Source organism: Melanerpes formicivorus, unplaced genomic scaffold (assembly GCF_026170545.1).
Source record: "Melanerpes formicivorus ecotype bairdi unplaced genomic scaffold, bMelFor1.0.p_v2 SCAF_24, whole genome shotgun sequence".
NCBI classification, from domain to species: Eukaryota; Metazoa; Chordata; class Aves; order Piciformes; family Picidae; genus Melanerpes; species Melanerpes formicivorus.
Window position 1 is genome coordinate 2,324,806 of NW_027142376.1, and position 288,358 is coordinate 2,613,163.

Here is a 288,358-nt window from a genome sequence, read left to right on the forward strand (position 1 = left end):
GAGCAGGGCAGATCATTGCCTAGACCTGAAATCTTCCCATCAAAGCTGTTCCGGAGTGAGGGCATAAAAGTTTTCAGGTCAGGTCTTTACAACTGTATTTCACAGAATTACAGAATCACAGAATGCATTGGGTTGGAAGGGACCCTTGAAGGTCATCTTGTCCAAAACTGCTGCAGTCAGCAGGGACAGCAACTAAAACAGGTTGCTCAGGGCCCCATCAAGTATGACCCTGAATATCTCCTGGGGTGGGAGTTGCTGGAACGTGTCCAGAGAAGGGCAACAAAGCTGGGAAGGGATTTGCAGCACAAGCCCTATGAGGAGAGGCTGAGGGAGATGGGGTTGCTTAGCCTGGAGAAGAGGAGGCTCAGGGGAGACCTTATTGCTGTCTACAACTACCTGAAGGGAAGTTGTAGCCAGGTGGAGGCTGGTCTCTTCTCCCAGGCAACCACCAACAGAACAAGAGGACACAGACTCAAGCTTTGCCAGGGGAGGTTTAGGCTGGATGTTAGGAAGAAGTTCTTCACAGAAAGAGTGATTGGCCATTGGAATGTGCTGCCCAGGGAGGAGGTGGAGTCACCATCACTGGAGGTATTTAGGAAGAGACTGGATGGGGTGCTTGGTGCCATGGTTTTGTTGATAGTGTTGGATGATTAGGTTGGACTTGATGATCTTGAAGGTCTTTTCCAACCTGGTTAATTCTATTCTATTCCAGTATTTTACCACCCTCATTGTGAAGATCTTCCTCCTAATTTCCAAACTGGACCTACTCTGCTCTAGTTCAAAACTATCACCCCTCATCTATTGCTGCAAGCTCTTCTAAACAGTCCCTCCCTGTCTCGGTCCAGAGAGGGAAAGAGACTCAAGTTCTTTTAGAACATTCCCGTGCTGTGAAATTAGAGGCACAAACGAGGCCAAAGTATCAACAGCTAGACTATTTATTACATAAATAAAGTGGACATAAGAAGGGGAGAGGGAGAAAATAGAAAGGGAGAGAGAGAAGAGAGAGAGAAGAGGAAAGGAATTATATTACCACACCCCTCATCCCCCCCAAGACAGTTAAAGTCTGTGGAGGAAAGGTGCTGCAAGAGGTGTTGGGTCTGTAGAGAAACGGTGCTGAGGCTTTTGCTGGAGAAGAGCTGTGGTCCTCTGGGGAGATATTGGGTTGGTGCAGGAACGGTGCTGAGGCTCTGGCTGGAGGAGAGCTGTGGTTCTCTGGGCAGCCTGGGTCTGTAGAGAAAGGGTGCTGAGGCTTTGGCTGGAGAAGAAGAGCTCTGGTCCTCTGGGCAGCCTCTTTTCTCCAGAGCAGCATTGTCCCAGCTTTCCCTTCTCAGCGGCATGGTCCATCTCCTGTGTTTTCCTTCATCTCCGTTTTTCTCCCCATTTTTCTCCTCTGTTTCTCTCTACAAACCAGTAGTTGCTCAAGTCTTTTATACAGTTTTTAGTCCTTCCAGGGGCAGGAAATAGTCCTTAGGTCATTTCCCTGGAAATCTTTCTGTGTATTGCTGTGTGTTTGGGCAAGATTTTGGATGGAGGGGGGGAATCTCCGTCTCCCCCGTCTCCATCCAGACAAGCCCTCCCACATTCCTTACACATCAGGAAACGGGTGGTAAAAACCATTGTGTCACCCTGCCCAGGGTACTTGATGGGTGGAGATTATCTTGCCCTAAAGGCGTGATGGCTGGGTCCTTGGGTCCATTGTTGTAGTCCCGTGTTATCACGATGCAATCACAAGCTGATTTGCATCCAGGATTGGTAGACAGGATTCTTTCCACCTTCTTTCCAGTGGCTCTGCTATCAGTTTATCTTTGTTGACTCACACCAAGAGAGACAAACTTTTGGGCTCTCACATTCCCCAGCCTTCCTGTAGGTTCCCTTCAGATATTGAAATTCTGCTTCTAGAACTCCCCAGAACCTTCTGTTCTGCAGGCTGAACAACCCCAACCCTTTCCATCTTGCTTCATAAGAGATGTGCTCCAGCCCTCTGATCATCTTTGTGGCCCTCCTCTGAACCTGCTTCAGCAAATCCATGTTCTTCTTGTGCTGGGGGCCCCAAAGCCGGATACAGTGCTCCAGGTGATGTCTCACTCAGAGGAGAGTGGCAGAATCACCTCTCTCAACCTGCTGGCCAGGATGCCATTGGCTTTCTGGGCTGCAAGTGAACATTGTTGGCTCATGTTCAGCTTCTCACCCACCAGTTCACCCAACTCCTTTTCTGCAGAGCTGCTCTCAATCTCATCATTCCCCAGACTGGACTCATATCAAAGGCTGCCCTGAGCTAGGTGCAGGACCTTGCAGTTTGTCTTGTTGAAGCTTATGAGATTCTCCACAGCCCAGCTCTCCAGCCTGTCTGTGTCCCTCTGGATGGCACCCACCCCTCAGTCATATTAACCACACCACTCAGTTTGGTATCATCAGCTAACTTGCCCAGGGTACACTCAGTCTCACTGTCTGTATCACTGAGGGAGGCATTGAACCACACTGGTCTCAATACAGCCTGCTGAGGGACAATAGTTGTCACCCATCTCAACATTGAGTCATTATTTCATAAATGGCTTGAGACTTCTTATAAGCTTAACTATGTCATTTTTACACCCCACAAAACTTACTTAGACAGTAAGGGATGCAAAAATGGAGCAGATAGGTTGAAATAGACTCATTCTCAGAGTTCTGGGTCCCTACAATCTTACTATTAATAGTGTTTGCTTCTATTAAGAACAATGAGTCAGAAGACAAATCTCCAAACTGTAATGCTAACTTAAAACAACAATTCCTGTGAATGCAATAAATTGCTTTTGTTCCTCTGAATACAATTTCTCCCTAGTGTCAGGTGATAGAACAAGAGGAAATGGCCTGAAATTGTGCCAGGGGAAATTTAGGCTGGATATGAGAAGAAATTTCTTTCCTGCAAGAGTGGTCAGGTATCGGAACAGGCTGCTCAGGGAGGTGGTGGAGTCACCATCCCTGGAGGTGTTCAAGAAGCATATGGACAAAGCATTTTGGGACACATGGTTTAATGGCCATGGTGGTCTTAAATTGATGATCTTTGAGTTTTTTATGAACAGAAACAATTCTATGATACCTTGAGTTACACTTGGATTGAATATGCATATTGAATAGGGTTTTTTTCCTTTAATATTGAATACTTAGTATGAATATTAGCTATTCAATGTTCAATGCATATGGAACACATTAGATTAATATATGTAATGATGCTCATACACAATACATAGTTATTCAAAGACATATAAAATGGCATTTCTTTTCCATTTTTTCCCCTCTAGTTTCTGTCCTCTCCTTTGCTTCTCCCCTTTCTGTCTTCAGAAGAGAATAACCCAGCATAGAAGTGCTGGAAAAAGATTGCTTCATTATGTTTAGACTAGAAATGGCTCTTGGTTGCCCACAGGAGTGAAGAAGACACCTAAACTGCACTTGTGTGGTGACAGCATATAAATGTGCTTTCAAGAAAAGTCTGGCATCATCATAGAATCATAGAATCATTTTGGCTGGAGAAGAATTTTAAGATCATCATGTAGAACCATTCTCTACCTCTGCCAAGTCTTGGGCTAAACCATCTCCCTCAGCACCACATCTCTGTCTCCTTGAAACACCTCCAGGGATGGTTTGTGAACTTCCTTTGACACTATAAAAGCTGGATAGTTTTTGCTTTGAATAAAGCCTAAGCTGTGCATTCTGTCTCTGGACTCCAGGAACTGTAGTTTTATGAAAAATGTCAAATAATGTGCAATGCCTCTGAAATATTACAAGGGGAAATAAGAAAATGTTTCTTTCTTTTCATGGTAGGTTAGTCCAAACTGAACAAATGCTCACTGCTCTGAAATTAGTAGTATACAGATAGGATAGGATAGGATAGGATAGGATAGGATAGGATAGGATAGGATAGGATAGGATAGGATAGGATAGGATAGGATAGGATAGGATAGGATAGGATAGGATAGGATAGGATAAACAAGGTTGGAAAAAACCTTTAAGATCATCAAGTCCAACCTATCATCCAGCACCATCTAATCAACTAAACCATGGCACCAAGCACCCCACCAAGTCTCTTCCTAAAAACCTCCAGTGATGGTGACTCCACCACCTCCCTGGGCAGCACATTCCAATGGTCAATCACTCTTTCTATGAAGAACTTCTTCCTAACATCCAGCCTAAACCTCCCCTGGTGCAGTTTGAGACTGTGTCGTCTTGTTCTGTTGGTGGTTGCCTGGGAGAAGAGATCAGCCCTCACCTGACTACAACCTCCCTTCAGGTAGTTGTAGACAGCAATAAGGTCTCCTCTGAGCCTCCTCTTCTCCAGACAAGAACTCTGACAACAGTTTTGACTTTTGCTCAATTGCCTGACTCCACCAGTATCCACAGTTTTCTCCAAAACATCTTTAACTATCATCTGGAAAACAGAAAGTGATGCAGAGGACCAAGCAGAACTTTGTCTCTCATAAATCTGTGCTATTCCACATTTGCATAGTGTAGTGTAAGCAACAGTGTAGTAACAGTGAATTTTTAAAGTAAAACCTTTTCTTCCAACTTTAATTTATGTATCTGTGGGTTAAACTGGAAAAAAAGAAAATTATTTCTGTGTTTCATACATTACAAATAAAATTGGAATTGAAATTACAGTGTTTGCTTGGTGAGGATCTCAATTTTATCACATCTAGCAGCTGAAGGAAGAAAAACCAGGAAGAAAAATATCCAGTTATTCTTGGGGAGATTCTGATTGGACTCCAGAAGAACATTTCCCCCCACAAGAACAGTTAGACAGGGAAATAATCTCCCAAGGGAAGCAGTGGATTCCCCTACATCAGTCAGTTTACCGGCAGGGTGCTGGGCTGTCTCATTTCAACTAGATTATTACCTAGAAAGGTTGCACCAGATGATCCCTGAGGTCCCCTTCAACCTGGCATTCTATGATTTTTCATAGAATCATAGAATCACCAAAGTTGGAAGAGACCTCAAAGATCATCAAGTCCAACTTGTCACCCAAGACCTCATGACTACTAGACCATGGCACCAAGTGCCACGTCCAAACCCCTCTTGAACACCTCCAGGGATGGTGACTCCACCACTTCCCTGGGCAGCCCATTCCAATGGCTAACAACTCTCTCTGTGAAGAACTTTCTCCTCACCTTGAACCTAAACTTCCCCTTGTGCAGCTTGAGACTGTGTCCTCTTGTTCTGGTGCTGGTTGCCTGGGAGAAGAGACCAACCCCCTCCTGGCTACAATCTCCCTTCAGGTAGTTGCAGACAGCAATAAGGTCTCCCCTGAGCCTCCTCTTCTCCAGGCTAAACAATCCCAGCTCCTTCTGCCTTTCCTCGTAGGGCTTGTGCTCAAGGCCTCTCCCCAGCCTCTGGACACGTTCAAAAGTCTCAATGTCCTTCTTAAATTGAGGGGCCCTGAACTGAACACAGGACTCAATGTGTGGCCTAACCAGTGCTGAGTACAGGGGCAGAATGACCTCCCAGCTACTGCTGGCCACACTATTCTTGATGCAGACCAGGATGCCATTGGCCTTCTTGGCTGCCTGGGCACACTGCTGGGCACAATTTCTGTTGATTTTATTTTGAGTTCTTATTGAAGCCTATGACATTAAGAGTGTTTGGCTATGCAAAAAAATTAAAATAGCTCATCTCCATGATTTCTTCTTTTGCTCAACTTCAGCAGGCAACCAGTGTCACAGATAATTCTTCCAACAAAAGCATTGCTGAAAGCAGTGGGTAGCTGTGATCAAGCTCCTGATGCGCTTTACAGAAAATACCACACTCTTTTCTTTCTGTAGCAGAAAAGCAGGAGCTGGGCTTTGGAGAAGGCAAGCAGAGCACAGTTACTTTGCACTTTTCTGTGTATGCATATTTTCCACATATTTTAATGGCCATGCTGGTCTTAGGTTGAAGGTTGAACCTGATAACATTGGAGGCCTCTTCCAGCTGAAATAATTCTATAATTCTATGATTCTTTTAGTTCTGTACTAGTAGGAGTTGAGCAAATTTGGGCAACAACAATTAAAAACTAAGAAACAGCTGCCTTCAGGAACAGTCTGTGCTCTTACACATATGGTACCAGCATGCTCTTGAAGTGCAGGAAAACACAAGGAGCTTGTGTTCAGATTGGTAGTGTTAAGTTAGAACTGTGCACCCGCTTCATGCTGAGCTGCAACCTGTTGCACTTCAGTCAGTGCTAACAAAGTGTTTTGCTTGAGCTCAACCCCCTCCAGTTAAAGGCTGGCTGAAAGGGCTGGTGAGTTTGGCAGAGCTTCTCTGAAACACTAGAACCTTTGGGAATATCCTGCCAGGAAACACAACATTTCAGTTTGGATCAGAGGCAGACTATGAATAACCTGCCCAGAAAAACCTGGTAAACAGCCCTGGAGAGAAGTATCTAGGAGTGCTGGTGGACAATGAGCTCACTAAAGAGCCAGCAATGTGTACTTGTGAAAAGAAGGCCCACAGTGCATTAAGCAGAGTGTGACCAGCAGATTGAGGGAGGTTTTCCTGACTCTCTACTCTCTCTTAGTCAGAACAGGACTCCCCAGTTCAAAAGAGACAAGGAACTACTGGAGAGAGTCAGAGGGCTACAAGAATGCTAAGGGGACTGGAGCATCTCTGTGAGGAGGAAAGGCTGAGAAACTTGGGGCCATTTAGCCTGGAGAAGAGCAGCCTGAGAGGGGATTTTCTCAATACTCAGCAAGAGATAAAGGTTGCAAGGGGGGAAAGGAAATCCTTGGAAGGATTAAGGTATGAACTTTTTCTAGGAATGAGAGTGTCCTGGAAGCAGGTTTGATAAGGGAATGTGAAGAGTGGAGGTAGAATCACAGAATGCATCAGGTTGGAAGGTACCCTTGATGGTTATCTTGTTCAAACCCCTTGTGGAGAGAAGGGACATCTTCAAATAGATCAGGTTACTCAGAGTCCCATTGAGTTGGACCTTGAATGTTTCCAGGGGTAGGGCCTCCACAACCTCCCTGGCAAGAGGGAGTACAGGGGGAAAATGAATGTTTGACAGCACTGATTGTACTGCCTTACACAGAATCACAGAAATCATCCAGTTTTAAGAGACCTCAAAGCTCATCAGTCCAACCCTTGACCCAGTTTAGGGACAATACTAAACCATGTCCCTAAGCACCAGGTCTATATGCTGCTTAAACACACCCAGCAACGGAGATTTGACCAGGGAGGTGGTGGAGTCACCATCTCTAGAGGTGTTGCAGAAACATGTGGACAAGGCACTTTGGGACACAGTTAAATGGCCATGGTGGTGGTGGGCTGGTGGTTGGACTCAATGATCTTTTGGGGTTTTTTCCAACCAAAACTACTCTTATGTTTCACACTTTGTGCACATGACAACAGTCCAGTGTACATCTCTGACTCTCTGGAGGCTCCTGTTCTCTGGTTTGAATTATCTTATTTTTCTCTATAAACCCAAGGAAATACATGGCTGTAATTTAGAGAGGATTATCAGTTCACATTTATCCTGCCAAGCAGAAAGAGCTGGTTTCATAGCTTTTTGCTCTCTTCACCGGTTGAACTGCCCATGCTGCATGGCCCAGAGGACAGCACAGAAGAGGGTTTGCTCCTTTCCTGAAGAGAATGCTCTCATTAAGAGAATGTTCTTCTAATCCAATGGAGTCAGCAAAACAAGCTTCAATTTTTATTATTTCAGCTTCAAAGCAGATGAATCAGGAAGAAGCAGACAGTGTTTGGTCCACTGTTTCCTGGAACTCCCCATAATCTGTGTTTTTTAAGCAGATGGCTCCTAGATAGATGTTATTAGCAGACAGCACTGCTCCACAGAACCCATGTGTGGGCAGGCTGTAAAGTGCAAATGCTAAGCAGGGGTTAATGCAGTCATGCTGGTGGGTGCCCAGCCCATTTCTCCATGTGAGTCACTAATGATGGTTGTCCCTGCATCCAGCAGACATGCTGGAGTGCATTATGCAGGTGCCAGTCACTAGAAAGATGCTTTGCATATAATGAACCTTCTCTTCCAAGCCAGAGGTTGAGAGTGAGATATTTAATATTCAAAAGAAAACATATTTTTAGTCATGTCTCAACTCTGTCGACTACGTTGTGCAAAAAAAGGAATAGAACTACTTAATACAACGCTCTACAGAATTTCCACTCTTAAATTCTTTTCCTCTCTCCTTCCCAGAACCTCTTTTCTGAGTGAATAGATATTGCCAATGTCTGCTTGGCTTGTGCTGTCATAGTAGATTAGTCATGTCAATGACCTGGGCTGGTTGATTTTTTTCCTGCAACTGGAGCATATGCTGAATACAAGGATGCAAGACCTGTCTCGGGGGAGCAGACATGGAGGAATTTGGCATGATTCTGTCTGTTGGCCTGTGCCAGGTGTAACTCCAAATATGAGAGTGAGAAATGCCACAGAGCTTCTCCAAATTTTGAGCATTAAAGAAGGAGCTGGAATCATGGGGAGTCAGCTGAGATGCCTTGGACAATCTGCTTTTATGGGTGGGTGGTTTTGTCCAGAGGAAAATTTAGTGGGAAATGAAAATCCCAGGAAAACATACAGCAGCTCAGAAGTTCTCTGAGTATCATTTCTATCCAACCTCTACAACTCCTGCACAGTTTATAGAATCATAGAATTGTTTTGGTTGGAAGAGACCTCTAAGATCCTCGAGTCCACCCATCAACCCTACTCATGTCCCAAAGAGCCATATCCACACATTTCTTGAACGCCTCCAGGGATGGTGACTCCACTACCTCCCTGGGCAGCCTCTTCCAATGCCTGACCACTTTTTCAGGGAAGAAATTATACATGACACTGTGTGTTTACTAGCAAAACATCTAATACATTTTAAAAGTCTGTCCTAAATAGAGGCCTTCTGGTTGAATTTCCTCAGACCTTCCCTTCAACTTCTTTTCCTCCCTTTTCCAAACTGGAAGCCAGGCTTTCTCTCAGTGAGAAAGATCATTATTGATCTGTAAGTGAAATGTTCCCCTTTTTCTTTTTTTCCTAACTCTCCACAGACAGTATGAGAAAGATCCTATCCTGTCTTAAATTTGGGTTGCTTAGCCTGGGAAGGAGGAGGCTCAGAGGAGACCTTATTGCTGTCTACAACTACCTGAAGGGTGGTTGTAGCCAGGTGGGGGTTGGTCTCTGCTCCCAGGCAACCAGCAACAGAACAAGAGGACACAGTCTCAAGCTGCACCAGGGAAGGTTTAGACTAGATGTTAGGAAGGAGTTCTTCACAGAAAGAGTGATTGATCATTGGAATGGGCTGCCCATGGAGGTGGTGGAGTCACCATCACTGGAGGTGTTTAGGAGGAGACTGGATGGGGCACTTGGTGCCATGGTTTAGTTGATTAGATAGTGTTGGATGATAGGTTGGACTCAATGATCTCAAAGGTCTTTTCCAATCTGGTTAATTCTATTCTATTCTAAATATCATTTTGCATTGGGTTTGATCTAGGAAGATTAGTGCCTGCTTTGCTCATCTCATAAAGCAAAACATTCTCCATATTGTGAAACCAAAGTATGGCAAAATGTTTCGCAATTTCTACCTGAAAGACTGTTACCTTAAGTAGCATACATTTGAAGAAGTAAGGGTGATGTGGTGTCTTGACTAGGAAATTAGATTAAATCTTTTCCTAGCACTTTTTTTGTTATCAAAGCCAATAATTTCCTTTTTTTTTCTTTTTTCTTTTTTAAGTGGAAAATGCCACCCTTGCCATAAGGCTCAGCCCACTATGCTCACTCCAAGCATGTCAAGTGTGAACAAAGTGTTTCTGAACCTTCAACAGAGTGTGACCATGCTGAGCACTTGTAGAAAAGAATCTCTGCCTGCTGGAAAATCTGGCTCCTTGGTGCTTCCAATATTCTCAAATGAATCCTCTTGCCTCCTCCTAACTGTGTTTGTGCTTGATTTGAATTGAGTTGGTGTGGCTTCCATTCTGGTACCCCTGAGCAGAGTAGACACTGGACCAAATTCCTTCTTATGTAGCTACATTGATTCCTGCTGTCTACATTTAAGGTGCAAGCTACATTTGGGACAGCAACATGTATTTTGTTGGAGACACAATTATTGTCTAGGTTCATCTCTGTGCTGTGCCAGAGAAGACAAGCTCCATAGCCTTGATGCTGCAAGTAATTGTGTAGTGATCAGCAGGGAATACAAAACTGTAATGCTCCAGGATTAATTAAATCCAACCACATACCCATGCCCCTGCAAGGAAACAGACCCAGCCTCTTAACCTGTACCTGTGCTGTGAAGAATAAGAACAAGGGCAAAGAGATATCATAGTTCATTTGATTCTGTGGGATGACTTGACATCCAGTCACAAGCAGTGTTCCCCAGGGCTCAGAGCTAGGGTTGGTCTTGTTAAACATCTTTATCAATCATTTAGATGAGGGGGTTGAGTTCACCCTCAGTAAGTTTGCAGATGATACAAAATTAAGCAGGAGTGTTGATCTACTGCAGGGTAGGAAGGCTCTAGAGAGAGATCTTGACAGGTCAAATCCATGGGCTCAGAACAACTGCATGAGATTTAACAAGACCAAGTGCTGGATCCTGCACTTTGATTGCAGCAACCCCATAAATCCTCTAGGCTTGGGGCAGAATGGCTGGAAAGCTTTCTGGCAGAGAGGTATGGGGGTGTTCATTGACAACTGTCTGAACATGAGCCAGGTTGTGCCCAGATGGCCAGGAAGGCCAGCAGCATCCTGGACAGCATAAGAAATGGCATGGCCAGCAAGACCGGGATTGTCCTCAGCACTGGTGAGACCACACCTTGAAAACGGTGTCCAGTTTTGGGCACCGCAGTATAAGAAAGTCATTGAGGTGCTGGAGTAGGTACAGAGAAGGGCAACAAAGCTGGTGAGAATTTTGTAGACCATGTCTTATAAGAATCACAGAATCACCAAGGTTGGAAGAGACCTCAAAGATCGTCAAGTCCAACCTGTCACCACAGACCTCATGACTAAACTATGGCACCAAGTGCCATGTCCAATCCCCTCTTGAACAGCTCCAGGGATGGTGACTCTACCACCTCCCTGAAAAGAGGCTGAGAAAGCCGAGATTGTTTAGCCTGAAGAAGAGAAGGCTGAGAGAATTTAATGCTCTCTACAAGTACCTGAAAGGAGGTTGGAATGAGGCCAGTGCTGGCCTCTTTACCCAAGTAACAAATGACAGAACAAGAGGAAATGGCTACAGGTTACACCAAGGGAAGTTTAAGTTGGATATTAGGAAGAATTTTTTTTCCTGCAAGAGTGGTCAGGTATTGGAACAGGCTGCTCAGGAAGGTGGTGGAGTTACCATTCCTGGAGGTATTTGAAAAACAAGTATATATGGCACTTCAAGACATGGTCTAGTGATCCTGGAGGTGTTGGGTAGAAGGTTAGACTTGATGACCTTAGAGGTTTTTTCCAATTTTAATGATTCTATGATTCTATGTGATGACTGCTGAGAGTCTGTGTGGGCAAATGACATCTGTTCTATTAGCCAACAGAGGCAAGATTTTGTCTCCTTAGAAATAAAGCTAGCATGGAGCCTTATGCCTAAGACAAAATAAAACTTCATGCAAATGGGGACATTTACAAAACAGCCACAAATAATAATGGGTAAGTACTCTAACAATATTCTATTCCTGAACAACATAGATGGAGGTACTAGGGGGAAATTAAATAAACATTGAGGGAGTAGAATTTAAATGCTTGAAAAAACACATTTCTAGAGAGAATGATAAAGCCATCAGAAAAGCTCTGGGAAGCTAGATGTAAATAAGAGAAGAACCTGATTGGAAGCTTTCACCTCCAGGACCAGAGAAATTACTCACATTTGGTTACTCAGCCTGCTTCTACTTTATACCAGAGCTGTGGATGCCTGAGCTTAGATTGCTTTGTAGCAATTCTTTCCAAAGATCTACAGCCTGAGCAATTATCATCTTTAGATGTCTGCAGGCACTCACAGACAGTCTGTCCACAAGCTTACTCTGCCTACAGCTGTGTGGCAAGCATGCAAGAAGGGAACAGCAGTACAGGCACAGGCTGTGTATGTAAGGCAAGAATGGAGTCCTGCCCCTGGGGAGGAACAACGCCTTGCACCAGGACAGGTGAAGGGTGTCCTGCTGGGAAAGCAGTTACAAAGAGAAGGACCTGGGAATGCTGGTGGACATAGAACTGTTGGAGAAAAGTCTACAGGAAGGCCACAAGGGCTGGAACACCTCTGCTACAACAATAGGCTGAAAGGGCTGGGGTTGTTCAGTCTGCAGAAGAGAAGACTCTGCAGGGACCTTATGGCTGCCTTCCAATACCCAAAGGGAGCCTCCAGGAAAGATGGAAAGGAACTTTTCATAAGGGCATCCAGCGACAGGACTAGGAGGAATGGTTTTAAGCTGAGGTAGATTAGGTTTAGACTGGATTTTAGGAAGAAGCTTTTCAATACAAGGGCATTGATTCTGGAATAGGTTGGCCCCTCCCTTGAGGTGTTTAAGGTCAGATTGGACAAGACCTTGGGCAACCTGGTCTAGTTGAGGGGCATCCCTACTCATGGAAGGGGGATTGGAGCAGATGATCTCTGGGGACCCTTCCAACCTGAGCCATTCTATGATTCTATGATATAACTTTATCTCATTGGGAAGTCATCAACACCTGTGACTATGTCAGTGAGCAGTTAATGGAAATATTGTTCAGAGTCTTCTGTTGTTTCTTTAGACTGTGTTTAAATATCCCAGATGTGGGACAGGATGTGTACCTCTGCTCCAATGAGATTGGATGTATAAAATGTGAACCTTCTTAAGATTCAGAATTTGCAGTTTTTAGTACAGAAAACAAAGAGAGAAATGAGGACAGCAGTCTTATCTAAATTTGGACTGTAATAATTTCTTTCTTCTCTGATGTTACTGACTCATTTTAGAGGACCATTTGCTTGCTGTTGCTACAAGATAAACTGCTAAAATTATAGAGTTCATAAGATTGTGAATCTATTTCACTTTTATTGCTTCACTCAGAAACTATAAAGGAGAAGTTGTGCCAGATTTTTAGCATGGGTATATGCCAAACAGTGCAAATGAGTGAATGATATAGTCACGCTAGTGACTCAAAATGGCCATTGTCATATAAAATTTGCTGTCTATGCTGCAACTCCAGGAGCAGCAGGTAGGCAAGCTACTTTCAGTAGTGCGGGCAAACTAGAGAGAACCCAGCGTGTGGCTGAAGAGAGGAGGCAGCTTGAGGAGCTCAGCTCTGGGAGTTTGCTTTTGGCTTCACTTCCCTTGCTTTTCAGGCGGTAAGGAGCTGGTGGCGCTCGGGACCTCCTGAAGAGGGGAGGAGGGGCAGCGGGCTCGGGTTGGCTACGTGACTGAGGGCAGTGACCTAGCTGGGGGAGGGGTTGCCGCGGAAACCCCGCACCAACCAAACAGAAGCCAGCGTGCGGCTGAAGAGAGGAGGCAGCTTGAGGAGCGCAGCTCATCTCAGCCTGCTTACTGACAGGGAGAGGGGGGAGAGGGTGGTTACTGCAAGATGGTAACTACTAGAGCAAAGGCTAACAAAAGAACAGTGGGCACCCAAACAGAGACCACTCACAAGCATGCAGTTGTTCAGGTAGGTGGCTGCAGTGAGTGCTGCAATCTGGCACTCAATATGGAGGATGGAAGGAACAACTCCTGTGTTAGGTGTGAGCAGATCAGTGATCTGATGAGCATGGTGGCTGAACTAAAAGAAGAGGTGGAAAGGCTAAGAGCTATAAGAGACAGCAAAAGGAAAATTGACTATTCCCATAACCTAACCTCTTCAAAACCACAACAGGGGGTAACTCTTAGTGGAACAGGGAGTTTGATACCTTCCCAGCAGCAAGCCTCTCAACCTCCCTACAGTATCCCACATGAGCAGGGCCAATGGGAACAGGTCTCTGCCTGACGGAAGAAATGCAAACGAAGGAAGTCTGCTACTTTGAGCAGCACACTGCCCACAGTGCAATTACAGAACAGGTATGAGGCTCTCCAGGAGGAACAGGTCATTGGTAAGGTTGAGGACTCAAGAAGGTCAGAAGCTGCACCAATGACAGGTTGCCTCAGGCCAGCCATCAAAACTTATCCGGAAAAGAAACCTCGTAGGGTCACTGTTATAGGAGACTCCCTACTGAAGGGAACAGAGGCCCCAGTATGCAGACCAGACCCATTTCATAGAGAGGTCTGATGCCTCCCTGGTGCCCAAGTAAAAGACATTGTAGATAGAATTCCCAACCTCATGAGTCCTTCAGACTACTACTCACTTCTGGTCTTTCAGGTGGGTAGTGATGATGCAACAATGAGAGGTTCACAATCAATTAAAAGAGATTTCAGAACTTTAGGGCAACTGCTAAAGGGATCAGGAGCTCAAGCTGTGTTCTCTGCTATCCCTCTAATGTCAGCAATGGATGAGGGAACACTGAGGAAGGGCCGACAGGTCAATTCATGGCTCAGGGGATGGTGCCATCAACAGGGCTTTGGGTTCTACAATCATGGATTGGTTTTCAAGGCACCAGAGCTGAAAACAACTTATGGGACACACTTGTCCCAGAGGGGGAAGAGAATCCTGGGGCAGGAATTGGCAGGGCTCATTGATAGGGCTTTAAACTAGATTTGTAAGGGGTTAATAGTCTCCTGCTGGCCAGTGACAAACAGAGGGGCAGCTCACCAGCAGCAGAGAGATGGAGAGCTGGTAAGGGCTCTCAACTTGCTGCCCTGAGGCAAGCCACGAATGATCCACCAGGACATTCTGTGGAAACCGAGGGGAATTGGCACAATAGGAGGACAGGGCCAGCCCAGCTGAAGTGCTTCTATGCAAATGCGCACAGCTTGGGCAACAAACAGGATGAGTTAAGGGCCACTGTGCTGCTGGGATGCCACGACATAGTGGCTGTTACTGACACTTGGTGGGATGATTCCCATGACTGGAATGTAGGGATAGATGGGTATAAACTCTTTAGGAAGGATAGGCAGGGAAGGAGAGGAGGAGGTGTTGCCCTCTATGTCAATAACCAGTTGGAATCAGTGGAGTTTCACCTGGGGAGGGATGATGAGCTGGTATGGGTTAAAACTAAAGGCAGGACAGGGGTAGGAGATATTACTGTGGGGGTCTCCTACAGGCCACCTGATCATCAGAACCAAGCACATGAGGCCCACCACAGGCAAATAGAAGTGGCTTCAAGGTCACAAGCCCTGGTCCTCATGGGTGATTTCAACCATCCGGACATCTGCTGGAGGGACAACACAGCAAGGCACCAGCAATCCAGGATGTTCCTGGACTGCATACAAGACAACTTCCTCCTCCAAATGGTAGAGGAACCAACAAGAAATGGTGCTATGCTGGACCTTGTTCTCACCAACAGGGAAGGGCTGGTAAGCAATGTGAGGCTCAGAGACAGCCTTGACTGCAGTGACCATGAAGCAGTTGAATTTAATCTCTTCAGGGCAATCAGGAGGAAGTATTCCAAGCTTACGACCCTAGACTTTAGGCGTGCAGACTTTGATCGCTTCAGGGATCTGCTAGCCAAAGTGTCATGGGACAAAGCCCTGGAGGAAAGAGGGACCCAGGACAGCTGGTCAGTATTCAAGGACCACCTCCCCTGTGTCCAGGAGCTCTGTATACCAACAAAGAGAAAAGCAAGTAAGAATGCTAGGTGGCCTGCCTGGATGGGCAAGGAGCTACTGGAGACACTATTACTTAAAAAGAAACTCTACAGGAAGTGCAGAGAAGGACAGCTAGAACAGGGGGTATATAAGGAAGCTGCCCAAGCAGCAAGAGACCTGGTTAGGAAAGCCAAAGCAGAGTTTGAATTGAATCTAGCCAGGGAGATTAAAGGGAACACTAAGAACTTCTACAGGTATATTAATGGGAAGAAGAAGACTAGGGAAGGTGTGGGCCCTCTCAGAAAGGAAAATGGTGACATGGTTGCAAGTGATGAGGAAAAGGCTGAGGTACTCAATAACTTCTTTACCTCAGTCTTCACTGCAAGGGCCTCTAGCCACACTCCTGATGTTATGGAAGACAATGCCAGGGACGGGGAGGAAGAACTGCCCATTGTAAGTGCAGATCAGGTTCGTGATCACCTGAAGAACCTGAAAGTGTTCAAGTCCATGGGACCTGAAAGGATACACCCACGGGTACTGAGAGAACTGGCAGATGAGGTTGCTAAACCCCTCTCTATTATATTTCAAAAGTCATGGCAGTCTGGGGAAGTCCCCACAGACTGGAAAAGGGGAAACATTGCCCCCATTTTCAAAAAGGGTAAGAAGGAGGAACCAGGGAACTCCAGGCCAGTCAGTCTCACCTCTGTGCCCGGAAAGATCATGGAGCAGATCCTCCTGGAGGCACTACTGGCTCAGAAGAATAGTGAAGAGGTGCTTGGGAACAGTCAGCATGGCTTTGCCAAGGGCAAATCCTGCCTGACCAACCTGGTGGCCTTCTATGAGCAGGTGACAAAATTAATAGATGAGGGGCGAGCAACTGATGTCGTTTACCTGGACCTGAGCAAAGCTTTCGACACTGTCCCGCACCACATCCTGGTCTCCAAACTGGTTGTGACCGTTTGAGGCAGTGCCTTTAAGGAAGAGGACATTGTGGTTGAATGTTTGTAAATGAAAGACGGATCTAAACTAATTTCATTGTTGGATTGGGAGAAAGCACCTTTTGAACTGTGAGTACAGCAGAGAATCCTGGGCAGTCCTGCACTTTCCTTCTTCCTCTTTGCAGCTTGCAGCTTTCTGGGCTTTCGGCCAGACTTGACCTTGAAGCTGATAAAAAGCGTGAAGCCTCTATTAACAAATTCTGCTTAAATTAACAGTTTTCTCTTTTTCTCTCTTTCTAACCCTCTCTGGGGAAAGGGGGAGAGAAGGGGGAGCAGGGGTGGGGAACCCCCCTCAGCAGAGGAGGGAACCCTCATTTTTGTGTGACTTTGTTGTATATTTCTGTATATATTGTAAATACTGTAAATTCTGTACATATTACCCTACGTTCCCTAAACTGCTTTGTAAATATACAGCACACACTCCTTTTCTAATCCGGCTGTGCATTTTTTTTTTCCTTTCAATTTTCTTCCCTTTACTCACGGCGGGGGAGAAGGCCTGGCCTTTCCCCCAACCCTATGACACTGGTGACACGTGGGTTTGATGGGTGGACCACTAGATGGATAAGGAACTGGCTTGATGGCCGCACCCAAAGAGTGGCTGTCAATGGCTCCATGTCCCAGTGGAGGCCAGGGACAAGCGGAGTCCCTCAGGGATCAGTCCTGGGACCTGTCTTGTTCAACATCTTTGTGGGTGACATGGACAGTGGCATTGAGTGCACCCTCAGCAAGTTTGCTGATGACACCAAGCTGTGTGGTGCAGCAGACATGCTGGAGGGAAGGGAGGCCATCCAGAGGGACCTTGACAGGCTGGAGAGGTGGGCACAAGCCAACCTCATGAGGTTCAACAAGAGCAAGGGCAGGGTCCTGCATCTGGGTCAAGGCAATCCCAGGCACAAATCCAGGCTGGGCAGTGACAGGCTGGGAAGCAGCCCTGAGGAGAGAGTCTTGGGGGTGCTGGGGGACAAGAAGCTCAACATGAGCTCTCAGCGTGCTCTTGCAGCCTGCAAAGCCAATCAGATCCTGGGCTGCATGAGGAAAAGTGTGGCCAGCAGGGCAAGGGAGGTGATCCTCCCCCTCTACTCAGCTCTGGTGAGACCCCACCTGGAGTACTGCATCCAGTCCTGGAGCCCCTATTACATGAGGGATATGGAGGTGCTGGAACGTGTCCAGGGAAGGGCCACAAGGATGACCAGAGGGCTGGAGCATCTCTTCTACGAGGACAGACTGTAGGAGTTGGGGCTGTTCAGTCTGGAGAAGAGAAGGCTCCGAGGTGACCTAATTGTGGCCTTCCAGTATCTGAAGGGGGCCTACAGGAAGGCTGGGGAAGGACTTCTCAGGATCTCAGGGAGTGATAGGACTAGGGGGAATGGAATGAAGCTGGAGGTGGGGAGATTCAGGCTGGAGGTGAGGAGGAAGTTCTTCCCCATGAGAGTGGTGAAGCCCTGGAATGGGTTGTCCAGGGAGGCGGTCGAGGCCCCATCCCTGGAGGTGTTTAAGACCAGGCTGGACGAGGCTCTGTCCAGCCTGATCTAGTGTGGGGTGTCCCTGCCCATGGCAGGGGGGTTGGAACTAGATGATCCTTGTGGTCTCTTCCAACCCTGACGGATACTATGATACCATGAAACTAGTCCATGGAGCCAGCAGGGTGGCCAAGGCAGCAAATAGCATCCTAGCCTGGATCAGAAATAGCAGGGCCAGAGGGACCAGGGAAGTGATTGTGCCCCTGAAATGGTGAAGGCAGACCACAAGTTTTGGGCACTACAGTATAGGAAATACATCAAGGTGCTGAAGAGGGTAGAGAGAAGGACAATGAAGTTGGGGAAGGGTTTTCAGAATGTCTTATGGGGAGAGACTGAGGGAACTAGGATTGTTTAGTCTGAAGATGAGGAGGCTGAGAGGAGACCTTATTGCTTTCTACAGCTACCTGAAAGGAGGCTGGAGTGAGGCCAGTGTTGGTCTTTTCTCCCAAGTAACTAACAGGACAAGACATGATGCTCTCAAGCTGTGACAGGGGAGGTTGAGGTTGGATATTAGGAATAATTTCTTTCCTGCAGGTATTGGAAGAGGCTGCTCAGTAATGTGGTGGAGACCTGGAGGTGTTTAAAGAATGAGTGGATGTTTCATTTAGGAACACGGTTTAATGGTTATGAAGCTTCTGGGTAGAAAGTTTAGCTTCAGATATCTCTCCACTGCTGTTTAACCAGTCAAAATTAAATAGAATCATAAATCAAGAAGGTTGGAAAAGACATCAAAGATCACCAAGATCAACCTGTCACCCAAGACCTCATGACTAAACCATGGCACCAAGTGCCACATCTAATCTACTCTTGAACACCTCCAGGGATGGCGACTCCACCACCTCCCTGGGCAGCACATTCCAATGGCCAACAACTCTCTCTGTGAAGAACTTTCTCCTCACCTCAAGCCTAAACTTCCCCTGGTGCAGCTTGAGACTGTGTCCTCTTGTTCTGATGCTGGTTGCTTAGGAGAAGAGACCAACCCCCTCCCGGCTACAATCTCCCTTCAGGTAGTTGTAGAGAGCAATAAGGTCTCCCCTGAGCCTCCTCTTCTCCAGGCTAAACAACCCAAGCCCAAGTGTCTCATCCTAACTTCTGTTTTAACCAGATTTTATCTTGGTTACCTTCTAGATGATGATAACAAAGCCTTTCCAATTTTTTTTGGTTTGTTTTTTTTTTTTTTTTTTTTTTCCCCATGGCCCTAACACAATATCCCAAGCCTATGCTGTAGGTGTGCCAGCTTTTAAATATTTATGGAAATAATACCAGCTGAATTGCTTTGTATTATGACAGGCATAATAGCTTGTACTCATTACCATAAATGTATGCAGAGAACTTCTCAGGTTAAAAAAAGTTTGCCTCAATGACAAACGGGTTTTGAAAATCTATTTAAAATCTAGGTTGAGCCATTTCACACAGTGAAATTCTAGGAGGGCATTTCATCTGCAACATGTAGTTCAAATACTATATAAGGTGAAGAGAGATATTGAATGTGCGAGGATCTTTGAAGGGTTTCACTGACAAAATAATATGAGGCACACACATGCTAACAAATTGTGATAGGGTGGGTGAGCAGCATCCCACATTGCTCACATATCATTGCTTTTAATTGTTCTGTTGGTGTAGTCATGGGAATGTTTAAAGATGAGAGGGGGGAAAACTCATATCGAGAATCTGTTCCACAATAGTGGAATTGGTTCCACAAAGCACAACCTATTTTAAAGAGGAAATTATACTCCCTTCAATGAAAAATACAAAGGCTACAAAAATAAGATTGTTACACATGGTTTTTGAAAGCTGTACTATGGAGGTATTTCCAGGCAGAGTATAGCATCATAGAATCAATAAGATTAGAAGAGACCTCAAAGATCATTAAGTCCAAACCATCACCACAGACCTCATGACTGCTAAACCATAGCACCAAGTGCCACATCCAGTCCCCTCTTGAACACCTCCAGGAATGGTGACTCCACCACTTCCCTGGGCAGCACATTCCAACAGCTAACAACTTGCTCAGTGAAGAACTTTCTCCTCACCTCAAGCTTAAACTTCCTCTGGTGAAGCCTGAGACTGCATCCTCTTGTTGTGGTGCTGGTTGCCTGGGAGAAGAGACCAACCCCTTCCAGGCTACAACCTCCCTTCAGGGAGTTGTAGAGAACAATAAGATTACCCCTGAGCCTCCTCTTCTCCAGGCTAAGCAACCCTAGCTCCCTCAGCCTCTCCTCATAGGGCTTGTGCTCAAGGCCTCTCCCCAGCCTCATTGCCCTTCTCTGGACGTGTTCAAGGGTCTCAATGTCCTTCTTAAATTGAGGAGCCCAGAACTGGACACAGTACTCAAGGTGTGGCTTGACCAGTGCTGAGTACAGGGGCACAATGACTTTCCTGCTCCTGCTGGCCACACTAGTACTTCATAAAAAAAAACTTAGAATGATAGAATGGTTTAGGTTGCATGAGGCCCTAACAATCATCTATTTCCAAACCCATCTAGTGGGCACCATCCACTAAACCAGGTTGCCCAAAGACCTCATCTAACCTGGCCTTGAACACTCTCAGACTTGGAGCCTCTTCAGCTTCCCTGGGCAACCTGTTCCAGTGTATCACAGCCCTCAATGTAAAGGATTTCTTCATAATCCCCAGTGTAGATCACAGGATGTTAGGGGTTGGAAAAGACCTCCATAGATCATTGAGTCCAACCCCCCTGCCAGAGCAGGGCCATAGAATCTAGTGCAGGTTGCACAGGAATGCATCCAGAGTCTTGAAAGTCTCCAGCGAAGAAGACTCCACAACCTCTGTTCCAGCACTCTGTGATCCTTACAGTAAAGTTGTTCTTCCTCATTTTGAGATGTAACTTCCTGTACTGTAGTTCATACCCATAACTCAAACTATTCTTTCCCAAATTATCAATCTCCAAGCAGTGCAGGAAGCATGGATAAAATGTTTGAAATAAAAGAAGAGAGCAGCTTGGGCTCCCCAAGGAGACTTGTGACTGAAAACCTCAGCTGTCACTTAAAGAGATTCTAGAGTACAAAGCTCAACCCTTCCACATGTGTACAAGTTCAACTGCAGCTGCAGAAAGGCTTCAAACACAAATTTGTAGTGACAAAATATTTGTTATATCATAATGCATGTTTCATTTTGACTTCACTGGGAAGAGCTGCTGAAAAGGAAGTGAATTAAGGAATTGTCCTTCTTTACATATTTACCTTTATTTCTTACAGAGGCACAGGAGAATTGCAACAAGTGGTTCATTTCCTACAGCAGTTACTATTTTTCTAGCTCAGAAGCCAAAACTAGATTTCTGAGGTACTATGAAGGCTTGTAAAGGAAGTATCTTTAAATATGACTCAAAATTCTGAGGTTAGTTGCTGAAATAATCACCTTTAAATCCACATATTTCTGAACAGAAAAGAGATGTAATTATTTCATCAGTAGACACAAGAGTATTTATTTCCACATATTTCAGTGTCTTTGGAAGCAAAGCTAGCTATTAACACATGCCTGTCACAGAATCACAGAACCAGGGAGTGGTAGGGGTTGGAAATACAATAGAATAAACCAGGTTGCAAGAGACCTTCAAGATCATCATGTCCAACCTATCATCCAACCCACCTAATCAACTAAACCATGCAACCAAGCACCCTGTCAAGTTTCCTCCTGAACACCTCCAATGATGGTAACTCCACCACCTCCCCAGGCAGCCCATTCCAATGGCCAATCACTCTTTCTGCAAAGAACTTCTTCCTAACATCCAGCCTGAACCTCCCCTGGTGCAGCTTGAGACTGTGTCCTCTTGTTCTGAAAGGACCTCTGAAGATCATCTAGCCCAAGTCTCCTAGAGTATCCTTCATACCCTTTTTCTGAATGAAACTTTGAGTCAGGCTGCAAAATTAGGCATGAATTGTGGAATTTTCTTTCTAGAATAACATCATTTAATATATTGGTAAGACAACTTGTCTTTGAGTTATGACTTGACTTCAGTGTTTCCACTACCTACAATTTAGACATAGACTAACTTTCGCTGAGCAATAGTATTGAAATAGCCAAACCCTTTCCACAAATTCAGAAGGATTTTAAATGTTTCTTATGCCAATAGTTTTTATTCACTCTTGAATTTCATGTAATCATTTATTTTTTTATGTCAACTGTGACAGGTTAGGCTGTGCCTTTAAGAAAAGGACAGCAGCAGAATTCTCTAGCTGAACATTTTGGTGTAAAAAGGAAAACAAGAGGAGATAATTCTAAACTAGTTTCATTGGTAGATCAGTAGAATGTAGCTTTAAGAACTTACAGTCTGTCTTTGGTCTTTCTTTCCTTCTTGGCCAACCTGCATGCAACTGACCTTGGAATGAAACTGATGAGATAAGAAAACTAACTTTCTTAACAACTGCTTTGAAGTAACAATTTTCCCTTAATATCCTTTTCTTTCTCTTTCTCCTTTTTCACCCAAGTAACTACTAAGGGAAAGGGGAGGAAGGGAGAGAGGGGTTCTGGGGGGAACCTGAGGTGGAACCCCCCTGGGGATGGTTTTTCTCTGTTATGTTCTTTCCTGTATATTTCTGTATATACTGTAAATACTTTATATTTTGTATATATTCATTGCATTCCATTCTGCTTGTGAAATACAGCTTTTCATTTGCTTCAATGACTGAGTTAGCTGTGCTTTATGTGGTGGGAGTATTAAACCTTCACACAACCACAGTCAACATACAGATCTTGTTCAGTTCATCACAGCTACCTTATTATACTTTGATTTCTATGTACAGTAAGAAAAATAAATAAATATGCCCTTAAAGATGCTGACTGGGTCTAGTGGAAGGTGTCCCTGCCCATAGCAAGGGGGTTGGAACTAGATCATATAGTCATAAAATCACCAGATTTGGCAGTGGCCTCTGAGGGTCATATAGTTTAACCTCCCTGCCTCCCTGTAGTGAAGGCACATTATGCCCCAATACTGAATCTTGTCCCAGCGTGTGGACAAGTTCCCCCTCCTCCAGGAAGAAGACAAAAGCCAAGGCATTAGCCAGGCCAGCATACACCCAGCGCTTACAGTGCTCGTGCTGACACCAAGTATGGGCATAATTCTAGCTTCACACTTTCTATAGGCTGAAACCAGTTGTTTATGAGAGTGCCCATTGGTCAAGCCCAGCCTCGAGGAATCTATAAGTATCACCCCAATTGATAAACAAGTTCCCCCCTCATTCACTTTGTCTCTGTGCTTGCTTGAGAGAGCAACTCCCGAGCAACCGCCTTTGCCATTGAGCTTATTGTTGTTAGCTTGTGTTATACATGCACGCATACTGGAAGCCTCTGCATCGTGAAGAAGCCCAGAGGGAGGACCTTAGCGATGCCTGAGCTCAGCGTCGCTACAGCCAGTCGTACCAACCGGGAGAGCCCACTGTGCCACCGTGGACTGGACCAACTCCCGAGGGTAAGATCTGCCCAGTTGCTGGGGAGAAGGGACTTGATCGATACCGAGTCCACGTATGCCTAGCCCCACTGTAGCAGGAGAGGAGCCGCCATATGCCGCTCTGAGCCCTGTGAACCTCAGGGAAGACTAAGGCATTGTTCGTGCCTATACTGCACCAAACCCGGGACCACTCTGAGAGTCCCGCTACTCCTTTAAGCTCAGTAAACGAGAATCCACTGCCTAACGCAGCCGCATTCTCTCCCCGAGGCTGTTTGCATCAGCCCCGAGAATCGCTGTGGTTGGGCCGACCCCCCGTAGCTTTGCCTGCTGCCGCATCGTCTGAGCCCACCTACCGGCCACCGTCGTCCCACCCTGCCATGCGAGCCGACTTTGAGGGCCAACCCCATGGGCCGACCCCTGTTGTCTGGAGGGAATTGAATATCTTCCACGTGTTTTCCATCCACTAGCACTCAGTTCAAAGTATCCACATCTAGCAGAGTAAGTGTAGACGCATAGAAAGATTGTAATATTGCTGTGTATAGCCAGGGGCCGCCCGCGTCCCTCCGAATCGCCATCTAGTGGCCAAGCGGCAGAACCGCACCCTTCATTATGTAAATATAGTCTGTGACTAGTTCAATTAAGTTATAATCATAACACTAAGCCACTTGTGGAATCTATTTCATGAACGTGCACTAGAACATGTATATAAGTTGGTGATTCATCGGTTATTAAGTTTGATAATTAATAAAAATAATATTTTCATAATTCATATTTCATATTAATAAGTTTAATAACCTCTTCACCACACTCCCTCACCACCACCCTCCTCCCCCTTCCCAAAGCAGCTCCTGCTCCACCACCACCATTTTTGCACCTATCTCAGAGCCAGGGGCAAGACACTCAGTCAGCCAAGATACCACACAGAGGAGCTCAGCCCCAATAAGGAGGCCCAGCCAGCACCCATGGACAATATTGGAGAGGTCATCAATTGTCTTCCTACCTAACTGGCCTATGTTGTCACCACCACCATCACCCAGTGTGCACCACAGGCACTCACCAGTGATGAGAGAAGGATCCTCCAGCCCAGATAGGCTCAGCTTGGGGCTTCTGCTTTTCCTGGAGGGAATTTAAAAAGCGAGTGGGCAGGGAGGGCAAAGTGGCCGCACCTGGGGTGGGAGGAGACTCCAACAGAGCCCAGGTGCTCTAGGATTTGAGGGGAAAAAGGCAGAAAATGGGGTGGAAAAGGGACAGACTCTGAAACCCGTGTTATTGAGAATGGATATTAAAATAATATTCAAATATGAACTATTGACATTTAGTGATTGCTAGATGCTTAATGTGGCTAGTTTCAGGATGTTCCACTACTCCTAGGTGTTAGATAATTTACTGACAAACCCAAACATGATTTTGATAGGCCAGTCTCCCTTCTTCCTGCTCAAAGCCATTGCCCCTCATCCTATTACAGAAAGTCTTTGCAGAAAGTCCCTCCACAGCTTGCTTGTAGGCCCCTTCAGGTGCACAAGTTTAAAGGTTTGTGAAGTTCACCATGACAGTGTAGTTTTCTTGTTTCTCTGACCACGTACACAACTTTCACATTCCAGGTCAGACAAAAAATACCCACTTGACTTCCTTAACCTCTGGATTCAGCCACTGAATTCAAAGGAATTTTTCTTAGAGGTTATGATGAGCAGAGATGGGCACCATGAGGCAATATTCATCACTGGACACCTCAGAGCAGCACCTGGGGCCAAAGAGAAGGAAAGGTCCTCCCCTAGCTTTTGGGGAATTTTGTATGGAGGCAAAAGAGTCTATCAGTGCTGGACAAAACTGCAGAACCTACTCCCCAAGGTAAGTTAAGTTTTCATCACTGTCATGGTGGTCTAAGGTTGCCAGTTGGACTTGGTGATCTTAGAGGACTTTTGTAATCAAAACAATTGTATAATTCTGTGGTAAATGACTACTCCTCCAGATTTTTTAATTTAATGATAGTCTTGCTTTTCTTTTCCTAAACTCTTTTTGACATCCTTCAGAAAATCCGTCAGGAAAATGCATTCGCCCTTTAGAGTCATCTGACACCTTTTCAGTAATCATACAGTGACCTTTCTCCCACTTAACTGGAATATTTAAACTGCCCAGACTACTGCATTGACTTGCTAAGCAGGATTAGGGGAAGAAAAATAGCACTTAACCTTCTTTGTGAAGTGAGATATATTTCAGAGGAGAGGATAAGTCCTAATCTATAATAGATGTCATCAGGCTCATACCTACTCAGACCAGAGTTAAAATCAACAGTAATCTCACCTTAGAGCAACCACAGAGTCATGGAATTGTTTCCTTTGGAAGAGATCTCTAAGATCACTGTGTCCAACTGTCAACCTAAGACCACCGTCCTCATTAAACTGGGTCCAAAAGTGCCATGGCCACACATTTCTTGAACACCTCCAGGGACGGTAACTCCACCACTTCACTGAGCAGCTTGTTTCAATCCTTGACCACTCTTTTAGAAAAGAAATTTCTCCTAATGCCCAACCTATACCTCCCTTGGCAGAATTTCAGGCCATTTCATCTTGTTCTATTACCTGATACTGGGAAGAAGGGACTGACCCCCACCTCGTTCCAACCTCCTTTCAGGTTTAAAGCACTCAGTGCTGAGGACAGGAAGCATCCTCTGAGATTAAGTGCTAAATTGTTACAAAAATAGCTGTACCAGATATACAATTATTTTTTTTAGACACACAGACCTATATATTACTGCATTTTTTATGACTTCTGCAAACAAGATTTGTGAGGGAAAAGCCACAACAACCAAATGCCTACTTGAAATAAAATTGAAGCATCGAAGCATCATTTTTATTTTGCTTTAAAAAAAAAAACAACCCAAAAGTAAAATGAAAGAGAGAGATGAGCCTCATGAGTCCCCTCTAACTAGACATATATTGATGAGATTTTTAATTGTTCCTGTAGATTTTTAAAGAAGCAACCTAATTTTCAGCTGTAATCTTTCTGATAAGCAAATGGGCTATGGAGCAAGTAAATGGAAGCACAAAATAAAAACAAACCAAAGGTAGACTGCCTGTTAAAGGTAGGAGATGCTGTGCTAGCAACATCACCACCTGACTGCATAACTGTCACCTTGTCTCACATGAGGAAAAATGTGAAACATCTCCCTTTTGTGCCTATAAAAATAAATGAAACTAACCTTTCCCCCCTGCATTTGCAAACACATGCACACACAGACATGCTTTATGATATTTGGGGTTGTTATTACAACTCCTACTTTTGCATCAGCTCAGAAAATGTTGTGTTTCCATCATTGGTAAGAACAATGATTCTCTCTTAACATTTCTTTTGTATACATGAGCTCTCTGTCACACCTTCACAAGCACACAGAGGCACACACACACACACGGGTGTGTAAGCAGGAGGAAAGAACGAGCCAAGAAAGGGCTTAGAGTTGCTTCACTAAGCTGAGTTTCCAGTTCATCTATTTATAGCAGTGGTGGGGCATAAGCTAAATAGCATTATGCTGGTTTATGCAAATGGTTTAGGATGAAAGGGGAGCACAGGTGATGAGAAAATAAATACAGCATTGGAAGCCACTGGAAATCTGTATTAATGTTGATTAGAGGTCTGGCTATAGGAATAGTGAACACACTGTGATACAAACTTATCTATTTACTTTCCAAACTCAGCAGTTGATACCTTAAAGAGGAGGGTTGTTCCAGCTCGAGAGTTCAAACTCCAAATAGATCCAGTAACATCTGTGCTGTTAATTTGACCTAATTAGTTGTTGCTGGTTGCAAGACTTACATGAGGAATCTCATTACATAGATTAGATGTAAAACAGAGGGAATCTTGGTCCTTGGTGGAGATCAAGTTGGAGCAGCCTTTTAATATTTAGGACACTGAACTGTTGCAGTGGGTCCAGAGGTGGCCGCGGAGATGATCAGAGGCCTAGAGCACCTCCTCTATGGGGACAAGCTGTTCAGCCTGGAGAAGGCTCCAGGGAGACCTTGTAGCAGCCTTCTGGTACCTGAAAGGGGCCTACAAGAAAGCTGAGGAGGAACTTTTTCCAAAGGCTTCTTGTACTAGCATGAGAGGCAATGGCTTTAAACTGGAAAAGGGGAGATATAGACTGGAGATTAGGGAGAAACTATTTCCAGTAAGGGTGGTGAGACACTGGAACAGGTTGCCCAGGGAGGTTGTGTATGCCCCCTTACTTGAAGTGCTCAAGGCCACGTTGGATGGGGGCTTGAGCAAGCTGGTCTAGTGAAAGGTGTCCCTGCAAATGGCAGGGGGTTGGAACTAGATGATCTTTAAGGTCCCTTCCAACACAAATCATTCTATGATTCCATATGCTGTTTCTGGGTGCTCTGCTCTTTGCAAGAGGGTGTTGGGGGAGGTGGATCACTCTCTAGTTAGTCTATTCTGCTGCTTAGCCATCTGTAACAAACTTACCTTTCTAGCTGAAAGATTTTTATTTGAAATACCAATGGTTTGGGGATTGTTTCTATGGTTTTCTAAAAAAACATGAGGACTATACCTGTATTCACTTCAGTGATGAAGTGCATAAAATACTAATTGGCAGGGAACACAGAGGTTGTCTGTAGTGTCCTGTGACTTGAAATTATTGTTAACTTCATAGTTACAATTTTGAGCCACAGAAAATTCCTGGCCAAGCTATCAGCCCATGGCTTGGATAGGAGCACATTGCATTGGGTTAGGAACTGGCTGGAGGGCCGAGCCCAGAGAGTGGTGGTGAATGGTGCCACATCCAGCTGGTGGCCAGTCACTAGTGGTGTGCCCCAAGGATCAGTGCTGGGCCCCGTCCTCTTTAACATCTTCATTGATGATCTGGATGAGGGCATTGAGTCCATCATCAGTAAATTTGCTGACGACACCAAGCTGGGGGCAGGAGTTGATCTGCTGGAGGATAGAGAGGCTCTGCAGAGGGACCTCAACAGGCTGGAGAGATGGGCAGAGTCCAATGGCATGAGATTTAACACATCCAAGTGCCGGGTTCTGCACATTGGCCACAACAACCCTATGCAGTGCTACAGGCTGGGGTCAGAGTGGCTGGAGAGCAGCCAGGCAGAGAGGGACCTGAGGGTTCTGGTCAATGGTAGGCTGAACATGAGCCTGCAGTGTGCCCAGGCAGCCAGGAGGGCCAATGGCATCCTGGCCTGCATCAGGAACAGTGTGACCAGCAGGAGCAGGGAGGTCATTCTGCCCCTGTACACTGCACTGGTTAGGCTGCACCTTGAGTACTGTGTCCAGTTCTGGGCCCCTCAGTTTAAGAAAGATGTTGAGTTGCTGGAATATGTCCAGAGAAGGGCAACAAAGTTGGTGAGGGGTTTGGAAAACAAGCCCTATGAGGAGAGACTGAGGGAGCTGGGGTTGTTTAGCCTGGAGAGGAGGAGACTCAGGGGTGACCTTATTGCTCTCTACCTGAAGGGAGGTTGTAGACAGGCAGAGGTTGGTCTCTTCTCCCAGGCAACCATCACCAGAACAAGAAGACACAATCTCAAGCTGTGCCAGGGGAGGTTTAGGTTGGATGTTAGGAAGAAGTTCTACACAGAGAGAGTGATTGCCCATTGGAAGGGGCTGCCCGGCGAGGTGGTGGAGTCACCATCATTGGAGGTATTTAGGAAGAGACTGGATGGGGTGCTTGGTGCCATGGTTTAGTTGATTAAGTGGGTTGGATGATAGGTTGGATGTGATGATCTTGAAGGTCTTTTCCAACCTGGTTTATTCTATTTTTTCTATTTTTTTTATTCACTGAGAGAGTTGTTAGCCATTGGAATGGGCTGCCCAGGGAGGTGGTGGAGTGACCATCTGTAAAGGGTTGGGGCAAACCCCCTCCCCCCCACAGGCAGAAACAACGACTCAGACACAGGGATTGTAAAAGTGATGGAAAGTTTAAATAGAAAAACAATTTAAAAACAAACAACAATGAAAGCTTTACAGAGAACCACAAGCACCGTGACAAAGAGAGGAATCCCAGAACATGCCCAAGAATATCCCATCCCCACCTGCGGTACACCCAACCCCCCCCTAGGGCTCTTTCCTCCCCCCCAACCCAGCCTCGGGTCTGGGCAGGCCCAAGGGAGGTGGCTCACGTCATTTTACCTAGGCTGCAGCTGGGGACAAAAGAGGAAGTGAAGACCTCGCATGGACATTTTATAGGGGAGCAGGGCATTATGGGATTAGAATACCTGCTTGTGCCCACTCCCTGGGCTGGGCCCACCCCTTGGGACCTCCCAGGTGTGGTCTATGCAGTGGCATCCGGGCCAGCACCCAGCCTAAACCAGCACACCATTCCTGGCGGTGTTCAAGAGGGGATTGGACGCGGCAGTTGGTGCCATGGTTTAGTCATGAGGTCTGTGGTGACAGGTTGGACTTGCTGATCTTTGAGCTCTCTTCCAACCTTGGTGATTCTGCGATTCTGTGATTAATCAGAGAATGCTAAAATTAGGGTTAAAAGCTCAATTGTTTCCTCCAGTGGGACTTGACTACAAATACATTACTTTTTGTTTAATTCATTGTGTTACATTTTGGGTTCATTCACTGAATTACATTTTGGGTTGTTTCATTCATATTGGCAGAGTAATTTTCACTTTGACAGGAAGCTTTGCAAATGAAAACACTCAGGCTTTTAGAACACTCACTCAAGAAAAGCTCCCAAATGAAATCATTGTGGAGTTCTGCCCAAATCAGAGGTCCACAAGGAAGCCTCACGTCTGGCACTTGAAAAAGCTGTTTACAGAACTGCTAATGAGTGCAGTGTGATGGAAAGCCAGAGCACGGCACATCCTGAATATTACCAGGAGTAAAAACTTGGCTAAAATAAAATCAAAAACACTTATGAGATTAAAACAAAAACAAAAACCCAACAAACAACAACAAAAAAACCCAATCCAATGTCTCAACCTTTTCAGAACCTGATAATCTTAATTAGAGGAAAAAAAAAAAAAAAAAAAGAGGAAAAAGAAAGAAAATTTAAAAAAGGGGGGGAAGAGTCTGAAAGGAGACCATTTTGTTCTCTGCAACTCATTGAAAGGAGGTTGTAGCAAGGTCTGGACGGGCCTCTTCTCCCAAGTAACAAGTGTTAGGATGAGAGGAAATGGCTCAGGTTGCACCAGAAGAGGTTTAGGTTTGATATGAGAAGAAACTGCTTGGCTGAAAGGGTGCTAAAAGACTGCAACTTCCTTCCTGGAGAGGTGGTTGCATCTCCATCCCTGGAGGCATTGAAAAAGGCAGAGATATGGTGCTGAGAGCCATGGTTTAGCACCATCCTTGGCAATGTTAGATAATGGTTAGAGTTAAATGTTAGATAATGGTTAGAGTTAAAGGTCTTTTCCAACCCAAACCATTCTATGATGATAATGATAATAATAATGATAATGATGATGATAATACTAATAATACCATGATTTAACATGACTGATCCAAGAACATGTGTGCAGTATATCTTAGAGATGAGAAAAGTAGGAAGAGTCCAGATTTGGTGAATGTGAATCACTATTTAATGTGTTCTTTTTCAAATGGATGTGTCAGAAATACAGATAGGAGTCAGCTTAGCCGGTCTTTATTTTTGTTTACATCTTGGCTTTTCCTTTTCAAGACATCCAACAGATGATGTGAAGAGAAATGCTTGTCCTTTCACACAATGAAATAGATCAAAACTCCATTTCACTAGGTAAACAGGAAAGCTCTAGGCTCTGAGCAGAGCCATGCTCTCAACTTAAAAACTGGCAATATGAGTATAAAGACAAGCATAAACCTTCCTTTGGAAATAAGCATTTCCTTGGGAAATATAATATCTGAGCTAATAAAGCTGCAGTGAAAATCTAAACTCCCCTTGATTTCAAGGATTGGAGTCATGTACTGTTTTCAAACACTGCCAGCACCCTGATGTTAGGCACTTGCAGAACTCCTGAATCAATAATTGAATGCCTGTCATGGAAGAAAGAAATATCTAAAAAAGCTTTCTTCCAAGCAGTCTCAATTTTTATGACCATGTTTTGAGAGCTAAGGGATTTTTAACAGTGCCTTAGTCAGGCAGATAGCTCTCATAGCAAAAACTGATAACAAATCTACTAACTGGTTTGGGAAATATGCACTGTTCTGTTGCATAGATGAGTGGTGAGGTGTCGGGAGAGAGCTCTAAACTAGATTTAAAATGAGGAAAGGGAGAACATAGGCTTGCTAGAAACAAGCCTAGGATGCTTGAGAGGTGGTGTGCCAGCTCCACTGTTACCTCAGTGGAGGTAGGGGATAATAAGCCATGTGTTGGGGAAGATGAAAAAGCCAAGAAGGAAACACCAGCATGTGCAGGGCTCACTGGTAGTCTGGTAGCTATGGAGGTGGCCAGGAGTGGTGGAACAGCAGGAGTGAAAACTAATGGATTAACTCCCTCTCTGAAATGCTTCTACACCAATGCACAGAGCATAGGGAATAAGCAGGAGGAGTTGGAGGGCTGTGTTAGGCTGCATGACTATGATATAATTGGAATTGCTGAAACATGGTGGGACATGACTCCCACGACTGGAGTGTTGCCATGGATGGCTATGTTCAGGAAAGACAGACCAACAAGGTGAGGCAGTGGTGCTGCTCTCTATGTGCAAGAGCAACCAGAATTCAGGTTGGACTTGATGATCTTTGAGGTCTCTTCCAACCTTGGTGATGCTGTGATACTGTAATGTGTCGAATTCCACCCAGGGGGGAAGGTAGAACAGGTGGAAAGCTTGTGGGTAAGAATTAAGGCATGTGGAAAGGGAGGTGAAACTGTTGTGGGGGTCTACTATAGACCACCAAATCAAACAGAAGATGCTGATGAGGCAGCTTCTAGTACACACTCCTTGGTACTCATGGGTGACTTCAATCACCCTGACATTTGCTGGCAAATCCACACAGCCAGGCACAGACAGTCCAAAAGGCTCTTGCAGTGTATCGATGATAACTTCTTGATGCGGGTAGTGGAGGAACTAACAAGAAGAGGCACACTGCTGGACCTTGTATTAACTAATAAAGAAGGACTGGTTGGGGACATTGAGGCCAGGAACAGCCTTGGTGACAATGATCACGACATGGTGGAGTCTAACATTATACAGGGTAGAAGCAGGGCAGTAAGCAGGAGTACAACCCTGGACTTCAGCAGGGCTAACTTTGCACTCTTAAGAGACGTACTTGCAGGAAACCCATGGGCTAAGGCTCTGGAAGCTAAAGGAGCCCAAGGAAGATGGACAATTTTTAAATGCCACTTCCTCCGAGCCCAAGATAGTGTTAAGTACCTCAGCCTTTACATTGCCTTCCATTGCTATGTTCCCCCCTTCATCCAGTAAGGAACAGAGATTTTGTCTGGGCCCTCCTTTTGTTGGTAATGTATTTATAAAATCACTTTTTATTATCCTTAACAGCATTGGCCAGATTAACTTCTAACTGAGCTTTCTCATCTCTATTTCTCTTTATTCATGACCTTACAATATCCTTAACTGTCTCCTGCTTCACCTGCCCTTTTTCCAAAGCTGATACACTCAGAAGGGGTGTAGAAGGGGTAGAGAGTGTAGAAGGGGTAAGAGAGTCCTGGCACTGGAGTTGGCAGGGCTCATTAGGAGGGCTTTAAACTAGGTCTGAAGGGGGTGGGTGAGGCAATCGGTCCCTCTGCAGAGGAAAGAGTAGGGCACAAGGTAGGGTCAGTTGAGAAGTCAGGAACCCAGCTGCGATGCATGTACACCAATGCACACAGCCTGGGCAATAAGCAAGAGGAGTTGGAGGTCCTGATCCATCAGGGCAACTATGATATAGTCGCCATCTCAGAAACTTGGTGGGACAACACCCACGATTGGAGTGCTACCCTGGGGGGCTACAGGCTCTTTAGGAGAGACAGGTGAGGGAGAAGAGGAGGAGGGGTGGCTCTGTATATTAGGGAGTCACTCTCTGCCACACAACTTGAGGTGGAAGATGAGGGAGTTGAGAGCCTGTGGGTTAAAATCAGAGGGCAGCCTAACAAATCTGACATCCTGATTGGAATCTGTTACAGACCACCCAACCAGGATGAGGAGGCTGATGAATTGCTCTACAAGCAGCTGGAGGCCGTCTCAAGATCATCAGATCTTGTCCTTGTTGGCAACTTCAACCTCCCAGATATCTGCTGGGAACTTAATTCAGCAGGGAGGAGGCAGTCCAGAAGATTCCTGGAGCGAATGGAGGACTGCCTCCTGACGCAGCTGTTAAGTGAGCCTACCAGGGGACAGGCTCTGCTTGACCTGCTGTTCTCCAATAGGGAAGGGCTAGTGGGAGACGTGATCGTGGGAAGCTGCCTAGGGTGTAGTGACCACGAGATAGTGAAGTTTTCAATATGCAGGGAGATTGGGAGGACTGCCAACAGAACCTTCACCTTGGACTTCCAAAGGGCAAACTTCAGCCTGTTTAAGAAGCTTATTTGTAAAGTCCCCTGGGTACCAGCCCTCATGAACCAAGGGGTTCAGGAGGATTGAACCTACTTCAAACAGGAGCTCTTGAAGGCACAGGAACTGGTGGTTCCCACGTGCCGAAAGGCAAGCCAGCGGGGAAGGTAACCGGCCTCGATAAGCAAGCAGCTCCTGGAGGATTTAAGGGGGAAAAAGAGGCTGTATCACCTTTGGAAGGAGGGGAATGCTTCTCGAGGTATGTTCAAGGAAGTTGTTAGATTATGTAGGAATAAAATTAGGGAGGCAAAGGCCCAGTTGGAACTGAAGCTGGCCGCCTCTGTCAAAGATAATAAAAAGCATTTTTATAAATATATTAACAATAAGAAGAAGGGCAGGAAGAACCTGCACTCCCTAGTGGACCTGGAGGGGAACACAGTGACTGAAGACAAGGAAAAGGCTGAGGTCCTGAACACCTTCTTTGCCTCAATTTTTAACAGCAAGGCAGGAGTTCAGGACGAGTGGCCTCCTGAGCTGGGAGATGGGGTCAGGGAGCAGTGTAGTGCCCCGGTAATCCATGAGGAATTAGTTCGGGACCTGCTGAGCCACTTGGACACTCACAAGTCCATGGGACCGGATGGGATCCATCCTAGGGTGCTGAGAGAGCTGGCAGATGAGCTGGCCAAGCTGCTCTCCATCATTTTCCTCCAGTCCTGGCTCACCGGTAAGGTCCCAGATGACTGGAAACTGGCCAATGTGGTCCCCATCCATAAGAAAGGTTGGATGGAGGAACCTGGAAACTCCAGGCCAGTCAGCCTGACCTCAGTGCCAGGGAAAGTGATGGAGCAGATTATTCTGGTGGCAATAACAGCGCACCTGAAGGATGGCCAAGGGCTCAGGTCCAGCCAACATGGATTTAGGAGGGGCAGGTCCTGCCTCTCCAACTTGATCTCCTTCTATGATCAGGTGACTCATCTGGTGGACGTGGGGAGGCCTGTGGATGTGGTCTACCTGGACTTCAGCAAGGCCTTTGACACCGTCCCCCACAGCAAATTGCTGGCTAAGCTGTCAGCTCGTGGCTTGGACCACTACACTCTGTGCTGGGTTAGGAATTGGCTGGAGGGCCGAGCCCAGAGAGTGGTGGTGAATGGTGCCACATCCAGCTGGCAGCCAGTCACCAGTGGCGTCCCCCAAGGATCAGTGCTGGGCCCCGTCCTCTTTAACATCTTCATTGATGATCTGGATGAGGGGGTCGAGTCAGTCATCAGCAAGTTTGCAGATGACACCAAGTTAGGAGCAGATGTTAGTCAGTTAGAGGGTTGAAAGGCTCTGCAGAGGGACCTCAACAGACTGGACAGATGGGCAGAGTCCAATGGGATGGCATTTAACAAGTTCAAGTGCCGAGTGCTGCACTTTGGCTATGGCAATCCCATGCAGGGCTACAGGCTGGGGTCGGAGTGGCTGGAGAGCTACCAAAGAGAGATGGACCTGGGTGTGCTGATCGACAGCCGCCTGAATATGAGCCATCAGTGTGCCCAGGTGTCCAAGAAGGCCAATGGCATCCTGGCCTGCATTAGGAATAGTGTGGCCATCAGGAGCAGGGAAGTCATTGTGCCCCTCTACTCTGCATTGGTTAGGCTGCACCTTGAGTGCTGTGTCCAGTTCTGGGCCCCTCAGTTTAAGAAGGACATTGAAACACTTGAACATGTCCAGAGAAGGGCAACAAGGCTGGTGAGAGGCCTTGAACACAAGCCCTATGAGGAGAGGCTGAGGGAGCTGGGATTGTTTAGCCTGGAGAAGAGGAGGCTCAGGGGTGACCTCATTGCCCCCTACAACTACCTGAGGGGTGGTTGTGGCCGGGAGGGGGTTGGTGTCTTCTCCCAGGCAACCAGCACCAGAACAAGGGGACACAGTCTCAAGCTGCACCAGGGGAGGTTTAGACTCGAGGTGAGGAGGAAGTTCTTCACCGAGCAAGTTGTTTGTCATTGGAATGGGCTGCCCAGGGAGGTGGTGGAGTCACCGTCCCTGCAGGCATTCAAGAGGAGATTGGACATGGCACTTGGTGCCATGGTCTAGTCATGGGGTCTGTGTTGATAGGTTGGACTCGATGATCCTCGAGGTTCTTTGCAACCTAAGTTATACTGTGATACTGTGATACACTCTTTTTCCCCCGCCCTGAGTTCTTGCAAAAGCTCCCTGCTCAACCTGCTCTTGCACACTCTTCTCCACTGAAGAAGAATAAGCTCTGACACATCTAAACCAAAATAGAAGAAGTAAATGGGCAGATGGTTTGTTATTTCTTGCTTTGCTGCTGGTTTTTTCCCCCCTTCCTTTCTTCAATGTATCTCATTGTTGTATACCCCTTGTATGCAGCAAACGAGTTTGAAGAAGCTTTGAAACCTTTCCTTTGTCATTTCCATGCTGTCCACAGGCTCAGGAGGAAAAAAAATATGACTTTTCCCTAAGGTAACAGGAAGCACGTCCTTGCAAGGGGGAAGACAGAAGCCAGATGGGGTGGGATATTAGGGGAAGATCCTGAGAACCTTAGCTTACTAAAGATCAGAAAAGAAACAGTGAATCCCACATGAAAATGTCCCAACCACCTTTCCCTAAACTGTGCCTGTCAAACATTCTTTAGATTGCTCTAATTTTAGGTGAAGAATAGATAAATCAGAGTGGATGCAGCACTGGTGGAGGAAATGAATGGCTTGTCAAGAGCTGGAAGGATCCAGCTGACCTGCTATAAATCCAGGCTGGCTGAAGAGCACGTTGCTTCCTCACTGGAGAGATTCATTAGTATTAATATAGAAGTTCAGTAGGTCACAGAAGTCTCATGCTCTCCTGGAAGGCTTAGAAGAGAAGAGAGAGGTAAAGGATTCAAATGCTCTTAATATCTGTGCTCTCTGCTCAGCAAAGGACTGGAGAGAACCCATCCCCATTCTCTGCTGGCAAATTAGCCATTTCAATCGTATTATTTTTTGGTCAAATCTCATAATTGCTTCAGCAGCAGTCTTGTCTGACAAGGGACTTGAGGTTAAGACCTTTATGTAATTTTCTTCTCATCTGATGTTTTTTTTTATTATTTCTTTCCAGTAGATGACACAATTAAATAGTCTTCAATGCAGTCAGAATTGTGATTAAAATAGTCTGAGTACAAAAGCACTGTGTGATCCACAGGAAACTGAGTGAGCAAAAGTGTTGTTTGACTGGAGAAGAGCTGCCTGAGAAGGGATCTTCTCAATGCTGATCAATAGCTAAATGGTGGGGGGCAAGAGAATGGGGCCAGACTCTTCCCAGTGGTTACCAGTGACAAGACAAGGGGCAACAGGCACAAACTGGAACCCAGGAAGTTCCACCTCACCATGAGGTGAGAGGGTGCCAGAGCACTGGAGTAGGCTGCCCAGAGAGGTTGTGGAGTTTCTTTCTCTGGAGAGATTCCAAACCTGGTCAACCTGATTGTGATCCTGTCCAACATGTTCTGGGTGACCCCGCTTCAGCAGAGGGGTTGGACTAGATGATCTCCAGAGGCCCCTTCCAATTCCCATCATTCGGTGATTTTGTGACTCTGAGCAGAAGCTAAAGCACAGGTTTGTCATTGAGTGATTGGTCTTACAACCTAAATTCACCCTTGAAGAACCCATTTATGTTTAGGTAATTGATCACCTCTTAAAACTGATTCTTGTATGAAGAAGCACAAAGGAAAAGTATACTGTGTCCAGTTCTGGGCCCCTCAATTCAAGAAGGACATTGAGACTTTTGAACGTGTCCAGAGAAGGGCAACGAGGCTGGGGAGAAGTCTTGAGCACAAGCCCTATGAGGAGAGGCTGAGGGAGCTGGGGTTGTTTAGCCTGGAGGAGGCTCAGGGGAGACCTTATTGCTCTCTACAACTACCCCAAGGGACGTTGTAGCCAGGAGGGGGTTGATCTCTTCTCCCAGGCAACCAGCACCAGAACAAGAGGACACAGTCTCAAGCTGCACCAGGGAAAGTTTAGGCTGGAGGTGAGGAGAAAGTTCTTCACAGAGAGAGTTGTTAGCCATTGGAATGGGCTGCCCAGGGAGGTGGTGGAGTCACCATCCCTGGAGGTGTTCAAGAGGGGATTGGGTGTGGCACTTGGTGCCATGGTTTAGTCATGACGTCTATGGTGATGGGTTGGACTTGATGATCTTTGAGGTCTTTTCCAACCTTGTTGATTCTATGATACTATGATTCTATAAATAAGTTGCTTTGGAGAACTAATAAGTGAGCTTGTAGATGTTGTAAGGCTTTCACTTGGGGCTGCAGGGCAAAGCTTATTTCAGCTTTATAGTAGAAATTCTTTAGTTAGGTGAATTCCAATTTGCCGCTCAAATCATTTAACCATGGAAATGCTATAGATCAGAACTATCTGTTTCAGTCATTCTTCATCAGAATACATGTAAAATATATCAAACTTTCAAATTGCAACCAATGTTAAGTGACAGTTATTATAGAATCATGGAGAGCCAGGTTGGAAGAGACCTCATTATGAACCTCACAATACCAATTCAAACAGTATTTCAGTAGCCTTACAGAAATCTAGTCTACATTTCTCAAAATAAGATCCACAGATTCACAGAATGCATTGGCTTGGAAGGGACCCTCAAATGTCCTCTTGTCCAACACCCGCCCTGCAGTCAGCAGGGACACCTCCAACTAGATCAGGTTGCCCAGGGCCACATTAAGTCTAATCTTGAATGTCTCCAGTGGTGGGGTCTCCACCACATCTCTGGGCATCCTGTTCCAGTATTTCACCCCTCTCATTGTGAAGAACTTCCTCCTAATGCCCAACCTAAAGCTACCCTGGTTCAGTTTAAAACCATTGCCCCTTGTCCTATCACTAATTCCAAATTAAATCTGTGTATGGTTTAGAAAAAAACCTCAGAGATTCTCAGTTTTGAAACCTTGGCTTCCCCAAACTCTACAAAAATTGGAACAGTGAATATATTTCAGAGATCCATGAGAGGAGGGAAATGCTGTTGAATTTTTATGTTGAAGCCTGGTCATTTCTCCCCTTTTCTGCAGGACCTCCTCTGTTCTCTCCCCATCCCTGCTTTTCTCTCACTAGACACATTTCTGTAGTGGCATTAACAAGCTGTGCCTGCTGGAATGAGTCTGCAGAAATTTCTCAATAGCTTTATGCAGGATCCTTACTCTTCCTGTCAGAAGGGGTGAGAAGAAAGGAGATTTGTCTCCCTGTCTCACATGATAGAGCATGAAGTTCTCTTACAAATAGGCAATACTAGACATGGGTAAAAGGTGAAGATCTTTACAATCTTTGTTTGGATATAAATTAACCCAAGCCAAAAATTCTATTGATGCCAAACTTTAACTATGTTTAATTCTAAAATCAGCATGAAACTGAAAAGCTCTGGTCCTGTGAAAATGATTGCTTCTAAAGATAAGCTCCATCCAGCCAACGCATCAAGTGGTGAGTACCTGAAAGTGTTGGAGGTGAGCAGGGACAAAAGGCAAGTACTGAGTTCAGTAAAGCAAAACAAGGTGGAAACTGAAAAAAATAAAGAATAATCTGCATACACAAAGTTAATAAAAACAGATATCCTGAAACTCTGGGGAGCTCTTTAATTCAAGACTATTTCTAAGGTCCAGTAAAAGTTAGAGAGACTTCTGCTTTAGTGTAACCTAAATCCATACATTATCCATCTCTCCATGAAGAAATGTTTTCCACTTCCAGTGACTGAAACAACCAGGTCAGCTTGCCCCTTAGGAAAAGGGTGAAAAAACACAGGTTTTGCAATTCAAAAGGTGATAAAGCTGGGCTCTAATCGCCCTTTCCTGTCAATACTACACTCACTCTCAGACCAGCCTCTGATTACAAATGTTGCAAAGGCATTCAACAGGAAGAATTGCCTTGGATCTGGCCAACATCCAAAACTTTGAGCACATTATTTATCAGACCCAGCCACGTATCTTCTTTAGAAAGCAGACAGAAGTGCACTACAGACCACAAAGTGTTGTTCGTAGTTCATAGAACCCCAAACAGGCAGCTGCCATGTGTATCAGATAAGTTTGGTGAGAAAATAAAGCATTATGTCAAGAGCATTCCAGCAGTTTATAGCTGGTTACTAGCTGTAAGATCCCTCTTTCATAGAAAGTTTCTGAGGTTCCCTTTTTATGTCTCTGATATCAGGTGGCAAAACCTGGGTTTGGCACTATAAGGTGAGGTATTTGTCCTGTGATGTGAAACAGTGTTCAAAAAGATGGAGGTTTCATTTACCACTGTGTATTGTTCCCATTGTCATATAGAAGCTTCAGCAGTTCATTGCTTCCCCTTGACCTAACAAGAATGGGGACTCACAGAATGGTGGGGGTTGGAAGGGACCTCTGGAGATCCTCTAGTCTGACCCCCTGCAGGGTCACCCACATCAGTTCGTGCCTGTCCAGGCGGCTTTGGAATCTCACCAGAGAAAGAGACTCCACAGCCTCTCTGGGCAACCTGCTTCAGTTCTCCTGTACCCTCGCAGCAAAGAATTTTTTTCCTTCTCTTTAGGTGAAGCCTTCTCGGTTCCAGCTAATGTGCTTTGCCCTTCGTCCTGTGTCTGGGCACCACTGAAAAGAGTCTGGCTGCCCTACTCTTTAGCTCTTGCTCAGCATCAAGAAGATCCCTTCTCAGGCTGCTCTTCTCCAGGCTAAACAGCCCCAAGTTTCTGAGCTGCTACTCCTCACAGAGAGGCTTCAGTCCCCTCAGCATCTTTGTAGCCTCCTCTGGACACTCTCTAGCAGTTTCCTCTCTCTCTTGAACTGGGGAGCTCAAAACTGGACTAGGGCAGAGGGGGAGGACAATCTCCCTTGACCTTCTGGTCATACTCTTCTTCATGAATCCCAGGAGACCATTGTTCTCCTTGGCCACAAGAGCACACTGCAGGCTCGTGGTGAACTTGTCCATCAGGACTGTCAGGTCACTTTTTGCTTTCTCACACATATCAGCCTACATTATGAATATACTAACTAACCAACCCAAACTGAGGTTCCAATAAGCATAAAAATAGTTTAAACCACAGGTTGCCTCACAGGGAATTACTTGCCTTCCATTTCCCAGCAGCAAACTGAGACTCTGAAGAAAGAAACTCTAACTGCTAGCATGACAACTCAAAGACAGAAGGACTTGGAGGTGTCACCTAGTGAAAAATTAAACATGAGTTGGCAATGTGTGCTTGGAGCCCAGAAGACAACTGTATCCTGGGCTGCATCAAAAGAAGTGTGACCAGTACAATGAGGGAGGTGATTATGCCCTTCTGCTCTGCTCTGGTGAGAGCCCACCTGGAGCACTGTGTCTGGTTCTGAGGGTCCCAACACAAGAAGGACATGGAACTGCTGGAATGGGTCCAGAGGAGGCCACAAATATGTTCAGAGGGCTGGAGTACCTCCAGGTTGGGACAACCTTCAAGTACCTGAAGAGGGTCTACAAGAAAGACGGGAAGGGACTCTTCAAAAGGGCTTGTAATTATAGGACAAGGAAGAATGGCTTTAAGCTACAAAAGGTACATTTAGAATGGATAGTAGGAAGAAATTATTTCCAGTGAGGGTGGTGAGACACTGGAACAGGTTACTCAGGGAGGTTGTGGATGCCTCCTCTCTGGAAGTGTGTTCAAGGCCAGACTGGATGAGGCCTTGAGCAAGCTGGTCTAGTGGAAGTTGTCCCTGAAAATGGCAGAGGGTTGGAACTAGATGATCTCTAAGGGCCCTTCCAACACAAATTATTCTATGAATCTATGAACTCTTCCAGTGGATTGTTCCTAGAGCTAGCAACTAGCTGCCACATTTTATGCAGCATGAGATGTGAAATAATAATTTATCCCTCAGGACACATGAGGTCAGAAGAAAGATGAGGACAGGTGAAAATATAACAGCGTGTATTTGTCTAATATATGTGTGAAGTTAATTTATGCACCAAAGTGAATGAGGAGATAGATTTTTATCAGCTTTCTAAGCACACAAGAAATACTGTAATGGAAACATTTGTGTAGTTTGGTTGGGGGCTTTGGGGATTTTTTTTCATTCTTTATTTTTTCTTCATTTTTTTAGATTTCATTTCAGCAAAACATCTCTTCCTGTTTCCAGAGTTCAGGACAGCAAAACTATGCCCTTGTGTTTCTTTCTGAAAGAAATCACAGAAATCTAAATACCAGCTATCTTTACAGATCTGCATTTTTTGAGAGTGTAGGTCACAGCCTCAGAAACCATCCTAGAATCATAGAATTGTTTGGATTGGAAAAGACCTCTGGAATCATCAGTTCTAACCACCAACTTAAGACCGCCATGCCCATATCATACACATTTTACTATGTAACACACAAGCTCCAGAGATGATAGAATAGAACAGAATTGAATTGAATTGAATTGAATTGAATTGAATTGAATTGAATTGAATTGAATTGAATTGAATTGGAGTTAACCAGGTTGGAAAAGACCTTCAAGATCATCAAGTCCAACCTATCATTCAACACTATCTAATCAACCAAACCATAGCACCAAGTGCCTCATCCAGTCTCTTCATAAACACCTCCAGTGATGGTGACTCCACCACCTCCCTCGGTAGCCCATTCCAATGGCAAATCACTCTTTCTGTGAAGAACTTCTTCCTAACATCCAGCCTAAACCTTCCCTGGCACAGCTTGAGACTGTGTCCTCTTGTTCTGTTGGTGGTTGCCTGGGAGAAGACACCAACCCCCACCTGGCTACAACTAACCTTCAGGTAGTTGTAGACAGCAGTAAGGTTGTTCCTTTTTCCTGAGGAGGTCTGTACAGGTTCGAAGGTACAACTGCACACTGAACCTAGAGGGACATAATTAGTATAAAATACTAAAATATGAACATAAACTATTATGTTGCTTCAGAGGAAACTGAGCAGAGACTTCCTTGGTCTCAACAACTCCCTGAAAAAAGGTTGCAGTGAGGTGGGGGTCAGTCTCTTCTCCCTAGTATCAGGTGATAGAACCAGAGGAAATTACCTCAAATGATGCCAGGGGAGGCTTAGTTTGGACATTAAGAAAAATTCCTTTCCTGCAAGAGTGATCAGGCATTGGAACAGGCTGCCCAAGGAGGTGGTAGAGTCATCATCCCCGGGGTGTTCAACAAACATGTGGGCATGGCATTTTGAAACATGATTTAGTGACCATGGTGGTGTTGGATTGATGGTTGGACTTTATGATCATAGAAGTCTTTTCCAACAGAAACAAATCCATGATTCTATATCAGAGGGGGTGTTTTTTAGAGTTGTTTTACCATGCAGAAGTGAACCATTCACAGCTGTAACAAATCACTTCCTGCCTGCTCTTGATATTTAAGCCCCTTTAGGCCAAATCCAGAACCAGAATTGGATAACACTGACACAAAAATCACCAACTGGATTTCCAACACACCCATGAGAGTAGGATTCTGCTTTGATTCTACATAGTATCCATGCACTGCTTTTGAAAATTACAGGTTAAGGGTTACCAGCTGGAAAGAAGCTCCATGGAGAAGGAGCCCTGGTGGACAGAATTCATCATGAGCCAGCAATGCTGTCTTGCGGCCAAGAAAGCCAATGGTATTGCATTCTGAGGTGGCAACTTGGTGACAGTGGTGTGTAGCAGCAGCAGCATTTACAGGCAAAACTGTAAGGTCATTTTCAAAAACAACAGACTCCAAACTCGAAATCTTGATGAGGCACCAAGTGCAGCTCACATCACCAGAAGAGCCCTCCACTGCCACTGCCTGATTAGTGTTCCCAACCAGGCAGAAAGTGCACACAGAGACCTCTTTTCTTGAAGGTTTCCTCTTTCACTGCACTTTCTTCCAGCTGCTTCAGAATCTAGGAGGCAAATGAGTCAAATCAGCATGTTTATTCAGGCAGATAGGATTTTATTTCTCCAAGGAAGCAGAATTCACCTATATAATGTACATATATTTATGTACTTATATGTGTGTGTATTTAAATGTATTTCTCTACTTTTCTATAGAGCTGTTGTATGTTTGTATCTATTTAAACAGATGCAAAGGCAAGTGGGCAACACAAGGTTTTCAGACAGGTGGTGTGCACAGAAGGCTTGTGTGGCTGGCCATGGTCACCTGGTGGGGAGGGCCATGGGATGTCTCCCCATGGCTCCAGGCCTCCCCCAGGGGCCATGTCTCGCTTCACAAATGAGCGACGTGCAAGTGGCTCTTACTCCCCATCCCTGAGGAGATGCTCTTGGACATGGGAAGGCCATCACACTGCTTTTCCTTTCCTCCTGCTTTCCCTCTGCCCAGTCCCCTGGCCGAGTTTCATTATTTGTGGGGTGTTTTTTTTTTGTTTGTTTGTTTTTTGTTTGTTTGTTTATCTTGTAGGTTTTTTTAATTGGCTTGTTTTGTGGGGTTTTGTTTTTTTTTGTTTGTTTGTTTTTTAACGTTAGCCCATTTGCCACCCACTCTCCATAGCTCGATAGATGCTGCTGCTCCAAATCTCAATGTCTAACGGGAGACCCGCCTGTTGATTATCCCCTTCTCTCCGTTTTAACCCACCCTTCTCCTCCGCTTTATTTAAAATCTTTGGATGGTGTTTTGGTGTCATTAGGAGATTAACATCCCTGGAGCACCAGGGGAGGAGGAGAAGGAGGAGGAGGAGAAGGAGGAGGAGGAGGTTGGCGAAGGGGAGAGAGAGCCAGCAGGCAGGGAGGTTGGCACATCCACGCGAGTGAGGCTGGTCCCAGCCATCCTGGGCAGAACCGGAGGCGGGGAGGGGGGGAAACACAGACCTGCGGCGGCGGCTGGCGGGCAGCGCCCGGTGCCCGCGTCCGGAGCTGCGGGGGCTGCCGGCGGGCAGGCGACAGTGCTCGCAGCCCCCTGCACTGCTTATGAGCAGCGGCGGTAGCGGCGGCAGCGAGGCACAGGAGCGGCAGCGGGGGACACCAGGAAGAGCATCTCGTCCCCGAGGTTTATGAATGGCACTGACATGGAGGAAATACCGTTTCAGAAAGTCAAGACCAAGAGGAAGAAGTGCTGCCGCTGCTGCTGCTCCCCGCCCGCCGCCGCGGCTGCGGGAGCCGGGCTGGGGGACCCCCCGCCCCTGCTGCTCCTGGATGCCATCGCCTGCGAAGACGAGTTTGACTGCAAGGAGCTGGAAGCTCTCTTCCAGAGCTACAACCTGAAGCTGGAGCAGACGTCGACCCTCAAAGCGCTGGCCGTCCTGATCGTGCTGACCGCCAGCCTGGCCCTGGTGGAGCTGCTCTCCAGCCCCAGCCTCACCATCTCCAAAGGCTCACACCCGGTGCACTGCATCATCTTCCTCTCCCTCTTCATCGTCACCAATGTCAAGTACCTGCAGGTCACTCAGCTCCAGCAGATCGTCAAGCTCACCTTGCTCTTCAGCTTCACTTTCTCCTTCCTTTGCTGCCCCTTCTCGCTCGGCGCCTACGGCATGGAACCCCCCAGCGCCCCTGAGCAGGGCATGTGGCAGCTCATGCTGGTCACCTTCGTCTCCTACTCGCTGCTGCCCGTCCGGACCTTGCTGGCCATCGTTTTCGGACTGGTGGTGTCCGTCTCCCACCTCATCGTCACCGCCACCTCCGTCAGTGCCAAGCGGCAGCGGCTCTGGAGGACGGTGAGAGGAAGGGGTCGGGCCGGGCACTGCAGCACTACGCGGCCGGGTTGCGGGCCCGGCGAGCGGGGAAATGCGGAGGGGCGCGGAGAGCAGCCTGGAGGCGCAGAGGGGAGAGCAGAAGAGAGGAGAGGAGCGGGGAGGCGCGTAGAGGAGCGGAGGAGATGGCGGCTGGGCAGTGCCCACTGTATGCCTGGCCGGGCAGGGGCCATAGGCAGCCTCTGTAGTTCCCCAAAGTTTGCAGGGACCCGGGAGCGGGAGGGGAATTCGACTGGCTCCTGGGAGATGAGACCTCTAGGCTTCATGTTTGGAGGGAAAAGTGGGGATTGAAGAAGGGGTACAGTCTCCTTGGGGCAGGCTCTGGAGTAGCACCAGCATGGCCAGGGCACATCCAGTGCTTACAAAGGACGCTGCTTGACTGGCTCTGAACTTGGCACAGGTGATGAGCTGAGCTGCCTGTGCTAATAATGCTTCTATGCATCCTTACCACCTTTCCCAGCTGCAGACCCTTTGTGGCCCATTTCGAGGTGGCAGTGGTGGTAGTGTGGGGGCTCTGAAGAAACAATCTGACACAGGTGGAACACCCCAGGTGGAGAACCCACCTCGATATTCTCCACCCAGTGTGGCATTCACAGAATCACAGAATGTCTTGAGTTGGAAGGAACCCCAAAGATTAGTTAGTTCAACCTATCTACCATGAGCAGAGTCCAGCAGCATGTTAAAGCCATGCCTCATAGCTCTCAGTTGCAGATGGGCACACTGAGGTACAGAGGCAGAAAACAATCATTATTCCAGCTGCTGCCCTGCTCCCCAACAACACACCCTGCTATGTCACTGAACTTCCCAGTGTCCCCTTTCCCGTCTGAAGGAAGCCATCAAAACCTCTCTCAGCAAACAGCATCTTTGGAAATGTGCTGCTGCACTCTTCCCCCCTTCCTCCTTCCTTTCCTCCCTCCCTTCCCCCAGTCGCTATTTATAGCCCTGCAGGGCTTTCTCTAGCTTCCCTGGCCTGATGGGCAGCAGAGGCAGGGGAAGGAGGATGGGGAGATGTGCTGGGACTGGGAGTCGGGGTTTCTTGCTTAAGGCTCCATTACACGGTGCCTCTGAACCACTGGGAAAGAGAAATTGGGGAAAAAATGTGGGTCCTCCCTCACATTACATCGATTCCATATGCCCTCAGTGAAAGCATGTGGGTTCTGGGGTCTAGATTGGTGCTAAACAACAATTTAATGCATGATGGAAGTACTTAGTACTCTACTTCTCCTAAATCCTGGTATTATGCTTGGTGTCTGTGTAAGGCTGTGCTGCTAGGAGGCACAATTGGCACAGGCACAAACACTGCCATACCCAGAATTGTACACCTTTGTGCCCAGCAGTGTGTATTCCTTCCTCCTCCTCACCTGCCCTCAGGGACACACATCCCAGTGTGACATACATACACATAAGGGAGAAACACAGGAACCATCAAAGGAGCGAGGTTACTGAGACAAACAGGATTATTCATGGCTTCACGCTGCTGAGCTGGTGGACAAAATAAATTGTATATTTTGAAGGGGAAGAGAGAGATAAGCTGAGCTTTATGATTTACCCAGATAATCTGATGGTCTATTTTTAAATGCGTGATTTAGAGTTTCCATGAGAGAGGGAGAGCTGATGAAGTGCAGAAGTGCTGCGAGAAGCCTTTCTTAAAAGAATCCAAAAGGATGCTAAAAAACAATAAAATATTTCTCTTTGGGTAGAGCTGAAGGTAGCTCTTTTTGCTAGAGCACCAATTAGTCCTTATGGGACTCCAGGCTTTGCTGTCTGCCCTGACATGGAGACAGATTTCCCCTGATGCAGATCAGTGTGGCACCTGCTATTCTAGACAAGCAGCATAAAGACGTGGACAACAACGTCTGCTCACTAAATTGTCTAACCAAGGGCTTGAATGTGGAACATTTGGAAGGGTGGAAATCTGCTGACTCTTTTCCTTCACCCAAATTTAACTCTGTTACTTAACCAATAAGAAGCTGCCTGGAAAACACATAGAAATAGTTGACCAGCAGCTGATGTCGCACATGTAGGTCTCTTCTCCAGCAGCCTCTCCCCCCAAACCAAACTGATTTCAGTGATTTGCACGCAGTCCCCAGAGCAGCATGCTTTGCTGGAAACAGGAGGCAGAAACCAGCAAAATAGCTGCTCTGTGAACTCCTGTCACACAGAAAGGCACATTGATTCATCACATATTTTCAGGCAAAATGTCTTCTCCTTTGAAGGCTACCTCTGGGTATGGAAGAAACTCTTGCTTCACATGGAAGATGGCTTTTCTTATCTAAATTATTGTTTTGCAATGATTAGATATTTAAAGCTACATAAAAGCCACATTGTCTGATTTTTATTTGCCTGGCCTGAGTGAGAGTAGCCCAAGACCAGCACAGCCTTTCTTTGCAAACAGGCACTGGCTTGCAGTCCAGGTCTGCTCCTTGGCCACTGGATTTTGTCATGGCCACCCCACTGCTCATAGACACAACACACAGTTGGCCTGCCAGGGAGGCAGTGCTGCTCTGTGCAGAGCTGCAGTGGCGTGGATGGCTCTGTGCTTTCTCCCACCTCCCTGTCTCCTAGCCCCAAGCAAACAGGTCAATTAAAATCTTTAAATAGAAATCTGCCAGGTCCAGAAATGAAGAAGCACCTGTACCAACCACAGATGCCAGTACTCTGTTAAAGGAGCCTGCTTTGGCTGATTCAGGCAGGGAACCAATTTTACCTTTGTTTAGCCTGAGCTTTAGGAAACAGAGATCTAGTAACTTTCATTGAAGTCAAACTGACAAGTGCTTCATGTTGTTTGATGTTTGAGCCACTGGAAAACAAAAGGGCATAGCCAAGTTGAGGGGTTTGTTCTGGAGTGGATTTTTGGATGCACATCTTCTCTTCCTTCTGTCTGAGGAATCACCGTATGCCAATCTTTGAATGATGATCAGGGGGTAGGAGCACATCTCTTATGAAGACAGGCTGAGAGAGCTGGGATTGTTCAGCCTGGAGAAGAGAAGGCTTCAGGGAGACCACAGAGCATACCTGAAGGGTGCTACAGGATTGCTGCAGAGGGACCTTTGACAAAGGCATGGAATGACAGGAGATCAAGGGAGGTTCTCCTTGCCCACTCTGCCCTAGTGAGACCTCACCTGGAATATTGCATCCAGTTCTGGGCTCACCAGTTCAAGAGGGGCAGGGATCGACTTGAGACAGTCCAACAGAGGGTTATAAGGTTGATTAAGGAAGGGACAGACTCTTCTCACTTGTGCCCTGTAATAGGGCAAGGGGCTATAGATGTAAATTACAGCACAGGAAGCTACACCTCAACATAAGGAAGAACTTTACTGTAATGGTCACAGAGAACATCAACAGGTTGTGGAGTCTTCTTCTCTGGAGACTTTCAAGACCCATCTGGATGCATTCCTGTGTGACTTACATTATATTCTATGGTCCTGTTTTGTCAGGGGGGTTGGACTTGGTCTCCAGAGGTCCTTTCCAACCCCTAACATCCTGTATTCAGCCTGTGTTCCTGTGACAGGATGGGAGGTAATGGCTTCAAACTGGAAGATGCTTGATTTAGATTAGAAGAAGAAATTCATCCTCATGAAAATGGTGAGGCACTGGAGCAGGTTGGCCAGAGAAGCTATAAAGGCTCCAAGCCTGGAAGTGTTCAAAGGCCAGGCTGGACAAGGCCTTGAGCAACCTGGTCTAGTAGGAGGTGTCTCTGCCCATGGCAGGGTATTGAAACTAAATGGTCTTGAAGGTCCCTTGCAACCTAAACCATTCTATGAGTGCCAAAAGCCCCACTTGAACTATGTTGAATCACACCCTGAAGGGTTCCCATGGCATGCTTAAAACCTTCATTCCTATAGAAGTACAAATACTTCAGCATGTTGAAATCAACAGGTCACCTTATTGTGGGAGAAGTTAATTTCCAGGTGTTCACAGTAAGGCATATTTTATTTGCAAGTGATGGCTTTCTGAGAGCACAGCATTGTCTGTGGAGATCATGGGCTCATGTTTTCTAGCTCTAAGCAACATCAGATGTCATATCATACCACGTTGGAGTTGAGAGTTGGAGTTTGAGGAGAAGGTTCTTCACAGAAAGAGTAATTGGCCATTGGAATGTGATGCTGAGGGAGGTGGTGGAGTCACTGTCCCCGTCCCCCTCCAATAATTTCCAGATGTACTTGAGGGGCTTCAGAGCAGTTACAGAAGCACAGAACCCAGCCCCAAGGAGCTTAGTCTAATTTTTGCTGTGATGCAGAGAGTAGGTGTTAGGGACATTATGGCCAGATGGAGTGAGGAAGGCAAAAGATGCTGACAGAAATTACTCAGTGGTGGTGTGTGCAGATTTCATGACTTACTGTTCACTGACTTCTTTTTGGCCCTCTAGATATCTTTGCCTCCTTATTTTCCATTAAATATGTATGCTTATTTCAAGAAAATTCAAAAGCAAATCATACAGCAGGGAGCACCCTCACACATCACATAATTTTTTTATTTTTTTTTTTAAGAGCAAACTTTTTGTGAAAACCAAAATTCCAACATGGTTAACAAAGAGCAGAAGAAAGAAAGGTGTTGCCATAGATTAGTGGGAGAAAAAATCCCACACCACCAAACAAACTATTTTTTTTCAGCAGTGGGGTGAAACCAATGTTATATCTTTTTTGGCTATATTTTAAATGGGTTTTGTGGATGTATTTATTTATTTCCACGATCAGTGCTTTTACTGAGCCAGCAAGTATCAAAATTGCAGCAGGGAATTAGTGGACTATAAAAAGGATTACATAAAGGAAACTGGTGATGATTATTATCTGGTGAGAGCTCACCTGGAGTACCGTGTGCAGCACTGAGGACCCCAGCACAAGAAGGGCATGGACCTCCTGGAGCAGGAGGAGGCCACAAAGATAATCAGAGGGTTGGAGCACCTCTACTATGAAGACAGGTTGAGAATTGGAGTTCTTCATCCTGGAGAACAGAAAGCTCCAGGGAGACCTTACAGTAGCCTTCCAGTACCTGAAGGGGATGTGCAGCAAGGCTGGGGAGGGACAGTTTAGAAGGCCTTGTAGTGACAGGTCAAGGGGAGATGGTTTGAAACTAGAGCAGGATAGATTTAGGTTGGACATAAGGAGGAAGTTCTTTGTAGTGAGAGTGGTGAGACACTTGAACAGGTTGCCCAGAGACGTGGTGGAGATCCCATCCCTGGACACATTCAAGGTCAAACTTGCTGGGGCCTTGAGCAGTCAGATCTAGTTGGAGATGTCCCTACTGACTGCAGGGATGTTGGACAAGATGACCTTTGGGGGTCCCTTCCAACCCAAAACATTCTGTGATTTAAAATACTCTATTTAATGCCTACTATTTTATTTTATCTGAACTCTGCAGGTTATTGTGATAGTAGTCTGGAACATCATAAGTAATTAGCAGTAGCATGCCAAAGTTAATCTTATTTCTACTAGTCTTTAAAATGTAATTAATGAATACATCACTGACAGAACTGTTAATCTCCACACCTTTGTTTCTCACACAGAGGGCAGAGTCTAGCAGCACAATAACAAGGGTTGCAAATCAAAGATACCTCAGCTTCGTTGCAGTTATTATGCAGTGCAATGCTCGGATTTTCTCCATCATGCAGATAAAGTACTACTGAGGGTCTGTTCCAGTTCATGGAATCTCAGCATGGTGGGAGTTGGAAGGGATCTCTGGAGATCATCCAGTCCTGCTCCAGGGCTCTGGCAACCTCACAGCAAAGACGTTTTTCCTTCTGTTCAAGTAGAACCTCCTGGGTTCCAGTTTGTGCCCATTGCCCCTTGTCCTATCACTGGGCATCAATGAAAAGAGCCCATCCCCATCCTCTTGCCCCCCACCCTTTAGCTCTTGCTCCTTTCTCAGGCTGCTCTTCTCCAGGTTAAACAGCCCTAGGGCTCTCAGCCTTTCCTCCTCACAGGGATGTTCCAGTCCTCTCAGTAGCTTCATAAGCCTCACTGGACTGGACAGTATTTCCCTGTCTCTCTTGAACTGGGGATCCCAGAACTGGACACAGTACTCCAGATGTGGCCTCATTAGGCCAGAGTAGAGGTGAAGGAGAACCTCTCTTGACCTTCTGGCTGCACTGTTCTTAATTCGTGCCAGGGGACCTTTGACTTTCTTGGCTACAAGAACACATTGCTGGATTATGGTGAATGTGTCGTCCACCAGCACTCCAAAATCTTTCTCCACAGATCTGCTTTCCATCAGGTCACCTTCTCCCCTGTGCTGCTGCAGGAAGTCATTCTTTTGCAGGTGCAAAACCCTACACTTGGCCTTGCTAAACTTCATGAGATTCCTCTCTGCCCTGCCCTTGAACCGGTTGCTGTCTGTCTGAATGGCAGCACAGCCTGCTGGTACGTCAGACATTACTCCCAGTTTGGCATCATCAAACGCATTATATCATCAAATATAGAGGTTGTTTGTTTTTTTTTTTCCTCTGTGGTATTTTTCAAGTATTAGTATCCCTAGTACCTCTAGTATTGTTAGGCTGGATGTTAGGAAGAAATTCTTCATAGAGAGTGATTGGCCATTGGAATGGGCTGCCCAGGGAGGTGGTGGAGTCACCATCACTGGAGGTGTTTAGGAAGAGACTTGATGGAGTGCTTGGTGCCATGGTTTAGTTGATTAGATGGTGTTGGATGATGGGTTGGACACGATGATCTCGAAGGTGTCTTCCAATCTGGTTCAGTTCGGTTCTATTCTATTCCATTCCATTCCCTTCCATTCCATTCCCTTTTATTCTAACACATCTATGGATGTGCTATGGATCTATGGATGGTTCTCAGCACCCCTGTGTAACTTTCATCATAGAATCAATAAGGTTGGAAATTACCTCAGAGATCATCAAGTCCAACCTGTCACCCAACACCTCATGATTAACTAAACCATGGCTTCAAGTGCCATGTCCAATCACCTCTTGAACACCTCCAGAGACGGTGACTCCACCACCTCCCTGGGCAAAAATCCCTTTCACTTTATGGTGACATTTAGTAATTTAGACTTTTTTTTTTTTTTTTTTCCTTTGTCTAGTTAAAGTTGGATTTTAATCTTCATTTGTGGCAGGGGAATTGCCAGGTGTTGACCATCATCCCTTAGATAAAAGGGCTAAGTATAAGATTTTCTCTGGAATGGAGAGCTCAGTGTCATTTTCCACATGGAGATTAATGTACTCCTGGCTTTTGGAGTCTGCAGACTGCTGAATCTGCTAATCTTCTTTCCCTGGTTTCCAAACAACACCAATAGCAGGTTACTGTCACCATGTTCAAGACTGTATAAGGATTCGATTTTTCTCATGGCAGGTTTTTGCAATGACTTCTCATATAGCCTTCGCATGGGCACTCAGTTTCTACCCTCCTTCACTGATGTCCTGCTCACCCTTCCCCATTTCTCCAAGTCTTAACATCGGTAGCTTCATTCTGCTGGTGGTGTTACCTGTCTTGGCAGCATCTGGAATCCTTGACTGAAAGGAAAGGAATGTTCATGTTAATGGTTTCTTCTTTGCTTAAGGCCCACTTGGAGACAAATTCATATGGTTTCTTAACATACCTTTTGCTTTTTTTGATTGGTCTACAGCTCTGTGTTGTCTCTAAATATGCTATAAATTGTTCTTTTTATGCATGCTAAATGCTTGTTCTTTGTTACATCTTGTCTATGTTTAGCCCATATCTGGTGCTAAACTGGAATAGTTGCTTTATCACCCAATGACCCTTCCCCAGCAGAGAAGGGGCACCTGGAAAAGGAGAAGGTGACCCACAGGTTGAAAAGAAAACATATTGAATGAAGTAGCCAAACTGGTACCAATGTCAATGCAAAGTGTCCAAAGCTATACTCAGCCCTGCAAAAGAAAAGCAGTCACACTAAACAGGAACACAGTCTTCAAGAGCAGGAGAAGAAAGAGGAGCCCAAGCAGAAGACTCTACCATAAATTTCCTTTGTCCACAACAAACTTCCTCTTTTATACTGAGTGTGATGCTGATGGTGGGATACACCTGTCAGCTGTCCTGGATGACTCGGAGCTGCTGATGGTCTGCAGTCCATGGCTAGCCCATGGGCGACTTGAGGTCTGCATTCTTTAATTGACCATTGTTGAGTCTTTTATATATAGCTACAGATATTATAGAATCACAGAATGGGTTGGGTTGGAAGGGACCTCCGAAGGTCATCTAGTCCAACTCCCCAGCAGTAAGCAGGGACATCATCTATTAGATCAGGTTGCACAGAGCTCCTTCAAGACTGACTTTGAATATCTCCAAGGATGGGGCCTCAACTACCTCCTTGGACAACCTGTTCCAGCATTCCACTACCCTTATGATAAAGAACTTCCTCCTATTGTCCAGCCTAAAACTACTCTTCTGTGATTTAAAACCATTGTGCCTTGTCCCATCACCACAGCCCTTTTTAAACAGTACCTTTCCAGCCTTCTTGTAGGCCTCCTGCAGGTACTGGAAGGCTGCTGCTAGGCCTCCCTGGAATCTTCTCTTCTCCAGGCTGAGCAATCTCATCAGTACCAATGTCCTATCTCTTGTAATCCCAGGCCTGCACTCCTCTATGCCATCTTCTGCTTCTCCATGTCTCAAGGCCATAAGTCTATATTTATTCACTCTATATCATCATGTTATAGTCATAAAACTGTTGTGCTAGCATAAAAAGATCCGTAGTAGTAACACAAATTAGCTACAGATGTCTGGTGAATGAGGAGAAAGCTGCTATTATGTTTAAAACAGATAAAGCAGAGTGCAGAGAGGTCAAAAATGTGTAGCCTTGAGAACCTGAAGTTTTAGCCCAGAAGAAGCCTGGCATGGCTCACTCCAGAGATCTTGCAAAACTTGAGCCAGCAGCGTGCTCAGATGGCCAGGAAGGCCAACAGCATCCTGGCCTGGATAAAAAATGTTTTGGCCAGCAGGAGTAAGGAAGTGAGTGTGCCCCTGCAGTCAGCATGGGTGAGGCTGCACCATCAGTACTGTGTCCAGTTCTGGGCACAGCAGTCTAAGACAGACATTGAGGTGCTGGAACATGTCCAGAGAAGGGCACAAAGCTGGTGAGAGCTTTGAAGAGCAATTTTTATCTGGAAAGATAATTGCCTCAAAATGTGCTTGGGGACATTTCGGCTGGATATTAGGAACAATTTCTTCATTGAAAGATTGGTCAGGCATTGGAATAAGCTGCTCAGGTCACCGTCCCCGGAGGTGTTACAAAACTGCATAGGTGTGGATCTTCAAGACTTTATCTAGTGGTCATGGATGTGTTGGGTAGAAGGTTGGACCTGATGATCTTAGAGGGCTTTTCTAACCTTAATGGTTCTTGAAAATCAGTGCAAAGCCTAAGGTTTCCTATATAGCAATGGCAATATAGTATTACAGGGCTGTATGTTTGCAGTCCTTGCTAATATGTGTGAGATTTAGACTGTCTCCTTGTGTCTTATTACTACTTCTGTTTTAATGCTAACATAGTGGGCCAAATGGTGGCTTCATTTCAAAATGGTAACATTTTATCATCTAGACCCTGGCTGATAGCAAAATATTGTGTGGAATGTTAGCAATTAGGGGCTTCATTTAATTTATGTGCTTATGGTGTGAAAAAGCAGCTTTCATACGTGTTTGTGCAGCTCCAAGCTCAGAGGTTTCTAACTGGTGTTTAAAGATCTTTGAGGCTTCCATGGGATATGTTATTGAGGGCTTCTCTTCCTTCCCTTTTCCCCTTTCCCCTTTCCCCTTTCCCTTTCCCTTTCCCTTTCCCTTTCCCTTTCCCTTTCCCTTTCCCTTTCCCTTTCCCTTCCCCTTTCCCTTCCCCTTCCCCTTCCCCTTCCCCTAACCCTTCCCCTAACCCTTCCTCTTCCCCTAACTCTTCCCCTTTCCCCTAACCCTTCCTCTTACCAAGAGATAAGACAGGGAGGGAAGAATAAGGCAGAGTTCTCTTAGTTGATTTACAAGAATATTTTACTCCTCCACTATGAAAGTATCAGATTATATCAGTATATATATGAAACACAAAGAGAGGGACAGGAAAAAAACACCATCTGGATCCCAAAACCAAGGAAAGATGCACCTGTGTGCTTGAGACCTGGAAAACAAGAGAGTGACTCAGAATCTCCTGTCCAGGATGGTAATGCCCTACAGTTGTAAAATGTCCTAAATTAATGATTTCTGATAGTGGGGTGTATTAGCACATTTCAAACCTTCCTCTTCCTCCTCCTCTTCCCCTTCTCCCTCTTCCCCCCTTCCCCTTCCCCTTTCCTTTCCCTTTCCTTTCTCTTTCCCCTCTTCCCCTCCTTTCTCCTCACTCCCCTCTTCCCCCTCTTTCTTTCTCTCTCTCTGGGAATAGTTGTCCTTGATGTGTTCTTCACTTGAAGTTATTTTTTTCCTCCCTATCTAGTTTTCCCCAGTGGTTATTGCAGTGCAGTGTAACACAACATTGAGCTGGTGCATGTTTCCATTTCTTTTCATCTCTTTTAAGCAGAGCCCCAAATGTCTGCATGTCTCTATTAGATGGTCCTTACTAACTAAAGCAGAAGTTTCCTTTCTATTTTTTTTTCTTATCTCTTTCTTTCAGTGTAGATCCATTACCCCTGCCTTCCCTCCAGGAATAAAATAACACAGAACATCACTAAATGCAGGAGGTGTGTGTGGAAAGAGGAAAAAGAGTCAGAACAGCACCATTCCCTTTTTGCTTGCAAGCTTTTTGTTGTGCCGATATGGAATAACTGTTAGAAAGTAATTTCTGAGCATGGCAAAGGTAGGGCATAGCTTCATGCAGGTTCCATGTTCTGATTAGAATAGAATAGAATAGAATAGAATAGAATAGAATAGAATAGAATAGAATAGAATAGAATAGAATAGAATAGACCAGGTTGGAAGAGACCTTCAAGATCATCGTGTCCAACCTATCATCCAACACCACCTAATCAACTAACCCATGCAACCAAGCACCCTGTCAAGTCTCCTCCTGAACACCTCCAGTGATCGCGATTCCACCACCTCCCCGGGCAGTCCATTCCAATGGGCAATCACTCTCTCTGTGTAAAACTTCCTCCTGACTTCCAGCCTGAACCTCCCCTGGCACAGCCTGAGACTGTGTCCTCTTGTTCTGGTGCTGGCTGCCTGGGAGAAGATACCAACCTCTGCCTGTTTAAAACCCCTCTTCAGGTAGTTGTAGAGAGCAATAAGGTCACCCCTGAGTCTCCTCCTCTCCAGGCTAAGCAACCCCAGCTCTGTCAGCCTCTCCTCATAAGGGCTTGTGTTCCAAGCCCCTCACCAACTTCGTTGCCCTTCTCTGGACTCATTCCAGCAAGTCAACGTCCTTCCTAAACTGAGGTGCCCAGAACTGGACACAGTACTTGAGGTGTGGCCTAACCAGTGCAGTGTACAGGGGCAGAATGACCTCCCTGCTCCTGCTGGCCACACTGTTCTTAATGCAGGCCAGGAGGCCATTGGCCCTCCTGGCCACATGGGCACACTGCAGGCTCATGTTCATCCTACTATCAACCAGCACCCCCAGGTCCCTCTCTGCCTGGCTGCTCTCCAGCCACTCTGACACTAGCCTGTAGCTCTGCATGGGGTTGTTGTGGCCGATGTGCAGAACCTGGCACTTGGATGTGTTAAATCTCATGCCGTTGGACTCTGCCCATCTGTCCAGCCTGTCGAGGTCTCTCTGCAGAGCCTCTCTATCCTCCAGCAGATCAACTCCTGCCCCCAGCTTGGTGTCGTCAGCAAATTTACTGATGATGGACTCAATGCCCTCATCCAGATCATCAATAAAGATGTTAAAGAGGATGGGGCCAAGCACTGTTCCCTGGGGGACTCCACTACTGACTGGCTGCCAGGTGGATGCAGCACCGTTCACCACCACTCTCTGGGCTCGGCCCTCCAGCCAGTTCCTAACCCAGCTCAGAGTGCTGCTGTCTAAGCCATGGGCTGACAGCTTGGCCAGGAGTTTGCTATGGGGGACGGTGTCAAAGGCCTTGCTGAAGTCCAGGTAAACTACATCCACAGGCCTCCCCACATCCACCAGGCGGGTCACCTGATCATAGAAGGAGATCAGGTTGGTCAGGCAGGACCTGCCCTTCTTAAATCCATGCTGGCTGAGCCTGATCCCTTGGCCATCCTCTAAGTGCTCTGTGATTGCACTCAGGATGACCTGTTCCATGATCTTGCCTGGCACTGAAGTCAGGCTGACATGCCTATAATTCCCTGGCTCATCCAACCAGCCCTTCTTGTGGATGGGCACCACGTTGGCCAGCTTCCAGTCCTCTGGGACCTCTCCAGTGAGCCAGGACTGATGAAAAATGATGGAGAGTGGCTTGGCCAGCTCCTCTGCCAGCTCTCTCAGCACCCTAGCATGGATCCCATCTGGTTCCATGGACTTGTGGGGATCCAAGCAGCTGAGCAGATCACCAACTACCCCATTTTGGAACAGTGGAAAAGTATGCTGCTCCCTGGCTCCTTCTGCCAGCTCTGGAGGCCAGCTGTCTGAAAGACATTCTGTCCTGCTAGTAAAAATTGAGGCAAAGAAGGTGTTAAATAACTCTGCCTTTTCCTCATCCCTTGTCACAACGTTCCCCTCCATGTACACCAAGGAGTGGAGGTTGTCTCTGCCCTTCCTCTTGCTATTAATGTATTTATAGAAGGACTTTTTGTTGTCCTTCACAGCAGAGGCCAGTCTAAGCTCCAAATGTGCTTTTGCCACCCTAATTTTCTTCCTACAAGACCTAGCAACATCCTCTCTCCTGGACCCCTTTGTTTTTAAGGGCTTTATCCCAAGGAACCCTCTGAATTAGTTCCTTGAGTAGCCTGAAGTCTGCCCTCTGGAAATCCAGAGATTAATTCATAGAATCATAGAATCCAGCTGTGAATGATGTTGGTGCTTCACTCCTGCATGGTAAAGCAACCTATTAAAAAAAACAACAAACCTCTGAAACAGAATCATAGAATTGTTTTGTCTGGGAAAGACCTCTAAGATCATTGAATCCAACCATTAAACTAGGATAGGATAGGATAGGATAGAATAGAGAATTTCTTCCTAACATCCAGTCTGAACCTCCCCTGGTACAGCTTGAGGCTGTGTCCTCTTGTTCTGGTGGTGGTTGCCTGGGAGAACAGACCAGACCCTGCCTCTCTACAACCTCCCTTCTGGTAGTTGTAGACAGCAATAAGGTCTCCCCTGAGCCTAATCTTCTCCAGGCTAATCAACCCCAGCTCTCTCAGCCTCTCCTCATAGGGTTTGTGTTCCAAACCCCTCCCCAGCTTTGTTACCCTTCTCTGGACATGTTCCAGCAAGTCAACATCTTTCCTAAACTGAGGGACCCAGAACTGGACACAGTACTCGAGGTGTGGCCTACCCAGTGCTATCTAAGACCATCATGGCCATTAAACCATGTCCCAGACTGCCATGTCCACACATTCCTTGAACACCTCTGGGGATGGTGACTCCACTGCCTCCCTAGGAAATAATGTGGGATAAATTTTAATTCCTAGAAATTTACAATCAATAAAATGCTGGGATATTTATTTTGCATGAACTTGTCATATGTGCTGATTCCTGACAGAACTAAATTCACCCAACACATCATCTGGACAGGAAAGCTGTTTCCTCCAGCAGGATTTGAAACAGTAAAAAATCTCAGAAATGTGACTCTTGTCTGGCTGTGAGGCAGGCAATAAAGTGAGACAAGAAATAGAGCACTGTATTCAGCCATGGTGAGGCCACACCCTGAGTACTGGGTTCAGTTATGGGGTCTTCACTACAAGAATAGAATAGAATAAACCAGGTTGGAAGAGACCTTCAAGATCATTGTGTCCAACCCATCATCCAACACCATCTAATGAACTAAACCATGGCACCAAGCACCCATCAAATCTCCTAAACACCTTCCTGGGCAGCCCATTCCAATGGCCAATCACTCTTTCTGTGAAGAATTTCTTCCTAACATCCAGCCTAAACCTCCCCTGGTGCAGCTTGAATAAATGGCCTCAAGTTGGGCCAGGGGAGGTTTAGGTTGGATGAGAAGAGGCAGATGTTCCAGTGTCTTTACTGATCCATGCTGGTTGAAAATAAACCAGCTGTTGTAGAGCTGTGGGAATTGAAGAAACCTGGGTTTTAAGTCTATGATTGGATTAGCTATGATGAGTGCTCTAGGATCTGTCATTTATCTGTACTTTGAGATACAAGGAATAATAATGATTTCTAAACAGAGAAACAAACTGAGTGTTCAGAGTGTGAGTTTCCTCTTCCCACCCACAGTTACGGAAATGACAGTGGCGAGTGATAACTGCTTGAGTTCCCTCAGATGGAAGGAAAGTTCACATGAGCTTATTTGCCCTTCTTCATGCTGCTCTTTCTCTATTTTTAGGCAGCAGTAGATTGAAGAGATTGCAGCTGAGTTAATTTGCCTCATCTGTTAGTCAAAATAAAAGCTTTATCAATAGTCCATTTCTCCTTGCTTATGTTGCCAGAAAAGATCTGTTTTTTCCCTTTGAAGAAACCACAGCCTTGAAGTGGGGATTCCTCTTCTAAACAGCACTTCACAGTATTGGTTTCCATTAACACAGGCAGCTGAAACGGCTTTGCTAGGAGGGTAATATGCTTTTCCAACTGAAAGTGCATGTTCCTCTCATAAGAGCATGTGGAATATCCTCCTGTGGCAGTTTAGGCTCGGTGTCTCATGTTACTGCCACATCACTTACACCTCCGGCATCCCTAGTGTCCAACCCAATAAGGTGGACATAGGAAACAGCATATTTCCACCCATAAATCCTGTACCCTATAAATCCATCTGCAAAGTCTTTCTCTTCCTCTTTCTTCCCCCTCTACTCCCGTGGGAGGTGCTCCATATCAGGTAATAGTGGGGGAGTATCTCAAGGACTCTTAAGCCTGGCTAGGTCTAATGCCAGGAAGAGAAAGGGAGCAGAGTCTCAGACCTGGCCAGCCTGAGACTAGCCTAGCAGGGCTGGGGTGGGGGGGGTGGGCAGAAGAAAGAGCCCAGGGGGGTTTTGGGTATACCCTCAGGTGGGGAAATGGGGAGTGTTGGGAGGCCTTTGGGTTTGCTGTAAGGGACTCTGTATGCTTTGGGATGTCTTTGCCACTATGCTTTGCAATTCCTGCAAAATACCAATTGCATTTTCCATTTAAACTTTCCATCACTTTCCAATCCATTTGTGTGAGTGTCATTCTTTTGCCCCTCTCAGGGGCAATAGAGGATCTGTCTGGCCTTAAACCAGGACACCTTCTCTGAAAGACATGATGACCTTATTGCTCTCTACAACTACCTAAAGGGAGGTTGTAGCCAGGTGGGGGTTGGTCTCTTCTCCCAGGCAACCAGCATCAGAACTAGAGGACACAGTCTCAAGCTGCACCAGGGGAGATTTAGGCTTGAAGTGAGGAGGAAGTTCTTCACAGAAAGAGCTGTTGTCCATTGGAATGTGCTGCCCAGGGAGGTGGTGGATTCACTGTCCCTGGAGGTGTTCAAGAGGGGATTGGATGTGGCACTTTGTAGCCATGGCTTAGTTAGTCATGAGGTGTTGGGTGATAGGTAGGACTTGATGACCTCTGAGGTCTTTTCCAACCTTATTGATTCTATGAGTCTATGAGTCTATGATTCTATGTTTAAGAGGAGAGAGTAAGCTTCATATGCTGGAGAGTTAACCAGTTCCATTGCTATTGCTGAATTTGTAATGCAGCAGATGGTGACCAGTAAAAATTTTTGACATGGCTTTTTTATCTCTACAGCATGATTTCAAAGTCTTAGTTGATGTCTGATAGAAACAGTTGGGGAACTGTGAATGAGTTCCTGAATGCTCTCTATTTAGTGCCACTCATAGAATCAGAGCATCACAGGATGTCCCCATAGGCAGGGACACCTTCCGCTAGACCAGTTTGCTAAAGGCTTCATCTAGACTTGTCTTCAACACCTCCAGGGAGAGGACATCCACAGCCTCCCTGGGCAACCTGTTCCAGTGTCTTCCACCCTCACTGTAAATAATTCCTCCCTAATACCCAGTCCAAATTTCCCCTCTTCCAGCTCAAGCCCATTATCCCTTGTTATCTCAATACACGCCCTTGTAAAAAGTCCATCTTCAGCTTTCTTGTAGTCCCCTTCAGGTACTGGAAGGCTGCTCTGAGGTCTGCTTGGTGCCTTCTCTTCTCCAGGTTGAAATCTTGCATTATTTGTACATTTGTTTGGTGGGTAATGTATAGAACAAGCTGTATGATTTTCTTATCTTGGCTGTGGGCAAGGGACTTGAAAAATGTTCCTTTGAGTTTTAGGGAAATATGTGGAGATATTTCTTAGTATTTACAGTTGTGTCAAAGGTCAGGGCTGGACTGGCCACTAACTAATGGCAGAGACTATCTATGAAGACCTCTGCTTTCCAAAGGGGAGAGAAAGGGAGTAAGGGAGACTGACTGATGGGGTGAGAAAGAAACTAAACCAGCTGAGGTGGAAATAAGAATAATCCAATTAAATAGACAAAAATATATACAAAACCAATATCAGACCCAACCCCTGATGACAATTAGTCACAACTGTCACCACTGATGCTGTGGGAAAAGTCCCAGCTAGACTGAGTAGCAGATGAAAACCAAACTCAGCAACGGGATTCTGGAATGGAATCAGAAACTCATGGGTCAGTTTTTCAAAGACAAAGGATCCTGGCCATTAAAGAAGAGAACTTGACTTTGGTGTCTTGATTGCACCTGTCCTGTCCACCCCTGCAGCTGCAGCCTTTTCCTTCATGCCCCTTAAAGTGGCACACAAGATGTAGCAGTGCCCTTGGTCTGCACCCCAATCCTTGGTACTAACTCTCCCTATCAGTTTTGTCACTACTAGCAGCAGCCACTGCCTGTATAAATCTGCCCTCAGCTGCAGAAAGTGCCTCACCGAGCAGAGAGTGAGATGGGAAGGCACAGGAATGAGCAGAACCAGTGTTGTTCAGAGCAGGAGAAATTTTTATTTTACAGTTGGGATGAGCAGTACTGAGATAGGCAATGACCTCTTGCAAAGCTAAGAGTTATTCTCTGTCCTTAACTGATAATTTATAGCATTGATAGCTTGTCATCAGAGGACTTAATAGTCAAAAAAATGTTTTGCTTGGTTGCTTTTTTTCTTTGCTGCTGCTTTTGTGGAACCAGCCAGTTTTGTGCTGACTGCTGCAGTTCTTGGTGCAATGACCTCTACTGAACATCTCCCAAAAGAGAACATCAACCAGCTACAAAAGTGGGAAATTCCTTCTACAATAAAGGGGGTTCATCTTTCCTAATGTCCCTAAGGCTGCACATTCAGTCCTAGGACTTCATCTGTCTCATCAGTCTACACTGATGAACCTTACTTCCAAAGCCTCATTTCTCGAGTAGGGTCACAGAATCACACAGAATCACTGAGGCTGGAAAAGACCTCTGAGATCACCAAGTCCAGCCTAAGACCTTACACCACCACATTCACAGAATCACAGAATCACCAAGTTTGGAAAAGACCTCAAAGATCATCAAGTCATCTGCTGAAGCACTGAGCTTGGGTTACTGATCATAACAATGGGGTTGTTATTGTCCTCTTGGGCAAAAGATGTAAAACCTAAACTGGGCAGAAATTGTCTTCCTCAACAAAATGTCTTATGTGCCCCAAAGGTTACCTTTTAAAGTTTGCTTAGGGTTACTGGTCTTTGTAATGGTGAGGATTTAATACTCATATATAGTCCATTATCTATGCTTCATGTCTTGCACATCTCCTGAACTCTCTTCTGGGGTGCATTTCTAGTCCAGCACATGAGTGCTGTGAAGAATAGAGGGAATTATTTATTTTTTTTTCAAGCCAGAATTACCAAGATGTAAACACAAACAAGAATTTCTTTGAACAGTTAATAAACATCTGAGGCCTGGTTCCATCTTCCACTTTGTGGATTAATTTAGTCCTTGTTAAACTGACGGACGCAGTAGATTGTCAGTGTCAGCCAAACATAATACCAAAGACAAGAAGCAATCTGCTTTCTGCACCAGCCTGTTGATGATGTCCTTGGGGTCTGAAGCACACTGTTCTCAGTGTGGGATGTTCCATGTTCAAACCATAACTCATGTTTGTGCCAACGATAGAATGTCTGCAAACAGGACAGGAGCTCCAGCTAATGCATTCTGACTCAAGGAAACCAGAACATAGCTCTTTGTGTTCAGAAAAGGAGAGCCTTAGTGACACAACTTGGGGCATCAAGTTATGCTGCATTTGCTTTTTACACTGTGGGGTTACTCCTTCCATTCCAGGTCAGTTGTGCCAGTGCCTTTGGTAAGGGTGGGTAACACCCCATACTGCCCCACCTGGGAGTGTGGCAGTCAAGCTTAGTTGCATAGGCTTACAAACTCTCACACAGCCAGGTTCACCTTGGTGACACAGCCACCTCTGTCATGATCTCACCTCCCTGTGGATTATAAAGTGGTGTACAAGTGCTAGCACACAGGTCAGATAACAGGATACATGTGATGCTCAAGTAATAGCTTCTGAACAGGAATCAGAAATCTCTGGTGCTCAGCATCAGTGCCTGGACTTTGTTCAGACTCCACAAACATCAGATACCAGAGTCTAGCAGGAAGGAAGTATCGTAGGCAAGTGATTAGGGTTAGGCAAATAATGAAAGGCTGGTTATTTGCTTCTGGGTTTCTCAAAGCAGCTGTTCATGGGCTAGTTTTACTCTCAGGCCACATTTTAAGCCATCACAACCATGGAAGACAGTAGTTCTGTGGATCACAGAATTCACCGGGTTGGAAGGGACCCTTGAGGCTCATCTTAGCCTGGAGAAGAGGAGGTTCAGAGGAGACCTTATTGCTCTCTACAACTACCTGAAGGGAGGTTGTAGCCAGGTGGGGGTTGGTCTCTTCTTCCAGACAACCAGCATCAGAACAAGAGGACACAGTCTCTCAAGCTGTGCCAGAGGAGGTTTAGGCTCAAGGGGACAAGAAAGGTCTTCACAGAAAGAGTGATTGGCCATTGGAATGGACTGCCCAGGGAGGTGGTGGAGTCACCATCACTGGAGGTGTTTAGGAAGAGACTGGATGGGGTGCTTGGTGCCATGGTTTATTTGATTAGATAGTGTTGGATGATAGGTTGGACTTGATGATCTCAAAGGTATTTTCCAACCTGGTTAATTCTAGTCTAGTCTAGTCTAGTCTATTCTTCTATCTTCTCCAATCACCTTGCAGTAAGCAGGGACATCTCCAACCTGATCAGGTTTTTCAGGGCCCCATGAAGTTTGACCTTGAATGTCTCCAGGGATGGAGTCTCCAGGGATGGAGTCTCCACCACATGTCTGGATATGGATGTGCACCCCTGTTCACTCATTCTCACCACCCAAACACAGCTGAAGCATTGCACTAAATGGACTAGAGGCCTAATGAGTAGCAGAAGCAGCCTTGTCAGATGGATTCCTGGGTGAAGAAGTTTGCTACTCTTGTTCACACTTGCCTGTGTGCTGGCAAGAAAAGGAATAGAAATGAGCAACCAGTGTAAAGGGTAACAAAGCTGGTGAAGGGCCTAGAGAACAAGTATCATGAGGAGTGGTTGAAGGAACTAAGGTTGTTTAGACTGGAGAAGAGCAGATGGAGGGGACACCTCATTGCTCTCTACAAGTCCCTGAAAGGAGGTAGGAGTGAGGTGGGGATCAGCCTCTTCTCCTTATTATCAGGTGATACAACAAGAAGAAATGGCCTGAAATTGTTCCATGGAAGGTTTGATTGGATATTAGGAAAAAATTCTTTCCTGTAGGAGTGGTCAGGCATTGGAACAGACTGCCCAGGGAGGTGGTAGAGTCACCATCCATGGAGGTGTTCAAGAAGCATTCAGGATATAGTTTAGTGGTGATGGTAGCGGGATTATAGTTGGACTCAATGATCTTAGAGGTCTTTTCCAACCTTAATGGTTGTAAGATTCTATCATTCTAGATAGAATCTAGATTTGTCTTGCAGTGTCTTTCAGGAAGAGGACTTTATATCATATTTGCTATGTCTTGTAATATCATCTTTGCAGTGAGGCTGATGAGATGCTGGATTGGGTTGCAGAGAGAAGCTGTGGATGCCTCATCTCTCAGAGTGTTTAAGACCAGATTGGACTGGGCTTTGAGAAAGCTGGTCTAGTGGGAAGAATTCCTGCCCACAGCAGGTGGTGGGAGCTGTATGATCTTTAAGATCCTTTCCAACTCAAACCATTCTATGATTCTGTGGCTTGCATAGTGCTGCTGTTGCGTGCCTTCAAATAAAGAGGTCATGAATCAAATGCATGGCAAACAGAAGAGCTCTTGCTGAAAATGAATGATGCAGTGCTAACCAGACTACTTGTATAGCCTGAAACCAGTGGGATTTTGCAGTAGTGTTTCAGGACAGCACTGCTTGCTTAAGGTGCTATTTTTTTTCTTTTTGCAGCTAAGAAAACTGTAGCACCAAGCAGACAAGGCATCACTGATGAACCTTATATATCAATTTCCAGGCTGAAATTCATCTTGTCTTGTTATGATTTGCCATTGATGTTATGGTGATGACTACCAGTGTCAGCTCTGATTATCTTCTTGACTTCTGTACAAGTGCACAAATAACAGACAATCCATTGTGTTCTCATAGACATGGCAAAGGAACAGAAAAAAACAAACTAGAGAGAAAGAAGCAACACAATTTACCAAAATTCAGGGGTCAATCAGAATAGATTGTGAGTCTCCTGACTCCAGGTGCAGTTGCCTGGGACAAGATTTTGATAAAGCAGACTTCGATAAAGCAGACTTCATCTTAAGCATCCTAAAACCCCAAGGAAGAGTTTAAAATATGTATGCATACTCCGGCCTAAGCCACACTGCCACATTTTCATTTTCATAATGACTTTGGGATGACTTTTCCTCTGGTCTGCATGACTTGTGGCAGGATGCTCAAAAATGTGTGAGGGCATTTCGTGTTACAGCTAAATGGAGCAGGTTTATGAGCCACTTACACATTTTTACAATATACTTGCCTTAGCTGCTTTCTTATTCACAGAAGCAGATGTAGATGAAATCCTGTTTACCTAAAGCACAGTCTCAAGCTGCACCATGGGAAGTTTAGGCTGGATGTTAGGAAGAAATTCTTCATAGAAAGAGTGATCGGCCATTGGAATGGCTGCCCAGGGAGGTGGTGGAGTCACCATCACTGGGGGTGTTTAGGAAGACACTGGATGGGGTGCTTGGTGCCATGGTTTAGTTGATTAACTAGTGTTGGATGATAGGTTGGAGTTGATGATTTTGAAGGTCTTTTCCAACCTGGTTGATTCCATTCCATCCCATCCCATCCCATCCCATCCCATCCCATCCTATCCTATCCTATCCTATCCTATCCTATCCTATCCTATCCTATCCTATCCTATCCTATCCTATCCTATCACTAGTTCCATGTGAGAAGAGACCAACAATCACCTCATTCCAACCTCCTTTCAGGGAGCTGTACAGAGCAAGAAAGTCTCCCCTTGGCCTCTGCTGTGAACAACAATGAACGTCTATTCATCTTATATATTTCCCCGTAGCAGCTGGAATTGTTTCACATCATTTTTTTCTGTCTTGGCAAAGTAAAGCTGCAGATACGTTTTTGAAGTAATCAGCCACAATTTGTATAATTTACGGACTATTTGTTATAATTTTGTATCCCAGACATAATTTTGAGATAAAGATCCAAAAAATCACAAAATCTCAGTAGGGGAGGGGTTGGAAGGGGCCTCCAGGTATTATTCATCCAGAGCAGGATTCCCAAGATGGCAATATCCGGGCAGGTTTGGAATGACCAACCTGCTCCAGTGCTCCAGTGCACTCACAGCAAAAGTTTTCTTTATGTTGAAGTGGAACTTCCTGAGTCCTAGTTGTGTCCACTGCCCCTTGCCCTATCACTGGGCACCACTGAAAAGAGCCCAGACCAGCCCTCACAATCCCCACTGTTTGGCTATAGATCAGCTTTGAGAAGATTCCCTCTCAGGCTGCTCTTCTCCAGCCTAAACAGCCCCAGGGCTCTCAGCCTCTCCTCCTCACAGAGATGCTCCAGTACCCTCAGCATCTTTGTATCCTCCACTGGCCTCTCTCCAACAGTTCCCTTTCTCTCATGAACTCAGGAGCCCAGAGCTGGGGACAATACTCCAGATGTGGCCTGACTAGGGCAAAATAGAGTGAGAGTAGAAACTTGAGCAGCACACCATTTGCCTTCTTGGCCACTAGAGCACACTACTTGCTCCTGGTGAACTTCTTGTCTAGCAAGACTCCCAGTTCCTTCTCCATGGAGCTACCTTCTGGCATACCAACCCCTAACCTGTGCTGGTGCACGTTGAATGGAGTTCTGCCAGAACATACTGCATTTTAATTGTGATAATGGTAAGAAATAACCCTAAGCAATAAGAAATCTGAAGTATGAATACAACCCTTAAATGCTGATTATTTTCATTTCTGTTAGCTAATTCTAAAGATATACTAACAGGCTTTCTGAAGGCAGTACACTGATTTAACCACAGAGACTTTTGGCTTCTTTTTTTTCTTTTGCTCCATGAGATCATAGAATCACAGAATTGTCAGGGTTGGAAAAGACCTCAAAGATCATCTAGTTCCAATCCCCCTGCCATGGCCAGGGACCCCTCACACTAGATCAGGCTAGCCTGGCCTTAAAAACCTCCAGGGATGGAGCTTGCACCACCTCCCTGGGAAATCTGTGCCAGTGTCTCACCACATTCATGTTGAAGAACTTCTTCCTAACATCCAATCTGAATCTACTCACTTCTAGTTTTGCTCCATTCCCCCTAGTCCCTGACACTCTAAAAAGCCCCTGACCAGCCTTCTTGTAGGCCCTCTTCAGATACTGGAAGGCCACAATTAGGTCTCCAAGATAAAAGTGATAGGTGTAAGATAAGTGTACCTAACCAAGTTGGGAGATTCAACAAGGTTGAGTGCTGCACTTGGGCTACAACAACCTCACACAATGTTACAGTCTTGGAGCAGAGTGGCTGGGGAGCTGCTCAGTGAACACTTAGGGGTGTTACTTGATGGTTAGCTGAACAAGAACCAGCAATGTGCTCAGGTAGCCAAAAAGGCCAACAGCATTGTGGCCTGGATCAGGAATAGTGTGGCCAGCAGGTCCAGGGATGTGATTGCCCCCGTTTGCTATGCACTGGTGAGGCCACACCTTGAATAGAGTAGAACAGAATTAACCAGGTTGGAAAAGACCTTCGAGATCATTGAGTCCAACCTATCATCCAACACTCTCTAATCAACTAAACCATGGCACCAAGCACCCCATCAAGTCTCTTTCAAAACACCTCCAGTGATGGTGACTCCACCACCTCCCTGGGCAGTCCATTCCAATGGCCAATCACTCTTTCTGTGAAGAACTTCTTCCTAACATCTAGCCAAAACCTCCCCTGGTGCAGCTTGAGACTGTGTCCTCTTGTTCTGGTGCTGGCCGCATGGGAGAAGAGATTCCCACAACCTCCCTTCAGGTAGTTGTAGACAGCAATAAGGTCTCCCATGAGCCTCCTCTTCTCTAGGCTAAGCAACCCCAGCTCCCTCAGCCTCTCCTCATAGGGCTTGTACTCCAAACCCCTCCCCAGCTTTGTTGCCCTTCCCTGGACACATTCCAGCAACTCAACATCTTTCCTAAACTGAGGAGCCCAGAACTGGACACAGGACTCAAGGTAGTGAATACTGGGTTCAGTTATGTGCTGAAGGAAAGGCATTGTGAAGAAGGACACTGAGGTGCTAGAACATGTCTAGAGAAGGACAATGAATATGATGAAGTGCCTCAAACACAAGTCTTTTGAGAGGCAGCTGTGGAAACTGGAGTTGCTTAGAAGAGGAAGCTGATGGGGGGATCTCATTGCCCTCTACAACTGATTGAAAGGAGGTTGGAATCAAGTAGGGGGGCTCTCTCCTCACATGCAGAAAGTTACAGGAAAAGTTGAAGCGGCTGGTGGAGTCACCATCATTGGAGGTGTTCAGGAGGAGATTTGATGGGGTGCTTGGTGCCATGATTTAGTTGTTTAGGTGGGTTGGATTGGTTGATGGGTTGGACACAATGATCTCAAAGGTCTCTTCCAACCTGGTCTCCTCTCCTCTCCTCTCCTCTCCTCTCCTCTCCTCTCCTCTCCTCTCCTCTCCTCTCCTCTCCTCTCCTCTCCTCTCCTCTCCTCTCCTCTCCTCTCCTCTCCTCTCCTCTCCTCTCCTCTCCTCTCCTCTCCTCTCCTCTCCTCTCCTCTCCTCTCCTCTCCTCTCCTCTCCTCTCCTCTCCTCTCCTCTCCTCTCCTCTCCTCTCCTCTCCTCCTCCTCTCCTCTCCTCTCCTCTCCTCTCCTCTCCTCTCCTCTCCTCTCCTCTCCTCTCCTCTCCTCTCCTCTCCTCTCCTCTCCCCTCCCCTCCCCTCTCCTCTCCTCTCCTCTCCCTCTCCTCTCCTCTCCTCTCCTCTCCTCTCCTCTCCTCTCCTCTCCTCTCCTCTCCTCTCCTCTCCTCTCCTCTCCTCTCCTCTCCTCTCCTCTCCTCTCCTCTCCTCTCCTCTCCTCTCCTCTCCTCTCCTCTCCTCTCCTCTCCTCTCCTCTCCTCTCCCCTCCCCTCCCCTCTCCCCTCCCCTCCCCTCCCCTCTCCCCTCCCCCTCCCCTCCCCTCTCCTCCCCTCCCCTCTCCTCTCCTCTCCTCTCCTCTCCTCTCCTCTCCTCTCCTCTCCTCTCCTCTCCTCTCCTCTCCTCTCCCTCTCCTCTCCTCTCCTCTCCTCTCCTCTCCTCTCCTCTCCTCTCCTCTCCTCTCCCTCTCCTCTCCTCTCCCCTCCCCTCCCTCCTCTCCTCTCCTCTCCTCTCCTCTCCTCTCCTCTCCTCTCCTCTCCTCTCCTCTCCTCTCCTCTCCTCTCCTCTCCTCTCCAGTTATGCCAGGGGAAATTCAGGTTGAATATTAGGAAAAATTTCTTCAGAGAAAGGGTTCTCAGGCACTGGAACAGGCTGCCCAGGGAGGTGATGGAATCACCATCCCTGGATGTATTTAGAAAAGGCTTGGATATGGTGCTGAGGAACATGATTAAGTGGTAGTGGCTTAGCAATAGCACTGGTACCGTGAGCCCTGAGTGAGTGGCTGGACTTGAAGATCTCAAAAGCCTCTTCCAACCTCAACAGTTCTATGATTCTCTGAAACTCAAGGGAGTCACTGGTTATTCAGAAGGAAAAGTTGTAACAGGATAGCACATGGTTGGAGCATGCTTTAGGAGAACATATCAAAATGACCAAAGAACAGAAAAAAATGTATGAAGTGGGGAATATCAATGGCTTTGTTTTATAAAAGACTGTGAAAAATTACCATTTCCCTCCACTTGTCTGCTTTCCTTTTTGGGTCTTTCACTGTGCTTTCTTTTTGCTCTTTGAATAAGACATTTAAATACTGCAAATGCTAAAGTGTATAATCACCTACACAAAGATAGAACAGATTTCTTCTGAAAGTTATTGAAAGAAGTACTCTGCTTATTTTCTAATTTTTTCTTCTCTTCACTCATTCAGTTTTTCTCTCCCAAAGGAAATGAGTCAGAGGACTCTTAATATCTCATTCTGTCTGTCTCTTTTCCTCATTAGTGTTCTTGCACAGACCTCTCAAAGATTTTCCCTCAACTCATCCTAAATCATCTCTATGACTAGGGAAAAGCCTGCCTTTTTTAATGTCTTCTCTGAATTCTTTTATTAAACAGGCCATAAATATAAAGTTCTGCATCTTCTGCAAGACTCTCTAGGTTAGGCTGCATATTAGGAAGAAGTTTGTCACAGAAAGAGTAATTTGCCATTGGAATGGGCTGCCCAGGGAGGTGGTGGAGTCACCATCACTGGAGGAGTTTAGGAAGAGACTGGATGGGGTGCTTGGTGCCATTTTTTTGTTTCGTTGATTAGATAATGTTGGATGATAGCCATGGTTTCGTTGATTAGATAGTGTTGGATGATAGGTTGGACTTGATCTCAAAGGCTTTTTCCAGCCTGGTCGATTCTATTTTATTCTATTCTATTCTATTCTATTCTATTCTATTCTATTCTATTCTATTCTATTCTATTCTAAAAAAAGGAACTGATCTTGGTGCAGCTTCCATTCCTTACACTTTTCAAGTGTAGACATTAGTGTAGATATAGAATTAATGCAGGGTATCTCCAGGGCTGTCTTGTTTCATTCTGGAATAAGCAATTCACCCTGTGACTTCAGTGGTGGGTTTGCTTGAGTATGCATATCAAGACTCCTCCACAGACCGTTTTTCTGGTGTCTAAATTCAGAAAAGAACACAAAAAGTACTGGCTCTTTCTGCAGCGTGTTTTGTACAACTCAGATTTGTGGAGCTGTGATGGCAGCTGAAGGGTTAGGAATATTAGAACAGACCAGACCAGACCAGACCAGACCAGACTAGAATAGAATAGAATAGAATAGAATAGAATAGAATAGAATTAAGCAGGTTGGAAAAGACCTCTGAGATCCTCGAGTCCAACCTATCACCCAACACCATCTAATCAACTAAACTATGCAACCAAGTGCCCCATCCAGTCTCTTCTTAAACACCTCCAGTGACAGTGACTCCACCACCTCCCTGGGCAGCTCATTCCAATGGCCAATCACTCTTTCTATGAAGAACTTCTTCCTAACATCCAGCCTAAACCTCCCCTGGTGCAGCTTGAGACTGTGTCCTCTTGTTCTGGAGCTGGTTGTCTGGGAGAGGAGACCAAACCTCACCTGGCTATAACCTCCATTCAAGTAGTTGTAGACAGCAATAAGGTCTCCCCTGAGTCTCCTCTTCTCCAGGCTAAGCAACCCCAGCTCCCTCAGCCTCTCCTCATAGGGCTTGTGCTCCAAACCCATACCCAGCCTTGTTGCCCTTCTCTGGACACGTTCCAGCAACTCAACATCTTTCCTAAACTGAGGAGCCCAGAACTGGACACAGGATTCAAGGTGTGGCCTAACCAATGCTGAGTACAAGGGCACAATGACTTGTCTGCTCCTGCTGTCCACACTCTTCCTGATGCAGACCAGGATGCCATTGGCCTTTTTTAGTTCTTGAAAAAAGAATAAAGCTCTCCCTGCTCCTAAAATTAATTTCATCAGTTAAGTTTTTCACCTAAACTATTGTGGCAATGCCAGCGACGAGCAGTGTGAGCAATCTGGCAGTGCAGGCCTAGAGCCTGATATGGCAGTAGGCCATGCTCAGCATAAGTGCAGAGTCAGCTAGCAGTGGAGCAAAACAGTGCTGTGCCTGCAGTATGTAACTAAAACAAGACACTGGTAGCTATAAACATGGACAGTTATCTTGGGACAACAGGACATGCACCTGCATCAACAACCTCGTTGTGTCATTAGTAGTTGGACCAATAATCTGTAATAGTGCAATGTGTGGTCACTCAGAGGGAACCAATGGAGCTATGTCAACAGGGCACTCTGAGTTTATATAAGTTGTAGCAGTTTCCTTGCTACACACTTCTGCCTTTCCTGTCTCCTGTTCTTCTTTACTTTACTGTGCTATACTTGCACTACAGGCCTGCTCCATAGGCCTGCACCTCAGGCCTGCATCATAGGCCTGCACACTGGAACAATAAAGGAACAATACTCGATCACATTGGCCAGCCGTATTGATTCCAATCTCCGTCTCCCCAATAAACTATTTTTTTTTTTGTCTGCTTAATTTTGGCTTTTTACATTTTATGTTTTTATTTCTAAGGAGATCTCCTTTACTGTACAATTGCCAAGCCTAACCTGATGGAGGCTTCTGGATGTAACCTCAGGGGTGTTACTGAAGAGTGATAAAAAGAAGATGATCAATATGCATAAACTGTTGGAGTTGCTTTCTTTTTTTTTTTTTCCTTCTCTTTGGTTAGAATCACAGAATACAATCACAGAATCATAGAATGATTTGGGTTGGAATGGACTTTAAAGAGCTTCAACTCTTCTGCCACAGGCAGGGACATCTTCCACTAGACCAGATTGCTCAATGCCCCATCCATCCTTGCCTTGAGCATCTCGGGGTGGGGGAGTGGGGGGGGTGGGTGAGGGTGGGGGCGACATCCACAACCTCCCTGGGCAACCTGTTCCAATTTTTCACCATCCTCACTATAAAGAAGTTCTTCTTAATATTCACTCTAAATCTCCCCCCTTCCAGCTGAAAACCATTGCCCCTTATCCTATCACTACAAGCCCTTGTAAAAACTCCCTTCACAGCTTTCTGGTATCTGCCTTTAGGGACTGAAAGGCTGCTCTAAGTTCTCCCTGTAGCCTTCTCTTCTCCAGGCTGAACAACCCCAACTCAAGCAGGCTGTCTCCATAGGAGATGTACTCTAGCCCTCTGATCATCTTTGTGGCCCTTCTTTGGACCCAGTCAATGTTTATGTTCAATGTCCTTCTTGTGTTGGGTGTACCAGAACTGGATGGAGTACTCCAGGTGATGTCTCACAAGGGTGGAGCAGAGGGGGAAGAATCACCTTCCTCATCCTTCTGGTCACACTCCTTTTGATGTCGCCCAGGACACAGTTTCCTTCTGGGCTTCCAGTGCACATAGAAGCTGTCTATGATTCTCTGACCAGCAAAATGCAACATAGAAAGTGTGTTGTTCTTGACTTTCCATAAACACACCACAAAAGTGAAACTTCCTGGGTTTTGTTTTGGTTGGGGTTTTTTTTGGCTTGCTTCTTGAAAGATCATTTATTGTCAGCGAGGGGAAGGGGGAAAAAAGCCAAATACACCTCTGAACCTTCTTCAAATGAAATTTGCCTCTTTTTTTTTTTTTTTATGTGAATAAATACTCACTGACAGTTCTCATCTTCTGAAGCTTTGATGCAAATGTTAAAAGCCTCCGGGACAATATAAATTGTGGCCCTTTACAAATATAGTTTCCAGGGTAACTAAAGGGCCTGCTGTTTCATAAATACTGTGCTTTCAAGCAGAACACTTATTTATTTATTTATTTTTGTCTCCTGCAAGATTATTTTGTATTTAAACATGTTAATTTTGAAATCATATTCCCCTCTGTGAGAAATATCCTCTATTACGCTCAGTCAGATCTGGACTATTTGAAAAGGAAACATAGAAAAAAACAATCTTGTCCAACTGCATTTGTAAGGGCTGTAAATGTGAGATGTGAGAAAGCTGGCAGATTTCCTCCTGTGCTGCAGCAGCACCCATCCTCCAGCACCCAGCCAGGGGCTGACATGAAACTCTGTGCTTTGCTGCTCCTGCCCATTAGAAAATCACTGTTAAATCTCAGGTGAGGCTTTTCTTGCCTCATCTTGACAGCATATTTAAATGGTAGCTGTGAAAAAAAAAAGATGTCTATTTCACTGTTGACTTCAGCATGTGTGAATAGAATCACAGAACTATTGAGGTTGGAAGAGACCTTTGAGATTGTAAAGTCACCGTCACAGAATCACAGTATCACCAAGGTTGGAAGAGAGCTCAAAGATCATCAAGTCCAACCTGTCACCACAGACTTCATGACTAAACCATGGCACCAAGTGCCACGTCCAATCCCCTCTTGAACACCTCCAGGGATGGTGACTCCACCACCTCCCTGGGCAGCACATTCCAATGACGAATGACTCTCTCTGTGAAGAACTTTCTCCTCACCTCGAGCCTAAACCTCCCCTGGCACAACTTGAGACTGTGTCCTCTTGTTCTGGTGCTGGTTGCCTGAAAGAAGAGACCAAGCCCCACCAGGCTACAACCTTCCTTCAGGTAGTTGTAGAGAGCAATGAGGTCTCCCTTGAGCCTCCTCTTCTCCAGGCTAAACAACCCCAGCTCCCTCAGCCTCTCCTCATAGGGCTTGTGCTCAAGGCCTCTCCCCAGCCTCGTTGCCCTTCTATGGACACATTCAAGTGTCTCAACATCCTTCTTAAATTGAGGGGCCCTGGACTGGACACAGGACTCAAGGTGTGGCCTAACCAGTGCTGAGTACAGGGGCACAATGACTTGCCTGCTCTTGCTGGCTACACTATTTCTGATGCAGGCCAGGATGCCATTGGCCTTCTTGGCCATCTGGACGCACTGCTGGCTCATAGTCCAACTGCTCGCCTAGAGCTCACCACCCACCACTACTGCTAAGCCACTGCAACTGAACCACATCCCTCAGCATCACATCCATAAGTGTTTTAAATACCTCCAGAGATAGTGACTCCACCACCTCCCTGAGCAGCCTGTTCCAGAGCCTGAAAAATCTTTATGTGAAGAAATTTTTCCTGATGTCCAATCTGAACCTCACTTGGCACAACTTGAGGCTGTTTCATCTTGTCCTATTCTTTGTTGCATGTGAGAAGAGACCAATCCCTACCTCACTACAATCTCCTTTGAGGCAGATTTAGAGGAAAATGAGGTCTTCCCTCAGCTTTCTCTTGTCCAGTCTAAATAGTCCCAGTTCCCTCAGCCATTCCTCATAAGAATTGTGTTTAAGGCCCTTCACCTGCTTAGTTGCTCTTCTCTGAACATGCTCCAGCACTCCAATATTGTTGTTGCAAGGGCTGCAAAACTAAACACAGTATTCTAGGTGTGGCCTCATTAGTATGTAGTGGAGGTGGACAATCACATCCCTGTTCTTGATACCCACACTATCCTGAAACAAGCCATGATGTCATTGGCCTTCTTGGCCACCTGAACACACTGCTGCTTCATGTTCATCCAACCATCAATCAACACCTTTAGGTCTTTCTCTGTGAGCAGCTCTTCAGCCACTCTGCCCCAAGCCTGTAGTGTTGCATGGGGTTGTTGTGGTCCATGTGCAGCACTCAACGATTGACCTTGTTGAGTCTCATACAATTGACCTCAGCCTATCAATTCAGCCTATCCAGATGTCTCTGCAGCACCTTCCTGCCCTCCAGCAGATCAACAAGCCCACCCAAGTTGGTGGTGCCTGCATACTTACTGAAGGTGCCTGGATAGTGTTGGATGATAAGTTGGACTTGATGATCTCAAAGGTCTTTTCCAACCTGCTCTATTCTATTCTATTCTATTCTATTCTATTCTATTCTATTCTATTCTATTCTATTCTATTCTATTCTATTCCATTCCATTCCATTCCATTCCATTCCATTCCATTCCATTCCATTCTATAATTTCCTCATCTAGGTCATTGATAAAGATGTCAAACAGAACTGGCCACAGTACTGAGCCCTGGGGAAAAGAATGGAATAGAATTAACCAGGTTAGAAAAGACCTTTGAGATCATTGTGTCCAACTTATTATCCAACACTATCTAATCAAGTAAACCATGGCACCAAGCACCCTATCCAGTCTCCTCCTAAACACCTCCAGTGATGGTGACTCCACCACCTCCCTGGGCAGCCCATTCCAATGGCAAATCACTCCGTCTATGAAGAACTTCTCCCTAACATCCAGCCTAACACCACTTGTAATTGCCTATCAAGCGGATTTAACTCCATTCACCACCACTCTTTGGAACCAGCCCTCCAGACAGCTTTTTACCCAACATGTGTGGCTTATGTGGCTATTCAAGCCGTGAAGAATCAGTTTCTCCAAGAGGTTGCACTGAAAGAAGTGATTATATTGATGAGCTCACTTCAGAAACTCTGTGTGCACTCATATTCCACTTGACTAACGTTCTCCTTCAGTAAGATAATGTTCTGAAATGGCTGGCACCACTTTCAACTTCCCTTTGTTGCTGTTCTGCTTTTTTGTGCTGCCACTCCACGTGAGTCCAGCATTACGAGCTTAGTCTTTGCATGTCCTGTTAAAGTGTTAATGTGGGACCAATAGGCAGTGGGTAAACCCTACCTTTCCTATTTGGTGTAATCAATGTAGTATAAAAGCAGCTAATTAATTGACTTAGCTGGACTTAAAAGACTTGTCAATAGGGTAAAAAATCAAGTGCAAAGCAAAGATTCAAAAACTCACATGTCCTTCTTATTGTGCCTTGGGGGATGCAGGCTCTGATTAGATGTGCCTGATGCAATTCACCAGGCTTGGGGCAGAGTGGCTGGAAACTGCCCCTCAGAGGAAGGCCTGGGACTGCTCATTGATGGTCAGCTGAAGATGGGCCAGCATGTGTCCAGGTGGCCAAGAAGGCAAACAGTATCCTGGCCTGTGTGAGGAACAGTGTGGCCAGTATGTCTGGGGAAGGGATTGCCCCCCTGGATGTAGCTCTGGTAAGCCCATACCTTGAATATTGGGTTCAGTGTGGGGGCCTTACCTACAAGAAAGATGCTGGAGTATGTCTAGAGAACGGCAAAAAAGCTGGTGAAGGGTCTGGAGAACAGGCCTGGTGAGGAACAGCTGAGGGAACTGGGGGTTTTACATGGAGAAGAGGAGACTGAGGTAAGACCTCATTGCTCTCTACAACTCCCTGAAAGGAGGCTGCAGTGAGGTGGGTGTTGATCTGCACTCCCCAGTAACCAACAATAAGACAAGAGGAAATGGGCTCAGGTTCGATCAGAGGAGGTTTAGGATGGAAATTAGAAGAAAATGGGTTCTCGAAGACTGGAATAGGCTGCTCAGGGAGGTGGTTGAATCCCCATCCCTGGAGGTGTTTCAAAGAGGCAGAGATTTCAAAAAACCCGTTCTGTGATTCGGTGATTTTTTGTATTTGCAGTGTAATCAGTTCTGGTGAGATTTAGAGGATGTAGTAAATATTGTAGTAACATTTAGTTTTCTTGTGCAACTTAAGGAGGTGTTTCAGACACAGCAGTTTTGGAAAATGAAGCATAACTTGTCCTTACCTAAATTTGCATAACCCTTCCTGATTTCTGCACCAAATGCATTCATGCATATCTGAGTATCACACAAGACAATGACCTAGATTAGAAGCTTGGTTTAATTATGTACTCTCAATGTAGTACATTTTAAAAAGTTACTCCATTTTGTACTAATTTTAGGTGCAATGGGAACTCATGCTTTTCTCCTAAGACATCTGTCTCCAGTGTGGTTAGTTCACAAAGCTTTAGAGAATCCATTTCCTATTTTACATCTCTTTGTCTACATCCTTTTTGTTCTTTTGTTGGTTTTTTTTCCTTCCTTCCTTCCTTCCTTCCTTCCTTCCTTCCTTCCTTCCTTCCTTCCTTCCTTCCTTCCTTCCTTCCTTCCTTCCTTCCTTCCTTCCTTCCTTCCTTCCTTCCTTCCTTCCTTCCTTCCTTCCTTCCTTCCTTCCTTCCTTCCTTCCTTCCTTCCTTCCTTCCTTCCTTCCTTCCTTCCTTCCTTCCTCCCCTCCCCTCCCCTCCCTTCCCCTTCCCTTCCCTTCCCTTCCCTTCCCTTCCCTTCCCTTCCCTTCCCTTCCCTTCCCTTCCCTTCCCTTCCCTTCCCTTCCCTTCCCTTCCCTTCCCTTCCCTTCCCTTCCCTTCCCTTCCCTTCCCTTCCCTTCCCTTCCCTTCCCTTCCCTTCCCTTCCCTTCCCTTCCCTTCCCTTCCCTTCCCTTCCCTTCCCTTCCCTTCCCCTTTCCCTCTCCCTTTCACACAGAAAAGTAGTGACCTAGTCAGGTCTCCTCACCAAACTTGTCAAGTGTTTGTAGAGGTATCCTCTACTCACTGTTATGAAGGTTAAATATCCCTTTAGACACAATATAAGACATGATGGTGACTATATATGTATTTAATAATACATTATCCATACTTTTGCCTAGATGATTGTTAAGGTCCCTTGCAAACCAAATCATTCTAGGATTCTGTGAAGGGGCATAAGAATGATCAGAGATCTGGAGCTCCTCTCCTAAGAGAACAGACTGAGAGAGTTGGGGCTGTTCAGTCTGGATAAGAGAAGGCTCTGAGGAGACCGAATTGTGGCCTTTCAGTATCTTAAGGGGGATACAAGAAAGCTGGGGAGGGACTTTTTAGGGTGTCAGGTAATGATAGGACTAGGATGAATGGAACAAAAATAGAAATGGGTAGACTTAGATTGGATGTTGGGAAGAAATTCTTCGCCATGATGGTGGTGAGACGCTGGGACAGGTTGCCCAGGGAGGTGGTGGAGTGCCTCATCGCTGGAAGTTTTTAAGGCCAGGCTGGATGTGTCTCTGAGCAACCTGATCTAGTGTGAGGTGTCTCTGCCCATGGCAGGGGGGTTGGAACTAGATGATCCTTGAGGTCCCTTCCAACCCTAACAATTCTATGATTCCACAAATCTATTACTGAGTACCTGCTGCACGTCCATTTCAGCCACACTGTGGTCCCCACAGGCATCTCCACAAGTGCCACAGGCTGGTGATTCCCTGAAGGTGCCCATGAGCACTGGCTGCATGCTGCAAAAGCCAGGCTATGCTCACCCTTTGTTAATTATTAGACTGTAGTAAGACATTGTGTTTCAAAGGTCAAGATGGGAGCCACTGGTACCAAACAGACAATGGGAAATGCCCCCTGAAACTGTGCTGGTGTAATCATGCAAGTGTTTGCTCAGTCACTGGCAGTAAAAGCGTAGTGATGGGTGGTTCATTAATTGTGAAAGCCTATCCAAACAGGAGAGGTTTATTTATACATTCCACAATTAAGAATTGAACTTTATCCCCTGATCCAAAGTGACTTTAGCTTATATGAACTGAAAAATCTCTCTCTTGTTGGTTTGGGGGTTTTTGAGTTTGTTAATTCTATTTTTGATTATTTGTCAAATAACCCCAGAACAATTTTGCCATCATTGAATTCATACCTTGAAAATAATTTCTGCGTCCATCTCTGAGGCCTTCAGTAGAAGAGAAGAGAAGAGAAGAGAAGAGAAGAGAAGAGAAGAGAAGAGAAGAGAAGAGAAGAGAAGAGAAGAGAAGAGAAGAGAAGAGAAGAGAAGAGAAGAGAAGAGAAGAGAAGAGAAGAGAAGAGAAGAGAAGAGAAGAGAAGAGAAGAGAAGAGAAGAGAAGAGAAGAGAAGAGAAGAGAAGAGAAGAGAAGAGAAGAGAAGAGAAGAGAAGAGAAGAGAAGAGAAGAGAAGAGAAGAGAATTAACCCAGTTGGAAAAGACCTGTGAGATCATCGAGTCCAACCTGTCTCCAACACCATCTAATCAACTAAACCATGGCACTAAGCACCCCATCCAGTCTCTTCCTAAACACCTCCAGTGATGGTGAATCCACCACCTTCCTGGGCAGCCCATTCCAATGTCCAATCACTCTTTCTGTAAAGAACTTCTTCCTAATATCCAGCCTAAAACAGTGCAAGAACAACATGGACCTGCTGCTGAGGGGCCAGATGATGGCCACAAAGATGATCAGACAGCTGGAGCACCTCTCCTATGAAGACAGGCTGGGAGAGTTGGGGCTGCTCAGCCTTCCCAAGTGACCTTAGAACAGCCTTCCAGTACCAGAAAAGACTTAAGGAGGGCTGGGGAAGGACTGTTTAGAAGGCCTTGTAGTGATAGGATAAAGGACAATGGTTTGAAACTAGAGCAGGATAGATTTAGGTTGGACATCTGGAGGAAGTTCTTCACAATGAGGGCGATTAGATAATAGAACATGTTGCCCAGTGAGGTGGTGGGTGCCCCATCCCTAGAGACATTCATGGTCAATATTAATGGGGCCCTGAAAAGCCTGATCTAATAAGAGGTGTCCCTGCTTACTGCAGGGCAGTTGGACAAGATGACCTTCAAGGGCTTCTTCCAACCCAATGCATTCCATGATTCCATGATTTTAAAAGGGGCATTTCAAGAATTTTGTTGTGACCATATGCTCAGTAATGGCCATAATATATTTTGCTCTGATGAGATGATCATGCACAGAGGAGAAAGAAAGATGTGATCAGGCAGAATCACACAGATAAGTGTTGTCTGTGTTACCAGAAGGGATCATGGGTTGGCTATTGTGTGGTTGCAGCTGCACAGCTTAGGGTCTTATTCTTAATCACACTGATGAGAAGAAGCAATACAGCATCAGGGCCAGGGATTTCCAGAGCATTAGCAATCACTGCAGGCAGAGCCTATGAGAAACACATGCTAAGTTTTCATGCCAAGAAGTCTGACAAATCAGTGGGAGCTGGGAGTCAGGGTGAGTTAAGTTGGTATGAAGATATTTGCACATTAGAAAAAGAATTAAAAATATTCTTAGATTTTCTTTGGCTCTACTTAAAAGCAGCATTGTGGGCTGTATTCTGCTGAAAGGGGAAGGTTTCTAATGCTATGATACCAGAAAATCAACACGGCATGTAGGTTATCTTAAAATGGAGACTGTTCCTTACTCACCTCCTACTCAACTGTCAGAGTGTCATCCCTTATATTAGCAACCTATACAAAAACCAGTGTCAGGCAGGGAAAGTGTCCTGGTTTCAGCTAGACCAGAATCAATTCTGCTCGGTGCTGTGAGTTCCCGGCTCAGTCTCTGCTCAGTGAGACACTTTCTGCAGTTCAAGGCAGGTTTGCACAGACAGTGGCTGCTGCTAGTAGTGGCAACGCTGATGGGGAGAGTTAGCACCAAGGGTCTGGGTGCAAAGCAAGGGCATTTCTCCATCTTGTGTGCCAGCCTGGGGTGCAGGAAGTAAAAGGCTGCAGCTGCAGGGAGGAGGGGACAGGATGGGTGACCCCAAGCTGACCAACAATGGATTCTATCCCATGGACATCATCTTCAGGATCAAAATGAGAGATCACCAGGGTCAAGCCCCTTCTTCAGTGGCTAGTGTCCAAGGACTCTGTCTGTTCTGCCTTCAGTCCTGATCCATGAGTTCCTGAATCCAGTTCCAGAAAACCCAGCTCTTGAATCCAGTTCCCATCTGGCAGTGTGTCCAGTCTGAGTGTTCTTCCACACCATCAGTGGTGACAGTGATGGGGCTGAGTTCCATAATGGTTTGTATCTATCTGTATTTATTTCATTTGATCATTATTATTTCCATCACAGCTGGCTTGGTTTCTTTCCCACCATATCAGTCTCTCTCCCTTATTGTCTTTCTCTTCCCCTTGGGAAACAGAAGAGTTCATAGAGAGCCTCTGGCACCCATTTAGTGGCCAGCCCATCTCTGATCCTTGGCAGAAATAGCAAGGGAAAGGATGATCATGCAGAGCTTGATCAGACATGTAAATAAACCTCAAACCCCTTTCTACTCTTCTTTCATAAGTACATTTTTAGCACTTTTGCCAAGAACCCCAAATTTAATAAAATACATTAAAAAATAATGCCCCAGCAAAGAGGTTCAGCAGGCTTTTGTTGAACTGGGTGATGTACAACACAAAGATGGTCCATCCTAAACAAATGTCTAATTGTTGTGCTTGACAGTAAATATTAAAGCACTGAAGTAGGATAGCAAATTATAGTAACCATACCATTGATCCTTGGTGCCTTAGTGTTCATGTATATACTTTAGAAAGAAAATTATTTCAGGGCAGGTAAGGAGCTGTCCTGTCTGATCACAAGCTTCCTGTGTCTTCTGGAAAGAATCCTTTCTGCCTTTATTGCCAGTTATTGTGACACCTTGTTCCTTACTTTCCTCTGAAGGCATGCTTTTGGTAGTTGGCACTCCAGCAAAGCACTTCTGATCCTACTGAAGGGTGTGTGTCTCTGGCATTGCTTTGTTCCAGGAAAAGAATTTCTCTCCATGGCTTGAGAAATGGTTGCAGCTGCCTGTCATAAATACAGAGATTTACACACAGAAGGTGGGTGTGAAAGTTTTGCAGCAGAGGGAGGGAAAGCTGAGCTCAGGCTGAGAGTGGTATAAGGGAAGCATCCACACAAACAGCTGAATTAGAGGAGGACTGCAGCACTTTGCTGGTTTTTTGCTTGGGATGAAGTGAATCTCATCTCTGGTATCTGCTCTGTGTGTACAAGTCAAGGGAGGCCTTTAGTCATCTCTTACCAAAGGAGAATCTCTCTGTACTCTCTGTGAGAGTGTAGCTACTCCCTGGATCTGTGTCTGGATATATAGACTTTCATATCACAGTTGCCTTCACAGAGATTATGGTCAAGAGTATGGTGCACTTAATCATCAAAGCAATGCTTATTTTATATCCTATTACTCACTTGGAATTTTATGCTTGCTTCACTCTGCCTAATGCCAGGGGCATGTTCAGTAATGTGATGTCTGTATAGCTAGTTCCTAGAGATTTTACTGGTGCCTAAGCTCCTAGTAGCAGACTGGGGAAATTACTTCCCAGTCCCTATTTTTTTCTTCTGTGTTGCCCTTTTCTCTACATCAGAGTGGGATGATCTCTCAGTAAAATTAATTCAGACCCTTGAATTATGTGAGGCTGTGGAAAATCATGCACTATGACCTACACAGGTGACAAAAATTAGATATAGTTATAGTCTGCATGTGTAATAATACTAAGAAATTACCGATTTAGTGATAATCTTGCTAAAAATGTGCCCTTGTGGCCCAGAAGGCAAATGGTGTGCTTGGGTGTAATAAGAGTGTGACCAACAGGTCAAGGGATGTTCTCCCCCACCTCTACTCTGCCCTAGTGAGACCACATCTGGAGTACTGTGTCCACTTCTGGGCTCCTCACTCAAGAGGGTCAGGGAACTACTGGAGAGTGTCTAGCAGAGGCTAGGAGGATGATGAAGGGCCTGGAACACCTGTTTGATGAGGAAAGGCTGAGAGACCTGGGGCTCTTTAGTCTGGAAAAGAGAAAACTGATAGGTGATCTTATTAATATTTACAGATACCAGAAGGGTGGGTGTCAAGAAAAAGAAGCCAGTCTTTGTTTGGTAATGTTCTGTTATAGGATGAGTGGCAATGGGTACAAACTAGAACCCAGGAAGTTCCACCTCAATATGAGGAAAAGGTTTCCTGTGAGAGTGTTAGAGACCTGGAACAGGCTGCCCAGAGAGGTTGTGGAATCTCCTTCTCTGGAGACTTTCAAGACCTGTCTGGACTCATTCCTCCCCAACTTACCCTATGTGACCCTCCTTTGGCAGGGATGTTGTGAAATTGGCTACATGAAGTGAGGTGGATGTGGTGGGGTTGGAAGGGTAAGGCCAAGAAGCCTCCTCCCTTCCCCCTTGTAAAGTAGAGGGAAAGAAAATTGAAGGGAAAGGAAAAAAAAACCTCACAGCTGAATTAGCAAAGCAGTGGAGCTGTATATTTACAAAGCAATGTAGGATATGCAGGGGAATATATATAAATTTACAATATTTACAATATATACAACGATATACAATAAAGTAGCACAGAAATGAGAGTTTCCCCCCCTCAGCAGAGGGGGTTCCCCACCTCCGCTCTCCCCTCTCTCCCCCCTTTCCCCAGAGTAGGTTAGAAAAGAGAGAGAAAGAGGAAAAAAAAGTTAGAAGTAGTTTGTGTTAATTGGAAAGGAGTTAATACAGGCCTTTATCAGTTTCAAGGCCAAAGCCTTGGCAGAAAGCCCAGCACAGAAAGCTGCTGCCTGAAGGAAAAGCGGAAGCAAGACTGCAGAAAAGTGCTGGAAAGCCCAGTATACCTTCCTGCACTCCCAGTTCAGAAGGTGCTTCCTCCCACTTCACCAATGAAATTAGTTTAGATTCTTCTTTCGTTTACCAACATCCGTCCACCATATTCCCTTTCTTAAAGGCACAGCCTCAAATGGTCACAGTGGATAAGAGGGCTAACAACATTCTGGCCTGGATCAGCAATAGTGTGACCAACAGGAACAGGGCAGTGGTTGTGCCCCTGGACTCTGATGAAGCCACACCTTGAGCAATGGGCTCAGTTTTGGACCACTCACTATGAGAAGGACATTGAGATCACAGGATCACAGGATGTTAGGGGTTGGAAGAGACCCCTGGAAACCTTTGAGTCCAACCCTCCTGCCAGAGCAGGACCATAGAATCTAGTGCAGGTCACACAGGAATGCATCCAGATGGGTCTTGAAAGTCTCCAGAGAAGAAGACTCCACAATCTGTTCAAGTTCTCTGTGACCATTACAGTAAAGAAGTTCTTCCTGATGTTGAGGTGCAGCTTCCTGTGCTGTAGTTTGTATCCATTGCCCCTTGTTCTATCACAGGGTGCAAGTGAGAAGAGGCTGTCCCTTCCTTCTGGACACCCAGCACTCAGAGTGTGAGTGTGTCCAGAGAAGGGCACCAAACCTGATGAAGGGTCTGGAGAACAGGTCTAGTGAGGAACAGCTGAGGGAACTGGGGTTGTGTAATCTGGAGAAAAGGAGGCTGAAAGGAGACCTTCTCACTCTCCACAGCTCACTGAAGAGAGGTTATAGTGAGGTCTGGATGTGTCACTTCTCCCTGGTAACAAGTGCTAGGATGAAAGGAAAGGGCCTCAAGTTGCACCAGAAGTTTAGGTTGGATACCAGAAGAAACTTCTTGACTGAAAGAATTGTCCAATCATTCAAATTGACTTCCCAGGGAGATGGTTGAATCCTCATCCCTGGAGGTTTGGCAAAGAGGCAGAGATGTGATGCTGAGGTACATGGTTTAGCACCAGATGTGGTAGAATTAGAGAGATCTTAAAGGTCTTTTCCTGCCAGAATGATTCTGTGAGCATATGGCAGGACAAGCACAAAATACTGGAATGAGTTGTATGTACAAGGATTCAGGAGCTATTGCTTTGATGTTTTCTTTGGTTTGATTTTATGTTAATATTTTGGATTACTTTTTCTGCCACTTCAAATTGGAACTAACAACATATATATGTAAATATTATATATACATATATAAAATATATAGATGATCTGGATGAGGGAATTGAGTCCATCATCAGTAAGTATGCAGATGACACCAAGCTGGGGACAGGTGTTAGAGGGTAGGAGAGCTCTGCAGAGGGACCTTGACAGGCTGGAGAGATGGGCAGAGTCCAACAGCATCAGATTTAACACATCCAAGTGGCAGGTTCTACACATTGGCCACAACAACCCCATGCAGTGCTACAAGCTGGGGTCAGAGTGGCTGGAGAGCAGCCAGGCAGAAAGGGACTTGGGGGTAGTGGTTGATAGTAGGCTGAACATGAACCAGCACTGTGCCCAGGTGGCCAAGGAGGCCAGTGGCATCCTGGCCTGCATCAGGAACAGTGTGGTCAGCAGGAGCAGGGAAGTCATTGTGCCCTGTACTCAGCACTGGTTAGGCCACACCTTGAGTCCTGTGTCCAGTTCAGGGCCCCTCAGGTTAAGAAAGATGTTAAGTTGCTGGAACATGTCCAGAGAAGGGCAACAAAGTTGGGGAGGAGTCTGAAGCACAAGCCCTATGAGGAGAGGCTGAGGGAGCTGGGGTTGTTTAGCCTGGAGAAGAGGAGGCTCAGGAGAGACCTTATTGTTGTCTACAACTACCTGAAGGGAGGTTGCAGCCAGGTGGGGCTTGGTCTCTTCTCCCAGGCAACCAGCTCCAGAACAAGAGGACACAGTCTCAAGCTGCACCAGGGGAGGTTTAGGCTGGATGTTAGGAAGAAGTTCTTCACAGAAAGAGTGATTGGCCACGGGAATGTGTTGCCCAGGGAGGTGGTGGAGTCACCATCCCTGGAGGTGTTCATTGGGCATGGTACTTGGTGCCATGGTTTAGTTGATTAGATAGTGTAGGATGATAGGTTGGACTTGATGATCTCAAAGGTCTTTTCCAACCTGCTTAATTCTATTCTCTATATATGACATACAGAGGTATCACACACGCATACATATGCCATTTTTCAGTGGATGATTTTGGAAACACATTTAAATTTAAACTCCTTTAAGTAGGTTAAGATATTCCAGTGATCTGATCAGTGGGATACAGTCACTGACCTACATTTGTGAGGAAATTTTTTTTTTCTGAAAAGGCTGTTCTAAGTTTAAAAGGATCATTAACAGAACAGATCTGCCAGCCTAATTTGCATTTTAGATAACTGAGAATTATTAATTATCATGTTATACCCAGGCAGACTTCTAATTTCTTCAGAGAAGTATCTAGGCCTTGGCAGCTTGAAAGGAGATAGCCAAACCCAACTGTGTAACAAGGGATAACTGTACGGGATGAAAAGGATTTGCTCTCCTCTGGATTTCCTACTGTGCTATTTTGAGTCTCTCAACAGGGTTACAGGGATAGCCTCATTTCTTTATCCCTGGTCTATTTTTGGTCTTTGTCTTGGTCTTCTGTCATGTAGCGTCTCACAGTGGAGTATCAGGATTCTTATTTGTATTTATGTATCAAATGCTTCCAGACTGAGAAGATCATTGAAGCATAGAGTTGTTTTGGTTGAAAAAGACCTCCAAGACTGAGTCCAGCCTTCAAACTAACCCCACCATAGACATTAAACCATGTCCCAAGGTGCCATGCATGTCCACACATTTCTTGAACAGCTCCAGGGATGGTGACTCCACCATCAACCTGGGCAGCCTGTTCCAATGCCTGACCACTCTTGCAGGAAAGACATTTTTTCCTACTATCTAACCTAATCCCCCCCACCCTCTACACAATTTCAGGCCATTTGCTCTAGTTCTATCACCTGATACTATGGAGAAGAGACCAACACCCTCCTTACTCCAGCCTCCTTGCAGGGAGTTGTAAAGAGCAATGAGGTCTCCCATCAGCCAGCTTTCTCCCTCAGCCATTATACAAAACTCTGAATCACCAAACCTGGTTGGTTGTTTTGATTTGATTTGGGTTTCTTGGTTGTTTCTGTGTGTTTCTGGTTTTTATTTAGCTAGTGTCTCACACCTCTCTGTTACAGAGCTCTGTGCAGTGACACACAGGTAGGGATGCATGCAGCAGCCTGGTGTGCATCAGCCACTTCTCATACTGCCAGATCCGCCAAGGTCCTTTTCCCATATCACATTACTCTGTGAATAGCTTCTCTTTTAGATGATCATAGCAGATGAGACTTTGCATTTTTTTCAGCTTAATTATTGTGCAGAGCATGGCATGTTGCTATTGCCATTGATTGCTTGTGAGAGCCTAGAGAGTGCTCTGCCTGGCTATGTTTGGTTCGCTCTGTCCCACTGCTGATTTGTTTGGTTCATTTTTTTCTCACTCAGCAGAAGTGTTGAGCAACAGAGAAAACCAAATGGGACTACCTATCACTTCAGCTCCTAGATCCATCCAGAAGAAATTTCTCTTGGTTTAAGCCAGACCAGAACTCAGCTCAGTCTCTGCTCAGGGCCAGCACTTTCTGCAGCTGAGGAGAGGTTTGCCCAGGCAGTGGCTGCTGACAGAAGTGAAAACACTCATGGCAAGAGTTAGCACCAAGGGTTGGGCTGCAGACCAAGGGCACTGCTACACCTTGTGTGCCACTTTGGGGTGAAGGAAGGAAAAGGCTGCAGCTGCAGGGAGAAGGAGACAGGGCAGGTGACCCTAAAATGACCAAGAAGGGATTCCATCCTATGGGCATCATGGATGCCCAGGATCACCAGGGTCAAGCCTCTTCTTCAAAGGTTGGTACCTGAGGAGGATTCTCTCTGTTCTCCCTTAAGTCCTGATTCATGAATGCCTGAATCCAGTTTATTTTCCACTCTAACAGTCTCTCTCCCCTATTCCCTTTGTCTTCCCTTTCAGAAGCAGAGGGATTCAAAGAGAGCATCTGGCACTCATCTAGTGGCCTGCCCAGCCCTAACCCTTGACAATTTTGTCATCAGTGCTGTGATGCCTGCATCATTCTTGGATGCCAGGGTGCAAAAACAGTCTCATCCCTTCTCAGAAATCAAATGCATAATCATTTGACTGAAAAAATACAAAGTTCCTGCTGTATTCCTGGTCGTATTTCTTCATAAGCCCTGTAAACTTTATCTGCACTTCTATATTTATATGACAAAATAATGACTTCTGCAGTAGCTTAAATGCCACAGCTGTTGGGCTTGACACCAGCTTTCTTTAATGGTTCCAAGCCAGGTATATCTCACAGCACATCTGGGTTTGACAGAGTGCCATTTCAGGATAAAAAATTCCCAAGCAAACAGCTGTTTGACAAAGGAAGACAGAGGTGGTGGGGAAAGGTGGGGGTTCTTAATAAAAGGAGTGGTGCAGCAGTTGAATTTCCTGAATTGAAATGGTCCAATATGCCTTTGTGTGAAACATTTGATATTTGTACTCCTCTCCTGGGGTCCTCATTTAAATAATTTAAAATAAAAAAGTTATCAGAATACTGCATGATACTCATAACCTTCAGCCACTGCTGGAAACATTGATTTTAAGCTTGGATCTTTTATGAAGAATTACTACATCTGGGAGCTGTGGGTTTGGTGGTTTCACTTCTTAACCCTTCAAGGGATCTCTGTCATGGGCGGGCATCTGTTCAGTGGGTACTGCAGTTACCTGCTTGATCCCTGTGCCTTCTGTATAGTACTGGTAATCCTAGAAAGTTGTCAAGGGTCAGGGCTGGGCTTGCCACTAAATGTGTGCCAGAGGCTCTCTATAAAAGCCTCTGCTTCCCAAAGGGAAGACCAAGGGAATAAGGGGGCGAGACTGATGGGGTGGGAAAGAAACTAAACCACCTGTGATAGAAATAAGAACAATCCAATAAAAGAGACACAAACCAATATTAAACACAGTCCCTGATGACAATGAAGTCACCATTGTCACCACTGATGTTCCAGGCAAACACTGGGAAAGTCTGAGGCTGGACAACACAACAAAACAAACAACATATTGAAAAGCTAACATCTTTTGCCTGAGTATTCTTCCCTAAAATATCTACCTTTTTCTTTTAAGAAAATAGTGTTCAGCTTTTCTCCCTTGTACTCCAATTTCCCAAAGCTTTGTACTGTGGCCTCCTCTTGACCCACTCCAGCAGTTCCTTCTCCTTTCTGTGTTGGGGGGCCTCAGAGGTGGACACACTACTTCAGGAGAGGTCTCATCAGAGCACAGTGGCAGAATCACCTCTCTCCACCTGCTGACCATATCTCTTTTCATGCAGCGCTGAAGAGTCAGTGTCCCATTCCAAGCCTGTTTGGTTTTTTTTTTCCCTTTTCCGTCTGCAAAAAACAGAGCAGTCAGCAAGCCCTTAAGAGAGGTTTTGTGTGCAGTTAAAAAGACATCATATGACATATTACAGTAGAATGGAATGGAATGGAATGGAGTAGAATAGAATAGAATAGAATAGAATAGAATAGAATAGAATAGAATAGAATAGAATAGACCAGGTTGGAAGAGACCTTTGAGATCATCGAGTCCAACCTGTCATCCAGCACTATCTAATCAACTAAACCATGGCACCAAATGCCATCCAGTCGTTTCCTAAACACCTCCAGTGATGGTGACTCCAGCAACCCCAGCTCCCTCAGCCTCTCCTCATAGGGCTTGTGCTCCAAACCCCTCCCCAGCTTTGTTGCCCTCCTCTGGACACGTTCCAGTAAGTCAATATTTTTCCTAAACTGAGGGGCCCAGAACTGGACACAGTACTGAAGGTATGGCCACAACTGACTCTTCCTCTTTCATTACCAGTGAACAGCTTGCTTTGGGGCTTAACATATTGTCTCCCCCATCTCATTTGTTTTGAAGGGGAAGAAGAAATTACTGATGTGTTTTGTTTTCTTCTGTCATTTTCAGAATTCTCAAGAACTCAGTTAAAGCCCACTCTCGCCTTCACCAGGGCATAAAATTCTACTGTTTCCAACCTCTTATCATATGTATAAGGAAATAGCACCATTTCTCTTAAGATTGCACATTCTTAATTTGATGGACAGCCCTGAGCTAATAAGAACTGACAATACATTCAAAGCAGAAAATAGACCCACCAGACAGTCTGTAGGATGGAGGATTTTCACCTTTAAAAGAAAGTTGGGGTGAATTGCTTAATAAATTGGTAGCTGTAGGGGAAGAATCCTAGTAAAAACAGGATCACAAGATCCCGTTCTTGGAGGAGTTGGATGGGACCTCTGGAGACCATCTGGTCCAAGTCCCCTCTTAAGGCAGGGTCACCCACAGCAGGTTGCCCAGGATCAGTGTCCAGGTAGGTTTGGAATTTCTCCAGAGAAGGAGACTCCACAACCTTCACAGCCTGCTCCAGGGTTCCAACACTCTCACAGCAAAGAAGTTTCTCCTCCTGCTCAGATGAAACTTCCTGGATTCTAGTTTGTGCCCATTACCCCTTGTCCTATCAATGGAAAGGGTCTGACCCCATCCTTTTGCTCCCCACCCTTTACCTATTGTTGTAATGGGGGCTCAGAAGTGGACATAATCCTCCAGATGATTTGCTTGCCATTGGTCAAGGGAAATTGTCTTCCCACTCTACTCTGGATGTTGCTTCTCTTGAAATCAGTGTCTGATGAATGCAGTTGTAACCACAATCATAAACCAGAGGTATCTCCTCTTGTTTCCCTCATAATTAGAATAGAATAGACTAGAAAGACTAGACTAGACTAGAATAGAATTAACCAGGTTGGAAAAGACCTTTGAGATCATCAAGTCGAACCTACCATCCAACACAATGTAATCAACTAAACTATGGCACCAAGCACCCCATCCAGTCTCTTTCAAAACACCTCCAGTGATGGTTACTCCACCATATCCCCGGGAGCCCATTCCAATGGCCAATCACTCTTTCTGTGAAGAACTTCTTCCTAACATCCAGCCTAAACCTCCCCTGGTGCAGCTTGAGACTGTGTCCTCTTGTTCTGGTGCTGGTTGCCTGGGAGAAGAGACCAGCCCCCACCTGGCTAAAACCTCCCTTCTCTTAAGTGTGACCAGAATTTGGGGTTTTTTGGAAATCTCCCATCAATTTCTTGCTTGATCAGTTGCTTAGTGACATACTTTGTAGATGGTTTCTCTGCAAAAACAGTTTTCAAAGCTGAACAAGAAAATGGGTAGCATTTGCTATTGTTTTTGTTTAAATTGCCCCATTGCAACTTTGACAGCAGTAAAGCTCTCCAGTGACAACACTGTCATCAGATACCTCACATTAAATGACCCTGAAGAGAAAATCTTACTATCTGAAGAGGCAGGTTTTCAAAGTTGTAAAGCACAGTAGAATCACAGAATTCTTTTGGTTGGAAAAGAACTTTAAGGTCATCGAGTCCAACCATTCTCTGATTCTACCAAGTCTGGTGCTAAACCATGCCTCTTAACACCCCATCCCTGCCTCTTTTCAACATCTCCAGGGATGAAGATTCAACCACCTCCCTGGGGAGCCTGTTTCAGTCTTTGAGAACCCTTTCAGCCACAAAGTGTCTTCTAATATCCAACCTAAACCTCCCCTGTTACAACTTGAGGCCATTTCCTCTCATACTGCCACTTGTTTCTTAGGACAGGAGATTAACTCACATGTGGCTCCAACCTCCTTTCAGGGAATTGTAGAGAGCCAGAAGGTCTCCCCTCAGCCTCCTTTTCTCCTGACTGAACAACACTGACTTGGGAACCTGTTTGGGACCATGGATGACACTCAGATCTTGAGAAAGTCCCTGAAACTAAATTCCAAATGGGCACTTGGAGAACTTAATGATGCGTTTCCTAGATTTTATGCACCCAAATGGCTAGAAGCAAAATGGAAGCCTTCTTTGGATATGGCCTGTGTAGAGCACAGGACAGTGCCATTTTAGTAGCAACTAGGTGGTACAGTGTCTGTGCAACATCTATAATGAACTCTGTGGATAGGTTTGCATCCCTAGCCATACAACTCCCAGGCTTGTCAAGAGGGAGCTTTAAACTCTGAATAACAGAGACAGGACTTGGAAGTCTCATGTTTTATCACCAGCTCCATCACTGGCTTGGCAGAATGAGCCTTCTGCCCCAGCACCATTTATTGGAAAAGCTTTGTAGAGCACTTTTGAGTTTTGGCCTAAAACATTTTGACAACCAAACTAAAGCTGATGAGCGAGAGGTCCTGAGTGAAAAGCTGGAGGCATGTTCCAACTGCCAGAAGGTGCAGGAGCTCAAAACATAGTGATCAGTCTTCAGTAAGCCAGGTACAATAAGAGGCAGATTGTAGAGTAGGTTTTGTGGATAGAGTCAAATCATGCCATGGGAGCTGGAGCAGGGAGTTCGCTTGGTTGGTGGTACACAGTGGGGTGCAGAATAAGCATGGCTGGGAGCCTGGGAGGAAGGATGTCCCACTCAGATTGGGCAATCTTCTTTGTGGGTTGTTAGAGGAGCAATCTGAGAACATGGCAGCCCTTGCTGAACTGAAGCCATGGCCTCATTTTGCATCTCTGTAGTCTGGGAGCTGTGGACTAGGTAATATATGGATTCTGTCTACAGCAGCCAGGTGCCAAGCTGAGACTGTGACCTTCTGCTTCTCACCCATGTGCAGGACTGAGATGAAGAAAAATTGCATTTAAGATCTGAAGGTCCAGTCACCTAGCACCTAGAGTCCCACCAAAGGTTTCTGTAGTGGTTTGAGCCTTAACTGGGAGTTAAAAGCCCATATGGGGGAAAAGGCTGAGAATCTCTCCCCCACTCCCCCCTCCTCCCTCCAAACAGAGAGGAGAAAAAAAAGGGTAAGGAGCAAATCCACTAAACAATAATCTGGAGTCGGCTCGGAAGTGGAGAGGTGAAGAATTTTCTTTAAACAATATATATATATATAGCAATAACAGGAAAGGTTCACAAGGGCAAGGAACAAGGATGGATGGGAGTGGGACAGAAAAGAATAATACAAAACCAGTCTTTCTCTGAGGAGGCATGGAGGCAGCAGGGAGAAGGATCAGGTTCGGCCATGTGGCTGAGGAGCAGGAGGGCAACTGAAGTAGCTCTCATCCAGCAGAGGCAGGAGCCAAAAGGAGAGCCAACAGCTACGATGTCCTGCTTTTTTATACCCTAGCTGGGCAGGGAGGGGGAAGTGGAACAGACTCAGCTTCCCAGGGGGAAACGCCCTGCAGGGAGGGTAAAGTACCCGCAAGCCCTCCACCCTGCTTTGGTTTTTGTTTTCAGAAAAGGGTGTTAACCCACCACAGTTTCAAACTAGCTTGGACTCCGTGTCCTCACAAGTCTCTGTTTTATTCTTCAATTTATTTGATGCAGCTTTAAATTTAAATAAATAAAAATGATGATGTTCAACTGGATTCTTGTGGGGGATCAAGTACTGGAAAGGAGCAGTGTGTTTGCATGCAGCATGTCCAAACAGATTTTGGGCAGGAGAAGGAAGTCTTTGAGGCATAGGGGCAGGCTGTTCCTCTGTGTTGTAAAAGGAACTGTTGGGGAAGATGATTGGCTTGGCTAAATAGGGAGCTCTTGCAGGGCCTCAGGAAAACAAGGAGAGTTTACTACTTTTGGAAAGAGAGCCAGGCAACTCAAGGAGAGTACAGGGATCTGGCTAAGTCATGCAGAGAGAGCCTACTTCAGCAACCCGTTACAGTGGCTCACTACCCTCAGTGGAAATAATTTCTTCCTAATATCCATTTTAAGTCTACCCTACTCAAGCCTTTTGTCTTATCCATTCCCTTTTGTCTTATTACAACAAGCTCTTTTAAAAAGACCCTCTCCAGCTTTCCTGTAGCCCCCTTCAGGTGCTGGAACACTGCTATAAAGTCTCCCTGGAGCCTTCTCTTCTCCAGATTGAACAGCCCCAACTCTCCCAAGCTGTGCTCCAGCTGTATGATTATCTTGTAGCACTCCTGTGGACGCACTCCAGCAGTTCCATGTCCCTCTTAGGCTGGGGACACCAGACCTGCACACAGTACTCCAGGTGGGGTCTCATCAGAGCAGACTAGATGGGGAGAATCACCTCATCCTGCTGTTCACACTTCTTTTGATGCAGTCCAGAATATAGTTTGCCTTCTGAGCTGAAGATATAAAACCAATATAGAAGTTCACCACCCTAACTATGGACATCCCAGTGTTACTAATTTTTATTCAGGGGTGAAACCTGCTCTCATTCAACATGTCATCACTGAAATAACTATTTACTAATCCTCTCTGTAGATTTAGGAGTGTGAGTGAAGACAGAAACCACAGAAAATAGCACAGTAGAACAAAACAATATTTTCTTAGCACATGGCATAAATCAGTTAGGATAAAACCTAACAAAATAGGTAGAAGGATGTTTATCCAAAATGGCAATCCATTTATTTAAATTGAAGGAAATTTCTTTTTGGCTGGATTCTCTGGCAGGAAGGTGTGCTTTTTAGGACACAGTAACTAAAGAGAAGTTCTTTCTTCTGTGTTGCATCACTTCAAATGGAAGGAGCAGATCTAGTACTGAAGTGTTCTCAAAAGCTTGCAAAGTGAGTGGATCAAGTGAATCACTAAATAGACCTACGTCAGGATCAAGAGGCAGTTGTGCATTCTCTCTTTTGTGGTCTTGTAATGCAAATAAAGAACTGCTCTAATGCAGAGGAGGGTGGCAAGGATGAACAATGGGGTGGAGCACCTCTGCTATGAAGATAAGCTGAGGGAGCTGGGGTTGCTTGAGGGAAACCTTATGGCTGCCTTCCAGTACCTGAAGGGAGCCTACAGGAGAGCTGGAGAGGGACTTGTCACAAGGGTGTCTAGCAACAGGACTAGGGGAAATGGTTTTAATCTGAGGAACAGTAGGTTTAGACTGGATCTTAGGAAGAAGTTCTTCAGTATAAGGGTGGTGAGACTCTGGAAGAGGTTCCCAGAGTGGTTGTGGATGCCCCCTCCCTAGAGGTATTTAAAGCCAGATTGAGTGAGGCCTTGGAACTTAACCAAACCTAGTTGAGAAGCATCCACACCCATAGCAAATGGCTTGGAGTAGATGATCTCTGAAGTTCCTTCCAACCTAAGGCATTCTATGAGGCTACGATTCACAAACAGCACAGCCTTGCCTTGCTCTTCCAGAGTTTTCATGGCAGAAGCAGTGACGCACTTTGATAAGCTGTTCAAACCCTTTCCTTGGAGGCATGCCTCACTATACACAGTCATATTTCACAACAGCACATTTCATTGCCAGATCTCACAGTCTTTTGGCAGAATGAGTAAATGTTACCTTGGCTGCATAACAGGAACAGTGGTAGTGGCACAGAAATTTCTTGCAGTCATATTCAATTAACAGAGAAAACAAGTAGAATTCAGGCCCTATGAACTTCTTGCCTTACCAGTTAACTGAGGATTAAGATCTAAAAGGACTGTATTGGTCTTGACTTCCCTGAAAAATCACAGAATCCTAGGATGGTTTGGGTTCAAAGATCATCTAGTTCCAAACTCCCCCAGTATGGGCAGGGCATTTTCCACTAGACCAGGTTGCTCAAGGCTCCCTCCAGTCTGGTCTTAAACACGTCCAGGGAGGAGGCATATAAAACTTTTCTGGGCAGCCTATTCCAGTGGCTCACCACCTTCATAGTATAGAACTTCTTCATAATGTCCAATCTAAACCTCCCCTGCTCTAGTTTAAAATCATTGCAAAAGAGAATAGAATAAAATAGAATAGAATAGAATAGAATAGAATAGAATAGAATAGAACAGAACAGAACAGAATAGAATAGAATAGAATAGAATAGAATAGAATAGAATAGAATAGAATAGAATAGAATAGCATAGCATAGCATAGCGTAGAATAGAAAGGAAAAGACCTTTGAGATCATCAAGTCCAACCTATCACGCAACACTATCTAATCAACTAAACCATGGCACCAAGCACCCCATCCAGTCTCTTCCTAAACACCTTCAGTGATGGTGACTCCACCACCTCCCTGGGCATCACATTCCAGTGGCAAATCACTCTTTCTGTGAAGAACTTCTTCCTAACATCCAGCCTATTCTTGTTAGAATAGAATAGAATTAACCAGGGACCTTTGAGATGCTGCTCCCCAGATTTCAGTAGGCCCCTTTCAGGTACTGGAAGGCTGCTTTAAGGTCTAACTAGAGCCTTCTCTTCCCCAGGATGAACAGCTTTAGCACTCTGAGACTCTGAGTCCCCACAGGGAAGGTTCTCCAGCCCTCTGATCATTTTTGTGGCCTCCAGTGGACCCTCTCCAACAGATTCATGTCTTTCCGGTGTTGGGGGTTCCGAAGCTGGACACAGTACTCTAGGTGGGGGTCTTCTGAATATCAATCTTCACCTGGAAATGCTGGTCATATTTAATAGAATCATAGAATCACTGAGGTTGGAAAAGGCCTCTAAGATCAAATCCAACTGTCAAAGTGCCATATTCACACATCTCATAGAATTATAGAATTAAAGAATCAATAAGCTTGGAAAAGACCTCAAAGATCATCAAGTCCAACCTGTCACCCAACACCTCATGACTACTAAACCATGGCACCAAGTGCCATATCCAATCCCTTTTTGAACACCCCCAGGGACAGTGACTCCACCACCTCCCTGGGCAGCACATTCCAATGCCTAACAACTCTCTCTGTGAAGGACTTCCTCCTCACCTGAAGCCTAAACTTCCCCTGGCACAGTTTGAGACTGTGTCCTCTTGTTCTGGTGATGATTGCCTGGGAGAAGAGACCAACCCCCATCTGGCTACAACCTCCCTTCAGGTAGTTGTACAGAGCAATAAGGTCTCCCCTAAGTCTCCTCTTCTCCAGGCTAAACAATCCCAGTTCCCTCACCTCCAGGGACAGAACTCCACCACCACCCTGGGCAGCCTGTTCCAATGCCTGACCACTCTTGCAGGAAAGAAATTTTTCTAAATATCACACCTAAACCTCTCCTGGCACAATTTCAGGCCATGTTCTCTTGTCCTATCACCTGACACTTGGGAGGCAAGGACATCACTCATATGTCTCTGACCTCCTTTCAGGCAGTTGTAGACAGTGGAAAGGTCTCCTCTCAGCCTCCTTATTCTAGACTTAAACCCCAGTTCTCTCAGCCACTCCTCACAAGACTTGTGCCAAGTACCTTCTAGATTTCTACTCTGCTTCACAAGATATTGTGACAAGTCATGCTGGTAAGAATAAATCAAATATTGACATTAGCCACTAAACTGTGGCTGAGAATCCTGAGAATGGTAACTATAGAAATCTATTCTCAGTCCTATTCACACCACAAGCTCAGCTTCTAGAAAACACAAAGAAGCTCTGTGGCAGCCTGCTGAAGTTTTCTTCTCGGGCGATTTGTATTTATCATGTTGTCTATTTCAGTTGTGTATTTCAGTACCCATCCCAAAAAGAGTCTTTGAGTGATCCATAGATCATGTGCACCTTTCTGAAATAGCCACATTTTCCTATGAGGCAATTTTGTGAGACGAACAGAAAGCTACTCCACAATGAAAATCAGCCTCAGGTTTGAGCTACCTGCTATGCAACTGTCATCTAACAGCAGAATTAGACTGCTGAGCAAGTAGTCTTCTCAAAAGGCAAATATTAAGACACACAAAAATTTTTCAGTATTTGTTTGAGAGAGAGCAAGTGCTGAATGCACACATGAGGATTCTTGCTTTGAAGGAAAAAGCAGCAGAAAATGAATTCTGTCTGGAACAGGGAGAAATGAACAAGAGGACACAGTTTCAAGCTGTACCAAGGGAGGTTCACACTGGAGGTTAGGAAGAAATTCTACACTGAAAGAGTGACTGGCCATTGGAATGGGCTGCCCAGGGTGGTGGTGGAGTCACCATCACTGGAGGTATCACAGTATCACAGTATAACTAAGGTTGGAAGAGATCTCAAGGATCATCGAGTCCAACCTGTAAACACAGACCCCATGACTAGACCATGGCACCAAGTGCCACGTCCAGTCCCCTCTTGAACGCCTCCAGGGACCGTGACTCCACCACCTACCCGGGCAGCCCATTCCAATGATGAACGACTTGCTCGGTGAAGAACTTTCTCCTCACCTCGAGTCTAAACCTCCCCTGGTGCAGCTTGAGACTGTGTGCCCTCGTTCTGCTGCTGGTTGCCTGGGAGAGGAGAGCAACCCCCTCCTGGCTACAACCACCTTTCAGGTAGTTGTTGAAGGCAATGAGGTCTCCCCTGAGCCTTCTCTTCAGGGTGTTTAAGAAGAGACTGGATGGGGTGCTTAGTGCCACAGTTTAGTTGATTAGAGGGTGTTGGGTGGTAGGTGGGACTTGATCTTAAAGGTCTTTTCCAGTCTGGTTAATTCTATTCCATTCTGTTCCCTAGGGCTCAGTACTGTGGCCAGTTCTGTTTGACATCTTTATCAATGACCTGGATGAGGAGATTATAGAATGGAATGGAATGGAATGGAATGGAATGGAATGGAATGGAATGGAATGGAATGGAATGGAATGGAATGGAATGGAATAGACCAGGTATTTTCCAACCTGGTCTATTAGCAGGGGGAGTTAGACTAGATGATCTCCAGAGGTCTTCCAGCCCTCAGCATTCTCTGATCCTGTAATGTAAGATTCAGTGACAACAATGAATAAAGCAAGCTTTAAAAAGCTTTCATGACCCTGATGCCTCTGTATTTCTTTTGTTTTTCTATTTTGTCTGACCTGTAATATCATTATGGAACAAGAGAATAACACAGTTTGAAAGAGGTTGAAGCATCAAAACATCTATGAGTCACTTGCATTAAGCAAACTGTCTCTTTGATGCTTCTGTAAATAGAAAGGGATGTTGAAACCTTAACAGCAACCTTTTTGCTATCAAAGCAGTGGTATAGTGAATAATGCAGGAAGGATTTGAAATTCCTTGAGATTTCAGCAGAGCTAGATGTCTCACTACCTCTTCAAGGATCCTTAGTTTTAGCAGGAAGTCTCTCAGTGTTTCCTAGAGTTGTGGCACATGATGTATGGAAGTTATATATGTATGTAAGCCTGCCAAAGTACAGGTACATATCTGCATATTGAAATGAATCATAGAATGGTTTGGGTTGGAAGAGGCCTTAAATATCATCTTGTTCAAACTTCCCTGCCATGGGCAGGGACACCTTCCACTAGACCAGGTTGCTCTAAGCTCCATGCAACCTGGCCTCAAACACCTCCAGGAATGGGACATTCACACCAGCCCTGGACAACTTGTTCCAGTGTCTTACTACCCTCACTGTAAAGAATTTTTTCCCAATACCCAGTCTATATCTTCCCTCTTCCAACTTAAATCTGTTGCCCCTTGCCCTATCACTACAAGCCCAAGTTCTCCTGTACTCCTCTTTAGGTACTGCAAGGATGCTTTAAAATCTCACTGGACCCTTCTCCAGGCTGAACAGCCCCAACTCTCTCAGCTTGTCCACATAAAGGAGGTGCTCCAGTGCTCTGATCATCTTCACAGCTTCCTCTGGATCCAGTCTAACCATTTCATGTCTTGCTCTGAGGGCCCCAGAATTGGATGCAGAAAATGGCATGCATTTGAGAAATCTAGAGAGAGAGATTTGTGTAGTTTGCAACTGGGGAAAGAAGTAGTAATTAAGCAGAAAATGGGTTGTGGAAGGAAGAATTCCTATCTCAGGAGACAATCTGCCCTACTTTAACTTCTCACATTTGGAAATCTATGAATCTTTTACTTGCTTTATCACTTTTCCTGATTCCCTGCAGGCCAGAGATGACAGCTAAGCCTCCCTTTTATCTTAAACTATTCAAAGCATGTCAAAAAGTGACTGATGCTGAGTCTGCAAGTGGCTACATGAATGCAGGAATCTACCTACCAGTTATCCCTCAGTCCAGGGGATCATCTTTGCTTGAGTGAAACCATAATGATAATCTCAGAACAGCCAGCAGATTGTTGCAATATATAGAATCACAGAATTGTTTGGGTTGGAAAAGAACTCTAAGATCATTGAGTCCAACTGTTAAGATAGCACCACCATGGCCATTAAGCCATGACCCAAAGTGCCATGTCCATGCTTCTTGAACATCTCCAGGGACTGTGACTCCACCACCTCCCTGAGCAGCCTCTTCCAATGTCTGACCACTTTTGCAGGAAAGAAATTTTCCTAAAATTCAATATAAATGTCCCCTGGTACAATTTCAGGCCATTTCCTCCTGTTTTAGTACCTGACTCTGAAGAAACCCACCCCCACCTTATTCCAACTTCCTTTCAGGAAGTTGTAGAGAACAATGAGGTCTCCCCTCAGCCTTCTCTTCTCCAGACTAAAAAATCCCAGTTCCTCTCCTCACCAGACCATTCCCCAGCTTTGGTACCCATCATAGTCCAGTGACTCAGCTTGGGATTAGTCTAAAGATGCTCCAGCAACTCAATGTCTTTCTTATAATGAGCAGCCCAAAACTGAACTTTTATTGCTTCTAGTTAGAGACCAGAAACTGAGTTGATGCTTTTTTATTCTCTCTAGAAGTAATTATTTCTTTCTCAAGCCACTCTGATATCAGGGCATAAAGATGGTATTAGTTTTTCACCCTGTGTTGTTAACAGATGTTCCGTGTAAGGACAGGGTCAGACAGATGCACCATGGTCTGTAACCCTCTCCACTGTTTATTCTGTGGGCTCTCTTTGCTGTCTTGAATACATCCTTTACAAATAATTTCTATTTTTATTCCATTGCACTCTCACAATTAACTCTAAAATACACTCTTGTCACTGGACTTCAGCAGGGTAGAATACAGGAATTATGTGAGTGGAGCTGCTTTCACATCTCTCAAAATGGGATTCTACTGGAATTTCTACAGTAACTTCATTTTAGGAGGCTTTAATTTGTGCTGGAAATTTATAGACCTCAAATGCCCTGAATGTGTTCAAGGACAGGATGAATGGGGCCTTGGGCAATCTGGTCTAGTGGAAGGTGTCCCTGCCCATGTCAGAGTGGTTGGAACTAGATGATTTTTAAGGTCTCTTCCAACCCAAACCATTCTATGATTCGACAAAGAGTTATATGGATAAAGCAAGGTAAATCAAGATAGGAACTTCAGACTGTTTATACTCAGCCTGAACATGAAATGGTATGCTTATGTACTGCTTTAGGTATTCAAAGTTTTATCATCAGTATTAACATCTTTGAGAAGTGTGACCAACAGGATGAGGGAGCTGATTCTCCCCCTCTGTTCTGCTCTCATGAGACCCCACCTGGAGCACTCCTTCCAGTGCTGGTGGGCCCAGCAAAAGAGAAACAGGGAACTGCTGGAGTGGGTTCAGAGGAGGGCCATGATGATGATCAGGTGGCTGGAGCACCTCTCCTGTGCAGGCTGAGAGAGCTGGATCTGTTCAAGTTGGAGAACATATTCTCCAGGGAGACTATAGTGGCTTTCTGGTCACTGAAGGGGGCTACAAGAAAGTCAGGAATGGACATTTTACAAGGGCTTGTAATGACAAGAGAAGAAGGAATGGCCTTGAGCTTAAGGACAGTAGATTTAGACTGGATATTAGGAAGAAATTCTTTCCAGTGTGGGTGGTGAGACAGTGGAACAGGTTGCCCAGGGAAGTTGCAGATGCCCCAATTCTAGAGGTTTGCAAGGCCAGGTTGGATGAGGCTTTGGGCAACCAAGTCTGGTTGAGAGGTATCCTTACCCATGGCAGCAGGGGTGGAACTGGGTGATTCCCTTCCAACCTAAACCATTCTATGAATCTATAAATCTTTGTTAAGTCTGGAGAAGAGGAGGCTGAGGGGAGATGTCATCTCTACAACTACCTGAAGGGAAGTTGGAGAGAGGAGGGGGCCAGCCTCTTCTCCTTGGTGTTAGGATTAGGGGAAATGGTTTCAAGCTGTACCTGGGGAGATTTAGGCTGGATGTTAGGAAATATTTCTTCACTGAAAAGGTTCTCAGCCATTGGAATGGTTTGCCCAGGGCAGTGGTGGCTGGAGGTGCTTAAGCAGCATGTGGACCTGGTGCTTAGGGACATGGTTTAGTACTGGGTCCAGGGTTGGACTGGATGTTCTTTGAGCTCTCTTCCAACCAGATGTATCCTGTGATTCTGTGATTCTCTAAGTAATTGCTTTGTGACATTTTCAGGTTGAAAGTAATCTGAATGATGACACATAAACCCATGTTTTGCAGCTGTCAGAAGGACGTTGTAACACTGTTCTTCACTGGGGTTAGCTCCTGTGAGACAACTGGTTTTTTTGGGGGGAGAAAAGTGCCTAATACTAGGCACAATTCACTTTATTCTCATGGGATATCTTTTGCTTTTGTTCTGGTGAGAATGTTTTCAGGGAAGTTGGGTTTGTGTGTGTGTGTCCTGTTAACTAGTAACAGGGAATTATGAAAGTAGAAGTTGCTTGTGAATCTGAGAGGGTCTGGAGAACCCACCCAGAGCAGAACATTCGAGTGTCCCCATTTACTGAGACTGCAAGAGGTGGAGATGGATACTCTCATTAGTTACACACATCTTTTCTAGGATGAAACATTTAACAAAGGCTCTCCAAAATCAGCAGGGAACTTCCAAATGTCATTTTCGATCTTTGCTTGCCATATTGGTAGAATTCAAGCCTTCAACCCTAGTCCTCTTAATCAGCAAACATTCTCTACAGCAATAATTCTATTGCTCTTAAAAGTCGTGGTGTAATTGGCCTTGCTGTGCAGTGTTCATGCAACAGCAGAGACAGAATCACAGAGTCATAGAGTCATTTTGGTTATATGTGACCTTTAAGATCATTGGGTCCAACCAGTATCTAAATCTATCAAGGCTGGTTCTAAATTGTGTTCCTCAGCACCACATCTCTGCCTCTTTTCAACCCCTCCAGGGATGGGGATTCAACCAACTCCCTGGGCAGCCTGTTCCAGTCTTGGAGAAACCTTTCAGTTGAGAAATTTCTTCTAATATCCAACCTAAACCTCCTCTGGTGCAACTTCAGGCCATTTCTTTCAATCACCTGACACTAGGGAGAAGAGACCTCAGTCCAGTTTCCTTTCAGGTAGTTGTAGAGAGTCAGGTTGTCTCCCCTCAACCTTCTTTTCTCCAGGCTAAACAACTGCATTTTCTCAGCTGCTCCTCACCAGACCTGTTTTCCAGACCCTTCACCAGCTTCATTGCCCTTCTCTGCACATGCTCCAGCACCTCAATATCTTTCTTGTAATGAGATCCTCATAACAGAACCCAGTACTCAAGGTGTGGCCTCACCAGTACAGAGGGACAATTACTTCCCTGGTCAGGCTGGTCACACTATTCTTAATACTTGCTCCCTGGTAGATGCACTATATTGAAATGCACACCTCAAATTATGAAATAAATGTCAGTTATATGCTCTTTATGGACTGTTTTAGGTGCACAGTTACTTAATAGAAACTGTTTCTTGCTGTAATGGCTTTATTTGCTCTTGTTACACCTAGTCTTGGGCAGTATGTGCACCAGCTGATTACAGACGTTTTGGACTGAATGAATTCTGTGAATCCTTATCATGGTGCTGTGGTAGTGATTAATGTAAATATGAAGGATAAGACTTGACAAGATACTGGAAAACCTTATTGCCTCCTTTCCAAACAATCCCTGCATGGCATTGCATAATTTACCCTCTGAAGGTTGTTTCAAACATCAGAAGTGTGGTGAAAAACTTGGACAGGATTGCCTTGGATAGTGAGGTGGTGTGCAAACCACTGTTTAGTTATTTAGGTTACTTAATTAACTTTATACCATATTGTAAAAACATTTTTAAAAACCCAGAAGGGCTATAGGGTCTTTTATGTGACCTTCATCAGAGCACTGTTCATAGAGGTAGTTCAAAAGTAATTCATTATCCTCTGCTTACAACATTGTAGTAGGCCTTGATTTGTGCAAAGGTCATAATTTTAAGGCACTCATCACCTTCTGAGAGGTCTGCTACAGTCCATAGAATCACAGAATGGCTCAGGTTGAAAGGGACCTCAGAGATAACCTACTTCAACTCCCCTGCCAGAAGCATGGACACCTCTCAGCTAGAGTCAATTAGGTTCCAAGGCCTCACCCAATCTAGCCTTAAACACTTCTAGGGAGGGGACATCCACAACCACTCTGGGCAATCTATTGCAGAGTCTCACCACCTTCACACTGAGGAACTTCTTCCTAATTGCTGGTTAGGCTACACCTTGAGTACTGTGTCCAGTTCTGGGCCCCTCAGTTTAGGAAAGATGTTGACTGCCTGGAACGTGTCCAGAGAAGGGCAACAAAGCTGGGGAGGGGTTTGGAGCACAAGCCCTATGAGGAGAGGGTAAGGGAGCCAGGATTGGTTAGCCTGGAGAAGAGGAGGCTCAGGGGAGACCTTATTGCTGTCTACAACTCCCTGAAGGGAGGTTGTAGCCAGGTGGGGGTTGGTCTCTTCTCCCAGGCAACCAGCACCAGAACAAGAGGACACAGTCTCAAGCTGTGCCAGGGGAGGTTTAGGCTGGATGTTAGGAAGAAGTTCTTCACAGACAGAGTGATTGGCCATTGGAATGGGCTGCCCAAGGAGGTGGTGGAGTCACCATCACTGGAGGTGTTTAGGAAGAGACTGGATGGGGTTCTTGGTGCCATGGTTGATTTGATTAGATAGTGTTGGATAATAGGTTGGACTCGATCTCAAAGGTCTTTTCCAACCTGGTTAATTCTATTCTATTCTAGTCTAGTCTAGTCTAGTCTATTCTAAGGTCCAGTCTAAACCTGCTTAACCTTCCTTGTCCTATCACTAGACACCCTCATGAAAAGTCCTTCTCCAGCCTTACTGTAGGCTCCCTTTAAGTATTGGAAGGCAGGTATGAGCCGCCCCAGCCCTGAGTCTTCTCCAGGCTGGACTGCCCCATCTCATCCTATCCTCATACCAGAGATGCTCCAGCTTTTAGATCATCCTTGTGGCCTTCCTCTGGACTCGCTCCAACAGTTCTATGTCCTTTTATGATGACACCAGACCTGAATGTAGTATTTGAGGTGAGGTCTCAGAAGAGCAGAATAAAGGGGAAGAATCACCTTCCCTGATCTGCTTACTACACTCCTTTTGAGGCAGGATACAGTTGCCTTCTGGGAGGCATGAGCACACTGCTGGGTCATGTAGAACTTCTCACGTTTTGTATGATTTCTCAAAAAAAGAAGACAATGTTGTCACTGGCAGTATGGACACAGGAAGAGAAGCAGATTTTCCCAGGTGCACAAGGTGAAAGCATGGGGTACTCAGGCAAATGCTAGGATTCAGTCACAGGTTATGTCAATGACTTACTTCTCAACCATTAAAAAAGGACAATAATAGTTCTGTCTTGTGAAGGCATAGAAAACTAATTTGGGTCTTCCAAGCATCTCCCAGTTGAACAAAGGCTGGAGATCATTAGAGGAATAGATCTGCCAATGGGCTGATGAATGAATCAATGTCAAAAGAAAGTGATAAGCTACACATCATCATAAACAGCAGGTTGATGGTCCTCAACCTACCCCCCTACTCTACCCTACTCAGGCCAAATCTGGAGTATTGTATCCAGTTCTGGGACCCCCAGTTCAAGACCTGAGGCTGTTTAGCCTGGAGAAGAGCAGCCTGAGAGAGGATCTTCTCAATTCCCAGTAGGAGATAGGGGGTGGGGGGCAAGAGGATGGGGCCTGACTCATTGGTGCCCAGAGACAAAGTGAAGGGCAATGGGCACAAACTGGAACCCAGGAGGTTCTACCTAAACACGAGGAAAAAATTATTTGCTGTTAGGTTGCTGGAGTCTTGGAGAAGGCTGCCCAGAGAGGTTGTGGAGTTTCCTTCTCTGGAGAGATTCCAAACCCACCATCGCAACATGGGGACACTGTAGTCCTGGACAACCTGCTCTGGGTGACCCTGCTTTAGCAGAGGGGTTAGGCTAGATGCTCCCTTCCAACTCCCACCACGCTGGGATTCTTTAAGAGAAGTTAATTTCAGCAGACGGGAAGTTCTGTGTTACGCAATATTCTTTCCTAGGACTTGCAGCTGTGAGAATGGTTTCATTGCAGATGGGTTGTGAGAAGGGGCATTGGTGATGGCTAGAAAGGCAGAGTTTTAAAGATAGTGACATTTGAGGCTTGGTGGGGGTGGTGCTTAGTTTTTGTTTGATTTGGGTTTTTTGGTTTGTTTTGTAAGGGGTTTATGTTTGTTTGTTTGTTGGGTCTTTTATAATTGTCGTAATTATAAATGTAAACCAAGACTCTTTGTTTTAAACTTCATTTATTTTTCTTTCTCTCCTACAGCTGGTGGCCAATGCAATCCTTTTTGTCAGTGTAAATTTGTATGGGGTCTTTGTGAGGATTTTGACAGAAAGGGCTCAGAGGAAGGCATTCCTTCAGGCCAGGAACTGCATTGAAGACAGACTGAGGCTGGAGGATGAAAATGAAAAACAGGTCAGTTTCTGTGCCTGCCTTCTTTTTTTCTCTGTCTGTAGTTGTGTGCACCTCAGGTGAGGACACTGGTGACAATAGCATGCTGGGGCATATGTGTGGCTCCACCATGAGGGGAGGGTGCTGCTGCCTTCCTCTTGCTTCAGCTCTTTCTCCCCAGTGCATGCATACCTTTCACTTGCAACACACACAGAAGATGCAGGCTGGCCCCACAGCTGCTGTCAACTCCAGAGCCAAGTTCAGGCATTTTAGGGCTGAAGCAACTTCAACTTCTATTCCAGTCCTTGGTTGATGTTACAATATGCTGTGAATACTTTTATTCTGCCTGTGTGTGCTGCTATAAACCCATTTGTATTTGTAACACCTATAAACAGAAGACAACATTGTGGGGACAAGGGGCTGCACCAATATACATGAATAACCATGACAACAACCAAAGCATTTTCTCAAAAGCCTCCTTTGTAGTTTGATGGTTTATTTAACACAATTTAATGACTCAATCTCCCAAGCAGATTTGGAAACAATGAGAAAAAAAACTATATTGTGGATCTCTCTGTTGTTACTCACTGGTCTGAATCTTAAACCTACTCAGATATAGTCACTTTTTAGGTTTGGACTAGATTTTTCTCTCTGTCTAGCTGACAATAGAGGACAACACTGAAATACAAAGGTATAACTCCATTGATCTCTGTGGAATGATGGTAACTTATGGTAATAAAGGACTTAGAGTGGCATTCAAACCCTACCATACAAGATCCTCAAAGCCTATGTGTGTCACATAGAATGACAAAGGTTGGAAGGAACCTCTGGAGATCATCTACTCCAGCCTTGCTGCTAATGCAGGATCACCTAGGTCAGGTTGCATAGGAACTGTCCAGGAGGGTTTTGAAAGTCAGCTTTCTGAGTTTAGTGAATGAATTTTTAGGACCTGAACATATTCTGCCATAAGTGGATGTTTCCTTTGAACAACTGCGTATTTTTGCTCTCTATTTAAAAATGGTATTAGGATCAAAGCCTTTAGGTTTGCTTCTGGTCTTTTGTAATCCAGATTCACAGCGGCATAATTGTGTCATAAGGGAATTTTCACAGAAATTAGGCAACCCTAACATCTGTGCCTTTGAAAGTGCACTTCTGGGATCCAGCATGACAAATAATCATAGCATAGCACAGCACAGTTTTGGTTGGAAAAGCCCTCTAAGGTCATTGAGTCCAACCTTCAACCTAAGACCACTACAGCCATTAAACCATGTCCCAAAGTGCCATGTTCACATGTTTCTTGAGCACCTCCAGGGATGTTGACTCCACCACCTCCATGGGCAGCCTGTTCCAGTGTTTAAGAACCCTTTCAGTCAAGAGGTTTCTTCTCATATCCAACCTAAACCTCCCCTGGTGCAATTTCTGTCCATTTCCTCTTTTCTGCCACCTGCTACTGATTTTTGTGTTGCAGTGTACAGGTGAGTGCTGAGAGCACACCTTTCTCGTACACTTGTGAGATTAGCTTTACACAACACAGTGCAAAGCTCAATACAGCACTGAAATATGATAATTACCTGCCAGAAGTATCACCAAAAATATTTTTCTGGGCTGCTCTTGCACTGCATTAGAATACTGCTAAAGCCAGGGTGAGAATTAAGATGTGATTACAGACTACAAAATTATTCTGCAGTTGCTGGGGCTCAGTGTATCCCAAGTTACCAGCTGGCAGCACTCGAGAGTGTTTGAGAGGAAAAGAGATGTTGCTGACCTAGTTCAATTTTTGTGATCATTCCTGTATTTTTGTTCCCTGAAGTACCAACATTACCTGTTAAAAAAGACTGCATTTCTCTCATTAAACTTTCTTGTCTCATTCAAGGGCTCTGACCTAAATTCCATCGCTGTTTTATGTTGAGAACTTTAATTCAAAATGCTAAAACCTTTTCCTGGTATTTCTCTGCATGTCTCTGAGGGGGAAAGGAAAGAACATGCTCTTGGCTTTTGAATCTACCCAGCCTTCTGGAGTTAGTATTGACTGTGTGAGACAGACAGCACAGATGAAACTGTGAAGTTTCTTCCTTGTCCTATTTACAATACTTCTCAAATGGGATGCATTTCTAGTAACAGTCCCATGTGGTAACTTTGATAAATCTGCTTTCATGAGCAATAAATTCTGTAGAATTTTCAGAGTCACAAACTCACAGAGTGGTGGTGATTGGAAGGGACCTCTGAAGATCATCTAGTCCAAACTCCCTGCTAGAATAGGATCACTGAGAGTAAATCACACAGGAATGTGTGCAGGCAGGTTTAGAGTGCCTCCAGAGACAGAGAGACTCATCACACATGTGTTTACAAGCAGACTTTGAAAGCGTTGCTAGGGAGAAGGGGAGCAGATGGACCCTGGTTATTTTTAAATTCATTTTGATATTTACTCTGTTCTATTTTATCTGTGGTCACAACAAATGACCAGCCTCAATGGTGGCATCAAGTATTTGTCACATTGCTGACTGCAATTCCAGAGTAACACCAGAAGTGAAGGCCAAGAGCCAAATCAGTTTTAGATCATGAAAGAATAATTATAATCATTTATTTGGGATGAATTCCTTCTCTCACTGTCTATAAATCTCAGCAGCAAGGCCATCCTCTGAAGAGCAAGAATTTAATAAGAAGCATTGTGAGCTGGGTTCTGTTCCCTGGGATTGCACTTATTCTGTTCCCACTCACTCAGAGCACCTGAGCTCTTCCCCTTTACTCCTGTTGTACCATTTCTCCATGTCCATTTCAGATCGTCCTTTCTCCATAGAATTGTTTCAGTAGAAAAAAACTCTCTAAGATCATTGAATCCAACATTAACCTAAGACCACCATGGCCATTAAGCCATATCCTAAAGTAGCAAAGCAAATCATTGTCACCCTGCTCAAAAGGGGATGCCAGGCACGGGGCACCGTGACTAGAAAGATGCCCAAGAGAGAAAGACCTTAAGGTGCTGATGATAGCCAGCTGAAGATGAGCCAGCAGTGTGCCCAAGTGGCCAAGAAGGCCAACAGCATCCTGGCCTCTGGCAGGAACAGTGTGGTGAACAGGATGAGGGAAGTGATTGTCCTCCTGGACTCAGCACTGGTAAGGCCACACCTCAAACACTGGATTCAGTTTTGTGCCTAGAGAGCTGAGGTACCGGAGTATTGTCCAGAGAAGGGCAATGAAGTTGGTGAAGGGTCTAGGGAACAGACTTGGTGAGGAGCAGCTGAGGCACTGGGGTTGTTTAGTCTGGAGAAGACTGAGGAAAGACCTTCTGGCACTCTACAACTCTCTGAAAGGAAGTTGGTGTGGATTGGTCTCTTCTCCCTAGTATCAGGTGACAGAACAAGAGGAAACATCCTGAAATAGTGCCAGGAGAGGTTTAGGTTGGATATTAGGAAACATTTGTTTCCTGAAAGATTGGTCAAGCATTGGAACAGGCTGTCCAGGGAAGTGTTCAGAAAACGTGTGGATATGGGTCTTCCAGACCTGGTTTAATGGGCATGATGGCCTTAGAAGTCTTTTCCAACCTGTTCTGCAGACCCATCACCAACCTCATTGCCCTTCTCTGGACCCACTCCAGCACCTCAATGCCCTTCTTGGAGTGAGTGAGGACTTCAAAACTGAACCTAGTACTCAAGGTGTGGCCTCTCCTGCCTCTTCACTGAGCTGGAGAGTTGATTAATAACTATCCAAGGGGAATGAAATGGTGTCAGCAAATGACATTATGGGTCCCTGTACAGAATAATTTGAACTGCTGCTTGGGATATTTTGGGTTCAAATTCCCTGCTGGGTTCAGATCTACCTTCAAAACAATTTGATCTAGATATTACACAGTTTGGTTGTATGCACTACCTCCTTTGAGTGGAAGGACAACTGCACAGCAGCCCTCCAGCGATTTTTGTCCATTTTGCTTTATTTCAAGCACTGGGGGGTGGGGGGAGAAAAAAACCCAAAATGTTATGTTCAAATAAAATAAACCACGTTGGACTTTTGCTCTTGTAATGGATAACAGGTTGCTGGGTTGGGTTTTTGTGTGTTTTGGGGTGGGTTTTTTTTTTTCCTTTTTTTTTTTTTTTTTCCCTTCCAGTTCAGCAACCAAAGTGAAGAATTAGTGATTTGCACTGCCTCAGGCAGAAGTAATTTCTAGGGTTCCTGACAGTGTGCTTATCAATGCATAATCAGGTTCTCCTCATACTTTTTTATTCTCAGCATCTCGTGCCTTTTGTCATTGCAGCGCAGGAGAAAACATGAAATTCATCATTGAAACCCATTAAAACCCTTAATACCAGCTCTGTGCATCAGCAAATTGCCCGCCAGCCAAAATTTCATCTGGACCATGTGAGGGCACAAAACCCATGTTCTTGTCAAATAGCTTGTGTGCAGCAGGGACATGATCCTGACTTTACAGAAATTGCAAGGCAAGAGATGATGCTTGATCCTCTGCAGAACCCAGCCAAAACAATCTCTGACAAATGTAGGTGGACTAACTACTGCCCTTCTTAGCCACAAGGGTACGCTGCTGTCCCATGGGAAACTTAGCGTCCATCAGGACGCCCAGGTTCTTCTCCGCCGAGCTGCTTTCCTGCATTTGAACCTCTCACCTGTATTGGTGCCAGGGGTTATTCCTCCTCAGGTGCAAGACTCTACATTGGCCTTTATTGAACTTCATTAGGATGAGAAAATGTACCTTGAGTACTGTGTCCAGTTGTGGGCCCCTCAATTTAAGAAGAGCATTGAGACTCTTGAATGTGTCCAGAGAAGGGTAACGAGGCTGGGGAGAGGCCTCGAGCACAAGCCCTATGAGGAGAGGCTGATGGAGCTGGGATTGTTTAGCCTGGAGATGAGGAGGCTCAGGGGAGACCTTACTGCTGTCTACAACTACCTGAAGGGTGGTTGTAGCCAGGTGGGGGTTGGTCTCCTCTTCCAGGCAACCAGCCCCAGAATGAGAGGACACAGTCTCAAGCTGCACCAGTGGAAGTTTAGGCTGGAGGTGAGGAGAAAGTTCATCACAGAGAGAGTTGTTAGGCATTGAAATGATCTGCCCAGGGAGGTGGTGGAGTCACTGTTCCTAGAGGTGTTCAAGAGGGGATTGGTCATGGCACTTGGTGCCACGGTCTAGTAATGAGGTGTTGGGTGACAGGTTGGACTTGATGATCTTTGAGGTCTTTTCCAACCTTATTGATTCTATGATTCTAAGATGTGCCAAGGGACAGTTAGGTTGGACATTAGGAAAAATTTCTGCTCTGAACAGTTTGTCAAGCTCTAGAACAGGCTGCTCAGGGAAATGGTGGAAGGATTTAAAAAGATACATAGATGTGGGAGGAGGCAGATGGTTTAGTGGCGACCTGACAGTGCTGGGTAAACAGTTGGACTTGTTGCTCCTAAAGGTCTCTTTCAATCTAAACAGTTCTGTGATTCTAATTTTAGTTGCATGGTGAGCCTGAACCACATTCAAGATGTGTTCTGTGTTACAAGAAGGCTTAAAGCTGAATTTATTCCTTCAATAAACCACAACCTTACACTGGAAAATTCACCTTCAAAACTGTATTTGTTCTTTTCTATGACATGGTTTAGCATCAGTCTTTGCAAAGTTAGGTAATATTTGGACTTGATGGTATCAAAGGTCTTTTCCAACTGAAATAGTTCTGTGATTCTCTCACTGTCATAGTTAAGAACACTGGCAATAGTGCATCAGATCCTTAGGTTAAATAGCACACCAAATACTTCAAAAGTATTTTCCTGTGGTTGATTTCTTAAGTTAGAGCAATTTCAGTGCCAGCACTGCTCTGTGAACACTCATGCAATATTTTTATGTATTTTAGGAGAATGCCACATTATCAAGTAATGCAACCTCAGGAATGGCAACCTCCTACATGTTCTTCCCTCAGCATGCAGGAATTCATAGTGAGCTTTGAAGTGGCATTAGGAAAATTCTTTTTGACATATTCTTATTGCTCTCCACAGAATTGTTTTTGCTTCTAGAGGAAGCTGGGATTATTTAGCCAGAAGATGAGAAGTTGTGAGAGGAGATCTTATTGCTCTCTGCAATTATTGCTCTCCTGAAAGGAGGTTGGTGTGAGGCTGGTGTTGACCTCTTCTCCCAAGTAACTAACAGCAGGACATGACAAAATGCCCTTAAGCTGCACCAGGGAAGGTTTAGGTTGGACAGTAGGAAGAATTTCTTCCCTGCAAGAGTGGTCAGGTATTGAAACAGGCTGCCCAGGAAGGTGTTCAAAAACCTAGTACATGTGGCATTTTGGGACACGGTCTAGTAGTGGCAGAGTCACAGAATATATTTGGTTGGAAGAGACAGAATACAGAATAAACCAGGTTGGAAAAGTGTAGGAGAAGGGCTGTTTTCAAGATCATCAAGTCCAACCTATCACCCAACACCATCTAATCAACTAAACCATGGCACTAACTGCCTCATCCAGTCTCTTTTTAAACACCTCCAATGATGGTGACTCCACCACTTCCCTGGGCAGCCCATTCCAATGGCCAATCACTCTTTCTGTGAAGAATTTCTTCCTAACATCCAGCCTAAATCTCTCCTCCAACCTTCAATCCAGCACTGTAAGGCCAACACTAAACCATAGAATCATAGAATAGAATCAACAAGGTTGGAAAAGACCTCAGAGATCATCTAGTCCAACCTATCACCTAATACCTAACACTTCATGACAACTAAACCATGGCTCCAAGTGCCACTTCCAACCCTTCTTTGAACACCTCCAGGGATGGGGACTCCATCGCCTCCCTGGGCAGCACACGCCATGACCCTAAGTTCCAGGTGCATCTGCCACTGAAACACCTCCAGGGATGGTGACTTCACCACTGCTGTGGCAGACCATTCCAATGTTTATAACCCTTTCAGTGAATAAATATTTTGCTAATATCCATCCTAAACCAAGGAGGAAAGCTGATGGGCTGCTTAGATGTGGTATTTTAGGGAGCAAGTGATGTTAACTTTAAAATCATGGAGTCATGGAATCATGGAAATTTGGGGTTGGAAGAGATTTACACAGGAAAAACATGGGGTTGTTATGTAGAAGGCTGGACTTGATGGTCTTGGAGGTCTTTTTCCAACCTTAATGATAGTATGAATCCATGATTCTATGATTCTAAGTGTCCCAATGATAATATAAAGCTAGCTAATGCTTCAACACAAGCTTGATATGACTTGTGTGGCACTCCTCAAACACAAGGCAGTTCCACCATGGACCAGCAACTCTCTCACACAGATGCTTCACACAACAGCAGCTGGCACAGCTTCATGTGCAGTTTGCCAACTGGTTCCTGAGTTGTTTTGTTCCTGCTTAAGTGCAGATTATCTCCATGAGGAGGATATGGAGCTGGGCACTTTGCTTTCATTCCAGTGTGTAACATCATACGCTGTTGGCACATGGATACTCACAGATTGCACTCAGTTGGAAGGGACCCATGAAGGTCATCTTGTCCAACCCCACCTGGAATCAGAATGGACACCTCCAATTAAATCAGGCTGCCCAGTGCCACACTGAGTCTGATCTTGAATGTCTCCAGAAATGGGGTCAACCACAACTCTGGGCAACCTGTTCCAATATTTTACCGCTCTCATTGTAAAGAACTGCCTTATGTCCAACCTAAATCTATCCGGTTCCAGTTTCAAACCATTGCCCCTCATCCAATTGCTACAGCCCTTCTAAATAGTCCCTCCCCAGCCCTGCTGTAGGCCCTTTTCAGATATTGAAATGTTGCTCCAATATATCCCTGAAGTCTTCTCTTTTCCAAGCTAAACAGCCCCAGTTCTTTCAGCCTGTCTTCATAGGAGAGGTGCTCCAGCACCACTTGGGGCCTTCCAGTAGGTCCATGTCTCTCATATGTTTGGTGCCCTAGAGCTGGACACAATACTCCAGGTGAGGTCTCATCAGAACAGCTGAGTCACGTCTCTTGACCTGCTGTCCATGCTGCTTTTGAAGCAGCCCAGGATGTGATTTGCCTTTGCTACAAGTGCACACTGGTGGCTCATGTCCAGCTTCTCATCCACCAGCACCCCCAAGTCCTTTTCTTCAGGGCTGCTCTCAATTTCATCATCCTACTTCCTGGTTCGTTACTGAGGGTTTATCAAGATGTTTCATCTGTTCCTTTTTGGCCAGTCTTCTGTGAAAGAAAAGAGAGAGCTCCCATCTCTGCAACTGGGGAAGATGAAAAATACAGTCTAAGTTGTTGGGGTTTTTTATTTGGTTTTGTTGGGTTTTGGGGGAGTATTTTTTGGGGGGGTTGGTTGTGTGTGGTTTTTAATTTGTTTTTATTTTCAGGCTTGTCATCCTAGAGTGAACTTCTGTTTGCCATATAATTCAAATTCTTTCCAGGTTTTCTGTTCCCCATTACTTCTTCAACATAAACTGATTTCATTTGGAATTTAGCTTCCCTTCAGGCACATTTGATTAGGAATTCCCCAGTCTGATGAGGTAACAAGGAACTAAATCTGAATCCCAATTGTTATTTTAATTGAGTGAATACACTCATTACTGCCTTAACATGCTCATGATTGGTCCTTGTTTTTCCTCTTTGGAAGGCAAGGAGATTTTCTGTTAATGACTTCAGGCTCATTTCCCTGCTCTGTGAAGGCCAAATGAGGACAAGTAGCAAAGGCTTCTAGAATTTTCTGATCTTGATTAGAAAATTCTAGCTTCTTCAAAGCAAAATATTATACCTTAGTCTCTGGAGATTGTGGCATCTATGTCATTTTACTGGTTTGTGCTGTGATTTGCTTTTTTGTTTGGGTTTTCCAAGACCTCTGTGTCTTGGAGCAAGGAAATGCTTACCACTTCTTACTTGGGTTCTACAATTACTGCTTTTCACTTCAGGTTCCTGCCTTTTCAAAATCCTTTATCTTCTTGCACCCACTACTGAGCTCAATTTCTGTGCAGCAGTGAGTCCCTAATGTTCCTCTGATTCTTTATGATGGATCATCAGTTGCAGAGTGTGTCTGGAGATAACAGAATCACAGAATGCATCGTTTCAAAAGGCACCCTTGAAGGTCATCTTGTTCAAGCCCCCTGTAGTAAGCAGGGACATCTCCATGAGGCCACAGTGCGCACTTGTAGCCCAGAAGATAAATCACATCGTGGATTGCATCAAAGCAGTGTGGCCAGCAGAACAAGCGAGGTGATTCTGCCACTCTGTTCCAGTGAGATGTGTCTGTGTCCAGCTCTGGGGTCCCCAACACAGGAGAGACATTGATCTGCCAAAATGGGTCCAGAGGAGGGCTAACAAAGATGATCAGAGGGTTGGAGCACCTGGTCTGTGGTGACAGACAGAAAGTTGGGGCTGTTTAACCTTGAGAAGAGACAGCTCCAGGGAGACCTTGTTACTATACTTCAGTATCGAAGGGGAGCTTCAGAAAGGCTGGGGAAGGATTGCTTTAAAAGGCTTGTAGTGATAGGATGAGGGGCAGTGTTTTGAAACTGGAGCAGAGTAGATTCAGGTTGGACATAAGGAGGAAGTTCTTCACAATGATGGTGGTGAAATACCCAGGGAAGTGCTTGAGCACCCCTCCCTGAAGACATTCAAGGTCAGACTCAATGTGGCCCTGTGCAGCTTGATCTAGTTGAATGTATCTCTGCTGACTGCTGCAGATTGGACAAGATGATCACTGAGGGTCCCTTCCAACCCACTGGAATCTGTGAAATGCTATTGTAAACATGGCAATTCAGGACATGGGGTAGCGTCTATAGTGGTGTTGAGGGTGGACATGTGGCCTTTTCTAACCTTAATGTTTCTATAGTTCTGATGATTCTATGATTCTGTTGTGTTGGGATTTTTCCCCCTGCCAAGACTAGGAATGATTTCAAGCTATTTGTACTAGAGAATGGTCCCATTATATCCATATGGCCACCTGCCATAAGGCAATAAGGATACCTTAACTATAAAAGGCACTGTTTACTTGTATGAATTTAGCTGCTTCTTACTCAAGTTTGCTTCCAGGAAGATTTCCATTAACTGAAATTGGTACCAACTTTTTGCTGTTAAGCTCTCTGTGCTGCTTTTGTGGACACATTGAGTTGTGCTAGTTAGGTATCAGAGAAAGTGAATACCAGGAGTGTGGGGTGAAAATAAAAATATTAGTTAGGCTGATGCTGCAGTCATTTATTCATTGACAGGTTATGCCTAGTGTTAATGCTGGGAGCCTGCCCTTCTGAAGATTAATCCTTACTGACATATTTCTAGAGCATTCTGATTTCATAAATATGAGGGCAACCAAAGCAGGCTGTGCTATTTATACTTCCCCTTTCCTTGTTTATCCTCATAGCCTCTCTCTGCTCTTGCTTCTGTTATCCTACTAGCAAACTTAAAGAGCGTTCTGGAATCACACTTCCCTTTTTAGGAGGGTGCCACATAAAGACTCTGCAGTCATAAATATTCTGGAATCACATTTCCTTTTTTTAGAGTGGTGCATGCATATTCTGTAGTCCTTTGGTCTTGGGTATCCAAAGTGTTTTACAGGCAGGGATTGCCAGCTTGTGTCATCTCACCTGCATCCAACCTCCTTTCAGGGAGTTGTAAAGAGCAATGAGGTCTCCCCTCAGCCTCTTCTCCAGACTAGCCAGTCCTAGTTGCCTCAGCTGCTCCACACAAGACCTGTTCTTCAGTCCCTTCACCAGCTTCATCTTCCTTCTCTGGACATGCTCCAGTATCATAATGTCTTCCCTATAGTGATATGTCCAAAACTGAGCAGAGTACTCAAGGTGTGACCTCACCAGTACTGAGTCCAGAGGGACAGTCTGATTGTGTGGATGGTATCTTAAAGGCACAGAGTGCTGAATTTTCCTCAATTTTTTTACCCCCCACTCCATTTTGTGCATGCTAGCCTGTGAACTTTGTACCATGAAACAGTTTTAGGGTCTTTTTAAACCTTGTCTCCAGCCCAATGCTTCTGCACTACAAGCTGCCCATCACTCTTCCTGTCTTATCCAAGATATCATGTTTCCTTACTTCTTTCATAAAGTCTTACCTTCTCATCCATCATGACTCCAAATATTCCACGTGGAGCCTATCAATGCCTTGTTAACCACTATGCTGATATGTCCTGCCTTACCTTTATTCCCTTCCCCACCTCAACAACTGCGTTAAGAAGGGCATTGAGTAAGTGCAGAGAAGGGCAACAAAGATGTTGAAAGGTCTGGAGAAGATGTCTTGTGAGGAACAGATGAGGGAACTGGGGTTGTTTAGGCTGGAGAATAGGAGACTGAGGGGACCTTCTGGCTTTCTATGACTCTCTGAAAGGAGATTGGAGCCAGGTAAGGGTTGGTCTCTTCTCCCCCTTATCAGGTAGTGGAATGAGAGGAAATGGCCTGAAATTGCACCAGGGGAGGTTTAGGTTGGAGATTAAGAAAAACTTCTTTCCTGCAAGAGTGGTCAGGCATTGGAACAGGCTGCTCAGGGAGGTGTTCAAGAAATGTATGAGCACTTGGGGACACAGTTCAATGACCATGATGGTGTTAGGTCAATGGTTGTACTCTATGGTCTTAGAGGTGTTTTCCAACCAAAACACTTTTGTGGTTCTAAGATTCTACATTTCTCTTTAAGCAAGAATAATCAGTAAAGCACTGAAAGATGTCAAATTGGTCTGGTACAGGTTTAGTCATCCTTAATCTATCTTGCAGCTCACACATAGCCTCTCCTCATAGGGCTTGTGATCCAAACCCCTCCCCAGCTTTGTTGCCCTTCTCTGTACATGTTCCAGCAACTCAACATCTTTCCTGAACTGAGAGGCCCAGAACTGGACATGGTACTCAAGGTGTGGCCTAACCAGTGCTGAGTACAGGGGCACAATGACCTCCCTGCTCCTGCTGGCCACACTCTTCCTGATGCAGGCCAGGATACCACTGGCTGCCTTGGCTACCTGGGCACACTGCTGGCTCATGTTCAGCTGGCTGTCAACCAGTACCCCCAGGTCCCTCTTTGCCTGGATACTCTCCAACCACTCTATCCCCAGCCTGTAGCACTGCATGGGGTTGTTGTGGCCAACATGTAGAACCCCAATGTCCTGAAACATTGCCACCTCCTGGTTTTTCACAAGCCTCCATCATTAACAGTGCTTTTTTGTTGTACTTGTTTGGAAGAGGCTGCACAGCATCATTTAAAATAAAATTCACTCATGAAATCTGCTGTCATTGTTTTCCATCTTACAAGGGATATCAACAAATCCTAGTAGTTGTTCTTCTAAACCATACTTCCATGATGGGCTGCCTTCTCTCTTTTACTAATGTTTTGTTATCCTTACAGGGAATGAAAATGGTTGTGCAGTGTAACATAGGGGTGACCAAGGCCATAAACCCACTTAACTTTTAAAGTTAAAGCTTTTAAAGTTAACTTTTAAAATTAAGAAAGAGTTAAAGTGTAATTATACAGCATATAGTAATATTGAGCATGTACTCTGGAGTTCCTGCTACCAAAGTAGAAGCTGAATCTCAAAATCACATTGATAAGCTGACTTTGGGACAGTCTGATTCATATTTTATATGCATGTCTGCTGCTTGACTTCTCCAGTTAAAAATAAAAAAGCACTCCAATCAGCCTCCTTTTCTCCAGGCTATACAACCCCAGTTTCCTCAGCTGTTTAGAATAGAATAAAACAGGTTGGAAGAGACCTTCAAGATCATTGCATCCAACCTATTATCCAACCCATCTAATCAACTAAACCATGCAACCAAGCACTCTATCAAGTCTCCTCCTAAACACCTCCAATGATGGTGACTCCACCACCTCCCTGGCCAGCACATTCCAATGGGCAATCATGCTCTCCATGTAGAATTTCCTCCTAACATCCCATCTGAACCTCCCCTGGTGCAGCATGAGACTGCGTCCTCTTGTTCTGATTGCCTGGGAGAAGAGACCAACCCCCACCTGTCTACAACCTCCCTTCAGGTAGCAGTAGTGACCAATAAGGTCTCGCCTGAGGCTCCTCTTCTCCAGGCTAAGCAAGCCCAGTTCCCTCAGCCTCTCCTCGTAGGGCTTGTGTTCCAAACCCCTTCCCAACTTTGTTGCCCTTCTCTGGACACATTCCAGCAAGTCAACATCTCACCAGATTTGTTCTCTAGACCTTTCTTTAGCCTTATCACCCTCCTCTGGACTCTCTCCAGCACATCAATGTCTTTGTTGTAATGAGACACCCGAAAACTGAATTCAGTCTTTCCAGCAATCAACAACAAAAACCACTTTAATTGTGGGGTCGATTCTCTGTCTTTTCATATTTTCTTCCTTTGTCATGTACATAATGGTGCTAAGGTAACATTGAGCAATTTCTAGTTGTCTCGGTGGGCACATTTTTGACTAGTTTTGAAGTCAAGTGAATGTTTGTTCTTTCATTTCATAAAATCATAAAATCAGAGAATGGTTTGGGTTGGAATGGACCTTAAAGATCATCTAGTTCAAACCCTTTGCTGTAGGCATCATCACCTTCCACTAGACCAGGTTACTCAAGGCCCTATCTAACCTGTCTTTGAGCGCTTCCAAGGAGATAAAACAACCTGTTCTATCTCTGTTTCTTGCACTGCTTCACTGTTCTGGGAGAAGAAAATCTACATATTTTTCCCTAAATTGTGTATTCTTTTCAAAATTAACTAAATCTTTATTAATGGCACAGAAATCCTCATTAATGAGGATCAGAGAGTTGGCAGAGGCAGTCCAGTTTGGCATCCCAAATCCCAGGCTAGGGCTGCCAGTTTAAAAATCAAAATGCAATGAAAAACTGCTATGAATGGTGAAAGAGAGGTCTGCATCTGTCATTTTGTTTTGCTGTTGAGGTTTGTGCAGGGAATACCAAATCATTGACAGGCAATTACAGCCTCCAAAAGGAATCTTGTTTCTCAGCATGTGATTTCACTTCAGACCATGTTTATGCTGAGTGAAGATTTACAGCAGGAGAAGACAGTACAGGTTCCAGAAATAGCTTCAGTTGGTCATTTGGCCAAGATTTAATTTTCTGGCTAGAAACCAGCTGTAATAAGCCTAAACAGCATTGTTGATCACTCAAACATGAATCACAGAATACATCCAGTTGGATGGGACTTCAAAGATCATCCAGTCCAACCTTCAACCCAAGACTGAAGGGTCAACCCTAAACCATGTCCCTAAGCACCAGGTCCACAGGATTCTTGAACATTTCCCAGGATGGTGGCTCCAGTACAGCCCTGGGCAGATCATTACAATGCTTGAGAACCCTTACAGTGAAGAAATATTTGCTATTATCCAGCCTAAACCTCCCTTCAGGTAGTTGTAAAGAACAATGATGTTTCTCCCCCTCTTATCCAGACTGAATGACCCCAGCTCCCTCAGATACTCCATGTAGGTCATGTGCTCCATGCCCTTCACCAGCTTTGTTACCCCTTCTCTGGTCATGCACTAGTACCTTCCTGTATCGAGGGGCCCAGAAGTGAACACAGTATTCAAGGTGTGGCTTCACCAGTGCGGAGTACAGGGGGATGATCACCTCCCCGTTCCTGCCTGCCACAGTGTCTCTAATACAAGTCAGGATGCCATTGGCTTCCTTGGCCACCTGATAACTCATGTTCAGTCAACCCAGGTCCCTCTCCAAGTCACAGGGAGGTAATGGAGTCACCATCCCTGGAGGTGTTCAAGAAACTTGTGCACATAGGACTTGTTGTCTTAGGCTGATAGTTGGGCTTGATTGCCTTGGAGATGTTTTCCAACCCAAACAATTCCGTGAATCCATGGTTATCACATCCAAAAAATTAGGGAGCCTTTGTATGCAGGTTAGTGAGCCCTGCTACAAATCCCTCTGTGGATGTAACAAGAAGACATGTGTTTAACCAGGGGTTGCAGTCATGCATTCCATTGCTGGAATGGAACAGACCTTGCTGTGCCGGGTAAGAAGTCATTAAAATTGTACTTTTCTTACTGTTCCGCTGATTCAGCCAGGGAATAACTCCATCAGCCACTCTAGCTGCTTAATAACCAGATGTCATAGTCCTCGTAATATAACACTTTCATTAAGTTCAGAAATAAGACACACAAGGACAGAAAAACATTCTGGGAAGCCTTTCCCCAGACAGATAAATGCTACTAACAATAAAGTAAGCTGTTATTATTAGCATTGTTATGTTAATGAAAATTATGGACAATTATCTGCTCCTGAAGCTGGCTCTTCCCTTTCTGCATAGTTCTGGGTTGTTAGGTTCCCCCCCCCACCCCCCCATATTTTTTTTTTTTTTTTTGTGCAGAAGACTTAGTAAAAGACACCCACACAGTTTGCAGAAGTTTGGGGGGGAAGGCTCATGTTATTTATGCAGCAGAAGTTCTTAGGTTAAGAACAAAATTGTTCAGTTTGGTACTTTAAACCTTCTGAGTAATGGTCACAATCTACACCATCCAACTGATGCTGGTTACCTTTTTCTTTCAGGAACGTCTCTTGATGAGTCTTTTACCCAGGAATGTTGCAATGGAAATGAAGGAAGATTTCCTCAAGCCTCCTGAAAGGATTTTCCACAAGATTTACATTCAAAGGCATGACAATGTTAGGTAGGACTGATGTGGACCATGCAATAATTGAAAAATAAATTCTGCACACCCAGCACTCTATGAAGCACTACTATTAAACCAACCAAACTGAAAAAACAAACCCTCTATAGTTCTAAATTACTGGAGTTGTTAATCCCAAAGCTCATATTCTATTTTCCACTTCACTGGAAAATAAAAAACAGCAGCATTTTTACCTCTCGTGTTTCAAGGCTTGCTTCCTCCCCAGCAGATACCTGCAATTGTCAGAGAGTTACCCTGCAGAAAGGCCAGACTGGAGGAAATAGGCATGCAATAAGTAAACTGAATGATTTTTCCACAGGTCAGCTTTAAAAAAAAAACTAAAACAAGCAACAATAAAACAAAAAAACCCTCTCATAAAAAAACCAAACTCACCAAACTCCATCTGATTCAGTCTCCTAAATAGCTGCCCAAAGAGATAAAGTCTTTAAAGCACTAGATTCTAGATTTTGCACATGAAAAGTAAGATATTCATGCAGCTTCGTTCTTTGCTTTCTCCCAGAGGGATACATTACATTGGAGATCTATAAATATTTAAGTATACATATATGCATACATATATGTTAACGTTTAATAATTAATATAAATACATATAAAAAGTGTATAGCCCTGTATATATTTCTGTGTGTGTATATACATCTACCTCTGTAAGAAGGGAACAATGGCTTGGGAAATGATACTGGCATATTTCAGATGCACCATGGCAAGATCCCTGGTTTATTAATTAGTTAATGAAGATTTTACCAAGTATTAAATAGTCATTAATGACTGACTGCATCTCCAGAAGGGAATGGCAATATGACCCTCTCCACCTTGAGGGCAAAGCCTTCAGTGGTGTGTCAAGCTTTGATGAGCTCTTCCCAGATCTGTAGTATAGAGATGAATTTGTGTTACTCACAGCTAACTCCTCAGCTACAAATCACTTCAGACTTTCCCCATTGTACTCAGGATTTTATTTTTCTCTCTGCAATGCAAATCATTAAAATCCTTCAACATCAATTAGAATCACAAATGTTGAGGTTGGAAGAGACCTTTGAGATCAACTAGTCCAGTCTCTCTTCCAGAGCTCACAAACCCACCACTGCTGATAAGCTACTACCACTGAACCATGTCCCTCAGCACCACATCCATGCATCTTTTAAATACCTCCAGAGATGGCGACTTGACCAACCCCTCCTTGCTCTCCTCCCAGCATCCTGCACCAAAGCCTGAGAAACCTTTCTGCAGAAAATTCCTAATATCCAAACTGAACCTCCCTTGGGAACAAAAATTGTTGAAGTTTAATTCACCCATTCTAACATTTGAAGTAGCTATGATCATGCCACCTATGAACAGATCTTTGTGTGGTGGTCTGAGCTTGTAAGACTTCACAGTAGACTAATTCCCTACAACTTTTTTTTTTTTCATATAGAATAGAATAGAAGCCAAACTCCTTTTGTTTTGTGGTTTAACATCTCTCTTTACAGTTTTGAGAGAGCTTGTTTCTCCTTCATTGCAGTGAGTTAGAGACGAAATTATTCATAATTTTCTAAACAACCCTACAGGCTCCTTGCTCAGGCAGCATATGTCATTAAAACATCATTATTCCTGCAAGTTGTAGTCTAATTAAAACAAATGACCCAAGTGTAAAGAAAAAAAACAGGGCACACAACTCCTCCTCATTTTCCTGAGCATTTGTTTATACCACTGGCTCCACTGAAACCAGCAGGACTATTCTGGTGCACAGAGCACACAAGTGAGTGCCTGTGTGAAAGGCTGGGAGAGCTGGGTTTGTTCAGCCTTGACAAGGGAAGGCTTAGGGGAGAACTTAATACCATGGATCAATACATAAAGAGTGGCTACCAAGAGGATGGAGACTCCTTTTCAAAAGGAGCCTCCTTTTAAAAAGGGAGTCCCATGCTAAAGAAAAGGGGTGATAGGGAAAAGTTACCCTGGGGAGATTCCCATTGGACTCCAGAAGAAAATATTCCACCATGAGAACAGTCAGATACTGGAATCATCTCCCAAGGGAAGCAGTGGATTTCCCTACACTTGACAGTTTTAACTCAGCTTGACAGAGTTCTGAGCCATTGCATTTCAATTAGACTATTGCCTAGAAAGTTGGACCAGAAAATCTTTGGGGTCCTTTCCAAGCTGGCACTCTGATTTTGAGTGCTGTTGAAAATGAACATTTGCCACCTTCAAGCTCTTGTATAACTTGGTAGGATTGCTCCTTCTTCATGCCCCATGGAGTGAGGCAGGAAAGGGTTGCTTGCTCAATACAGGAAATTTTACAGAAGAAAGGGGAACTTGAAGTCCCAGAAAGGGTAACCATAGCTGTTACCTTGCATCTCAGGCAAAGCAATCAGAAGGAAAGATATCAAACTAATCTCCTTCTGCTCATATCCTGAGCTCTCTTCCCACTTCAATTTCATTTGTAGAATTGTTTCAGTTGGAAGAGACCTCTAGGATCATGGCCAACCATCAGGCTAAGACCACCATGGCCCATTAGACCATGTCCTAAAGTGCTGTCTTTAATAGTTGCAATTTAACTGAGATTGTGGGGTTTTTTTTTGTTGTTGTTGCTTTTGGTTGGTTGCTCTTGTTAGCTTTGTTTCACCAGAGTGCCCCAGTGGCATCATTAAGGTTTCTGTGGAATGAAAGCAGGGAGAGTCATATCCCTGAATGGTCATTAAGAGAAACAAATGTTAATGCCTAGCTTCTCACTTCTTGATTCTATAGAAGTCAACCTATACATTTTAAAAATAAAATTGCCTGACAATGACTGTGAAGTGCCCTTATGTACACCATACTATTATAAAGACTCTTTCATGCATAAAAAAGGTAGCTCTAGTTTAATCCTCTCTGATGACGTGAATCTCCATGGCAATTAGCAATTAAGTTACAGTGAACTGAGGCTACTTTGCTCTTCAGTGATAGCATCTGCAGGAGTGATTAATGTGCCTTAACACTGATGTCACTCCTGTAGTTGCTTTATCTTTAATTCCCTAAGTATATCAGTAGAATCATAGAGTGGTTTGAGTTGGAAAGGACCTTAAAAGCCATCTAGCACCAATCCCCCTGCCATGGTCAGGGAAGCCTCCCGCTAGACCAGGTTGCTGAAGGCTTTGTCCAACCCAACCTTGAACACTTCCAGGGAGGGAGCATCCACAGCTTCCCTGGGCAACCTGTTCCAGTGTCTCACTGTAAAGACTTTTTCTATACTCTACAGTCTAGAACTCCCCTCTTCCAACTCAAAACCCTTGCAAAAAATTCCTCCTCAGCTTTTTTGTAGACCCTCCTTCAGATACTGGAATGCTGCTATAAGGTCTGCCCAGAGCCATTTCTTCTCTGTGCTGAAGATTAGACAGGACCTACATTTAAACCTCTCATTGGTTTTGTGTGCATAATATATCTAAATTGAAGGAATAGGAATTCCACTGTTAATTTGTGTTCTGCTGAGAATCAGGTGGGGACTTAGACTGTGAAAATATTTGAAAGTGTGGTTTGACCCTGGAACACCTCAGGCACGTCACTGGGATTCTGACACTGTACATCTTGTTGTTTCTTGGTTTAGTACCCTTGTTATTTTCATGGCCAAAGTAAGAACTGCAGTCTCTTTTCTCACATCCTGTGGCAGCTTTCGCCACCTCCTGACAAAGACCTTCTGTAGTCTTTATGTTCCAAAAACCTGATCAGGGCATAGCAGTGGGAAAATGTTTATTGCATCCAATAGTTGATTGGACTCCGTTGTCAAAATCCTGTTGCACTGACTAAAACGCTGCTTTCATTTGTTGTAGATATTATACAAGAAAGAGTAAGTGTTGGCACTGCCCCACAGTACTTGTAGCCCAAATAGTGAAGACTGAAGCAAAAGATGGACACAGAAGAAATGCAAGAGATAGTGCTGGTCAGCACACTAGCTAAAAGACAATCTGAGAATCCCAGCATAGTGGGGCTTGGAAGGGACCAGTCCAACCCCTTCTAAATCAGAATCACTCACAGCAGGTTGCTTAGGATCACAATGAACAGGTGGGTTTGGAATCTCTCCAGAGAAGGAAACTCCACAACCTCTCTGGGCAGCATGCTTCAGGGCTTCAGCACATTCACAGCTAAGATTTTTGTGTTTTGATGGAACTTCCTGGGTTCCAGATTGTGCCCATTGCTCTTTGTCCTGTTCCTAGGCACCACTGAGAAGAGTTTGGCCCCATTCTCTTGCCTCCCACCCTTTATCTCTTCCTGAGAATTGAGAAGATTCACCTCTGAGACTGCTCTTCTCCAGGCCATGTATCTCTAGGTCTCAGCTCTTCCTCTTCAAGGGGATGCTCCAAGCCCCTCAGCATCTTTGTGATCTGATGTTAACCCATTCCAGAAAGACAAGCCTAGGGCTGTCAAACAACATAGTGATGTTGTAATGCAGGATGAATTAATAAAAAAAATATTTGACAAGACCAGGTGCTGGGTTCAACACTTGGGCCACAACAGCCTCATCAATGCTTCAGGGTTGGGGCAGAGTGGTTGGAAAGCTGTCAAGTAAAAAAAAAAAAAAAAAAAAAAAAAGGAGACTTGAGGGTGCTGATTAACAGCTGATGATGAGCCAGCATGTGCTTAGGTGGCCAAGAAGGCAAAGGGCAACCTGGCCTGTACCAGGAATAGTGCAGAATGAGGGAAATGACTGTCCTTCTAGATTCATCACTGTGAAACCACACCTTGAGTACTGGGTTCAGTTTGAGGGCCCTCACTACAGGGAAGACAGAGGTACTAGAGAGTGTCCAGAGAAAGCCAGTGATGCCAGTGAAACATCTGGAGGAATCATCTTATGAAGAGTGACTAAGGAAACTAGAGTTGTTCAGTCTGGAGAAGAGGAGGCCGAGGAGATCATCTTGCTTCCTACAGCTGCCCAAAAGGAGCCTTGTGTGAGGTGTATATAGGTCTCTTCTCCCAAGAAGCAAGCCTCAGTACCAGAGGAAATGGCCTCAGTTTGTACCGGGGTGGGGTTAGATTGGACATTAGAAGAAATGACTCTCAAACACAGGAACATACTACCAAGGGAGGTGGTTGAGTCCTTATACCTGGAGGTGTTTCAAATAGAGGTGTGGTGTGAGGGACATGGTTTAGCACCAGACTTGGTAGAGCTGGACTCAATCTTAAAGGGTTTTTTTCAGCCAAAATGGTTCTAGGATTTCATGATTCTGTGCAAATAAGTAGATCTCCCCAGGCAAATGTGCAGAGCCTTTTTTGGGCATTATTGTTCTCTTCTTACAACTTTTACCTTAGCCATCACCTGTTTAGTTCACATTCATTCACAAAAGTGAACTAGATCTGGAATGTTTTATTTTATGAAGTGTTTTTCTAGTGTTTACATGGCATAATGGAGGAGCTTTTTTTTTTTTTCTTGAACCCAGCTCATCTTGATCAAGGTTCTCATAGAGCACACTCAAAGGAGAAGAGAGCTAGGAAGCTGCCCTGAAGATTAACATGACAGCATGGACTCTTTGTTTGCAGATCAAAGCCATTGAACTTTGGATGACTCAGTTTTTGCTGGCATAGGTTACCTAACCTGCTGTGGCTGAATGAGGGATTTTAGCAGCTGGGTTAAATGAAGTTATAGAAATGGGGGTTGAGTCAGGAGTTGGGCTTGCTCCTTTTTTTTGTAGCTTATTGGAAGAGTTCAGACTTGGTTACAATGAAAGTGAGACAGTAGACTTGTTAGTCCTACTTTTGTAGCATCAGCTGTTTTATCTAGAGTGAAGGTTTGTTGAGGGGGAGTGCATAGTACTTAATTTCACCCACAGTTTGCAAGCTCAGTCTTACACTATGCCAAATGTAACTAGGCCATGTAGCATGGGACTGTTTGCTAGCATTTGCATAAATAAAGACTTGTTTGGCATTTATAGTCTGGGTATTGGAGATAAACGCATTAGGTTCCTGCAGTGGGCTCAGGGCCTTTGCCAAAAAATGAAGGAATCTAAATAATTAAAAGGCTCATAGCTCCATATTCTCCTGAGTTTCAGGATCTACATCAGGATTTTGATTCTCTACCTCACAGCAGTATCTGTGCTTCTTTCAACTATCTCCCTTTATCATTACAGGTGGGGAGTGGCTCTTAAAGCTGATTAAGCTATTAGGAATTAAAACCTTGTTAACACTGATGGAAGCTGGACATTTCTCTGAGCCAGGCAGCATGGCCCAGAGAACACAGCCCTGACACTACAGATGCTAGCTCTTCACAGGCAGCAGTAAAACCACGTGATGGAGCTACTGCACCCAAGTTGTGAGCTTCTGTCTTTCAGTACATAGCAAACGTCATGCAAAGTTTACCAGTTTGGATGTGGAACTCTACCAATGCAAAAACTGCCTTTGAAACCAATTGAGCTGAATAGATCCTAACTTCAAAAAGGAGAAGCAACTGTCTGTGCTTCTGGAGTGCTCACAGGGGAACATCATGAAAGGAACTGCTATGCTATAGACACAAAAGTAAACAGGAGTGTTGATCTGCTTGAGGATAGGAAGGCTCTGCAGAGAAATCTGGATAGATTGGACTAATGGGCTAAAGTCAGTTGTATAAGGTTTTGTAAAGCCAAGTGCCAGGGTCTGCATTTCAGTTGCAATAAACCCATCAACACTGCAGGCTTAGGGCAGAATGGCCAGAGAGCTGCTCAGCAAAGACCTGAGTTTGTTCAAGAAGGCAAACAATGTCCTGGACTGTGTCAGAAATTACATGGCCAGCAGGAGTAAGGAAGTGATTGTCCCCCTGAACTCAGCACTGGTGAGGCCACAGCTTGACTACCGCCTCCAAAGTAATTAACAACAGGACAAGAGGAAAAAAACTCAAATTGCACTAGGGAAGGTTGAGGCTGGGTATTACTAAGAACTTCTTTCCTACAACAGTGATCAAGCATTGCAACAGGTTGCACAGACAGTGCCCACGGTCACTGGAGGGGTTAAAAAAAACAACAAGTAGATGTGGCACTTCAGGACATGGTCTAGTGGGTTGGGTAGAAGGTTGGACTTTATGACCTTAGGGCTGTTTTCCAACCTTAATGATTCTGTCTACACCACATGGCTGTATAGTATAGAATACAGGCATTGGTAGTGTCTCAAGGGTTGTCTACGACAGTTGATGCTTTGGGTCACATTTGTGCTAGAAAGATAAGGAGAATGAGAAGTTGACCTGCTCTACTGATATCTCTGTCTTTTCCCTTCTTTGCAGCATTTTGTTTGCAGACATTGTGGGGTTCACAAGTTTGGCATCACAGTGCACAGCCCAAGAGCTGGTGAAGCTGCTGAATGAGCTCTTTGGCAAGTTTGATGAATTAGCTACAGTAAGTACAACATCTTTGTTTCAATAGAATTGACATTGCCTTCTGAAAAATGCTGGATGAGTTACCCCTATTATAGCTCTATAAAACAGCCTGGGTGCAGTCCTCCACCCTGTGCTAGGAATTTCTAAAGCTTACATTTTAAAGCAGTTCATTTTTATTGTTTCGGAAAAAGAGTTGCTGGGTTTAAAATCTACTGTTCTTCCCCCCCCCCCCCCCATGGAGGCCCTCAGTGTTCTTCAGTGGGTTTTGTTTGCACAAAAGAGATGAACATATTTCAACATTTATATTTCTACCCTGCATGAAACAAAAAAATTAAAAGCAGGATAATGGAAAACAGGAATATTGTCAGTATGGCATAAAACTACTTTGTGTTAATAAGAATCTAGAGAATAAAATTAGTTTTTTCACAGAGCACTACTTGTCACAGAAGTGACGTCAGCTTTTCAGAGAGCCTGTTGTGGGCAAAATGAGATCCCTACTATAATTGATGCTTATGTTTTGGTCACTGCATTTACATTGTGCCAGATTCCCTAAGGAAAAGAAACTGAGGGAAGTGTTCTTTGCCTGTAACTCCTAGCAGTCTAATGGTACCACAAGCATTTGAGGAGAAGGGTGAGGAATGATGTGCCTGCAAAAGTCACATAGCTTCTTTTAAATGGCACTTAAAAGTGTGCTGAAATGTGTTTTCTCCCCAAATAAAACAAAGTTTCATCAGATCTCTTATGTTTTGCCAGCCACATCCTCAGATATTTCATTGCTAGCACCTCCATAGATTATGAGCAGCAGAAGTTATATCTTTTGGAATCAAAATCATAGAACTGTTTTGATCGGAGAAGACTTTTAAGACTATAGAGTCCACACATTTTTTAACTGCCAAGGCTGGTGATAAATCATGTCCCTCAAAACCCCATCTCTGCCTCTTTTCACAACCTCCATGGATGAGGATTCAACCAATTCCAGTCCTTGAGAATCACTTCAGTGAAAAAGTTTCTTTTAATATCCAACCTAAACCTCCCCTGGCAGAACTTGAGGCCGCTTCCTCTGGTCCCTTGACTTGTTTCTGGGGAGAACCCAACTTGCTCTGATCTCCTTTCAGGGAGTTTTTCTCCAGAAAATCCCAGTTCCCTCAGCTGCTCCTCATTGAGCTTTCCTGCTTGGGTTCCTCTTCTCCCTGCTTCTCTCATGGGCTGCCTTCCCATTTAGGGTGACTGATGCACCTTCCTAATATCCAATCTAAATCTCCCTTTTTCCAGCTGAAAGCCCTTGCCCCTTACCATATCTCTACAAGCTGTTGTAAAAAGTCTCTCCCCAACTTTCTCATAGGCACCCTTCAGGTACTGGTAAGCTGCTCTAAGGTCTCCCTTCTCTTCTACCTAACACCTGATTATCACAATACAACTTCATCTCCATCTCACTTGCACCTCTAGGCATAGACCTAAGGACCATGGAGCATCATAAGGCAATTTCTGACCCAGGTAGATTGAAGGATAAATCAAAAGATGGAGGACAGATTAAACAATAAAACTCCCCAAGAAGGACAGTCACCACCACCATTTTTGCACTCATCCCAGAACTGGGGGCAAGACTCTCAACCAGCCAAGATACCACACAGAGGAGCTCAGCACAATAAGGAGGCCCAGCTAGCACCCATGCATGATATTGGAGTAATCATCAATCCTGGTCCTAACAACTGGGGGGGGGCCACCAGGCCCCCCCAGCCTTTGTTGTCACCACCACCATCATCCAGTGTGCACCATGGTCACTCATCAGCAATGAGAGGAGGATTCTCCACCTACCTGGTCTCAGCTTAGGACTTCTCCCTTTCCTGGTGGGCATTAAATAGGGGAGTGGGTGGGGAGGACCAAGTGGCCACACCTGGGGTGGGAGGAGAATCCAACAGACCCCTGGTGCTGTGGGATTTGAGGGGATAAATGGAGAAAATGGGGCAGGTAAGGGACTTTTAGGTAAAGACATCACTAGGGGGAATGGAAAAAAAATAGAAATGGGTAGGTTCAGATTAGATGTTAGGAAGAAATGCTTCAACAGGAGGATGGTGAGACACTGGAATGGTTTGCCTGGGGAAGTGTTTGAAACCCCATCCATGGGAGTTTTTAAGACCAGGCTGGGTGTGGCTCTGGGCATCCTGATCTAGTGTGAGGGGTCCCAGCCCATGGCAGGGGAGTTGGAACTAGATAATCCTTGAGTTCCCCTCCAACTCCAACAATGCTGTCATTCTAAAACAGTTTTGCAGATTAGGCTGGATGTTAGGAAGAATTCTTCACAGGAAGAATGTTTGGCCATTGGAATTTGCTGCCCAGGGAGGTGGTGGAGTCACCATCACCAGAGGTGTTTAAAAATCAGGTGGATGATGGTTTGGTTGATTAGATGGCATTGGGTGATAGGTTGGACTTGATGATCTCAAAGGTCTTTTCCAACCTGGTTAATTCTGTATTCTGTATTCTTCAGGCTGAACTGTCCCAACTCTCCCAGCCTGACCCCCCGAGGGGAGGTGCTCCAGCCCTCTAATCATCTTTGTGCCCTTCCTCTTGACCCACCTGTTGTGGTCTATAAAAGGATAAATTAATGTTCAATAAGCGGAGCGATTAATAAAAGAAATATTAATAGTTTTATTAATCACCAAAAAAAAAAAATCCCACAAAAAAAACCCCACTAATCAAAACTTATTTACAGATTCGAGGGGTTCGGTTGTAGGACAGATACCTCACCAGCAGGAACAAGTAATAATTTAAACAATATGTACAAAAATCCAGAAACAACAAACAGCACTTTAAAGAAAAGCAACCTTGGCAATGAAGCTGGCGATTGCCCCCAACGGGGGGGGGGTGGGAAACTCTAGAATTCCCTAAGTCAACAGACCTTCAATAGATGCTTATAAAATCAGATATTGTAATTAGTCACTGATCCTGATGCCTTGTGGCACACGTTAAGATCTAGACAAATCAAAATGGCGTTGACCACGTGGAAGCTGCAGGAGCACCGTTTCACTTTCTGTTGATGTCTGCAGCTTATTACCGAGGCAGGATTTGTTCCCAAAGCATTTGTAGCTGAAAGCTTTGTAGAGGGGTTTCTTGGCTGTAATCCTTTTGTAGCAGCGCTCGCTCCTTCCTCCAGTCAAACGAAACTGTCCCAGAGACTCAGCTCCTCTGGGGTTTCACCTCTCGGCCTGGCAAGATGCGTGTCTGTCCTCTGGGCTTTACAACGCTGAAAATAGTGACAGGTCCTTGCTGTCTTGTCTGGGTAAACTGAAACACAATTCAGCTTCCAAGCGAAGCTTGTGGTTCCTTCCAGAGCGTGGACAATTGCAAGATGATGCTCTGGCTCTTTGGGCTGATACTTATAGATTTCCCGAGGCAATAATAGCCAGTAGCAACACAGATCTAGGGATAAAACCCTGGTATTGCAACTTATAGAAAGCCTTCTTTCCAAACGTGGCCAAAAGCATGCCCACCTGGCTCATTCTGGCTCTGAAACATGTTCAGGCAAGCCTAAAGAACCAGATCTACTAACTTCTGCCTCATTGTCTGATTCAGAGTAATTTTGAGGCTTTTTGTCCTTCCGGAACACCACCCCAATAGTTCTATGTCCTAATTGTGTTGGGAGCCCCACAACTGGGGAAATTTTCAGGAGGATTCTGATCAATTGGTTAAAACAGCTCCTAGATAATCATTATTGCATCAAAATAGAGAAGTGGACTGATAGGAAACAATGCTGTGCTTTAGTTTTGAAACTGTTTGTTTTAACTTGAGAACAGTCAGACTATTGGAATCATCTCCCAAGGGAAGCATTGAATACCCCTGCATTGTACTCAGCTTGACATGGTGCTGGGTCATACCATTTTAACTAGACTATTAATTAGAAAGGTTGGACTAGATGATCTTTGGGGTCCCTTCCAACCAGGCATTTTGTGACTCTGACTTTACAGAAAGATGTAATTGTGGAAGGTGTGTTCCCTGTGACTAGTAAAATGAGCTGTGAGTGTGCATGCTGGGTGCTGCTGCTTCTTAGGAAGCAACATCAACTGCAATGGGACGTTTATGTCGACCCATGCTAAAACAAGGTAATTGTAACTGTAATGCTTTAAAAAGCCCCAGTCACCAGTGTGGGAAGTATAATAAGCAGAAGGCAGCATGTATCTGCTGGGAGTCTCATGAATACCCTTGGCATTTTGACATGCTATAGGAAGAGGGAATCTCTCAGTTTTTACAATATCATTCATTCAGATCATCTTGGGGGCAATCACCACACACCTGCAGGATGGCCAAAGCATCAGGCCTAGCCAACATGGATTTAGGAGGGGCAGGTCCTGCCTGAAAAATCTGATCTCCTTCTATGGGGACAGACTGAGGTAGATGGGGCTGTTCAGGCTGGAGAAGAGAAGACTCTGGAAAGACTTTAGAGTGGCCTTTCAGTACTGGACAGCAGCACTCTGTGCTGGCTTAGGAACTGGCTGGAGGGCTGAGCCCAGAGAGTGGTGGTGAATGGTGCCACATCCAGCTGGTAGCCAGTCACTAGTGGTGTCCCCCAGGGATCAGTGCTGGGCCCCATCCTGTTCAGTATCTTTATTGATGATCTGGCAGATGACACCAAGTTGGGAGCAGGTGTTGATCAGTTAGAGGGTCGGAGAGCTCTGCAGAGGGACCTTGACAAGCTGGACAAATGGGCAGAGTCCAACATGATGGCATTCACCAAGTCCATGTGCTGGGTGCTGCACTTTTGTCACAAAAAACCCATGCAGTGCTACAGGCTGGGGTCAGAGTGGTTGGAGAGCAGCCAGGCGGAAAGGGACCTGGGGGTACTGGTTGACAGCTGGCTGAACATGAGCCAGCAGTGTGCCCAGGTAGCCAAGAAGGCCAATGGCATCCTGGCCTGCATCAGGAATAGTGTGGCCAGCAGGAGCAGGGAGGTCATTCTGTCCCTGTACTCAGCACTGGTTAGGCCACACCTTGAGTCCTGTGTCCAGTTGTGGGCCCCTCAATTTAAGAAGGACATTGAGACTCTTGAATGTGTCCGGAGAAGGGCAACAAAGCTGGGGAGAGGCTTTGAGCACAGCCATATGAGGAGAGGCTGAGAGAGCTGGGATTGTTTAGCCTGGAGAAGAGGAAGCTCGGGGGAGACCTTATTGCTCTCTACAACTACCTGAAGGGAGGTCGTAGACAGGTGGGTGTTGGTCTCTTCTCCCAGGTATCCAGCACCAGAACAAGAGGACACAGTCTCAAGCTGCACCAGGGGAAGTTTAGGCTCAAGGTGAGGAGAAAGTTCTTCACAGAGAATGTTGTTGGCAATTGGAATGTGCTGCCCAGGGAGGTGGTGGAGTCACCACCCCTGGAGGTGTTCAAGAGGGGATTGGATGTGGCACACAAAGCCATGGTTTAGTTAGTCTTGAGGTGTTGGGTGATAGGTTGGACTTGATGATCTTTGTGGTCTTTTCCAGCCTTATTGATTCTATGATCCTGAAGCTGACCAGGACCAGCAGATGAGAGATCTGGGACATTTAGAAGAGAGCAATCTTTCTGGCAATTAGAAGGTGGTTTATGCCTTTTAGCATTAGCATTTTCTCTTTCTATGTGATGTTTGACTGATCTTGGTTTTTATTTTATTCTATTTTTTTTGGTAGGGCAAATAGCTTTCTTCTTTTTGAAATACTACACAATTTTAAATAAAATAGCTTCAAATATAGTTCCAGCTTGTGACAAAGAATTCTGAAGGCAAACCCTAGGGTTCAGATGATTGTCATTCAATACCTTTGAAAATTTGCTTGTGGGGAAAAATGAGAAAAAAAAAAAAGGAAGAAAAATTCCTCATCTTCACACTGCCTGCTAGGCAGTACTTCTATCACGTCCTTCCTTTTTTTATTCACCTCTAGAGAAGAAAGCTTTTTCAAACACTTCTCTTGTAATTTGTTTTACCTTGTAAATCACTGAGTTTCTGAACTCTGTTAGAAGAGGTCATCAGAATGCAGTGCCTCAAATGATGGCAATGTTTTCTGTTTTCACAATAGTACAGTTTGGTTTTTTAAGGGAATAGCCTTGCAACTACCTGAAGAGAGGTTGCAACCAGGTGGGGGTTGGTCTCTTCTCCCAGGAACCAGCAGCAGAACGAGAGGACACAGACTCAAGCTGCACCAGGGGAAGTTTAGACTGCCCAGGGAGGTAGTGGAGTCACCATCCTTGGAGGTGTTCAAAAGGGGATTGGATGTGGCACATGGTGCCAGTCATGAGGTCTGTGGCGACAGGTTGGACTTGATGATCTTTGAGGTCTCTTCCAACCTTGGTGATTCTGTGATTCTGTGGTCCCCTTAATAACTTCTGTGTCTTTGGGCCAGCTTCAATCACTTTGAAGACAGGAAACTGAGTCTTAAAAATGTAAAGCCAAATAAAAATGAGTGACAATATTGGTATTCTTGCAGGAGTATGGCTTCATCCTAGTCAGACATCAGAGAATTCATACAGATAATTCTGTGACAGAATCACTGATTCATTAAGGTTGTAAAAGACCTTTAAGACTATCAAGTCCAACCATTAATTGAACACTGCCAATTCTACAACTCAGCCATGTCCCTTGGTACTTCATCCACATGGCAATAGAATAGAATAGAATAGAATAGAATAGAATAGAATAGAATAGAATAGAATAGAATAGAATAGAATAGAATAGAATAGAATAAACCAAATTGGGAAATACCTTCAAGATCATCAAGTCCAAGCTATCATCCAACACTATCTAATCAACTAAACCATGGCACCAAGTGCCCCATCCAGTCTCTTCCTAAACACCTCCAGTGATGGTGTCTCCACCACCTCCCTGGGCAGCCCATTCCAATGGCCAGTCTCTCTTTCTCTGAAGAACTTCTTCCTAACATTGTGGTAGGTTGAGAGAAGGCCTAGCTCTCCCTCCCCTACAAAGAAAGAAACCACAGCTAGCCCAGTCAGAGAAGCAAAGGGTAGAGCTGCATTCACAAGCAATATGGAATGCAGGTTATATATATACACAATATACAGTATTTACAATATATACAAAAATATACAGCAAAGAAAGTAATACAGAACAAGACTCCCTCCTCCGGACAGAGGAGGGTTCCCCCCCTGTACCCTCCTCTCTCCCCCTACCTCCCTTTTTTCCCAAAAAGGGTTGGAGAGAGAAAAGGCAGTTATTAAGGAAGAGAATTCTTATTAGGCCTCCAAGTGCATGCAGGATTAGTGTTTATCTGGTATTCAAGGTCAAAACTCCGGCTAGTTGCTCAGAAGCAGACAGGCTGGAAAGGGAGAACAGAGAGGAACTGAGAAAAATTCCAACTGAACTAAAACTTAAAGTTGCATTCTCCCCATCTACAAATGAAATTAGTTTAGAATATCATGTTTTCATTTTGATACCAAAACATTCAGCCAGAGTGTTCCAGCACTGTCCCTTTCTTAAAGGCACAGCCTAAAACGGTCACATAACATCCAGCCTAAACCTCCCCTGGCACAGCTTGAGACTGTGTCTTCTTGCTCTATTGGTGGTTGCCTGGGAGAAGAGACTAACCCCCACCTGGCTACAACCTCCCTTCAGGTAGTTGTAGACAGCAATAAGGTCTCCTCTGAGCCTCCTCTTCTCCAGGCTAAGCAAGCCCAGGAAGCACTTTTGAGCACTTCCAGGGATAGTGATTCCACCACTTTCCTGGGCAACCTGTTCCAAGGTTTAACCACTCTTTCAGTGAAGACTCTTTCCCTAACATTCAGCCTAAGTCCCCACTAGTGCAACTTAAAGTTGTTTCCTCTCATCCTGCACTTGTTACTAGGGAGAAGAGAACAATTCCCACCTCATTCAAACCTTCTTTCAGGGAGTTGCAGCAATAAAGAAGGCCTCCCCTCAGCCTTGTTTTCTCCAGGTCTTGTCTCATAGTGCCACATCTACTTGTTTTTTTGAACACCTCCAGGGATGATGACTCCCTGAGCAGCCTGTTCCAGTGCATGACCACTCTTTCAGGAAAGAAATTTCTCCTAATATTCAACATAAACCTCCTCTGGTGCAACTTTAGACCCCTTTCTCTGTTCTCTCTTTGATACTTGGAAGATCAACACCCAGTTCACTACAACCTCCTCTCTGGTAGTTCTAGGGAGCAAAAAAAATCCTCTCAGCGCCCTCTTGTCCAGATTAAACCCCCAATTCCCTCAGTCTCTCCTCACAAGACTTTCCCCACCATCACAACAGAGTTGCTCATGCTTCTGCATGGGTATTGCATGGTCACAATTCCATTGCCTTGTGATAAAATTCAGCTATACCTAAAATTTTTTAGCTGTAGTAAGTGATTTTATTGGAAAGGAGGAGGCACTTCTCCAGCATCCTGAAATGTAATGAAAAGGCTTTCCTTGTTAGAGAAGTTTTGATCTTCTTTTAATTGTTCTTTTCTTTTGGCAGATGTTTCTCAGTTGCTCCCTTGTGTCTAATCAATGTGGAGAATTAATTATTTATGCTTACAGATTAAATTATTTCCCTTTCAACTTCCACATTACTGCATCTTGGACTTCTAAGACTTTCCATTTACAAGTGGATGAGGATAAATGAAGTTTAGACTCTCTTCAGATGACATCACTGGAAGAGTATTTTGATATTCTAAACATAAGATCTTGTTCATGCCTCTTTGAAGGGCAGTGAAGCTGGTGAGAGGTTTGGAGAGCATGTCTTGTGAGGAGAGGCTGAGGGAGCTAGGATTGTTTAGTCTGAAGAAGAGGAGGCTAAAATGAGACTTTATTGCTCTCTACAACTACCTGAAAAGAGGTTGGAGTGAGGCTGATGTTGACATCTCTTCCCAAGTAACTAACAGGACTAGAGGAAATGGCCTCAGAAGTTTAGGGAAAGTTTAGGTTGGATATTAGGAAGAATTTCTTTCCTGCAAGAGGAGTAAGGCATTGAAGCAGGTGTTTTGATCCCAAAGCTGTGAAGGAGACGTGGTTCTTTTGAACATTCCTGTGAGTAAAATGAAAACACAAATTAGGTCATACAGTGAGACTATTTCTTGCAGACAATACAGTGAAAGAAGGAAAATAAAAGGGAGAGACAGAATGGTGAAGGAGAGAGAGCAGGAGAGATGGAGAGAGACATTTACCACTCCAGGGTTCTTACTTCAGTGGGGAGGAGGGCAGAGATGTCTGAAGATGTCACTCCAGCAGACATCTCTTCAGCTTGTGATGTCCTGGGTGGTGTTGCTCCAGCTTGTAGTGTTTGCAGTGATGTTTTCCTGTCTTTTTAAGCAGGCATAACTCAGGAGTTTTTGTGCTGTTCATTCATCATAGCTTCACCTGACTCACATTAATGGGATAGAATAGAATAGAATAGAATAGAATAGAATAGAATAGAATAGAATAGAATAGAATAGAATAGAATAGAATAGAATAGAATAGAATTAACCAGGTTGGAAAAGACCTTCAAGATCATCAAGTCCAATAATGCATACGTGGATTTCCAGGGGGTCTTCCTGTGTGTCTGCAGGGGTTGGCATTCAACAGCCTCCATCTCTCTTTGCCATCCACTGTCCACCACATGCCCTGGGCAGTTACTGCCTTGGTGGGCAGAGATAGCACAACAGGCAGGCTGGTCAGGATGATTTTATCTTTGTTGAGGCACTTTTCAGTTCTTAGTGTAATCATCATGATCACCAGGTGATTTGCATATTCAAGAGAGGATCCCCTCAGCAGGATTCCCAGGAAGGTGTTGGAGTCACCATCCCTGGAGGTGTTAAAAAAAAAACCAAAACAAGTAGTCGTGGCACTTTGGGACATGGCCCAGTGGTCAGGAAGGTACAGGGGAGAAGGTTTGACTTGATGATCATAGAAATTTTTTTCAACCTCAATGATTCTGTGATTATTTCAGCATTGATGATCTCAAAGGTCTTTTCCAACCTGGTCTGGTCTATTCTATTCTATTCTATTCTATTCTATTCTATTCTATTCGCTAGAAAGACAGACAGAAAATTACTTGTTCTTCCCTCTGCAGCTACATACACCTTCAGCTTTTGTCAATATCTGTGGGATGAGTCTATTTTTATTCGCTTCCGTTTTAATTCAGTAGATTTTCCTTTTTAATTCCTTAGCTTTTAACAGTTTGTTTGGTTTGGTTTGGTTTGGTTTTAATTTCAGTGTTATTGAAGTGTTTTTTTTTTGCACCTGTTCAGCCTCAAAGACATTCAATTTAACAATGTTGCTTCTGAGCCTCAGGTGAAGAGTCAGTAACTAATATTTTTAATCATCTTCTGTGTTCTTTCTTTTTTTCCTAACTCTGCCAAAAAAGTCAGCTCTCTGCTGTGCTTTGCACTAACTGGAAGCAATCACTTCAAGAAATTGATTCTATGGAATCTATAAAATGCTTTTAATTTATATGTGTTTTTAAAAGAGAAAAATCAACAAAGTTTTATGGGCTGAAAATCTAATATTGGAAAATATAGAATTCCACCATCTATGTGGAAACTGGTAAGTCTGCACTAGAGGGGGGTGTTTACAAAGACTAATTTTAAGGTGATTCTGAAGTTGAGTCAGGAGGAAGCTCAGCAGTGGAGCTGCTGTGCTGGTCCTTCTGCACCACATCTTGGCTGCGTCGGCCGTCAGCTTTCTTGCTGTAACATCTAGTGTGGGGTAAGAGAAGAAGAGAGTCATGAGAGCTACTCCCTGTCCTGCCATATCCCCAGAAACAGTTTAGGGTTTCTTTTCTGGGCTCAGTTTCCCCATACAAGCTATCTGCGGGCCACACCTCAAGTGTTGTGTCCAGTTTTGGGCATCTCAAGACAAGAGAGATGTGGAGGTGCTGGAGCCAGTGCAGAGGAGAGCAAGAAAGATGTGAAGGTCCTGGAGAATAAATCTGATGAAGAGCAACTGAGGGAGCTGGGTATGGTTAGTTTGAAGAAGAGAAGGCTGAGGAGAGACCTCATGGTTGTCTACAGCTACCTGTAAGGAGGTTGTGGAGAGTCCCTTCTCATAAGTCATTAGCCATAGAACCAGAGGGAAGAGCCTCAAGCTGCAGCAGGGCAGGTTCAGACTGGACAGTAGAATTTTTCCCCAGCAAGAGTGATCAGGGATTGGAATGAGCTGCCCAGGGAGGTGGTGGAGTCCCCAAGCCTGGATGTGTTTCAAGGTGTTTTGGACATGGTGCTTGCCGGTGTTGTTTGGGGGTGAGCCTTGTAGAATAGGGTTCTGATCATGCACATAAATTTGAATCCAGTTCTGCTCAATCATCTGGAGAGATCTTCTAGAAAGACCTAAGGAAGTAAGGTGTTTTAAATTTATAGAATCATAGAATTGTTCTGGTTGGAAGGGACTTTAATGATCATCAAACTCCCCTGCCAAAGGCAGGGACACCTTCCACTACACCAGGTTGCTCCAGGCCCTATCCAACCTGGCTCCAGGGGTCTTGTCTTCAGATTCTGCACAGTAGTGTAGAGAATATATTTCTTCAGGCCCACCAGCAGAAACTGGATATGCATTATTTTTTCAGTCCAAACTTGTTTCTCCTTGATGTAGTCTTCCACATGAAAGACCTGGTTAGGCCACACCTTGAGTCCTGTGTCCAGTTCTGGGCCCCTCAGTTTAGGAAAGATGTTGAGTTGCTGGAAGGTGTCCAGAGAAGGGCAACAAAACTGTGGAGGGGTTTGGAGCACAAGCCCTATGAGAAGAGGCTGAAGGAGCTGGGCTTGCTTAGCCTGGAGAAGAGGAGGCTCAGAGGAGACCTCATTGTTCTCTACAACTACCCGAAGGGAGGTTATAGCCAGGTGGGGGTTGTTCTCTTCTCCCAGGCAACCAGCACCAGAACAAAAGGACACAGTTTCAAGCTGCACCAGGGGAGGTTTAGGCTGGATGTTGGGAGGAAGTTCTTCACAGAAAGTGTGATTTGCCATTGGAATGGGCTGCCCAGGGAGGTGGTGAAGTCACCACCACTGGAGGTGTTTAGGAACAGACTGGATGGGGCACTTGGTGCCATGGTTTAGTTGATTGGGTAGTGTTGGGTGATAGGTTGGACTTGATGATCTTGAAGGTCTTTTCCAACCTGGTTAATTCTATTCTATTCCCATCTGAAACATGTGAAGACTTTGTACCTGTGGCTCCCTTTTGCTAACAGTTGTAGAGACCCAGAGGTTCTCCCCTCAGCCTCCTCTTGTCCAGCCTAAATAATCCCAGTTCCCTCAGCTCCTCCTCACAAGACCTGCTCTCCAGAGTGTCCACCAGCTTTGCTGCTTTTTTGGGTTTGTGAACACCTGGGTCAGCATATGCAGAGAACTCAGCATGTTCTGAGCACCCTTGACTTTGGATCTATTTGTGTAACTAAAAATTACTTACTTGCATAGCTTATATAAAAAAGGACGAACCCAGGAAAACCAAATTAAAGCAAAAACAAACAAGCAAAAAGAAAAAAACCCAAAACAACAAAAACAAACAAAAAAACAAATGAAGGAACAAACCAGAGAAACTAAATCCCAACAGAAAAATAGAAACACCAACAAAAATGCCACCTCAGCAGCAACATTAAGGCTTGCTGCAATCTGACATCTGTGAAGGATCCTCCTTTAGAAGAACTGACACTTGCCTAATGCAATCTCTCTGCTGAATAGAGCACCTGGCTGTATTCTTATGTATTGTGCTTGGAAATGTCTGAAAGGTCCTAAACTTTCTTTGAGACAAATATTTTTGAGCTATATAATTTATGAATCACTAATTCCGCCCCCCCTTCCTTTTTATTAAAAAGAAGAAGGAAAACAACAACAACAACAACAAAAAACCACAAAAACTCTTAAGGCCATTGAGTCCAACTGTCAACCTAACACCACCATGGCCATTAAAGCACATCCCAAAGAGCTGTGTCCTCAAGTTTCTTGAATATCTCCAGCAATGGTGACTCCACCACCTCCCTTGGCAGCCTGTTCCAATCCTGACCAATGTCTATAAAAGACATTTAATCACAGAATCATAGAATGTGAGGGTTTGGAAAGATTCTCCAGAAACCATTTAGTCAAACCTCTCTGCCAAGTCAGGATCACCTAAAGCAGGTCACACAGGAAAGTGTCCAGGTGGGTTTGGAAGCTCTCCAGAGGAGACTCCACAGCCTCTCTGGGCAGCCTGCTCCAGGGCTCCAGAACCCTCACAGGGAAAAAAACCCAAACTAAACTCGACCAAAGCAAACCAAAAAACCCCAAAGTTAAATAAAGATCTACAACAGCAATAGCACCCCAAGAGTAGTTTGAACAGAAAACCACACCCATCCTTTCCACCCAACAGGTATAATGAATTGCATCAGAAAATGCTGGTCTGAAATCCTAAAGAAAGCTATTAGCAACTTTGAAGCACCCTCTGATTTCGAAGCTGGGCTTCTGCTTCACACTGACCATCGTGCCAGAGGGAATTCTGCAAATCTGCTTGGAAAGGTCTTGGGAAAGCATCGCAGGTGGGCAGGCTGCCTGGCTAATGCAGTGCTAGCAGTCTCTGGTGCTTTTCATCATGTGCATAAAAGCAGGTTATCAGCTGTTTCTAAACAGACGTTGCTTGTACCAACTGTGACTGGAATTTGTAAACGGTGGCGCTTAGATCTGTCACCATCACAAATGTGGGAAATACTGCCGAGTCAAGGGCTTCTTTGGAAGCCGCTGAGGGAACAGAACAAAGAGAGGGAAAGGCTCTGCTTTGGGAATTTGCATATCAATCCTTTAAAAGATTGCTCTCACAAAGCTGCTCTGCATCTCCTTCCTGGAAGCCTGCCTCACGTGTCCAGAAAAAGAAAACAAACCATTTTTCCCAATATTGCTGTGTCTTCCTTGATTATGATAAAGAAGGACAGTGAGGATAACAGCTGATAAGGAACAGAGTGGTAGCTCTAAAACCAGCAGGTGATTTAGCCATATGCCTTCCGTCAAAACTAATCTCTCCTCAGAAATGCTGTAGCCTTTATTTTCTTTTTCTCCTGCACAAGTAATAAACTGACTTGCAAAAGTGGTAATGGATCAAACTCTCTGCCAGCTGTTTTTTTGCCTTTTTTTAAGCTAATTTTTGCTGTGCCAGTCTGACAGCAATGTTGTGTATCCTCTTATAAAATTTTTTCACAGGAAGAGTGTGAAGACATGGCAGTGCTTGTCCAGATTAAACAGTTCACAGCTTCCAGGCCAAGATGTTACCAGGTGGAGGCTGAGGGAGTTGGAGTTGCTTAGCTTGGAAAGGAGACTCAGGGGAGACCTTATTGCTATCTACAGCTACCTGAAGGGAGGTTGTAGCCAGGTGGGGGTTAGTCTCTGCTCCCAGGCAACCAGCAATAGAACAAGAGGACACAGTCTCAAGATGTGCCAGGGGAGGTTTAGGCTGGATGTTAGGAAGAAGTTCTTCACAGAAAGTGTGATTGGCCATTGGAATGTGCTGCCCAGGGAGGTGGTGGAGTCACCATCACTGGAGGTGTTTAGGAACAGACTGGATGGGGTGCTTGGTGCCATGGTTTCATTGATTAGATAGTGTTGGATGATAGGTTGGACTTGATGATCTCAAAGGTCTTTTCCAATCTGGTTAATTCTATTCTATTCTATTCTATTCTATTCTATTCTATTCTATTCTATTCTATTCTATTCTATTCTATTCTATCTAACAAGATAGGGTAGAAATCCCCTGATTTGATGTTGATGTTGAAAGTTGCTGGTTCTCAGGCATTGGAACAGGCTGCCTGTGGAGATGGTGGAACTGTCATCCCTGGACATATTTAAAAGAGGCAGGGATGTGGTGCTGAGTGATGTGGTTTACTGGTAGTGGCTTAGCAGTAGTATTGGGATCTTGGTTGAGGGTGCACTCAGTCTCTCTATCTGTATCATTGATGAAGATATTGAACAGCACCGGTGCCAGTATAGACCCCTGAGAGACACCACTTGTCACCCTTCTCCATTTGGACATTGACCATTACCTTTTGTATTGACCACGCTTACTTCAGCAGACCAAGAAAGGATTCCCTGAATGACTGCACAGCATTGGTGATTTTACCCTGTAAATATTGGAAGATTTATATGAGTAGTAAAACTTTTCCCATTTTGTTTTTTTATTAAAGGAAAACCACTGCAGAAGAATAAAAATCCTAGGGGATTGTTACTACTGCGTGTCAGGATTGACCCAGCCCAAAACGGATCATGCTCATTGTTGTGTCGAAATGGGACTGGATATGATTGACACCATCACGTAAGTACTGTGCTTGGGGAATCCAGGCAGCACTGCTACCACAATTTCCATCTGGCAGCTCACACTTCAGGTCACAAGGTACTCATTTTAGGAAGGGATTCATTCAACATAGCAATTTTCTACTCTATTTAATTACCGTGAGGGATAAATGCACAGGTATGAGTACATAGAGGCACACACACATGTAATGGCCACACCTTGAGTACTGTGTCCCATTCTGGGCCCCTCAGTTAAAGAAGGACATCGAGACTCTTGAATGTGTCCAGAGAAGGGCAACAAGGCTGGTGAGAGGCCTTGAACACAAGCCCTATGAGGAGAGGCTAAGGGAGCTGGGATGGTTTAGCCTGGAGCAGAGGAGGCTCAGGGGAGACCTTGGACTTCTGGAGGGCAAACTTCAGCCTGTTTAAGAAACTTATCTGTAAAGTTCCCTGGGTAGCAGCCCTCAAGAACCGAGGGGTCCAGGCTGGTTGGGCCTACTTCAAACAGGAGCTCTTGAAGGCACAGGAACTGGCAGTTCCTATGTGCTGAATGATGAGCCGGCGGGGAAGGTGACCGGTCTGGATGAGCAAGCAGCTCCTGGAGGATTTAAGGGGAAAAAAGAGGCTGTATCACCTTTGGAAGTAGGGGAAGGCTTCTCGAGGTATGTTTAAGGAAGCTGTTAGATTATGTAGGATAAAAATTAGAGAGGCAAAGGCCCAGCTGGAACTGAAGCTGGCCACCTCTGTGAAAGATAATAAAAAACATTTTTACAAGTACATTAACACTAAAAGGAAGGGCAGGAAGAACCTGCACTCCTTATTGGAGCTGGAGGGGAACACTGTGACTGAAGACGAGGAAAAGGCTGAGGTCCTGAACACCTTCTTTGCCGCTTTGCAAGGAAGGAGTTCAGGATGAGTGGCCTCCTGAGCTGGGAGATGGGGTCAGGGAGCAGTGTAGTGCCCCAGAAATCCATGAGGAATTAGTTTGAGACCTGCTGAGACACTTGGACACTCACAAGTCCATGGGACCGGATGGGATCCATCCTAGGGTGCTGAGAGAGCTGGCAGATGAGCTGGCCAAGCCGCTCTCCATCATTTTCCTCCAGTCCTGGCTCACAGGTGAGGTCCCAGGTGACTGGAAACTGGCCAATGTGGTCCCCATCCACAAGAAGGGTCGGAGGAGGAACCTGGAAACTCCAGGCCAGTCAGCCTGACCTCAGTGCCAGGGAAAGTGATGGAGCAGATTATCCTGGTGGCAATAACTGCACACCTGAAGGATGGCCAAGGGCTCAGGTCCAGCCCACATGGATTTAGGAAGGGCAGGTCCTGCCTCTCCAACCTGATCACCATGTATGATCAGGTGACCCATCTGGTGGACATGGGGAGGCCTGTGGATGTGGTCTACTTGGACTTCAGCAAGGCCTTTGATACCGTCCCCCACAGCAAACTGCTGGCTAAGCTGTCAGCTCGTGGCTTGGACCACAACACTCTGTGCTGGGTTAGGAACTGGCTGGAGGGCTGAGCCCAGAGAGTGGTGGTGAATGGTGCCACATCCAGCTGGCAGCCAGTCACCAGTGGCATCCCCCAGGGATAAGTACTGGGCCCCATTCTCTTTAACATCTTCATTGATGATCTGGATGAGGGGATTGAGTCAGTCATCAGCAAATTTGGAGATGACATCAAGTTAGGGGCAGATGTTGGTCAGAGGGTAGAAGGGCACTGCAGATGGACCTCGACCAACTAGACAGACTGGTGGAGTCCAGTGGGATGTCATTCAACAAGTCCAAGTGCCGAGTGCTGCACTTTGGCCACAGCAACCCCATGCAGAGCTACAGGCTGCGGTCAGAGTGGCTGGAGAGCTGCCAAACAGAGACGGACCTGGGGGTGCTGATCAACAGCCACCTAAACATGAGCCAGCAGTGCGCCCAGGTGTCCAAGAAGGCCAATGGCATCCTGGCCTGCATTAGGAATAATGTGGCCAGCAGGAGCAAGGAGGTCATTGTGTCCCTGTACTCTGCATTGGTTAGGCTGCATCTTGAGTACTGTGTCCCGTTCTGGGCCCCTCAGTTAAAGAAGGACATTGAGACACTTGAACGTGTCCAGAGAAGGGCAACAAGGCTGGTGAGAGGCCTTGAACACAAGCCCTGTGAGGAGAGGCTGAGGGAGCTGGGATTATTTAGCCTGGAGAAGAGGAGGTTCAGGGGTGACCTCATTGCCCTCTACAACTACCTGAAGGGAGGTTGTAGCCAGGAAGGGGTTGGTCTCTTCTCCCAGGCAACCAGCACCAGAACAAGGGGACACAGTCTCAAGCTGTGCCAGGGGAAGTTTAGGCTCGAGGTGAGGAGAAAGTTCTGCACCGAGAGAGTCATTCGTCATTGGAATGGGCTGCCTGGGAAGGTGGTGGAGTCACTGTCCCTCGAGGTGTTCAAGAGGAGATTGGATGTGGCACTTAGTGCCGTGGTCTAGTCACGGGTCTGTGGTGACAGGTTGGACTCGATGATCCTCAAGGTCTCTTCCAACCTTGGCGATACTGTGATACTGTGATTGCTCTCTACAACTACCTGAAGGGAGGTGGTGGACAGATGAGGGTTGGTCTCTTCTCTCAGGCAACCAGCACCAGAACAAGGGGACACAGTCTCAAGCTGTGCCAGGGGAAGTTTAGGAGGTCCCTGGAGGTGTTCAGAAAGGGATTGGACGTGGCACTTGGTGCCATGATTTAGTTAGTCATGAGGTGTTGGGTGACAGGTTGGACTTGATGATCTCTGAGGTGTTTTCCAACCTTATTGATTTTATGATTAGAAGCCAGAAAGCTACCGGGAAACAATGAAATATTCCTGTTGTCATTTGCCACAAAGAGTAGATTCCAGTCTCATGTTTTACAGCAATAACCTGTTCATTTTGCACCAATGTGTAAACTCAGACCCTGGATCATATTGTGTATGTGTTTGTATTCTCTGGATGACAGCATGCTGAGTTCTCCTTTCTCTCTGTCATTATTAAACCTCCAGTTTGCTCCACTTCCCAGAAATGGAGTGTGAAATTCACTTTGCTGATCAAAAGAATGTTTTTTATGCTCGAGAGCTCTACATTGATCATTATTTTACCAAGGCAAAATATGTGAATGTGAGGGAACTGTGAATGAGGCTCGAGCAAGAGCTGCAGAACTATTCCATTACATCGGAGGGAAGGGATGAAGATGGGGAATTTCTTCATGGTTGTATTACTCTGTGTGTGCATGTGAGTGATTTGTAAGCAGGCTACAGGAGGGAGTACACAGCTGTATTCATTCTATATGCATATAAACAGTATTAAGCATGGTGCTAATGTATTTGGAATAAGCTCTCACAAGTGTGTCTCATAAGTGCCCTTAACTTGTTCTACATTGGAAAGGGTTTGGCCACTCCTCCCACTAGCCAGTTATTCTTTCAGTGGTCAACCACACTGCTAACTCAAGGGTTTGCTTCCCGTCACTTAGTCCCTGACTTTTTGCACTGTGAACAAAAGCTTGCCCATTGAATGTAGCCTGTTCCATTGGTCAACTGAGCAAGCCAGTGGGGTATTTGATAGCATACTGATGTCATGCCCTCTAAATAACGGGAGGTATGGCCAAACACAGAGGCAGTGGTGGCTCAGGGACAGGCCTTCTGAAAGCATATCATATTTTCTATCACTGAATGGCAGAATGGTGGATGGTGGAAGGGTACCTCTGGAAATTATCCAGTCCAACCCCTCTGCTAAAGCAGGGCCTCCCAAAACAGGTTGCCCAGGATCACAATGTTCAGGGGGTTTGGAATCACTTCAGAGGCGGAAACTCCACAACCTCTCTGGACAGGCTGCTCCAGAGCTTTGGCACACTCACAGCAAAGAAATTTCTCCTCCTGTTCAGGTGTAACCTCCTGGGTTCCAGTTTGTGTCCATTGCACCTTGTACCATCACTGGGCACCACTGAAATGAGTCTGGCACCATCCTCATGCCTCCAGCCCTTTATCTCTTGCTGAGCATCGAAAAGATGCCCTCTCAGGCTGCTCTTCTCTAGGCTAGGCAGCCCCAGGGCTCTAAGCCTTTCCTCCTCACAGTGATGATCCAGGCTCCTCAGCATCTTTGTAGCCTCTCTAGACTCTGTTCCCTATCTCTCTTGGACTGGGGAGCCCAGAACTAGACACACTACTCCAGGTGTGGCCTGACTAGGATAGAGTAGAGAGGGAGGACAACCTCTCTTGATCTGCTGGCCCCACTCTTCTTCTTGCACCCCGGGAGGCCATTGACCTTTTTGGCCACAAAAGCACATTGCTGGCTTATGGCGAACTTGCCCACCAGGCCCTCCTCTTCCTCTGCAGAGTTACTTTTTAGCAAATTGGCCCCAATACTTCAGCAATGATACATCACTAGCATTGTTTGTCATTCCAGTTGTTTCTTCTCTCTTTGTGTTGTTAAACTCTCTTCATCTCAACCCAAATCACCTTTCCACCTTCTCATGGTAGGGCGGTGGAAGTAGTGAGTAAGTGGCTGCATGGGGCTCAGCTGTTGCCAGGGCCTAAATCATGACAGTCACTATAACAACTGAAGGCTGGTTCTTATTCTAGCTCAATCCATATGTTTTTATGATAATATTCTTTTATAAAATCTCTCAGAATGTGAAGAGTTGGGAAAATTAATCCATATGGTCCCTCTCACTCAATACAAGAGCAGCCAGGCAGAAAGGGACCTGGGGCTACTGGTTGATAGTAGGTTGAATATGAACCAGCAGTGTGCCCAGGTGGCCAAGAAGGCCAATGGCATCCTGGCCTGTATTAGGAATAGTGTAGCCAGCAGGAGCAGGGAAGTCATTCTGCCCTGTACTCAGCACTGCTTAGGCCACACCTCAAGTCCTGTGTCCAGTTCTGGACCCCTCAGTTTAAGAAGGACATTGAGACATTGAATGTGTCCAGAGAAGGGCAACGAGGCTGGGGAGAGGTCTCGAGCACAAGCCCTATGAAGAGCGGCTAAGGGAGCTGGGGTTGCTTAGCTTAGAGAAGAGGACGCTCAGGGGTGACCTTCTTCTTGTCTACAACTACCTGAAGGGAGGCTGTAGACAGTTGGGGGTTGGTCTCTTCTCCCACCAACAGAACAAGAGGACACAGTCTCAAGCTGTGCCAGGGGAGGTTTAGGCTGGATGTTAGGAAGAAGTTCTTCACAGAAAGTGTAATTGGCCATTGGAATGGGCTGCCTGGGGAGGTGGTGGAGTCACCATCACTGGAGGTGTTTAAAAAGAGACTGGATGAGGCACTTGGTGCCATGGTTTAGTTGATCAGATGGTGTTGGGTGATAGGTTGGACTTAATGATCTCGAAGGTCTTTTCCAACCTGGTTAATTCTATTCTATCATATTTGTAAACATTGTAAAATAGATAAAACACTGTAAGACACAATACCCTATGATACCACAAAATCCTAAAAGAATATTCTAAGACTGCAAATCATGTGTGTGTGAATCCTTCCATCAGTATATGGATAGCACATCTATAAGGAAGCCTTGCCTCTTGGAAGCATAGTTAGATATACAAGCCTTGTACACATTTTCCAGAGTATTTTATGCTCTTAAATCCCTGGAAAGCAGCATCTGATGCTTTCATCCTCTTTTAAACCTAGCATTCATCTTTTATTCATTAGTTGTGCTGTGTTTCACGTGTAAAAATATGGTAGCGAGAAAACCACCTGAACTTTCCTTTTTGAATGCTTCAGTTTTGCTAATATTAAAAAGGGAACATGTTCCCTTTTTGTGTTAACACTTATTGGCTGCTGTCATGATAATGTAGGCTTGAAAGAGGCATAGAATTAAAAAGGAAAGAGTGAACTGGGAGTGTTCAGCCTGGAGGAGAAAAGGCTTAAGGGGTATTTTCCCACTGCCTACAAATATCTGGTGGGAGAGACAATAAAGACAAGTTTTTCCCAGTGTTACCCAGTGTCAGACAACAGGGAATGGGCACAAACTGAAATACAAGAGATTCTATTTAAATAGAAGAAAAAAACTTATTTACTATGGAGGTGGTCATATGCTGGAGAGGTTGTACTGGAAGGTTGTGCAGTTTGCATCCTTGGAGGTATTTAAAACCCAGCTGGACACACTCCTGGGCAGATTTTGGTAGCTGACTCTAATAGGTCAAACTTCAATAGTGAATGAAGGGGTGATTGATCTGGATGACTTCCAGAGACAGGTGGATGGGCTGTAATCTCTTACCTGGACATGTTTAAGCAAAGCTTGTGGCAGCAGATAACTGACAATTTCAGCATTTTATTTTTTTAAAGGATTCATATATTTTAAGTCTTTAGTGTAGTCTGAGCACAGTAACAAGGCAAGATGGAGAAGCATCCAGGTTATAAGACAGTGCCAGATTCATTTAGGGTTGTTGAATGGCTACTGACCTATTCAGCATGCTTTGTACATAAGCACAGTTTTTTTTTTTTTTTTTCAATGAGGAATTAATTATATGAGGAAAGACTGTAAGATTCAGGCTCCATGCATAGGTTTTTCTCTTAGTTAAATGCAGTTGCTTGGTCAGGTTATGTCAGGAAACAGGAATCATAGAATCATAGAATCATAGAATCAATAAGGTTGGAAAAGACCTCAAAGATCATCAAGTCCAACCTGTCACCCAACACCTCATGGCTAACTAAGCCATGGCTTCAGGTGCCACGTCCAATCCCCTCTTCAACACCTCCAGGGATGGTGACTCCACCACCTCCCTGGGCAGCACATTCCAATGGCTAGCAACTCTCTCTGTGAAGTACTTTCTCCTCACCTCAAGCCTAAACTTCCCCTGGTGCAGCTTGAGACTGTGAGATGATGCCTTCCAAGTACCATCGTCTTTGATGACAGTACTATGATTTTTATTCTATAGTTTACTGCAAGTAGAGCATTATCTGTTCAGATATTGTCCAGTTCTTGTTGAGGTGCTTTTGTTAAAGGAATCATGTGCACAAAATGCTTCAAACCAGGAAAAAGAGCTCTGATAAGGATTAGGAAAAGTCTCCTCAGTCCTTCAGACAGAGCAAAGTTAGAAGATGGATTCCCCAGATCAATATGTTTGAAAATAGGTTGAGCAAATGAAAGGAAGTGAAGAGGTGGTGATGGGTTAAGTTTGAATGTAATATTTGTTTCCTATTGATATGAATATTAGGTGCTGTTTATCAGTTCCTTGAAAGGCAGAGTCCCTTTGTTTATTATACTTCCTCCTTTCATCCAGAGCTGGATGTTTGCTGGTAGTTTTCTAAAATTGTGTTCACTTTGCTGCAGAAATTAGGGCTTGCTGTTGTAAATTTATACTTTGAAATTGTTATCCTCAGTGACAATCCTCAGGAGACAAGTTCCACCATTAGTAAGTTTGCAGATGACACCAAGGTGGGAGCAGGAGTTGACCTATTAGAAGGTAGGAGGGCTCTGCAGAGGGACCGTGACAAGCTGGACAAATGGGCAGAGTCCAATGTGATGGCATTTAACAAGTCCAGATGCCTGGTGCTGCACTTTGGACACAACAACCCCATGAAGTGCTACAGGCTAGAATTAGAGTGGCTGGGGAGCAGCCAGGCAGAAATTGACCTGGGGGTACTGGTGGACAGCTGGCTGAACATGAGCCAGCAGTGTGCCCAGGTGGCCGAGAAGGCCAATGGTATCCTGGCCTGCACCAGAAATAGTGTGGCTAGCAGGAGCAGGGAGGTCATTCTGCCCCTGTACTCAGCACTGGTTAGGCCACACACCTTCAGTACTGTGTCCAGTTGTGGGCCCCTCAGTTTAAGAAGGACATTGAGACATTGAACGAGTCCAGAGAAGGGCAACAAGGCTGGGGAGAGGCCTTAAGCACAGCCCTATGAGGAGAGGCCGAGGGAGCTGGGCTTGCTTATCCTAGAGAAGAGCAGGCTCAGGTGTGACCTTCTTGTTGTCTACAACTACCTCACGGGAGGCTGTAGACAGCTGGGGGTTGGTCTTTTCTCCCACCAACAGAACAAGAGGACACAGTCTCAAACTGCACCAGGGGAGGTTTAGGCTGGATGTTAGGAAGAATTTCTTCATAGAAAGTGTGATTGGCCGTTGGAATGTACTGTCCAGGGAGGTGGTGGAGTCACCATCACTGGAGGTGTTTAGGGGAGGGGTTTGGAGCACAAGCCCTGTGATGAGAGGGTGAGGGAGCTGGGATTGTTTAGCCTGGAGAAGAGGTGGCTCAGGGGAGACATTATTGCTGTCTACAACTCCCTGAAGGGAGGTTGTAACCAGGTGGGGGTTGGTCTCTTCTCCCAGGCAACCAGCACCAGAACAAGAGGACACAGTCTCAAGCTGCACCAGGGGAAGTTTAGGCTCGAGGTGAGGAGAAAGTTCTTCAAAGAAACTGATTTGGCATTGGAATGTGCTGCCCAGGGAGGTGGTGGAGTCACCGTCATAAAAGGATAAGATGTGACACTTGGAGCCATGCTTTAGCTGTCATGAGGTGTTAGGTGGTAGTTTGGACTTGATGATCTTTGAGGTCTTTTCCAACCCTGTTGATTCTGTGGTTCTGTAATTCAGGATGTTACCTGTAATAAATAAGTAAATTCACTTGAATTATAATTCAGCAGACAGATTTGTCTGAAGTGTCTGTCCCAGAGAGAAGTACCACCAAGATGTGCTTTTTAGAGCAAATCAAGGAACAGAAACTTCTTGTGTCTGTTCAATGGATTTGAGGTGAATGAGTTGGTATAAATTGATACTTTCTATTCTTTTCACATTCTGTGTAATTGTTATTGAAGTATCCTGGAATATGATGTTTTATGTGAGTAACAACTGAGAATGTTACCTCATTACATTTAGATCAAGCTTTTTCAGGGCAACATTCCAGGAACAATATAAAATGCTTAAATTTTTCATGATTTCATCTGTCTACCACAAAACTATTTTTTTCAAGGGCAAAATTAAAGTCAGACCAGGATCACTGTGGGAGGCTCTGAGGATCTTTTTTTTTTTTTCATTAAAAGAAATAAAAGATACAGTGGTGAGGAGAAAGTTCTTCACTGAGAGAGTTGTTAGCCATTGGAATGGGCTGCCTAGGGAGGTGGCGGGGTCACCATCCCTGGAGATGTTCAGGAGGGGATTGGACGTGGCATTTGGTCCCATGGTTTAGTCATGAGGACTGTGGTGACAGGTTGGACTTGATAATCTTTGAGGTCTCTTCCAACCTTGGTGATTCTGTGATTCTGTTTGATCTTTCTATCCCAGTAAGTTATAATCATTGAACTGACCCACTTAGAAGAGCCCTCTAAGATCACTGAGTCCCCCTTTCATCCCAAGACCACCATGGCCATTAAACCATGTCCCAAAGTGCCATGTCCACATGCTTCTTGGACACTTCCAGGGATGATGACTCCACTGTCTCCCTGGACAGCCTGCTTCAGTGCCCAACCTCTCTTGCAGGAAAGAAATTTTTTGTAATCCTGAAACCTAAACCTCCTGTGGCACAATTTCAGGCCATTTCCTCTTGTTACAGAATCAAGTTTTGTGTATGTTTCTCAGTACACTCCAGGTATTCTACTTCAGAGTCACTTAACCATCATGGTGATATTTAAGTGGGAGTTAAGTGTTGGATACCGCCAATATTGTTTTCCTCAGGTGTGTCTTAACTGTCAGGGGCTTCTGAGAAATGTAATTGAAGTGGTTATGTTCATTAGGGCCTCTAATGTGCCAGATGTTGCTCTAAGGTGGCAGTTATTCTTACCTTGGTTTTTAACAGTGTGTTAAATCAAGTACTCTCCTCACCTTGCTTAAATTGCTTACTACATTTGAAGGTTCCATGCTATTTACTACAGTATTTCACCTTCTAAATAGATGTATTTTTTTAGCTAGTTGCAATATAGAAGAGTTTTACCCAGTTACCCATTCTCTTCCCCCTCTCTCTGATAAACTGGATAGAATTCTGGTTTCAGACAGCATTATGGGGGCAGTTGTACACATTTTTTTAGTAATAGTTTCTTTCCTTACAAAACACTGATGTAAATTATATTAAACAAGTATTTGGCTCATCCAGAAATCACAGGATCATAGAATAGTAATGCTGGAAAAGACCTCTAAGATCATCAAGTCCAACTGTCACCCCAACAGCACCATGCCCATTAAACCACATCCCAAAGTGCCAAGTTGTTTGAACACCTTCAGGGATGGACAGCCTGTTCCAATTCCTGACCACTCTTTCAGTGAAGAAATTTTTCCTAGTATCCATCTAAACCTCCCCTGATGCAAACTGAGGCCATTTCCTCTCATCCTGTAACTTGTTACTTGCAAGAAGAGACCAATGTCCCTTCAGGGAGTTGTAGAGAGCAATGAGGTCTCCCCTCAACCTCCTTTTCTCCAGAATAAACAAATCCATTTCCCTCAGCCACTCCTCACCAGACCTGTTCTGCAGACCTTTCTCCAGCTCTCTGGACTCTCTTCAGCACCTCGATATCTTTCTTGTAGTGAGGGTCACAATGTTTGAGGTGCAGTTGATACAGATAACTCCACCAGTCACCCCCGTTAGACCTCACAGATGCTGACCTTATTTTGCACCTGCGCACTGCATTGCTGCTTACTTTTGTGAGAGACTGTGGAGGTTGAGATTTGAACTGTCTCCTTCCTGTGGATTTTTTTCATTGGCTAACCAAAGGCACTGGGGAAGGGAGAGGAGCTATAGCAGCCAATCTGGGGGGTGCTAGCTGAACTATCAAGTTTTCCTGGGTAATCTTTTGCCTATGGGAAGAGGCTGGGCCTAATTTTGTGTTAACATGTGCAAAACTTTTGTGTAAATTGTATCTTGAACCCAAGAGGAATACTGAATAAGGAATAATTTATTTGGCAAACATCTTTTGTTTTTTCCTTTTTGTGGGTTGTTTATGGACTGCTGGTATCTTTTCAGAAACATATTTATAGAATAGAATAGGATAGATTAGACTAGACTAGACTAGACTAGATTAGAATAGAATAGAATAGAATTAACCAGCTTGGAAAAGACCTTCAAGATCATTGCATCCAACCTATCATCCAACACTACCTAATCAACTAAACCATGTAACTAAGAACCCCATCCAGTCTCCTCCTAAACACCTCCAGTGATGGTGACTCCACCACCTTCCCGGGCAGCCCATTCCAATGGCCAAACTCTCTTTCTGTGAAGAACTTCTTCTTTACATCCAGCCTAAACCTCTCCTGGCACAACTTGAGACTGTGTCCTCTTGTTCTGGTGCTGGTTGCCTGGGAGAAGAGGCCAACCCCCACCTGTACACAACCTCCCTTCAGGTGGTTGTATAAAGCAATAAGATCTCCTCTGAGCCTCCTCTCTTCCAGGCTAAGCAACCCCAGCTTCCTCAGCCTCTGCATCATTGGAGTTTTCTGTGTTGTTTCAGTGCAGAAAAGTTTAGGAGCATGACCGTGGCACTACTCTGATTTGATATTTGAAGTCTGTTCTTTATGTATTACTTAATGCTCCTTATTTTGGGTATATTCATGGAAATGGACAGTATAAAAAGCACAGAGGTATTCAAGGTAAATTTAGAAAGTTTAATGACTTTTCATGAGCTTTTTCTTTTCTTACTTAAATTGAATGGTGGTGAAAGCACCCCTGAAGCACACTGTCATTTCTGGGGAAATTTAGATTCTTTACTACATGACTGCTGCTGGAAATCTTTTGTTCACAACATAAGGTGTTTTCAGATTCTGCTTTATGGCTCATTGGTACAAGATACAGCCCAGCTTATTTAACAAGGAGAGTGATCAGCCATGTTGTATTTCTTTGCTCATTTATTTTAATTTCCTTTTTGTTATGCTATTCAAATGCCTAAAAGCAGCTGAAATTTTCCCCTCTCTATCCAGCCAGTAGAGACAAAGTACTGGTAGAGGTTTGGAGAATGGAATGGAATGGAATGGAATGGAATGGAATGGAATGGAATGGAATGGAATGGAATAGAATAGACCAGGTTGGAAGAGACCTTTGAGCTCATCAAGTCTAACCTACCATCCAACACTATCTAATCAACTAAACCATGGCACCAAGCACCCCATCCAGTCTCTTCCTAAACACCTCCAGTGATGGTGACTCCACCACCTCCCTGGGCAGCCCATTCTAATGGGCAATCACTCTCTCTATGAAGAATTTCTTCCTAACATCCAGCCTAAACCTCCCCTGGTGCAGCTTGAGACTGTCCCCTTTATTAGTGTCTGAGTTTCTCTGTCTTCAAAAATTTAGGCTGAGGTTTTATATACTGTTTTAAATTAAAACAAACAACAACAAAAATTGAACAAAAGAAACAAATTACCCTCCCCTGCAAAACAAACAAAAACCCCACAACTAAAAGCAACACAGACGAAAACAAAACCCTTTCTTTGCAGAGAAACTCACAGGCTTGCAGGCTCAACAATAGAGATAATTACCTAGCTATTAGTTCTGCAGGAGAATATAGATAAGTAATCAGGATTTAATCCTGCAGGGCTGTGGCTTGCAGGGTATGGTCTTGGTGTAAGGTCTGTCTGATGGTGACACAATAAATATGCACAGGTGGAGATACTGAGGTTTAGTTACCTCTAGGTGGCTTATATTATTAGCTCTTCTAATTTCCTCAAGGCTTTGTCCAGCAGACTCTGTGCACAACAACACTCAAGTCCTTTTAGGATTCCCTGGAGTAATTTTTGAGGCTTGAATAGGAATAGATGTTGAATAAAGGAAAGCTGGCTTGTGGTGGGTGGAAATAGAACAAGGAACTATTTAATCTTTCAGAAAGCTGTGCATAAGCTTTTCTGTGCTGTTGCATAAAATATGACTGAAAAAAAAATGTGGTAAGCTTGGATTCCCTATGGGAACAAAAGAGAGCTCCATGTTACTCTCATTAGTAATGGTTGACACGGTACATACTTCAGCACTTCAGGGCTTCAGAAGTCTTTACTTAAATCAAGGCCAGGTGTGCTGCTCCCCCGTATCTTAACCTTTCTGTTAATTATATTTTAAAAAGTGCAACCAGGCAAAACCCAAATACAGTGGCCACTACTGAAATCATCCTCCTTAAAGACCTCTCTGCCAAATTCAATGTAGCTGAATAATACTTTTAAAAAATACACTGGTCACTGAAGATCAAGGAAAATTTACAGCCAGAAGGGGGGCCAGTTCTGTTTAACATCAATGATTAGGATGAAGAGATTGAGTGCATCCTCAGTAAGTTTTCAGATGACACCAGTTTGGGTGGGCATGTTGATCTGCTGGAGGGCAGGGAGGCTCTGCAAAAAGACCTGGAAGCTGTGCTTGTAGTGCCCTTGGAGTGATTGAACACCTACACCCATATTGCTACACATGAAAGTACAGGATTTAACCCAGGCTGCCTCTGAGCTCTTTGAATTACAGTCAGAACCTTCATTGTTTATCTCCCAGCAAAATATCTGTTTCTGTAGGACTGTGATAGTAAATATTACAAAAGTGACCACCCAAAATCTAAAATCACAGGGAAGTTTTGTGACAAAGCCATTTAATGCACTTGCTTTATCATCCTTCCCCCTGCTGCTCTTTTCTTTCATAGTTTCATAGTTTCATAGTTTCATTCAGGGTTGGAAGGGACCACAAGGATCATCTAGTTCCAACCCCCCTGCCATGGGCAGGGACACCCCACACTAGATCAGGCTGGACAGAGCCTCATCCAGCCTGCTCTTAAACACCCCCAGGGACGGGGCCTCGACCACCTCCCTGGACAACCCATTCCAGGGTTTCACCACTCTCATGGTGAAGAACCTCCTCCTCACATCCAGCCTGAATCTCCCCACCTCCAGCTTCATTCCATTCCCCCTAGTCCTATCACTACCTGATATCCTGAGAAGTCCTTCCCCAGCCTTCCTGTAGGCCCCCTTCAGATACTGGAAGGCGACAATTAGGTCTCCTCGGAGCCTTCTCTTCTGCAGACTGAACAGCCCCAACTCCTTCAGTCTGTCCTCATAGGAGAGGTGCTCCAGCCCTCTGATCATCCTTGTGGCCCTTCTCTGGACACGTTCCAGCACCTCCACATCCCTCTTGTAATAGGGGCTCCAGAACTGGACACAGTACTCCAGGTGGGGTCTCACCAGGGCTGAGTAGAGGGGGAGGATCACCTCCCTCGACCTGCTAGCCACACTTCTCCTGATGCAGCCCAGGATCTGATTGGCTTTGCGGGCTGCAAGTGCACACTGAGAGCTCATGTTGAGCTTTTTGTCCACCAGCACCCCCAAGTCTCTCTCCTCAGGGCTATCCTCCAGCCAGTCACTGCCTAGCCTGTATTTGTGCCTGGGATTGCCTCGACCCAGATGCAGGACCCTGCACTTGCTCTTATTGAACTTCATGAGGCTGGCTTGTGCCCACCTCTCCAGCCTGTCAAGGTCCCTCTGGATGGCCTCCCTTCCCTCCAGCGTGTCTGCTGCACCACACAGCTTGGTGTCATCAGCAAACTTGCTGAGGGTGCACTCAATGCCACTGTCCATGTCCCCCACAAAGATGTTGAATAAGATAGGTCCCAGGACTGATCCCTGAGGGACTCCACTTGTCACTGGCCTCCACTGGGACATGGAGCCATTGACAGCCACTCTCTGGGTGCGGCCATCAAGCCAGTTCCTTATCCATCTAGTGGTCCACCAATCAAACCCATGTGTCACCAGTTTGGAGACCAGGATGTGGTGTGGGACAGTGTCGAAGGCTTTGCTCAGGTCCAGGTAAATGACATCAGTTGCTCGCCCCTCATCTATTAATTTTGTCACCTGCTCATAGAAGGCCACCAGGTTGGTCAGGCAGGATTTGCCCTTGGCAAAGCCATGCTGACTGTTCCCAATCACCTCTTCACTATTCTTTTGAGCGAGTAGTGACTCCAGGAGGATCTGTTCCATGATCTTTCCAGGCACAGAGGTGAGACTGACTGGCCTGTAGTTCCCTGGTTCCTCCTTCTTGCCCTTTTTGAAGATGGGGGCAATGTTTCCCCTTTTCCAGTCTGTGGGGACTTCACCAGACTGCCAGGACTTTTGAAATATAATAGAGAGGGGTTTAGCAACCTCATCTGCCAGTTCTCTCAGCACCCGTGGGTGTAACCCGTCGGGTCCCATGGACTTGAACACTTTCAGGTTCTTCAGATGATCACGAACCTGATCTGCACTTACAATGGGCAGTTCTTCCTCCCCGTCCCTGGCTTTGACTTCCATAACATCAGGAGTGTGGCTAGAGGCCCTTGCAGTGAAGACTGAGGTAAAGAAGTTATTAAGTACCTCAGCCTTTTCCTCATCACAGGTGACCATGTCACCATTTTCTTTTCTGAGGGGGCCCACACCTTCCCTAGTCTTCTTCTTCCCATTAATATACCTGTAAAAGTTCTTAGTATTCCCTTTAATCTCCCTGGCTAGATTCAACTCAAACTCTGCTTTGGCTTTCCTGACCAGGACTCTTGCTGCTCGGGCAGCTTCCTTGTATTCCCCCTGTTCTACCTGTCCTTCCCTCCACTTCCTGTAGAGTTTCCTTTTAAGTAATAGTGTGTCCAGTAGCTCCTTGCCCATCCAGGCAGGCCTCCTAGCATTCTTACCTGCTTTTCTCTTTGTTGGTACACAGAGCTCCTGGACACAGAGGAGGTGGTCCTTGAATACTGACCAGCTGTCCTGGGTCCCTCTTCCCTCCAGGGCTTTGTCCCACGACACTTTGGCTAGCAGATCCCTGAAGCGATCAAAATCTGCATGCCTAAAGTCTAGGGTCGTGAGCTTGGAATACTTCCTCCTGATTGCCCTGAGGATGTTAAATTCAACTGCTTCATGGTCACTGCAGCCAAGGCCGTCTATGAGCCTCACAAAAATATTGCTTACCAGCCCTTCCCTGTTGGTGAGAACAAGGTCCAGCATAGCACCATTTCTTGTTGGTTCCTCCACCATTTGGAGGAGGAAGTTGTCTTCTATGCAGTCCAGGAACATCCTGGATTGCTGGTGCCTTGCTGTGTTGTCCCTCCAGCAGATGTCCGGGTGGTTGAAATCACCCATGAGGACCAGGGCTTGTGACCTGGAAGCTGCTTCTATTTGCCTATGGAGGGCCTCATCTGCTTGGATCTGCTGGTCAGGTGGCCTGTAGGAGACCCCCACAGTAATATCTTCTTCCCCTGTCCTGCCTTTAATTTTGACCCATACACTCTCAACTAGCTTATCATCCCTCCCCAGTTGGAGCTCCACTGATTCCAACTGGCTATTGACATAGAGGGCAACACCTCCTCCTCTCCTTCCCTGCCTATCCTTCCTAAAGAGTTTATACCCATCTATGCCTACATCCCAGTCATGGGATTCATCCCACCAAGTTTCAGTAACAGCCACTATGTCGTGGCATCCCAGCAGCACAGTGGCCCTTAACTCATCCTGTTTGTTGCCCAAGCTGCGCGCATTCGCATAGAAGCACTTCAGCTGGGCTGGCCCTGTCCTCCTCTTGTGCCAAATCCCCTCGGTTTCCACAGAATGTCCTGGTGGATCATTCGTGGCTTGCCTCAGGGTAGCAAGTTGAGAGCCCTTACCAGCTCTCCTTCTCTCTCCTGCTGGTGAGCTGCCCCTCTGTTTGTCACCAGCCAGCAGGAGACTATTAACCCCTTCCCCCTTCAAATCTAGTTTAAAGCCCTATCAATGAGCCCTGCCAATTCCTGCCCCAGGATTCTTATTCCACTCTGGGACAAGTGTGTCCCATGAGTTGTTTTCAGCTCAGGTGCCTTGAAAACCAGTCCATGATTGTGGAACCCAAAGCCCTGTCGATGGCACCAGCCCCTGAGCCATGAATTGATCTTTCACTTAATGAAAAATAGCCTTGTCAGGGGTTTATTGAAAACTGGAAAATGTTTTAGGTCAAGAACTCAGAAAGACTGAGATTTTGGTCCAACTCAGTTTACAAAAGATGTTGAGTTGCTGGAAGGTGTCCAGAGAAGGGCAGCAAAGCTGGGGAGGGGTTTGGAGCACAAGCCCTGTGAGGAGAGGCTGAGGGAGCTGGGGTTGCTTAGCCTGGAGAAGAGGAGGCTCAGGGGAGACCTTATTGATCTCTACAACTACCTGAAGGGAGGTTGTAGCCAGGTGGGGGTTGGTCTCTTCTCCTGGGTGGCCAGCAACAGGACAAGAGGACACAGTCTGAAGCTGCACCAGGGGAGGTTTAGGCTGGTTGTTAGGAAGAAGTTCTTCATAGAAAGAGTGATTGGCCACTAGAATGGGCTGCCTGGGGAGGTGGTGGAGTCACCATCACTGGAGGTGTTTAGGAGGAGACTGGATGGGGTGCTTGGTGCCATGGTTTAGTTGATCAGATGGTGTTGGGTGATAGGTTGGATGTAATGATCTCAAAGATCTTTTCCAACCTGGTTAATTCTATTCTATTCTATTCTATTCTATTCTATTCTATTCTATTCTATTCTATTCTATTCTATTCTATTCTATTCTATTCTATTCTATTCTATTCTTTCTTTTGAAACTAGTGAAGGAGAAGTACAATGCCTGAGTATGTCTGAAGACTTTTTAAACATCCTGTTGTTCAGTCGCATATATCTATGATAACTTTGGTGGAAGGAGAGAAAGAGAAAATCAAGAGCAACTTCATAGTCTAACAATTTAGTATTCTGATGCTGTCTCTTGCAGGTCTGTTGCAGAAGCCACAGAGGTTGATCTCAACATGAGAGTTGGATTGCATACAGGAAGGGTGCTTTGTGGGGTCCTGGGTCTTCGAAAATGGCAATATGATGTCTGGTCAAATGACGTGACTTTAGCTAATGTCATGGAGGCTGGAGGACTGCCTGGGTAAGTCTGAGAAAGAACCAAAGAAAAAAAAAAAAAAAAAAGAGAAACCTGTATGGGTGAATGTTAAGGCTCAGGACTGTGCTGGCCACTAAATGAGTGTCCCATATGGCACACAGGATGTAGCAGTGCTCCTGGTCTTCAAACCAACCCTTTGTGCTAACTCTCCCCATCCGTGTTGTCACTGCTAGCATCAGCCACTGCCTATGCAAACCTGCCCAGAGCTGCAGAAAGCACTGGTCCTGAGCAGAGACTGATTTTGAATTCCCATCACCGAGCAGAATCAGTACTGCTCCTGCTCAGACCAGGACAGTGAAGAATTTATTTCCTTCTTTTTGGCATTTGCAAAGCAGCTGCTTTCAATAAGAAGTTTTGTATTTGGTAAGAACAATCAAGGTATTATGTGATTTATCCTGTGGAGTTCTCCTAATTGTCTTGTTGTTTATGTTAGTAAGAGGTTAGATTAGAAGGAAAACATTTCCAAACAAAACCCTCATAAGAAAGTGTCAAATATAGAGAACATGATGGAGGCAATACTAGGAACATAGGAATGCTAGATTTCCAACATTTCATGTCATAAAAGTAAAACCCTCTAGTGACTAATTTGAAGAACATTTTACCCTTGGTCCTCTATACACCTGGCGAGTGTGTGTCTTACTCCTCTGACATGATTTCCATCACTGGTGATGTGCTATACAAAAAAATAAAGGTACTTGTTTATGCACTCAGGTATGGACAGGGTATGTGAAAATGATCTGGTAGCACATAAACCTTTACAGCTAACCCATGTGGTGTGTCATGGAATTTTAAGCACTCCTTGGACAGCCTTGGACTCAGCTGAAATGTACCTTAAGGCTTTCCAGTCAAAACAATTCCAACATATGTTTGATAGTGGAAAGCACTAATATATTTTCAGATGTCTTCTGTGAAAATGTTTCAAATATAAGGAGTCTTTGGGGAGAAAACATGAAGAGAAGTTTTGGGATGAGTGTGACCATTTGAGGCTGTCCCCTTAAGAAAGGGAATATTGTGGTCGGATGTTTGTAAACGAAAGACGGATCTAAACTAATTTCATTGGTAGACTGGGGTAAAGCACCTTATGAACTGGGAGTGTAGCAGAGAATCCTAGGCATTCCTGCACTTTGCTTTCTCCTTTGCAGCTCGCAGTTTTCTGGGCTTTCGGCTGGGCTTGACCTTGGAGCAGATAAGACACCCTCTAACATTCTAACACATAACCGCTTTTAATTAATTTTCTCTTTTCTCTCTTTCTAACCCTCTCTCGGGAAAGGGGGAGAGAAGGGGGAGCAGAGGTGGGGAACCCCCTTCAGTAGAGGAGGGAACTCTCATTTCTGTGTTACTTTGTTGTATATTTCTGTATGTATTGTAAATACTGTAAATTCTGTATATATTTCCCTGTGTTCCCTAAACTGCTTTGTAAATATACAGCACACACTCCTTTGCTAATCCAACTGTGAGTTTTTTTTTCCCTTTCAACTTTCTTTCCCTCAATCCCTTGACATTCTTTTCTTGGCTTTCCCAACGTGCGGCAGATAATTAGCTTAATTTATTACTTTATTGATTTAGTGTTTCATAGCTGGATTAGCAAACATGAAGGTGTTGTGGCTCATAGAACGGTTATTCTTTTCAATTTTTGGGGCTCTGGTTTACAGATATTGTTTGGGTTTGATTTTGGATTACCTGGGTAAATATTTGGTGTGGACAATTTATCTGTGGTTTATGTATAGAGTTAGATTATGGTATGGAAAATGTATTGATTTATTATGGCCGGCGAGATTCAGAAATGTTACCTCCACCACTCTCCCAATTGAGATAAAAGGTTTTAAGATTCCGCTGGAGGAGAGAGTAACTTTAGGTGATGGCTGGGATTCAAAGGTGATTTATTTCATGTGTATAATCCTGCTGCTGGTGATAACTAATGTGTATTCATTGTATTCTCTGCGTCGAGAGAGGAAGGTATCCAGACCGTATTTTGTTATTAAAACTAGATCAAAGAGAAAACGGCATGGCTCTGGGTCAGTCCCAGAGACATCTAGTGATGAGGAGTGTGGAGAATCTGTGTCAGTTAAAAAGAGGGCTAAAAAGTTAATTGGAAAAGCAGCCCTGAACGACTTTGCCGCTGATTCTGGCAGGCTGCCAAGGGTGGCGGCTGGTATCAACATGGCATCTCCTCCTTCTCCTCCTCCTTCTTCTCCATCGGCCATTAACAGAGCAACATCATTTCCGCCCACTCTCTCGGTAGGACCGGAAGTCACTGCCCCAGCAGCTGATTTATCTCAGGACCTGTCAGCTTCTATTAAGGTGGCTGTAAATTCAAACACAGCTCTAGTTAAGGTGGCTGTTTTAAAGACTAGAAGCGGAAAGACCAAAGCTGATGGAGAAGAGGAGCGGGAGACTGATCCTGGTGAGGGGCCCTCTACTCTAAGAAATCCTGCTGAGGAGGAAGAGAAGATTTGTTTTAAAGATCTAGCTGACCTAGTGAGAGCAAAGCAGGATAGAGATGCAGCTAGGAAAGGAGCTGGCAAAGGTGGTTCTCAGTTTAAAGAGATCCTTGAGAAAATGGCAGGAGGATTATTAGGGTGCTTACTATAGTAGAGGCAAACACAGGATGGTTGGAAACTTATCCAGTTCCACATGCAACTGCACACAACACCATTCTCGGTCTGGAAAGACAAGTCCTATGGAGACATGGAACTCCAGAGAGGATTGAGTCAGACAATGGAACTCATTACAAGAACAACCTTGTAAAGAACTGGGCAAAAGAGCACGATATTGAGTGGATATTCCATATTCCCTACTATGCACTAGCTTCAGGGAAGATTGAACACTACAACGGTTTGTTGAAGACCACTCTTAAAGCCATGGGGGGTGGATCTTTGAAAAACTGGGAAAAGCATTTAGCGCAAGCAACCTGGCTGGTAAATAGTAGATGTTCAGTGAACCGAGCTGGACCTGAACATTCAGATCTGCTACAGAAAGTAGAAGGTGATAGAGTTCCTGTTGTTAGAGAAAAGAACCTGTTAGGTAAAACTGTTTGGGTATTTTCACCCTCAGGAGAGGCTAAACCTGTCTGAGGGGTGGTTTCAGCTGAAGGTCCGGGTCACACTTATTGGGTAATGCAAGAGAATGGTGAAATTCAGTGTATTCCACAAAGAAACTTAACTTTAGCTGAAAGAGTTTAATTTCAAACTGTTGTATAGCTACATCGCGTCCAAAGGAAGAATCAACGAGGAAATCTATGGTGCACAAACCCTGAGATCCCTGAGAGCCCTGAGTCAACTAAGAGACCTTGAGATTCCCTGTTTCCTTTTTCGTCGCTTTGTCGGCGAAGAAACAAACTGTTTTCCATTTTTCTCATTTTCTGATTTTCTTGGACTTTTGAATCATCTACATCTGAGCATAGCTGGAATGGACTATGAACTTTACTCACGAACTGTAAATGTCGTTTTGGATTGGATGGACAGTATGAACAGCCAATGAAATTGTTTAGAAGGGGTGGACTGTGACCGTTTGAGGCTGTCCCCTTAAGAAAGGCAATATGGTGGTTGGATGTTTGTAAACGAAAGATGGATCTAAACTAATTTCATTGGTAGATTGGGGGGAAGCACCTTTTGAACTGGGGGTGCAGCAGAGAATCCGGGGCATTCCTGCACTTTGCTTTCTCCCTTTGCAGCTCGCAGTTTTCTGGGCTTTCAGCCAGGCTTGACCTTGAAACTGATAAACTGCAAGGCCTGTATTAACTGCTTTCCAATTAACAACTGTTTTTTTTCTCTTTTTCTCTCTTTCTAACCCTCTCTGGGGAAAGGGGGAGAGAAGAGGGAGCAGAGGAGGGGAACCCCCCTCAGCAGAGGAGGGAACCCTCATTTCTGTGTGACTTTGTTGTATATTTCTATATATATTGTAAATACTGTAAATTCTGTACATAAACCTGCATTTGCTAAACTGCTTTGAAAATATACAGCACCCACTCCTTTGCTAATCCGACTGTGAATTTTTTTTTCCCTTTCAACTTTCTTTCCCTCTACTCACTGATTGGGGAAGGGCCTGGCCTTTCCCCCAACCCTTCGACAGATGAGACAGCTCATGAATAGCACCAGAGATAGTTGTGCTACCAAAACAAAGGGAATTAGAAAAACACAGTCAGGGATGTGAAGACGAAGAGCGAAAAAAAGTTTCTCCTCCACACATCAGAGGGATTTGCAGTGTGAAGTCACCAGTTCCAAATAACAGGATGCTTTTCCAAGCAGGCAATGTGCTAAACACTTCTGAAAGCTGCATGATGTAGAGTATGCTATAATGACTTTGGTTGGAAAAGACCTTTAAAGCCATCGAGTGAGACCATTCTCTAATTCTACCAAGTTTGGTGCCAGTCCCTCACCACCACCTCTCTGCCTCTTTGAAACACCTCCAGGGATGGAAATCCAACCACCTTCCTGGGGACCTTGTTCCACTGTTCACCAACACTATCAGTGAGGAAGTTTCTTCTGATCTATTTAAACCTCCTCTGGTGCAACTTGAGGCCATTTTCTCTTGTCCTGTCACTTGTTAGTAGGGAGAAGTGATCAACCACCACCTCACTCCAATCCAGTCTGCTTTCAGGGAGGTGTAGAGAGCTGGAAGGTCTCCCCTCAGCCACCTTTTGCCCACACTAAACAATCCCAGTTCCTTCAGCTGATCCTCATGAGACCTGTTCTCCAGACCCTTCACCAGATTCATTGCCCATCTCTACACCTGCTCCAGCACCTCAGTGTCTTTCTTGGAGTGAGGCCCCAGACTTGAACACAGGACTCAAAGTGTACTCTCACTGATGAGTCCAGCAGGACAATCAATTCCCTGGTCATGCTGGCCATAGTATTGCTGATCCATGCTATGCTGATCCATGCTGACTCGTGTCCAGACAATTGTCAACCAGCAGCCTTGGGTCTTTCCCTATTGAGCATATTCCAGTCACTCTGTCCTGAGCCTGTAGTGTTCGTGGGGTGGTTGTGACCCAGGTTCAGGACCCAGTACTTTACTGGCCTTCTTGAATCTCATACAACTGTCCTAATCCCATCAATCCAGTCTGTCCAGATTCCTCTGTATAGCCTTCCTACCCTCCAGCAGATCAACACTCCCTCCCATCTTAGTGTTACCGGCAAACTTACTGAGGGTGCCTCAATCCCCTCATCTAGGTCATTGATAAAGATACTAAAGAGAACTGGCCCTAGCACTGAGCCCTGGAGAACACCACCAGTGGCTTTGACCTACAAATCAAGAGATGTGCAAGTGTTTGGATGGTCAGCCATTAGCTCTTTTCTCATACTGACCAAGTTTAGAAAACAAGTACAGTACAATATGGCTGTGCTCTATTTGTCTAAAATGACAAAAGGAACAAGAGGACACAGTATCAAGCTGTGCCAGGGGAAGTTTAGGCTTGAGGTGAGGAGGAAGTTCTTCACAGAGAGTTGTTAGCCTTTGGAATGTGCTGCCCAGGGAGGTAGTGGAGTCACCATCCCTGGAGTTGTTCAAGAGGGGATTGGATGTGGTGCTTGGAACCATGGTTTATTAGTCATGAGGTCTTGGGTGACAGGTTGGACTTGATCTTTGAGATCTCTTCCAACCTTATTGATTCTATGTTTCTATACTTAGAAGGGAAAAAAAATGTGGGTTTGCACCAAATTTGTCCTCTTTGTGACCTTCTGCACACAAATGTATTTCAGTAGCAATGTCAGCATTATGTATCTTTGTATTGCATAAAAACATTCACTTTCTTTCTTTCTTTCCAGGAAAGTTCACATTACAAAGACCACCTTAGAGTGCCTAAATGGGGACTACGAGGTAGAACCAGGATATGGTCATGAAAGGAATAGTTTCTTGAAGAAACACAACATTGAAACATATTTTATTGTGCCATCACATCGTAGAAAGGTAAGCCACATGAATTGTAGCTTATTCTGTGATATGGTTTCCTGCTTTAACAATTGTTCTCTCATGTGCTGAAAGCAGAGGCAATACTGGCATTTCTTAATTTTTAAATGCTTTTCAAACACTTGAAATTAGCTCTTTTGGTTTGGACTAAGGCAGGAATGTTTAAAAAAGCTAAACTCAACCTTACAGAGAGAAGATTCATAGAATTCATAGAACAGTTTAGGTTGGAAGACACCTTACAGACCACCTAGTTCCAACCCCTCTGCCATGGGCAGAAACACCTTCCACTAGACCAGGTTGCTCAAGGCCTCATGAAACCTGAGCTTGAACACTTCTAAAGCGGTTAGTTGATTAGGTGGTGTTGGATGATAGGTTGGACATGATGATCTTGAAGGTCTCTTCCAACCTGGTCTGGTCTATTCTATTCTATTCTATTCTATTCTATTCTATTCTATTCTATTCTATTCTATTCTATTCTATAGCAGGGGGACATCCACAACCTCTCTGGGCAACCTGTTTCAGTGTCTCAGCACGGAACCCAGCAGGTTCATTAAAGTCACACCTTTCTTCCTCAACCAGTTACTGAGTTTAGAGCATACTTTTGTTCACAGGATCACAGAATGTTAGGGGTTGGAAGGGACCTCTGAAAGTCATCGAGTCCAACCCTCCCTGCCAGAGCAGGGCATAGAATCTAGCACAAGTCCCACAGCAATACATCCAGATAAGTCTTGACAGTCTCCAGAGAAGCAGACTCCACAACCTGTTCTACTACAAAATGTTTTGTGACCTCAGTAGGAGTCTTGAAAGTCCATAATCATTAGTTGAACACACTCTGTTTGTTCCAAGAGTACACACTTAAGGGACATATCTTAGAAGTTTTCTGCCATAACATGTTTACAGGCCAGGAAGAACTTTATTGCTCTTTATCTCAGCCAGGCAACTTGGAATACACACTTTTGCACCCTTATCTTCTGAGTCTCTGCCCAAACAGGTTTCATTCACTGATTTGACCTTTAGAGGGAAAAATATAGCATCCAATTCTGAAAGTAAGTATGAAAACAATGGACAAGGTTTTAAAGTGCTGTCAAAGCTCCATGCTGCAAGCTATTAGCCAGCGGGAGGTTGACAAAAATATAACCAAGGAAAAACAGATCATCTTCAATTCCATGCACACAGCCAATTTCTTGGTCTGAATTTGATGACTCTGGGAGTTTTTATGATTCTGTGAGTGAAAACTCCTGTTGTTTTATCCCAGAAAGGCCATTTCAAGGGTGTTTTTTAATGCACTTCATCTAAATCATGGTGTTATTAGAGACATGGAGAGTTCTCATCCCCTGTGAAAATAACAGTTCCGTGTTTTGCTCTTTTGCTGTTATCATATAGTCATGGAATGGTAGGAATTGGAATTGGAAGTGACCTCTGGAGATCATCAAATCCAACCTCCCTGCCAAAGCAGGATCACCTAGGGCAGATCACACAGAAACACTTTCAGGCTGGTCTTGAAAGTCTCCAGAGAAGGAGACTCCACAACCTCTCTGGGCAACCTACTCCAGGGCTCCAGCACCCTCACAATAAAAAAGTTTTTCCTTATGCTGAGGTGGAACTTCCTGTGTTCCAGTTTGTGTCTTTTGCTCCTCACAGGACACCACTGAGAAGAGACTGGCCCCTTCTTCTGTATACCCTCCTCTCAGATACTTATAAGCATTAATAAGATCCCCTCTCAGTCTGCTCTTCTTCTAACTAAAGACCCTCAGGGCTGCCAGCATTTCCTCATCAGATGTTTCAGTCCCTTTGTCTCCTTCATACCCTCAATTGCACACCCAGTAGTATATCTCTGTCCCTCTTGAACTGGGGATCCCAGACCTGGACACAACAGACCAGCTGTGTGGTCTCACTAGAGCAGAGCAGACAGGGAGGAGAACTTCCCTTGACCTGCTGGACAATATACAATATATGATTAGACTCAGGTTTAGCTAGTGTGAAAGAAAAAAGATGGAAAACCAGTGGGCTAGATTATCTTTTGGCAGTCAGGGAGAGATTTTTCTGGTGGCTTTCCTGAAACTAGAGTTAGTTTCTAAATTAATCATTCCCAATAAAGAAGAGAATGTAAGGGAGGCTTGAATTAAGGTAGGAGCCTTGCTTCTTGTTGTTTTGATTGCTTTGGGTTTCTGCTGTTTTCACTTCTACAACATTATGTATAATTTAATTTCTGATGTTATTATGAATCAGCTTGATTTCATGTTGAAAAGAGAAACAGCTGAATTGTGGAGAGGTTGGTGCACAGTGACAAGTAGGGAGAGAAGGGGATAAATAAGGCTGCTACACACAGAAACTGTGTTGTGACAACTCTGCTGCACCAACCAGTGACTGAGGAACAGCATTTTGACATTCACAAAGTAAACCAGGTCAATGCATGTTTAATGTGCTAGGATGAGAGCCTGCTACTGTGTGAGCTCACTTTTCTTTGTCTTTGCAAGATTCATGGAATGGTTTGGGTTGGAAGGGACCTTAATGATCACCTAGTTCCAACCCCCTTGCCATGGACAAAGACACCTTCCACTAGACAAGGTTGTTCAAGGGCCTGTCCAACCTGGTCTTGAACACCTCTAGGGAGGGGGCATCCACAGCCTCCCTGGGCAACCCGTTCCAGTGCCTCACCACCTTCACTGGAAAGAATTTCTTCTTATCCAGTCTAAATCTACCCTCCTCAAGCCCACAGCCATTTGTCCCTCATCCTGCCACTACAAGCCCTTGTAAAAGGACCTTCCCCTGCTCTCCTGTAGCCCCCAACAGGTACTGGAAGGCTGCTCTAAGGTCTCCCCAGAGCCTTCTCTTCTCCAGGCTGAACAGCCCCAACTCTCTCAGCATAGGGGAGGTTCTCTAGCCCTTTGATCATCTTCATGGCTCTCCTCTGGACCCACTCCAGCAGTTCCATGTCCCTCTTATGCTAGGGGCATCAGAGCTGGATGCAGTGCTCCAGATGGGGTCTCAGGAAGAGCACAGTAAGGAGGGAAAATCAATTCCCTTGTCCTGCTGGTCACACTTCTTCGATCTTAAAATGGTCTGGGTTGGGAGGAACCTGCAAAGGTCATTTAATATAACCCCTTCTGCAGTCATCAGGGACATCCTTGACTAGATCAGGCTGCCCAGAGCCCTCTCAAGCTTCACTTTGAATATCTCCAGGAATGGGGCCTTAACCAACTCCCCAGAAAACCTGTTCCAGTGTTCCACTACCCTCATGGTAAATAATTTGTTGCTGAAGATCCTGCTGGTGATGGCTGAGAACTGACTGATAGGTTTGTCATCAGCTACACAAACAAAATGTTTCCCTACCCATGGCTGTCACTGAGGGGCTTGTGGCAGTAGCAGATGCTGAGACATTAGCTTTCCGATGTGCTTCCATGGAGTGTCAGCCAAACTGGCAGAAAGAAACACTTCATGAATTTTACTGGTATTGACTGGCTTCTCCACTGGGCCCACCAATCAATCATCATGTCACTTTGCTTTCTGTCACAGTACATCACAGCCATCCCCCACTCTTTTGAATACTTGCATGCTGATTGTTGGACCATGAGCTCCATAATAGTATATTTACCTTCAAAATAAACACCTGCCGTCCCCTCCTACATTCATTCACTCTTCAACTCTTCAGAGACCTAGAAGGCTACCCATGAGACCGACAAGATGGAGTTTCTGTAGGTGAATTCAGGTACCTGCTCATTTTATATTGTATTCCTTCCTCCAGAGACTCAGTAGCTGAAATGCAGGTACAGTTTTGTATTCTTTATGCATCATCTCTGACATTAATATGAACTGACTTGAGCAGGTATGATGCCAAGAGGAATGAAAATCAATGTTATAAGCAACAGATGGCCAAGAATCTGTTGAATTTGAAAAGGAAACAGGCCCCTTTTTATTTATTTATTTATTTATTTACATATGTATCTATTTATTTAGGAGACACATACCCCACATTCTTCCATATTTGGCCTGACAGGAAGGTCTTTCATTACAAATATCATGCAAGCCAAGAATGCATATAATGAATATAAGGTAATTCAAAGTAGTTACAATGCAAATGTCAACAAACTATAAAATATTTCCCATTAAAAAAAATAAAACTAATTAATTCTTCTGGCAACCACAAATTTGTGATCTGCTCTGATTGCTAGTTTTTGCATAAGCCAGTAGGTCTGAGGGGCAGAGGTCACCACTAAGGGAACACTTTTATTTTTGTTTTCTGGCAGTTTTTAGTTTCATTGAATAATAGACTGGCTTGAGTTGGAAGACACTGTAAAGATTATCTAGTTCAAATCCCTCTGCCATGGGCAAAGACACCTCCCACGAGCTCAGGTCACTCCGGCCCCTCAATTTAGGAAGGACACTGAGACTCTTGAACATGTCCAGAGAAGGGCAATGAGGCTGGTGAGAGGCCTCAAGCACAAGCCCTATGAGGAGAGGCTGAGGGAGCTGGGGTTGTTTAGCCTGGAGAAGAGGAGGCTCAGGGGAGACCTTCTTGCTCTCTACAACTCCCTGAAGGGAGGTTGTAGACAGGTGGGGCTTGGTCTCTTCTCCCAGCCAACCAGCACCAGAACAAGAGAACACAGTCCAGGGGAGGTTTAGGCTGGATGTTAGGAAGAAGTTCTTCATAGAAAGAGAGATTGGTCATTGGAATGGGCTGCCCAGGGAGGTGGTGGAGTCACCGTCCCTGGAGGTGTTGAAGAGGGCATTGGATGTGGCATTTGCTGCCATGGTTTAGTAGTCATGTTGTGTTGGTTGATAGGTTGGACTTGATGATCTGTGAGGTCTCTTCCAACCTTACTGATTCTATGATTCTATGAAACCTCATCCATCCTGGTCTTAAACACTTACAGGGATGAGGAGTCCACAACTTCTCTGGGCAACCTGTTCCAGTGTTTCACCACCTTCGTAGTAAAGAACTTCTTCTTAATGTCCAATTTGTTCTTATTAAACGATAATTATCATGTTTGACAGGAAAGTGGTGGAGTCACCCTCCCTGGAGGAGGATGTCTCCAAGAAATATAGCTGATTTTTTTTTTTCCCTCAAGCACAGAATTGACTTCATGCACAGACAAAACAACATAGATTTAGGATGGCCTTCTATGTTTGTGTAGGTGAAATACATCATGACAACCTTGGCTGGACTTTGGATTTTATTGGTTGCTTTCATCTTGCTTTTTATTAACAATTAGCATGTTTCTGAAGTATAACTGCTCATATACCCTCTTGAGATGCATTCTACAATGTCTTAATAATACTTTCATCAAACTTTGTAGAGTGAAGCCATTTGATATATACAATCTATGTGTGATTAGGATTTTTGGTAGTAGTTTATTGGATTCTCCCTGACCTGCTTAAAAGATGTCATCTTGGCATCATCACTTGAAAAACAAAAGAAAAAGGCTACAGAGGGAAAATGTAACCTGAGTGAAACTGCAGCTCTAAATTTACTGTAGTTAGTTCTTTTTTATTTATTATCACAGAATCACAGACTGCTAGGGGTTTGAAGGGATCTCTGGAGATCATCTAGTTCAACCCTCCTGCTAGAGCAGCATCACTCGGAGCAGTTTGTACAGGGATGTGTCCAGGTGGGTTTGGAATCTCTTCACAGAAGGAGAGTGCACAACATCTCTGCCTGCTCCACAGCTGTGGCAGTCTCATAATGAAGAAGATTTTCCCTCATGTTTTGGGTAGAATTTCCTGTGTTCCAGTTTGTGCCCAATACCCATTTTCCTATCACTGGACACCCCATCCTCTTGCCTCCCACCTTTAGCTGCTGATCAGCACTGAGAAGATCCCCTCCCAGTCTGCTCCCACCCTAGGTCTCCCTCTTGAAGGGAGGTTGTAGACAGGGGGAGGGCTGGTCTCTTCTCACAGGCAATCACCAACAGAAGAGGACAGAGTCTCAAGCTGCACCAGGGGAGGTTTAGACTGGATGTTAGGAAGAAATTCTTCATAGAGAGAGTGATTGCCCATTGGAATGGGCTGCCCAGAGAGGTGGTGGACTCACCATCACTGGAGGTGTTTAGGAGGAGACTTGATGGCGTGCTTGGTGACATGGTTTAGGTGATTAGATGGTGTTGGATGATAGGTTGGATGCAATGATCTTGGTCTATTCTATTCTATTCTATTCTATTCTTAAGAAAGATATGCCAGTCCCATCGAAGTTCCAACTGTTCCACTTCCATTTTATTTAAAGCTCCATCTTTACTTATATGAAATTTCCTTCTCTGAAAAGCTGATTTGATTTAATCACTCTGGCTAGATCTACATGAACATGCCACAATGTTCTTATAGTATCCTTTTTTTTTTTTTTTCCCCAAATGTGTAAAACTTCTTTCCAAATGTGTAAAACAGAGCACTTACAGCCCAAGAAATCTCTCCATCTGGCTGGCAGCTCCCTAGGACTTTTTTTTGCACCTGACACTTCTAATATTATCCTGTCCTCTCTGTGTCAAGCAAGTATTCATGGTCATTGCAAGTTGTCAGCTTTCTGGACTAATTGATTCCAAGGACGTTAGGAAGAAATTCTTTACAGTGAGGGTGCTGAGACACTGGGACAGGTTGCCCAGGGAGGTTGTGGTTGCCCCCTCCTTGGAAATGTTCAAGGCCAGGCTAGATGAGGCCTTGAGCAACCTGGTCTAGTGGAACATGTCCCGGCCCGTTGTGGAGGGGTTGGAACTAGATGATCTTTAATGTGCCTTCCAATTCAAACCATTCTAGGATTCTATGATTCTATGGTTTTGCTTAGCTGATCATCTACTTGCCAGCACTTTCAGACTGCTTGAACTCTGAACACAAAGTAGTAAGAGAAGAGCCATGCATAGGGCACATGAAAACTTTGCAACCTAGACAAATAAACTCTCTCATTGCTAGTGCACAGCAACTGTCCTGATTTGAAATGCCTCAAGTTAGACATCTGATCCCATAGCTAGGCACACACTGACGATTTCTGCTTCTAAATTGACGGCTACCTGCAGCTACTCTTGCTGCCAGGACTAGCAGGCTCCAGGGTGGACTTTGCTCTCAATGTCTGACAGCTCCTACCAAGGAACTTAACTAGAGATTTGAATGCATAACTTGGGCTTTCCAGATTTTAACAGCTCAGATATACTTCAGCAGATCTGATTTAGCAGGCAGACACACAGCCTTTTGACAGAAGCTTTAGCTTGCATCTGGACAGGGAATGATCTGTGCCTGAGCCTTTGCACTGCACAAGCTGTTAGAACTTTAAGACGGAAAAGGGGAGATTTAAACTAGATATTAGGATGAAATTCTTTCCAGCCTGGGTGGTGACACACTGGAACAGGTTGCCCAGGGAGGTTGTGGATGCCCCCTCCCTGGCAGTGTTCAAGGCCAGGTTGGATGAGGCCCTGAGCAACCTGGTCTAGTGGAAGGTGTCCCTGGCCATGGCAGGGAGGTTGGATCTGGGTGATCTTTAAAGTCCTTCCCAACCCAAACTATTCTAGGATTTTATGAATATACTCACCCTCACATTGGAATTAAACTGTTTGTGTTACCACCTAGAAAACACTTGTGTTGCAGTGTGTTGGTATACAGCTTCAGGATTCTTTCTGCAGTTGCTATGAAGCTGCTAGCCAGATGATCACCAGTGTGCCAGCCCATGGGTTGGGTGCCAGTGACAGTGTAATAAGTCATGTGCTCTAACATTGTTCTCATTTCTTAATTTTCTCCCTCCAGCAACATGGAGTCTGTAGAATGGAGAAATGTAAGGCACTAGTGTAATATTTACCCTGTTACTGATCTCCTAGAGAGTGTTTTAATCCCCACAGCTCCTAAAAACTTATTGGTACATGTGTCAAGAAGGTGGCCACACCGTTCCAAATGTTAAGAGTTTGTCTTATAGAATCTATATTATTTACTGTTAAATGCTACAGAATCACATAATAATAAGGATTGGAAGGGACCTCTGGAGATCATCAAGTCTGACCCCCCTGCGGGAGCAGGTTCACCCAGAGCAGGCTGCACAGGACAGGGTCCAGGCGGGTTTCAAATGTGATGGAGACTCCACAAGCTCTCTGGGTAGCCAGGTGCAATGCTCTACCACTCTCAAAAATAAAGTAGTTCCTCCTCATGTTTAGATGGAACTTCTTATGTTCAAGTATGTTTCCATTTCCTCTTGTGCTGTGATTGAGCACCACTATAAGAAGACTGGCCCCATCCTCCTGACACCTACCATTTAAGTGTTGATCAGCATTGATAAGATTCCTTCCTCAGACTTCTCTATGCTAAAAATCCCCAAGTTCTTCAGCCTTTTTTTGTAAGAGAGATGTTCCAGTCACCTCATCTTCCTCATAGCCTTTTTCTGTACCCTTTCAAACAACTCCCCATCTTGAACTGGGGAGCTTGGAACTGGACCCAGTACTGCAGATATGGCCTCACCAGGGCAGAGCTGAGGGAGAAGACAACATCCCTACACCTGCCAGCTATTCTCTTGTTGATCCACCACAGGAGACCACTGGCCTTCCTGGCCACAAGGGCACATTGTTTGCTCATGGCCATCTTGTTGTCCACCAGAACTCCCAGGTCTTTTTCCCCAGAGCTGCTTTCCATCAGGTCATCCCCTCACCTGTACTGGTGCAGGGGGTTGTTCCTCCCTTTTGTGACAGACAGCTGAGGTGTCATAAGCAGAATGTATTACAAGGGTGACAGAAAAGGATGGTAAAGCAAATGTCTGCTGACTTTAACTGTAGGAATAACTAACTAACTAAATAAATACATATGTTTGCTCACCTAGCTCAGGACAAAATGACTTGCAGACCATAACAGATGCTACTGCCAGAAGGCATGGTCTTGCCTGCCTGAAGACAAAAAACACAGACAGACAAAGTGCTACAGTATTTATCATGGCTGTAAGTGTGTTTGGAATGCCCTTGGTATCTTCTTTCCCACGGCATTTTGAGCACTGCAATTGAATACAGTCAGGGGAACAGCAGTGCTGCTGCTGTTTCTGAGAATCCCAGATAAGCACCAGCGAATCCCATTACCTGAAATTCAAATACTGGAGTGTTTTCCCAGAATTTTAATCAGCTCTTGTTTGGTTTCTGCATATTTAAAGACACTCACCCTGGCTGCTTTCAGAGTGCTCTGTTAGAAAATCCCAGCTCTTAACCTTCTTTGACAGCTGTGTCGCAGGAAACAACCAACCTTACCTAAAATTATGAAACAAGTGAACAGGAAACAAAATTGTTTGGGTTGGAAAAGACCTTTAAGATCATGAAGTCCAACCATTTTCTAGCTCTGCCAAGGCTTGTGCTAAACTATGTCCCTCAGCACATCACTGCCTCTTTGAAACACCTCCAGGGGTGGCAATTCAACCATCTCCCTGGGCAAACTATTTCAGTCTTTGAGAACCTTCTAAGTGAAAAAATTTCTTCTAATATCTGACCTAAACTTCTCGTGGTACAACTTGAGGCTATTTCTTCCCATCATTTTTCACTAGGAAGAAGAGGTGATGCCAATGGTCAAAAAGAAATGTGAAAGTAAAATGAGTTGGAATGAGAATACTGTGGTCTGACTTTCCTCTATTGCTGGCCTGGAGCAAGTTCAGAGAAAAAACAGAGTGAAAGACAATGGAGGATGTAATTTTTCTTTGTGTAGTGGGGTATTGTGATATTTATTTATTTATTTATTTAAGGCTCTTAACAGATTGTGCTGCATTTCTTGTATTCATCAAGGTTTTCAGCAGAAGGCAAGATATAGCACTGAGAAGTTCACAGTGTCTACAGTGTTGTTCTGCTGTAAAACAAAGTTCTTTTAAAAAAGGGACATGATTTGTGAGATAAAAATGAGTCAGAGTTCCTTTCCTGGTATCTTTAATATTCATAGACTCATAGAATGGTTTGGGTTGGAAGACATCGTGAAGATATCTGGTTCCAACCCCCCACCATGGGCAGGGACACATCTTCCACTAGACCAGCTTGCTCAAGGCCTTGTCCAACCTGCCCTTGAACACTTCCAGAGAAGTGGCATCTACATCTTCTCTGAGCAACCTGTTCCAGTGTCTCAACACCCTTACTGGAAAGAATTTCTTCCTAATATCCAGTCTAAATCTCTCCTCTTCCAGCTTAAAGCCCTCACCTCTCATCCTATCACCACAAGCCCTTGTAAACAGTCCCTCCCCAGCTTTCCTGTAGCCCCTTTCAGGTACTAGAAGGCCACTGTAAGATTTTTGTGGAACTTTCCCTTCTCCAAGCTGTACAGATATATATTGTGTATATGTAACAGAAGAATGAAAAGTCCTGAGTGCCTCACAGCCTCCCTTTAGGGTATGTATACATCTTTAAAGCAGAGCCAGCCTCTTCTGATTTCAGTGGGTGTAAATGAAAAAAAAAAAAAAGGGGGCGGGAAATAAGAAAGATTGAAATTATATTCTTAAGAGCAATTCATAAAAATTCTCATTTCCTTCCCATTATTTCTCTCCTGTATTTTTCCAGGATTTATTTTAAGGTTAAAGAAATGCCAGTACTGCCTCTCTTATGAGTTTGTCGTTAACACACTTTTTTGAGTGTCTACATTTCTGTGTGGAAAAGAGTTTCCAAAATGTTAAGTGTGTGTTTATATACTCTTTGTTCAATAGATTTGTTATACCCCAGGTTTAAGGGAAAAAATAGGATTAAATAATCTCCATATGCAAATACCTGATGTTTATCAAAACACATTGTTTCTTGATATTGCCTTGTTCTGACCACTGAATGGTGTGAATGTCTGCAGGTACGCACAGTCTCAGAGAATCATGGAACCATACAGTTTAATTAGGTTGGAAAAGCCCCTTAATGTCATGGAGTACAACAGTTAACTCAGCACTGCCAAGTTCACCACTAAACCATGGCCCTCAGCACGACATCCAAGCATCTCTTAAATACCTTCAGGGATGATGACTACATCAGTTCCCTGAGCAGCCTGTTCCAGGGCTTGACAACTTTAGCTGAAGATTTTTTTTCCTAATATCCAACCTAGCATGGCTAGGAGGCTGAGAGGAGACCATGCTAGGTATCTGGGAGAAATGACTGACACCCACCTAACTCCAATGTCCTTTCATGGAGTTATAGATAGCATGGTCTAGTCTCAGCCTCCTTTTCTCCAGGCTTAACACCAGTTCCCTCTGCTGCTCCTCACAGGACTTCTCCTGCAGACCCTTCACCAGATTCATTGCTCTTCTCTGCACCTTATCCAGCACCTCAGTGTCTTTCTTGAGGTGAGGGGCGCAAAACTAGACAAAATGATCAAGGTGTGACCTCAGCAGTACCAAGTCCAGGGTCACAATCACTTCCCTGGTTCTGCCGATCGCACTATTGCTGATCCAGGCCAGGACGCTGTTGGCCTTCTTGGCCACAAGGGCACATTCTGTCTCATCTGCAGCCAGCTGTCAGCCAACACCCACATCGAGCAGTTTCCAACCACTCTGCCCCAAGCCTGGAGAGTTCATGGGGTTATTGCGACCCAAGTGCAAGGCCCAGCACTTAACCTTATCAAGCCCGATGTCTGTCTGCACAGGAATGCAATAACACAGTTACAAATACTTTTGTTTTTTTCCAACCCACAGATATTTCCTGGACTGATTCTGTCAGACATTAAGCCTGCCAAAAGAATGAAGTTCAAGACAGTCTGCTACCTGCTCGTTCAGCTCATGCACTGTCGCAAGATGTTCAAAGCGGAGATCCCTTTCTCCAATGTCATGACGTGTGAAGATGATGATAAGGTAATGCATGTAGGCTCTTTGGGTTTCCATTCCAGGGCTACATTGAGCAGACCTACTTTGACAACATACAAAGTGAGGTGAACAACTGATAGAGGAGTTTCTGGTGCTCCTGCTGAAGCTAGAGCTATCTAATACCCACACCCATAGAATGGAATGGAATGGAATGGAATGGAATGGAATGGAATGGAATGGAATGGAATGGAATAGAATAGAATAGAATAGAATAGAATAGAATAGAATAGAATAGAATAGAATAGAATAGAATAGAATAGAAATTACCAGGTTGGAAAATACCTTCAAGATCATCAAGTCCAGGTTATCATCCAACACTATCTAATCAACTAAACCATGGCACCAAATACCTCATCCAGTCTCCTCTTAAACACCTGCAGCAATGGTGACTCCACCACCTCCCTGGGCAGCCCATTCCAATGGCCAATCACTCTTTCTCTAAGTAAATCACTCCTTCTCTAAGTAAATTGTAACAAATTCAATGATAACATAAGTTTTCTCACAAGTGTTGATAACAAGTGTCAAATGTGGACTTGAACAAGCCAGCACAGGTGGCATCTGTGACTTCTACTGAGTGTTCCCTTTAGGGAAATTAGAGTTTCTGAAGCTTTTTCTGAGATTGTCAAGAGCTTTTCTTTTGCATAATAAGTCCAGCACAATCTGAAGCTAATGGCAGCCCATGCAAAATAATAGAATAATTTTGTAGCTCTAAGTGATTCTTTAAAAGACCAAAGATAACCGATTAATCAAAAACCTCTTAGTCCATAATACAAATGCTTTTTTGAATAGTTTGGTAATGCCATGTCACAGAATTGCTTTATTCACTAGTAGTTGTGTTTACTTCCTTCTGGGATCTACCCAGAAATTCATGGAGAAAGAAAAACCTTCGTTAAGAGTTGCATCTTCCATTTTCTGTGCCAGCAGGTGGCAATGTGACATAGAGGACGCCACCAGTGCTCCAAAGTAGTCTATGTACATTGGCATTAGTAATACATCTTGACTGATTGCTTTACCTCTTGGCTTTGTTTGCTTGTTTCTGGGGGTTTTGTTTGCTTGTTTGTTTGTTTTCTTTACAAAATATATATTTATTGACAATTCCCTCTAAAGTTTCAGAAGGCATTGTAGCTTTTATAGTTTGGATAGTCCACGTGATGCTTCTGCAGGAAATTGGAGCAAAATTCATTAGTTCCCTTGAAACACAGTTGCAGTGAGATTTCAGACTCCAGTTTTGGTTTTTTAATTGTATAAGATCTTCTAATTGTGAATTCTTACTGCTCTTTGAGGAGTTTTAAAAAGTAGCCCACATGTTCTCTGAAGCATATGAAATATTTTACACTGTCTTGTGTGTCTGGATGTATAAATATGGTAATATAGGCAGGTATCCCAATATGGGTCTGCTGGGGATCTGAACAACAAATTTTCTCATGTCAAAACATTTCTTAGATTTATAGAATGGCTTAGGTTGGAAGGGACCTTAAAATCATCTAGTTCCAACCCCTCTGCCATGAGGCAGGGACACTTTCCTCTAGAACTAGTTGCTTGAGCCCCCATCCAACCTGGCCTTAAATACCTCCAGAGACAGCAGAATCCACAACCTCCCTGAGCAACCTGTTGCAGTGTCTCATCACCCTCACTGGAAATAATTTCTTCCTAACGTCTAGTCTAAATCTACTCTCCTCAACCTTAAAGCCTTTGCCTCCCACCCTATTGATATGAGCCCTTGTAAAAAAGTCTCTCCCCAGATTTCTTGTAGGCTCTGATAATTTATTGGCCTGTTGTATTTGAGTCTAAAAGTCCACCTTAGTCTCACTGTGGTGGTTTGGTTCTGGCTGGGGGCCAAATGCCCACCAAAGCCTATCACTCCCTTCCTTATACTGACAGGGGAGAGGGGAAAATATATCAAAAGACTGATAATAAAGTAGAGGCAATTTAAGAATAGAATAGAATAGAATAGAATAGAATAGAATAGAATAGAATAGAATAGAATAGAATAGAATAGAATAGAATAGGAGTAGAGTAGAATAGAATTAACCAGGTTGGAAAAGACCTTTGCAGGAAAGAATTTTTTTCCCAATATCCAACATAAATGTCCCCTGGCACAATTTCAGGCCATTTCCTCTCATTCTATCTCCTGAGACTAGGGAGAAGAGACTGACCTCACCTCACTCTAACCACTTTTCAGGCAGTCATAATGAGCAATGAGGTCTCCACTCAATGTCCTCTTTAGACTAAACAACCCCACTTTGCCCAGGTGATCCTCACCACACCTGTTCTCCAGACCCTTCAGTTTCCATTATCTGGACACACTCAAGCAACTCAATGTCTTTCTTGGAGTGAGGGGCTCAACACAAAGAACTTGGTTATCTTGCCTTCAAACAAAATCAAAACCCAAACCCACTATTTTTCTAGGTAAAGTGACACTGGTTGGGATCAAACTGATTATTGGGTCAGTGGCAGAGCAGAATGTAAAACGAATTTCTGTGGATGAAGATCGAACTCCTGGAATGCAGTGAGGGTTTTCTCATGGATTTGAATATGATCAGGATTTCAGATAAGGAGTTTAGAGACAAAATCTTTGTATAGTTGTTCAGCTGACTGAATTCCCAGCTCATCCTGGCTATGAGCTTGAGATAATCTGAACAGCAATGTAAAATGCCAATGGTAATAAATACAGTGCTTCTTTCTTCATCTGTGCCACAGAGGAGAGCATTAAGGACAGCCTCTGAAAAACTCAGGAATCGTTCCTCGTTTTCTACCAATGTTGTATACAACACTCCAGGAACTCGAGTCAACAGATACATCAGCAGACTGATAGAGGCCCGGCAAACAGAGTCTGAGATGGCTGACTTGAACTTCTTTACCCTGAAGTACAAGCAAATTGAGCGTGAAAATAAAGTAAGTTTGGAGCTTTTGAAAATTGTTTTATCCTGGGGTGCATCAAGAAAAGTGTGTCCAGCAGGTCTAGGGAGGTTCTTCTCCCCCTCTACTCTGCCCTGGTGAGACCACACCTGGAATATTGTGTCCAGTTTTGGGCTCCCTAGTTCAAGAAAGACAGAGAGCTGCTGGAGAGAATCCAGTGGAGAGCCATGAGGATAATCAGGGGACTTGATCATCTCCCCTGTGAAGAGAGACTGAGATCCCTGGGGCTGTTTAGTCTTGAGAAGACTGAGAGGGCATCTCATCAATGTGTATAAATATTTGAGTGGTGGGTGTCAGGTGGAGGGGGCCAAACTCTTTTCAATGGTGCACAGTAATAAGACAAGGAACAACAGGTTCAAACCTGAATGTAGAAGATTCCACCTCAACATGAGGAGAAACTTCTTTACTGTGAGGGTAATGGAGCACTGGAACAGGCTGCCCAGGGGAGTTGTGGAGTCTTCTTCTCTGGAGACTTTCAAAACCCACCTGGATGCATTCCTGTGTGGACTACCCTAAGAGATCCAGCTTTGGCAGGGAGGTTGGACTCGATGATCTCTGGAGGTCTCTTCCAACCTCTAATGTACTGTGATACTGTGATTTTCACTGATTTCACTGACCATGAGCCAATTTGCATTATTTGGGTGGTTGGTTTTAGACAATATTTATAATTTTACATTAATGTCTGAAACTAACCCAGACTTGACTAGTTAGAGGATGAAACCCAAACAGTCAGGCTGACAGGAGCAGTTGCCACAGAAGGCTGTCAAGGAAAACATTATGTAGACTTGCCTCACCTGGTATATTTCCTATGAATGTAGCCATGACTGTTAGCATGCTTGCAAAACATAGGTGCTTCTTTCTTCCTGAAAATAGACAGGCATGGAGGGAGGGCGGAGCTGGATGTATGTCAAGTGCTCATTGTCTTACTTTCTTCCTTTCTTTAACAGTACCACCAGCTTCAGGATGAGTACTTCACCAGTGCTGTAGTTCTCTCACTAATTCTAGCTGCCTTATTTGGCCTTGTCTACCTTCTAATAATACCACAGTAAGTTTCCAGCTTTTGGCACTGTAATTCAAAGCAGAACATCTTCAAGTATACTGCACAGGTCCAAAGATGAGTGTCTTTGGAATGGGATTTAGCACCCAGGTTGATATGGTTGTAAGCAAGAGATTCTCTGTTGGTATGGCCTCAGTCTAACAATCCAGAGGAGCAAATGGAAGAGGCAACAGTTAGACTGAGGCCATGCCCAGAGGAGCAAATGGAAGAGGTGACACATAAATTTTGCACATTTTGCAATCTTATTTGAAACAATTTCTTCCCCATTTCATCTTCCTCTATTTTCTCCCCTAGAAAACTGCACTTAGAAGACAAACACACTGAAAACTGCTCAACTTTTTAAAGCATTTCTGGCAGTACAAACATTTATCAGGACTTCAGTTGGAATAGAACTGGCTGCAGAATAATGCTTTTGAAAATCCCATTTTAAATTCTGGTCTCTTCTATTCACACATCTGTAGACAGAATAATATATATTCCTATATTCCATTATTTCTAATTGGAAGTTTGAGAAGCACCTTTTTTACTTCAATAATCATTATAGTTTAAATTTGTTATATAATAGCTTTCATCTGAAGAATTCAAAGTCACTTAAAAGAATCATCTAATTTCCATCCTAATGACCTCTGCTGAGTAATTGCAGCATAGTTGAGATCCCTTTCACTTACTTCTGAAGTAAAGCCCTGCTGCAGTACATAGCAATTTAGAACAAGGAGAGGCAGAGTAGTCAAAACTAGAATGAGTTTCCAAGAATCATATGGTACAGTCACTGGTAACCTTCCCAGAAAGTACTGTCATCAAAAAAACAACTGGACAGATTGACTTTAACCTCTGATCTGAGAGACATATAAGCTCACAGAGAACATGGCCACCAAAGACCATTCAGATGGACTGGTGCATCACTGGGTGGGTTAGAAAAGCCATCCTCTGTATGGTCTTAAGTTCTCTCTTCTAGTGCCTGTTGACAATGGTTTCACACACTTAAACAACTAGTCCTCTCAGGCTCTCCCTTCGCTGGGACACAGATGCACCCACGAGATAGGCTAAAACTTTGGAAGTGCTGTAAAATTTTCCATTCTCCACAGAACTTGGAGCTTTAAGATGCACTTTAGATTGCCAAAATAGTTTTAAGTATGACAAGAAAATGCAAAAGCCAAGACAAGAAGAGCAATGTGTTACTATAAAGGGAGAGGTGATAATAATGGTGTTTGACATGTATCACTAGTCAAAATCTGGAGGCAAGAAAATGTAAGAAAGCCAATTGCTGCATAAACAGAGAAAGCAACGGGTTTGACATCCTATGTCAATTCCTCACAATTCCTATGATCATCTCAGCACAGCAGCCTCTCATCTAAGGACATCTTTTATAGCCCCAGATGCAGTAGGTGAAAGTAAGGATATGTTCCTGTCAACCTAAGCTGTACAACTATGGAGGCATTCATGCACTGTAGCCACTAAAGGCCCTGATGATGAACCTTTCTGATGTCTTTTGCTAGATTTATCGGTTTTTAAATGTGACATACCCCATCGTCAGTGGTGCCAGCCTAAATCTCTATCAGGGTCCAACTCAGCACCAGTGGCAGTGGTTGGCTGCTGCTGCCTTAAGAGATACTGTTGATCATGTCCCCTGCATTTATTTCTGGCACACTACCATACTGAATACAAGCTGGATGTCTAGAAGCACAGGAGAATGTGCTGTTAGTTAATACTTACATTCAGAAATCACAGTGACAGCATCCAAAGTCACCTCCTCAATCTGGATGCACGTGCCACACCACAGAACTTTCCCTCTGTGTGTGCTGGCGGGAACTGTTACATGAATTTGAAACCAAAGATAAATAGTGGGAGGGGAGGGTTGAAATTACCCCCAGAATAAAATTGCCAGACCAGCTCAGTTGAAAGCAAATGAAGCTATATTTACCATCTAGAAATATGGGATGCAATGAATATGTACAAAATATACAATATTTACATTTATTTACAACTTATAAACAACACAAGACACCACCACCACCACCCCCCCACAGATAAAGCCACAGGGGGTTGCCAACAGCTTGGCCCTCTTGACTCCCTTCCTCTCCTCCTCCCCTTTTCCTCTTCCCTCTCCCCCCCCACCCCACAACCCATACAAGAGAAAAGAGAGAGGAGCAGATGGTAGCTTGTTAGTACTTAGCCATAACCAGAACTCAGCCAAGGTCAACAACACCCAAGCAAAAGCACCAGCCAGTGTCTCCTAGAGTGAAGAAGTTGAAAAGACAGAGAATTGGTTTACACTACTAGCTTTATGTTAGGTATCAGACCCATGGGATTAGCTAGGCCTTATCATTATCATTTAGGTGTTCAAAAAGGGATTGGACATGCCACTTGAAGTCATAGTTTAGTAATCATGAGGCATTGGGTGACAGGTCAGACCTGATGATCTTGGAGGTCTTTTCCAACCTTATTGATTCTATGATTCTATGGTTATTTTTCTTTTGCATCCAATGGTAATTTATTTACATTCTATCACTTTTATGCAAGGTCTATGGAAAAATTTCCTAGGCATCAGCCTAAAATTACCACAGTGAGGAATTCTTCATTAGACACCCTGTATAAGCAATCTTTCTCCAGTGATGGTAAGCGCACCCTTAGGTATATGACTGCAGCCATGGCTCACATCTTCTGGACAAGCTAGATTGCTCTCACATAACACTAGAAAAGAAGATGCACCAACACTGGTGAACAACTTTTTGTCAGTTTTCTCACATCCACAAGATACTGTTCCAACAACACAGGTTTTCTGAAGGAGGGAAGTGTTTGGTCTGCACCCCTTTTCTCATAAAGAGCAAGCCTATATTGCAAGATCAGGAGAGGAAAGATTAAGAATTAAAAGATTTATTACATTATCTTTGTGAATTCTTAGGTTCTTCTAATCATTGAAGACAACTTGGTTTGTCTAATCATTGAGGAACACTCAGAAGGAGAGTGTTGCTCTGTTTCATTAGAAGCAGGGATCACTGCCTGGTCTGATTTTATTTGACTTGATAAGTGAGTGAATTGGCTGACCTCTGATTTCTATGTCTTTGAGAAGGAGAGATTAGAAGAGGAAAAGTGGTAGTTTACACAGCTGCCAGATAATTGGGTTATACACTCTGCTTATGAGAGTCAGCAGCAGCCCACAATTAGGAAGTCTCTCTCCTGACACACCATCCAGGTGAATATTGGAGCCACCTTGATTTCCTTGCTGAGGTCACAGTGGGGATCATATACAAGAGTTCTACAATAAGGAACAATGACTTTAAGAAGGAAGATGGTAGATTTAGATTGGATATTAGGAAGAATTCTTTGCAGTGAGGATGGTGACATACTGGAACAGCTTGCCCAGGAAGGTTGTGGATGCCTGGTCCCTGGAGGTGTTTGAGGCCTTGAGCAACCTGGTCTAGTGGAAAGTGTCCCTGACCATGGCAGTGGGGTTTGGAATTAGATTATCTTTAAGGTCCCTTCTAACCCAAACCACTCTATGATATGACAATGAAGAGCATTTACTGATTCTTCATCCTTGAGAGCAGTGCATTTTACTGTGAAAAATGAGAGCAAGGGGGGAGGGGGAGATCCTCCAAAATATCAATTCATAAAGAGCTCTCTGCCTTTTGCTCTCATTTTCTGAGTTACATTCCTTTACTTCCTTTGTCTTTTGATTCTAGGAGTACCATAGTCCTTGTTCTCCTGGTGTTCTGCATATGCTTCTTAGTGGCTTGTATTATGTACCTACATGTCACACGAGTACAAGTAAGTGATTTAAGATTTTTATGTCTATTCTTCCTTTAGTGGCTGTGTTTTGTTCCACCCTTGGAATATGAAGCCATCAGCACATACTTCACATTCTTAGTCTGAAATCTATGTCCTTTTCAACTTCATTGCTAAGTAAGGCAGTAGGCACACATTAAACCCAAAGATGATTCACCTGAAATTAGACTTTTTACATGAGTAATCATGGCAGCAATGTATCATTCAGTGCCAGTAATGCTATGCATTTTGTCTGTTTTGCTATATTTTCTCTGAACACCTGCCAGTAGCTACCAGAATCTAAGCATGGTGGGGGTTGGAAGGGACCTCTGAAGACCACCTACTTCAAACCACCTGGTAGAGCAGGAGCACCCAGAGCATATCACCCAGGAACATGTCCATGAGGGTTTGATATTTAACCTGACTTTTTCTTCCTTTCTGACTGTGGAGTACACTGCTTCTCCCTCCCATTCCAGCTAGTATCTGGGTGTAAAGTCCTGCCAACTTCCCCTTTATTTTCAAAACTTCTGCTGCCAAAGCAGCAGCTGTTTTGATGGTAAAAGCAAAATGTTTTGCACATGCAACCCTTGCCCTTTTCAAAACCTTTAGTAATGATTAATTCTGCATTACATTTTCACAACAGTAATGATGCAGAGGGACATTTGGTTGTTGCAGGAGAGAACTAGGTCTGCCAGATCAGAATAAAGCATCTACAGCCTAATTTTCTGATGAAAGAAATCTGTAGTGGCTTAATCTAAATTTAGTCTTTTCAGGCAACTATCAGGAGAAAATACCCACGCAGTTAATCAGCTTTGCTGATTAGAGTAGACTAAATTTTAGTTAAGAAAAAAAATGCCCTTTGGCAGGAGGTAAGTAATTGTTTTCATGGAAACATAAATAGCATATTAGCAGAGTATTTGGTGCAGAACAGATCTTTATTTATAAACCTACACAATTATTTGGGAGTCGTTTTGATGATCTCTTTTTTTGCATAAGGGCACAGGAGTTTATAATCTGTTTTTCAGTCTATGGATGGTACAAACACAGAGGTAGTTTGGAGGGAATTGCTCCTCTTGATGCCATTTACTTGAGGCTAATGCAAATCTAAGTTTTGCTCCAGCAGTTTCGGCAGTCAGTAGGATTTTACTTTATTCCAGGTTCCTCTAAACATTCAGTACCTTACAGGATCAAAGCCAGGGCTAGAAAAAGAAAGGCAGGCAAAGACTCAGAATATCTCAGTTTGAATTTTTACAGTGAAAATCTGTCTTATATAATAAATATATATGTGGTGGGTTCATTTAGGGGGCACTCACTCCAAGGAGGACATTGAGGTTCTGGATTGTGCCCAGAGGAGGGCCACAAAGATGGTTAAGAGTCTGAAGAATAGGTCTGGTGAGGAGCAGCTGAAGGAACAGGGGTTATTTAGTCTGGAGAAGAGAAGGCTGAGGTGAGACCTTCTGTCTCTCTACAATTCCCTGAAAGGAGGTTGGAGCCAGGTGGAGGTTGGTCTCTTCTGAGTAACAAGTGATAGGAGAGGAAATTACCTCAGGTTGCACCAAAGGAGATTTAGGTTGTATGTTAGAAGAAATTTCTTGACTGAAAGGCTTCTCAAAGACTGGAACAGGCTCCTCAGGGAGGTGGTTGAATCCAAACCCCTGTTTCAAAGAGGCAGAGATGTGGTGCTGAGGAATGTGATTTAGCACCAGGCTTGGTACAGACAATGGATAGAATCAATGATCTAAAAGGGCTTTTTCCAAGCCAAGTAATTCTATGACTCCACAATGAACACTGAATTTCAAAGCAGTCATTCCCTTATTTTGATCTCTTTTGGCCCTCTTTTTGCTGTTTTACACTGGACAGGGGACTCAAGTTCTCCATGCTTTAGTATTCAAATGCCTCACTCATAAAACCACATAATACTGTTTTACTGTGGCAGTTACCTAGTGTGTTGGGGATCTGACATTAGTTATTTTGCTAATAAAAATTCTACAAAGAAAAGAAAGCGAAGCTCTAAATTCTGTGCTATTGTAAAGAAAAAAAAAGCAGACACAGTCTTTAAATGCCTGAAAGCCAGAAGCATAAATATTTTCAGTGTCAGAGTTTTAATTCAGACAGGTCTCATGCCCTACCTTTGAAAAGTTTCTTTGCTTTTTTAACCCATGTCAGCATTTATGTTAAGAAGGGTGCATTAAAAAAAGAGCGACCAGCAGATCAAGGGAAGTTTTCTTCCCTGCCTCTACTCTGCCCTGGTGAGACCACATCTGCAGTACAGTGTCCAGTTCTGGGCTCCCCCAGTTCAAGAGGTACAGGGATATACTGGAGGATGATGAAAGGACTGAAGCATGTGTTTGATGAGGAAAGGTTAAGAGACCTTGGGCTGTTTAGTTTGTAGAAAATAATACTGAGAGGAGATCTTATTAATATTTACACATCTTGTTAATATTTACACATACATTAATATTTATTGATTTAGAGAGAGAGAGTGATTTGCCATTGGAATGGGCTGCCTGGGGAGATGGTGGAATCACCATCATTGGAGGTGTTTAGAAGGAGACTGGATGGGGTGCTTGGTGCCATGGTTCAGTTGATTAGATGGTGTTGGATGATAGGTTGGATGCGATGATCCTGAAGGTCTCTTTCAAGCTGGTTTATTCTATTCTATTCCTATTCTATTCTATTCTAAATATCTGAAGGGCAGGTGTCAAGAAGGAGACAGTCTCCTTTCATTGGTGTCCTGTGATAGGACAAGAAGCAATGGGTACAAACTGGACCACAGAAAGTTCCAGCTCAACATGCGGAAGAACGCCCTAAATATACTTACTGACATCAACTGATAGTTAAACTAGTTTCTGGTGCAGCAAATTAACTCAGAAGGTTTTTAAGGCCAGGCTCTGAGCACCCTGATATAGTGTGAGGGGTTCCTGCCCACGGCAGTGGGGTTGGAACTAGATGATCCTTGAGGTCCCATCCAACCCTGATAATTCTATGATTCTGTATGTAATTAAACCTACAATTGATACTGTCTTCATTGTTCCCCACCTGCTTTTACATGGAATAAATCCATACTGAAGCCAGAATGTGTTTCAGATCACACATGTAGGTTTTTGGGTTTTTTTCTGTCATTGCTGTATTCTTGCATTTCACCACCCAGATGACATTGATTCACCTAGAAGTAGCTCAAACTTTTAAATCTTGGTTACACATACAGAGCAGAAGTCTCTACACATATGAAAGGGAAAAGTTTCAATATATTATATCTGTTTTACCAAGATACAGAACCCCCTCTCTAAGGATACTGCTGGAAGCTATACTTTTGATGATAGCTTTTCTTCAGGACTGGTGACTTTCATCCAAAAATCAGGTGGTTGCTCACTCCATTTGATTTTAAGTCAGCCTTCATAATTCGCAGCCTCTTCCTTTTATGGGACACAAGATTGTTCCCACTTTAAATCAATTGTTTCCTGAAGTCAATTCTTGGCTGTCGAAGTCACTGGAAGAAGTCCTGTGGTCTGAAAGACATGTCATGGATCCAGTAGATTATAGATGCCCCAAACATTCTTAGTGCAAGGAGAAAGGAAGGAAAGCGGTCTTCCCTGTCACCAGAGTAGATCAGTGTAACTGGGGTAAATACAAGAGCCTGACAGACTTATACATTCATCTCTCAGTTTCTGTCACTGGCTTCAAAGATGCTTACAGTGGCAAGCACTTTCCATGTTGCACTGATGGAATCAGAGTAAAAATGGAGATGAGCAAGAGATTCACAAGACTCTGTTCCACCAGACATTTTTATTCTCTGCTGCTCTTTCTGCTCTGACAAAATCCAGTATTGTAATGAGTGCTGCTAATAGAACTAGCCTGGCATTTAACATGACTCTTATAGTAGAACACATAAATACCACTCCAACATCCTCTGCTACCATAGCATGATTTCTTGGATCACTACTTGCAGCTGATACTTTGCAGGGCAAAGGACATTTTGGATGTGTCCCACATGAGAAAAAAATCAAAGTCCACCCTAATGTATAATCTGCATTATGAGCAGACATCCTCCTAACCTTTCAAGAAGTTTTAATTATAGTGAGAAGTAATGCATAATGATAATAATAATTTCACATTTATTACCCTCAAAAATGCAATTACCATTTAAAACACACAAACACAATAACAACTGCATGTTTGTTTCATGATTTATAGTGAAGGCAAAACTTCCTTATCATCACTTATTCACTTCTTTTTACAAGCCACTAAAAAATAACAACTCTGCTTTTAAAACTATTTTTAAATATTTATCTCTAAATCTTCTCTCTTTTGTTTTTTCCTTTTTTTTTCCCCTCTTCCTTAGTGTTTTCCAGGGTGCCTGACAATACAAATTCGTACCATTTTGTGTATTTTTATTGTGATCTTAATATACTCTGTGGCTCAAGGATGTGTGGTGAGTATTCAAATACCATTTGAGTTAACTTTCTGTTTAAAGAGCAACCTGGTGTAGATCCATTAACCACAGCACATATTCTGGGCTGCTGAGTTTCTACTCCTTTTATTATTCACACTTGCAGAGCATGCTCCTTCAAAACTAAAGCCCTTTGCTGTAATTTGAGCTTTCACTGCCTGAGTCAGAGTGTTGAATAAGTATGGCATGGCTTTTAGCAAATGACACAGGTAATGTCTAGTCAACACCTATAGCCCTTTCTATGTCAAACAGGCTGCTGATGTCATGTGCTTCATGGCTGATGAAAAGGTACTCATAAGCCAGTAATGGTTGCTTGCAGGCCAGAAGGCAACCATGTCCTGGGTTGAATCCAAAGAAGTGTGACAAGAGGGATGAGGGGTGAGATTCTGCTACTCTGCTCTAGTGAGACCCCACCTGTAGTACTGTGTCCAGTTCTGGGGCCCCCAGCATAAAAGAGATGTAGGACTGCTGGAGAGGGTCGAGAGGAAGGCCACAAAGATTATCAGAGAGCTGGAGCATCTCTTCCATGGGGACAGGCTGTGAAAGTTATGGCTGTTCAGCCTGGAAAAGAGTAGGCTCTGGAGAGATGTTTTAGAGGCGTTCCAGTAACTCAAAGGGACTTAAAAGAAAGCTGGGGAGGGGATTTTTACAAGGGCTTGTAGTGGTAAGAAAAGAAGCAATGGCTTTGAACCAGAAGAGCAGAGATTTAGACTGGATATTAGGAAGAAATTCTTTACAATGAAGGTGGTGAGACACTGGAACAGGTTACCCAGGGAAGTCGTGGATTCACCCTCCCTGAAGGTGTTCAGAGCCAGGCTGGATGGACTTGAGCAACCTGGTCTTGTGAAGAGTGTCCCTGGCCATGCCAGGGGGGTTGGAATGAGATAGTCTTTAAGGTCCTTTCTGACCCAAACCATTCTACAGGAAAATTACTTTTAAATGTTCTACTTACTCACTAGTTCAATAGCTAATCTTTCATGATGGATGAGGCAACCAGTCAAACAATTTGAATTATTTCCATGTGGCAACTTTTAGAATCGATTTCTCTGTAATAACAAGGGGGTATTGTTAGTGTAGGCAGATCAGAAAAGGTAACAAGATCTTAAACTATGGAGGTTAAGGTATGGGGAGCATTAAGTAATGACAAGAGGTTCTTTCACTGTGATACTTCCACAATCCATCAACAGGTGATGTCTAGGAAGATCCTCTTATATGGACTTGCTCAATCCTTCTGAAATTGAGCTTCTTTTACTTTCAAATAACAGCCAGTTCTACAGGGTGGACTTGAATGTCAAATGGGATTTAAAGTTCCAGCTAAGTGTTTGGCATTCCGTTGCCTTGTCAAATTCCTAGTGCTCAATTTCAGCATTTTGGCTGCTAATGCTGATGAATTAAACATGTTAAGGTTCCCAGAGGAAAGAATCCACACAAAAATAGTACACTAAACACAATTGGAAATGCTGAGGAGGCAGATGTCTCAAATTGTGCCTCTCTGTGGGATTACGGCCATGTATTCCTGCCAGTAGGGAGACTGATTTCATCAGCAATCCACAGTGCTGGCTGAGATGCCAACACCCTTACTTTGGAGTTTCTGTATTCACTCATTCCCTGGACCTGCCTTGAGAATACCTACCAAGCTGATCCCCATGTACTGAATGGGCAGAGGATCCCTTGACATTCCAACGTCATGAGAGGTACCAAGAATTACTGATGTTCAAACATTTCTGGGAATTCCTGAACATCAGCTGTGTGAGGAACCCAAAGCCCTGTAGCACACAGACATGCATGAAGTCCTTAGTGTGCATGGAATCATAGAATGGCAGAATCATAGAGTGGTTTGGGTTGGAAGAGACCTATAAGATCATCTAGCTTCAACCCTCTGCCATGCTTACACTAGGCTAGGTTGCTTAAGGCTGGTCTTGAAGAACTCTAGGAAGGGGGCATCCACAACTTCCCTAGTCAACCTGTTCCAGTGTCTCACCACCCTCACTGAAAGAATTTCTTCCTAATATCCAGTCCACATCCTCCCTCTTCCAGCTTGACCCTCAATCCTATCACTATAAGGCCTTGCAGAAAGTCTATCTACAGCTTTCTTGTAGCCCCCTTCAGGTACTGGAAGGCCACTAGAAGGTCTCCCTGGAGCCTTCTCTTCTCTGGGCTGAACAACCCCAACTCTCTCAGCCTGTACCCATAGGGAAGGTGCTCCAGCCTTCTGATCATCTTCATGACCTCCTCTGGATGCACTTCAACAGTTCAATGTCCCTCTTATGCTGGGGACCCCAGAACTGCAGGTGGGGTTTCACCAGAGTGGAGCAGAGTGGCAGAATCACCTCTCTCATCCTGCTGATCATTGTTCTTTTGATGCAGGCCAGCATACTGTTGCCTTCTGGGCTGGAAGCAACAATTGCCAACTCACACTGAGTTTTTCAGAAGCCCAGATCACCTGGAGGTGTGCAGTACCTCCAGGCTAGCTAGCATCTCAGCAAGTTCTGTGTATCTGTCTTTGGAACTGAGACAAGTATTATGACAGCTGGAGCCTTTGTGGATCAGCCCGCATAGATCTGACACTGGGCAAATGGAAAAAAGCACCATTGTTGCTACTTCCAAACAGTGGAAATGAGAGGCATCATAAGGTCTAAGGAATTGTTAAACACTGGCTGAAGAAGGCAGATTAGAATTTTGAAATTCTGGCCCCCAACAAGGCAGTGATTATTCACTTACAGCTCAGAGTGGGTCACAAATAAAACTTTGTTCTTTGTTGAAGCAAAAAATTACCTGTAACCATTGGAAATTTTAGGAAAGATGTTTAATGGGTGGAAATCATTAGATCCTGCTGCGTAATGCCTCTAGCATTCTCAGCTAGTAGAAGAGCTAGGTGTTGAGGTTTCACTCTCAGTGGTAGGGCAGATGGTGTTTTCCTGGGTGGGTTGCACATTATTTACAAAGCCCTCATGCCTGCCTGTGTTTTCAGAGGAGTTGAGTATGAGCAGTGTTTTTAAAGGTCTTGAACATAATCGCATTAAACGGATTTTTCTCCTTCACTCTTTCTCATCTCTTTTCATAATGTCAGCCATTAGGAGTTTAACTCACATTTCATCAGTTTTGTCTCATCTTTTTAAATGACTACAACCCTCTGTACAGCCTATTGCCTCATCACCTTTGGGGTTGTCAGTTATTTTACAGCATGCTATAAAATGCCATTATCGATGGTTAGGGTGAAATCAGGTCTAATAGCACACTTCAAAAGGGAAGCTTAAGTACAGGGCATGGCTTATGGAGCAGTGCTGTTGAAATCAATTTCTCACTACCACTCCATTCTCCCCTTTTCTGCTCTTGTCCTCTTCCTTCATAAAGGGTGACAGCTGAAGTGCAATTAAAACTGGAGCTCTAAAGACTTGCAAAATTCACCAGCAGTTCCTCTCTTCCTTGGGTAACAGTTCTGAGATGTGTATGTGACATTGGCTTTGGAAGAACCAGGTTACATTTCCACACATTTCCCATAAAAATGCACTAAAACTATTTTATTTTATTTTTAAATTTGCCAGTCCAGGGAGGAAATTGAACTCCTTGAACCACTGCAATGGCAGGGATAACTACTGATGAGGAACCTTTGTGAAATTTGAGTGCATTTAAATGGATTGGAATCAGATGTGATAGCAGAAGTATATCAAAGGTGGAGAAGAGATATTATTCATGTTATTCTCAGAGTTTAAAATAAGGGGTTTTTATTTTTGAGTTTTTGGGTTTTTTTGATTAGTTGAAACAGATACAATCTGCAAGGTCAATAAACCAAAAATTCCTTCTGGTGCTCTGTGCAAGAACCTTTCACACCAATGTGGCCACCTAAAATATCTGCTGGTATTCCTTCACCATGCATGAATATGTTAGCTTGAGAGTCTTTTGGTTTTGAGCACTATTCAAATTATTCTGCTGAGCCCAGATTTAAATTTATTGGCTTTAATGGCATCTAATGAGCAAAGTGTCTCCTGCTTCAAACTGAGTAAAGTGCTACAGGGAAAGGAAAGAGATTTTACTAGAGCAGTGAGCTGGATGGGAACCCTCAAGCCATAATTTCACAAGTGGAACTTAACTCAAGGCAGCCTCCAGAGCAGCTACATTTCTCTTTATTTCATATGTAACTTTCTCCCTTTCTCACCCCTTTTGTCTTTTCCAGGTTGGCTGCATGCCTTGGGTGTGGAATACCAATTCCAGCAGTTCAATAGTTATAATTTCTCCTGGTGGAACAAATAAAACCATGAATGAACTTCCATGCGACACAGCCCACTACGCTTTCCTCTCCTGCGTGGTGGGGACTCTCACCCTGGCAATATTTCTACGTGTATCTTCCTTGCCAAAAATGATTCTCCTGCTTTTTGTTACAATTTTGTACATAGTTATTCTGGAACTCAGTGGTTACAGAAAAGCAGTAGGGTAGGTATCTTGCAGAGTTAAATCAAGGGGTATTTCTCTGTAGCAAGCCACAGCACTGACTGATCACCTGTGAACTTTTAAACTGGAGCAAGGTAGGTTTAGGCTGGACATAAGGAGGAAGTTCTTTACAATGAGAGTGGTGAAATACTGGAACTGGTTACCCAGAGATGTGGTAGAGGTCCCATCCCTGGAGACACTCAAGGTTAAATTTGATGGGGCCCTGATCAACCTGATCTAGTTGAAGGTGTCCCTGCTGACTGCAGGGGGGTTGGACAAGATGACCTTTGAGGGTCCCTTTCAACCCAATGTGATCTGTGAATCTGTGATTATGAGAACTATCCTCTAGCTTTCAGTGTTGTTTAGGGCTACATACTCAACACACCGTAAGAACGACTTCAGCCACCTTCTCCTCAATGGCTGTAGGACCTAGTAATATCCTCCAACAGGAGATCAGCTTTTAGGAACTAGCCACTGTCACCTCAGTATTCTGTGGACTCATGCTGATGTACCTTAGCTGAATACACTGCAGCCTAAGTACAGCATGACATAGAAAAGCAGAAGTGAAAACTTCAAGATTTCAGCAGCCCTCAACCAATTCCAGTTTCATTCAAGCTGCCTGATTCTGTGGTTTGAGAGTTCCTAATTAAAAGCATGCACACACATTATAAAGACCTCAAGGAGCTGAAATGTTGATGTGATGCAGTGATCAGATTTACTGTTGCTCATCTCCCTGCTTGTATGACCCTTAATTAAAGGGCACCCACATATTCCAGACTGAAGTTCTGATGTTAAACTTGTGCAGTGTTACAGGAGCCCTGCTTTAACTCATTTCCTTTCCTTTTATTTTTAAGGGGTGGCTCCTTTTATATGCGTGGCTATGAACCAATACTAGCCATTTTGCTATTTTCATGTGCTTTGGCACTACATTCCAGGCAGGTGGATTTGAAGCTGCGTCTGGACTACCTCTGGGCTGTGCAGGTAAGTCACAGCACTTTTCTTCCTCATATCCATGCACACAAAACAATGCCTTGCAGAAAAGAACTTGGGGGTGCTGGTGGACAAGCCAGCAATGCACACTTGCAGCTCAGAAAGTCAGTGGCATCCGAGGCTGCATCAAAAGCAGTGTGGCCAGCAGATGCAGAGTGGCAGAATCACCTCTCCTACAAGGACAGGCTGCGAGAGTTGGGGCTGTTCAGTCTGGAGAGGTAAAGGCTCCGGGGAGACCTTAGACCTGCATTTCAATACCTGAAGGTGACCTACAGGAAGGCAGGCAAGGCACTGTTTAGAAGGGATGTCAATGAGGGGCAGTGGTTTGAAACTGGAGCAGGTTAGATTTAGGCAGCACAAAAGGAGGAAGTTTTTTACAATGAGAATGGCAAAATACTGGCACAGGTTGCCCAGGGATGTGGTTGAGGCTCCACCCTTGGAGACACACAAGGTCAAACTGGGGAAGAACCACCCCATGGATCCACACAGGCTGTTGGTGAGAAGCTCTGGGGAATGACTGTGGATGACCATGACACCTGAATGACCATGAGCCAGCAATGTGCTCTTGCCGCTGAGAAGGCCAATGGCATCTTGGGGTGCATCAAGAAGAGTGCAGCTAGCAGGTGGAGGGAAGTTCTCCTTCCCCTTTACTCTGTCCTAGTGAGACCACCTCTGGACTACTGTGTCCAGTTCTGGGCTCCCCAGTTCAAGAAGGACAAGAACAGGATACAGAAAAGGGCCCCAAGGATAATGGAAATGGAAGATCTCTCATAAAAAGAAAGAGTGAGGGAATTGGGCCTTTTTAGTCTGGAAAAGAGCAGACTGAGAGGGGTTCTCACAAATGCTTACAAATAGAATAGAATAGAATAGAATAGAATAGAATAGAATAGAATAGAATAGAATAGAATAGAATAGAATAGAATAGAATAGAATAGATCAGATCAGGTTGGAAATTACCTTTGAAATACTTCAAGGTTGGATGTCAGAAGGATGGAACCAGTCTTCTTTCATTGGTGCACAGTGACACAACAAGGGGTAATGGGCACAAAATTTAGTTCTACCTAAACACAAGGAAGAAAAGCAGCATTCAAACACACAAACAAACAAACAGATTTAGAAAAGTGATTCAGTTTCAAGTCGAGTGAATCTTATTTCTGTGCATCCAGGTTACATCAAAACACATTATTCTGACTGATTACAAGTTGTTGAAACCTTTATATTTGTGCTTACTGCTCTCATGTCAGGGGTGTTAGAGGTTCTTGTTGATTTTGTTGGGATTTTTTTCTGTGTCAAATGTAACCTTTTTGAACATCACAGGATTGCCAGAAAATATCTGTTGGTTGTTGTTATGTGGGGTTTCTGGAACAAGCAGTGGGAGGAGAGTTTAATTTTTGACACAACACTGTTGAGTAATTGAATGTGCCTCATATGACAGTAACAGGAGCATTTTACTGATTTCTGATTGATAACCACCTTTGCTTATGCAATTTATTCAAGAAAACCAGAAGAAAAAGTAAATACACCCCCAACCAACAACAACAAACCCAAAACCAACCAAACAAAAAACCCTACAAAATCCCTGAAACAGCAACAACAACAAAAAAAAACCACACCAAAAACAATCAAACAAACAAAACCCCCTAGCAATACAAGGGAAGGGTTGCTGTCCAGAAGGGCTTGTACAGGCTTGAAAAGTGAGCCCATGCCAAATTCGTGAATTTGGACACGAAGCCAAGTGCAATGTCCTTGGGTCTGGACAATCCCAAGCAAGATGGGCGAAGAGTGGCTCAAGAGCAGCCTTGAGGAGAAGGACTGGAGGGTGTTGCTTGCTGAAAAGCTCAACATAAGCTGGCAAAGGTTGCTGGCAGCCCAGAAAGCCACTGTGTCCTGGGCTGCATCAAGAGTGACCAGCAGGATGAGGGAGGTGATTTTGCCTCTCTGCTCTGTGCTTGTGAGGTCTGACCTGGAGTGTTGTGTCCAGTTCTGGAGCCTTCAAAAACAGAAGGAATTTGAACTTCTAGAGCAGGTCCAGAGGAGGCCACGAAGATGATCAGAGGGCTGGAGCACCCCATTTTCCCCCTTCTATGGGGACAGGCTGAGATAGTTGGGGTTGCTCAGCCTGGAGAAGGGAAGGGTCCAAGGAGATCTTATAGAGAGAAGTCTTCCAGTACTTGAAGCAGGCTACAGCAGGGCCGGGGAGGGAGTATTTATAAGGGCTTGTAATGATAGGGCAAGGGGGAATACCTATGAGCTGGAAGAGGGTAGATTTAGGTTGGGTATTAGTAAGAATTCTTTCCAGTGAGGGAACAGGTTGCCCGGGAAGGTTGTGAATGCCCCCTCCCTGGAGGTGTTCAAGGCCAAGATGGATGGAGCCTTGGGGAACATGTTGTAGTAGAAGATGCCCATGCCCTTATTAGGGAGATTGGAACCAGATGGTCTTTAAGGTCCCTTCCAACCCAAACCATTTTATGATTCTATAGTTCTGTGAATAAATTTAATAAAAGGTAAACCCCCCCTACAAACAGAGCAACACATTCACCCAGGATTTGTTGGGGGGTGGGGGGAGGGTGCAAATACAAATTTTAATATAATAATTATATAATTATATAATAAATACTAATTATACCAAAAGAATAATTGCATAGCAATTATATATATATATATATATATATATATATATATATATATATACACTTCCAGAATTGGAGAAGTTGTGGAGAATGCAGCCCTGGACCTGTTCAGAGACAAGCTGGATTTGACCTTGTGTAGCCTGATCTAGTGGGATGTTTAGCCTAAAGAGGAGGCTCAGGGGAGACCTTATTGCTCTCTACAACTACCTGAAAGATAGTTGAGCCAGGAGGGGGTTGGTCTCTTCTCTCATGCAACCAGAACAAGAGGACACAGTCTCAAACTGCACCAGGGGAGGTTTAGGCTCGAGGTGAGGAGAAAGTTCTTCACTGAGAGAGTTATTAGCCATTGGAATGTGCTGCCCAGGTGGGTGGTGGAGTCACCATCCCTGGAGGTGTTCAAGAGGGGATTGGATGTGGCACAGAAAGCCATGGTTTAGTCATGAGGTCTGTGGTGACAGGTTGGACTCAATGATCTTTGAGGTCTTTTCCAACCTTGGTGATTCTGTGTGTGTGTTTCTCTGCCCGTGGAAGGCGGGTTGGAGATAAATGTTTTTTTTTAAAGTCACTTCCATTGTAAACCATTCCATGATTAATAGGACTTTGATATAAAGTGTTATCAGTGTTAAACGTGCTGCACACACTAAAAATATTGTAAAGGAGGTGGTGCTAATAGTGGCAAATCCTGCCACATATTCTCTCAAGAACTGGTTGAAAGCAGAATGAAGTTGATCTTTAAGGTCCCTTGCAACCCAAACTAGGAATGACTGTACATTCTCTAGGGAATACCAGGATATAGAATCATAGAATCAACCAGGTTGGAAAAGATCTCAGAGATTATCAAGTCCAACCTATTACCTAATACCTAACACCTCATGACAACTAAACCATGGCTCCAAGTGCCACATCCAATCTTTTTTTTTAACACCTCCAGAGACAGTGACTCCACCACCTCCCTGGGCAGTACATTTCAGTGGCAAATTAACTCTTTCTGTGAAGAAACTTTCTCCTCACCTCGAGCCTAAACTTCCCCTGGCACAGCTTGAGACTGTGTTTGTTAATCCATGACACTTGCAAGAGGTATGCATTTTTACAGTCTGAAGGAGAGACTTGCCAGGCAGATAACAAAAAACCTGGCCCTGTAGAAGGAATGTGACGGTCTCTTCTCCGGGGCTTGAGTGCCACCTTCAGGTACAAAGATGATGTTTGTGCAGCACCAGTGCCTGCCTGCTTTTTAGCTGTATCTTGAAACCAGGCATTTTCATCGTGTAACTTCTTCAGTCAGTGGTATTGCTAGAGGTGACACAACAGCTTAGACTGATTCCTGAAGCAGAGGGTGTGGAACCAGTTACCACAAAATTAAAAACAAAGCCATGGTGCAGTTCTGCAAAGCCAGGCAACTTCTGCAAAATGTCCCAGCAGCCCATGACTACCAAACAGGTAAAAAGGAAAAGCAGAATGTGAAAAAAGAAAGGGGTTTATTCCTATATATTGCCTTTCTTGTTTATTTTCACAATAATCTGCCTTAGTTTTTTAGCCAGCAGGTGCTGGATAAACATCACATTGACTGCTTTCCTAAGTAGCAATTGCAATGGGGCCTCCAGTACAAGAAGGGCATGGGCATGTTGGAGTGGGTCCAGAGGAAGCCACAAGGATGATCCAGAAGGCTGGATCACCTCTCCCATGAAGACAGGCTGTGAGCACTGGGGCTGTTCAATTTGGAGAAGAGAAAGTTCCAGGGAGATCTCAGAGCTGCACTTAAGTATCTGAAGGGGTTCTACAGGAAAGCTGAGGAGGGACTGTTTAGAAGGACTCGTTGTGGTAGGGCAACAGGCAGTGGTTTGAAACTAGAGCAGGGTAGATTTCAGTTGGACATAAGGAGGAAGTTCTTTAGAACAAGGATGGTGAAATACTGGAACAGATTGCCCAGGGAATGTAGACATTCAAGGTCAAACTTGCTGGGGCCTTGAGCAACCTGATCTAGTTGGGGGTGCCTCTGCTTATTGCAGGGGACAAGATCACAGAATGTTAGGGGTTGGAAGGGACTTCTGGAGACCTTTGAGTCCAACTCCCCTGTCAGAACAGGACCATAGAATCTAGCATAGGTCATACAGGAATGCATCCAGATGGGTCTTGAAAGTCTCCAGAGAAGGAGATTCTGGGGAGCCTGTTCCAGTGCTCTGTGATCCTTACAGTAAAGAAGTTCTTCCTCATGTTGAGGTGGAACTTCCTGTGCTGTAGTTTATATCCATTGTTCCTTGTCCCATCACAGGGCACAAGAAGTGTCTGTCCCTTTCTTCCTGACACCCAGCCCTCATTTATTTGCATACATTTGTTAGATCCCCTCTCAGTCTTTTCCTCTCCAGACTAAAAAGCCCCAGGGCTCTCAGCCTTTCCTCATAAGGAAGTGCTCCAGTCCCTTAATCATCCTTGTAGCCCTCTGTTAGGCTCTCTTAAGTAGATCCCTGTCCCTCTTGAACTGGGGAGGTGGGTTCTCAGCAGGGCAGAGTAGAGGGGGAGGAGAACCTCCCTCAATCTGCTGGACACACTCTTTTCAATGCACCTCAGGATCCCATTGTCCTTTATGGCCACAAGGGCACATTGCTGTCCCATGGATAACTTGTTGTCCACCAGGATTCCCAGGTCCTTCTCCAATAGACTGCTCTCTTGCAGATTGCCTCCTAACCTGTACTGGTGCAGTTTATGATTCCTTCCCAGGTGCAGGACTCTGCACTACCCTTGCTGAACCTCATTAGATTCCTCTTTGCCCAGGTCTCCAGTCTGTACAAGTACTGCACAGCCTTTAGATGTCTCAGCCAAGCCTCCCAGTTTCATATCATCAGCAAACTCACTGAGCAGACTGTCTGTCTGTCCTGTCATCAATGTCATTGATAAAGATGTTGAACAGGACTGGACCCAGCACTTGTCCCTGGGAGACTCCACTATTTAGCTCTCCAGCTGAACTTGGCACCACTGATCACCACCCTTTGCACTCTATTGTGTAACCTGGTCCTAATCCATCTCACTGTCTGCCCTTCTATCCTCGCTCACAAGGGTGTTATGGGAGACAGTGTCAAAAGCCTTACTAAGGTCAAGGTAGACTACATCCACTGGTTTCTCTGCACCTACCCATTCAGTTATGACATCATAGAATGCCAGCAGATTAGTCAAGCAGGATTTCCTCTTAATAAATCCAAGATGACTTCTGAGGGTCAAACCCAATGCATTCTGTGTGATTCTGTGTGATTCTGTGAATAGGGGCAAATAGACAAAGGTTTAGATGCTGTTTTGCTGTCTGGACAATGTTTCCACCAGGTATCTAAATACCTGTGAGCTGTGCTATTTTAATCTTCTTTCTCTAGCCTCAAGTACTCCTCCCTTCTCAGTGTCTGTTTTGCCTGGGAAAGGCTGCTGCCCACACATCTTTCTATGTTAGCTGCTCAAAGAATAAGCACCAGGAGTTCATGAGTCACAGAAGAAAGTACAGTTTTCAATGTATTCCCCTGAAGGGCAGAAAGAGGAAAGTTGGGGAAAGGTTCAGAAAATACCAGTAATTGGTTTATTTCCTTTCCCATGAGCTCTATGATGTGAGAGTTTTAGAAGACCTCACAGATGAACATGACCACCATCCCTGGAGGTGTTCAAAAAGGGATTGGATGTGGCACTTGAAGCCAGGGTTTAGTAGTCATGAGGTGTTGGGTGACAGGTTGGAGTTGATGATCTTTGAGGTCTTTTCCAACCTTATTGAGTCTATGTTTCTGTGACCACATCTTTCCTTACCTTGCCTTCAGTCCTTATCTTCCCTTGCAAGAGACACAAGGAGATCTTTCCTCTTTCCCCAGGCAGCTCCTGAGGAGTTAGAAATGTGAGATCTGTCTTAGGCAGCACATGATGAGAGGATGGACACTCAGACTCTATGCAGGAGTAGCAGAGAAGACACAGCAGATATTTCCAATAAAGGCGAGATGTTAGACATTTGGTACATCTGAATAATCTAAGTGCAGTTCATGCAGAGACCCAGGCTATGGTACCAGCAACAATCTAGAAGCAGGAAAAATTTCTTCACTGAAAGAGTGGTCAGGAATTGAAACAGGCTGCCTAGGGAGGTGGTGAAGTCAACATACCTGGAGGTGTTCAAGAAACATGTGAACATGGCACCTTGGGACATGGTTTAATGGCCATGGTGGTCTTGGATTGACAGTTGGACTCAGTGACCTTGGAGGCTTTTTCCAACCAAACCAATTTTATGATTCGATTAACCCAGCTTATAGCCTAAGCTAATATGCTTTGCTTTTCAACATGACATGGTCCTTACCCATAATCAGACTTGTCATTTCAAAATGTTTAGGGTGGTCTATTTTGACCTGCATTCCCCTCATTCTGCTCTTTGAATAATTTGTCTTTAATTAAGGTTTGCTACCATTACCAGCTGTGGTGTTATTCCATGACCTTTGTGGCTTTCATCCTGCTCCTGGCAAATGAACCTTCTCAGAGTCAAAAAAATCAGTTAATAGTTTTGCATCCAAAGACTGAAAAAGCCACTTGCTAGGTGTGTTGGAAGTGTAGAACTCTACTGTGTTTATAAGCAATGATAACATTCTTGATGCTTTTCTACACTCTTTTCCACACTTTCAGTCAAGAAGCTTCTTCTAATATGTAATGTAAATGTGGGGCCAAAAGTCACTTTAACAACAAGGAACACATTCTGCAGGAGTAGTTTTGGTGAAGAGTCAACTAAGGACTAAGTTGGAATTTACAAACCTAGGATTCCCAGCTGAGATGTCTAGAGATTCAGTGTGTTTCCAATAAAGGGTGTGATGTTTCAAATTCTTTCCTAATTTGTGAGTCTCCCTAACTCCTGCAAGTCAAGACACTTGTAACAAGCCAGCAGTGCCATGAGTTAAGGTCCTCAGCTGTGTCAGCTTTGAGGCAGCCATGCTGAATACTGTCACTCACATGAATGACAGAATTTCTGTTGCTGTTATGCAAGGGGAAATGTTTTCATGACTAATTTATGTGCTTTACAAATAGCATGACATAAATAATTTTAACTACCAGAGTAAATAAACCTACCTCTAGTCATGTAAACGATATTTTTAATGGAAATACTGTATTGCAATTGCATATTCTCCTTAAAAATACTCAATTCTCAAACCTTTTCTCTGTTGAAGTTACTGTCTTGCCAGGTTGGCTTCCATTACACATCAAAATGATGCAGGTTTCCTTTAAACCCTGGTGGTTGTTCAGGCTTCTTTTGTTTGAAAGGTGGATCAAATCTGTTAAGTTTTAGGTTGGATATTATGAAAGAGTGGTTAAGCCCTGGAATAGGCTGCCCAGGGATGTGGTGGAAACTCTAACCCTGGAATTGTTCAAAACAGGTGTAAATGTGGCTCTGAGGGACATGGTTTAGTATTCCTGGGTTAATGGCTGGACTCTCAAGCTGCTCCAGGGGCGGTTTAGGTTGGATGTTAGGAAGAAATTCTTCGTAGAAATAGTGATTGGCCATTGGAATGTGCTGCCCAGGGAAGTGGTGGAGTCGCCATCACAGGAGGTGTTTAGAAAGAGACTGGATGGGGTGCTTGGTGCCATGGTTTAGTTGATTAGATAGTGTTGGATGATAGGTTGGACTCAATGATCTCAAAGGTCTGTTCCAACCTGGTCTATTCTATTCTATTCTATTCTATTCTATTCTATTCTATTCTATTCTATTCTATTCTATTCTATTCTATTCTATTCTATTCTATGATCTTGGAGCTCTTTTCCAATCTTAGTGATTCTATGCTTCAGATACTGCAGTCACTGTCTCCACCTACATGGGAAGTAATTGAAGTCTTAGGACAATGTGACTTAAGGGGATTTTTCTAGCTTTTTACTCTGTAAAAACATCAAATCATAGAATGTTCAGGGTTGGAAGGGACCTCTAGAGATCATAAAGTCCAACCTCCCTGATAAAGTAGAATCATCTAGGGCAGGTCACACAGGTGGGTTTTGAAAGCCTTCAGAAAAGGAGACTACACAATCTCTGTGGGCAGTCTACTTCAGGGCTCCATCACCCTCACAGTAAGTAAGTTTCTTCTCATATTGGGTTCCATCTTGTGCCTGTTGTTCCTTGTTCTATTACTGGGAACCATTGAAAAGAGACTGGCCCCTTCATCTTGACATCCACCCCTTAGATATTTATAGACATTGATAAGGTCCCATCTCAGCCTCCTCAAGACTAACCAGCCCCAGGTTTCTTATCCTTTTTTCACAGGAGGGATGTTCAAGTTCCCCAGTCATCCTTGTGGATCTCCATTGGACTCTCTACACACACTGCTTTGCAGACATTATTTTGCTCAGTTTAATATCAAAAGACTAATTAAGAGAAGCTGTTTGATGGCTTCAGCTGATTATATTTTTTTGCCTTTTGGAAAGGTTTTTCTTTTCCTCTATCCCCACAGGCAGAAGAAGAGAGGGACGATATGGAGAGAGTCAAGTTGGATAATAAAAGAATTCTCTTCAACCTGTTGCCAGCACACGTTGCACAGCACTTTCTGATGTCTAATCCAAGAAATATGGTAAACCAAGATAAAATTTACATGCACACCTGGTGATGTTGTATGGCTGTGACCCTGAGTAGCTTGGGTCATCCTTCAGCTGTGTGTTTTCAAGACAGGCTTGGGTTTACACAATTTTACTCATGTTAAAGTAATGGTTCTGCAAATGTGTGTCATCCAGAATTAGACTGAGGGTGTTTCTTTTGCTGGGGGAATTTTGTGTCACTTACCATCCATGCAGCCAAGGATTTGCATGCAAATCACTGATTTTTCTTGATTTTTTTTTTAAACACTGAGATTTATCACAGCATTTCATGAGTTCAGTTTGATTTGGAATGATGAAGTGTATGAACTGCCAGATACTTCCATATGGACCACTCTAGTTCTGGAAATGTGCTGACATTACCAAAACCTAACCATTTAAAAGGAAAACCAGAGAATTGTAGCTATGCAAGGAAGACTTGGAGGCTTTTAACATCAAAGCCTGCAGTGATTAAATAAGTTGGTTCAGGAAGCCCTTCCAGTGCAGCAGCAATATCTGAAGCACTGGAGTGTCCCTAATGGCCACAATACAGAATTTGAATCAATGTATTTGAACCATGGTTTACTTCCCATGAGCCTTCCAAGTTCTTAAGCAGAAACTTTACTGTACAGGAGTTCAGGAAGGTGGTTGAATACCCATCCTGGAAGGTGTTTCAAAGAGGCAGAGATGTAGTGCTGAGGGGCATGGTTTAGACTTGGTAGAGTTAGAGAATGGTTGGACTCAATGATCTTCATAGTCTTTTCCAACCAAAACCATTCTGTGACCCTTTGATATTGGTAATGTTGAATAGAGGACATGACCACAGAAGGAAAGACGTGAAGGACCGAGGCCCAGGTTTTGTGCTGCAGGGTGCAATTTTTCCATCTCCTGTTTTGAGTTATGAAGCAAAATTGAGAAAAGGCATTCATATTCCTCATACAAAAAGACTTCTGCAACTATTAAGACTTTCTACAAAGTTTCTACTCACTGTTTCCATGTCTAAGCAGAGAAAAAGACTGAGGGGTGTTTAAACAAGTCTAGCACATTGGGTGCTAATTTTCTTCTGTATTATTGAGTGGAGAGATCTCTCAACATGTTTCTCCTTTTTCCATAAGACTGGCTTTCTTTCCACTGAAAATGATGGCTTTTGTCCTAGCTGTTTCTTAGCAGCAGAATAGGTACCAAAATAATGACACCTGGTTTAGATTAATCTTCTGAAATAAAGATTCTGTCTGCTCATGAACTACAGGACCTTTATTACCAGTCATACTCACAAGTGGGAGTGATGTTTGCTTCCATCCCAAACTTCAATGATTTCTACATAGAGCTGGATGGCAATAACATGGGAGTGGAATGTTTGCGCCTGCTAAATGAAATTATTGCTGATTTTGATGAGGTAAGGTACAAAAGCTTTGTCTCTGGACCATATCAGTTCTACCAAATTGCTATTAATACAGATGATCTCTCACAACTCAGTGTATCTTGAAGTGCCTAGTACAAAAGTATTGTAAACTTCCTGTTTGCTTGTAGTTGGTGTCCCTCTGGGCTTTGGCTTTCAGGCACATGGGTCTCACCTCAAACTCTAATATAGAAAGAGGATTAAAATGTGAGTTAATGGACACTTTTTTTTTCCAATGACCTCAGAGTGGACAAGCCTCAACTTACCAAAAAATAATGTGGCTTAATCAGCTTGCACACATTGTCTGATAACTATGGTTACTTGTCTAAAATACTATGTAATATTTAACAGTTTTATGTTTTAAACAAAGCTTATGGACAAAGAATATTATAAGGACATAGAAAAGATCAAGACAATTGGAAGTACATATATGGCAGCTGTGGGACTCGTACCAACTTCAGGAACCAAGGTAAGAAGATTTTACATTATGGCAGTTTGTGGAAACTCCATTCTCCTTCAATTTCCAGAGGATCACCAGAAACAGAGTTAACTCTCTGTGATTGTACATAACTTGTATGACCTTACCACAATTTCAATCTAAAAGCCAAAGAACAACTGAAGCCCAAAAGAAAGAAACCTGCAATCCTAGAAGTTGCTTATGTGGCTTCATCTGGGATTTCATTGTCAGCAGCCCTGCGCTTTCTGCAAATTGGTGTATAAAGCTCCTAAGCCAGAGTGGTACTGGTTAAAACCTACTATCTCAGATATGTTGCAAGATGCTGGGAAAGGGAGACTCTAGGTGCTGCAAAACTAAGACAAGAATATTAAAGTGTGATTTGTTTGTTTCAAATATTAAAATATAAAATGTCTTCTCAATGATTGTCAATAGCTAAAGGGCAGGTGTCAAGAGGATGGGGCCAGATTCTTGTCAGTGGTGTACAGTGATAGGATAATGGAAAATGGGTACAAACTGGAAAACAGGAGGTTCCACCTTAACATGAGGAGTGTTGTGAGGGTACCAGAGCCCCGGAGCAGACTGCCCAGAGAAGCTGCGGGGTCTTCTCCTCTGGAGAGATACCCAACTCACCTGGAAATTGTAATCCTGTGCAACCTTCTGTGGGTGACCCTGCTTTTAGCAGTGGGCTTGGACTGGATGATCTCCAGAGATTCCTTCCACCCCCACCATGATGACATTCTGTGAAATCTAGGCTCAACCTACAATAAAAACAAACAGCATCTCCCAACCCCCATCAGGGACAGGAACCCAGTGCTAGGTACATTGCTGCACTTTACACTTGCTCCACCAAATCAGCTCTTTGCCCTTCTTTTTACTCCTTTAGTTATTTAGCAATAAAAAATGTCAAAGTAATTTCAGATCAACCCCCACCTGGCTCTGACCTCCTTTCAGAGAGTGGTAGAGAACCAGAAAGTCTCCCTTCAGCTTTCTTATCCTCAAGCTGAACAACTCTGGTTCCCTCAGGTGCACTTCACAAGATGTCTGTACCCAGACTCTTCATCAGCTTTGTTGCCCTTCTCTGGACCTCCTCCAGCACCTCAGTGTGCTTCTTGGAGTCAGGGACCCAAAACTGAACCCAGTATTTACAGAATCATGGGATGGTTTGGGTTGCAGGGGACCTTAAAGATCATCCAGTTCCAGCCTCCCTGCCATGAGCAGGAACACCTTCCACTAGACCAGGTTGCTCAAGGCCATGTCCAACCTGACCTCCAGAGAGAGGACATCTACAACCTCCCTGGTCAACCTGTTCTGGTGTCCCAGCACCCTGTTCTGGCGCTCTTTCCAGCACCCTAGAAAGAATTTCTTCCTAATATCCAGTCTACATTTCCCTTCTTCCAGCTCATAAACATTCTCTATCATCCTATCACTACAAGCCCTTGTACAAAGTCCCTCCACAGCTTTGTTGTAGCTCCCTTCAGGTACTTGAAAGTTGCTCTAAAATCTCCCTGGTGCTTTCTCTTCTCCAGGCTGAACAGCCCCAACCCTCCCAGCCTGTCCCCAACCATGTATACAGTTTAGCATTGACAGATAACATCACATTAGCGGGCAAATGCAAAAAGGACCAGGAGATGGTCTGTGAGCTTCCTCGCAACAATTCTCCTGGTTATGTAAATAAAAAAAACAAAGCCACACAGAAACCAACTGTTAGAATCATGTTGTGGTATATCACATGCAACTGATTTTCTGGCCTGCAGGTCATTTGCAACTGCTGCTTTCCTTTGTGCAATTCCTAGAGATCTACACGTTACCCCCCCAAAAAAAGTACTTTTAAAAAGTCTGTTTACACTGAAATGTTTGACTCTGGGGTCCAAGAGACAGGAAAAAACCAGAAAGATCCTTTGATTTTTGCTCTGAGTGTGATCTCAGGCAAACAGGCAGCAGCATACTTGTGTGTCTGCTATAAATGCTCTTTGAACTATCATCCTGAAAACAAGGGTGTTATTGGGTAACCTGGGCAGCATACATTCCAAAACCTAAACATGTTTATCTCTTGTATTTTATAGTTGCTAACTGAAGGGTCAGCTGAGTTAGCCCAGGACTGGAGATTCTGCTCTGAGCTCATGAGAGGAATGCATTCTAAACCACTGCACGAGGTCTTGTACAGGATTCTGGCTTTCCCTGAAAACTCAGGGCAAATTTTGATCTTTTCTGTGGAGGCAAAAATTATTTAACATTCTGTACCCTTTTACCTTGACTTTGGGTTCCTGCTCTTCTGTGATCTATTCCCATTGTTCATGTGATTATAGAATCACAAAATTGTTTTTGTTGGAAAAGGTCCTTAAGACCATCAAATCTAATTATTATCTAACTCTACCAAGTCTGAAGCTAAACCATGCCCCTGAGCACCACATCTCTGCCTCTTCAAAACACTTCCAGGGATGGGGATTCAACCACCTCTCTGGGGAGCCTGTGCCAATCTTTGAGAATGCTTTCAGTCAAGAAGTTTCTTCTAACGTTCAACCTAAACCTCCCCTGGTGCAACTTGAGACATTGCCTTCCATACTATCACTTGGGAGAAGAGACTGAAACCCACCTGGCTCCAATGTAATTTCAGAGAGTTGTAGAGAGCAATGAGGTCTCCCCTCAGCTTCTTCTCCAGACTAAACCACCCCAGCTCCCTCAGCCTCTTCTCACCAAGCCTATTCTCCAGACCCTTCACCAGTTTTGTTGCTCTTCCCTAGACATGCTCCAGTACCTCAATATCCTTCTTGGATTGAGGAGCCCAAAATTTAACTCAGTACTCAAGGTGTGGCCCCACCAGTGCTGAGTCAAGGAGGACAATTGTCTCCCTTGTTCTGCTGGTGACATTGTTGCTGATCCAGACTAGGATGTTCTTAGCCTTCTTGGACACCTGAACACACTGCTGCCTCATATTCAGCTGGTTGTTGATCAATCCCTCCAGGTCTTTCTCTGCTGGACATCTTTCCAGCCCTAAGCCTGGAGTGTTCATGGGGTGGTTGTGACCCTATTGCAGAATCCATCAGTAAGCCTTCATAAAATTGGCCTCAGGCTGTTGATCCAGCAAGGCCAGGTCCCTTTGTAGAGCCACACTACATTCAAGTGCAAGTAGAAATTACCTACATCGTTTTGGCAGTTTCCCACCAGATTTTCAGCATACAGTCACATATTAGCAGCCTGATGTTCTCAGGTAGCTCATCGTGTGTTGACAATCACTGCCAGCCTGATGGCAGTTCCTGGGCTGCCTCATGAAGGCATATGTGTCCATGGGCACCCATAAGAGACTCAAGCGCTTCTGGTCTCCCCTCTGCTAGGTATGTCCTATCTTCTTTGAAAAAGCTGGCACAGCCTTTCCTTGTAAGCCACCAATTTCAAACTATGTTGTGGACATGGACAGAAGGCAATGGATGGGGTTAACTGTGCTCTTAATTTGAGATATTTACACACCAAAGAACTCAGTGCCCTCACCAAGTTCAATATTTAAAGCCCTTATTTTGCTGGACTGTTGTTTCTGCAGCTTGACTTCAGCAGGTGACTACAGTAAATGCCCATTGCCTCTGCCAGAGTGGCTTTGCTGTGATGCTCTGGGATGTCATTCCAGTAACTATTCCTCTGATGTTTAAATAAATAATTGCTTGGCAGTTACACCATCAGGGCAGCATGCAAAACAAGCTCTTTGTAGATCTTTTGCACAATACCAGCTCACTCTGTGTGTGGAGGCCCTTGAAATTCCATTGGTGAATCACCAGGGTCCTGATTCCACCAGGGTCTTGATCTCACCAAGGTCCTGATTTCATCAGGGTCCTAACTTTGTGGTGTTCATCAGTGCAGCTTCAATAGAGCTTCCCAGTAATTCTTTTGTGGGGCTTATGTCACCTGCAGTGCACCTGGCACCAGTAGTCAACCATGCAACTTTGAGGGGCCCTGCAGGGGTCTTAGACAAGATGACCTTTGAGGATCCCTTCCAACCAGAAGGGCCTGTGATTCTAAATCAAAGCACTCATCAGGCAGTAATTTCAAGATAAGGGGCATAAAGAAGTTTAGAAGGCTGAATAAAACTATACACTCCTCCTTCCCTTCTCTAGACTTTCAATATTCATCTTCTCTGTTGGATGTGTAGCCAGCAGCTCTTTAGACTTAATTCTTGTTCTTTCTTTGTCTTACTAAGGCTGGAAAAGGGTAGAGCAAGTTGATTCAGAATGCCAGAAACTCAGGCAGGTACATAAAAATATCCTTTCTAAAAACTGGGACTGGTCCAGGGATGACTTCCATCATTTTCTTTCTGTCAGCATTTTGCTGTAATTCTTGTCAATTTCCTAGCCAGGTGAAGGAACACTTTTAAAACTGACTTGAACAAAGCAAACAGCTACCTGGTTCTCAGGTTGCTCAGCCACTGTCAGATGCTCCATGCACAAAATCTCACTGTCATGGTAAAAACCCAGCAAGCTCTCATCTCATGCCAGCTGCCACAGCCCTCTTGTGCAACACTACTGAAGCCAGACTGCCACTGACCCCATATTTCTTTCACCATATCCTACCTTTAGCCCACTTTCACTTTGCAAACCTGTTCAAGAATTCATGCCTATTGTTCAAATCAAAGCACGACATAAGAGCAACCCTACTGAGCCATGTCAAAGGTCTGTTCTAGTAACCTGTCTTTAACTAGTCATGGGTAGCTCAGGGGAAGAAGGTCAGGAGTTACAGAACAAACATGTCAACCTTTCTTTTCCACTTTCTAGTGACAGACTGCTTGAGAAATTCTGGAGCAGCAGAGAACACCTTACTTCTTGATAGCAAATGTTTCTTCTATGAGTTTCATCAATTATCATGGAATGGTTTGTGTTGGAAGGGACCTTAAAGATCATACAGCTCCAACCCTACCACTCCCTGCCATAGGCAGGAACACCTTCCACTAGACCAGGTTGCTCAAGGCCCCATTCACTCTGGCCTTGAACACCTCCAGGGAGGGGACATCTACAACTTCCCTGGGCAACATGTTACAGTGTTTCACCACCCCCATTCTAAAGAATTTCTTCCTGATATTCAGTCCAGATCTCCCTTCTTCCAGTTCAAAGCCATTGCCCCTCATCCTATCACTATAAGCCTTTGCAAAAAGCCCATCCCTAGCTCTCTTGTAGACCCCCTTCAGGTACAGGAAGGTGGCTGCTCTAAGATCTCCCTGGAGCCTTCTCTTCTCCAGGCTGAACAGCTCCAACTCTCTTAGCTTGTCTCCATAGAGAAGATGCTTCAGCCCTCTTGATTATCTCTATGGCCTCCTCTGGACCTGCTCCAGCAGTTCAATGACCTTCTTGTGTTGGGGACCCCAGAACCGGATGCAGTACTACAGGTGGGGTCTCACCAGAGCAGAGTAGAGCTAACTGCTGCTATCCACAATATCCTCCAAAAATTAGATCCTCAGTTTATAATCAACCTGAAGTAGTAAAAATTCTTTTGCTACATTTTGGGGTTTTTGTTTTTTGGGGTTTTTTTGCAAGTCAATATTTCAGGACTTTATTTGCTCCCTTCTGGCTCTTTTGCTTTTGCTTGCCTGGAAAGGAAAGAAAATGGTGATGTTCTGCATCTCACAGGATTAAATCTAACAGGACTTTTTGTAAATGAGAACAGCATGCACCTCATGGATCTGGGAGCTAGCAAAAACCCCAAAGGGAGAAGAGGGCAGAAACTATAGTTATTAATAATCATCAAGCAAAGCAGCCTGGTAAGAAAGCAGGTTAGATTCCCTGCCACAGTCACAACAAACATCTGCAGCTCTCTAGCAACAGAACCACTTTACCATGGGAACTTTGCTTTCCATTCTTCCCAGAAATCAAGAAGAGAGAAGGAGAAAAAAAAAAAAAGGGGGGGGGGGGGGGGGGGGGGGGAGTGTGGTGGAATGGTGGAAGAGAGAAAAGAAAAGAATTCTGTACTTGAGAAAATAATGTATGTGCTGTAGCCACCATCAAAAGCCAATCTCACTGAGAGCAAAACACGTTAGATCCTTTCCCTATATGCCATTCAGCCTGAGCTTGTCATTGTTTTTCACTTCACTTGCCTCTCAGTACCACGCAGATCTAATGTGCAATGTTATTTTGTTTCTAGGCTAAAAAATCAATCTACTCCCACCTAAGTACACTGGCAGATTTTGCAATAGAGATGTTTGACGTTCTTGATGAAATCAACTACCAGTCTTACAACGACTTTGTCCTACGAGTCGGTAAGTCACGTTTTATACCATTATCACACGGGCACAACACCAAAATCACAGAATCAATAAGGTTGGAAAAGACCTCAGAGATCATCAAGTCCAACCTATCACCCAACACCTCATGCCTAACTAAACCATGGCTACAAGTGCCACGTCCAGTCCCTTTTTGAACACCTCCAGGGACGGTGACTCCACTACCTCCCTGGGCAGCACATTCCAGTGGCCAATAACTCTTTCTGTGAAGAACTGTCTCCTCACCTCAAGTTTAAACTTCTCCTGGTGCAGCTTAAAACTGTGTCCTCTTGTTCTGGTGCTGGTTGTCTGGGAGAAGAGACCAACCCCCAGCTGGCTACAACCTCCTTTCAGGTAGTTGTAGACAGCAATAAGGTCTCCCTTGAGCCTCCTCTTCAGGTTAAACAATCCCAGCTCACCCAGCCTCTCCTCATAGGGTTTGTGCTCAAGGCCTCTCACCAGCTTTGTTGCCCTTCTCTGGACACGTTCAAGAGTCTCAACGTCCTTCTTAAACTGAAGGGCCCAGAACTGGACACAGGACTCAAGGTGTGGCCTAACCAGTGCAGAGTACAGGGGCACAATGACTTCCCTGCTCCTGCTGGCCACACTATTCCTGATACAGGCCAGGATGCCATTGGCCTACTTGGCCATCTGGACACACTGCTGGCTCTTGTTCAGCCAGCTGTCAATCAGTACCCCCAGGTCCCTTTCTGCCTGGCTGCTCTCCAACCACTCTAATCCCAGCCTGTAGCACTGCATGGGGTTGTTGTGACCAAAGTGCACAACGTTGTTGTTTGTTGGATTTCCCTGTACTGTCTGCAAAGGATTACCTGTCCTGCACTCAATGATTAACACCATCACAGTATAACTAAGGTTGGGAGAGACCTTGAGGATCATTGAGTCCAACCTATCAACACAGACCCCATGACTAGACCATGGCACCAAGTGCCACATCCAATCTCCTCTTGAACACCTCCAGGGACGGTGACACCACCACCTCCCCGGGCAGCCCATTCCAATGACAAACGACTCACTCGGTGAAGAACTATCTTGTCACCTCAAGTCTAAACCTCCCTTGGCGCTGCTTGAGACCGTGTCCCCTTGTTCTGGTGCTGGTTGCCTGGGAGAAGAGACTAACCCCTTCTCGGCTACAACCATCTTTCAGGTAGTTGTAGAGGGCAATGAGGTCACCCCTGAGTCTGCTCTTCTCTAGGCTAAACAATTCCAGCTCCCTCAGCCTCTCCTCAAAGGCTTGTGTTCAAGGTCTCTCACCAGCCTTGTTGCCCTTCTCTGGACACGTTCAAGTGTCTCAATGTCCTTCTTAAACTGAGGGGCCCAGAACTGGACACAGGACTCAAGGTGTGGCCTAACCAATGCAGAGTACAGGGGCACAATGACTTCCCTGCTCCTGCTGGCCACACTATTCCTAATGCAGGCCAGGATGCTATTGGCCCTCTTGGCCACCTGGGCACACTGCTGGCTCATGTTTAGGTGGCTGTCCATCAGTACCCCCAGGTCCCTCTCTGTTTGGGAGCTCTGCAGCCACTCTGACCCCAGCCTGTAGCTCTGCATGGGATTGCCATAGCCAAAGTGCAGCACTCGGCACTTGGACTTGTTAAATGCCATCCCATTGGACTCTGTCCATCTGTCCAGTCTGTTGAGGTCCCTCTGCAGAGCCTTTCCACCCTCTAACTGACTAACATCTGCCCCTAACTTGGTGTCATCTGCAAACTTGCTGATGACTGACTCGACCCCCTCATCCAGATCATCAATGAAGATGTTAAAGAGGACGGGGCCCAGCACTGATCCCTGAGGGATGCCACTGGTGACTGGCCGCCAGCTGGATGTGTCACTATTCACCACCACTCTCTGGGCTCTGCCCTCCAGCCAGTTCCTAACCCAGCACAGAGTGTAGTGGTCCAAGCCACGAGCTGACAGCTTAGATAGCAGTTTGCTGTGGGGGACGGTGTCAAAGGCCTTGCTGAAGTCCAGGTAGACCACATCCACAGGCCTCCCCATGTCCACCAGACAGGTCACCTGATCATAGAAGGAGGTCAGGTTGGAGAGGCAGGACCATCTTTGACAGCAATGCAGATTGTGACATTGAGTGTACCCTTAGCAAGCTTGTGGGTGGCACACCAAGCGGTGTGGTCCAGCTGACATGGCAAAGGGAAGGGATTGCATCCAGAGGACCTGGACAGGATAGAGAAGAGGGCCCAAGCCAACCTCATGAAGTTCAACAAGTTCAAGTGCAAGGTCCTATACCTGGGTCAGGGAAATCCCAGGCACAAATCCAGTCTGGGTGATGAGTGGCTCAAAAGCAGCCTTGAGGAGAATGACTTGAGGGTGCTGGTTGATGAAAAACTCATGAGCCAGTAGTGGTTGCTGGCAGCCTAGAAGGCAACTGTGTCCTGGGCTGCATCAAGAGAAGTGTGACCAGCAGGATGAGGGAGGTGGTTCTCCCCTTCTACTCTGCTCTCATGAGACAACACTTAGAGCACTGCCTCCAGTCAGTTATGGTGCCCCCAGCACAAAAGGGACATGGAACTGCTGGGAACATGCCCAGAGGAGGGCCACAAAGGTGATCAGAGGGCTGGAGCAACTCCCCTGTGGGAACAGGCTATGACAGTTGGGACTGTTCAGCCAGGAGAAGAAAAGGTTCTGGAGAGACCTTAGAGTATCCTCCCAGTACCTGAAAGGGGCCTACAGGAAAGCTGGGGAGGGTTTTTTCACAAGGGCTTGTAGTGATAGGATAAAAGGGAAGGGCTTTAAGTTTAAGGAGGGTAGATTTAGCCTGGATGTTGGGAAGAAATTCTTTACAATGAGGGGGTAAGATACTGGAGCAGTTTGCCTAGGGAGGTTATGGATGATCCCTCCTTGAAAGTGTTCAAGGCCAGGGTAGATGAGGCCTTGAGCAACCTATTTTAGTGGAATGTGTCCCTGCCCATGGCACAGGGGTTGGAACCAGGTGATCTTTGAGGTCACTTCCAACCTAAACCATTCTATGAATCTATGAACCAAAATGTCTCCAGAAGCAGGACAGCAACATCTATGTGGAGACTCAGCAGGTTGGATGGTGAGCACTGCTATCAGAAATGATAATTGCATTTACTTAATTATATACCTATTATATTACCTAATCACAACTGTGTTTACTAAATCTATTCACATCTAGAAGGAAACTGCACCAATAATTTTACCTAGTGCTACTTAGTGTGCCCAGTCTTGTGGCTTACTCCGCACTGCTGAGATGCTGCAAGTTGCCTGACTGTACTTAGCTACTCAGTTAAGTTGCACCTGCAAAAGCTTTTTCAGCACTAGAAGTATAATGGGAGCCTTTTGTTCACAGATGCCAAATCATCTCAACCAGTCTTGTTTTCTCCAGCAAATAGAATCCTTGTCTTCATGATTCAACCTTTCCCATGCAATTTTTACATACTCTTATATGTCTTAGCTCTCAGAGCCCTTTCTCCCAGCCTTCTTAGAGAGCAAGTTGCACTCTTCCCTGCCTTGCCTGCATTCCACTCACCTCTGACAGTACTTCAATTGTTCTTCTTATTTTATTGCACATTTTAGGTATTAATGTTGGGCCAGTAGTAGCTGGAGTCATTGGAGCCAGAAGACCACAGTATGATATCTGGGGGAACACTGTCAATGTTGCCAGCCGGATGGATAGTACTGGAGTGCAGGGGAAAATTCAGGTGAGTCCTTGCTGAGAGTGCTTTGCTGACTTTACATACTTCCTGCTTCGTATGTGGTTACATTTTCAACAGTGTTTAGGAAACTGCCACACCTCACCTTGTGCTCCTCATGAAAAGGGCAACTTTCTTCAGACAATTCAAGCTTCAGAGGTGTAATTGTTTTCCATTATATACACTTCACTACTCAGAGGCAATGAGACCCTCAGATGAACTATTTCCCATCAGAAGAAAGAGAGTTCTGTGCTGCAGTACACACAGTTGGAGGCAACCCTGTGCTGTAGCAATTTTGCTTGAGTAAGGAGTGCAAGGAGAGGGTCTAGGTCCATTTGCATCCTGCTGCACTTTATGTATATTTAAAAGTTCCTTGGATCCTTTGGACCAGAGAAGCTACACAGACAGGGAGCATTGTTTTACTGCTAGAGCTTGGCTACAAGCTATGCTGCACCTCTCAATGCACTCTCGCAGTCCTCTAACCAAAATAGCTGTCTAGTGTCCGGGGATCAATAGTTCTTCTGGAGTAAATTACCGTCACTGGAAGTGATCCAGCTTCCAACAGTGGACAGTGTGGTTACACATTTCTGCTGAACAGACCTTACCTCCCTGTGTAATTCTTCAGCTCAAGAGAAGAAGTTCTGCTTCTCAGACTCCAGTTTGGCCAGTCTTTTTTTAACTCATGATGAAACTCCTAAGTGATGCTGAGAGCAGCGGGAAGTGCTAATTGGTTCTGCTTAAGCATTTTCTTTTGTGGCAGAGAAAATAGAATGAGGAGGAGTGGTCAGTTCCAGGATTCACCTTACATGAATGGGAAAAACTAATAGTTTGTTGTTTTGGTTTTTTTCTGTCTTCAGGTGACAGAAGAAGTTCAGAGGATCTTAAAAAGGTGCAGTTATGAATTTGTGTGCAGAGGTAAAGTCAGTGTAAAGGGGAAAGGTGAAATGCTGACTTATTTCCTAGAAGGAAAGGCTGATGGAAATAATGGGCAGACGCGGTCTTTAAACTTAGAGCGGAAAATGTACCCTTATGGGAGAGCAAACATTCAGACAAAACTGGGCACCAGCTGTCCATCAGTGTCCTCAGTGGCTGGCTATACTGTCAAAGCTGGGCTTGCAGCAGGTCAAGCATCTGCCTCTCACACCAATCAAACACTGCATTATCTTCCTTCTGTGCCGGCTGTGAAGGAGGCCTAGAGAAAAGCAGAGGTGGTGGTGCCATTTGCAGTCTACTTGGAGAGATATGGCTGCCTGAATTTTTACCAAGAGATCAGAGGTGAGAGGCCGTGGCATTAACCAAGGACCACTACAACCCAACCAAAGAGAACTTGGGGACTGTGTAACAAACTCTTGGAATGGAACATATAAGGGCTAGCAATTCTGTTATGAAAAGTCAAAAACCTGATTTCCTGGAAATGAGGAATATTTTCTTGGCATTTTTAAAGGGGAGATGAAAAAAAAAACAGTTAAACATGCAAGCAATTATTTATGTGTGTGTGTATATATATGTTTTAATCTATATATGCACATATACAATCAGTCCTGTGTAGACTTAATAGAGATTTATAGAGATAAACATAAAAATATGTATTTATTTACACATCAACATGCAGTGATACAGCAAAGAGGTTTCTCTTTCTGTCATAGCCAGCATTGTTGGGTCTGGGATTAACAAAGTTGCATTGAACTGTGGAGTGTGGGGCAGCTGGAGACTCTCCAGGGCTACAGCAAGAGTTAGAGAGGTTGTGCTCCCAGCTCAGGAGTTAAAGCAAAGAGAACAGCATTCATTGTGCTGTCAAGGGCAGATTAATGAAGGCTGGACTCAGCTAATTGCTAAACCTTATGGTTTGGGTTTTCTTCTTTAATTCTCCTTGCATGCTCTGAAACACTTAAAGTAAAAAACCACCACCAACAACAACAAAAAGCCATCTCCAATTCAAACCGTAACACTAAGCTATGAAATAGATAAACCACAGAGCTTAATGGTTTGGCAGAAAAACAATATATGTGTTCTTTCACATAAAAATAAACAAATCATAATTTAAAAAAAAAAAAAAAAAAAAAAAAAAGATAAAGAAAGGTGGTAGAAATTAGAAGATACTGTCTCTTCACAGGTCATTTGACTCTGTGCGGGAGAGAGGAGCCACCCAGCAAGCACAGCAATATACTTATGCAATATAGAAACATTCCTCTCTGTACAGCACTGGTGTTCTTGAAGAGCAGAAGGATGGTATCATTACTTCCGGCTTTTCTAAACAGCACAGGACTTGGGGCTTCCTTCCAGAAGTTAGCTTTACCTTTCTAAACATCGCAAAAGAATAGTCCCATGCTTGTGACAAACCTGTTGCTGCTAGCCTTGTGACATTTGCATGTTTGCCAACACAGTCTCACATCTTAATTAATTCTTAAATTTATGCCACAGTTTTATTATACCTTGATCCTACCCAGGCTCACTCTTCAAAGCTGCACAATTATATAAAGCTATAATTCTGAGAAACAAGAACAGGCAAACTTTGCCCAAATGAGGAGCACACTGGTGAACATGCCAGGAGAGCAAGGCCTGCTCTTAATCTGCAGACAAAGGACCATATTCCCACTGTTTTTCCCTTTTGAAATTATCCCCAGCATAAAATTGCCAGACCAGCTCAGTGGGAAAGCAAATGAAGCTATATTTACAAGCAGACTAGAATCTAGAAGTATGAAATGCAATGAATATGTACAAAATATACAATATTTACATGTATTTACAATTTGTAAGCAACACAAGAACCCCCCTGCATGTGGCAGGGGGTTAGAACCAGGTGATCTTCAAGATCCCTTCCAACCCAAACCATTTTATCATTCTATGAAAAGAAAAAACAACCACCATTAAAAAAAAACCCACCAAAAAAACCAACCCCCCCATCCAAGACTACAGAAGTTGCCCAGATTGCCTTTGGCAGGCCAATTTTACTACTGATTTCAGTGGACAGGAGATTCCCAGTGATTGTCCTGCCATCAGCTTTTGCTCTGAAGCAGTCACTGTTTGTGTTAGAGGTACATGGACAACTACTGTGTCAACAGATGCAAACTGTTGAAGAAACGCTGCAGGAGTTTCTGTTCTCCATGGAGCCATAACAGGCTGCTGTGGTTTCCAGCAGGGCTTCTAATTTATCCTTATGTCCCCTGCCAGCTCAGTGTTTCAGTACAAAGCTAGCAAAATCAGTGTTGTGATTAAAATTACTATAAAAAAAAAACAACACAAGAATTGCTTCCTAGCTGTACTAAGTATATGTACTTTGACTGATCTGTGGAATGTCCCCATCCCTGGAAGTGTTGAAAAGGGGCAGAGATGTGGTTCTGAGGGACATGGTTTAGCCTCAGCCCTGGTAGAGTTAGAGAACAGTTGGACTAGATGATCTTAAAGGCCTCTTCCAGACAAAATGGTTCTGTGATTGTATGGTTTCGCTCCCTAACAGCTACCCAATTCACAGGCAGTTCTCTGGAATAATTTAATTCTCCTTTGGAGGAATCCAAAGACATTTAAATAAACACCTGTAGAGAATAGATATTTTATATATTAAAAAAAAAATAATTACATAATGTAACTGAATAAGTGGTGTCCATGTAGAGCACAAAACATATTTATGTTTTCTAATGGGTTGTAAGAGCTAAATCATCAAACATGAACATTAAATATGTTACCAAAATGAGAAGTATTACGTGCAGTGGGCCACAAAGATGGCTGGAGCACCTCCCCCAGGGGGAGCACAGGCTGAGAGAGTGAGGGCTGTTCAGCCTGGAGAAGAGAAGGCTCTGGGAGACCTTAGAGCAGCTTTCCATTATGTGAAGGGGGCTACAAGAAAACTAGGGAGGGATTTTTCACAATGCCTTGTAGTAATAGGACAAGGGGAAACAGACAGGATATCAGGAAGATGCTCTTTACAGTGAGGGTGGTGAGATGCTGGAACAGGTTGTCCAGGGAGGTTGGGGATGATCCTTTCTTGAAAATGTTCAAGGCCAGGTTGGATGGGGCCTTGAGGAATCTGCTCCAGTTGCTCCTGTCTGTAGCAGTGGGATTTGAGCTGGATGAACTTTAAGGCCCCTTCCAACCTAAACCATTCTATGATTCTATGCGGTAGCATTCTTGATCACTAAATTTAGCTCACAAACCCCAAGTCACACAATTTTTGAATACAACATTGTTTTTACATGGACTTTTAGTAAAAGCCTATTTGATCCAAGCAGTAGATCTGGTAATATGTGAACACACAGACAAATGCAGTCATTGACTCACCCCAAAAACTTACAATGACATTATTTCTTTGTTACTTCTTTTTACTAGGTCCAAGATACAGGCATATTACCTTTGTTTTTCTTAGCACTAAATGGACAGTGAGCAGAAATGAGTTTTATCCCTTGTATTAATATTTTTGTGACTGTTATCATCTCCAGCCTAGTCCTGGAGTAAGGCCAGGGGAAGATCATCCAGCAAGGTAAATCAGGATTATTAATTTTTAATATTTCAAAGGATTAGCAGGTGCTAGTAGAATTACTCCAAAGTTTTTCTGAGCTTTATTCCCTTCTCCAACAGCTGAATGAGGCACGTCACTTTAGAATCATAGAATCATAGATCCATTGAGGTCGGAAGAGACCGTTAAGATCATCAATTCCAACTGCTCACCTGGAGCTCACAATCTCACCACTATTGCTAAGATATTACCACTGAACCACACCCCTCATCACCACATCCATGGCTCTTCTAATTACCTGGTGACTTTACCACCACCCTGGGCAGACTGTTCCAATGGTTTCTTTCATAAGATTGCTTTCATTGTTGAACAGAAAGGATCAGAGAGGCACAGTCTATCACCCACTTCTCATTCAGCCTTTTTGCAGGACATCTGTGCCTCCAGAGATGGTTGGATGGACCAGGATGGCTTCTTAGAGCTGCAGCCAGCCCAGTGTTCATGTTCTATCTTATAGCACCAGTGATGGTGGAGTCAGCTTCTAGGCTTTCTTTGAGTCAGACCCTTTTGTATCTTTGTATTTTTGTGGCGGATGTTGCTGCTGGTTTTACTATGGGGAAAAATATCTTTTCCTGTGTTGTCCTAGATTGAACAATGCAGAATCAGGAAGAAAGTTCAGCCAAGGCACAAATTAGTAAAAAGCCACATGAAACTTGCAGACAGTGTGCAGCAGCCATTCCATAAGGGAAAGTTACATGCCTGTTGAAATCATAATATAATGAAGCTGTGCTCTTGCCATCATGCTTTCCTTCCTTGTTCATACCATTTTTTCCCCATTTTCCTTCTCTGGGTGTGTTTGTTTTATATTGGGTCTTGTGTGATATGTTTAAATGAGAGTTTTAATCTCTCTGCTCTTCTACAGTCTTTGATATGTTTAGTAAATTTTGTACACAGAAAGAAGTATTAATGCTTCAAATAGCCTCAAAAATGCACATTTTCTGCCAAATTAGAGAAGCTTGTCATCAAATTTTCATTGGTAATTGGCTGAAGATAATACAAGTCTCACTCCAATATCCCTGAAAAACATCTGATGGATTTCCTTGGATTTGTTTGGGATTTGAAGTGTGTCCACTTTAATGCTTGCAGTTTAATTTCCCATCTTGCATTTATTAATTTTCTGATCAAGCTCTGTAACCTTTGCCTTGGTGATCTTGCTGTAGCCCCAGCAAGGAGTCAGTTCTGCCTGCAGTATCCCAGAGTCCCTCAAATTTAACTGAGGATGGAAACTTCAATGGGCAGAATAGCCTCCTGCACTTCTGTTCACTGTTTTGTGCAGCTGTTAGCTTAAAACAATTAACAGATAGAAGCCCTACAACAAAGTGGTGCCATTCCGGCATGTCAATGTCTGTCAATAGCAAGCACAATATTTCACATCAGTTTGCATGTTTTCTCTTTCAGATAACAGTAATAATTGAAGTCTCTCTTTATTTATATAAGAAGATAAGTATCAGAGACCTTCAGGCTTCACTGTCTTGGGAGCTAATTTCAAAGTGTCCCTATGCTACTTTTATCTTGAAATGATTTTTAGATTATTTTTCTCTGCTGAGATTGCAAACTGGAATGCAGTTGAATTACTGGCTAGATATTTCCCAACATGTCCCATTCACATTGACTAAAAAGCTCTTCCTTCTATCCAGCCTGTACAATGTGTTTGGTTTGGTAGCTGCTTCCCACCAGGGTCAGTCACACTCCCTTGTCTTCACAAAAAGACATGCAATTCCTCCTTTGCTTTCTCTAGGTGAAACTGAGAGCCAAGAGCTTCAGCTCCTGAGGGCTGAATCTGCATCCTTTATGTATCCACAAGGCCTGCAGAAATCACCATGAGTTTAGCATGCATCCAGTTCTGATGTCTACATCATAAGAAGGACAAAAAAAAAAAAAAGCTGGAGAGGGACATTTCATAAGGGTGTCTAGGAACAGGACAAGGGCAATTTGTTTTAAGCCGAGGGAGAGTAGGTTTAGACTGGATCTTAGGAAGAAGTTCTTCAGTATGAGGGTGGTGAGACTCTGGAATATGTTGCCCAGAATGGTTGTGGATGTCCCCTCCCTGGAGCTGTTTAAGGTTAGATCAGATGAGGCCTTGGGCAACCAAGTCTTTTTGAAAGGCATCCCTGCCCATGGCAGAGGGGTTGGAGTAGATGATCTGAGGTCTTTCCAACCTATGAATCTATGCTTATGAAGGTCAGGAGCTGAGTTTCTGTCAGCAAAGTTCTGGTTTGGGTTGCAGAGGCGGTCCCACAGCAGTACTCAGCTGAGTAGGTTACTGGGCTGTAACTGACAGTAGGTCACATGCCTCAATCTCATGCAAGCTTTTGCCTTCAATTTATTCAGAAGGCAAAAGAAAGTCCTTGGGAGTGACTGTTGGGAGGGAAACAGTGTATGACCTGTGCCATTTCAGCACGTTGGGGAGTCTGAATACACTAGCAAGTAGCACAGTTCATTTTCCTGTCTCGAATGCTTTTAGCAGCAACGAAGTGTGTTCTTTATATCAGCAAGTCCAGATTCTCTACATGTTCTGCCCAGGCAGGAGGACTATTTAGCCATAATGTTCTTTCAAGTTAGAGTTTTTGTATTACAGTGAAAAAAACAACACAACATTTTTTAATTTGTGATAAACCTGTATTATAACTGCCTTATTTATTTGTAATCTTGTACAGTGTTACAAAAGGATGGACAACATTGGCCTTTCATGTACTATTCACTTTCAGAGATGTATTGTATTATGAGATTTTTGTAAATAGTTTTAGCTTGGACAGGTAATTGCATGTACACTTGTAATAAAAAGAGGCAAAGAGGCACACTTTTAATAAACGTTAATAATTTTTGTAAGAGACATTTTACATGTGCATGAAGAAATGGAAGTTCTTTTGCTTTTCCTTGCAATCTAGTGCATGCCACTCATGCCTGACTTCAGTAAGACAAAATGAAAACACTAAAGTTGTTTTTGTTTTTGGTTTTTCTCCTAAATGTTTTTTGGACATATCACTTCTAGCACAGAGTTAAATCCACTTAGTTGCATGTGCGTTCAGCAAAGCGAAATCAAAATGCAAACAGCAAATAAAGAAGAAGAAGAAAATAAATAATAATAATAATAATAATAATTTAATGGTTGTGATCTGCCAACCTCGCTGTCCCAAGATCCATAACGCAGTATATAAAAAGTGTTATCAACATCTATGCTATCTTCATAAAGTACCTTCTGGTCATTAGAAGCAATAAATTCTACTTTACTGTAATATATATAAAAAGAAAACAAACAAAAAACCCAAGTAGACATTCTAGTTTGTAATGGTGTAATATCTAACATTCAATGGGTATTTGCTGATACTGCAGTTGCTGTAATATTGTCACCAAGAAGGACCAAGTGTCACATCCATCATTGCTGTATGCAGGTGCAACGCTACTGAAGGGAAAGGAGGTGAATTTGGCCCATTGATGTTACCCAGAGTATATTTCTGATGTGGTTACAAGTTATTGTATATGAAAAGAACACAATGCAAAGAGATTGTTTTCCTAGCTACATACATATGTATATCTATATGTATGTGTATAGATACAGACTCATTTGGTTGCCTAATTTTTGTTAGGTTTTTCTCTTTTCTTTTCTTTCCTTTTCTTTCCTTTTCTTTTTTCTTTTCTTTTCTTTTCTTTTCTTTTCTTTTCTTTTCTTTTCTTTTCTTTTCTTTTCTTTTCTTTTCTTTTCTTTTCTTTTCTTTTCTTTTCTTTTCTTTTTCTTTTCTTTTCTCTTCCTTTTCTTTTCCTTTTTCTTTTTTTTCTCTTTTCTCTTCTCTTCTCTTCTCTTCTCTTCTCTTCTCTTCTCTTCTCTTCTCTTCTCTTCTCTTCTCTTCTCTTCTCTTCTCTTTTTCATCTTTTTTTCTTCTTTTTTTCTTCTCTTCTTTTCTTTTCTTTTTGACTCATTTTCCAAATAACTTCTATAGCTGAGCAGAAAGTATTTGCCTGGAGTACTATCAGAAGAAGATTCACAGTGTTCTCTGGCTTTCAGGCATGTGGGCTGTGTGCTTATGCTAGTGCTGCTCCCACTAAAGCTATGCTTACTGGGAAGCCTCCCTTAGTAATCACAGCCTAACCCACATCTTGAGGCCCACATCATCTAGAGATGTAGGATATCAACATCCAAGGCTCTAGCTCATTTATTTTTCAGTGTTGCTGCTGAACCTGGAGGTATTTCACATGCATCATTTTACAAGTTGTACACACCTGTGGTCACTGCAGCTCAGGACTGCTTCTCACATTCCTTATATAGTTGCTGTATGATAGATGAGGAGTTTTGCAGGAGCATTAACACCAAGGTTGATGGCAGAGGGGGAAAAGGTCATGTGGACTGTGAATACTTTCTCCTATGGATTAATGAGGATTTCTTGTCATTTACAGGTTTGAGCTAGTTTTATAATAGTGCATAGAAATCCATTAATTTGTTTGTTTCATCAGATGGCTGTGGGGTTAACTAAGCAGTACAGCTTCTGCAAGTACTTCTGTCACAAATTAAGATGTAGATTCATACAACATATCCCAGTAGCCTGCATACAAGAACCATTACCTTGTACTGGTGATTAGCTTCATACAGCAGTTAAGGGTTTCTAACACAGTTATAAACTAACTCATCTTAAATTCAGTGATTTTTACATGTCAGTGGGGCATAACTGTTGTGACTAATGATAATCTGGACTCTACTGCTCTACCCAACCCTGTTTATGGTTGACTTTTCCTAGAACTCTGTATCGACATTTTTTAGCTCTTTATTGCTTCCAATTTTGTCTCTCACTGAGATTTCAGGCCAAATCAAAACCATTAATAAATATGTAATTGTGAATAAATGGGGGAAAGCACATATAGGGAGGGGGCTGTCTATTGGTCTTTAATAACTCCTCAAAACGTCAAGCCTCTTGGGTTGCCTGGTGTGAAATAATCTGGTGGGTGCAAGGACAAAAATGTGAAATGAAGGGGAAAAAAAGATCACTAAGTTAGCAGGAGTACAAAATAATGAAAAGAAGATAGCAGTTTCTAAAAGGAAAAGGTGAAAAGCCAGTGCTCCTTCTGAAGTCAGTGGCAAAGCTCTCAGTGACGTGGAACAGGTTGTGAGTATCTGAACCGGCAGAGTGCTCAACCAGATTCCTAATGCAACAAAACAAAATAAGGCTGGTGACTAACAGCATGACCAGGTCCATTTCTGAGTTTTCATGTCTGTTCACATGTCCAGGAGTACTGGAGATTTCTTGATGACATACTCTCAGAGTTTCAGAAGGAAGTATTAGAAACAGGTGGAAGTTGACATCTTCAATGCCTGCTTTCTGACTGTAAGGAAGCGCCTTGACATTTGAATGGGCATTGGTTAATGTGTATAGCCTATGTGTTGAGAGGACTTGGTTTTGCTTGTGCCTTACTGCATGCTGGAGGATCTGCTTCTTAATATTAGGATCTCTGTTTTATGCCTTCTGTGAGACTGGACATGTCACACCTGCATAAAACTGAAGGAACAAACAGTGCTGCATCACTGTGAAGTTTTTTTTACTACTTCTTTTCTTACTTTGGTTTACTATCTATGTGGGTGCAAGACGTGCTCCAAGCATTTATGAAGAGAGGCCATGCACAGGTATCTGCAATTCTAAGCTAAATACAAACAGATTTCCTAGATCTCTCTGATGAAAATCCACTGAGACAGTTTGGAGATCCTTTGGAAAAAAAAAATAAATCCATCTGCCCTTCTCTTCAGAACAGGCTGAACATAGCACATTGATTACCAACATCCAGAACGCTTAGCTACAGCTTGGAACTGCACTGCCACATTTGCTAGACATAGGTTGGTGGTGCCACAGCCAACAGTTCTTCTTGTGGGATTTGATCACTGCGGTTGTGCAGACTACTGTGTCTTACCTTCAAGTGCCTGACCTGCTGCTTTGATCCTACACCTGTGAATGGTGGCATCAGTTATGAACAACTTGGGCTGGCACATTGAAGTTATTCAATGATTCCTTGCATCTTCTGCTCCTTAGTATGTGTGGGGGGGGGGGGTGGGGGAGGGGGTTAAACGTTGTCTGCTCTTACATTTCAAAGCAGTGTGTCCAGAATTTTCAGTGAGAGATTAAAATTAACTGCACATGCCACCACAATAATTGATTCATGATTATTGCATTCTGAAATTGTTACAGTAGAAATCCTTCTTTGCTTAGAATTCCTGCTTTTTTCATTCTAGCTTTGTGGAGTTTGAGTAAAAGAAGTGCACTGACTATGGAACTTGCTCCCTTGTACAAGTAGATAGTCCATACAAATTTGGATGTAGACAAAGCAAATAGTGAGTTTCTTTTCTGCATTTAAGCAGCTTTGGAAAATGTTACAGAATATAGTAAGAAGGGAAGGAATGCTTTCAATGTAACTGGTTTCAAAGCCAGGGTCCAAGAGCAGTTACCTCTTCCAATCTGATTTAACTCAAACCAGAGAATTTTAGAGTGGTGATCATATATTCAGTGAAATTCTAATGAAGGTTAAAAAAATTCCCTGTTGGAGGCTCTTTTTGCAGAAGATATTTGTCTGTGTGCAAGCACAGTTGGTGGATAATGATGCAAAGCAGTAGTAGTAACACACATTTCACAGTCTCAAGCTGAATCAGCCAAATTTGACCCATCTCTTAAAATCTCTGCCATTACAATTTGTGTTTCAACCCTCCTCTGTCTGGGTTTTATCCTGCTGTTTTGATTAATCCTTGTACTCTCTGCTGTCAGGGGGTCAATTTTTGCCCTTCTGGTATAGGCTCTGCTTGGAAATGAGATGTTCAGTGGTTTGGGTTTGTTTTTTCTGATCTGTTCATTGAAAAGGTTTAAAAGAGCATGTGTTTCTTTCTTTTTATAGTGAAATGATCAGGAGTGGAAGGTAGGAAGAAATAAAACAAACACATGGATCATGTGTCCTACACTCAAAACAGGTTTGCCTAGATGTGATGGCACAGTGTTCCTTCTAGTTTTATCCATAATTCCAAGGATCCTAGTAATATTTAAACATAGTAAGTGTCATAGCACTAAGAGAGGAAGGAGCTAGTCATGCCTGCCTGCCTCTTAACACCACATCACTCTTGTTTGCATGTCAAAATGTGAGCTTCAGCTCATAAAACACTACTTCTTCAGACATCAGTGCCCTTGCTGCCCTTAGCTTATCTTGAGTTGTTCAGTGCCATGATATTTTTGTTGCCAGCAGTTACTGTCCACTCAGGCCTGGTTACCATCTCACTCCATAGTTCCTTCACAACATGGCTGTCAAGCTCCTTCTTTTTCAAAACCAAATTTTTACTTATAAGAGGTGTTGATGAGAAAAGAAATAGCTTTGACATAATCTGATTAGGAAGCACTACACATGAAAGCAAACACAAAAGGGTGAAGAAATACACCCTGTGGTGGGAGTACAGGTATCAGCATCTGGCAGCAAGCTGGGCAATATGGCCTGACTTTGCCAGCTGCAGGCACAGCAGCATCTCTACTCACGTTCCCCAAAAAAGACACACAGATAGACGAGTGGGGTGGCCTAATTCATATTCCCTAGCAGTTTCTTAAACATATGCAAACCTGTCTTAAGGGCAGTTACGTTGCCTGCATATGGACATTTCTCTTCATTAAGTGCAAGGAAAGATACAGTCTTGGAGTTTTATCAGGCTGGTTGAACGCAAGTGTTCAGTAAGGAGATTGTGCAAGAGGAATTGCGTCAGCTGCTTAACTTGCAGGTCTTGGCAGTAAATTCTGCATCAATTCTGAGCTAACTTTAATATTCTGCTTAAATTTAGGGGGGAAAAAGAAAAATCATTCATTGAGTCGGGTGGAGATACTCCATTCCTTACAGGGAAAGCCAGACTTAATCTTCTCCCTATTTAATTGGCATAAGAGGCTTCAGAAGATATTTCAGTTCTATTTCCAGCCCCCTAAAAGTAATGGAAACACTAATTTCAATGTCAAATGGAAGATTGCCAGTGACTTCAAAGGGAACAGGCCTGAAGCCTACTGCATCATGATAGAAACAGCCACAAAGGTAAATGGGAAGAGTCTTAACTTTAAGGAACGAGCTAGTAAGTCAAGATGTCATTTTTCCAACTGTTGCAGCCTACTGAACCTATAAATATTTTTTATACTTACATAGCTATACACTATATATATATATGTATGTATGTACATACCTAGTACAATACAATAACTTCATGCTGGGTAACTTCTGATGAGAGATTTGCATTAATAATACGGGTCTATTTTTATGTAAATAGAATATTGTAGAGTATCTTTCAGTCTTTTTTTCAGGATTGTTACAATTGAGAAGAGCAATTGAATATTTGTCCTATTTTTATGTTCAAAAAAGTGAATGGACTGAAATGTTAAATGTGAATGTAAATTTCTTATTGCAACTTTTATACTGAGTGTTTGCACTATTATAATTTCTGGAATCTTAATTAAAAATAAAGGAAACAAAAACTTGCTTGGATAAACCACCATTTGAGGTTCTTGTTTTGCTTGTTTCTTTTAAAATCAAGTTGAATTCATTGTTCTACACACACATTCACAGATTCACAGACTGTATTGGGCTGGAAGGGATGCTCAAAGGACATTTTCTCCATCTTTTCCAATGCGCCCTGAAGTCAGCAGGGACACCTCCAACTAGATCAGGGTGCCCAGGCCCGCATCAAGTCTGATCCTGAATGCCCCCAGGGACCCAGCCTCAACCACATCCCTGGGCAGCATCCCTGGCAGAAGAACTTCTTCCTTAAGCCCAAGCTAAATCTAGATTCACACCATTGCCTCTCATCCTGTCACTAAAAGCCCTTCTAAACAGTCCCTCCCCAGACTACCTGTAGATTCCCTTCAGATATTGAAATGTAGCTATAAGGTCTCAACCTGGTGCTTGTGGCAAAGAGCTCCAGGTGAGACATGAGCCTTCTCTTCTCCAGGCTGAACAGACCAAATTCTTTCAGCCTGTCTTCACAGGAGAGGTGCTGCAGCCCTCTGATCACCTTGGTGGTCCTATTCTGGACCTGCTCCAGCAGATCCATGTCTCTCTTGTGTCGGGAGCCTCATAGTTGGACAAAGCACTTCAGGTGAGGTCTCACCAGACCAGAGCAGAGTGAAAGAGTAGCCTCTCTGGACCTGCTGGCCATGCTTCTTTTGATGCAGCCCGGGATGCCATTGGCATTCTGGGATGCAAATGTGCATTGTTAGCTCATGTCCAGCTCCTCCAATCTGCCTTTCTAAGGATACAGCTACATCTTCCCAGTTTTTGGGTAAAAAATATACACCTAGAAAGCCTGAAATTTTAGTTTCACAGTCGATTTGAACTAATTGTTCCCTATGGGCACAATTCACCTCCTCTGTGACTCTTGTTGACTTTCTGCATTGACCATCAGTGTGGGCCAAGTGCTCCATCCATTGTGCAAGCAGAGGAAAATAAACATGTGCAAATACTGGCAAAATACTAGCAACATGGAGCAGAACACAGGGAGGGGAAGCTCATCTCTCCCTTTCCACAAGTCAGAAATAACGTGGCCAACTTGAGCTGAGTGCAGATTGTGCCGGCACTTTATGTTGTACAAGACACAGAGCCAAGCTAAGTGCAAAATTACACAGGTTACCTTCAGATTGATTTGGAAACTGATAAAGTTATATCAGGTAACATATCTCTCAAGAGGCTCTGTAGGCTTGGACTCTGCACCAAAGTAATTTGATTGTACTGCTTCCAAATGACAGCAGATTCCCATCTGGCAAGCTCAGAGCAAAAGCAGAGGGGCCCAGGTTCTGTCAGCCTGTCCATGCATATATGCCCTGAGATAGCTTGGAAATGCAGAGTCCTTTGAGATGGAAAACAGCCTGGGCTCAGATGCAAGAGGCTTTATTCCAAACGTTAGATTGAGGCTCTCCATCTCTCTCTCCTGCAGGTGAGAGCACAGTGTGAGTTGTTCAGAACCAAGAGCCAGCAACATGCCTTCGTGGCCAAGGAGGCAAATGGTCTCCTGGGGTGCATTAAGAAGAATGTGACTAGCAGGGTGAGGGAGGTTCTCCTCCCACTCTGCTCTGCTCTGGCAAGGCTACACCCTGGAGTACTGTGTCCAGTTCTGGGCTCCCCAGTTCAAGAGAGACAGGGAACTACTGGAGAGTCCAACAGAGGCTACCAAGACACTGAGGGGCCTAAAGTATGTCTGTGAAAAGGAAAGCCTGAGACACCTGGGGCTGTTTAGTCTGGACAAGAGCAGCCTGAGAGGGAATCTTCATAAAGCTCGGCAAGAGATACATGGTTGGGGGGCAAGAGGATGGGGCCAGACTCTTTTAAGTGGTGCCCAGGGACAGGACAAAGTTCAGCTGGCACAAACTGGAACCCAGTAGGTTGCAATTGAACTTATGGAGAAACTCCTGTCATTGAGGGTGATGGACCACAAGAGCAGGCTGCCCAGAGAGGTTGTGGAGTCTCCTGCTCTGGAAACTTTCAAAATCAGCCTTGATATTGTGATCCTGGGCAACCTTTAGAATAAACCTTTATTTATTTAGAATAAACCAAACCAGGTTGGAAGAGACCTTCAAGATCATCACGTCCAACCCATCAACCAATCCAACCCACCCAAACAGCTAACCCATGGCACCAAGCACCCTATCAAGTCTCCTCCTGAACACCTCCAATGACGGCAACTCCACCACCTCCCTGGGCAGCCCATTCCAATGGGCAATCACTCTTTCCATATAGAACTTCTTCCTAATATCCAACCTGAACCTCCCCTGGTGCAGGTGACTCTTCTTTGGCAGGGGGCTTGGACTAGATGATTTCCAGAGGTCCCTTCATGCATTGCAATGCTTTGCCCAGTGAGGTGGTAGAGTCCCTATACCTGGAGGTATTTAAGTCCTGTAGAAGTAGGGCTTAGGGATAAGGTTTAGTCAAGGACTTGTCAGTAGTAGGCTAATGGTTGAACTTGATTTTAAAGGTCTGTTTCAGTTCAGGCGGTTCTGTGATTCTGTGAGTCCTAGTGGAAAGCAAGTTATCCATGGGATAGCAATGTGTCTTTGTGGCCAGGAGAGCCAATAGTATCCTGGGGTGCAGTAGAAAAATGTGTCCAGCAGGTCTAGGGAGGTTCTCTTGCTCCTCTACTCTGACTTGATGAGACCACTCCTGGAATACTGTGTCCAGTTTTGGGCTCCCTGGTTCAAGAGACACACAGCTCTACTGGAGAGAGTTCAAGAGAGTTACAAGAATGAATGGGGCACTTGAACATCTCTCCAATGAATAAAGACTGAGAGATGTGGGGCTGTTTAGTCTTGAGAAAATAAGGCTGAGAGAGGATCTTGTTATGTCGATAAGTATCTGAGGGGTGGGTGTCAAGATGAAGGTGCCAGGTTCTTTTCAATGGTGCCCAGTAATAGGACAAGGAAAAGCAGGTACAAAAGGTAATACAGGAGGTTCCACCTCAACATGAGGAAAAACTTTACAGTGAGGGTGTTCGAGCCCTGGATCAGGGTGCCTGGAGAGACTGCAAAGTCTCTTTCTCTGGAGGCTTTCAAAACTTGCCTTGATGCATGTGACCTGCACTGTGACCTATATGATCTTGCGCTGGCAGTGGGGTTGAACTCAATGATCTCTAGAGGTCCCTTCCAACTCCTACCATTCTATGATTCTGTGACATATCTAAAGTGAAAATATGACCTTCATCTTTCATTGGTCCTATTCTGCCACTTTGGTATTTTAAATCTTTCTCTTAATAATAAAAAGTGCAGTCCTGTCAGTGTTGTTGGGGGTGGTCTGATGCATATACATACACAGAGAGCTCAATATGTTTGTATGTAAGATGTGTAACACATAGATTAATGGGCAGGGTTAATGACCCAGGTTGGAGACTCAGAGACTGCCATGCCCCATTACACAGCTGATTCACTTCAGAGACACAGTCACATAGTATGACAATTTGCTTGCTTAGACAATGAAGCAGCACCAGCAGTGGGCTGCTCAAACAAGAGGACACAGTCTCAAGCTGTGCCAGGGGAAGTTTAGACTCAAGGTGAGGAGAAAGTTCTTCACAGAGAGAGTTGTTAGACATTGGAATGCGCTGCCCAGGGAGGTGGTGGAGTCACCATCCCTGGAGGTGTTCAAGAGGGGATTGGACATGGCACTTGGTGCCATGGTTTAGTAGTCATGAGGACTTTGGGTGACAGGTTGGACTTGATGATCCTTGAGGTCTCTTCCAACCTTATTGATTCTATGATTCTATATCCTCTGGTAAGACTTTTGGAGAACAGCAGTTCCAGTTGTGTGTGGTTTATGCTACAGAAATGCAGTCCCCCTGGTCCACTCCGGTGAGGCTACATCTGGAATACTGTTCCTGGCTCCCCAGTTCAAGAAGGACAGGCTAGAGAGGGTACAGCAAAGAGCTACAAAGCTGCTGAGGGGACTGGAGCATATCTCTTATGAGGAAAGACTGAGAGAATTGGATCTTTTTAGTCTGGAAAAGAGAAGGCTGAGGGGGGAATCTCATAAGTGCTTATAAACCCTTATAGGGTGGGTGTCAGGAGGAAGGAACCAATCTTTTTTTCAGTGGTGACCAGTGACAGTGACAGGACAAGGGGCAATGGGCACAAACATGAACATAGGAAGTTCCATCTAAGCATGAGGAGGGACTTCTTTAAGAGTGACAGCACCAGAACAGGCTGTCCAGAATCTCCATCTGTGAAGACATTCCAGACCCACCTGGATGTGTTCCTATGTGACCTTCTCTATGTGAACCTGCCTTGGCAAGAGGGGTGGACTCGATGAGCTCCAGAGGTCCCTTCCAACCTCTACCATTCTGTGATTCTGTGAATGAGGAATTTCAGAGACTGCCTTCTTATAGCATAAAACAACCAGGACTGGAACTAGTCAGAGGATATTGTTGATTTAAAATGGGGAGAAGGGGAGAATGAAGAATGAGAACATTGTGTACATTGTCCAGGCATTATTGGTGCACTGCCATCATATCTGTGTCAGAGCCTTCCCCTTTTGTAGCCATTCCCTAGGGCAGTGGGTCACCTAATGCAATGTTCCAGCTGGCAGAACATGATGTTCAATGGAAGGAAACTATTATACAGGTAGTAGTCCTGGACCATATTGTGGTTTGGGCTGTTCTGATGGAGGAGAAAAAAAAAAAAATAAAAGAATAAAAAGAAGCCATAACTGGAAAGCAAGGCATGAGGTGGAAATTGTCTGTGATAATTCTGGCTCTCATTAAACCCACTGAGCTGTGAAGAGAGCCTGGGAAATTTGAGATATAGCCAGGCTACTTAGGAACCCTGATCTGATCCTGAACATCCAGTACTGTGCAGATTCTTTTTACTGTCAGCTGCAGTAGAGGTATGCATAGATTTTCAGGCTCAAGGCTTGGAAAATAGAAATGCTCTCTTAATATTCAGAGATTCATATGTTCGTAGAATGGTTTAGGTTGGAAGGGACTTTAAAAATCATCTAGTTCCAAACCCTCCTGCCATGAGCAGGGACACCTTCTACTCTACCAGGTTGCTCAAGGGGTCATCCAACTTGGCCTTGAAAACCTCCAGGAAGGGGGCATCCATGACCTCCCTGGGCAATCTGTTTTAATGTCTCACCACCCTCACTGTAAAGAATTTCTTCCTAATATTTAATCTAAATCTACCCTCCTCAAGATTAAAATCATTCCCTCAAGATGAAAATCATTCCCTCTTGTCTGGTCACTACAAGCCCTTGTGAAAGGTTTCTTCCCAGCTTTCTTGTAAGCCCCTTCAGGTACTGGAAGGCCACTATAAGGTCTTCCCAGAGGCTTCTTTTCTCCAAGCTGAACAGCCCCTACTCTCACAGCCTGTCCATATAGAAAAGGTGCTCCAACCCCATGCTTATCTTTGTGGCCCTCTTCCTGACCCACTCCAGGAGTTCCATTAATACATCCATATTGTATTAATGCAAGCCTACCAGGCTTCTTCTGTTCCTGTGCTTATAACCAGACACTGGCCCACTATTCTTAGATTAGCAATGGCAAGCTAGGAATGAAGAAGCAGAAGTATCTGGTGGTGAAGGAGTAGTCATGATTGTTATGCATGTTTACCTTTCCATTCACTAGGCATAGTCTGAAGATCATAGAATCACAGAATGGTTCAGGCAGGAAGGGACCTCCAAAGATCATCCAGTCTGACCTCCCTGCAGTCAGCAGGGACATCCCCATCTAGACCAGGATGCCCAGGACCTCATCAAGCCTCACCTTGAATATCTCCAGGGAAGGGGCCTCAACCACCTCCCTGGGCAACCTGTTCCAGTGTTCCACTACCCTCAGAGTGAAGAACTTCTTCCTGATATCCAATCCAAATCTGCCCTTCTCAAGCTTGAAGCCAAGATGTCAATAAGGGCTTTCATAGAGATGGCTATCAATTACTGCACTAGAGCAGACCAAACAGATGAGCTTCCCTATCAGATGTGTTGTGCTTCACCAAGCCAGTGGGACTCCGATGACTTCATCATCATTCTCTCAGCCTGCAGGGGAATCTGCACAATTCTAACATGGCCAGAGCAAGCCATTGACATCCATCTGGCCTGGCCTCCTGCACAGGCCTACACTAGGCCTGGCCATACTGCTGTGCTGCACAAACACCACATTTTTTTGTTTGTTTATTATTAGAAGTAATAAAGTCAAGCAAATCCATCATTTTCTGGTCGCTGAGAGATTTGTAGTCAGACACTTGTTTGGCACGGGCCAAACTATGTTCCTGCCGTTGCCAAAGGTCATGAAAGCACCAGTGACTGTTTTCCCCCAAACTCTATAGTTACTCTGTATGTTTATTGAACTTTGGCAATGCTATGATGTGCTCCTCAGCAGCACTGCCAACACCATTAGAAAGGAGCAGTCCTATCAGAAAACACACAGCAAGTTGCTGAGGAAAAGTCCCAGTTGAACGTTAACTCAGATCGACATGCAGGGTGCAGGAACACGTAGAAAGCATAGAGGACAGCGCCTGGTGAATAAACAACACGCAGGAAGGACACACTGTGGCACTCTGGTAAGGCTGGAGTGGATAAGCGTCTCATCAAGAGGAGTCATTGACGTAATTGCAAAGGCAGGTGGAGGCATATTGATTTTATCAGGGTCGGTGACCTCTACTGCTATTAAAGTGTACCTAGTTCCTTACTACTGAGGTAATTAGACCTTTTGAAGTCAAATATTAATCTACCAGACCTTTGGGTAAAAAAAAAAATAGCAAAGGATGCTTATCACAGAATGATAGAATGTTAGAGCGTGGAAGAGACCTCAAAAGATTATCCAGTCCAACGCCCTGGCCAGAGCAGGATCACCTACAGTAGGTCACACAAGAAGGCATCCAGGCTGGTTTTGACTGCCTCCAGCGAAGGAGATTCCACAACCTCTCTGGGCAGACTGTTCCAGTGTTCTGCCAGCCTCCCAGTGAAAAAGTTTTTCCTTATGCTCACATGGAACCTCCTATGCTCCAGCTTGCACACATTGTCTGGATAAGAGGAGGCTCAGAGGTGACCTTATTGCTGTCTACAACTACCTGAAGGGAGGTTGTAGCCAGGTGGGTGTTGGTCTCTTCTCCCAGGCAACTACCAACAGAACAAGAGGACACAGTCTCAAGATGCACCAGGGGAGGTTTAGGCTGGATGTTAGGAAGAAGTTCTTTGCAGAAAGAGTGATTGGCCATTGGAATGTGCTGCCCAGGGAGGTGGTGGAGTCACCATCACTGGAGGTGTTTAGGAAGAGACTGGATGGGGAGCTTGGTGCCATGGTTTAGTTGATTGGATAGTGTTGGATGATAGGTTGGACTCAATGATCTCAAAGGTCTTTTCCAACCTGGTCTATTCTATTCTATTCTTTTGTATTCTATTCATTGCCCCTTGTCCTGCCATTAGGCATCACTGAGAAGAGCCTAGCTCTGTCCTCCTGACACTTGTCCTTCACATATTTACAAACATCAATGAGATCACCCCTCAGTCCTTTCCAAGCTAAAGAGACCCAGCTCCCTCAGCCTTTCCTCATAAGGGAGATGTTCCACACCATTCATCATTTTTGTGGCTCTATATAGAAAAAAATAAATTTAGAAAACTCTTTCTCATCTGTCAGACCTTGGAGGGAAATTGTCCACTCTAAAGAATAAGCAGATCTGGGACATGCATCTTCCTGCAGCCTGACTTGTGATGTCAGCATCTCAATTTGGTTTCAGAGTGGCTACTTGTATATTAGAACCTTGTTTAATCCAGAGAAGCAAACACTATTTAGTGCCTTAAGGTTTTATGATAGCAGCATCTTTAAATCAAATTCACCTCTCACATAGACATCAAGCACTGCATCTGAGGGCAGAGATGGTCCATGTTGAGGGAGGATGTGGCACTGAACTTATCATCATAGTATCATAATATCATCATAGTATCAGGCAGGGTTGGAAGGGACCACAAGGATCATCTAGTTCCAACCCCGCTGCCATGGGCAGGGACACCCTACACTAGATCAGGCTGCCCAGAGCCTTGTCCAGCCTGGTCTTAAACACCTCCAGGGATGGGGCCTCAACCACCTCCCTGGACAACCCATTCCAGGGCTTCACCACTCTCATGGTGAAGAACTTCCTCCTCACATCTAGCCTCAACCTCCCCACCTCCAGCTTCACTCCATTCCCCCTAGACCTATCACTACCTGAGATCCTGAGAAGTCCTTCCCCAGCCTTCCTGTAGGCCCCCTTCAGATACTGGAAGGCCACAATTAGGTCACCTCGGAGCCTTCTCTTCTGCAGACTGAGCAGCCCCAACTCCTTCAGTCTGTCCTCATAGGAGAGGTGCTCCAGCCCTCTGATCATCCTCGTGGCCCTTCTCTGGACATGTTCCAGCACCTCCATATCCCTCATGTAATAGGGGCTCCAGGACTGGATGCAGTACTCCAGGTGGGGTCTCACCAGAGCTGAGTAGAGGGGGAGAATCACCTCCCTCGACCTGCTGGCCACACTTTTCCTCATGCAGCCCAGGATCTGATTGGCTTTGCGGGCTGCAAGTGCACACTGAGAGCTCATGTTGAGCTTCTTGTCCACCAGCACCCCCAAGTCTCTCTCCTCAGGGCTGCTTTCCAGCCAGTCACTGCCCAGCCTGGATTTGTGCCTGGGATTGCCTCGACCCAGATGCAGGACCCTGCCCTTGCTCTTATTGAACCTCATGAGGTTGGCTTGTGCCCACCTCTCCAGCCTGTCAAGGTCCATCTGGATGGCCTCCCTTCCCTCCAGTGTGTCTGCTGCACCACACAGCTTGGTGTCATCAGCAAACTTGCTGAGGGTGCACTCAATGCCACTGTCCATGTCACCCACAAAGATGTTGAACAAGACAGGTCCCAGGACTGATCCCTGAGGGACTCCGCTTGTCCCTGGCCTCCACTGGGACATGGAGCCATTGACAGCCACTCTCTGGGTGCGGCCATCAAGCCAGTTCCTTATCCATCTAGTGGTCCACCCATCAAACCCATGTGTCACCAGTTTGGAGACCAGGATGTGGTGCAGGACAGTGTCGAAGGCTTTGCTCAGGTCCAGGTAAACGACATCAGTTGCTCGCCCCTCATCTATTAATTTTGTCACCTGCTCATAGAAGGCCACCAGGTTGGTCAGGCAGGATTTGCCCTTGGCAAAGCCATGCTGACTGTTCCCAAGCACCTCTTCACTATTCTTCTGAGCCAGTAGTGCCTCCAGGAGGATCTGCTCCATGATCTTTCTAGGCACAGAGGTGAGACTGACTGGCCTGTAGTTCCCTGGTTCCTCCTTCTTACCTTCCAGGAGTGTGGCTAGAGACCCTTGCAGTGAAGACTGAGGTAAAGAAGTTATTGAGTACCTCAGCCTTTCCTCATCACTTGTGACCATGTCACCAGTTTCCTTTCTGAGGGGGCCCACACCTACCCTAGTCTTCTTCTTCCCATTTAATATACCTGTAGAAGTTCTTAGTGTTCCCTTTAATCTCCCTGGCTAGATTCAGTTCGAACTCTGCTTTGGCTTTCCTAACCAGGACTCTTGCTGCTCGGGCAGCTTCCTTATATACCCCCTGTTCTAGCTGTCCTTCTCTCCACTTCCTGTAGAGTTTCTTTTTAAGTAATAGTGTGTCCAGTAGCTCCTTGCTCATCCAGGCAGTCGTCCTAGCATTCTTACCTGCTTGTCTCTTTGTTGGTATACATACCTCCTGGACACAGAGGAGGTGGTCCTTGAATACTGACCAGCTGTCCTGGGTCCCTCTTCCCTCCAGGGCTTTGTCCCACGACACTTTGGCTAGCAGATCCCTGAAGCGATCAAAATCTGCACGCCTAAAGTCTAGGGTTGTAAGCTTGGAATACTTCCTCCTGATTGCCCTGAGGATATTAAATTCAACTGCTTCATGGTCACTGCAGCCAAGGCTGTCTCCAAGCCTCAAATTGCTTACCAGCCCTTCCCTGTTGGTGAGAACAAGGTCCAGCATAGCACCATTTCTTGTTGGTTCCTCTACCATTTGGAGGAGGAATTTGTCTTGTATGCAGTCCAGGAACATCCTGGATTGCTGGTGCCTTGCTGTGTTGTCCCTCCAGCAGATGTCAGGGTGGTTGAAATCACCCATGAGGACCAGGGCTTGTGACCTGGAAGCCACTTCTATTTGCCTGTGGAGGGCCTCATGTGCTTGTTTCTGATGATCAGGTGGCCTGTAGGAGAGCCCCACAGTAATATCTCCTTCCCCTGTCCTGCCTTTAATTTTAACCCATACACTCTCCACCAGCTCATCATCCTTCCCCAGTTGGAGCTCCACTGATTCCAACTGGTTATTGACATAGAGGGCAACACCTCCTCCTCTCCTTCCCTGCTTATCCTTCCTGAAGAGCTTATACCCATCTATCCCTACATTCCAGTCATGGGAATCCTCCCACCAAGTGTCAGTAACAGCCACTATGTCATGGCATCCCAGCAGCACAGTGGCCCTTAACTCATCCTATTTGTTGCCCAAACTGCGCGCATTTGCATAGAAGCACTTCAGCTGGGCTGGCCCTGTCCTCTTGTGCCAATTCCCCTGGGTTTCCACAGAATGTCCTGGTGGATCATTCGTGGCTTGCCTCAGGGCAGCAAGTTGAGAGTCCTTACCAGCTCTCCATCTCTCTGCTGCTGGTGAGCTGCCCCTCTGTTTGTCACCAGCCAGCAGGAGACTATTAACCCCTTCCCCCTATCTGTAAGGGATTAATGGGCTTAAGTACTTAAGGCTTTTGTTTACTCCTAACATTAAACCTATTCTATTGTATTCTTTCCACATGGTTCTAAATTTAGGAAAGTATTTTCACCTTTGTGTCCCTCTCTTCATTTCTTCCTCTTCTTCCTTTTACCCTCTTCTTGTTTCTCACAACCATTTATATTCTTCTTATGGCTCTTCCATCTTTATTCCAGTTCCCCAGTCAAGGACCATACCACCATGAGTTATCAGGCAAAGCAGTGTGCTGAGCTTCACTTACCAGCTCCTACTGCCTCTTAGGTGCTTCTTTGAAGAATCAACCTCCACACCAAAAAATATTGGGCTATTTGCAAGAGCAGGCAGAAGGCTTAATGGAGAAGGTCTGGTACTGCTCTGCCTGTGAAAGATCACACAGAGGTCTTAATTGCTTGGGCACTTTGGCAAGACTTGTGACTTCACAAACTAGAATTATAGAATGGCTTAGGTTGGAAGGGACTTTAGAGATCATCTACTCCAACCTCCCTGCCATGGGAAGGGACACCTCTCAGCTAGACTTGGTTGTCAAAGACCTCATCCAACCTGGCTTTAAACACCTCCAGGGAGGGGGCATCCACAACCACTCTGGACAACCTATTCTAGAGCCTCACCACCTTCATACTGAAGAACTTCTTCCTAAGATTCAGTCTAAACCACCCTGATGTTAAACCCATTCTCCCTAGTCCTGTCACTAGACACCATTATGAAAAGTCCCTCTGAAGCTTTCCGTCAGGTACTGGAAGGCAGATATCAGGTCCTCCTGGAGTCTTTTCTTCTCCAGGCTAAACAGACACAGCTCCCTCAGCCTATCCTCATAACAGAGGTGCTCCAGACCTTGGATCATCATTGTGATCCTCCTCTAGACTCACTCCAGCAGTTCTATGTCCTTACTATGATGGGAACACCACAACTGGATTTGGTATTTGAGGTAGGTTAACCAGAGCAGAGTAAAGGGGCAGAATCACCTGTCTGGACCTGCTGGCCACACTCCTCTTGATGCAGTCCAGAACGCAATTTGCCTTCTGGGCTTCATAAGTGCACTACTCGCTCATGTTGAACTTCTCATCAATCAACACCCTTGAGTCTTTTTCTCCAGAATTACATCTCCAATTCAATATCATATGTGAGGGAACCATATGAGTGTGGTGGTGACAGGTTCAGTTCTCCCCCCACACACAGAAACTACAGCTAACTTAGCCAGAGGAGCAAAATGGAAAAGAGCTATATTTTACAAGCAGGATGAAATGCAGTGAATATATGCACAATATACAGTATATACAAAAATATACAACAAAGAAAAAAAAAACCTGCCCTCCTCCAGTGAGAAGGGTCCCCCCCAAAACCCCCTTCTTCCCCTTCCTCCCTTTTTTCCCGAAAAGGGTAAGAGAGAGAAAAGTAATTATTAAGGGGAAAATTCTGTTAGTTCAAAGCATATGTTAAGGGAAGAAAAAAGAATTAGTTTCTTATCTCATTAGTCCAAGGTCAGCCAAGCACAGAAAGACAGCAGTTGCTCAGGCAGACTGAAACAGACAGACTGACTGAGACAAACTGAACTAAAACTAAAATTTAAAGTTGCATTCTCACTGATCTACCAATGAAATTCGTTGAGAACTGTCTTTTGTTTTCCTTTTCACACCAAAACATTCAGCCAGAGTGTTTCAGTAACTGTCCCTTTCTTAAAGGTGTAGCCTAAGACGGTCACAATCCACCCCTTCTAAACCATTTCATTGGCTGTTTGTACTGTCCATCCCATCTAAAAGAATATCTACAATTTGTAAGCAAAGTTCATAGTCCATTCTGGCTATCCTCAGGTGCAGATGATTCAGAAGTCCAAGAAAATCAGAAAACAAGAAAATGGAAAGCAGTTTGTCTCTTCACAGACGAAGTGAAGAAAAGGGACCAGGGACTGTCAGTTGACTCAGGGTTCTCAGGGTTTGTGTACCACAGATTCCTCATGGATTCTTCCTTTGGACACAATGTATCTGTACAACACTCTGAAATTAAACTCTCCCAGCTAAAGCTAGATTTCTTTGTGGAATACACTGAATTTCACCATTTTCTCACATTACCCTGTAAGTGTGACCCGGACTTTCAGCTGAAACCACCCCTCGGACAGGTTTAGTCTCTCCTGAGGGAGAAAATACCCAAACAGTTTTACCTAACAGATTCTTTTCTCTAACAACAGGAACTCTATCACCTTCTACTTTCTGTAGCAGATCTGAGTGTGCCGGTTCAGCTCAATTCACTGAACCTCTACTACTTACCAGCCAGGTTGCTTGTGCTAAATGTTTTTCCCAGTTTTTCAAAGATCCACCCCCCATGGCTTTAAGAGTGGACTTCAACAAACTGTTGTAGCATTCAATCTTCCTTGCAGCTAGTGCATAGTAGGGAATGTGGAATATCCACTCAATGCTGTGCTCCTTGGCCCAGTTCTTTACAAGATTGTTTTTGAAATGAGTTTTGTTGTCTGACTCAGTCCTCTCTGGAGTTTCGTGTCTCCACAGGATTTGTCTCTCCAGACCAAGAATGGTGTTGTGTGCAGTTGCATGTGGAACTGGATAAGTTTCCAACCATCCTGTGTTTGCCTCTACCATAGTAAGCACATATTGCTTACCAGAATGAGAATGCGGTAAAGTGATATAGTCAATCTGCCAAGCTTCACCATACTTGTACTTGGACCATCTGTCACCATACCACAAGGACTTAATTCGCTTTGTCTGCTTAATAGCAGCACAAGTATCACAGTCATGGATGAGCTGTGTGATAGCATCCATGGAAATGTCTATGGATCTGTCACGAGCCCACTGGTATGTTGCATCTCTGCCTTGATGTCCTGATAAATTGTGAGCCCACCGAGCTAAGAATATCTCACCTCGGTGTTTCCAGTCGAGATCAAGATCAGAGTCCGTGTCTACGGACTGGCTGGCTCAGCATTCTGATTCCCTTCAGGAGAACTGTTTGGCAACATCATCAGAGTGGGAGATGATTAAATGAAGAGAGTAGAAATCAAAGAAGTGCTGTCTTTCAGATTAGAGCAGAACACTAAGGGAAGAAGGTGACCCTTTATGTATATATGTATTTATCCCTGGGCGTATCGTTCTCCTTGGTAAATTGAAAACTAAATCCAGTTTCACCCTGTTTGATGTGAGGCCTCCTCAAACTCCCACCTGTGTGAAATGAACAAGTGGGCAAGGGGCAACAGGCACAAACTAGAAGCCAGGAACCTAGTTCTCCTAAATTTAAGGAGAAACTTTTTTGTAGTGAGGGTGCTGGAGCCCTGGAGCAGGCTGGCCAGAGAAGTTATAGAGTCTCCTTCTCTGGAGGAATTCCAAACTTGCCTGGACATCGTGATGCTGGGCAACCTGCTGTGGGTGTCCCTGGTTTAGCAGGGAAGTTGGACTGGATGATCTCTGGAGGTCCTTTCCAATCCCCACCATGCTTGGATGCTGGGATTCTGTGAATTCATACACTTGAACTGGAATGAAAAGGATGAAAATTGTTGTTTTTCTTTCCCCTCTTCTGTGGGAAACAATGTAGTAAAAAAAGTAAATATTTTCTTATGGGATTTTTATAATTTTGGAGCATACTTCGAAAGGTAAAAGAAGTTATCTAACATGAGATCAAAAAAAGCATCTTCCAGGGCATAAAGGTAAAGCAGAGGGAGATTTGATATAAGAGGGTGCTAGAGCCCTGGAGCAAGCTGGCCAGAGAGGTTGTGGAGTCTGTTTCTTTGGAAAGATTCCAAACCTACCTGGACATTGTGACCCTTTGCACCCTGCTGTGGGTGACTTTGCTCTAGTAGGGGGCTTGGACCAGATGATGCCCAGAGGACCCTTCCAATCCTTACCATGATGAGATTCTGTGGAAGCCAAGGCCAGGTGTTTTTGAAGCGGTTCAGTGAAGTTATGTTAATTTTGCTAAGGTCCATCAAAAAGCTTCTCACATAGGTTCCTGCTGCACAGCACTGTCTGCATCGCTGCCTTGCAGGGCAGATATGATGCCTCACTGACACAGCAGGACACTACAGGATCATCTCAAGACATTCCTCTCTGCTCTGTGCTATATAAGGCACTGCCTTGCCAAGCTCTGAAAGGTACAGTATGGCTGACCTGCTGGGTTTGCTCACCAAACCACAAGGGCACTAGTTTGAAAACCAACTACTAATAGTCAAAATGAAGTAAGGGCTGGTCCAGCCTCTTCGCTGTTTATAAAGGAATGAGATTTTTTATTATTTTTTTTTGCTTAGCCATGAATATCTCTAAATAGTTTTTGTTTAGTTCTCAAAATATTCCTGCAGGAACCTCCCCCTGGGAGTTTAGGAAATAAATAGCTTATCCTGGACAGACTATTTATTTCCAGGATGTTTACTCATGCAATCCATGTGATTGTAAAGTGCCTCCATTTCTCAAGCTCTCTTTCAGTTCCTTAGGGGCACATAATTTAAACCTAGCAACCTTCCCCATATACTGACAGACAGCTATTCCTAAATATTGAACTGGTAGCTCCAGTTCTCTATTCATGATGCAATTATTAATGCAGCAAGAAAGAGTGGTTTATGATTAGGTTTGCAATGCCCAGACTCCCTGGAACCACAGATTCAGACCCTGGTGAGATCAGTGTTTCACCCTTCTGCCTGGGCTAGATTCACAGATTGCATTGTGTTGGTCGTGTTCAAAGGTCATGTTGTCCAGCTCCCCTGCAGTTATTAGGGACACCTCCAACTAGATCAGGCTAGCCAGGACCACATAAAGTCTGACCTTGAAGGTCTTAAGGGAATGGGCCTCAACCACATCCCTAGGCAACCTGTTCCAGTATTTCACCACCCCCACTGTGAAGAACTTCTTCCTAATATCCAAGTTAAATCTACCCTGCTCCAGTTTCAGACTATTGCCCCTTTTCCTATCACTACAACCCCTTCTAAAGAGTTCCTTCTCAGCCTTCCTGTAGGTTCCCTTCAGGTGTTGAAACGTACATATAAGATCTCCCTGAACCTTTCTCTTCTCCATGCTGAACTCTCACAGACTTTCTTCGTAGGAGAGGTGCTCCAGACATCTGATCATCTTTGTAGCCTCCTCTGCACCTGCTCCAGCAGGTCCATGTTCTTTCTCTGTTGGAGCCCTCAGGGCTGGATGCAGCACTCCAGGTGAGCTCTCACCGGAGCATAGCAGAGTGGCAGAATCACCTCTCTGGACCTGCTGGCCAGGAGCATTCTGGGCTGCAAATGCACATTGTCAGCTTGTGTCCAGCTTCTCATCTGCCAGAAACCCCAAGGCCTTTACTGCAGGGCTGCTCTCTACAACCTCAGCTCACCCACATGAAGCTCTGAAATCCAGTCTGTCCCATCAGCTTAGACTTTAAAGTTCCACATGCATGGATTGCCAGAAGGGACTACCCCAGGCTCCCTCATGCCTGTGACCGCAGCTGTTCACTGCAACCCATCACAAAGCTGACTTCCAGTTCAGCAGGGCTGCTGCAGTCTAGCTTCTTTTCTCTGCCAGCAAAAATTACAGTCCTGCACCTGGACCATACCACTTTGGGCCAGTGCAATTCTCATCTAAGTGTTCGTATTTTGAAATCAGTTCCTTCAAGGGAAGACACTGCCGGTTCCACAGCTGTTAGCTGCAGACATCATGGAATTCAGATTGGAATAAAATAATCTTTGGGTTATTCTCACTACCTATGCTCCTAAAAAAGACTTTTTCATGGCAGATGTTACATTGGTTTTCTAGTTTAGTTTTTGGACAAGAGAAGCAGTGAGAAAATTAGATCTGGATGAGAACAGATGCTCTCCATTCATCAACATTCATCCAGCCTGTGACAGATCCTCAGTGTGCTATAAGGAGCCACGTGAAGCCAGTAAACCACTAGGTCTGTTCTTGTCATCGAAATGGGCAGCAGGCAGCAGAGATTCATGCCCTGTTCTGAGCCAGACCAGCACTGACTCTGCTCAGTGCTGTGAGTTCCCAGCTCAGTCTCTGTTCAGAGCCAGCATTTGCTGCAGTTCAGGGCAGGATTGTACAGACAGTGACTGCTGCTAGCCGTGGCAGAGCTGATGGAGAGAGCTAGCACCAAGGGCTTGGTGCAGACCAAGGGCACTGCTGCATTTTGTGTGCCACCTTAGGGTGCAGGAAGTAAAAGGCTGCAGCTGCAGGGAGGAGGAGACAGGAGAGGTGACCCTAAACTCTTCAAAAGAGGGATTCCATCCCATGGAGGTCATCTTCAGGAGAAAGCTGAGGGATCACAAGGGTCAAGTTCTCTTCTTCAGTAGTTAGTATCCCAAGAGGAATATATCTGTTCTGTCTTCAAAACTGATCCATGAGCTCCTGAATCCTGTTGCAGAATCCAGGTCTTGGATCTGGTTCCCATCTGCTAAGTCCTGTCTGGACTTTCCCCCATGCTTGCCCACAACATTGGTGGTGACAGTGTCACAATTGCCATCAGGGGTTGGGTTAGATAGTGGGTTTGTATCTATTTCATTTTATTGTTCTTATTTCCACCCCAACTGGTTTAGTTTCTTTCCTACCCCATCAGTCTCTTTCCCTTATCCCCTTCCTCTTCCCCTTGAGAAGGCAAAGGACTTAATAGAGAGCATCTGTCACTCATTTAGTGCCTGGCCCAGCCCGGAACCTTATCAATTCAATAACGATAAACATATCACATAGACAGGCTGAGCAGGCCATTTTCCTAAAATTAGTGCATCCTAGATTTCTATTCAGTAGTTTATTACTCTAGCTCCACTATTGAAACTCATAAAAAATGCTAAATGTATGATTCAGGGAGTCTCTGTGGCACAGCCTGTTGGAAGGGCTATAAGAAGTGAAGTAGTAGCAGCTGAAGCCAGATTACCTGGGAAGACGATGACGCTATGAGATAGCAGGTCTGGTAAGACTGTTCTCTTTTGTCAAGTTACATTCCCCCCATTAGACTCTGACAATCCTAAATGGATTACCTTTCTCTGTTGTTTTTAGATATCTCTCCCCCTGTATCTGTAGTGGTGTAACTCAAAGAACTGAACAGAAAAAGTTGTACTGCTTCTATTTTGCTGTTTCTATTGTCCAGAGAAGGGCAACAGAGCTAGTGAAGGGTCTGGAGAAGAGGTGTGGTGAGGAACAGCTGAGGGAACTGGGGTTGTTTAGTCTGCAGAAGAGAAGGCTCCAAGTCCCTGAAAGGAGGTTGAAGTGAGGTGAAGATTGGTCTCTTATCCCTAGTATCAGGTGATAGAATGAAAGGATATGGCCTGAAATTATGCTAGGGAAATTTAGGTTGGAGACTAAGAAAAATGTATTTCCTGAAAGAGTGGTCAGGCATTGGAACAGACTCCCCAGGGACATGGTGAAGTCACCATCCCTGGAGGTGTTCAAAAAATGTGTGGACATGGCACTTTGGGACATGGTCTAATGGCCATGGTGCTGTTGGTTTGATGGTTGGACTCCATAATCTTGGAGGTCTTTTCCAACCTAAATAATTTTATGATTCTCCAATTCCATCTAGAGGAGAAAGAAGTGGGAAGGACAGACCACACCATTTTGTTGTTTTCCTCTACAGCTTTGGCTGGAAAACTCTTTGAAAGCTAACTTTACTTGACCATTTAAATTTTTAGGAGTAAGAGGAAAGCATCAAAAAGTATAGCTGAGGATAGCTCAGGGAGAGTGTTGCAAATTCTTTATTCCCTCTCTAATCATGTGAGCTTACTGCCAGGAACCTTCTGTGACAACAAATAAGGGAAGTAGGTCTGGTTGAACAGGGTAGGTCAAAGGCTGTTAGCTGTGCTGCCTGCAATGTGTCACACAAGCTAGAAAAGTAAGAGGTCTAATGGGTCTCTAAATAGAAGTGATTGGGGTTTCACTTTTACTCCATTTTCCTTCTAAGGAAAAGGACAAACCACAAACCACCTTACATTTGCTGAATTGAAAAATCCGCACTCTGCCTCTTGCCTCCCCTTCTTTATAAGCACAAAGTGGAAGTGAAACTGCTAAACTTGGTGAAAAGCATTGGCAAGGAATGGACAGCTAATGCCCCTTACTTCAGCAAACATACCTCCTGTCCTTCTGTGTCCCCCTTCACTTTATTCCTGTTGTCCCATCCTATTCTTGCCCCCAACCCTTGCCAAGGCTTTTGATCTACAGGGCTTAGAACATGGGCACTTAAAACATGTTGTCCTCTTGATGAGCAATCAGCTGCATGAAATAGGTGAACTGCTGTATGAAAGCAAAGAGTTCAGCAGTTACTGGAAGTACTTAACTGCTCCTCTCATTGGGATATTTATCTTAAATCTATCTCAAACTGTATATATTTATCTCAGGCTTCTCCATGTGTACAAAATCAAGTTATTTTTTGTTGAGGGTTGGCAAATGGGGAGGGGAAACACTACTAACAAAATCAACCTTGCCAGTGTTGGAAATTAAAACCAGACTTTTCCAGAACATAGCTGTTGTATGGGATGGGTCATCAGCAAGTAGGCCAAATGTCAGCTAAGTAAGAGGGAATGAGAGGTTTGTGAGACCCCATTTAAGAAAATAAGAGAAGCAAAATTGCAACTGGAGTGTTGATTAACATGGTCTAGTAGGAGGATCCCAGAGAAGAGCAACAAAGATAGACTAAACTAGACCAGATTAGACTAGAATAGAATAGAATTAACCAGGTTGGAAAAGACCTTCAAGATCATCAAGTCCAACCCATCACCCAACACCATCTAATCAACTAAACCATGGCACCAAGTGCCCCATCCAGTCTCTTCTTAAACATCTGCAGTGACAGTGACTCCACAACCTCCCTGGGCAACCCATTCCAATGGCCAATCACTCTTTCTGTGAAGAACTTCTTCCTAACATCCAGCCTAAACCTCCCCTGGTGCAGTTTGAGACTGTGTCCTCTTGTTCTGTTGCTGGTTGCCTGGGAGAAGAGACCACAGACCTGGAGAACACGTCTTGTGAGGAGCAGCTGAAGGAACTGGAATTGCTTACTTTGGAGAAAAGGAGGCTAAGGGGAGACCTCTTTGCTCTTTACAACTCCCTAAAAGGAGGCTGGAGCCAGGTAGGGGTTAGTCTCTTCTCCCTAGTAACAAATGACAGGACAAGAGGAAATTGCCCTCAGGTTGTACCAGGGGAGGTTTAGGTTGGATATTAGGAGAACCTTCTTCACTGAAAGGGTCATCAAATACTGGAATAAGCTCCCCAGATGCAGAGATGTGGGGAGGGATATAGTTTAGCACCAGACTCAGTAGAGTTAGAGAATGGTTGGACTGGATCTTAGAGGTCTTTTCCTACTGAAACGATTCTATGGTTCTGTGGTAGGGGGCCTGGAACTAGATGATCTTTACCCTTGAAGAGCATCCAGTGCCAGGCTGGATGGGGCCTTGGGCAACCTGATCTAGTAGGAAATATCCCTACACATGGCAGGAGGGTTGGAACTAGATGATTTTTAAGGTCCCTTTCAGTCCAAACCATTATATGACTTTGTGACAAATATCAAGGAAAGACAGGATGCAGATGTGAAAACAGGAAAACCTTGAGTGTGGTTTTGCAGCTGCTGGACACCTTCCATGGCATCTTTTGCTATGTGAACAATGACACAAATGTGGTTTTTTTTTCTTATTTTTTTAAGGCAATAAACCTGAATTCAAGATGTCAGAAGAAGAATATTCTTTTCTGAATGTTAAAAGATCTCAGAAAAAAAGAATGGTGAAACACAGCACTCCAGTGGACTCAACACTTTCCAAAACAATGCTCTCTCTCACAGATCCAACAAACCAGTCAGTCAAGGACCAAGATGTCACTAGGACAGCTTATGGATCACCAGTGCCAAAATCAAATCTAAGTAGATCATTAGCTCAAGTATCATTTGCACATGTTGAAGTACACTTCCCTTCTATGTCCTCAGACAGGATTTCAACGGTGTTTGACTCACAAGAAGTAAACAAAGAGACAAGCCAAAGCTCTCACATTGTGTTTTCTAGAAGGAGGCTTTCCACAGTGTTGGCCTCTGATGAATCAAATGAAGAGCCAAGAGATAAAGTTGTCCCAGATGTGGAAACACAAGTTTCCACCACAGCAACTGAGGAGGATGCAGCAGCTCCCAAGAGTGGACCTTCATGGCTTCCTACTGGAATACCAGGGATAAAAGATATCCCAACAGGAAAAAACAGAAAGAAGAAAATTGATAAAGCTCTTGTGGTAAAGACTTTCCCTTACTTATGAAATGACTTAGCTTTACCATTTGGGGGTTGGTCTCTTCACCCAGGCAACTACCAACAGAACAAGAGGACACAGTCTCAAGATGCACCAGGGGAGGTTGAGTCTGGATGTTAGGAAGTTCTTCACAGAGAGAGTGATTTGCCATTGGAATGGGCTGCCCAGGGAGGTGGTGGAGTCACCATCACTGGAGGTGTTTAGGAAGAGACTGGATGGGGTGCTTGGTGCCATGGTTTAGTTGATTAGATAGTGTTGGATGATAGGTTGGACTCAATGATCTCAAAGGTCTCTTCCAACCTGGTCTGGTATATATTATATTATATTATATTATATTATATTATATTATATTATATTATATTATATTATATTATATTATATTATATTATATTATATTATATTATATTATATTATATTATATTATATTATATTATATTATATTATATTATATTATATTATATTATATTTCCTGCCAGTACTGAATATACAGAGATCTTTCTTGTAATGTGACCATGATTTAGTTAAGGAACATCTCCACAACTTCACCAGTGAGCATGTGTGATTTGGGTCATAAGCTGCATGATCAGGGTCATAACCAGCTAGACTTTGTGGTTTATTTCTTAACCACAGAATGGATGGGATGCAGTCTCTCAAATGAGTGCTTGCTTCAGCTTGTGACCTTGTATGACTAGTTGTGTACCCTAATGTCAAAGTATGTTCTTCAAGATAGCTTTCTTTAGGGGAATCCTAAGACAGGGAATATATTAAGCTTTCAAGTTTCCTAATGCTGGTGAGTTAACTACAACTGGAGAAAAAAATAGTCTGCTTCTTTCCTTGTCTAACCTAAATTGTAGTGCTTTATGTAAAGAATGTCAGTCTGGGCTCTTGCATGTAGTCCATTGGTTAGTGCAGGGCTTTTGGGGGGTGCAATTCAGATGAACAGATCTCATGCAGTTATGTATTTTTCTCTTCTGTGAGGCAAGATAACTCAGTGTCCTATAACTTTGATGACTGATCCTGCATAAAGCCTACAGAAAGACTAGGGAGGCAGTGGAGTTAGACACTGAAGACTTTCATGTCAATAAGAAGCCATCAAATTCTGTTCTGGTTTTTGTTTTTCCACTGTACCAAGTTGTTCATGGGTATGTTAGGAACTCAGGAAAACTTGCCCATTCTGAGAGTAAAGGATTCTTAGCTTAGTGGTGGGTATCTGCCATGCCTGCTCTCCTCTGAGAGATTCCTTGCCCATAGGATACCATCCAATATCCATTGTCAGTCTTCTGCCAAAATTCAAACCAGCAGTACCACCCCTAAATAACTTCATCTACTCAAGTTGGCCCTCTTATGATGATAAGCCAGGCAGAAATGTCATTAAAGGCCTTTCCCAAGCCTACTGGAATCTCATGTTTAAGGTTAATGATGCAGACAGTAGTCTGTGTTGTGGTATACACACGTACTGTGAGAAGAACAGGCTTTGAGAGAGGCATTAGCAGCATATAGCTTCAAAGTTGTCCAAGGGCAGGTTGGACAGGACCTTGAGCAAGCTGGTCTAGTGGAAGGTGTTCCTGCCCATGGCAGGGGGGTTGGGACTAGATAATCTTTAAAATCCCTTCCAACCCAAACTGTTCTATGAATCTAATGAAAACAAATGGGAAACTTAGCCAAAGTCCAGTTTAGGTTCATAATACCTTAGGGTAGGTTGTTTGCTTTTTAAAGCAGGTGGCATCTGATTGAATTGGGTTGAATAAAGAATATTTTCTTTTCTATAACAGAGAAAGAAACAAAGAGAATGGCTGCTTCGCCAGCTTACAAACATTGAAGAAGCAACTGAACATGAACTGACAATTGAAGAAGCTTGAGTGAACTGCCTACAGAATCGCTGCTATCACATCCCTCTTGTGGGAATACCTGGTTCCAATAAAGCACACACTTGTCTACCGTAACTCTTAGACTACTTCTTTCCTCTAGAAATGTTCCCCTTTTTTGTTATTTATTTGGTTTATGATTCTTTTGCTTCTTAAATGTAAGAGGAGTCAGCTAGAAATGAAGTGGTGCCTCAGCATGAAAGCCATGTTAGTTTATAATGGCTGAAGACCTGGAATAAATAAGGGAGAGAACTTCGTATGAGAATCATTCTTCATCCTGCCAAAGCTCTTCCTTATCGTAGTCTTTTGTGTAGCATTCAAATCTTCTGGGGCTGCCGGTGTTCCTTAAGTAACAAAGTCCCAGTGGCCACATAGTGCATAATCCTGGTTAGCCAAAGGAGAATCTCCTGATCTAAAGAGTAATCAAAGCTGATGCAATCGGGAATGTTTTTGCTGCTAGATAGGGAGATGAGGAAATAGTGAGAGGCACCAAGGAGGGAGGCCACCCTCCAGAGATTACTAATTAATGACAGTTTGTTTTGAAGTTTTGGGTTACAAATGAATTTGTCCCAGTTTTGGGTTGGAAGTGCACCTCAGTGTTGGAGATCCTTAGTGCTCAACTCTGTGCTTTGAGAGGGTACCGATTTTCTGATGTGCTCTGGAATTGCTGCATGGGTGGGGGAAGGAGGGTGGCTTTCCTGACAGCTCTACTGAAAAATGGCAATTTACAGAGTCACAAAATGGTGGAGGTTGGAAGGGACCTCTGAAGATGAGTCCAACACCACTGTCAGAGAAAGACTACCTTCAGGTTACACAGGAACATATCCAGGTGGGCTTCCTATGGAGCCCATAGAGCTGTATGAAGCCACCTTCAAAGTAAACACGTTCCTTCTCATGTTTAGATGGAACTTCCTATGTTCAAGTTTATTATGCCCTCTTGTCCTGTCATTTGAGATGACTGAGAAGAGCCTGGCCCCATCTTCCTGACACCCACCCCCTAGATATTTGTAAGCATTAATAAGATCCCCTGTCAGCCCCCTCTTCTCCAAGCTAAACAGCCCCAGCTCTCTCAATGTTTCCTCATATGAGAGATGTTCCGGTCCCCTCATCATCTTAGAATACAGTACTTCAGGTGAGGCCTCACCAGTACAGAATAGAGGGGGAATAGAACCTCCCTTAGTTTAGTTCCTGGCAACTTTTCCTGAAACATCAGTCAAAAAGTGATGCAAAGAGCATAAGTTAGTTCCTACTGCTGTCTGCAGATGAAATTGTAAGCAGAGTTTAACACATTGAAGTGACCTCTGAGATGTCAGCAACAGGGATCCCGAATGGATTGTCCATCTGTACACATATCCCTGCACTTGTGTCATCTTACCACACATGCTTTGCTGGCTATGCTGGTTTTGCAGCCTGTTCCTGGCTGGCACTACCTGATGACCCCAAAGGGGAGAGCTCCTGTTCAAAAAAAACCTGCAAATTAAGGATGGAGGGAAGAGAAGCTTTTGAATTTCCTTCTCATACACTGGAACTTGCAATATTTCATGTCCAAGGTGGTTGAGAAGCAGAAGGAAAGCCCAAGCCAACACTGTGAGACAGGCTAACCAATAGCAGCTGTGCTGTGCTAAAAACTACAAGAATTACAGTGTTACAACCTCACTCAGCATTTAAAATACATTAGTATGTTTTTGTTCATGATTCCTGAAGTGAAACTTTTCAGAATTTCTCAGGAGAACACTCTTGTCCTAAGACCTGGCCTTCTGTGGTATAGAGGAAGTGGGGTGATGCTGCCCCTCAGGTCACCATCCAAGATACGATCACTTGATTTGATGTTTAGTTAATGTTCTGGTATTTGTTTGTATGTGTTACCCAGGCTGATTCCCTGGCCTCCACAGGCTCCTCTGGCAACCAGGGAGCTCCTGGCTGATGTACGTCCCAAGCTGCTTCTGAGATAAAATAGGCATGGTTGCAGATGTCCTGCTATTCCCCTTGAGCTTGCAGGCATTTCATCAGCATTGATGATTTATGCCAGTGGCCAAGCTAAGATCAGGCAAGTGCAATGCTAGTGTAAAACCCTCCTCTACCCCTGGGACAAGCACAGATTAGTCTGGCCACATGACCCAATGCTTAATCCAAATGACCCAGATCTGTCTCTTGTTTATTTGTACCTTCCCAGATAGCCAGTTCTACTTGTTTCTTTCTTCTTCAGGATTCTTCTCATCCTGGTCTCTGAAAGTCTTGATGTTGCTTCTAACTTTCTCTGTCCCATTCATCTCTTGAAGTCACTCTTGGCTCCTGCCTGAGCCCATCCAATTCTTTGGTCTTCAAATGTCTTTACCTAGTGCCTTTCCCAACCTAGCCTCTAGTGGCTTTCCTCCTTCCAAGACACATGAGTCTTCTGTCTTCCATGCCTGCTCTTCTCTGATGGATTTCTTTCCCATCTGATATCCTCCAGTACCCAATGCCAGTCTTCTGCCAAAACTCAAACTCAGCTGTCACTCCCTTAAATGCTTTTATCTACTTAAGTTGACCCCCTACATCATGCTAAGCCAAGTGGAAAGGTCATTAAAGGCCTATTGGGCCAAGTTCCAGCCTTTAGCAGGCCAGGGATGTAGTTGCTGGGAAAGTCCTTCTCAGGCTCTGCTTTGGACCACATCAAATGCAAGAGGAATCCTGGGAATATGGCTACTTAACATCTACAAAGTCTTTGGGTTTGTGCCAAGGGCAGCACAAAACCCTTCTGAGATTCCGAACACAGTAAATTCTGGGAAAGTTTTCCAGGGAATGAGGCTGCCACCCAGTAGAACTGAACTGCAACTAGTTGCCTAGAGTGGAGACAGAATTTACTTTGACCAAGTCCTTGCAAATCCTCAATCTGTAGCAGGCAAAAAGATGTGGAATACCAAGGGCTTCCAGGATTCTGGAAACCACTTCTATTTACCCTCTCTGAAGTATTTAAAAGACTGTATAGTATCTGTCTCACAGTAATTGAGATCCTCATGAATTTCCAGAAAACCCAAGACTGCTCTGATAGCCTTTCACAAGAAAATGTTAATAGAATTCACAGGTACTTTGGGAGGGGGGGGTGGGGGGGGGGTGGGGGGTGTTCTGAAACACGTCTGATCATCTACATCAACAGTATTATCATTAGTTACAGGTGAGAACACCAAGGGAGCAGACCTACAGAGTATTAAATTACACATTGCCCGCTCATGAATGATGTTCCCAAAGAAAGGTTTGTCCCAAATTTTCCAGTGCGAGGGGAATATGAATATGTTAGGAAATATGAAACTACACCTCTCAAACTGCACATACAGAACTGTGCTGCCATTACAGCACTTCATAGGTAAGTGCACCCACCGGGACAAAGTGAAGACAAACCTGGTACTTCCTCTGTTTACTAGCTTTACACTTTCATTTATTTTTCCAGCAGACTCCCAAGTCTTGGGAAAGTTTTCCAGGGACAAGGGCTGCCACCCTGCCTTAGCCCATCTAGTTCCTTGGTCGACAAATGTATTTATCTAGAGTCCTCTCCAGTCTGGCCTCCAGTGGCTTCTCTCCCTATAAGATACAGAAGTCTTCATCTTCCATGCCTGCTCTCCTCTGATGGATTCATAGGATACCCCCCAATACCCAATGTCAGTCTTCTGCCAAAACTCAGCCCAGATGTACCACCCCTAAGTGCCTTCATCTACTCAAGTTGGCCTCTTGATGATGCCAGGCCAAATGGAAAGGTAATTAAAGGCCTTTCCCAAGCCTACTGGAATCTCATGTTTAAGGTTAATGATGCAGCCAGTCTTCTGTTGTGGTATACACACATACTGTGAGAAGAACAGGCTTTGAGAGAGGCACTAGCAGTGTATAGCTTCAAAGTTGTTTAATATCCATCCCTCAAGGTCAGGTTGGACAGGGCCTTGAGCAAGCTGGTCTAGTGGAAGGTGTTCCTGCCCATGGCAGGGGGGGTGGAACTAGATGATCTTTAAGATCCCTTCCAACCTAAACCATTCTGTGATTCTACAGTTTTGCAGAGGCAACAATGGCAAATTACCATTTGGGTAGCAACTCTCTTCATGTGGAAAGTCCTTTATGCATATTTATATTGCAATATCACCACAGTGTTGAAAACCCAACACTTAAAGGGAGCCATAGAGTCCAACACCTCTGAAAAAACAGCTATTAGTGACTTTAAGTATGGATTGCATGTACTGAGGCCAGAAAAGATTAGGGAAAACAGACACCAGATTTTCAGAAGATAGTCCCCAGGGCATCATGTTTTGTAAAATAAAAGGCCCATTTTTCTGCATGCACGAATGTGAATCAGAGCTGCAAGAGGTTCTTGAGCCTTGCTCTGGTTTCTGGCTTTCAAATGCAGCCCTGAATCTGTTTGTAAGTTCAGAGAGGTCTTCCCACAGCAGGTGCTCTTTTAGGGCAGTATTTTTCCTTTAGGAGCTAAGTGATGACCTTGACCCAGGGAACTGTTTTCAGTACACTTGTCTCTGAACGGATATTTCACAACCTACCTGCTGATGGTGACTAAGCATGATGTTGGATGGAGAAGAACAAAAACACTACCAAGAACAGAGTGAAGAGACAGGAATGTCTTCACCCTGGATTTATGAGCTCGGCCTCGTTCCCACTGAAGCAATGGTAAGAGGACTGTTGACAGAGCTTAGAGTGCTCTGCCCAGCTGCAGTGCTTCTGCAGGAGGTCAGATTGAAGAGAAAAATGTTTAGCACACATATTTTACATACTTCATATGTAAATAACACAGAAATGGTAACCAAGTCACTCCTTTGCCCATCACAGCTGAGCAATTTTAGGCTAACTAGGACAAATGGGAAATGGGAATAAAAAACAGGTTTCTTTTTTTTTTTCCTAAATCACACATTCCTGCTATGGGACAGAGCTCTGAGTAGTAATTGGAACAGCATTTTCACTGACCTGTGCTCTAGTGTGGTTTGTTCTCTGAGACATACAGGCAGCAGTCTCCTGTAGCTCCATTGGTTGTTGCAGTCCACAGTGGCTATAAAAGCTGCTTGCTCCTCAGCCCTTATGAGTTACTAGAAAGAAAAAAATTAATTAAGATACTGAATTTTGGGCCAAGTTTAACAGCACCCAGAAGAGTTGGACCAGCTGAAGCTATTGGGTAAGATTTTCAAATGTTATTAAAAACTAGACCTAGGCACAGATGCTAAGACCCCACCTGGTATGTATCTCCCCACCCTGAAACCCTCAGCTCTGCTGCTCAGTCTTTGTTCTGCTCCAGAGGTACATGATGTCCCTGTACGATGAAATTGTGTTAGTGCAGTCAGTCCCAAGGGCATGGAAACCCTCAGATTCACAGATTGCATCAGGTTGGAAGGGACCCTCAAAGGTCATCTTGTCCAACCACCCCTGCAGTCAGCAGAGATACCTCTGACTAGATTAGGCTTTCCTGGGCCCCATCAAGTCTCATCTTGAATGTATCCAGGGGTGGGGCCTCAGACACATCCCTGGGCAGCCTATACTAAGTATTTCACCATTCTCATTGTGAAGATTTTTTCCTTATGCCCAACCTAAATCTATCCTACTCTATCTTCAAACCATTGCCCCTCATCCTGTCACTACAAGCCCATCTAAGCAGTCACTCCTCAGCCTTCCTGTAGGACCCCTTCAGATATTGAAATGCAACTCTAAGGTCTCCCCAGAGCCTTCTCTTCTCCAGGCTGAGCAGCAACAACTGTGTCTTTGTAGAAGTGCTCCATCCCTCTGATCATCTTTGTGGCCTCCTCTGCACCCACTCTAGCAGGTCCATGTCTCTTTTCTGATGGGGGCCCCAGAGTTGGACACAGTACTCCAGGTGAGGTCTTCCAACTGAGTTAGCTGTAGGTTTTTTCCTCTTTGTGGGGGAGGGAGAGCTAGGCCTTCTCTCTCAACCCACTACACCAGGGCAGAAGGACATATTGGGATCTGCTGGCCACATTTCTTTTGATGCAGCCCAGGATGCCATTAGCATTATGGGCTGCAAGTGTACACTGTTGGTTTGTGTCCAGTTTCTTGTCTGCTAGCACTCTCAAGTCCTTTCTGCAATCTCATCATCCTCCAGCTGTGACTGATATTGAGGGTTGCCCCAACCCAGCTGCAGGACCTTGCACTTTGCCATATTGAACCTCATGAGGTTCTCCTCAGCCCAGCCTGTTCAAGTCCCTCTGGATGGCGGTCTCATGAACTGCACCACTCAGTATGGTATCATCTACAAACTTGCTCAGGTTGCACTCAGTCTCACTGACTGTATCGCTGATGAAAACACTGAATGGCACTGGTCCCACTATAGACCCCTAGACTTGCCAGCAGCTCCTAGTTGCCAGCTTTCTAGGTGGCTTACACACACAATCTCACAGTACTTTACACCAAGTCTCGTAGGTGGCTTATGCACGTGATCTCCCAGTATCACAGTACCTTAGAGGTTGGAAGGGACTTCAAGAGATCATGGAGTCCAACCCCCCTGTCAAAGCAGGGTCACTTAGGTTAGTCTACACAGGAATGCACCCAGGTGGGTTTTGAAAGTCTCCAGAGAAGACTCCACAACCCCCCTGGGTAGCCTGTTCCAGTGCTCCGTCACCCTCACCATAAAGAAGTTTTTCTTCATGTTGAGGTGGAATCTTCTATGTTCAAGTTTGAACCTGTTATTTCTTGTCTTATTAGTGCACACCACTGAAGAGAGCTTGGCCCCCTCCACTTGACACCCACCCTTCAGGTATTTATTGATGAGATGTACTCTCCTTCTTCTTGTCTTCAGACTAAACAGCCCCATGTCTCTCAGTCTCTCTTCATAGGGGAGATGCTCAAGTCTCGTAATCATCCTCCTGTCTCTGTTGGATTCTGTGTAACAGTTCTCTGTCTTTCTTGAACTGGGGTGCCCATCTGGACATAGTATTCCAGGTGTGGTCTCACCAGGGCAGAGTAGAGGGCTAGAGGGGTAGAAGAACTTCCCCAGACCTGCTGGGCACACTTTCCTTGATTCACTCCCTCCTCTCCTCCACCCTGAAATGGGAGGTGTGTGCAGGAGATGCATAGCAGACATCAATCAGTCAGCCAGGAGGTACATCCATCTGCCAATAGTTTCACCAGCCCAAGGGGTAAAAATTTGGGAAGTGGGAGACTGCATTTTGAGACCCCTCCTCATCTGAGATAAGACCTTGAAACAGAGTGGCCTAGGACACAAGGCAGTCATCACCATCTCCAGACTTACTGTGAAGTCAGAGCTTTTTAGTGCTGCCCATCAAAGTCATTCTACTTTGCCTTAGTCACTAAAACAGAAGAGATAACTTGTATCATAGGTCAGTGACTCACTGTCTTCCATCTGTGCTGATTTTTTATTTTGGGGGTGGAGGGGTGTCATGGGTGGGTTGGTTGTGGTTTTCCTGGTTTAATTCATTTTTATTGAAGAAATGTAAAAGAGAAGAGGGGGAAAACAGCTTTCATTACTTCCAGGGAATGAATAAAAATAAAGAAGTCATAGCTTTTGTCTTCCTTACTATTGCTGCCATTTTGATCCCTTCCATTGTCTTCCATTTGGTCCTTTTGTCCTGTAGGATAGAAAATTGAAGATTCTATTCCTAGAATGTGAACGATCCAGCTTTCTAGTATGGAAATGTGATGTGAATCCAGATACAGGAAAGAAGCAATGGGCAGCACTGCTGACAAATTTACTGGGAGAGGAACTGGATCCAAAAAAGCACAAGACACCTAGGTAAAATATATTTCAAGGCACAATTCTCAGGCAAGAGAGCACCAAGCAATTTATTGCATCATACAGCATCCAGTTAAATGCTTGTCAAGAGGACGGGCCCAGACTCTTCTCAGTGGTGCCCAGTGACAGAACAAAGGCCAACAGGCACAAACTAGAGCCCAGAAAGTTCCATCTGAACATAAGGCAAATCTTTCCTGTGAGGGTATTGGAGCCCTGAAGCAGGCTGCCCACAGAGGTTGTGGAGTCTCCACCTCTGGAGAGATTCCAAACCCATCAGGAGATTGTGATCCTGGGTACCCTGCTGTGGGTGACCCTGCTTTAGCAGGAGAATTGGACTGGGTGATTCCCAGAGGTCCCTTCTAACCCCCACCATGCTGGGATTCTGTGATTCTGTGAAAGCAAATCAGTGCTGCATGGAAGTATTCATACCAAGGAGATACCTTAGCACTTGTTGCTCCTCTCTAGAGAAAAGAAACAAACCAACCACCACAAACACCACAAACCTGCAGAAGTGATAGCTCAGCAACAGTGACAGCCTTTGCTACCATGGGAGGAAAGCCATTGCAATTAGATAGAAGGATTACAGCTGCAATCAAAACCTTTTAATTGCAATACAGATGCTAATGTAGATACTTGTTAGAATTGTAAGTGTGCTAGAGGGAAGAAAGAAGGGGCAGAACGGGAGTGGTGGAGAAAGAAGTGCTGTTTGACTCCTGAATATCCCTGGCTACTTGAGAAAAAGTCCACTGAGACTGGAGGATTGGAAATGATACTACAAAGGCTATGATGCAAGCACGAAAATCAATAGAGTATCCTGACCTTGACTGGTATATTCAGGGTTTTTTGCCCACAGCTGGGTGATGATAAAAACTGATTAAAGAAAACAAAACACAGAGCAAAACCCAGCAAAACCCAAAAAGAATTTGATAGCTGCTTTTGGAGAAGAGATGCACAGGGCAAGGAAAACCACAACAGCAGACTCACAACACACCAAATGTCATTCTAGTGTCTAGAATGCAAGATGAGTGGGAGTGAAAGGAAAATAAGACTTGAATTGCTATTTTCAAAAGTGTAAATGTTTTTTACATTTGCTTACTAAATTTGTTAACTTAAGTTTTTCACTAGATGTATCTTTGAGGAAGTTACCCAAATCAGAAAGGTGAAAAAAGCGCTACAGATGAAAATGCACAAAATGACATTGAAATGAAGGTGGCATTGGGAGGATTGTTCAGATTTGTCATATTGACCGTGTCACAGCCAATCAGTCACTCAGCATAACAAGAGCAGAACAATATAAATAAAATTGAGGTCTTGCTTTTATAGGTGGAGATATAAGCATTTTGACAACAGCTTTGTTATAGAATCCTAGAATAATAGAACCCTTTTGGTTGGAGAAGACCTTAAAGATCATTGAGTTCAACCACTATCTAACTCTACCCAGTCTATTGTCAATCAGATTCCAAGAGAGAAAATTTTTTGAGATAGCTAATAATACTTTCCTCTGTCTGCGTTAGTTTTCACAACTGACCCATCATCTGACCCAAGCTGTGGATCACCACAAGTTTCAGTCCTGTCCATGTGGCTTTGCTACAAAAGGTAAAATCACAGTGATTTATTGGATGCAGTCAAATCCTTCTTTGTAAAGAGAGGCGCTTTGCTTTCATCTGCAACACAGTGCCTTGACAATCTAATCTTGGTTTTTTGCTTTGTTTCATTATACATTAATTACATTGATTTTTTTTTTTATTTTTTGTTATTCCAGTAACTGTGTGATCTCTGTGTTTGATGGCAGAGATTATTTATACAGTAGGTCAGGCAAATACTCGTGTGACATTCAATCTTATCTCCACTGTGATTTTGATATAATAAGAGGTTGTATTAACCCCTTCACCTCTCTGTTTGCAAAGTGTGCTCTATTTGAGGAGCCTTAAAACTGCTGAGAAGTAAATTTAGCAGCTTCAGTTGTTTCAGGCAAGAAGTTTTTTCTAATATCCAACCTAAACCTCCTCTGATGCAACTTGAGGCCATTTCCTCTTGTCCTGTCACTTGTTAGTAGGGAGAAGAGTTCAACCACCACCTCATTCCAACCTCCTTTCAAGGAGTTGTAGAGAGTGAGGAGGACTCTCCTCAGCCTCCTCTTCTCCAGACTAAGCAACCCCAGTTCCCTCAGCCACTCCTCATCAGACCTGTTCTCCAAACCCTACAACAGCTTTGTTGCCTTTCTCTGGTCCTGCTCCAGCACCTCAGTGTATTTCATATCACTATCACTACTCAAGATGTGGCCTCACCAGGATTGAGTCCAGGGAGACAATCCCTTCCCTGTTCACACTATTCCTGATACAGGCCAGGATATTGTTGGCCTTCTTGGCCACTTGGGAACACAGCAAGCTCATGTTCAAACAGCTGTTGAAGGCTGAAACAGAAGGTTTTTTACATTACCTCTCTGCAGAACCCCTCATGCTCTGCAGCACACTTCTAGCGTTGTCATACCACAGTGAGATGAAGTGTTTCTGGATTCTTTCTCCAGCCAGGTAAACTCACACTTGTGCTAATAAGATGACTACAGCGCTTCAACTAATCTTGCCAGGAGAGACTCATTAGTTCTCAGAAAATAATTACCTGGCTGGTCTACGCAGGCACAACATCACAAACAAGGTGTTCTGCTCAGTGCCCAAACACTTTGAATGCCACCAATGAAATACATTACTTTTTCCTCTCTTGTTTTGAACCTTATAACCTATTATTTGATGCAGAAAGCCCACACCCTTCCCTAGCTAAGAGATGCCCTCTGACTTTTCTTCTCTCACCAGAATTTCTGCAGGTTTAGTTTTAGCTATTTCTAAAATATTTTCTTCATTCTAGAAAAATTAATTGCTGGGAAAACAAATAAAATAGCAAAAGTCACTCTGAAAAAGTTGATGCAACACAAACTTCCAGCACTTTATTATCTGCATCCCCAACTTAATTCTAGAAGTCTTGCTTGCCCAACCAGAATAGAAAGATAATACCATATAGAATCATAGAATTGTTAGGGTTGGAAGGGACCTCAAGGATCATCTAGTTCCAACCCCCTGCCATGGGCAGGGACACCTCTCAGTAGATCAGGTTGCCCAGAGCCACATCCAGCCTCACCTTAGAAACCTCCTGGGATGAGGCTTCTACCATCTCCCTGGGCAACCTGTTCCAGTGTCTCACCACCCTCATGGGAAGAACTTCTTCCTAACATCCAATCTGAATCTACCCACTTCTATTTTTTTCCATTCCCCCCAGTCCTATCACTCCCTGACACCCTAAAAAGTGCCTCACTAGCTTTCTTGTAGGCCCCCTTCAGATACTGAAAGGCCACAAGGTGGTCTCCTCAGAGCCTTCTCTTATCCAGACTGAACGGCACCAGCTCCCTCAGTATGTCCTCATAGGAGAGGTTTTCCAGCCCTCTGAACATCCTTGTGGCCCTTCTCTGGACACCTTCCAGCACCTCCAGATCTTTCCTGTAATAGAGGCTCTAGAACTGGATGCAGTACTCCAGGTGGGGTCTCACCAAAGCAGAGTAGATGGGGAGAATCACCTCCCTCGACCTGCTGGCTATGCTTCTCTTGATACAGCCCAGGATGTGATTTGCTTTCTGGGCTGCAAGTGCACACTGCTGGCTCATGTTGAGCTGCTTGTCTACCAGCACCCCCAAGGCCTTTTCTTCAGGGCTGCTCTCAAGCCAGTTGCTGCCCAGCCTGTATCAGTGCTTGGGATTGCCCCGACCCAGATGCAGGACTTTGTGTCATTGTAACAAAGTGACAACAAGCAACTAATAATTGCTTGACTGCACTTATTCATCAATAACCTAATCACTGTCAGTTACTTAAATCAAACAAACAAACAAACAAACAAAACCAGGAAACTATGGAACTGAAATAAAGCATTTTTGATAGGGGATAAATGAAGGAACTAGGGGGTTTGAAGTCCTGTCCCAGCTGTACCTCTTAACATGCTTGATGTGTGTGTGTGTATGATATACTAGTTTTGGAGATTCAGTTTACGGGATTATTTTCTTACCTGAAGAAAAAAATAATGAGGATATTACACTGATGTGGGCTTTTAAAAACAGATCTAGTGAAGCAGCCCCAGTAGGAAATTAGTTGGCAAGTCCCTTGGTGAGTAGAGGACAAAGATCACTTAAGCACAAACTTACATCAAAGTTTATGTTCTATGAATCACTCTTTGTGGCTTAAAAAAAAAAAAAAAAAAGGGAGGAGGGGGACAAAAAAAACACACCAACAAACCCAACTTTATTTAACATGCAAAATGAGGTCATTGGCTAAGAATTATTGATAAAACCAATGGGAAAAGTCTTGTAGAAAAGTAGCCCATGCCTAAATTCATGTGGTGTCTTTTGACAAGTGGTTCAATCAGGGGACAACAGTTGGAGCACCTAAAAATTACTGTCCAAACTCTTTAGTAAACACAGCTTTACATTAAGGGTGTTTTAAATCTGAGGAGTCTTCTCTATTTGTGTTCTTTAAAGCAATGTCAGGGTCAGAGATGGAGTTTGGTAGATGAGCTGTGTAGTATTACATCAAGCAGAGCCTACATAAACATAGACACTGCTTTCACTTCATTGATGCCCCATGGCCTGTACAAAAGCACTGCCTTCTTAAGTGAGGCTGCTATGGGATAGGATAGGATAGGATAGGATAGGATAGGATAGGATAGGATAGGATAGGATAGGATAGGATAGGATAGGATAGGATAGGATAGGATAGGATAGGATAGGATAAAACAGGTTGGAAGAGACCTTTGAAATCATCGTGTCCAACACCATACAATCCACTAAACCACGGCACCAAGTGCCCATCAAGTCTCCTTCTAAACACCTTCAGTGATGGTGACTCCACCACCTCCCCGGGCAGCCCATTCCAATGGCCAATCACTCTCTCTATGAAGAATTTCTTCCTAATATCCAGCCTGAACCTCCCCTGGTGCAGCTTCAGACTGTGTCCTCTTGTTCTGGTGCTGGTTGCCTGGGAGAAGACACCAACCCCCACCTGACTAAAACCTCCCTTCAGGTAGTTGTAGACAGCAATAAGGTCTCCCCTGAGCCTCCTCTCCTCCACGCTAAGCAACCCCAGCTCCCTCAGCCTCTCCTCACAGGGCTACCACAACCTGCTCTAACCTATGCTCATTGCCTTTAAATACATGAAACATGAAGAGACTGATTTTCATGGGTCTACCTTTTGTGCAGAATTTCTGCTCACCACATATGCTTTAGCAGTTTTAGGTTTCCTCAGTTTGCTTGTCCAAAAGACAGTAAAGTTGTGTTTGTTTTTGTTTTTTTTTTTTTTTAAAAAAAAAAGTCTGTAACATTGTTTAGTGTTGCCCTGCAATCACAAAGGCAACAAAACCAGAACACCTTCAGATTGTTTTATCACCTACAAGGGTTTGGGGTTTTTCTTTGCTTCTCTTTTGTTTATCTTACTAGGTAAATGGGAAAAAATCTGGCTTCTGAAAGGATGCCAGTTGTTAAGAACTGCCTGAGCTGTTCAGATGCTGCCAGCTGCCCTGCAGTGAGGAAAGAGGCGCCAAAGACCTGACAGTGCTTTGGAGGAGTAAGAATCTTCTGAAGCTAATGGAAGTTTTGTGACATAGGCCTGTATGTCAGACAAGGACTTTTCTTGAATTGTCTGTCTTTATCTGGTTACTAAAATACTATAGAATCATTGAAGTTGGAAGAGATCTCCAAGATCACCAAGTACAAACAGTAACTTAATACTAGTAAGTCCCCCACTAAACCATGTCCCTCACCACCACATCTACATATCTTTTAACACTTCCAGGGACAGTGATTCCACCACTTCACTGGGTAGACTGTTCCTCCCCTGGTGCAACTTGAGACCATTTTTTCTCATGCTGTCACTTCTTACTGAGAAAAGACCAACAGCCGCCTTACTCCAGCCTCCTTTCAGGGAGTTGTAGAGAATGAGAAGGTCTCCCCTCAGACTCTTCTTGCCCAGATCAAGCAACCCCAGTTCTCTTAGCTGCTCCTCACCACACCTGTTCTCCAGACCCTTCAGTAGCTTCGTTGCCCTTTTCTGGACATGTTCCAGCACCTCAATGTTTGTCTTGTAGTGAGGGGCCCAAAACTGAACCCAGTACTCCAGCTATGGCTTCACCAGTTGTGGTGGGTTGCCACTGCCACACCAGTACTGCCACACCAGTATTGAGTACAGGGGCACAATCACTTCCATGGTCCTGCTGGCCACACTATTGCTGATCCAAGCCAGGATGCTGTGGCCTGCTCGTCCACCTGGGCACATGCTGTCTCATCTTAAACTGGCTGCCAAGCAGTACCCCCAGGTCCTTCTCCACTGGGCAGTTTCCAGTCACTCTGCCCCAAGCCTGGAGCATTCAGGGGGTTGCTGTGACTGAAGTGCAGGACTCATAAAAAAAAAAAAAAAAAAAAAAGAATCATCTTCAAGACCATTTTGCTTGTTTCATTAAAGGCTATTTCCTCTCAGTTTGTATTCCTTCTCTTTAGAGACAGAAATCAGCAGGCAGAAGGGTCACAGCCATTCTGGAGCACAGTCATTTCAGAGGCAAGTGGCTTATGTTAAGCAGTCAGTAGTAGAAGAATCCTCAATTCTGTTCATACAAAGCTATCTAGGACAGCAGGGAGACATACATAGATAAGTGAATGAATACATGCATGGATGTATACAAATGCGTATGAGCTCTTTGGGTCTTTGTTAGTTTACTGCTGGGTCTGCTTTTCATTTGTAAGTTTTTTTCAACTTTCTTCAAGAAAGGGACTTTGTTTTGCATAGTGTTCTTTTTGAGAGAGTAAAAAAGACATATATCTGTCTTTTTTTTTTTTTTTTTTTTTTTTTACTCCACACTGAATAATCAGAGAATGATGATCTTAGAAGATCCACCAGAAAAAAAAATGTTAGAAATGAACGAGGAGGAAAGATCATCGGAGCTTAAAAAGTCTATTTGTGATCTGCTCCAGAAATAGGTGTGCCCAAGGTTCTCAGCCAAAATTTGCTCCCAGTCAGACATGTGAAGTCCACAGAATCCAGTTAAAATTAATACAATTAGTTTTGTTCACAGTTCTTACAAATGCTAGTGAGTTCTAAGTGCTGCCAGCTTCTGTGTTACCAGAGAAAGATCACTAAAACATGAATCAGATGAAGTGAAAACATCTTGAGCTGTGAAATACTGCAATCAATGAGAATATTTTTATTGAAAAGAGACTCAGGCAGTGGGTTGAAAACTCACTGCATCATAAATTAAAATCTCTGGCATCAATAGCAGGAAACTAAAAGTGAATAAAGGAACATTAAATAATGCTCCACAATTTTGCTTACACTGTCTCTTACAAAAATGACTCATTCAAAGGAGAAGTAAATGCTAAAGACCCAAATCACAGAATAACAGAATGGTGGGGCTGGAAGGGATCTCTGGACATCGCCTAGTCCAAGTCCCCTGCTAAAGCATCCTGGATCAATCTGCCCAGGATCACATTAAGGCAGGTTTGGAAGCTCTCAAAAAAAAAAAGGAGACTCCACCACCTCACTGGCCAGCCCATTCAGGCTGCTCTTCTCCAGGCTAAACAGCCCCAGGTCTGCCAGCCTCTCTTCCTCACAGAAATGATCCAGGCTCCTCAGCATCTTTGTAGCCTCCGCTGGACTCTCTCCAGTAGTTCCCTGTCTCTTTTGAAATGGGAAGCCCAGAACTGGACACAATACTCTAGATGCAGCCTTACTAGAGAACTAAAAGAAAACTTGCTCTCCATAATCTTCTTAATGCACCCCAGGAGACCGTCAGCCTTCTTGGCCACAAGAGCACACTGCTGGCTCACAGCAAAGTGGTCCACCAGCACTCCCAGGTCCTTCACTGAGGAGCTACTTTCCAGCTGGTCAGCCCCTCACCTGTACCTTCAGGTGAACAAAAATCATACTACATAAGGTGACACAGCAGGGGAATATGCTGTTTCAAGCTCAGCACAGACTACAAATATCAGGATGAAATGGTCTTGTTCAGCACAGTAAAGCTGGGATACCTTTGCTTTTATCGTAGTGACAGACTTCACACATGAAGGTGAAAGGGAGTGATTTATTTTTATTCTCCCCAGGTGATACACGAGGACAAGGAGAGGGTAACAGCCCAGACAGAGAAGCATATATCTCATTTATTTCCGGACTGTCTGACAAATATTGGCTTACCCCCAGTGGGTGTTTGGAGGATTCATAGTCCTCTCATTCCAGCAGCAACGGCAGAAAGTTCCTCCTGGAGGTCCAGGCAAAGTCCCCAACGTGCATGAGGGCAGCAGTCCCAGGGTCCTGATGGCTTCGTTGCCCTTGGGGCCTCCTCTGTGCCAGGTCCCTGTCCTCCTAATCTGCTGCTGCATGATAAAGTTAAACAAGTGTTTGTTGCAGTTTGTTGCTGTGGAAATACCAAGTCAAGTGGCTTCAGTTTCAACGAGATTTCCCTCCTCTTTCTCCCACCACACCTTTTATGTTTGTTTGGTTTTCTTTAAAAAAATATTTATATTTTTATCGAATATCAGTAGCAGGACACACTGGTGACAAGCAGAAGGGGAGGGAGTAGCCCCAGCGCTGCCCAGTGCCCCTCTGCCCCGGCCACTTTACCCTGTTAGTTGTGCTGGGGGCAGGGGTTGGGGTGAGGGAATAAAAGCATTCCTGCATGTCTGGAGTGAAGGAAAAAAAAAAAAAAAAAAAAAAAAAAAAAAAAAAAAAAAAAAAGATAAAGGGGGAAAGTGAAAGGGGAGGGGAAGTGCAGCCAGGGCCTGGAGCCGCCAGTGAAATGATGCTTCCCCATCCCTCCTGCTCAGATAATAGTTAACTCGGGGTTAAAGATTAACCGCCGGGCAAAGCAGGGTATAAATGGCGCGGCGAACCCGATGTATACGAAGTGCCTGGCGATCCTCAGCCTGCCCAGCTGCCCTCGCCCCGATCCTTTCTCAACGACATGAGCAGCCCGCGGCGGCCGCCCCGCTGCTGGCTGCCAGCCTTGCTGCTGCCGGCGCTGCTGGGCGGAGTGGCCCCGCAGCCCATGCGCTGCTCCCCCTGCACCCCGGAGAAGCTGTCGCTCTGCCCTCCCGTCCCGCCCGCCTGCCCGGAGACTGCCCGCCAGCCCGGCTGCGGCTGCTGCCAGACCTGCGCCCTCGGCCCCGGTCAGCCCTGCGGGGTATACACGGCCCGCTGCCGCCAAGGACTGCGCTGCCACGTCCCGCCGGGGGAGCCGCGACCGCTCTCCATTCTCATCCAGGGCCAAGGGACCTGCATGCCCGCCAGCGAGGCCGGAGGGACGCGCCCGGCCGAACCGGCAGGTACCGCGGGTGGCGGCGGGCCGAGGGGAGCAGCGGACGGGGACTCCTGGCAGAGGGGAGGGCGTCAGGATGCTTAAGGGAACGACTTGGATCGGGCAGGGGCCGGACGAGCCGAGGAAACCAGCGCTCTGGCTGTGCGAGGGGACAGGCAGTCGGCTGCAGGTTCGAGGGAGCCTTACCCACCCACAGGCTGCGAGCGCAGAACTGTGCAGTGCTGGAGTGGGGTGATGCGAAATTCAGGATCAGGTTTGGTGGAAGCTATAGACAGTTTCGCTGTACAGAATCATTGACTCACTTGGGTTGGAAAGTATCTTAAAGATCATCAAGTCTAACCATTATCTAACTCTACGAAGTCTGGTGCTAAACCGTGGCTCTCGGCACCACATCTCTGCCTCTTTTCAACACCTCCACGGATGGGGATTCAACCACCTCCCCGGGGAGCCTGTTCCAGTCTTTAAGACCCCTTTAAGCCACGATGGGTCTTCTAATAACCAACCTAAACCTCCCCTGTTGCAACTTGAGACTATTTCCTCTCATGCTGTCACTTGTTTCTTAGGACAAGAGACTAACACGTGCCTCCAACTTCCTTTCAGGGAGTTGTAGAGAGCTGGATGGTCTCCCCTCAGCCTCCTTTTCTCCAGACCAAACAACCCCAGGTCATGGGGTTTTAGTAGCAAGCCATGACTGGAAAAGGACAAATGTATTTTGGATTTTATGTCCATCTCCAAAACTCCTGATTTGGAATCAGAAGACCTACATAGTGTTCATGCCTGTCTTCTTTTGAAGAATAAAGCATATCTGAAGTAGTTCAGTGCTAGCTGCTTGACCAAAAAGACATCTTAAGCCTCTTATGCTATGCGATTAATCAGGAACTTTTTCAGTGCTACTTCATTATCTTGCAATTTGATGTTTTCACCATCATTACTGCTATCTTCATGGAGTGGTGACTAAGGTAACTCAGTAGCATTTCAAAAATAATCCTTGGTGATCCAAAATGCCAATGGCTGTTGGTGGCTGGAAGTGGAGATTCTCTTGTACTTGAGAGGGCAGTGAGGGGAAAGAGTGGTTACTAAAACTGGGTGTTTAAGCCTCCTGACTTTAAAAGGTCTAGGATTTGATTTGATTCTCTCCTTGCTTTTCCTTTTGCTTGCTTTCATTCTTTCCCTACTCAATCTTCCACCTCCATTTTCTTTTAAAAATCACCAAAAGAAAGAGAGGTGTTTTCCATTCCATTGGATGATTGCAGCCTTGATCCAGCAAGCTATTTGAAGGCATTCAGACACTTTTATCCCATGACGTGGCCCCCCAAGTGAGAGAGTTCATGCGTGATAAGTGAGGCACTGACATGCAAGTGGTGATCAGGCACATCCAAAGAGCTCCTGACTATTCCATCCACTGCAGGCCAGCATGAGCTACTGCTGGCTACTGTGGATTGCTGCCCCATCTTATATGTGAGGCAAGCCATGGAACAAAGTACAGGATGCCATGGGATCAGGTCTGGACCAGTACCTTTCCCAGATTAAAACCGAAATGCATCATGCTGATGAAAGTATAAATTCATGACAAGTTTAACTCCAGTCTTTCCTCATTTAGCAAAGTCTCAACCATCTACTGTAGCCAAGAAGGGCACTTTCTTAAATATCTAAGATACTGGCTGCAGCTTCATCTTTGAGATTAGAGTGATCTTGGAGGATCACAAAATAAGGAACTTGTCAAAGAACAGCTGATATGTACTCCTATGAATTTATGACAAATTAATCTGATGTGCTGCAGATTTAGTTTTATTCCTTCTGTAAGAGGTACTGCAATGGATCTGTTTCAGGTGTTACTTTTTATTGCTGTTATTTCTTCTTCTTATTTTTTTCTTTTGAACTTCGAGAAATAAATGCAAAAACTGACTAAAGATACTCACATTATTATCACTCCTTTCCAGATTCTCTCGAACCTGAAGACCTGCCTTTGGAAAGTACTGAGTTGACACAGGCTCAGCTGCTGAGCTATCAGCTGATGTTTCCCATAGGCCATGACAAATCCATCCCCTGGAATGCCATCACTGCATATGAAAATATGAAAGCCAAGAGAGTATCTGAACTCAAGAAGTGGAAAGAGCAGGTGGGTTGGGTTTTTTTATTTATTTTTTTTTCAAACCTTTCAGGGACTGCTTCAGTAGGTGCTATTGATTCAGAATACAAGATTAAAATGTGCATGACATCCTACTGGGATGACAGCACTTTGGGTGGCCAGAAAACAGACTTCTGAAATGCCTCTATCAGGTGTTTGAGGAACAGGCAATGGGGCAGCGGCAATAAAAACAGGTATACACCAAGGGCCAACAGACACTGATTGGATCACAGGAGGTTCCACCTGAACACAAGGAAAAACTTCTTTGAGGGTGGCAAAGCACTGGACCAGGCTGTAGAGAAGATGTAGAGTCTCTGTCTCTGGAGGCATTCCAAACCTGCCAGGACGTGTTCCTGTGTGATTTAGTCTGGGTGATCCTGATCTGGCAGGGGTGTTGGATTGGATGATCTTCCGAGGTTCCTTCCAACCCCTACCAGTCTGTGATCAGGTGTGTCCTGTACAGACTCCATGCCAAGGCTGAGTCTTCATTTGCATTTCCTATCAGATTATAATATGAGTCCTTAATTTCCAGGAGCCCGTGTTAAAATCTTGGAGCCCTTATGTATTTTAGTCAAAAAATAAAGGTGTTTGTCACTGGTCCAGTGCTCAGTGGCATAAAAGGGAGTCCTTATATCCAGGTATTGATGGCATGCCGGTGCAAGCCCAAACGTGTTTCTTTCAGATGACAGGGATTCACCATCAAGTAGCTGTGTGTAAAAGGACAGAAAGCTCAGCAATTAAATTGAGCTTTTTCCTCCGACACTGCAAATCGCAGTGGAGCTGTGGGGCCTTTGCAAGCAGGTCCGTGTTCCACTTGAGGGCACCAGAGAACCGCAGTTCGACCAGTCCTAGGCAGCGAGCCGCACGGCACTGAGTTAGAACCAGGCGCCACACAAGCCCAGTTTCCTAAGGGGCACAGACATAATGAAAAACAAAGCAAAAAACTAACTAACCCCCATCTCAACCTAGGAGGTTTGGTTACACATGCAGAACAGGACTTAGTCATTGATCTTCTCTGAGCTAATTCTACGAAGTGCTGTCAGCTCCGGTTCTGATTTGTAGGCTTTGCTTTTCTCACCCAGAGCGCCACGCTGGCTTGAGCAGGACTGCTTGTGTGAGGGGTGGGCACAAAGAGGTCTTGCAGGAGGGCATGATCATTTCACACTCTGAAGTGAAAAATACTTCTTTACTTAGTTCTCCTCCCCTTCCCCTTCTTTGAGCACATTAGGTGCTGTTAAAGCGTGACAGCCGTGATTTGGGGAAAGGGAGGAAACAAACTGTGACAACACTAAACAATGCAACAAGTTCTTCATTCGCAGTTCCAGGCACTTTGGGTCTGGGTCTCAGAGCCATGGGGCTGCCCTCTGTTCTGCTTTGATGACAGCTCTGTCCTGCACAAAAGATAAACACTCGGATGTTTGTTCTTGCACCATCTCTATATGCCTTTCACCTATTCTCCATGCAGCAACAGAATGCAGGGCCATGGCAACCCAGAAGACGTGGCTGGGCTCACGTACACCAGCCTCCTAATGTGCACCTCCCCATAATAGGAGAGATTGTGCCCTTGGAGCAGTAATGTGTTTACTTAGCACAGGTTAAATTTCCTTGTGTGGCAATTGCAGGATTTAAATCCTCATGTTTCTGAGGACAGAAAATACCTCAAAGAATAAAAAACAAAGGCCTAAGTGCAACACCAGAGTTTTCTGGCTGTCCTACTGAAACAAGTAAAAGCTACCTGTCAAGCAGCCTGGTGCAGATTATATGACTAATAAGCATTTTGAGCTGCTTTTTTGTGGGCTTTACGCTGATCACTTTGTTTGGCTTGCTTCTGTGTGATTTTGGTATTGACAACCTTTGCTTGGCACTCTTGCAGGGACCTTGTCAGAAGGAGCTCTACAGAGCACTGTATAAATTGGCGAAGGCTCAGCAGCAAAGCGGAGGGGAGATATACAAATTCTACTTGCCCAACTGCAACAAGAATGGTTTTTACCACAGCAAACAGGTACCTGCTTCTTCCCCTGCCTGCTCACAAAGCCCTGCCACCAGCCTGGCACAGTCAACCCTTCCCTGGCCCTCTGCTCCCAAGCTCAGGAGCTTGCAGCTGCTGGAAAAGCAGGTTGTGAAAACAGGGATACTTGGTTGTGAGAGCAGATGGTTTGTCCTTCTTCTCTTAGAAGTGAGCTGCATGCTGTGGGCTGACAGCAATGGAGGCAGGAGGCTTTTCCATTCACAGAACAGGTGCAGGCAAGGCCGTCTTCAAATTCGTTTTAACCCTGTCTGCTCCCAGGCCAAATCAAGCCCCTGGTCTGTTCACACACTCAGAGTTGACATTAATTCACAATGTCCACCCTACTGCCTGCAAAGGCCATTGAATAGATAGAAAACGTTGCAGAGAAAGGAGGCTCTCAACTCCCAGGTGGTGAAAAACTCACATAGGCAGTGAAAAAAACCCTCTGGAGCAAAATTAGCTTTCTGAAAGGGTCACCAAAAGAAATTGGATCTGTGCTGCTTATGGATTATGTTATGTGCTCATTTCCATCACAGCCTCCAAAAAAGCCATTGCAAGTTACACCGAGAGTAATCGGTAAACTAACTAAAGCTCCAAACCTCAAGCCACACCCTGCTAACCACAGGTCATGCACACAAATTTAGCAGGTCTGCATAAATCTGTGTCATCAAGACTCCTTGGTTTTGGGCATGCCAGTACTGTGTGACTCAGACACTGTGACCTGCAATCTAATCAGGCACAAACAGAATTCTGTTTAACCCCCTCACAAGAAAAAAACAACAACAAAGCAAAACACCCATTTTTGCCTCCTTGCATTAAGGTCCAGACCTTCCAGTCACTGCTCTCTCCCTACCAGCTGGCATAGTCTGCCTTCATAGAAATGCAGAATCATAGAATGGTTTTGGTTGGAAAAGACCTCTAAGAGTATTGAGTCCAACTGTCAGCCCAAAACCACCATGGCCATTAAACCACATCCCAAAGTGTCATATCCACACATTTCTTGAGCACATCCAGGGACAGTGATTCCACCACCTCCCTGGGAAGCCTGTTCCAGTGCCTGACCACTCTTTCAATGAAGAAATTGTTCCTAAACTCCAGCCTAAACCTCCCCTGGCACAGTTTCAGGCCATTTCCTCATTTTATCACCTGATACTATAGAGAAGAAACCAACCCCCATCTGACTCCAGCCTCCTTTCAGGGAGCTGTAGAGAGGAATTTCCTTTAGTTTCTCATGCTGGAAGACATTTCTGATTTACAGTGTTGTTTACCAAAGGGTGGGTATACCGGTTTTAATCCAATGTTGCTGAGCATGGGTCAGGAGGGTAGATTTAGACTGGATAATAAGAAGAAATTCTTTACAGTGGGGGTGGTGAGACACTGGAACAGGTTGCCCAGGGAGACTGTGGATGCACCCTCCCTAGAAGTGTTCAGGGCCAGGCTGTATGGGGCCTTGAGCAGCCTGGTCTACTGGAAAGCATCTCTGTCCATGGTGGTGGGGTTGGAATTAGATGATCTTTAAGGTCTGTTCCAACCGAAACCATTCTATTAATCTGTGAATCCATGAATCCCTAGCCAGTGTGTTGCTCAGCTGTTCTGTCAGAGCAGGGGCCACCCCATTAAAGAAAGTCAGTGCACATCAGATCCCCCCAGCTCTGCCCCTAGTTCTGTCCAGCGTTTCTGCTTGCAATATGGCACAGGTAGCTTTCTGCTGAGTGACTTACCCTGTTTTGCTAATCACCTAGTGTGAAACCTCACTGGATGGAGAGTCTGCTGGCTGCTGGTGTGTCTATCCCAAAAACGGAAGAAGAATTCCTGGATCTCCAGAAATGAAAGGAGACCCCGAATGCCAACAGTATCTCGACTCACAAGAATAAAACTCAACACATTAACTCCCACCAGGTTTCCTGTGGGGCCTGACATTTCAGGAAGGTAGCTTTTGTGTGCCTGATTTTCAGCCTATGAGTAACCTCATAAAGTAGCTTTTTGACTGCACCAGGGATTGCTCAGATGCTGGAGTGACAGATACCAGCAACTGCAACATCAAGTCCTATAGCCCTGTGTGTACATTGTTTGTATAATACTCTTGTGTGTAAAGCTTTTGAGTTATTTATTTCACAGTACCTGTATTTTTGTGTCTGTGTGTGTTGTTACTAATTTATATCCTCACTTTATAACTTTATATGTAAATACTTAATGTTATTGGTCTTAAATGTATGGATCCTATGTTGGAGGAATGTTGCTACTTAAAAACTCCTAATGGCATAACCCTGTTGGGGAAAAAAATGGCTTGTAAACTTGCCTTTTTTTTTTTTTTTGTACTGGTTATTTATAGATATAAAACTGAATTAAAGAAAAAAAAAAAAAAAAGCCTTCAGTAGAGAACAGGCTTAGAAACTTATTTAAAACCTGTTTTGTTTGTCTGACACGTTGCTTTTGCACCTCAGTTTCAGTGTCAAGCAGTTTCTTAAAAGATAATATCTCAACCCTGGTTATAAACAGAAGCTTCTGATGGTATAGGGTTTGTCTCTGGTTTCCAAACAGGGAAGAACATGACAAGATATTCTGTGCCAGCTTTGGACAGGTGTAAGTTCTTCACCTGTTGACATTGTCATGTCATTTAAGATGAGCTATTCAATCCTATCCTCTACACCGTCTTGCTTTCTGCTTGCTCCCAAATTCAGTGGCAGGTGGGAGAGTAGAGAAAAAGGCACCTCTGGCAGATCTGCCTCCTGAGTTTCTAGCTTCCCTTTCTGGAGCTCTCACTGCCCTGTTCCGCTTCTCCCAGCCTCTCCAATCCTGGCTGTTCCCCGTAAGCCTTTGTCTTGGGCAAAGCAGCCTCCAAGGAAAGTTCTGAAGAGGTTTCTTAGATAGGGACTCTGGATGCCTTCCTCCACTCAGAAGTATTAGTGAGTTTAAAAGATAATTATGGAATCTCAGCATGGTGGATGCTGGAAGGGACCTCCAGGCATCATCCAGTCCAACCCTTCTGCTAAAGCAGGGTCATCCACCACAGGTTGCCCAGGATCACAATGTCCAGGTGGGTCTGGAATCCCTCAGAGAAGACGACTCCTCAGCCTTTCTGGGCAGCCTGCTCCAGGGCCCCAGCATCCTCACAGCAAAGTTTTTCCTGACATTTAGGTGGGACCTCCTGTGGTCCAGTTTGTGCCTGCTGCCCTTTGTCCTGTCACTGGAAAGAGTCTGACCCCTTCCTCTTGCCTCCCACCCTTTAGCTCTTGCTGATCATTGAGAAGATCTTTAAGACTGCTCTTCCCCAGTCTAGACAGACTCAGAGGTCCCAGCCTTTCCACCTTACCAAGATGCTTCAGTCCTCTCTGGTTTTGTAGCCTCTGTTGAGCTCTCTTCCCTGTTTCTCTTGAACTGGGAAGCCCAGAATTGGACACAATACTCCAGGTGTGGCCTACCTAGGGCAGAGTAGAAGGGTAGGCGAACCTCCTAGTCATGCTCTTCTTAGTCCACCCCAGAACACCATTGGCCTTCTTGGCCACAGGAGCACACTGCTGGCTCAGTGTTGGTACTGGAAGGAGCCTTTCACTGCACAGAAAGTCAGAGGTCATAAAAAGGAGCCTGGGGAACAGCCCAGCCTTACTCTTTCAGATGAAAGCACAGAAGAAGGTTCCTCGGCTTGGGATACAGTCTCTCTCCCTCCACTCCATGTTTCTTCAACTCAGTGGTCACAAAGAAAAAGAAAGAAAAGAAGTGACTTCCCTGCTGGCTTCAAGCTGGTGTTGTCCATGGAGAAACTGGTATGAGACTTAGTAAATCCCAGAGGTGGAAAAAGGCTGCACCAACCCTGCCTAATAGAGCAATAATATTTTGCAAGAGCCTGACAGGGTGGAAACTAGGCATAAACCCCTGCTGCTGCTTGTTGGCACAGGCTTGGGGTTTGAAACAGGAGTGGGAAGTGGCTCCCAGAAGCTGCAAAGCTAGAGTCCAGAGGTCTGTGCTCTCTCTCTCTCTCATAACTTTGTGCTTGCTGAATGCATTTGCTGCCACGGCATCTCAGTGTGGGCTCATCAGGTTGGCATCCAGTCAACTGCTCTAGATTTAAAACTGTAGGTATTCTACTGAGCCTCTTGTAAAGTGTGTTTTAGTCTTTCCAAGGAAGGCACCCGCACTAAGTTCACAGGTGATGGTCAGCTGGGAGTGAGAGTGTTAATCTGCTGGAGGGTAGGAGGGCTCTACAGAGGCACCTGAACATTGATGAGCCATAACTAGTTGTATGAGATTCAACAAGGCCAAGTCCTGGGTCCTGCACTTGGGGCACAACTACCCTATGAATGCTTCAAGTTTGCAGCGGAGTGTCTGGAAACTGTCCAGCACCTGGGGGTGTTGATCAACAGCCGACTGAAGATGAGCCAGCGTGTGTCCAGGTGGCCAAGAAGGCCACCAGCATCCTGGCCTGTATCAGCAAGAGTATGGCCAGCAGGACCAGAGAAGCAATTGTCCCCCTGGACTGAGCACTGGTGAAGCCATAGCTTGAGTAGTGGGTTCAGTTTTGGGCTCCTCACTAAAAAAAAAAAAAAAAAAAAAACCACAAAAAAAAAAAAACAGAAAAAAGAATAAAAAACAAACAACACTGAAGTGCTGGAGTGTGTCCAGAGAAGGGCAACAAAGCTGGAGAAGGGTCTGGAGAGCAGGTCTGGTGAGGAGCAGCTGAGGGAGCTGGGATTGTTTAGACTGGAGAAAAGGAGGCTGAAAAGAGACCTGGCTCTTCACAGCACCTTGAAAGGAGGTTGGAGCAAGGTGTAAGTAACACACTAACAAGCAATAAGTCAAGAGGAAATGGGTTCCAGTAGCACAGGGGAGGTTTAGGTTGGATATGAGAAGAAACTTCTTCACTGAAAAGGTTCTCAAACCCTGGCACAGGCTCCCCAGGGAGGCAGTTGAATACCCATCACTGGAGGTGTTTCACAGAGGCAGAGATGTGGTGCTGAGGGACATGATTTAGCATCAGTCTTGGTAGAGTTAGTGAATGGTTGGACTCAATGATCTTAAAGATCTTTTCCAACCAAAAAGATTCTGTGACTGTGATTCCAAAAGCAGTTCATGGCACTGCTGTTATCAATAATTAACATCTGACCTTGCTGCAATGAGCTATAGAGAGACCTGGGTAAAGCTGTGTTACACCATCACACTCACTGCATCCACATGCAATGGCAAGAGTTTTACCAAGCTAAGGAAGAAGCACCAAATTTAGATGGAACTTTGGAGTCCCTTCATGAAGCCTACCCAGTGCTGAGTAACTATTGTGTGGCATTGTCAAGAGAAACCACTGAAGGAAAAAAAAGAAGGGGAGATCACGTCCTCACAGCTCTAGCATGTTGCTTGAGAGGACTCTGACTCTTCCCACCCCACTGACCTTGTGTGAAGGTTGGCCAATGGCATCCTGGCCTGTGTCAGGAACAATGTGACCAGTAAGAGCAGGGAAGTCATTCTGCCCTGTACTCAGCACTGGTTAGGCCACACCTTGAGTCCTGCATCCAGTTCCAGGTCCCTCAGTTTAGGAAACAGGTTGAGTTGCTGGAACATGTCCAGAGAAGGGCAATGAGGCTGATGAGAGCGCTCAAGAACAAGCCCTATGAGGAGAGGCTAAGAGAGCTGGGTGTTTTTATCCTGAAGAAGAGGAGGCTGTCAACAACTACCTGAAGGGAGGTTGTAGCCAGGTGGGGGCTGGCCTCTTCTCCCAGGTAGCCAGCACCAGAACAAGAGGACACAGTCTCAAGCTGCACCAGGGAAGGATTAAGTTGGATGTTAGGAAGAAGTTCTTCACAGAAAGATTGATTAGCTATTGGAATGTGCTGCCCAGGGAGGTGGTAGAATCACCATCACTGGAGGTGTTTAGGAAGAGACTGGATGGGGTGTTTGGCGTCATGGTTTAGTTGATTAGATGGTGTTGGATGATAGGTTGGACTTGATGATCTCAAAGATCTTTTCCAACATGGTTAATTCTATACTATTCTATTCTATTCTATACTATTCTATTCTATCCTATCCTATCCTATCTCTGAAGAGCAAAAATTCATAGAATCAGAGATTTGTTTCAGTTGAAAAAGACCTTTAAGATCATTGAGTCCAACCTTCAACCTGAGACCACCATGGCCATTAAACCACGTCCCCAGATGCCATGTCTGCACATTTCTTGAACACCTTGAGGATCTTCATTGGGATCATTATATCTAGAGGGGAAATACCGGTTGTGTTTATGACTATTAATAGTCTAGTTGCTATTTGCATTGGAACACTCCAGTGGGCAGCTCCTTCCCATGGTTTGCAGGGTGGCAGTTTTCCATCCTAGCTATGAGGAACTAGAATTTTTGCCAGTGACAAGGTTGTCAAAGAACTCTGCTTTAAATGCAAAGTACTAGGCACAGGAGTTGATTTGTGCAGCATTCAGGCATGACAGGCCAATTTCTTTGAGGGGTTTAGCTCCTTACCTCCCACTGAAAGCAACAGGGGATGGGTGGCTTCTTAGCTGCATCTGGCCTCCTGTGACATCTTGCCAGGACTCACCAGGACAGGACTACTGCTGAGCTACACTGGGCTGGGCTGGCTGACTTGGGCCAGACTTTGCCATATACTGGGATTAAGACTAATGCAATGAGGCAAAGAAGGCAGATTGTCTCTCCTCTGTCACAGTGCTGCTAGGATCTTGGACTGCATTTACATGGTGATCACACCACGTGGTGATCTCATCTGGTCACCTGTCCTGTCTTCTGTGATTGGCTTCAGTAAAAAGGTGAAAAATCCAAGGTCTGGACTTTTTTGTGTTTTTTTTGTTTTTTGTTTTGTGTGTGTGTTTTTTATGTTTATAAGGCTTTTTTAATTTTTTTTTGTTTTGGTTGGTTAATTGGTTGGGCCTTTGGTGGAGTTTTGTTTCTGGCAATCTGGGCTTCAGTGTGTGCCTGCCACAGTGGTCCCATCCATGCTGGTGAGCCAAGCCTAGTGGGGATGAGTGAGGAAACAAGGAAGGTGCCACAGGACACTCCTAGCAGCTCAGGTCACTTGTGGTGCAAAGGGGATAGAATCATAGAATTGTTTCAGTTTGTGGTAGTTTTAGGCTATGCCTTTAAAATTTAGCTGCAGATTTTCAGCAGAAAAGTAGAAAAATATAAATAAATCATTATTGGGTGTAAAAAAGGAAAACAAAAGAGTATTCTAAAGCAAGTTCTTTGGATAAATATCTGGGCTGCCCAGGGAGGTGGTGGAGTCACCATCCCTAGAGGTGTTCAAGAGGGGATTGAATGTGGCACTTGGTGCCATGGTTTAGTAGTCATGAGGTCTTGGGTGACAGGTTGGACTTGATGATCTTTGAGGTCTCTTTCAACCTTATTGATTCTATGATAAGAGGAGCTGTATCATAAGAATTCTTCATATTTCCTATTTCCCATTAAAACTACCACACAGTTGGAAAAGACCTCTAAGATCATCAAGTCCAGCTGCCAACCCAACACCACCACAACCATTAAACCATGTTCCAAAGTGCCATATCCACACATTTCTTGAACACCTCCAGGGATGGTCGTTCCACTCAGGCAGCCTGTTCCAATGCTTGTTCCAATTCTTCCTAATTTTCAATCTAAGCCCCCTCTGGCACAATTTCAGCCGTAGGTGGCTATAGATGTGCATCAGAAGTGTTTGGCTAAGCTTATCTGAGCACCCTACCTAGACAGTTTGTGCTTCTCTGTGCCAAAAACCTGCCAGGTTTTCTGTAGTGGTGTTTGTTCCAGCTTTGCCTCCTCCTGCCCCTGGCTTTCTGCCAGCTGCAAAATGCTCATACCACAGAAATGAGGTCACTGCCCTCTCCACTGTATTTTCTATCCTCCTTTTTCCCTAATGCTGTCCAAGACAGCCTACAGTAACCTGGTACTGGGCTTTGCTCATGCCTAGCCAAGTTCTGATCATGACTTTGGGGTACAGCAGAGACACATTTGTGTTGGCTGGTGCTGGCAGAAGGTGAAGGGAAAAAAGGAAAAAGAAAATGGGGGTGGAGGGCAGCCAACACCCACACTGAAAGCTCATCAGCATCTCTGTCACTTCTCCACTGTATGAACATCTGCTCTGCAAAGGCAAAACACAAGCAGGGAACAGCTTTCTACAGACCCAGTCCAAAGCACGGTCAGATATGAAGCATGCTGAGGGAGCTGAGATTGTTTAGCCTGGAGAGGAGGAGGCTTGGGGGAGACCTTATTGCTGTCTACAACTACATGAAGGGTGGTTGTAGCCAGGAGGGGATTGGTCTCTTCTCCTAGGCAACCAGCACCAGAACAAGAGGACACAGTTTCAAGCTGCACCAGGGGAAGTTTAGGCTGGAGGTGAGGAGAAAGTTCTTCACAGTGAGAGTTGTTAGCTGTTGGAATGGGCTGCCCAGGGAGGTGGTGGAATCACCAGACCTGGAGATGTTCAAGAGGGGATTGGACATGGTACTTGGTGCCATGGTTTAGTAGTCATGAGGTCTTCAGTGACAGGTTGGACTTGATGGTCTTTGAGGTCTTTTCCAACCTTATTGTTTCTATGATTCTATGTTAAGATGTAGCTTTTTAATTTTCCACACCAGTGTGTTCCTTTGACCTTGCATTTGCTAACGAGAGTCCTAAACACATGGCAAAGCGAAAAAAAGCTAACAGCAAATGCATCATAAAATCACAGAATCATAGAATCATTTCTGTTGGGAAAGACCTCTAAGGTCATCAAGCCAAACAGTCAACCCAACACTGCCATGGCCATTAAACCATGTCCCCAAGTGCCATGTCTATACATTTCTTGAACACCATCAGGGACAGTGACTCCAGCACCACCCTGCCCAGCCTGTCTCTAAGCCTGACCACTCTTGCAGGAAAGACATTTTTCCTAATATTCATCCTAAACCTCCCCTGGCACAATTTCAGACCATTTCCTCTTGTTCTATCACCTGATACTCGGGAGAAGAGACCAGCCCCCACCTCACTGCAACCTCCTTTCAGGGAGCTGTAGAGAGCAATCTGGTTTCTCTTTAGCCTCCTCCTCCTCTTTCCTTTTCTCAAGGGGAAGGAAAGCCGCATGGGAAAGAATGGCATATGGCACAACCTTGTCCCAGGATTTATTGCACTCCTTGGCTCCTACAGCATCAGGCATGACACAACAGCCTCAACAAAATGCTAAAACCCAGCAGCCTTTTCTCTGCAAAGTCAGAACCAAAGGTGTTTGTGCTTTGCCAGCAGTGCAGCAGCACTGACTTGGCAGAATTAGAAATGCTATTTTTGTACCTACATGGCAGCCTTGTCTGATGTCTAATGCCTGCCTGACCCATAATAGTCATAATAAAAAGTATCTGTGGGGAAAAAAAAAAGAACTCAAGTGCCTCATTCCAATCTGGACTCGCAGCCCATGCTGTATGTCATATGGACAACTCCTGTCTCTGGGCAACTTTCACCTTTCTGGGGGAGAGGAGGCTGAGGGGAGACCTCACCCTGAAAAGAGGTTGGAGACAGGAGGGGCGGGGGGTGCATGTCGTGGTCTCTTCTTCCTATTAACAAATGACAGGATGAGAGGGAATTGTCTCATGTTACACCAGGGGCCATTTAGATTGGGTAGTAGAAGAAATTGAAGGGGTTTTCAAACACTGCAACAGGCTCCCCAGGGAAGTGGTTGAATCCCCAACCCTGGAGGTGTTGAAAAAAGGCAGAGATGTGGTACCAAGGAACATGGTTGAGCACCAGACTTGGTGGAGTTAGAGAATGATTGGACTCAATGATCTTGAAGGTCTTTTCCAACCAAAACTATTCTACAATTCAATGATAAAGCAACAGTCCAAACAGCCTCCCCAGGCTGCACTGACCACAGGTCCCAGCCTTGCTGTCTGCTGACACATTTCATATATCTGGACCTATTATTTGATTCAGTGTTGTGCAGAGACTCCAGTGGAGACTCTGACCACATAGGGAAGTGGAGGTATGAGCACCTTAAGAACCACTTAAATGTGTTTAGCACATTTGCCTTCTTTAAAGCTTTGGTAGGCAGGATGCAGTAAGAGTAGCAGGGTTGAGGTAAATGGAGGGCTTCTCTTAGTGCTATGTCACCCTATCTTAGGCACTTTTAGGTAAAGGCAGAAGGGGACAAAGCAGGAGAGGAGCTGCTGGGAGCACAGCCAGTTAGTTAGCTCTGCGTTGCCAGAAAGTCTCCAAACCAACGGGAGTGCCGCCGGAGTCCAGACATACCAGCACTTGCACTCTGAGTAAAGAAAGCAGCTCTGACGATAGCTCTGCCAACAAACAAGGGCTTTATTTTCTTTTCCCTCCTTCCCTTCTCCCTTGGCCTACCTCCTCCCCCCAGGGTGCAAAGTTCATCTGCGGGTAAGCTTCTGTGAGGTTCCAGGGAGAGGGGCAACTTGCTGCAGGAGAGACCTGGCAGCCAGGATACTTGAGGAATGTTGAAGCAGGGTCACATGAACAAATCCAAACTTCATCTGTTCCAGACCCTGGCTTTGTCATGCTGCAGATGTGTCTGCTCACCTTTCCAGACCTTGTGAGGGCTGATCACCTCTTGAGGTGCAGCGTGGGCAGAGGCATGGGCAGAAATGTGGGCAGAGGCATGGGCGGCCCAGCAGAACTAAGGGGTGCACAGGGAAAGCAGGGCTGCACACATGCTTGTCTCCTTGCTGCTTCCCATCCTGGATGCTGCCTGTCCAGTGGGCGCAGTGATGAAAGCAGCAGCTCTGTGCTGCAGTCTTGCTTTGCAGAGCATGGCACAAGCAGGTCTTCCTCTTTCCTCCTGCTCTCAGCCTCCTCCAGCTGCTATTAAGTGAGCAAAGCACAGCCTGTCTGTGCCTACCCTCAAGTTTTTAACTGCATAATCATGCCAGTGGTGATGTGGGATTTGGGTTTTCTCTCTCACTGTTGGTGCTCTTTAATTCCATGTGTGTAGATGTTGAGGTTCCTCAAAAAAGCATCTTCATGTGGAATGTCTCTGGAGGCCTAGAGCAAATGCTGGCTGTATCATCACCTTCTTCGATATTTTCTCTTTGCTTGAAGCTTCTGTTCTGTTTGAGCAGCTGAGCCCTCATCATTTAGCTCCAGCAAGGGAACATGAAAAGGAATGCAGCAACATGCCAGCAGTGGCAGGGCGGCAGGGCAGCAGCAGCTGTGGATATGTAATGCAGGATCAGAGGGCAGAAGGTTGTATGTGACATCCCTGTGATAAAGCAACAAGAAAGACTTGGAACTGTTGGAGCAGGTCCAGAGGAGGACCACAAAGATGATCACAGGGCTGGAGCACCTCTCCTATGGCAACAGACTGCAAGAGTTGGGGCTGTTCAGCCTGGGGAAGACAAGATCTGGGGAGACCACTCTAGGAGCCTTACAGTACCTGAAGGGGGCTACAGGAGAGCTGGGGAGAGACATTTTGTGAGAGCTTGTAGTGAGAAGATGAGGGGCGAGGGCTTTGAACTGGAAGAGGGGAGATTTAGGCTGGGTATTAAGAAGAAATTCTTTACAGTGAGGGTGGAGAGACACTGGAACAGGCTGCCCCTGGAGGTATTCAAGGCCAGGGGCCTTGAGCAACCTCATCTAGTGGAAGGTGTTCCTGCCCATGGCAGGAGATTGGTACTGGATGACCTTTAAGGACCCTTCCAACCCAAATTGTTAATTGATTCTAAGATTCAATGATTCACACTCAGTTGCTCAGGTCTTTTCTGCTGGGTGCAAGTTATGTGCTATTTAGCAGATGTAGGAAACAACACTCCGCCTTGAGCATTCTCTGTATAGCATAAAGAGGGAGTGAGGGAAATGTATGCTCGGCCTAGCTCTCCTTAGGAAGCCCCCTCACTACTCAGCTTCTTGAAGGTTTCACCACATGTGGCTGTGGGAAGCCATCCTTCTCAATGACATTTTCTTCAGATGCATAAGATGTTTCTGGAGGAAATCTCAACAGCACTCTGCAGCAATCACTCGGCTGCCTTGTTTTCCATTGCCACTCACAGAGAGAGTGGTTGGGTGAAATTAGCCATGACAGAGAAAGGCTCTTCAGGAATGCGAATGGGTCAGCAGAAGTGGAAAGTCAGGATACATCCTGCAGCAGGACACACATTCTGCAAGGATAAACTGAGATTTGCAGCATTACCCT

General features: G+C 44.7%; 3 protein-coding genes across 8 annotated transcripts; all 3 read left to right on the forward strand.

The window, feature by feature from the left end:
* Positions 1 to 44,558: 44,558 nt before the first annotated feature.
* Positions 44,559 to 227,319, forward strand: ADCY1 (adenylate cyclase 1). Of its 6 annotated transcripts, none has more exons than XM_068152591.1 (21): positions 45,426 to 45,507; positions 99,236 to 99,384; positions 107,105 to 107,254; positions 122,652 to 122,770; positions 129,981 to 130,092; positions 145,150 to 145,277; positions 162,860 to 163,018; positions 168,799 to 168,940; positions 180,528 to 180,683; positions 183,396 to 183,590; positions 184,562 to 184,659; positions 188,355 to 188,439; positions 192,779 to 192,868; positions 197,061 to 197,317; positions 198,169 to 198,295; positions 207,372 to 207,488; positions 208,739 to 208,885; positions 209,259 to 209,357; positions 215,463 to 215,577; positions 219,157 to 219,281; positions 220,130 to 227,315. In XM_068152591.1, exons 2-21 carry the CDS (start codon positions 99,301 to 99,303, stop codon positions 220,466 to 220,468), a joined length of 2,844 nt encoding a protein of 947 aa, XP_068008692.1. In that variant the 5' UTR covers positions 45,426 to 45,507; positions 99,236 to 99,300; the 3' UTR covers positions 220,469 to 227,315. The 6 variants fall into 6 exon arrangements, with proteins under 6 accessions (XP_068008690.1, XP_068008695.1, XP_068008692.1 ...); XM_068152590.1 differs by lacking the exons at positions 45,426 to 45,507; positions 99,236 to 99,384 and adding exons at positions 81,705 to 82,239; positions 82,969 to 83,043 and having other exon boundaries at positions 220,130 to 227,316; XM_068152593.1 differs by lacking the exon at positions 45,426 to 45,507 and adding an exon at positions 83,023 to 83,043.
* A 22,534-nt stretch (positions 227,320 to 249,853) lies between these two features.
* Positions 249,854 to 255,085, forward strand: CCDC201 (coiled-coil domain containing 201). The gene is made up of 3 exons (XM_068152951.1): positions 249,854 to 249,868; positions 252,595 to 253,163; positions 254,951 to 255,085. Exons 2-3 carry the CDS (start codon positions 252,615 to 252,617, stop codon positions 255,035 to 255,037), a joined length of 636 nt encoding a protein of 211 aa, XP_068009052.1. The 5' UTR covers positions 249,854 to 249,868; positions 252,595 to 252,614; the 3' UTR covers positions 255,038 to 255,085.
* Positions 255,086 to 271,671: 16,586 nt separating this feature from the next.
* On the forward strand, positions 271,672 to 278,718 carry IGFBP1 (insulin like growth factor binding protein 1). The gene is made up of 4 exons (XM_068152595.1): positions 271,672 to 272,112; positions 274,046 to 274,224; positions 276,107 to 276,235; positions 277,984 to 278,718. The coding sequence occupies exons 1-4, from the start codon at positions 271,752 to 271,754 to the stop codon at positions 278,113 to 278,115; spliced, it is 801 nt and encodes a 266-aa protein (XP_068008696.1). The 5' UTR covers positions 271,672 to 271,751; the 3' UTR covers positions 278,116 to 278,718.
* The last annotated feature ends 9,640 nt before the right edge of the window (positions 278,719 to 288,358 follow it).

Bases quoted from the DNA above. Each gene is read 5' to 3' on its own strand.
- CCDC201 (XM_068152951.1), top strand. From the start codon at position 252,615: ATGTCAGAAGAAGAATATTCTTTTCTGAATGTTAAAAGATCTCAGAAA. The intron at 253,164-254,950 runs GTAAAGACTTTC...TTTCTATAACAG, and splicing joins AAATTGATAAAGCTCTTGTG to AGAAAGAAACAAAGAGAATG.
- IGFBP1 (XM_068152595.1), top strand. From the start codon at position 271,752: ATGAGCAGCCCGCGGCGGCCGCCCCGCTGCTGGCTGCCAGCCTTGCTG. The intron at 272,113-274,045 runs GTACCGCGGGTG...ACTCCTTTCCAG, and splicing joins GCGCCCGGCCGAACCGGCAG to ATTCTCTCGAACCTGAAGAC. The intron at 276,236-277,983 runs GTACCTGCTTCT...CTAATCACCTAG, and splicing joins GTTTTTACCACAGCAAACAG to TGTGAAACCTCACTGGATGG.
- ADCY1 (XM_068152589.1), top strand. From the start codon at position 44,845: ATGAATGGCACTGACATGGAGGAAATACCGTTTCAGAAAGTCAAGACC. The intron at 45,508-107,104 runs GTGAGAGGAAGG...TCTCTCCTACAG, and splicing joins GGCAGCGGCTCTGGAGGACG to CTGGTGGCCAATGCAATCCT. The intron at 198,296-207,371 runs GTAAGTCACAGC...CTATCCCCACAG, and splicing joins ACTACCTCTGGGCTGTGCAG to GCAGAAGAAGAGAGGGACGA.